Here is a 261,789-nt window from a genome sequence, read left to right as displayed (position 1 = left end):
ATAGTGGGGCTTCAGTCTTATTATTAAAAACAGGATATAAATCATTTGATATTTCCATGTCACTAGGCTTTTCACAAACAATTTCTATGTTATTATTTGAAACAACATCATTACTATTTTCCTGACCTTGACTTTGAGATAAGTTAATTTGAGGACCTAGCGGGGGAGGAAAAAAATAAAATTGATTAAATTTAGAAATGGAATATATCAGAGGAAGACACATGCTCATGTGGGGCTTTAGTGCTTTACAAGACATGGCTCACTTACTGGTCTGTCCTGATCTTGAGACACCCTGTACACAACCAGACCTAATAGCAGCCAATGAAATCGCAATCAAGACTGCAACACACTGGAGCAATATTTGACTTTGACATTGATTCTTCCGGACACGGAAATCAACTATTAAATTTAGAATAAAATACTTCATTTATACTGCTGGGATGAGACTGAAAGTCCCTTTACTCCCTCAGTCTAAATAATTTGCCCTTACCTTTTCCTGGCCTCCAGGCTGGGTGTGGTTAATGTGATTTGGCGCGTAGCTTGTCACCAAATGGAGGGTAAAATCCCGTCACTAAAGACCTTAGCAGTTATTATTGAAGTGAAACCCTATCAAAATACTTACTTTAGTTCCAAGAGAGTCCGAAGATTGAACAGCAGGCGTGAGGTTGAGTCCAAACGAATTCAACGTGTTAGAAACAAAACTAGACAGCACAGAAAGAGCTAGTAGGGTATCAGACGTGGTCCTCTCATTCAGCTTACTACTATTGTGAAGCTGTCCATACGTTGTAGATACCAGATGACTCAGCGTATCCATTACTTTAGGCGTGGAGAAATCATCACTCAACGCCTCGCGTATTTTCCGCTTATCTGTCTCCAGGGTTGCCAGAAGTTGCGTCGAGTCCACGTTGCCATGTTGTATCTTCTCCTTGAGGTAGTTGTCACAGTCGACGACAAACGTACGGAATCTCTCGATCAGTTGCCGCGCGTTATGAAATGTCTCTTCGTTATAGTTCATATCTGCGTTGTATGGAGATAGGAGACACATCATGCGGAGCTGACTAGGACTGTGGGTCTTCAGAAAGTCACTGGCTGTGACCCACGTTGCCATGTTGTATCTTCTCCTTGAGGTAGTTGTCACAGTCGACGACAAACGTACGGAATCTCTCGATCAGTTGCCGCGCGTTGTGAAACGTCTCCTCGTTATAATCCATATCTGCGTTGTATGGGGATAGAAGACACATCATGCGGAGCTGACTAGGACTGTGTGTCTTCAGAAAGTCGCTGGCTGTGATGAAGTTCCCGAGGGATTTGGACATCTTGGTCCCGTCCGTCCCGCGCAGGTGTCCCGTGTGTAACCAATAGTTGACCCACTGAGATTGGTTATGAAACGCGCAGCTCTGAGCCTCCTCGTCCCGTCCGTCCCGCGCAGGTGTCCCGTGTGTAACCAATAGTTGACCCACTGGGATTGGTTATGAAACGCGCAGCTCTGAGCCTCCTCATTCTCATGGTGGGGAAATTTGAGATCAATCCCGCCGGTGTGTAGATCAACCTGCCCGCCGAAAAAGTGACTTGCCATGGCGGAGCATTCGATATGCCACCCAGGGCGACCTTTACCCCATGCACTCTCATACCATGGCTCCCCAGGCTTGGCACTCTTCCACAGGGCGAAATCAAATGGGGAGCGTTTCACGGCGTGTTGTGTGATGTTCTCATTTCTCCCCCACAGTTTGAAATAGTGCGGGAAGCTGTCCACATCGAAATACACGGAATGGTCGCTGCCTATGTAGGCTTGCTTGGTGTCGAGTAGAGTTTGAATGAAGGATTGAATGTGAGGGATGAACTCGGACACTCGGGTAGCTCTGGTGGGAGGGAGAACACCGAATTTCTCCATGGACTCGAAATATTCCAGCTCGTACCTGAAATTAAAGAGAAATTCAAATACTACTGTCCGTAATGTTAAAGGGCCTAATAGGGAAACCTGGATAAGGATCAAGTAAAGAGGCAAAGAGATAAAAACCCTATCACTAAAAACCTTCCCCTTTCGAAAAAAATTGACTGAAATTAAAGACAAATTTAAAGACTGTTCGTAGTGTTAAAGCGCCGACAACTATCTTTGCCAGACGGTAGATTCTCCAACCAACAAATTTTCGTAAGTGTTGCGAACTGGTGAATTCAATGTACTTTTGAGCTCTCCTATGCTATATGTACTAAAATAATGATTGGAACAAGGACTCTGGTTGTTAGAGTGTCCCTCTGTCAATAATAATAATAAAAAGATCTTTATAGGAGCTTCATTTCTACCTTGCTCTTCTCATTTCAGTCTACAAGCGATATACTGTTTTCTACTGCAGGGCAAAGTGGTTCAATATCGCCTGAACCTACCACACACACCCCGAGTACCTTACTAAAACCCTCATCAAATAGTACCAATTCTACCAATAACTTTGTCAAACCATCCACTAGTACCACTTCTTTTGCTAAGCCATCAACTAGTACCGATTCTTCTAATTCTTTTGCCAAGCCATCGAGTAGTGTTCAAGCGAACATGGCGAAGAAATCAAAGCTAAGTGTGAGGCCGCTGGGATGTTTGGATGTGGATGAAAGCCCTACTCTACCCTGGGTTACTGTGGAGGAGTTCTTTCAAGATGTAAGTAGAATAGAATTTCTAGAATCTAGAATACACCTTGTTTATACTGCTCGAATGAGACTAAAAAGTCCCTTCACCCCAGCAGTTTAAACAAGGTCTCGTGTATTTTGTGGGTTAACCAGCATAATACATAAGTGTCTGGCCGGGGGACAATAAACAGGGAGTAGACCAGGTTAGTCTGGTTCGCGGACTTGAAACACGGAGTATACCAGCCTGAAATTTCCTTTGCTAAAGAAAAAGCAAAGGTTGACTGCAAATGGCATCCACAGAGGTAAAAACCCTGTCACTAATACTCTTCTTCTTTCGGAAAAGATGTTTGATCGAGGGAACTCTAACAATGGATGTCTTATCATCCCGAAATCGAAGAGAGAAGATTTATTAGAAGTCTTGGAAGAGAAGGTATTGTTATTTCTTTTGATAGGAAAGAAGGTACAAGCTTCTTGAAAGCATAGGGATTTTGCTAACATGAGGGTTTTAATGTCACACTGTCTAGAATATTCAGGACAGTCCCGCTTGGCTGTAGCACAATGACTAGCCTTACAATTGAAACAACATAAATCAGAATTTTTGCAAGCATGTTTCTCTTTATCATCCTCCATGGGTTCAGCACAAAATCTGCATCTAGGTTCACTTCGACATTTTCCACTAGTGTGACCATAGCGTAAACATTTAAAACATTGCATGACTGGTTGCATGTAAGGTTCTATCTCGCCTTTAACATGAAATAAATAGACATATGAAGGTAAACTCTGACCTTCAATCATCAACTTAACTGTTCTACTTGGGACATAGGTAGGAGCGCTGTTTTCATTGAGAACTCTACGGTTCAGTCTCTGGACACCAACAACATTATAATTCCTTGCATCAATGTTTTCAAGGATTTCATCATCACCAAAGTCAAGATCAATATCTCTGATAATAGCAAATTTGTAGAGATAAGCAGAGGGAATGAAAACATTATAGGATTCTTTCAGTTTACCATCAAGGGCTAATTTATTAGCAGAACTACTAGATTTGCAGGAAACAATAATCTTGTTCCGGGAGATTCTTTTATATTCAGACACGTCATTTGGGTCAATGGTTTGGGCCACAGCCTGACCAACCTTGTATTTGCATAGATAGGGAAGGAACTTACTCTTGTCAGAAGCTGTTTTATGTTCAAAGATCACTTTGAAAAAATCGTACCTAACATTGTCTTTATAACTGTTCAAAGCATGGGGGCTCTCATGGCCCCCGGTAGAATCGCCCATTTTAAGAGCAGAAAACGAAAAGGGAGAGTCTATCAATCCTTGATTTGGTTTGAAGAACAACTTATTCGAAAAATATTAAAAATCAAAGTCTGGAGAACTTAGATATTATCGAAAAAGGTACAAATATAACAATTTTTTAAGGTGAGAATCACAGAAAAAATGACACTACCTCAAAACTCTTCAGCCAAAAATTTTGTTTTTTATTTTTTGTACTCTAATGGAAACTCTTGTTGTTTGTTTCGTGTGTTTTTAGCTTTCAGACGATTTGTAAGCAGCGAGCACAGGGCGAGGTTTGATCAACATTGTATGGAAATTATGAAACGAGAATCGATAAGTTAAGATCACTTTCTACATTTTAGGTCTAGGACTCATAAAATTTCTTTCTTATTCGAATTTGACTTTCTAGTTTTAAGTTTCAATTTTCAACGGTACCTTTATTATAATAGGATTTAATCTGTGATAATTTCTTTTACTTTCTTTACCTATACCTATAGGTCCTATAGGAAGGAAAGTAATGTAATCGGCTGCTTTTTTTTCAATTACTTTTACCTATTTTTTCTTTTCTCTCTCTCCCCCCCTATTCGTATTAATTTGTGTATCAATTAAAAACGCATTACAGAACGTACTTTTCTTTCTTTATAAAAAATATAAATAACAATATATTCGCCGAATATTTTAAAAAATAATTTTGATTCTAAAGGTAGAGAAACACACTACCATCACGTCACATGATGGTAGATGAGCTCACGTGACGTGATAGTTTCCTCTTTATTTTTTCTGAGTTTCCTTGAGTTTCCTCTTTGTTTTTTCTGACCTCACGGCAGTGTAACTGGCAACAACTATGCTGAAACCTCCAGACAAACTAAATGCAAAATTGTCGAGTTGAAACTTACAGTACAGCCAGCGGCGATAGCATGTTCGCCAACTAGCGCTAACTGGGCCCCGCAAAAATGAACCTTACCTGTTTAGGATAAAGTTCGCCCCGGTCGGGAATTGAACCCGCGACCTAGCACTTACAAGGAAACCAGGCTGGCTTCCTTAAGCTTTCTCAGCCACATCTTTGAACTGCCATGTCGCTTCACACTTCTGATCCTTAATCTGCACCCCCAGGGCTAGCAGCTCATCTCTAAACTCATCACATTTAGTGAGAACAGGGCCCGAGTCTACTTTGGCCTTCTTCAAATCTATCGCCAACTTGCGAACCTGAGTGCGGAAGTTGACTGCGGAATCCAACACAGCATTCACCTAGCGGGGGAGGAAAAAAATAAAACTGATTAAATTTAGAAATGGAATACATCAGAGGAAGACACATGCTCATGTGGGGCTTTACAAGACACGGCTCACTTACTGGTCTGTCCCGATCTGGAGACACCCTGTACACAACAAGACCTAATAGCAGCCAATGAAATCGCAATCAATACTGCAACACACTGGAGCAGTATTTGACTTTGACATTGATTCTTCCGGACACGGAAATTAACTATTAAATTTAGAATAAAATACTTCATTTATACTGCTGGGATGAGACTGAAAGTCCCTTTACCCCCGCAGTCTAAATAATTTGCCCCCTAAACCGCCGTCGCCCTATAACGCCAAAAGAGGGGAAGCGACCTTCAGAAGAGAGGAAATTTCGGAAGGAAAATACAACTAAACTTACCTTGGTTCCCAGAGAGTCCGAAGATTGAACAGCAGGCGTGAGGTTGAGTCCAAACGAATTCAACGTGTTAGAAACAAAGCTAGACAGCACAGATAGAGCGGTTAAAGCGCCTAAGAGGGGGGAGAAAAGGCTTGATAAGGTTCATGTAAAGAGGTAAAAACCCTGTCACTAATACTCTTCTTCTTTCGAAAAAGATGTTTGATTGAGGGAACTATAGCAACGGGGGTCTTATCGTCCCAAAATCGAAGAGAGAAGAAGGACAGGATAGGAGAAAACCAGATGTTCAAAAAACGAACGTTATGTGTTTAGGATAGAGTTCACCCCTAGTGGGAATTGAACCCACGACCTTCTGATGCAATATCTTGAAAATAAGTGGACAGATGTTCAAAAAAAGAACTTTATGTGTTTAGGATAGAGTTCACCCCTAGTGGGAATTGAACCCACGACCTTCTGATGCAATATCTTAAAAATAAGTCGGAGGAAGTACCTTTTGGCCACGGTTTTGTAATCTTCTTTGAGGGAATTGGCTTTGTTGATTATCTTGTCATCAATGTCAGTCACACTAGAGATCACTATGGAATGAATGTGAAAGTAGTGCTCTAGTATTCGACGAATGATGTCTAGCTTCACATTGCACACAGCATGGCCTGGAATAGGAGAGCAAATAGAATCTTTTACCATGAATTTTTGGGGGTTCAGGAGTATTCACACAGAGAAAAAACTCCAACTAGGCAGACGTGCTACCAACCAAGCTAACTGCATGGCCTGGAAGAGGAGAGCAAATAGAATCTTTTACCATGAATTTTTGGGGGTTCAGGAGTATTCACACAGAGAAAAAACTCCAACAAGGCAGACGTGCTACCAACCAAGCTAACTAGGCTGCTGCACACAGCATGGCCTGGAAGAGGAGAGCAAATAGAATCTTTTACCATGAATTTTTGGGGGTTCAGGAGTATTCACACAGAGAAAAAAACTCTACCAAGGCAGACGTGCTACCAACCAAGCTAACCAGGCTGCCCAGTAATTCTTGAACTCTGGATTAACTGAAAACTCTCTGATGTAAAATTGGGCATAAAAGGGTTGGGAAAAATTACAAAAAGGAAAATTTATAAAGTTGATAGAATTAGTCAAGGAAGCTCTTGGTAATACTGTGATACCCACGACAGGTGAGAAAAGCCTTTCTGCTAGTGTTAAAGCGCCTAAGAGGGGGGAGAAAAGGCTTGATAAGGTTCATGTAAAGAGGTAAAAACCCTGTCACTAATACTCTTCTTCTTTCGGAAAAGATGTTTGATCGAGGGAACTCTAACAATGGATGTCTTATCATCCTGAGATCGAAGAGAGAAGAAGGACAGGATAGGAGAAAACCAGATGTTCAAAAAACGAACGTTATGTGTTTAGGATAGAGTTCACCCCTAGTGGGAATTGAACCCACGACCTTCTGATGCAATATCTTGAAAATAAGTGGAAGGAAGTACCTTTTGGCCACGGTTTTGTAATCTTCTTTGAGGGAATTGGCTTTGTTGATTATCTTGTCATCAATGTCAGTCACACTAGAGATCACTATGGAATGAATGTGAAAGTAGTGCTCTAGTATTCGACGAATGATGTCTAGCTTCACATTGCACACAGCATGGCCTGGAAGAGGAGAGCAAATAGAATCTTTTACCATGAATTTTTGGGGGTTCAGGAGTATTCACACAGAGAAAAAACTCCAACAAGGCAGACGTGCTACCAACCAAGCTAACTAGGCTGCTCAGTAATTCTTGAACTCTGGATTAACTGAAAACTCTCTGATGTAAAATTGGGCATAAAAGGGTTGGGAAAAATTACAAAAAGGAAAATTTATAAAGTTGATAGAATTAGTCAAGGAAGCTCTTGGTAATACTGTGATACCCACGAAAGGTGAGAAAAGCCTTTCTGCTTAATCACAATTCATCATTTTTGGCACACTATAATAAATATTAATAAAATAAAAACAATTCATCATTTAGATTTACCTACTTTTCTTTAATTCACACACCAATTTGTAACAGCACTTGCTACAACTTACCAATATGTGGAGAATCATACACTGTCGGGCCACATGCATACCATTTCAGGTGGTTCTTGTTTTGAATTATGAACGGGACTTTCGTTTTGGTGATGGGGTTGTAGATTTTAATCCCTGTATCATACCCAGAAGGCAGAGACCACTTGGGGCTTTCACAAGATGTTGCGTAAGACAAGGCTAGGCTTGACTGACTTAGAATAGAACATCTTGCAAAAAGAGTCAAATATTTTAAATTCAACAGAATTGACTTTGGCTGGTACATGTTGGAAAAAAAGTGCTTGTTTCTAGTAATTATTTAGATGTAATATAGGTCCTTAGATTATTGTTATGTAGTCTTGTCTCGGTGACATTTTGAAGATTGAGAGGCTACCCTGAAAATAGACAAACAGCTGTTAGGGCTGCAATATGTTATCTCTTCAGGATAAAATCCGCCCCGGGCGGGAATCGAACCCGCGACCTAGCGCTTAACAGGCAGCGCTCTACCCACCAAACTAACTAGGCTGACAGCCATCAATTCTTAAATACGTATGTATGATCAATAATTTCTAAAGTCCTATAATGGGGTCATAATAAATTAGAGTTTAAACCTAAAATCGGCACAATTGCCACAATTACAAATGAAGGGGCCACGGTGTTCTTCCCATTTATCCAGGTTTCCCATTTAGACAAGTCCGAATTAGACAGGTTCGACTGTATATAATATTTAGTTATGAGGTACACCATAAAGCTGCCTGGAAGAGACTGACAAGAAACGCCTTCCCTATATAAGTAGGCAAAGGCTAGGAAGAAGAAGAAGAAGATTCTTACCACGGTCTGAGTGCCGGAGGCCGGGTTGATACCAGACGTCACTAGATGCTGATGGAGAAGATCCAAGTTGGCCGACGTCTGAGGCTTGGTGCCGTTATCGTGAAGATGGTGGTGACTGGCCGGCCGTTCCAGAATGAAGCCGTCCTCACTGTAGTTGATGCAGGTGAACTCCAGAATGAACACCGGGTTGGGAATGGCCACAATCTGTGGAGAAGGACGAATGGTGATCAATTATAAATACCTAATTGAAAAGATTAGCAGATTTGAAATCAGCAGAAAAAAAAACATAACATAGACCCTACACAGTCTCTGTTACAAAAAAGTTCTTTTTTGACCAGTGGTATTAGAGGCACATGCGCCTAATGCAGCAGTTGTTTCTTTGCTACGAAATAAAAACGGCGGAGAAACACTTATCTTTTTTTTTAAAAAAAAAAAAGATCCTGGGAAACGCTGGGATGAACACTCCCTATGAACGTTTTCTGGCCTACAGGCCTGCTTATGAATGTGGACGGGACTTTAATATGAATATAGGCGGGGCTTCTGAATGCGGACGGGGCAGTTGGGGGTTTCGCAGGTGGGCGGAGCTTATTAATATGGGCGGGGCTTACCATGATTTCGAAATTGATGCAAAACTCAATGCTATTGTCCCTGATGTTGATATCGTGAACTCTGATACAACTGAGGAGAGCTGGGATTTGAGGGATGGGGATACAAAATGGCGGCGGATCACGTACTGCAATCAGAGAACAGGAATTCAGCTCTGAAGAAAGAAATTCAGCTAATAATGAGAAGAGTAAAGAAAGTTTCAGCTTACCAGAAAAGCTAAGTACCTACTAAGTAGATTGGTTTGAATAAAACAAGTCATTTTCTAAATAAAGCCTAAAAAAATCAGTAGGTACGTACCTATTGAGAAGAAAGATATCAATATCACACTTTAAGTAGAGATGATTTTTTTTAAAGAGGTTTGATAGAAGGAACTGTATCTGCAAAGGTCTTATCGTCCCGAAAGCGAAGTAATATGATGCCTGTTATCAGATGATGTCTCAGACTGCCCGAAAGGTAGAGATGTTTTCTGTCCGGAAATCAAAGATGATGACTCAGACTGCCCGAAAGGTAGAGAAGTTTTTTGGCCGGAAATCAAAGTCGATTTTTCAGACTGTTCGAAAGGTAGAGATGCCACCCCAGCAATGGCTTCGACTACGGGAGATACCACCGGAATTCTCACACCTCCTGAGTGATATCCTGATAAAGACGATGTCTCAGACTGCCCGAAAGGTAGAGATGTTTTCTGTCCGGAAATCAAAGATGATGACTCAGACTGCCCGAAAGGTAAAGCTGCTACGCCAGCGATAGCTTCGGCTGCTGGCGATATCACAGGAATGTTTCCACCACTAGTGCGATATCCTGATGATAAAACTGATGACTCAGACTGCCCGAAAGGTAGAGATGTTTTTTGGCCGGAAATCAAAGTCGATTTTTCAGACTGTCCGAAAGGTAAAGATGCCACCCCAGCAATGGCTTCGACTACGGGAGATACCACCGGAATTCTCACACCTCCTGAGTGATATCCTGATAAAGACGATGTCTCAGACTGCCCGAAAAGTGAAGATGTTTTTTGGCCGGAAATCAAAGTCGATTTTTCAGACTGCCCGAAAGGTAAAGCTGCTACGCCAGCGATAGCTTCGGCCGCTGGCGATATCACAGGAATGTTTCCACCACTAGTGCGATATCCTGATGATAAAACTGATGACTCAGACTGACCGAAAGGTAGAGATGTTTTTTGGCCGGAAATCAAAGTCGATTTTTCAGACTGTCCGAAAGGTAAAGATGCCACCCCAGCTATAACTTCGGCTGCTGGCGATATCACAGGAATGTTTCCACCACTAGTGCGATATCCTGATGATAAAACTGATGACTCAGACTGCCCGAAAGGTAGAGATGTTTTTTGGCCGGAAATCAAAGTCGATTTTTCAGACTGTCCGAAAGGTAAAGATGCCACACCAACAATGGCTTCGGCTGCAGGAGTTATAACTGGAATACCACCTCCCGTGAGGTATCCTGAAGAAGACGATGTTTTACAATGGCTTCGGCTGCAGGAGTTATAACTGGAATACCACCTCCCGTGAGGTATCCTGAAGAAGACGATGTTTTGTACTGGCCTAAAGATTGGTACTGGCCTAAAGGTAGAGATGTTTTCTGGCCGGAAATTGAAGATGCAGTTTCTGCCACCCCAGCGATACCTTCGACTACGGGTGTTATGACTGGAATTCCACCTCCTGTGAGATATCCTGATGATGAAGTCTGACCAGAAGTTAAAGATGAAGTTTCAGATTCGCCAAAAGGTAGAGATAACTTTTCAGACTGGCCGGAAGTTAGAGATGATGTTAAAGATCCACTGGAGGGTAGAGATGATATTTTAGACTGGCCAGTAAATGAAGATGATTTTTCAGACTGGCCAAATGGTAGAGATTCTGTCTGATAGTTTCCAGAAGTGAGAGATGACGTTTCAGACTCGCCAAAAGGTAGAGATATCTTTTCAGCCTGGCCTGAAGTTAGAGATCCACTCGAAGGTAATATTTTAGACTGGCCAGTAAATGAAGATGATTTTTCAGACTGGCCAAATGGTAGAGATTCTGTCTGATAGTTTCCAGAAGTGAGAGATGACGTTTCAGACTCGCCAAAAGGTAGAGATATCTTTTCAGCCTGGCCTGAAGTTAGAGATCCACTCGAAGGTAATATTTTAGACTGGCCAGTAAATGAAGATGATTTTTCAGACTGTCCGAAAGGTAGAGATGCTGTCTGATAGTTTCCAGAAGTTAGAGATGACGTTTCAGACTCGCCAAAAGGTAGAGATATTTTTTCAGACTGGCCCGAAGTTAGAGATGATGTTAAAAATCCACTGGAAGGTAGAGATGATATTTTAGACTGGCCGGTAAATGAAGACGATTTCTCAGACTGTCCGAAAGGTAGAGATGCTGTCTGATAGTTTCCAGAAGTTAGAGATGACGTTTCAGACTCGCCAAGAGGTAGAGAAATCTTTTCAGACTGGCCCGAAGTTAGAGATGATGTTAAAGATCCACTGGAAGATGATATTTTAGACTGGCCAGTAAATGAAGATGATTTTTCAGACTGTCCGAAAGGTAGAGATGCTGTCTGATAGTTTCCAGAAGTTAGAGATGACGTTTCAGACTCGCCAAAAGGTAGAGATATCTTTTCAGACTGGCCCGAAGTTAGAGATGATGTTAAAGATCCACTGGAAGGTAGAGATGATATTTTAGACTGGCCGGTAAATGAAGATGATTTCTCAGACTGTCCGAAAGGTAGAGATGCTATCTGATAGTTTCCAGAAGTTAGAGATGACGTTTCAGACTCGCCAAGAGGTAGAGAAATCTTTTCAGACTGGCCCGAAGTTAGAGATGATGTTAAAGATCCACTGGAAGATGATATTTTAGACTGGCCAGTAAATGAAGATGATTTTTCCGACTGTCCTGAAGGCAAAGATATTACTTGATATTTGTCAGAAGACACAGATGACGTTAGAGGTTGTCCGGAAGGTAGAGATATCGTTTGATACTTGTCCGACTTTACAGATGTTGTTTGATATTTGCCGGACGGTAGAAACGTGGTCTCAGTTTGGCCGGATAGGACGTTGGTCGTCTGGCCGGAGACAAGTAGAGGTGTTGGAGAGGGTCCCGGAAGTGTTACGAGTCCCGAAGAAGTTACTGTTTGGGAGGACACCTGCAATAAAGAAATAGAATAGAATATACCTTGTTTATCCTGCTAGAATGAGACTAAAAAGTCCCTTCACCCCAGCAGTCTAAACAAGATCTCGGGAAATGACTTTTTTTTTGCAAGCGCACAATAGTGATAGCATTGCACCAGTTCCAAATGGATTATTGAAGATAAGCCAGCGGGTCCGAGAACGAACCTTATATGCCTGGTATAAAATCCGCCCCGGGCGGGAATCGAACCTACGCCACGGCCTGGCGCCTACAAAGCAGACGTTCTACCAACCAAGCTAACTAGGCTGGCTCAGCTTTCTTAGATTACATAAAGGAAGTAGCCCTGGTAAAGTGTTGAATAAGCAGAATGAAAACTAGTGATGAAACTCTTCAGTCCTATTCGAGCAGTAAGTACATTAGGTACTAGAGGGTAACCCGTCCTTTGTACGGGATTAGCGCTGCGTAAGAGGCATGAGTTTAAAACGCCATTTTGAATCAGGATGGTTTCACCCAAATTGGGCCTCCGGACCTAGCGCTAATTCGTGTTTTCATGCTTCGTACACAATGTGATAAGCAGAAAATTTTTTTTTTTTTTTTTTTTTTTTTAGCCAGCGCGCAATAGTGATAGCATTGCACCAGTTCCAAATGGATTATTGAAGATAAGCCAGCCGCTCCGATAACGAACCTTATATGCCTGGTATAAAATCCACCCCGGGCGGGAATCGAACCCACGCCACGGCCTGGCGCCTACAAAGCAGACGTTCTACCAACCAAGCTGACTAGGCTGGCTCAGCTTTCTTAGATTACATAAAGGAAGCGGCCCTGGGAGAGTGTTGAATAAGCAGAATGAAAACTAGTGATGAAACTCTTCAGTCCTATTCGAGCAGTAAGAACATTAGGTACTAGAGGTCAACCCGTCCTTTGTATGGGATTAGCGCTTGAGTTTAAAACGCCATTTTGAATCAGGATGGTTTGTTTTAAGTAGCCTATGTCACTCTCAGTACTCTTCTCAAAAACCAAAAAAAAAAAAAAATCATCAAGACAGAAAAATTTCTGATGTGATTTTTGGAATCGTGGATGCATAAGTGGTAAGAAAAACTAAAAAGCTCATGATTCTAAGCAATGTAGAGACAAATCATTTATTTAGATTAATTTTATACAATACATCTAAGAAGAAATGAGAGCTACATAGGCAAAAGAGTGGAGAGAATGGAAGTGGGGGGCAGAAAAGGGCGTGGGAGGCCAAAGAAAAGGTGGAAGGATTGTGTGAATCAAGACTCAAGTGAGATAAATTTAACAGGGAATGAGGTACACCATAAAGCTGCCTGGAAGAGACTGACAAGAAACGCCTTCCCTATATAAGTAGGCAAAGGCTAGGAAGAAGAAGAAGATTTTACCAGTTGGGACAGAAATCGAATCTGCTAACTAGGCTTCTAGGCTGGTTACCTAAAACTAAATATGACTTACAAGAGATGGTTCTTTTGGCCAAAGTGTATCCACTGTAGTCGATGGTCATGTCAAGCTCCAGACTATTCCTGTGTATGGTGAGATTGGAACAGGCTGAAATTCAAACAAAATAAATTTATTATTACAACGAACGAAGCGAGTTTCCCGAATTTTAATTCGATCGAACAACGGTTGAATCAATTTTTATAAAAGTCGATAAAAATAACTAGGTGGGTACCTATAGATTCATTAATAGAATAAGATAATTGGTTTTTGGGCCCCATTGGCCTAAACGCGATTGAAAAAAAAAAAAATCCTTAAAGGGAATTTATCTTAAATAAATAATAATAATAATAATCCATCAGTTTTACACCCCCATTCTTTAAAAAGGTTTCATTTCCCAAATTTCTTCCAACTGTTTTATTTCCCAAGTTTCTTCCAATGGTTTTATTTACCAAGTTCCTTATATTTGTTTCATTTCCAAAGTTCCTTCTAGTCGTTTCATTTTTAAAGTTCCTTCCAATGCATTGGGAAATGGAACCATTGCAAAGGTCACATTTCCCAAGTTCCTTCCTTTCAATGGTTTCCTTTCCCAAGTTCCTTTCATAGGTTTCATTTTCTCCTCCCAAAGGTTTCATTTTCAAAGTTCCATCCAATGCATTGGGAAATGGAACCATTGCAATGGTTCCATTTCTCAAGTTCTTTTCAATGGTTTCATTTCCCAAGTTTCTTTCACAGGTTCCATTTTCTCAGTTCCACTCACCGGTGCGTTCGAAATTGATCCGCTCAAGTCGCACGTACACGCAACACGCACAGTACAACTCTTCCTTATGACAGGCGCACGGGATTATACCGAACCCCTTGGTAAGGATATCCGTGCCTGGAATTTCACGTGTGTATTGAAGAGACACCGGTTCGTCCGACCCTGGAGCGTAGAATATTCGTGTGATATCCGAGAATATACGTAGGTCTGAAAAAAAGAATCAGAATAGAATATAATAAATAAAATAAATTATTAGAATATTTTAGAATAAAATAAATTAGAATATTACGGAATAAAATAAATTAGAATACATACATATTACGGAATAGAATAAATTAGAATTTAGAACAGTACCTACGGAATAAAATAAATTAGAATATTACGAAATAAAATAAATTTTAATAGGTATTAGGGAATAGAATAAATTGGAATAGAATAGGTCTACCTTATTTGAGGGGTTAAGAGGAAGAACGGACTAAGCTTTCAAACACACCTCTTTTCGAGATATTTGGAGTTAAGTTTAACTCTCGCATTAAGCAATCAGATTGCTTAAACCGAGATTAAAACTTAGACAGAGTTTAAACTCACTTTGGAGATCCGGTCTTTGTGGAAAATTAATAAAATACAGCTTTAGGAGAACACGGGGCAAAATGATACTTCGGGGCAAAACGGTACCCCACCCTTATTATGATCTAGGACAGGGGCTTCCAACTTCCATGTGTATGCGGGCCACAAGTATAGAGAGACAGAAAGGTTATTCAACTTTAGAAGATGGGGGTTGAAATTAACCCATCATTATACTTCGGTAACACGCTTGTATGTCCCGATCTCTCGATATAGCTTGCTAGAAACAGAGAAAAGTCAAGGGTTAAACCTTGACGTGCTAAGAGCCCTGAGGCACTATCTAACAGGATCAAGGTAACCCTAGATCTCAAGGGTTGTGAGGACCCACATTATGAGTTCTGTTATACAGGGTACCCTTACCAGTCAACCTGAGAGCCTAAAGTAGGATTTGGGCGCTAATAAGGGTGAAATTTCAGCTGTTTAGAGCCAAATATATTTTTAAAAAGTCGAAAAACGTTCAAGTTTTTTCTTTTTTTTTTTTGGACTTGAGCTTTCGGACCAAGTTGTTACGATTCGGGCGCTGTTTAGGCTCAAAGTTTGAAACAAAGTCGAAAAAAGTTCGCGATTCTCAGGACATGAGCTTTCAGAGTAAGTCATTCAAACTTTACAGAAAAGTATGTCAAAGAAAGTAGATCAAAAGCCTAGACACTTTTTTTTCTATATATAATCTTAAGAGTTAAAGCACATTATAAAAAAAAGATAATGAAAAAAAAAAAAAATAAATAAAAATAAAAAAAAAACAAGTATCTCAAGGCCGGGGCTCAAGAAATATATGGTTCGGCTGCTGCTTAGGGCGAAAATTCCGCTATTCAGGGCCAAAGTTTGAAAAGAGTTCGCATTTCTCAGGCCTTGAGCTTTCATAATACCAGGAGTTAGCTACCATTTTAGGGGGAAAATCTTGAAAGTAAAGAACTAATGAAAAACAATCAAAATAAGTGTCTCATATTCTAAACGTCTTATGATAATATTTACCATTGTGTAATTTAAAATAACTAACAACTAGTAACGGTTCTGTGGATATGCTCAAAACAAAATGGCCGCCGCTTCTGAAAATACCCATAAATGGGAAGAAATTGAGGGCAAAACTAGAATGAAACATGAAAAAGGTAAAAAACAAACTTAATAAGAGTGGAAAATGGCCAACAGTAAATGGACAGGAGCCGACATGTTTCGTCATCTCCTGATGACATTTTCAAGGCGACTAAAGAAAAGAAAAACAAATTTTGAAAAAAGGAACTTTGAGGTATGTATGATGACTAGTTACAGTAAAATTAATCGACCAAAGTCAGTGTTGCTTAACCCTTATTTGTTAAACGATCTTCTGCTAACCTTTTCCCATTAAATAGGGTCGGCGTTTCTTGTCGGTCTCTTCCAGGCAGCCAGGATCCATAATTAAAGAGATTGAAAATATACGCATGTCAATCAATCAATCCATAATCGTTCCATCATGGGACGGGTCGATGTACGAAGCCTCTCCACCAATTTCGATCATTGTATCTCTGCTCCCTCTCGATGTCGTTCCAATTTCCTTGTTTTCTTTGAATATCAGCTCTGATGACATCACTATACGCATGTGAATATTCTAATCTATGTGATTCACGCCAAGTCATTCGACAACTTTTAACACAATCCGACTTACAACTTACAGTTAAAACCCTTAGCTTCATTTTGTAACAGATGCTGTTTCGTCCAATTTATTTTCTGTTTGGCGCTTTCTGTTCGATTTTTTTCCAAATTGAACGATTAGGTTGTGTTCATTGAAGTGTTTGGTTAAGGGGTTTAGAACATAAGACATCTACTTCACACAAAGTTGTAGGAATATTATTATCTAACATGTATTGGGCAAACCCACTCTTGTTTATCTCTTGTAAAAATAAATTACTTACAGTTTCCAAAGTTACTAGTCAAGTGAAGTCGTTGTTCTTTTACCTATACCAAGATGCTGTTTCGTCCAATTTATTTTCTGTTTGGCGCTTTCTGTTCGATTTTTTCCAAATTGAACGATTAGGTTGTGTTCATTGAAGTGTTGTTAACACTCAGGACGAGTTCCATGACTTAATTTTACAGGTAAACAGGTTTTATTGCCAATTGTTTCAGAAATTTCGTGATTTGTAAATCATGTTGATTTTTGACACATATTCTAGAGCTTTTTCTGACCACTTATGAGCCAATTTTTGACAGGGAAAAAATACTGGCCTGTTAGTTAGGGTAGGAATATTTAATTCGTGTAGTTAGATAACAAATTTCCGATCAGCATGCCGTAATAATCAAGAAAATGCTTATGTAACAGAGGGGTTGTTACATTGTGAACCTAAGGAACGAACTCGTTTTCCCGAATCTGAATTTATACTCTTTTGTATCGGACCAATTTGAGTTTCCACAAATCCAGAGCTACTGGAAGGCAGAAGTAGTGTTTCAGAAATTTCGTGATTTGTAAATCATGTTGATTTTTGACACATATTCTAGAGCTTTTTCTGACCACTTATGAGCCAATTTTTGGCAGGGAAAAAATACTGGCCTGTTAGTTAAGGTAGGAATATTTAATTCGTGTAGTTAGATAACAAATATCCGATCAGCATGCCGTAATAATCAAAATGCTTATGTAACAGGGGTTGTTACATTGTGAACCTAAGAAACGAACTCGTTTTCCCGAATCTGAATTTATACTCATTTGTATCGTACCAATTTGAGTTTCCACAAATCCAGAGCTACTGGAAGACAGAAGTAGACATACATAAATAACAAGTTTCGTATCGTTCCCCATGCGAGACTTGTCCCAAATCGAGAGAAGACAAAAGGTAAAAGCTTTGTCTCGTCTTGGAGAGCTGATATCTTACTTTACATAACCCTATGTGTGAAACATCACATCAAAAGGTTTGAATAAATTTAAGGTCAGATATTTTTGAATAAACATCAGATATTTTTGCAAAATATTTGATCAGAAATATTTTGAAGGGTTAAACCTTGACGTGCTAAGAGCCCTGAGGCACTATCTAACAGGATCAAGGTAACCCTAGATCTCAAGGGTTGTGAGGACCCAGATTATGAGTTCTGTTATACAGGGTACCCTTATGAGTCAATCTGAGAGCCTAAAGTACGATTTGGGCGCTAATAAGGGTGAAATTTCAGCTATTTAGAGCCAAATATATTTTAAAAAGTCGAAAAACGTTATTTTTTTATTTTTTTTTGGGGGACTTGAGCTTTCGGACCAAGTTGTTCAAACTAGATACGATTCGGGCGCTGTTTAGGCTCAAAGTTTGAAACAAAGTCGATTTATTCACTCACTTCTGCTTCACTGCATTGGCGGCGTGCCACCTACCTTTCTTTCCCCTCATTGCACTCCTCTTTCCTCTAATATCATTTCTGCTTCACTGCATTGGCGGCGTGCAATGCTTTATAATTAAATCGATGTTTGGTGAAAAAATTTAAATAATTAAAAGAGTCTGTTGGCTTTTACCTATAGGTATCTAGCTAATGGTCAACTGCCACTCTCTAAGGAGATAAGAATAGAAATAATAATAGTGCTTATTTATACTGCTCGCATAGGACTGAAAAGTCCCTTTACTCCAGCAGTAGGCTACTACTATCATTGTGGTCAAATTCTCAAATTATATTGAGGATAAAATTCCATACCTCAGCTGGGATTGAACCCACGCCCTCCTGTTTACCAGGCGAGCGCCTTGACCACTACACCACCGAGGTAGGAATAGTGACTTACCATGGGGGACCAGAACAGATGGTTGGCAGACTTGCGTTCCAGTCGTCTGAGCAGGGTAGGAGCCTGTCCTGTCTTTACGCCGTAGAACGATACCGAGGTATTACTCGGCTCACCTGAGAACATAAATCATGAAAAGGTTAGTTCACTTTAGTCTTCTTTCTGTTTTTCCCCCCATCAAGCATGAATACCTACTATTCCCAAATGTCCACCCTAAATTCTATGATTTGACTTGGAATCGAATCTTCAACCTTCAGATCCGAATTCCAACGCATGGTCTGGCGTCGGAATGGGACCTTGCACACACGCCGACCGGTGATCGGTGCCGGTCACTATTGTAATTTGGTGCGTTCCAGTCGTCTGAGCAGGGTAGGAGCCTGTCCTGTCTTTACGCCGTAGAACGATACCGAGGTATTACTCGGCTCACCTGAGAATATAAATCATGAAAAGGTTCACTTTAGTCGTCTTTCTTTTTTCCCCCCATCAAGCATGAATACCTACTATTCTCAAATGTCCACCCTAAATTCTATGATTTGACTTGGACTCGAATCTTCAACCTCCAGATCCGAATTCCAACGCATGGTCTGCCTAAGGCCCGTTGCACACACACCGGTTTTGGACGACCGATTTTTTACCGGTCGTCCAAATTCCAAGAGTGAAGTACACGTCGGAATGGGACCTTGCACACACGCCGACCGGTGATCGGTGCCGGTCACTATTGGAATTTGGACGATCGGTAAAAAAAATCGGTCGTCCAAAACCGGTGTGTGTGCAACGGGCCTAAGGGACGTTAAACAGAGAGTAGATTAGTGGCTAGCTGTGGGACTATAAACAGGGACAACAGCTAACCCTAACCATCGTAGCTAGCTGGCAGTTTTCAAAGGGTTCTCTGCTTTTAAAGAACAATCCCAAGTCCTCAGGATGGTTGACTGCTGTTCAGGACGAGCCAATTAAACATGGCTAGAGACCATCACCCTGGTGTATGGCAGATGAAAAAAGATATCTTTTCTTCGTTCTGCCGTCACCATTCGACAAAAGCTAAAATCACTAAAACACCAACAACCATTTCCCCTATTCAATCTAATATGATGCTTACATTCAATCTAATATTATGCTTACATTCAGTTTGGAACATTCTGTGTAAACTTACCATGAATGACGGCGAACTTGTCTCCTACAGACCTACAGGCTCCTAGGTAAAGGCATGCGTGGGTTCCTTGATTTCCACACTGTCCGACTAAAACCAACTCAATCTATACAATCTAATATTACGTATGCTTACATTGAGTTTGGGATATTCTGTGTAATATCTTCTGTGTAAAAAATAAACTTACCATGAATGACGGCAAATTGTCTCCCACAGGCTCCCAGGCAAAGGCATGCGTAGGTTCCTTGATTTCCACACTGTCAGACTAAAACCAACCCAATCTATACCTATTATATACATACCTATGACATTGAGTTTGGGACACTCTGTGTAATATCTTCTGTGTAAACACACTTACCGTGAATGACGGCAAACTTGTCTCCCACAGGCTCCCAGGCAAAGGCATGCGTAGGTTCCTTGATTTCCACACTGTCAGACTAAAATCAACCCAATCTATACAATATAATTTGTGATACTCGGGTGCAAAATATACTTACCATGAATTTGGGCTGACAGTGATAAATACCTACACTGCCCGGGGACATCGCACCCAACTAGATCCCCACATCACTATGGACCAAACCTGAGGCAGCAGCCACCTTCCTGGAAGATGAGTGACTGAACGTTGTCATTGACGTTAACAACAACGACACTTACCGTGAATGACGGCGAACTTGTCTCCCACAGGCTCCCAGGCAAAGGCATGCGTAGGTTCCTTGGTTTCCACACTGTCAGACTAAAACCAACCCAATCTATACAATCTAATATTACGTATGCTTACATTGAGTTTGGGATATTCTGTGTAAGATCTTCTGTGTAAAAAATAAACTTACCATGAATGACGGCGAACTTGTCTCCCACAGGCTCCCAGGCAAAGGCATGCGTAGGTTCCTTGATTTCCACACTGTCAGACTAAAATCAACCCAATCTATACAATATAATTTGTGATACTCGGGTGCAAAATATACTTACCATGAATTTGGGCTGACAGTGATAAATACCTACACTGCCCGGGGACATCGCACCCAACTAGATCCCCACATCATTTTAAAAAAAAAAAAAAAAAAAAAAAAAAAAAAAAAAAAAAAAAAAAAAAAAAAAAAAAAAAAAACAAAAAAAACAAACAAACAAACAAAGACACAATTCGTCTCAATTTCGAGTGGAAGATTCGTCTCAGTGAAAAGGTATTGTAAGATTTGCATCATTAATGTCTTTCTTTGAAAAGGTCTACACGATAGCCAGCCGTTCCGAGAACGAACCTTATCTTTTTGGTATAAAATCCGCTTCGAGTGGGGCTCACTTGGTAGGCGCGCTTCCCTCCAAGCTAACTAGGCGCTATCCTTTTTTTTAAATTTAGGTAAGTAAGCCTTTTATAATTATAAAATTTACACCTATTCTGTACCAAGTAGGTACACAAGACCTTGTTTAGACTGCGGGAAAAAAGGGACTTTTCAGTATCAGTCTGGCAGTATAAACAGGGTAGGTATATTTTATTCTATCAAAGTTTCACAAAGTTCAAGTAGGTACACAAGACCTTGTTTAGACTGCGGGAAAAAAGGGACTTTTCAGTATCAGTCTGGCAGTATAAACAGGGTAGGTATATTCTATTCTATCAAAGTTTCACAAAGTTGGTTGGTTGCCATCAAATGCTGGGAATTGACTATCAGGTCATTTTCCTCCTCGCGTCCCAATATTTTGCGATGATGTTGTCTTGATCCGTGAGTTCTGGGCATGTCTGCAGGTGGTCTGCATTCATGACAGCTTGTTGAGTGCAGAGTGGACAGGTAGGGGATTCTCTGCAGCCTATACGGTTGAGGTGTTGGGCGAGACAATCATGACCTGTCACAAAGTACTTACACTGTATTTGACTTCGCCCTTCTCTTTCTTGACTTTACTGTATCGGTCCACCTTGACGCACAGATAGTCTCCTGATTTCTGCCAGTGGATTTTACAGTCCGCCACATTGAACAGATTGTTGGTTCGCAACTCACGACGACTAAAAAGAAAAGAAACAAATAGGAAGAACTATGTTTTTTTTTTATTTGTATTTATTAAAGTGTTCTAACATTGAATTAGAATGTTATATACACGAACTATGTATTATTTTCTTTCTTAACAAATTAAAAAAAAAAAACAAAAAAACTGTCCCTGTCTATCCAGGGAGAGGAAAAATGGATCAGAAAATTTTCGCCCCGGCCGGCGGGATTCGAACCCAGTACCTCCGGGGCTGAGAGTTAGTGTTCTTAACCAAGTGGACTGGAACACATCACACGCCTTTAAGCACACTCCATTTGTGAAGGTTCCAAGTTTACATTGCCCTTGGGATCAATTTAATTTGAATAAAACCACACGGGCCTGTGAGTTTCATACGATTTTTTCCCGAATGTCCTGTAGACAATGTAATTTAAATGACAGTGTTCCCACTTACACACGACACGATTTTTTTTTTTTTTTTTTTCGAACGACACAAATCGTCCTTGTAGGTAAGGTAATTCAAATGACAGTGTTCCCACTTACGCACATTTTTTTTTTTTTTTTTTTTTTTTTTTTTTTTTTAAAAAAAAAGGGGGAGGGGCCTTTCACCCGCTTACAACATCACCGAACCCGTTTCTCCGTAAAATAAAATTATAAATTATAGGTGTTTTAAAAAATTTTCGACACGAAATGAGGTGTCCTGTCACGCTCCTAAAGCCCTAACTAACTGACTAAACTCCCTCCCCCATGTCACTAGGACGCACGGACGGGTCACGCCCGCTTCGCGACTTACCCTCCTCCAGGTTACGCAATGATTATTAGACAAAGAAAAGTAGCACAGCAGAAGCGTTTTATTAGGGCTGGTAGTTGCCCTTAGTTTTAAAGCTGACCAGGGGTGCTTTGTAAAACGAATGCACCCACACTTCTCCTGTCTTTTGTGCGGCGGCACGCAGGAGGACCTACTTAGGGGTCCACTTTTGGGACATGTCTATTTTCTCCAGATAATTATGACAACATATTCCTTCGTCCTGCAGACCCCCTCTCCCCGCTCGCCTCCTTCTCTCTCTGATGCAATGTGAACATACATGTGGTAAATACTTTCGGTGAGACACCGGTTGACCAAAAAGTCGAACGAGTCCCATCCGATAGATACCATCCTAGCGCGCGGTTAATCGATCACATTGCACGTCACAAATACATACTTTTTTGAAACAACATTGGATTTATCACCGTAACTCGTAACGGTATATATTAATCTCGAACTCACCCTCTGATGTGGGTACCGGTGATCCGGGCTCCAATATGCGGAATCCGCAAGAGATGGTGCGCGCGAATTGATCTCAACGTCAACTAATGCACCAGTTTAGAAGTTTATTTACTCCTATTTAAGGCTATGGAGCCGAACCCTAGCTTGGGTGCGGACGGATCTAATGGTCCGCCGCAGAACTTGGTGATGCGGTGGCTCGCGTCCAACGATACGAACTTTCCTCCGTAAATAAATTATAGTGTTTTCAAAACTTTTTCGACACGAAATCGGATAGGGGGGGAAGGGGTGGTGGGGGGGGGGGGGGGGGGGTTAGGAGTTTAACATCACTTTTAACAATTTAGGTCTTCTCGTGATGGGGGTTTTACCCATCATGCGGCGATAAGCCATCCGCCTCCTGAATTTAACCTCACTCAGCCTGAGTGGAGTCGGGAACCCAGCAGCATGCAAGTACCCCGATGGTCAACATCCATGTACTAACCGCGTGCAACATTGCTTAACTTCAGTGATCCGTGGGGAACTGGTGTATTCAACGTGCTATCGCCGCTGGTCGCTGCTAATGTACTCAACTTTGTCAACTCTAATAAGGAACCCATCACTTACCGGAGTTTGATAAACACTCAGCTTGTCCGGCTCAATCTTGGCAAAGTACTTGTCGTCCTTGGACCATCTGAACACTGGCCACATTGAATGTTGCTCCACACTAAACGACCGCTCCTTGGCCCCAGTACGTATGTCGTACATCACCAGGTGTTGCTGGGAAGGTGAGTCCACACGCGGTGAGAAACAAACGAGATACCTGTAAAACAACATTGAGTTAATATTTAAATTCTTTACACAACTCAAGTCGGTACGTAGCCAGCAGCAATAGCATTTAAAAAAAAAAGTAAGAAAGATAAAAAAAAAAACAGGTTTGATAGAGGGAACTGCAATCTTATCCTTACAAAAGCTAAGAGAGAAAGACAGAATAGGAGAAAGCCAGCCTTTCCGAGAACAAACTTTATCCCTTCAGGATAAAATCTAAATCTGCCCCGGGTGGGAATACATCATACTCACTCTTCATTAGGGGAGAAATCAATGAAGTGAACTCCCGGCTGATTGAACTTCTCAATACGCTCAAGGTTTTTACCACCCCATAGTTGCACTCCCTGAATGTGGAACGTTGCCAGGTATGTGCCCAGTGGAGACCAAACCATGTACATGTCGGACCAGCGCTGGAAAATGGACAAAGAAGATACCCAGGATTAATCTTTCTCTCTCTCAAAAAAAACCTACCTAAAATATCTTCTAAAATTAAATTAAATGCAGAACATACCTTGTACAATAGACACTACTTACATATATCAGTCTTTTTGCCTTCAACATTGAAGTAGCCCAGATTTTGTTTCTGGGTATCCAAGGCTTTTAAATCTCCCTATCCTTTAAACATTGTGAAACCAAGACTATATCAGAGACACAAAAAGTAGAAAATAAATATCTTGCTTATACTGCCAGAAGTAGACTGAAAAAAAAAAGTACCTTCACCCAAAAGTGATCTACCAGGGTTCAATGGTAGAGATTGCCCCAGGGAAATATTTTACCCTTTGTTTGTAATTTCTTGTATTGATGTGCATTGAACTATAACCAATAAAGAGTCTAAATAAATGATTAAGTAAAGTAGAGTATGAAGTATTTACCTCTTTCTCCTGCAGCAGTGTAGGCTGAGGAAGACTGTTGAGCCACACTTGGCATTGGTTATGTTGATTGAGAACCGAGTACTGGTCGAATGCATCGGGCTCTAGCAGCCAGTGGTGCAGGTGTGGACGTTCCTTGTATTCAACCTTCTTGGGTGGCTCCCACTCATCAGGGATGTTGGCAAACCTGATAAGAAAAGGGGGGATCAGTAAGCATTGAATAGAAAAAGTGGTAAGGATCCCAATATAACTTAAAGGGGAAAAAATCAATGACAAAATGTAGTGGACAGTAACAGTTTAAGGATGGAATGCCTTAGGTTTACCTTTAAGTTGTTTTTTTTTTTTTTTTTTTTTTTTTTTCAGAATGACAAGTGGGAACGGACCTTTACTGAGAACCAGTTGGCCACAGAGGTGGGCTTTCCTAAATGGTGTACATAAAGTGTAAGTATAAGTAGTGCTTTATTTAGACTGTCAGCTTAGACCAAGTTGTTCCATTATACCAACAGTTTAATAGGGCACCTCTTTATACTGTGTACAGGGTGTTCTCACCTGGGGATTGCAAGGTAATTCAAATGACAGTGTTCCCACTTAAGCACTTTTTTTTTTTTTTTCAGAACGACAAGTGGGAACGGAACTTTACTGAGAACCAGTTGGCCACAGAGGTGGGCTTTCATAAATGGTGTACATAAAGTATAAGTATAAGCAGTGCTTTATTTAGACTGTCAGCTTAGACCAAGATGTTCCATTATACCAACAGTTTAATAGGGCACCTCTTTATACTGTGTACAGGGTGTTCTCACCTGGGGATCTCCAGGAGGACGACACGGGCGGGCGTGTTCTTGTCCTCTTCCACCCAGTAAGCCAAAATGTTATCCGTGGGAGACCAGTCGAAATCTTTGATTCCGTTGATGGTCAGGGATTTATTTTGCAGAAGACCGAACGACTGAAAAGAAACAGTTATTAGTAAGATTGGTAATTAGGTGAGGACGGGAGGAAGAGGATATGTACATTAAATCAGTCCATCATGAATATTGATGTCTGTGGTAGTAAAGCACAGCTTTTATCCGTGGGAGACCAGTCGAAATCTTTGATTCCGTTGATGGTCAGGGATTTATTTTGCAGAAGACCGAACGACTGAAAAGAAACAGTCATTAGTAAGATTGGTAATTAATTAGGTGAGGACGGGAGGAAGAGGATAGGTACATTAAATCAGTCCATCATGAATTGATGTCTGTGGTAGGAAAGCACAGCTTTTTAGTCCGTCCTTCCTTTATAATTACAATAGTAATAAAAAGGTATAAGGGACGGACTATTGTCTTTGTTAGCCCTAGGATATTTGCCTTGGGCTACCATTTGGTTTTGGCTACAAAAAATTTACAAGAGGAAGCCCTTTGAACTTAACTTATTCTTTAGCAAGGGAAATTTCAGGTTAGTAGCCTACCTGTTTTAACCAATAATTTTAATGAGACTTCTTAATACTCCTTTCATCCTCTCAATTAGGAGAAAGGCAGCCTGGTAAATTTTCCCCCTTACCCTTTGGTCATTTTGACGGTTCTCTTTCCCTTATCATCTTCAATTTCCTGGTCGACTTGTGGGTAATATGTGCTCACAATATTGCCAAATCCAGCAGGGCGTGGGTTCGATCCCAGCCGAGGTATGGAATTTTATCCTCATTTATTTGAGAATTTGACCACGTAATAATGGAGCTCTAAGGGTTGGGTGGTAGAGAACGCCTAAGGCGTTAACCTCGCCTAGTGGTTGGCTTCCACTCAAGAGTCTATTATTATTATTATTATTATTATTAACCTGCTTCAACTTAGTGAGCCTAGCTTCTTCAACAACGGGGAGCTGATCGACAATGATCACTGATTCTACTCCGTCACTTTCCTTCGGCTTTTCTGCTAGCAGATCTCCGAGTAGTTCTGAAATGATAAAAGGGACCGGACTGGAATCATAGTGCTGGGATAAGACCCTTTTTCCTGAGAGTGTTCTACGTTTTACTGAAAAACTCTGATGGTTCTGGCCATTAGTATTAATCAAGGGTTTATTTGGGGCAAAAGGTAGAAAGGTGTTTGTGGCATACGGAATTTTGAGGTTAGAATTCATGTCAGCACCTACCTTCGTCGGTGATATCGTCCACAAAGCCATCCTCGTCACTAAAGTTCTGGTCCTCTTCATCGCTGCCATCGAAATTGAATTTCCTATCTTCCTTGTCCGAATTTTTCCCTTTTTTCCCCATTTTCGAAACTTTTCGAGCACTAAAGAGAGATCACAAAAGCCGAAAAGCTCTCCAAAATTATTTGTAATTTTGTAAATAAAAATTTGGCTAGGTTCACACAGTTGAGTGGATGAGGGTGTGTTTATGAACAGGGCTGAGATGAGCTCGGACAACGTGGATAGCTGTCCCGGCGGCAATTTTTAAAATTCATTTTATATTTATTTTTGTTTGCTTTGTAATTTGCTTGTTTTTAATAGCTAATATACCAAAAGTTTTTTTTAAAAATAAGACTCACAACCGCTGCAGCGGTTGATCAACCAATCCACCAAATGACAAAATAAAAGTTTTTTTTACTAAACGCTTGATTGTGACTTTCCACCAAACTAAATCCAGAGAACAACTTGTTGATAACCTGCTTCAACTTAGTGAGCCTAGCTTCTTCAACAACGGGGAGCTGATCGACAATGATCACTGATTCTACTCCGTCACTTTCCTTCGGCTTTTCTGCTAGCAGATCTCCGAGTAGTTCTGAAATGATAAAAGGGACCGGACTGGAATCATAGTGCTGGGATAAGACCCTTTTTCCTGAGAGTGTTCTACGTTTTACTGAAAAACTCTGATGGTTCTGGCCATTAGTATTAATCAAGGGTTTATTTGGGGCAAAAGGTAGAAAGGTGTTTGTGGCATACGGAATTTTGAGGTTAGAATTCATGTCAGCACCTACCTTCGTCGGTGATATCGTCCACAAAGCCATCCTCGTCACTAAAGTTCTGGTCCTCTTCATCGCTGCCATCGAAATTGAATTTTCTATCTTCCTTGTCCGAATTTTTCCCTTTTTTCCCCATTTTTCGAAACTTTTCGAGTACAAAAGAGAGATCACCAAAGCCGATTGCCGAACCGAAAAGCTGAAGCTCTCCAAAATTTAATTTGTAAATTTTGTAAATAAAATTTTGGCTAAGTAATAATAATAATAATAGACTCTTGAGTGGAAGGTAACCACTAGGCGAGGTTAACGCCGGAGGCGTTTTCTACCACCTAACCCTTAGAGCTCCATTATTATGTGGTCAAAATCTCAAATAAATGAGGATAAAATTCCATGCCTCGGCTGGGATCGAACCCACGCCCTCCTGTTTACCAGGCGAGCGTCTTGACCACTACCCTACCGAGCTATAATCAATAAGAGTCTAAATAAATGATTAAAGTAGAGTATGAAGTATAATTTACCTCTTTCTCCTGCAGCAGTGTAGGCTGAGGAAGACTGTTGAGCCACACTTGGCATTGGTTATGTTGATTGAGAACCGAGTACTGGTCGAATGCATCGGGCTCTAGCAGCCAGTGGTGCAGATGTGGACGTTCCTTGTATTCAACCTTCTTGGGTGGCTCCCACTCATCAGGGATGTTGGCAAACCTGATAAGAAAAGTGGGGATCAGTAAGCATTGAATAGAAAAAGTGGTAAGGATCCCAATATAACTTTATTCCAACTTTTCTTCACAAACCGATAAGTTATCTACTGAACTATCAGTACTCTCGCGAGGCCGACAAATTAGTGAGGGGGAGAACGAGAACAAGAGGCACAACTATCATCGATTTTTTTAATAACACTCTATTCCTCCCTGCTCTGTAGCAGTCTACCCACAGTGGGTGGGCGAGGGGTGGTATCTTCTTTAATAGTTGATCAATAAATTTTTTGTAGTCTCATGCTTTCTAACTTGGAGAAGGGTGTTCAGATACTGGGAAGGTGTTGAGGAGAAGAGTCACACGTTGATCATTTAAGAAAGGCTTTTCTTTCAAATAAAATTGAACACATATTTCCCATATCCAAGTGATTTTCATAGTGGAAAAATTAGGCCCTTCAACTGAACATTAAATTCCATTGTAGACATTTCAAAGTGAATTATTATTTGGACATTTTTATTTTTTTAACCAGTTTGTTATTTTAATCATTGTGTGTATAGATTTTGTTATAATAAGGTAAACATTATTCCCCATCTCAAGTGCATGTGTTTTTGGTGCTGCCCATCTATGTCCAGTTTTAATAATGAATTATATGATGCCTCCTCTGGTTTTTTAATGCTTTTTTTTATTATTTTTTTACTTAGTAGGTACCTACCTACAATCCATCATCATTGTAAGTCATAAAATTTAAAAGCAGGTACACAATTCTCTTGGTTCTGAATAATTAACCTGATCCCAAAATTTAATTCTGAAAATTATCTCAATCTATGTTTCAGATCGCAGTGACACTTTTATTCAACCATTTGTTATGTGGTGATTTGATTTTTCCTCAACCCAGTTTTCCAGTAAGTTTTCATTTTTGTCCTTTGTAGTTTGTTTCTGGTCATGCTGTTCGGTACATCTAGAATTCTTTAGCTAGTCTTATCATCAGAAAATGTGTGTTTGAGTGTTTAAGCAAGGATAAACTGTAGAGACTACATGAAAATTATTCATAACCATGTTTTAAAAATCAAAATGCCCTTCCTGTGTGCTATTGTATCTCAATCTTAAAAGTTGAACTTTTACAAAAGCTCTTTTTGTGCTTAAGAAAAGCTTCAAAATTGTCAAAGAATTTTTTGCCTTATCTTGGTAGGTAACTGCACTTGATACATACTTATGTAGATAAGTATGTAGGCACTAAGAATAAATTTAAAAAAATTAGGCACTCACACTATTTCACCTCTCAGGACACTGTGTTTAAGCAAGGATAAACTGTAGAGACTACATGAAAATTATTCATAACCATGTTTTAAAAATTAAAATGCCCTTCCTGCGTGCTATCGTATCTCCATCTTAAAAGTTGAACTTTTACAAAAGCTCTTTTTATATTTAAGAAAAGCTTCAAAATTGTCACAGAATTTTTTGCCTTATCCTGGTAGGTAACTGCACTTGATACATACTTATCTACATAAGTAAGAATAAATTTAAAAAAACTAGGCACTCACACTATTTCACCTCTCAGGACACAAATTTGCATAAAACGATACAAAGAGTAAATTCCATCCCCTCACTGTACATATTTGCACATCAAAAAATTTCTTCAGCCATTCAAGTAAAATACATTTCAATTTTATATTTTCCCTCCACACAAATCAAGTGACAGAATTTGACATTTGTCTTCTGTGCATAGGTATGTAGGTGATGTCAACCACCCATCCCCGGTTGATACAATAGTTGCTAGCCCTGCCACAGCTCTCGTCTTCAAAACAACCAAGTAGTTACACAAGTAGGAGCCCCCCTCAGGAGAAGAAAAGCATGCAGATCAAAATTCATCAAACCAAATTACCAACCCACTTTGAGAGAATAAACAGGCTAGAATTCAAGTGCTATCTGTATTTATAAGATCACAAAATACCCAATTTTATTGATAACAATCCTAACTAATCAGATAAATCACTACCCTAAATTTCAGCTTCCCATCTTTAGCCGTTCAAAAAATATTCAGGGGTCCCCGGACTTTTGAAACACTCTGTAATATAGAATTATATATAAAAGAGAAATATGGATGGGTCATTTATGTATGTATGTCTGTCTGTCCAAATTGTTTAGAGAAAACTATGATAGATATCGAAAAAGTGTCAGCAAAGACCCCCAGTAAAATTGTCGTATCTACCCAAAAAAATTATCAGACCTTTAAAATTCCCAACCGTTCCCCAGATATGGGCCTTTTCTGAAGGCCAAAATGTCCCATAAGAAATACACAGGGAGTAGAGATGCAAGGACTCAACATGAGGAGAATTTTTTTCCTCCCGCAGAGTTTTAGCTTCATTTTTAGTTTTTTTATGTTTTTAATTTTCTCCGTTGAACATTTGTATTCACTTTGATCAAAAGAAAAATATTTTGAGCTTTACAACTTTGTATGAAATTTGTACCTACTCCTCACATACATATCACTGAAGTTAAGCAATGTTCAGTGTGGTTGGTAGCTGGATGAGTGACCACCTAGGGAACTTTTTTTTTCTTTTTTTTTTTTAATGCAACTTTGAATTATTTATGGACATATCATTGAATCACTGAAGTTAAGATACGTTGACCATGGTCGGTATTTGGATGGTAGAATATCAGGGAATATTTTTCTAATCCATTCCCCCCCCCCTTTTTTTCTTTATTTAGTCATTAGGGAGTGTGTAGCACGACCGTATTTTCTCAAAGTGAAAGCCAATAGAGAGTGCGGAGTGCAACCTTATTCTCTCGAAGTGCGAAGCCAACAGGGAGCATGCAGTGCAACTGTATTTTTTCAAAGTGTGAAGCTAATGGGGAGTGTGTAGCGTGACCGTATTCTCTCAAAGTGCCTTTTCCTATGTTCACACAGGGTCAGTGTTTTTCATTAGCATCTTTGTTAGCCCTAGGATATTTGCCTTGGGCTACCATTTGGTTTTGGCTACAAAAAATTTACAAGAGGAAGCCCTTTGAACTTAACTCATTCTTTAGCAAGGGAAATTTCAGGTTAGTATCCTACCTGTTTTAACCAATAATTTTTATGAGACTTCTTAATACTCCCTTCATCCCCTCAATGAGGAGAAAGGCAGCCTGGTAAATTTTCCCCCTTACCCTTTGGTCATTTTGACGGTTCTCTTTCCCTTATCATCTTCAATTTCCTGGTCAACTTGTGGGTAATATGTGCTCACAATATTGCCAAATCCAGAGAACAACTTGTTGATAACCTGCTTCAACTTAGTGAGCCTAGCTTCTTCAACAACGGGGAGCTGATCGACAATGATCACTGATTCTACTCCGTCACTTTCCTTCGGCTTTTCTGCTAGCAGATCTCCGAGTAGTTCTGAAATGATAAAAGGGACCGGACTGGAATCATAGTGCTGGGATAAGACCCTTTTTCCTGAGAGTGTTCTACGTTTTACTGAAAAACTCTGATGGTTCTGGCCATTAGTATTAATCAAGGGTTTATTTGGGGCAAAAGGTAGAAAGGTGTTTGTGGCATACGGAATTTTGAGGTTAGAATTCATGTCAGCACCTACCTTCGTCGGTGATATCGTCCACAAAGCCATCCTCGTCACTAAAGTTCTGGTCCTCTTCATCGCTGCCATCGAAATTGAATTTCCTATCTTCCTTGTCCGAATTTTTCCCTTTTTTCCCCATTTTCGAAAAAAAAAATGACGAAAAAGGTGTTCTAGGAAATTGCTTTAAATTCAGGAATGGCGGGATATTATAGGGTAAAATATACTGTAGGACTTGCATAACAGTACAAAGAATAAGTTCAGTTCCGAGAAGTTTCTTGAAAATCCTTTATTTAAGAAATAATCATAAAAGAAAGTCATCAAAATTACATTAGGATAAAGGAAATTTTCTGATTACATGCCCCTCTTGCCAGAGAGCGCTAGTGTCGCACACTCGAAAATTTGCCTCACTTTTATCATACGGGAAAGGCGGTGAGTTCGTCATCTATTCCTTCTACATCTATGGCCTGAACAGGAGATAACCCTAAAGTTTTTTTTGAAAATAAGACTCACAGCCGGTGCACCTGTTGATCAACCAATCCACCAAATGACAAAATAAAAGTTTTTTTTACTAAACGCTTGATTTTGACTTTCCACCAAACTAAACGTTTAGCTCTTGAGATCCACCACCTCCTCGAGCTGGTTGATTCGATTGGTGACGCACTTTTTTTTGTGGTGACGCACTTTTTTGTTTATTTTCAAGTTTTCAACGAGTTTTATAAAAATATAAAGCTATAACATTAAGGTTGGGCTAGTAAAAGATCCAAATTTTTTGAAATGATAAAAATTGAGTTTTTTTTATCCACCAATCCACCAGTGTTACATCAACCGGTGGACTCTAGCCGGTGCAGCGGTTGTGGATCTTATTTTGAAAAAAAACTTTTGGATAAATGAAAAGTATAATATAAACGTGCAAACTAAAGATAAAAATTAAAAAATGAATTCAGATTGTACAAGTTGCGGAAAAAAAATCAAAATTTCGAATTTCCCGCCAACTTTACACGCAAAAAGTCCGACGATGTCCTACGATGGCCCTGTTCATAACCACGGCCTGAATGTCACTAATGTGAGGCTAGCCATAGGTCAGATTCACACGAAGCACTCAACTGTTGCCGGCGTTTGATCGAAACTATAAAAACCTCAGCTGTAAAAAAGAAAAGCCATGAAAATTCTTAAGAAGTTTTCTGTGTAAACTGTGGAATTATAATGCAAGATTTCAATTATGATAGTCCGGCCTAAGTGAAATTTCGTATTTCTGACGAGGAAAAATCTCATACGTTCGCACCGGTCAAAATTTCATCGTTTGTACGGTTTCCTTTTCCCAGGAAAACGGACTGAGAAAGACTTTGTAAACACCCTATACCGTTTAACGGATCGTGTGAAAAGAAAAGGCCCTGCCAACCTGCCGGTATTTTTTTCCTTTCTTCGGTTGGTACGATTTTTTGCCGTGAATTTTTCAAAATGGCCGCAATTCCGCAAATGTCAGTGGGGATGCGAATCGTTTGTGATTGTTTTAAGTTTTAATTTAAATTTTAATTAATTTGTTTTCCAATTAATCTAAAGCCGTCTTTAATTGAATTTATTGCGTTTTAGTGTTGTGTGATCGATTCGGATATTATTCATCTTCCTAGGTAAGTCCTGTGTGAGCCGCTTCAGTAGAGAATCCAATTTCCGGATTTGGGCATGCATCCAAAAACAATAACCCTGGACCCCTCCTATCTATTTTGAGACGAAGGGGCCCTCTGCCCTCTCTTGTGTTCTGCCGTAGTGAGCCATTAACATTTCGTGATCTGTTCTCAATTCTTTTGTCTTGTAATTATTCCAACTTTTCTTCACAAACCGATAAGTTATCTACTGAACTATCAGTACTCTCGCGAGACCGACAAATTAGTGAGGGGGAGAACAAGAGGCACAACTATTATCGATTTTTTTATAACACTCTATTCCTCCCTGCTCTGTAGCAGTCTACCCACAGTGGGTGGGCGAGGGGTGGTATCTTGTTTAATAGTTGATCAATAAATTTTTTGTAGTCTCATGCTTTATAACTTGGAGAAGGGTGTTCAGATACTGGGAAGGTGTTGAGGAGAAGAGTCACACGTTGATCATTTGAGAAAGGCTTTTCCTTCAAATAAAATTGAACACATATTTCCCATATCCAAGTGATTTTCATAGTGGAAAAATTAGGCCCTTCAACTGAACATTAAATTCCATTGTAGACATTTCAAAGTGAATTATTATTTGGACATTTTTATTTTTTTAACCAGTTTGTTATTTTAATCATTGTGTGTATAGATTTTGTTATAATAAGGTAAACATTATTCCCCATCTCAAGTGCATGTGTTTTTGGTGCTGCCCATCTATGTCCAGTTTTAATAATGAATTATATGATGCCTCCTCTGGTTTTTTAATGCTTTTTTTTATTATTTTTTTACTTAGTAGGTACCTACCTACAATCCATCATCATTGTAAGTCATAAAATTTAAAAGCAGGTACACAATTCTCTTGGTTCTGAATAATTAACCTGATCCCAAAATTTAATTCTGAAAATTATCTCAATCTATGTTTCAGATCGCAGTGACACTTTTATTCAACCATTTGTTATGTGGTGATTTGATTTTTCCTCAACCCAGTTTTCCAGTAAGTTTTCATTTTTGTCCTTTGTAGTTTGTTTCTGGTCATGCTGTTCGGTACATCTAGAATTCTTTAGCTAGTCTTATCATCAGAAAATGTGTGTTTGAGTGTTTAAGCAAGGATAAACTGTAGAGACTACATGAAAATTATTCATAACCATGTTTTAAAAATTAAAATGCCCTTCCTGCGTGCTATCGTATCTCCATCTTAAAAGTTGAACTTTTACAAAAGCTCTTTTTGTGCTTAAGAAAAGCTTCAAAATTGTCAAAGAATTTTTTGCCTTATCTTGGTAGGTAACTGCACTTGATACATACTTATGTAGATAAGTATGTAGGCACTAAGAATAAATTTAAAAAAATTAGGCACTCACACTATTTCACCTCTCAGGACACAAATTTGCATAAAACGATACAAAGAGTAAATTCCATCCCCTCACTGTACATATTTGCACATCAAAAAATTTCTTCAGCCATTCAAGTAAAATACATTTCAATTTTATATTTTCCCTCCACACAAATCAAGTGACAGAATTTGACATTTGTCTTCTGTGCATAGGTATGTAGGTGATGTCAACCACCCATCCCCGGTTGATACAATAGTTGCTAGCCCTGCCACAGCTCTCGTCTTCAAAACAACCAAGTAGTTACACAAGTAGGAGCCCCCCTCAGGAGAAGAAAAGCATGCAGATCAAAATTCATCAAACCAAATTACCAACCCACTTTGAGAGAATAAACAGGCTAGAATTCAAGTGCTATCTGAATTTATAAGATCACAAAATACCCAATTTTATTGATAACTATCCTAACTAATCATTTTATTCTTGTGTCTACTTGAATAGCTAGGTACTTTTTATGACATTCTTGGGATTTTATCTTTGCTGTAATTGTCCATATTGTTATTTGTATGATCTAGTATTAATTTCTATTTGTAACTAGATGAAAAGATAGTTCTTGATATATTTGCTTATCTAACTACCAAATAGCTTAAAAATTAGATACTGCTTTTTGTCTTCTTTTGATTTTAAACCTGCTATCTACTTTTAGCTTACTAATACATTTCATCATCATAAAAATAAGCACACAGAAATGCCCAATCTTGTTGAAGAAAACCTATATTTGGGAGATCTCAATGATGCCATGGGCCTAAAAAGCTCAAACGAGGCAAACATCAAGTTTGTATTTAGCATTGGCATTTTCCCTACCCTGGGCAAAATCTCAAGTCTGACCTATCGTCATATCGAAGTGGCAGACCTCCCGAGCGAAGATCTACTCAGTCATTTTGACTCTGCGTACGAGTTCATTAGAGAGAGCCAGTCTGAAGGTGCCATACTGGTCCATTGCTATCATGGTGTCTCACGGAGTGCCACCATTGTCATCGCGTATCTCATGAAACGTGACGATCTGGGTGTGCAAACCGCTTTCGATCGGGTCAAGTCAGCGCGTGACGTGATATCCCCTAACGAAGGGTTCATGCATCAGCTGGCGTTATACCAACGCATGCGCATGACACTGGACTTGAACTTCACGCCATACAAGTTGTACAAACTGAAGCGACTGTCGCAAATCGTCAAGGATGTGCGCTTGGTCCCTTCCTCGTATGGAGAACTGATCAAAGCCGATCCTGGCCTGACGAGTAATCGCCCTAATCCGAACGTGTACAAATGCAAGAAGTGTCGTCGCGTCCTGTTTACACTAAACAACATTTTCGCTCACAATAGAGGCGTGAAGTTTACATGGAAATGTCAGGAGGATGGCGTTCCACCATCGGATTCAGAATTGTGCAAGGAGAAAATCTTCATTGAACCACTGGTCTGGATGAAAGACGTGAAAACGTGTCCGAGTGGTAAACTCACGTGTCCCCGGTGTAATTTCAAACTCGGCTCTTACTCGTGGATTGATTATTGTATTTGTAATTGTCGGACGAAGATCTTCCCGTTCTTCTACATTACGCCGAGTAAGATAGACTTCGACATTGTGGTTAAAAATGTCCAGGTGACCGTGTAAGATAGAACATTAAAACTGTGACATGGGCTGTACATAATTTAGGCAAGTTCTTGGAACAATAAATGTATGCATTGGACTAAACTAACTGACAAGAGGATGCACTATTTAGACTTCGACATTGTGGTTAAAAATGTCCAGGTGACCGTGTAAGATTGAACATTAAAACTGTGACATGGGCTGTACATAATTTAGGCGAGTTCTTGGAACAATAAATGTATGCATTGGACTAAACTAATTGACAAGAGGATGCACTATTAATTGATGCTAAACTAAAATTGTCGAAGAAAAAAAACAACGTAAATTTTCTCTTGGTTCAAGCTAACTGCCTCTTGCATAAAAATACTTGGAAGTCGGATATTCTTGGTCTTACCTTATGAAATCGAAGGTATTCTTGAAGAAAGCAATTTTATTCTTTAATTATTAACATGAGGAAATAATACTTGTACTACGCTTTTCACAGACAGGTTAGGTTAGGTTCATTGCCGCTAGATTAATAATTTTTGCACGCTTATTCTAGTAATATTTTGGAGTATTTTTTAGGATTCTAGAGCTTTGTTGTGTAATTTTATAATTTGGTAATGTGTAACATGTGTGAACAATTCTTTCTTGTAAGTTGCTACCGTCATAATATCTTTGTTAGCCCTAGGATATTTGCCTTGGGCTACCATTTGGTTTTGGCTACAAAAAATTTACAAGAGGAAGCCCTTTGAACTTAACTCATTCTTTAGCAAGGGAAATTTCAGGTTAGTATCCTACCTGTTTTAACCAATAATTTTTATGAGACTTCTTAATACTCCCTTCATCCCCTCAATGCGTCATAATACAGTATATCTTTGGACTTTTAAAATATTTTATGACCAAGTGTTTTAACTCCCTATTATTTTTAGCTTAACTAGAGAATCGAGTTTCAAGGAATTAATTTTCGTTGAAATCTGTATGTTTGTTTGTTTGTTTGTTTGTTTGTTTGTTGTTTCACCATAACTTTGCGAATAGTTATTCCGATTTCGATGAGACTTAGCAAACATGTTTGAGACCAAAGAAATTTGCTCATTGAGGAGAAAGGCAGCCTGGTAAATTTTCCCCCTTACCCTTTGGTCATTTTGACGGTTCTCTTTCCCTTATCATCTTCAATTTCCTGGTCAACTTGTGGGTAATATGTGCTCACAATATTGCCAAATCCAGAGCGTCATAATACAGTATATCTTTGGACTTTTAAAATATTTTATGACCAAGTGTTTTAACTCCCTATTATTTTTAGCTTAACTAGAGAATTGAGTTTCAAGGAATTAATTTTCGTTGAAATCTGTATGTTTGTTTGTTTGTTTGTTGTTTCATCATAACCTTTTAAAATATTTTATGACCAAGTGTTTTAACTCCCTATTATTTTTAGCTTAACAACTAGAGAATTGAGTTTCAAGGAATTAATTTTCGTTGAAATCTGCATGTATGTTTGTTTGTTGTTTCACCATAACTTGCGAATAGTTATTCCGATTTCGATGAGACTTAGCAAACATGTTTGAGACCAAAGAAATTTGCTCATTAAATTTTGGACCCTATTGACAGTATTGACCCATGAGGCGCAGTGCACACTAAAGAAACGCGATTGCATGAAACTCATTCCATGAAATCACGTTTTTCCAGTGTTCATCCCGCCTTGGGTTATAAGTGGGGCCCCTTTTTCTGGATGAATTCTACAATCCTCTGAACAAGGTACTACTGTTACCCACTGTACTAGTTTACATTTTGAAGTAGAAGCAGGTACCCTGTACCCTACGAAATACGAATGTTCTCCTATCCACATGCCAAAATTTTCCAGGTAAAGTACGACTTTTTTAACCTGCTTCAACTTAGTGAGCCTAGCTTCTTCAACAACGGGGAGCTGATCGACAATGATCACTGATTCTACTCCGTCACTTTCCTTTGGCTTTTCTGCTAGCAGATCACCGAGTAGTTCTGAAATAATAAAAGGGACCGGACTGGAATCATAGTGCTGGGATAAGACCCTTTTTCCTGAGAGTGTTCTACGTTTTACTGAAAAACTCTGATGGTTCTGGCCATTAGTATTAATCAAGGGTTTATTTGGGGCAAAAGGTAGAAAGGTGTTTGTGGCATACGGAATTTTGAGGTTAGAATTCATGTCAGCACCTACCTTCGTCGGTGATATTTTTTTTTTTTTTTTTTTTTTTTTTTTTGTTTTTTCGTAGGTAGTTCATTAATTTTTTTTATTGTATTTAGGGTATTTGTAGTTTGATATGAAGTAAGTTTATGTGTATATTTGATGTGTTGGTATTGTTGTATGTTACAGTGAGACGGGCATATGCTCCACGTACCTCCCCCTCCGACAATCCACGCTGAGAGACGCTCCCACATAACTGACTCTCCGTTCCACTGTGATATCTGTGGAAAGTATTTCTCTCGCAAGGATCACTATAAAAACCATGTAATGTGGCATACCGGTGAAACCCCGCATCGGTGTGACTACTGCGCCAAGACGTTTACTCGCAAGGAGCATTTGGTGAACCATGTGCGACAGCATACAGGCGAGTCACCACATCATTGCAACTACTGCGCCAAGAGTTTCACCCGCAAAGACCACATGGTGTATCACGAGCGTCAACATACAGGTGAGACACCGTTCCCGTGCCAGTACTGTCCCAAGGCTTTCACTCGCAAAGATCACCTGGTGAATCACGTCCGACGCCACACGGGTGAGTCGCCACACAAGTGCACCTATTGCATGAAGAGCTTCACACGCAAGGAGCATCTGACCAACCACATCCGCCAACATACTGGTGAGTCCCCACACCGCTGTCATTTCTGTAGCAAATCGTTCACTCGCAAAGAGCACTTAACTTGTCATATCCGCATTCATACAGGTGAATCCCCACACTCGTGTGAATTCTGTGATCGTACATTCACCCGCAAGGAACATCTGAAGCGTCATCTGCGTCAACATCTCCCTGGCTCTGAGTTCAATTGTATCATTTGCACTGAACCATTCAATGACAAGGCCAGCCTCCTCGAACATCTCCGGTCCCATCCCAGAGATTGTCCTTATGTATGCACGGACTGCGGGAAGGCATTCCGTCTCAAGGGAAACCTCATGTTCCATCAGCGGAGTCATCAGAAGGGCATGCCCATGGATCGGCCCTATCATTGTGACCTGTGTCCCAAGGACTTTATAGACAAAGGTCATCTGGTCTCTCACCGACGGAGTCACACCAATGGCATCACCAACAAGTTTCACACTGGGTTCCCCGACAAGAACTTTCCCAAGACAGAGACCTCATTCATGTTGAAACATCTGATGAAGGGAGAGAGCATGATGCTATCCTCTACACCTCATCATCATAACTCTGTCAGTGTGGGCACTCAGGTGGGGTTGCCTGTACTTCCTCCTCCTCCCAATATTCATCTTCCACCTCCACCCCCACCCAATCTTCTCGCTGCTGTGACGTAAAATCACGTTCCTCGTAATGAGGTCTCTGCACTCCCCTATCCTTCCCATTTCTATCACTTCTAACTATCACCAAGTCAGGATATTACTTCCCTAGGAGATAACATAAAATTACTTTCTTCTATCATCTGTAAAGTTTCTTTTTTTTTTCGAGGAAGTCTTGAACTTGGGTTGAAGGTTTTTAGAACATGAAAACTCTCGTCAGCTTCATATCCTACCTAATGTTAGCAACATGGCGTCTGCAGTTCTTTGATGAACATTGAACAGCTTTCCTCTGAATCCAGTAGGACAAGTTTGTTCATATTGCGAAATATTATTTATTCGCAAATATTTCATGGGAATTTTCTATTTCATCAAATGGTTTATTCCAACTTTTCTTCACAAACCGATAAGTTATCTACTGAACTATCAGTACTCTCGCGAGGCCGACAAATTAGTGAGGGGGAGAACAAGAGGCACAACTATTATCGATTTTTTATCACTTCTAACTATCACCAAGTCAGGATATTACTTCCCTAGGAGATAACATAAAATTACTTTCTTCTATCATCTGTAAAGTTTCTTTTCTTTTTCGAGGAAGTCTTGAACTTGGGTTGAAGGTTTTTAGAACATGAAAACTCTCGTGAGCTTCATATCCTACCTAATGTTAGCAACATGGCGTCTGCAGTTCTTTGATGAACATTGAACAGCTTTCCTCTGAATCCAGTAGGACAACTTTGTTCATATTGCGAAATATTATTTATTCGCAAATATTTCATGGGAATTTTCTATTTCATCAAATGGCTATGTATGTGTTTCAGCCAACCTTTCAGTTTCATGGCAATATCCTTTGTCATTGTTGTTCATGTTCAACATGTCTTGTTCTATGTAGGTATCTGTTCTCCGATTTCATCATTTCCTTATCCACAGTGTAGAGTATCCCATTATTATGAGGTGGTCTTACAGAAAATATATCAAAACATTTTTTATTTCAAACTTTTTTTTTTCGTATTTTATTGGTTTGACTTTTTAAAAATTTTGTATAAAGATTGTTGTATACAAACAGTTGATACAAGTGTGTGTGTTTTATGTGAACACAGTTTTGCATTGTAGTTGTATGTATCCAAATCTTCATTTCATTTTCATTAACGTGCCATTTTCTATTTGAAGAGTCGACTTGATCTTTTATGTTCGTGTTATGTAGAACGATAAGTTGGTCGCTAATTTATGGATCAAAAATTCAAAATCCATACAAATATATCAAGGCTGCAATTTTTCGACCACAATGATAATCAGCACGGTTTGAAATTTGAATCCTAATGTAATGTTTCTGTATATGGATGATGTAGTTTTGGTTTATATTAGTTTCGTACAACATAATAAATACTTACAATATATTTTACAGTAGAGTCATCATTATTTTAGTACTATGTATAATATACCTACTATTATAAACATTAACCATTTAACCAATTTTTATACAGACAATTCTCCTAATTTACATTTGAATTATTTGAATTAAATTTATACTTTTATACCTGTCTCTCCTACCTACCGTTCTAAAAAGAAGTGTAGGTACTTTTCATTTCAAAATAGTGATCAATAGCTCTGATAGAGATGTGAAAATTTCAAGTTTGTTTGAAAGTGTAGATGTTTGATTTGAAATCTTTCACGAATAGGCTTCAATAAGTACATATAAAAATAATAGGACAGTTGGACAAAATCGTAAATACCAGTTAGGTAATGGGAGTATTGGATGTCGACGAGGAAAAGGGATACACTGCCTTGGACATTTGAGAGACGGATGTTTTTGGGCCCAAGATGTTGTTGGTCACTGGTCCATTACGACAAAATGAGATAACTCTATCAGAACACTTGCTTTGTGCAGTAGAAAAAATGGGGATTCAGCTAAAAAGTAACTTCTGGAAATGTTCCGCAACTTGTGTCTAACTCAAAACTAAACTTTGAACTACAAAGTTAGGTAATGGGAGTATTGGATGTCGACGAGGAAAAGGGATACACTGCCTTGGACATTTGAGAGACGGATGTTTTTGGGCCCAAGACGTTGTTGGTCAATGCTCCATTACGCCAAAATGAGGTAACTCTATCAGGACACTCTTCCTTTCTGCAGTAGAGAAAAATTAATAGCATCCTTAAAGGGGATTTAGCTAAAAAGTAACTTCTAGAAATGTTCCGCAACTTGTGTCTAACTCAAAACTGAACTTTGAACTACAACTCTGAACTGAAATCGAGGTGGTGGTACTAACCAAAATGACTGGTTTACACTCTCCTTGCTTTTTTCTACTTTATTAGGTTTGTATCTCAGGTACGACCATTTATCTTGATATTTTAGAATTTCGCCAGTAATTCTGGTCTAGAAAAGACGTCGGTGGATCTTTGCCCTCTAGCTAAAATGATACTTTGGCTTAGTTTTCAGCAGAACTGAACTACAACTCTGAACTGAAATCGAGGTGGTGGTACTAAACAAAATGACTGGTTTACACTCTCCTTACTTTTTTCTACTTTATTAGCTTCGTATCTCAGGTACGACCATTTATCTTTATATTTTAGAATTTCGCCAGTAATTCTGGTCTAGAAAAGACGTCAGTGGATCTTTGCCCTCTAGCTAAAATGATACTTTGGCTTGGTTTTCAGCAGAAAGTTTTGGAGAGTGCAAATCAGTCATTTTCTAAGAACAATGCAGTAGTGTCAATGATTGAACGGTTATAGTGGTAGATTTTGAAAAGAAAAAATAATCCTCAAGCCATTTACAACTCTAATGTGAACTAGGACATCTAATCGAATAAGACACCGGTACCTATTCAAATTGACACTGCACTGTTCATATTTGGTGGTAGTTTTTTCATGGAACCTAAAATGGTGAAAGGGAATTGAACGTTTATTCATCATGTTTTGGGTGTTGGAGTGACATTTCTCGTGGAGCCGTTATGCGATGAACCGTTTTGAGGGTAGATTTTGAAAAGAAAAAATAATCCTCAAGCCATTTACAACTCTAATGTGAACTAGGACATCTAATCGAATAAGACACCGGTACCGATTCAAATTGACACTGCACTGTTCATGTTTGGTGGTAGTTTTTTCATGGAACCTAAAATGGTGAAAGGGAATTGAACGTTTATTCATCATGTTTTGGGTGTTGGTGTGACATTTCTCGTGGAGCCGTTATGCGATGAACCGTTTTGAGAGCTTTTAGTTTGAAGTTTGAACCAAATCCTAGATGATTTTGTCTTCAAATATGCAATTAATGTTGTTTTTAATCTTGAAAACTCAAGTTTTCATGTATATCTATTCAAGTTAAAAAACAAATCCTAGATGATTTTGTCTTCAAATATGCAATTAATGTTGTTTTTAATCTTGAAAACTCAAGTTTTCATGTATATCTATTCAAGTTTGGAGCCGTTATGCGATGAACCGTTTTGAGAGCTTTTAGTTTGAAGTTTGAACCAAATCCTAGATGATTTTGTCTTCAAATATGCAATAAATGTTGTTTTTAATCTTGAAAACTCAAGTTTTCATGTATATCTATTCAAGTTAATCAGCTAAAAAACAAAAAACTTTGTGTTTCTTTCAAGTCATGATTCATTGGCTTCTAAAAAATGGTCGCATACGGTATCCATGAGAATGTTATGTTCACCAAAATTATTAGGAGTTTACATTTTAAATAGCATTATCAAGGAGTTTCTTTTTTACAATTTGATATCTTGCACATTAATTCGATCGATATTGATTTTATCGATTTGAGCAACAGCAAATCGTTATTGATTACAGTTGTTTTTCCTTTAACTTTTACTCTTTAGTTGAACTTTGATTTGATATGTTTTCGTTTCTTCTGGAGTTAGATATCCTTTTTATCTACCTATTCTTTATCTCAGGGCAGATTTATTTTACAAAATAAATATAATTAACCTCATTGTCTTGGAAACTGAAACTAACAATAGTATGCTCTTATTTTCGAGTAAGAATTATGTTTATTTTGAATCATACTGACAAAAATCTAGGTCTGAAGAAACCTCCCCTTGACCCCCTACTACCAAAAACCATGTAGGGGGTCAGGGGAAATGTAGGGGGTTGAAGGGAGGATTCTCCTACATTTTGACCATAGGTTTTAAGTTTGGATTTAATTTACTAATTTCCCCTTCATTTTCATAAGTGGAAGGTCCTCATCGATTCTTCTGTGATAAGTCACCTATTAAAAAAAAAAAATGCGGCGCAGTTATTTCATGTGCAAATGGAGGACTTAAGCCCTTACCCTAGTGGGATGAAAAAAAGATTGGAGAATCAATGTTGAACAGGCTTGGGAACATTATTTGAAGAAAAAAAATCTGTTGTGACGCAGTGGGAATAGGGTAGAAAATCTTGAAAAAGTAGACTGGAAATTTGGAAAAAATAGACTGGAAACGCGGTTTGTTCGCGGTATCCGCGGTTTGTTCGCGGTATCCGCGGTTTGTTCGCGGTATCCGCGGTGTGTTCGCGGTATCCGCGGTGTGTTCGCGGTATCCGCGGTTTGTTCGCGGTATTCGCGTTTTGTTCGCGGTATCGAAAAAAATGGACTGGAAAACCGAGAAAAGTCAGGGAATTTTATTTTTCCATTTTGGTAGACACCCTGAGTCAAGAGGAATGACTCTCAAGCGGGAGGTGCTGGGTTCGAATCTTGGCCAGGGCGGAAATTTTCTAACCAAACTTTTTCTTTCTTGGATAGGGATGGGTATAAGGATGCTGCCTTGAAGTAATGCAGAAGCTGTACCAATGGATTTTTTTTTTTTTAATGCATTTCTTCTATTTCAGGACTGGTCCGGTAACACGTGGTATGAGGTGGACGCAATGCGAGGCGTAAACCAGGCCCTGGGTCGGGTCATACGGCACGTCAAGGACTACGGGGTCGTACTTCTGTGTGACACCCGGTATGCGAGCAAGCAAACCTCTCTGTCGCCATGGTTACGCGAGTTTGTTTACGTCAACGAAAAGTTCAGTGTGGTTCTGACGTCACTTATGCGGTTCTTTTATAACAAGAAAGATATGGTGAGAGTTAAACCCTGTATTAGCCAGCCTAGTTAGCTTAGTTGGTAGTGCGTCTGCCTTGTAAGCGCTAGGCTACGTCAACGAAAAGTTCAGTGTGGTTCTGACGTCACTTATGCGGTTCTTTTATAACAAGAAAGATATGGTGAGAGTTAAACCCTGTATACATATACAGTACACGAAACTTTTTTTTAGGGGGTTTTGTTAGAGGGAACTGTAACAAAGAGTGTTTTGTCGTCCCGACTCGAAGAGAGAATAAGGAAGAAATGATCATAGAAAGCCTACGGTTCCGAGAACGAACCTTATCTGTTTAGGATAAATTTCGCCCCGGGCGGGAATTAAACCCCGGCCTAGTGCTCAGAAAGCAGGCTGTTACTCCCCAAGCTAACGGCTGGCTTGAGTGTTGTTATTAGCTGCTCTCTCTATTAAACATTTTATTTTCGGGAAGGGGGTATATCAAGATGAGTTTTCATAGCGAATAGCTTCCTAGTGACCCATAAAACCCAACCCCGACCCAGTGTTGTGACTTTCGTTAGAAATGAATAGCTCACCCATAAAGGGTATTTAGCTAAAAATCCTGAACGTTATAAAGGTTTTTTGTCCAAATTTAAAAATGTTGAGTAATATAGTCTCAGTATAAATCATTCTCCTGTGTTCCACTCAACCTTTGCTATTTCTTTAGCAAGAGAAATTCAGGCTGGTATACTCCCTGTTTAAAGTCCCCTGTCAGATATTTTAACTCAATTCCTTTGTGATCTACGAGCAATAATCAATTCTTCTGCATCAGTAAACTTTTTTTTTTTTTACTTTTATCTATCTTTCTTTCTATTTAACTTGAGTTTACAAACAAATATTCAGTGATTTTGTTTCGTGTGTTTTTAGCTTTCAGACGATTTGTAAGCAGCGAGCACAGGGCGAGGTTTGATCAACATTGTATGGAAATTATGAAACGAGAATCGATAAGTTAAGATCACTTTCTACATTTTAGGTCTAGGACTAAAAATAAAAAAAAAAAAAAAAAAAAAAAAAAAAAAAAAAAAAAAAAAAAAAAAAAAAAAAAAAACAAGAACCTTACATGTCACTATCAGCCTCAGAGAGACTGGATAGTGGGGCTTCAGTCTTATTAAAAACAGGATATAAATCATTTGATATTTCCATGTCACTAGGCTTTTCACAAACAATTTCTATATTATTATTTGAAACAACATCATTACTATTTTCCTGACCTTGACTTTGGGATAAGTTAATTTGAGGTAGATAATTAGCTTTTTTAAGTTTATTAATACATGTTTTCTTAGGAGCAGGAAGAGTACTTGTAAAGGTAGAAGGAAGAGAACCAAAAGAAAAACTAATTTGTTTATTTTGAGAAGACATTTTAACTTCAGATGATGGAGGAGAAAAGGAGTAGGAGGGAGCAGCTTGCTTATCTTGCTTAGAATATCCTTGTTGGAAAGAGGTTGAAGGCGTAAAGATAGGTGAGGACTCAGTAGAATTTAGAGGTTTCAAACAAACACCATTAGCTCCAGGGAATTGATTGGTATTATAAAGCTGCTCTTTCATTAGGCTCGAGTTATAGTCAAGGGTAGGATTGGGTCTAGACTGGATTCTCCTCTTGAAATTATTCATTTTAACAGGAGACATTCTTCTTTTTTGAGGTTCAGTAAGTTTAGGTGTGGGGTTTGCATAATCATGGTCAATTTCAAAGGATTGGGGTTGGCTTCTAGTGTTAACTCCAGAGGAAAGGGGAATTACAAGAGGGTCAATTTGTGAGGGAGAAGGAATATTTGTATTTTCTTTCATAGCTGGGAAATTGGACGAAGAGTTGGTAACCAGCATAATACATAAGTGTCCGGGGCCGGGGGACAATTGTCCCCCGGCCCCGGACAATAAACAGGGAGTAGACCAGGTTAGTCTGGATCGCGGACTTGCAACACGGAGGATACCAGCCTGAAATTTCCTTTGCTAAAGAAAAAGCAAAGGTTGACTGCAAATGGCATCCACTCGTAAAAATTGTTGCCAAAACCAAATGTCAGCCCAAAGGGCTAATTGAGAAGCTGACGAAAAACGCCGACCACGGGAAAAGAAGAAGATAACGGAGTTCTGGTTCCCCCAAAAAAAATACGCGTTTAGATCACTGGAAATAACAGTGGGATCAATGCCCCCGTCACTTTAAACCTTAGCAGTTACACCGTGACGTTAAACATCTAAAAAATCGCCAAATTTTGTGAGTCGTTGACTTGGACTCGAACCATCAACCTCCAGATTCAAAGTCCACTAATCACTACTTGTCTAATGTTTCTAGGCTACCAAAGTTCTCAACAAGGATCGCAAGAAAGAGTTGTTCGTATTTCTCAAGGAATATTCTAACGCTAAAACCAATCCCGAGTCAGACTTGAACAACTTTGAAACGTTTGTACAAACCCTGGAACTTCACTTACCTTCTGTACATGTCAAGACACAACACTTACACATAGGTAAGTAAATCAAACATTTCTTCTTTTTTGAGAAAAAGACCGATACGATAGTGGGAAATTGAGAATCGGACTTCAAATTCAACAGTTTAAAGTCAATTTCTTTCTTCTTTTTCTTCGCCTTTTCCCGTATACAGACGGGGTCGGCGTTTTTCGTCAGTCTCTCAATCAGCCCCAACTAGGGTGATTGCTTTAGGCTGGTATTGGGTTTTGGCTACAAATTTTACAAGTGGGTGGTTCTTGTTTTGAATTATGAACGGGACTTTCGTTTTGGTGATGGGGTTGTAGATTTTAATCCCTGTATCATACCCAGAAGGCAGGGACCACTTGGGGCTTTCACAAGCTGTTGCGTAAGACAAGGCTAGGCTTGACTGACTTAGAATAGAACATCTTGCAAGGAGAGTCAAATATTTTAAATTCAACAGAATTGACTTTGGCTGGTTCATGTTAAAAAAAAGTGCTTGTGTTCTAGTAATTATTTATATGTAATATAGGTCCTTAGATTATTGTTATGTAGTCTTGTCTTGGTGACATTTTGAAGATTGAGAGGCTACCCTGAAAATAGACAAACATAGCTGTTAGGGCTGCAATATCTTGAATGGGAGGCCTTCTCTCTGCCTCTATCACTGAGTCTTGGGAGAGTGTATGCTCCAAATTCTAAGCAGATATTTTCAGCTTATTACTACACTTAGGGACCCCAATATCACCAGAGCCCCACCACTCTGGGGGGAGCTGTAGGGGTAAGACAAATGCCAGTCATGAAGTTAGGCTCTAACCATATTTTGGTACGTTAGAGTGGTTAGAGTATGACTACAGTGGTCCAAACTGCTTGTGGAAAGCCAGAAACATACCCTGTCATACATACCTACCATGTAAATATCCCAAACCAATACATACCTGATTTCTTTTACTTTGAGACTGAAAATGTCAACCTTGCCAAGATGCACTTAATATGCACATGAATCACATTGCATAAAACAAACTGAAACTCATTATTATTAACTATTCATTGCAATAAGTAGGTAATTTAGCACTTTTGTTGCAAATTTTCCTCTTTACATGCCTAGATGGTAGATTTTGATAAGAGAACATTTTTAAATTTCGCGGCTGAAGATTTGTTTACTTTTTGAAATCAGCTGATTTTACAAGCTGGATTTTTGGCGCCAAAAATTCAAACTTTCGTAAGGCCCGTCCACACTTTTTACGTTTTTAACTTGAAAAAATAGTAAGAAAGTACGCAATAATAATTAAATTCTATTCTTCAGGCTTCTATTTAGGTATTATTAAATTACCTAATTTTCATCGATGATTTTTGGCGCCAAAAATTCAAACTTTCGTAAGGCCCGTCCACACTTTTTACGTTTTTAACTTGAAAAAATAGTAAGAAAGTACGCAATATTAATTAAATTTTATTCTTCAGGCTTCTATTTAGGTATTATTAAATTACCTAATTTTCATCGATGATTCAATAGAAAAACTGTTTCGCCCTCCAAACTTTTCCTTCTGAGCTTCACTAATTCACCACAGAGTGCTTAATGTCCACTACATTCTAACCTCATTGAATGACCTTGGCAGGAATGCGGAAGATTCGAAAGGTCATTGAACTCATATTTAGGATAGCGTTTCCCAAACTGTTTTCTACGCGGTCTCTTTAGGTAGGTACTGTATTTTATGTGATCTTCCTGGGGGTTTTGCAGTCCTTCAAGATCCCTTTAAGGGGCCGCGGACCCCAGTTTTTGAGTACCTATCACCGGCTTGGTATGCCATATGCACAGCTCTCCTGCTGTCGTTTTTTTTTTTTTTTTTTTTTTTTCCTTCCCCCCGTTTGGTTTTCCCTTTTGCCCGCCTCCCTTTTTTTTTTTTTTTTTTTTTTTTTTTTTTTTACATGATTTGTTTGTAGGTGAATGAAAAAATGTCCAAAAGAAATGAAAGATGGAAGAAAAAAGATCCACTTCGTCCAAACATAAGAGAAAGATAATATTATGTAGGTATAGATTATAAAATATTTATTTAGGTATTTATTTAACACGATTTATTTTAATGTTAGAAAAAGGTTGAGAAAGAAAATGAGGATACCGATAAGTAATATTACATGATACGGATTAAAATAGCCAGCTTAAACATACCTAATACTTTCCTCATCATAAAGTTACAGTTCCTTATTATAAAGGTACATAATAAGATATAAAGGGGTGCGTTATTATAAATGGATAAGGAAAATGCAGGGCAGCTCTCAAATAATCTACAGAATCAGCTGCTTAGACACATAAGAGCCATTGGATACTACTCAACTCTAAGGCTCGGGGACCACAAAGAGAGTTTAAACTTCGTTTGAGTTTAACTCTTGGATTAAGCAATCAATCTGATTAGCTCTAAAAAAAAAAAAAAAAAAAAAAAAAAAAAAAAAAAAAACTCGACCAATCAGATTGCTTAATCCGAGAGTTAAACTCAAACGGAGTTTAAACTCACTTTTTGGCCCCGGACCTAATCGCTTTACGCAGACCTTGATTGCTGCAGAATCTTCCAGCCTACTTCCACGGGTAACTTGACCAACTTCCGATACCGTGATTTGCTGAGGGAATACACTCGTCAGCAAACTCCCTATGACAAACGCCCCCGTTTTATTTCAACCTATTTGACAAATAGCCTCCAGAGCGCTTCTCAGTCGCTCCAAAGCCGAACAAAGACGCGCCCACACTGGCAACATTGTTGCGCTCAAAATCCCCGTTCCGATTCGATTCAACCACATCCAAACGGGCATCGAACGGATTTAAACTCAATTCGAGGCGCTTATCGTTCGAATCGATGGCATTGGAGCCAACGCTGGCTCCAACCTTCAGCCAAGGTTGAGACGAAACGGACGTGATAGATTTGGTTAGGGACGAAGACGATGACTCGCCGAAGAGCGAAGATGTTTTCTGGCCGGAAATCAAAGATGATGACTCAGACTGCCCGAAAGGTAGAGAAGTTTTTTGGCCGGAAATCAAAGTTGATTTTTCAGACTGTCCGAAAGGTAAAGCTGCCACCCCAGCAATGGCTTCGACTACGGGAGATACCACTGGAATTCTTACACCTCCTGATTGATATCCTGATACAGATGATGTCTCAGACTGCCCGAAAGGTAGAGATGTTTTCTGTCCGGAAATCAAAGATGATGACTCAGACTGCCCGAAAGGTAGAGATGTTTTTTGGCCGGAAATCAAAGTCGATTTTTCAGACTGTCCGAAAGGTAAAGATGCCACCCCAGCAATGGCTTCGACTACGGGAGATACCACCGGAATTCTCACACCTCCTGAGTGATATCCTGATAAAGACTTTTAAAAAAAAAATTTTTAAAAAAAAAAAAAAAAAAAAAAAAAAAAAAAAACGATACCTAATATTCTAACATATCTGTCTGACGTTAAAGAAGTACAGGGGGACCAAAGAAGGAAAGGGAGAGAATAAACTCAGTTGATTCGAAGTTGAGAATTGTCAACAAATTGAAACCGAATATACCGGGTAAACCGCGTTAACAGCACGAAACGATTTTTTTAGTCACGAATTTTTCTTCGTTGCGAATTTTTTCGTGAGGTGGCCTCGCCCTCGAGGCGTATACAAATGAATTACTGTGTTCACGTTGACACCGAAAAAAAAAATCGGAAAAAAGTTTAAAGGGAAATTGCTCAATTTTGGGCTCGACTCTTTGGGGCCCCGTTTGGGCCCTTTTGTGAGTGAGTCCTACAGTTCATTAAAGACTGAACCAAGTATTGCGATAGCCAGCCTAGACTCCAGAGTTAGTTTGAAAGGTACATAGTATGTACGTGCCTTGTAAATGTTAGATCACGAAATCTATTCCCACCCGAGGAGTTCGTTCTCAGAACAGCTTGCTTTCTCCCATCCTGTCCTTGTTCTCTCTTCAATTTCAGGACGATAAGACCTCCGTTGTTATAATTTTCTCTATGAAACTTTTTTTTTTTTTAAGAAAAAGTTTGTAATATTAATATACCTAACACTCTTTGTTTAACCCAGTATATCCTGATATCCTGATAGAATCGTCATCTCAGCGATTTTGAGTGAAAACTAAACCCACGTAGCGTAGCGTAGGTACGTTTTATAATAAGAGTTGAGATAGTAGGTAGGTACCTATGTTGTTAACTAACACCATCATAAGTGTAATAAAGACATCTAATAAACTTAATAACAAAAATAAATGAAAGATAATAATTATAATTAACTTTTTAACTCATTTTTAATTTCTTTATTCCGATTAAATAAGTTTGTTTTTGTTTTTTTCCCCCTTAAAAAAGGATTTAATAGCAGATACCGAATATAGTTATCAGAGTAACAAACGTATTCGAAAGAAATCATGAACTGCTACGCCTTTGTGCCGTCGCCTCTGTACGCGTTCGAATTCGTTTTGAGAAAGGATGCTGTCCAGTTTTTCAACTCGGATGCTGTTTACACCTTTACCAACAGCTCAAATTTCCCAACATTCTTGCTAACCAGTCTGAGAACATTCCCCGCCAAAGTTTTCTATTTGAATCAAGAAATTCGACTGCCGTCAGAGCCGTTCTTCAATTTGGCATCTTCCAGTGGTTGGAATGAAATTCTGAACCGGTTGCTATATTGCTTGACGTGGAAAACAGAGATCCTCACCAGTCAAGGTCAAGGGAAGAGTGTTCAGTTTTGGTGCAAAATCAGACACCCCAAATGTTACGACAAGAGCTCGCCCGACTTTGAGGTATGTATGATGACTAGTTACAGTAAAATTAATTGACCAAAGTCAGTGTTGCTTAACCCTTATTTGTTAAACGATCTTCTTCGAACCTTTTCCTACTTTGAGGTATGTATGATGACTAGTTACAGTAAAATTAATCGACCAAAGTCAGTGTTGCTTAACCCTTATTTGTTAAACGATCTTCTTCTAACCTTTTCCCATTAAATAGGGTCGGCGTTTCTTGTCGGTCTCTTCCAGGCAGCCAGGATCCATAATTAAACGAGATTGAAAATATACGCATGTGAATATTCTAATCTATGTGATTCACGCCAAGTCATTCGACAACTTTTATCACAATCCGATTTACAACTTACAGTTAAAACCCTTAGCTTCATTTTGTAACAGATGCTGTTTCATACTTCTCTAGGAGAGTCAATCTGTCAAGTAGCAACATATTAGTATAGGTAAAAGAACAACGTCTTCACTTGACTAGTAACTTTGGAAACTGTAAGTAAGACGAAACATGACGAAACATGTCGGCTCCTGTGGGTTTTTTAATTTTATGATTGTTTATCTCTTGTAAAATAAAATTACCTACTTACAGTTTCCAAAGTTACTAGTCAAGTGAAGACGTTGTTCTTTTACCTATACTAATATGTACTTAATTAAGTAGACATCCACGGGTTACTTTATTTATTTATTCAAACTCTGATAAATATTAATATAAAATATTTATTTATTAGGAAAAATACATTTTTTGGCACCCGATCGTGCCAAATTTTCACAGAAGTTTCCATAGAAGCATGAATAGGATCCACGTGTTTACTTCAAACCTTGGTTTTAAAGTCGCCGGGTAATCTGAAGACCGCGGGTTCTATTCCCTACCAGAGATATACTAGTAGAATGTGTTTATCCTGCTGGGATAGGACTGAAAAGTCCCTTTATCCCTGGAGTCTAACTAAGGCCTCATCTGTAAAAATAAGACCTTGGTTAGACTGGAAAGATAACGGAACTTTTCAGTCCTTTTTTAGGGTACCAAAACAGAGGGCCCGGGTTGTTTCCGGCGAAGTCGGAAAGGTCGAGTTTTACTGCCGTGGATCGCCTCAGGATTGAGTTGACCTGGGAGTTTGTCTCAATCCCGAGTTGATAAATAACAGCATTTGTATTTGTATTCTGTGATATCCGCACAAAAATTGTGATTTGTATTTGTATTCTGTGATATCCGCACAAAAATTGTGAGCAGCCCTTCATCTTTAAAACAAATAGGTTCATTAATTGTGAAAATAACAAAAAGATTTTTTGTTAATTTACAAATAAAAAATCTCATTTCTTAGGGTACCTAAATTTAACCTCTGAAGGTAACATCGTTTAAAAAGAGTAAGTAATAAATTAAAATACAATATAACACAAAGGCATGAATATAAAAATAATAATTAGGCAATTAAATAATTATTAATAATTCGCTACTATTAGGCATAATACGAAAGTCACAAATATTAAGGATCTTTACTTAAATCGAACGTGAATAAAAGAAACAAGTATCGATCTACAATTTAATTAAGTACCCGTTAAGTGTAAGGTAGGACGTATCTAGGTACTTACCAATAATTTCTCCTATTTAAATGGTAGTCCGCTGCATTCTAACGACGGAAGAAGAATAAGGAATAAGGTAGCACTCCATAAAATTGTCAACACACTTCAGGACACCTTAAGTATAAATAAGTAAATAACTAGATATACACATATTGAAGTTAGGATGGGACTGAAATTATAGTAGAAATCAAGAAGTAGAGGGACCCAATAGGTAGTTAGATGTGAGTACTGAGTACCTGTAGAATTGGATATCCATCTAATATATAGAAATGAATATTTGTTTGTGTGTACACCATAGTATAACTTATAGGCATCGCGAGTTACCCCAATCATTAATCCAATTCAGTGGTGCGTGGTATTTGGGGGCAGGTTACTCCAGTGGTAATTGGTAATGGATGGGATAATGTTCGTTCTCGGAACGGCTGGCTTTCTCCTATCCTGTCTTCCTTCTCTCTTCGATTTCGGGACGATAAAACCATAGAAGTTACAGTTCCCTCTGTCAAACCTCTTTAAAAAAAAAAGGAAAACAAAAAAAAATCATGAAGCCAAGGGTTAAGAAATTACGGGTACTACCCTGTGTCAGCAAACATTCCTCTTCTCTGTGAACCTAAACGTGTGAATAGTCAATACGATGTGATTTTTCACGCCGAATCAAATGGTGCACCACAGTCCGACTCACAGTTACGAAGTTACGGCTTCGATACTCCCCTTTGCCAAATTTTTCCCGAAGTTATTTTCCCCGCAAATGTAATAGAAAGTCGTGTGATGTTCACACCAGATATATATTTTTTTCACTAGGTTAATCTGATAATTTCTCGTTCCTACAGCCGGACACGGAGATCCCCAAATCAGCCGATACTGTGACTGTGTCCACGCCTTCAGCAGCCGGTAGCACAGCGCCCGCCAAGACCGTCAAAATCCTCAAACCCGACCCGTCCCGCGACTACACCACAGATGTGAACAGGGCCTACTACGAAAATATGATCCTCCTCAAGCAAGTGGTCTTTGAGAGTGAAATCTACGATCAGGCGACATTCGAAAAGAAGTTCGGATTGAAATTCTTGCCCTACGCACCCAACACGGCGACATAAATGCCGCCAACAATTTTGTTTTTGTTTGTTTTTTTTTTCCTTCTTTTTTTTAAGAGGTTTGATAACAATATTTACCTATACATAAATAGAATAATATCATAGAGGGAGTTTGTTTGTTTTTTTTTTTTTTTTTTTTTTTTTTGTTTTTTGTTTTTTGTTTTTTAAGAGATTTGATAACAATTTTTACCTATACATAAATAGAATCGTCCCTAAATCTAAGGGAGAAGGAAGACAGGGCAGGAGAAAACGAGCCGTTCCGAGATCGAACCTTATCTCTTCAGGATAAAATCCGCCCCGGGCGGGAATCGAACCCGCGACCTAGCGCTTAACAGGCAGCGCTCTACCCACCAAACTAACAAACTAACTAGGCTGACAGCCATCAATTCTTAAATACGTATGTATGATCAATAATTTCTAAAGTCCTATAATGGGGTCATAATTAGAGTTTAAACCTAAAATCGGCACAATTACAAATGAAGGGGCCACGGTGTTCTTCCCATTTATCCAGGTTTCCCATTTAGACAAGTCCGAATTAGACAGGTTCGACTGTATATAATATTTAGTTTCCAAGAGTTAGGTACATGGGTAAGAGATCTATTTATTTACCAGTTGAGGCGGAAATCGAATCTGCTAACTAGGCTCTTAGGCTGGCTACCTAGAACTAAATACATAGGCAGTTATATGGGTAAGATCTATTTATTTACCAGTTGGGACTAATTATTAATAATTCGCTACTATTAGGCATGATACGAAAGTCACAAATATTAAGGATCTTTACTTAAATTGAACTTGAATAAAAGAAACAAGTATCGATCTACAATTTAATTAAGTACCCGTTAAGTGTGAGGTAGGACGTATATAGGTACTTACCAATAATTTCTCCTATTTAAATGGTAGTCCGCTGCATTCTAACGACGGAAGAAGAATAAGGTAGCACTCCATAAAATTGTCAACACACTTCAGGACACCTTAAGTATAAATAAGTAAATAACTATATACACATATTGAAGTTAGGATAGGACTGAAATTATAGTAGAAATCAAGAAGTAGAGGGACCCAATAGGTAGTTAGGTGTGAGTAGTGAGTAGGTACATATAGAATTGGATATCCATCTAATATATAGAAATGAATATTGGTTTGTTTGTGTGTTTGTTCGAACTTTATGCCTGGCCAAACCGCTCATCTGATTGCTATGAAACTTTGTCACCATATTGCTTGCACTCCCGTGAAGGTTATAGGCTGTTTTGCGGTTCGTTTTTGTTAAGCTACGCCGAGCAAGACCACTAAATGGATGAGTGACATGAAGGGCCATGCCTTAAGGATTTACGACGGGTTTCGGCTAGTAAATTATAAATGATTATTATTATTAGATTATTACCTATACATTTGGTCAGCCTAGTTCGGAAGGTAGCGTGCCTGCCTAGTAAGCGTTAGGTCGCGGATACGATTCCCGCCCGGGGCGAAATTTATCCTGAACAGACAAGGTTCGTTCTCGGAACGGAAGGCTCTCTTTCCTATCCACTTCGATTTCGGTACGATAATCAATTATTGTCTTCAGGTCCTTCTAAGAAACCTCTCCAAACATCTCTTTTTTATAATAACTAGGAACTCACTGTTTGATCAAAAATATGGTTAAGGCCAAAAATAGGATCAAAAATGGTTACAAAGGAGACGAATTTATAATAACGATAACAACAAAATAAAATATGAAAATATTAGGTTCATAATTTGACTCTCGTAATAAAAGGACTTGTCGGAACCCTGACCTAGGTTAGTAAATAACTGAAGTAAGACCTAAGAACCTAAACATCTACCTCAGAAAGACCCCACGAGCTGGAAGATCTACCTTAATATCTACTGAAATCAACCAACCCCCTATATCGTGGCACCTCAGGACCTGAAGACAATAATTGATTCATGCATACATAGAACGGAATTGAATCATGACTACACCATAACCATAGTATTCTGAAGATATGACTTATAGGCAACGCGAGTTAACCCTAATCATTAATCCAATTCAGTGGCGTGTGGGTTTAAACTCGTTTTTTTTTTGAGCGTTTAGATATCGGAATAAGCAATCTGATAGGCTAAAATTTTTGGAAATTTAAAAAAAAACCCCCCAAAAACTTTTTTTTTTTTTTTTACAACCACCCCCAAAAAAAAAAAAAAAAAAAAAAAAAAAAAAAAAAAAAAAAAAAAAAAAATGCACTCCTTTTTCGATTGCAAAAATTTCAACGAGTTACTTTCTGGTGTTCTTGTGTTGACCCAGCACCTAAATGAGAAGTATTGTATCTCTTATCGTTATCGCCCATCTGATGAAGGTCATACTACGAGATGGACATGCTACGACACAGACCACATGCGTCTAATGTAGCAGTTGTTTTATTACTACGAAAAAAAGGGCGGTGAAACACTCTTTTTAAAATAAAATAAAAAAAATATATAAAAAAAAGTCTGAAAAGGTCTACTATGCAATCCACTGAACTAGTGATATTGTGATAGTAAAAAAAAAAAGAATGTCGCCACTGAAAATCTTCGAGTTTAAGAGAGATGCTTAAGAAGGGATAGTTTCTGACAAGGATAGAAGATCCTCAACTCCTTCAGTATTTACCTATCTATCTACTTCTCATGTGTAGATAGTAGATATAATGGGACCAAGAATATGTACATAGATAAGTACATAGAATTATGTGTATCTTATCTATGTATTCTTGGCCCTATCTACACATCAGTCGTCTCTATTTGAATAAAGCAGAGTCAATATTTATCCCGGTCTTCTTATTATTATTTAATTTTTTAAAGATCTATTATTATTATTTTATTTTTAATAGGTTTGAGAGAGGGAACCAGACAGGGAGGGCAGGATATGAGAAAGCCAGCCGTTCCGAGAACGAACCCTACACAATATTCATTTAGGATAAAGTTTGCCCAGCCCCAGGCTTAGAAAATAATAATAATAATAAAGTTTCGCAAATTAGAGAGGTCAGATCAATAAGAAAGTTGAATAATGGAAAATGTAGCTACAAGATAAAAAGAATAATGGCGGATTTCACCAACTTTCTTTTTAGCTCCTCACAGCCCTGTTAAGACTATATAAATCAAATGGAACTTAACAAGCTGTTAGCTTAAAAGCCTCCTAAGGACAGAAAAAAATATTGGTGAAATCCACCCTACAAAAATTAAAATTGAAAATTAACTTTAGTTCACCAGCGAGATTCAGATTCATCTTCTCTCGAGAGACAGAAAGGTTATTCAACTTTAGAAGATGGGGGTTGAAATTAACCCATCATTATACTTCGGTAACACGCTTGTATGTCCCGATATAGCTTCCTAGAAACAGAGAAAAGGAGGTTATTCAACTTTAGAAGATGGGGGTTGAAATTAACCCATCATTATACTTCGGTAACACGCTTGTATGTCCCGATATAGCTTCCTACAAACAGAGAAAAGTCAAGGGTTAAACCTTGACGTGCTAAGAGCCCTGAGGCACTATCTAACAGGCTCAAGGTAACCCTAGATTTCAAGGGTTGTGAGGACGAGGACCCAGATTATGAGTTTGGTTATACAGGGTACCCTTACCAGTCAACCTGAGAGCCTAAAGTACGATTTGGGCGCTAATAAGGGTGAAATTTCAGGACAGGGGCTTCCAACTTCCATGTGTATGCGGGCCACAAGTATATTCTCCTAATTGTAGCTAAACACTAAAGGGGGTCAGTTTCCAGGTAAGTTTGTACAAATCCCAAAAAGCTTCGCGGGCTACAAAAATGGTCTGGCGGGCCACATGTGGCCGGCGGGCCGCTAGTTGGAAATCCCTGATCTAGGAAATGCTGAGTTCTCTTGGATGAACTAGGAACTCCTACTTACTCGGTATGATTAAACTTTTGGTCAAATCTATCGGTGGTTCGTCGCGGTAGACAGAAGTGGAGTGGACGCCCAACAAATCTGGCACCTCTTCCAGGTGAATTACGGCTGACTGAGCGCCAAGTGCGAGCAGCACGACCAGACTCGGAACAAACATCTTGTGTCGTGATTGGTCAAGTAGGTACAAAGTCGAGGTGGTGGGCGAATGTGTGATTTCAAATCTTAGGGGACAGTTAAAAGCTTATTGAGACCTAAACCTGGAAGAAATACGGAATTATTAGTTAGAAATTCAGGATTAAAATCACATTTAGCAGGAACTTTTAACTGGTAAGGCGGTCTCTTCTTAATTCCTTGTGTGCCGCATCCATTTTTGTTTAGGACTATCTACCTGGTAAATAAGAAGATAAATATTTTTATTTAAATTTATTAGCTTGACTCTTGGCCTACCTGTTTGTGAAACTTTAACTAACAACTAGTAACGGTTCTGTGGATATGCTCAAAACAAAATGGCCGCCGCTTCTGAAAATACCCATAAATGGGAAGAAATTGAACGCAAAACTAGAATGAAACATGGAAAAGGTAAAATACAAACTTAATAAGAGTGGAAAATGGCCAACAGTAAATGCCTCCGTAGGGGATATTTTTACAGGAAAATCAAGTTAGTTAAATTAAATAATTTATTTAGACACAGGAGTTAGAAGATCAAAATAGCACAGAAACTTGAATCGGCATGAAATAAATTGATTTGAATATTCATATATTGAAAATAAATTTAATACTATGCCGAATAATTGTCTACCTTAAGATGTTATTTTTAATTAGAAAAACACTTTACTTACAAGATAATTCATAGGTTTTCACTGATGAGTGGGTAAAGCAGAGAAATCAGTCTTTACTATAGGTATTAGTTATATATATATATAGATAAAAAATAAGAACCTCTAACAAACCACTGTTGAGAATCACTAGAAGTTGTTCTATCTCAAATACACGGAAAGATATAAACAGTTCAAGAAGTAAGACAAACTTAAAGGTGTGAAGGTAAGGTGATAAATATGTTTAATTGTTTTAACAAGACCACTTCTATGAGTTAATTTATTCAATTAATATTTATAAAATGTTCTTTTAGAGGAAAAACTCGATTCAAACAAAGGGGCGAAGAAGAAAGAGAAAAATCTAGAAGGCTGACGATGTCAGAAGCTTTTGGAAAGTAAAAGAAAAAAAAAATGTATGAAAGTGTCGAATGCTTTTCACAAGTCTAGAAATCACTTAAAATATTGTCAAAAAAAAAGTCTTTCAACTCTTTCAAAAGGCCAATAAAATTGAAGTAGTTTATATTTATTTCTTTAAAAAGTCCAGGAAAAGGTAAATGGTATTCGAAGACGTATTATATTCGCGAGAGCCTTTGATAAAGGAATACGACGTAGTACGTCGGGATTCCACAAGGTACAGTGCTTGGACCGACTACTCGCAAATGGTGATTTCTTCTTTAATGACAAACTCGACCACTTCTTCTTCCACATTTTCCGAATCTAACTCGTCCGTGTCGACCAGGTTGCGCAAATATTTGCGCTCCTCCTTCTCGGCCTCCCAGGTTTCGCGCAACTTTTCGCGCAACTCCTCGAACTGCTTGAACAGCTTGCGTCGCTTCTCGATAAGTTCCTGCGGACGAGAAAAAAGGGGGAGAAGGGGAGTGGATTAGAAGATGGACCATTGAATAAAGAATAACTATTGTTGCAAATGTCGGGATCATTGACAATTAGGCCATTTTTCCTCAAATAAAAAATAACTAAAACTAATAAAACGCGAGATTAGAATAGAATATACCTTGTTCATCCTGTCCCTATAAGACTGAGTCCCTTTATCCCAGCAGTCTAACCAAGGTCTTGTGTCAGCCTAGTTAGCTTGGTTCGTAGCGTGTCTGCCTTGTAAGCGCTAGGCCGCGGATTCGATTCCCGCCCGGGGCGGATCTTATCCTGAACGGATAAGGTTCGTTCTCGAAAAGGCTGGCTTTCTCCTATCCTGTCTTTCTCCTTTCTTCGATTTTGGGAGGATAAGACCTTGGCTTTAGCAGTTCCAGTTCCTTCTATCAAACCTCTTAAAAAACGACATATACAATTTTTATTTTAAATTTATGTCTCCTATTTTAGGAACTAATCCATGATTTAATATTCCTATGAAATTTATAATATTTGTGTCCGACTTAGTAAGTATACTGTGTCAATTAGCAACTCAATAGTTGAGCAGTTCGCCTAATAAAACATTGATAGATATACGCGAGGAAGTTTTGTGCCAAACACTGCCACACTTTTCCTCATCCATCACTTTTCCTTCCCTCAAAAGTACTCTAGTACTTAAAGGGATTTATTCCAAAAGAACATTTTATTGTTAATGTGACACAAAATAAACTTCAATATTATTATTATTATTATTATCTCTCTTACCTTGGAAGCTTTGTTCATTCGCTGCCGATCTTTGGCCTCGAAGGCGGGCGTGTATTTCTTGAGGGACTTCTTAATCTTGTCCACCTGTTCCTTAGACAGGAGGGAGGCGGGCCGGGGGCGCCATCGCAACTGACAGAACGTGGGCGAGTTGAACCGCTTGATGATCTTGCCCTGGAACGACCACTGCCAGTAGCCCGTGTCCGCCTAGAGGGGGGAGAGAAAAGGAATCGACATTAATTTGAAGAACAAACAATGTAGAATGATGATACGAGTAGATGAGAAGTAATACAATAATAGTAAAGGAGGCAGAGGCACTTAGTAATGCTGTGATACCCACAAAATCCCGTAGTCTGTCACCCGTTGAAATGTGTTTTTAATGAAGTATTATTTACCAACCCACGTTTAAAATTAAAGTCGTGCTAATGTACCGAGTCAGGCTAGGCTTAACTTTTTTTCTCGTTTATTTTTATTTTCTCTCTTTTCACAGTTTTAGGAAGCCTAACCCGGTACATAACCACAGCCTCAAGTGTGAAAAGAGAGGGAAGAGAAGAACGCGAGAAGAAGGATAGAGAACTTGACGTCAGCCAACTTTGGCAAAGGGTAGCAGTCCCAAATAGCGGACAGGTCATCTTACCTTGGTTTTCCAGAGGGACACGCCGCTCATAACGTATCGGCCGGTAGGGTCCCACTCTACATCGGTCGCCTGATGATGTTCAGCGGCGTTCATAACGCTGAAATCCCCGGTGTCTACAAACTCCAGACTCCCGGTGTCACGAAGCTCGGCCAGCACAATGTGAGTGCCCTGGTGGCAAGGAAAGGAAACGCACGAGATTATTAAAATGTCAAGCAACCTCCATGGCCGAGTGGGTATCACACTCAGATTGCACGCCGGAGGTCCCGGGACGATTCCCGGCGGGGTCGAAGTTTTTTCCGCTAAGTGCGTTCGGGGTGCACTCAGCCTCGTGAGGACAATTAAGTAGCTCACTACTTCAATCGAGTAGCGACCACAAGTCAAAGAAAAGATCGATGATAATGATAAATATGATTGAGTTAATGAAAGACATGTAATACTGTGATAGCTTCACCACATATAGCTTCACCACATATAATTCATGACCCCCAAAAAATACCACTTCGTGGCATAAAAAAAGACCCCACCAAGTCGTTCCTCCCAAAATAAATCAAGTGCCCAAAAAAATAAACAAAACGTTGCGCGAAATTTGATTTTTCGGGTTTGTTGTTACGCGCCGCGGCAAAGTGTTCGCGAAGGCGAGTTTTTAGACTACGTCTCGTCATACCCACATATATGCATCCGCACTCGCAACGTAGGCTGTATACTCCACTGAGCTCATCCGGTGGTATAATAAAAAAACGCCTATAAAATAGGCGAAACTCGAGTCGGAGTAGAAAAACACAAATACCTAGTATCCAGTAATAATAAAAACGGTAAGAATAATGTTAATACATAGGATGTCTAATATAAACCTAACAAATAATGAACTCTTTAACCTTATTTGACGAAAACTCGTTTCTGCGCATGTGCAGAAACTCGTTACAAGTATGTCTTGCGTTTCAATTATCGTCACGTAAGTTAGTATTGCAAAAACTCTCTATTATTCAGGGGCAAAGTTCACCTGATTGAGGCTATACTGAAAAAGGCTCAAAAAGAGTTTCTCAGGACTTCAAATTTCGGCTAAAGTCACTCAAACTATAGGTTTGGCAAATAAACTAGGGTCTGATTAAGATATTAAGATTATTGGTTACTTACCATTGTACACTTCATTTAAATCATCCATCATTTCATTGAGACTAGGCTGATTATCACATAGGATGGCACTTAGCTTGTACGGAGACAGACCGTCTTGTAGAATGATATGAACCTCAGCACACATCTTGGTATCAGGCAGTTCCACCTGAAGTAAAGTAAGAAAAGGGGGGTTTAACGTTTCCGTTACTGTGATAACCCCTAAGGTTTTTTAGTGAAGGTTTTACCAGCTTTCTCACATTAACATCAATCACCCAGACTGAGTGGAGCCAAGAAAAGCCAGAAACACTCGATTGACCAGGCTGTCACCCGTCCAGATACCAACGTAGCTTAACTTCAGTGATTTATTGTGATAAGAAGATCATCGCGTTAGCAACTGATAAATTTACATATGTAGCTTCTTACTTCCTATTGCAATAAGTATTTTCAGCAATATGTGACTCAAAATTTCGGACTTAAGTAAATATTAATAATAATAATAATAATAATAATAGTGCTTATTTATACTGCTTTACTGCTCGCATAGGACTGAAAAGTCCCTTTAATCCAGCAGTAGGCTACTACTATTATTGTGGTCAAATTCTCAAATTAGGATTGAGGATAAAATTCCATACCTCGGCTGGGATTGAACCCACGCCCTCCTGTTTACCAGGCGAGCGCCTTGACCACTAAATAGGACTGAAAAGTCCCTTTACTCCAGCAGTAGGCTACTACTATTATTGTGGTCAAATTCTCAAATTATATTGAGGACCACCGAGGCTTAGTCTGGCTGGGGGAATTTGAACAGAGAGTGTAGACCTGTTTAATCTGGCTAAGGGACTAACAGAGAGGATACCTAACCAGCCTGAAATTTTCCTTGCAAAAGAAATGGCAGAGGTTGAAGGGCATAAACTGTCTTCCGATCTCTATGAAGGGTAGCACATCAGCATACTCATCAATTAAAACTTCCGAATCATTACCCAGAACGTGAAAGCTATGTCTATATGGCCGCCGAAGGAGAAGAGTATGGACGCTACGCCACTGATTAAGCAATAAATTAGTTGCTCTTATTTCTTTCGTTTTTATTATTTTCTTTTTATTAATAAGTTTTTCTTTATTTCTCTTTCTTAATTGCGTTTCCCAAAGTATCGCTCAACTTTTCATTGCAAGCTTTTAGTTGATAGTTGACTCATTACCAGTGGCAGGCGAGGAATTAGTGGCATTTATAGTATAGTGGCAGATATGGATTAGGGAATCCACTAGGGGTATCCAAAATCGAATCATCAAATGTGTTTGCCAAATTTCCACAAAATGTAAAAATTTTGTGGAATTTTGGTATTTATAGCCGTTTGTTAGTTATAGCCTTATAGCAAAAAAATAGACGTGACCTTGTTTAGAAAGGGACTTTTCAGTTCAATTCAGGCAATATTGAACTAGGTATTCTATTATAGAGAAGGAGGACAGGATAGGAGAAAGCCAGCCGTTCCGAGAACGAACCTCATCTGTTTAGGGTAAAGTTCGGCCCGGGCGAAAATGGAACCCGTCGCCTGACGCTTACCTACATGGCAGGCGCGCTATTCTCCAAGGTAACTAGACTATAATAATAATAGTGCTTATTTATACTGCTCGCATAGGACTGTACTTTCTCCAACATTGCTACCGGTAGACGGCCTATTTCTCGTCGGATGTTGTGCTTCAATTCTTCAAGGGTCCTCGGACGATCTTTGTGAACTTCAGCCTTCAGGTAGCCCCATAAACCCTGAGAAAGCACCATAACGAAGAAGACGAAACGCGCGCTGCACTGTTACTATTAGACTCATTTGAAAAATAACTTTCTACATAAAATCCTTTCTGCTGCTTTGATAAAATAATTTTGAGGACTGAAATAAATCGAAACATAAATTCCCATCTTTTTTTAATCTGCTGAACTTGTCATAACTTGTCTAATTACAAGTGCGGCTGCACACTGGAGGTTTCAAAAAGGAAATTGCCGGGTCTCACCCTGTACATAACCTAGTACCCTAGTAGTTATCTACGACTTTTTTTTTCTAGATATTTGATAGAGGAACCTGGACCTGTACCTAACAACGGAGGTCTGATCGTCTCAAAATCGAAGAGAGGAGGATAAAAGAAAGCCAGCCGTTCCGAGAACGAATCATTTCCCTCCGTCACGTCACATATTTAGCGTCACCTATGTTAAGCTACGCCGAGCAAGGCCAATAAATGGATGGGTGACTTCAACACTATATTGGTAGTTATTAAGAAACAATAAAAGGACTAAAGGGAGAACGGGCTCTAGTCTTGATTTTAAATCATTACATGAAAGTAAAATCGAAGGAGGAATAGGAGGAGGAGGAGGTGATAAAAAGAAAGAGGAAGAGTAGGAGGTGGATAAATAATGCGAATGAGAAGCATATGTGAAAAAGACGATGTTGAAGAAGGTGAGAGAGACGTGTTAGATGTGTGTTTACGAGACTTTATACGTACATAGTTACATAGATTACATAGTTACTATACTCTCCTAATATCCTTGTCTCTTATATAGCTTTAGGAAAGAGGTTCAAAAGGTAATAGAAAATAGAAAGTAATAATGTAATAAAGATACCTAATACAGTCGAACCTGGCTAAGTGGGAAACCTGGATAACTGGGGAAAAAAAAATCGTGGCCCCTTCATCGCAACCTCTCTAAGTAGGACACTTTTTAACTGGGAAACCTGGATAAGTGGGAAAAAATTGTCGGTCCCTTGGATTCCCACTTAGACAGGTCCGACTATACATAATATAAAATATCTCCCTAAGATAGACACCGGAGACAGTATCGGCAAATATGCAGTTGCAGGTAACCCAAAATCGAATCTTCAAATTTCGTGGAATCCTCGGTAACAAGCTTTGCCAGAACATCATCAAAATCGGACTAATCTTTCTAAAGCTATTAGATTAGGTATATAGACTGACAACTAAAACGTTGAATCGAGGTGGAAATAGAAAATCACTCCTTTCAAAATTACCTTGTACCTATGTATATCAATATGTAATTTATTGTGAAGCATTCACAATCACTCATCGCAAACAATTCACCATATATAATATATATACTAGTAAATCTGTTCTATGGATAAAAAAATATCCCAGGAATAAAAAATACATCCAGGGACGAAAGCCTAATCCAAAGCCCTACCATAAAATTAGTGGAAAAGGCTCACTTTACTGATGCTTCTTTGCACTTGAAAATTAGACTTTGCTTCGTTTGATTTTACTATCATGACGGGAATCACAGTCTTGGTTCAAGATGTTTAAACTTAAATTCAAACCGTTTGAAAAGAAGGGAATCTGATTGGTCGATTTAAACGTAAATTTTTAGCCGATTAGGAATCAATGAAGAAAAATTGAACTTGTGGTTGCCGGTGCGAACTTTATCCTGATAAGGTTCGTTCTCGGAACGGCTGGCTTTCTCCTATCCTGTCTTCCTTCTCTCTTCGATTTCGGGACGATAAGACCTTAAGCAGTTACAGTTCCCTCTATCAGACTCTTAAAAAAAAAGAACACCACGTTTCTACCTTGTAACGGCCCTGAAGTGACCGATATAGATTTTTTTATGCAAGGCTCAGAGAAAATTCTGAAAGTTTTTCCAAGGGCCTCGATTTGAATGTTTAATTCACTTCTATTCTATTGGCTAGAGCGATAGAGAGAGATAAAGGGGAGAGAGAGAGAGAGAGGAAGAGGGGGGAGAGAGAGGGAGAGAGGAGAAGAGAGAGGGACGGAGCGAGAGAGAGAGAGAGAGAAGGAGAGAGGGATTGAGAGAGAGGGGCGAGAGAGAGAGCAAGGGAATGAATAACCGAGGAATAATTTCCGATGAATATAAATTTCCCACCAAGCTGTGCATGCCTATGCTCTACTTTTAACTCTCTATTTCTCTCTCTCCCTCTCTCTCTCTTCCCCTCTCTCTCTATCTCTCTCTCCCTCTCTCTCCCCCTCCCTCTCTCCCTCCCTCTCTCCCTCCCTCTCTCCCTCTCCCTCTCTCGGATAAAATTCCATAACTCGGCTGGGATTGAACCCACGCCCTCCTGTTTACCAGGCGAGCGCCTTGACCACTACACCACCGAGGTAGAATACAAAAAGCTTTTTTACTATTTTTTGTTGTTAATCAATAAATAAAAATCAACCAGATAAATGATTTTAAAAAAAATAATAAAAATATTATTTTAGGCAAGTAAACGATAGATAAAATAAGAAACAGAAAATGAAAAGTATTTTTTGCAGAAGAAAATATAAAATCGAGATTCACTTACCTATTAGAATGGTTCCCAACGTGTTGTATAATGCGTTCACTTCACCTGTAGCTAAACAATAACTAAACCGAGAACTATTGGACGTATGATGATCAAGTAAAAGACCTTGACAAGTTAAAGGTCATACTCATAACACAAACATCAACTCTACTGACACACAAGAGACTAATCTTATCGGGAATTGCCATTCCTATTATTCGCCTTGATTGGAAGCAAGGAGATCCCTTCCCGGAGCCCCAGGGAACACAGGATCAAACCCACCTCACGGTCCGAAATTATTCGCTTCTAGAAAGAACTTCCGAAATTATTCACTTCTAGAAAGAACTTTCCGAAATTATTAGCTTCTAGAAAGAACTTTCCGAAATTATTAGCTTCTAGAAAGAACTTTTAGAAATTAGTAGCTACTTACTTACTTACTTATCCGTGTCCAAATGAATTCAGCATGTGAACCTCCAGAATTCTGCAACATCTACGGCTTTGGGGCTGCACGAATAGAGATCACTTTGAGTGCAGGTTGTGACGATGTTGTTATATACGAGTAGGTGGGCCTCATCTTGTATTTCCTCACAGTCACACTTTTCGTCATTTGAGTATCCCCACTTTTCAAGATTCTTTTTACAGCGGGACACTTCTACCCTCAGTGTGTTCAGTGTTCTCCACGTGGTGTAAGGTAAGTGGAATGCTGATGATATTTCTTCTTTGCCGGTTATGTTGTCAGTGGTTGATTGCTTCCAGAGTTCCTCTAGTAGCTTCTAGAAAGAACTTTCCGAAATTATTAGCCTCTTGAATGAACTATCCGAAATTAGTATCTTCTAAAAAAGAACTTCCCGAAATTAGCTTCTAGAAAGCAGAAATGATTACGAGTATTCAATGGCTTTCATATAAGATGATACTAAAGGATTTTATTGGCCTTCGTACACACCCGATTTTCCATGTCATTGTTGAGATTCGAACCACAGCCTGGATTTGTTCCTAGTTACTAATTTACGAAGTTTTTATAGATTTCAGACGACTTCCTATTTTTGCCTTCCGTGCATATTAGATCAGACCTGAAAAGGGTTAAGCCCAATTTCTCGGAAAAGCCTTTCTATGGGTCCAAAAGTCGGTCTTTCTGAGAATTTCGATTAGATCGTCGAACAAACAAAAATCCCCAAATGATAAATCATCTGTTTTGATGATCGATTTCAAAGAAAAGTGATTTGTTTGTTTATTGTTAGTTACTGAGAATGTTCCACTATGCACAGGAGGCGTCGCGTTGCTATGTTCACATTTGTGTTGATTTGTTCAATCATATGAATTAGATCAACAATATCATAGATATGATACGTGCTAATTAGTGGTTGCATTAATTGGATTATACATGGGTACCTAGGTAGTCTGTTCACATCCTTTGGTTTGGTAATCAATAGCCTAATATGTACAAAACTTGGAATGCCTAGATATCTACCTACTCGTAATTATAATTCAATATTTACTTAGTAACATATTGGTGCCCCTGCATCTGTAAGTTTCTAATCAGTAAGTTGGTATGTAATTGTCAAGGATCATGGATAATAATTAAGATACCAATAGGGAGATTTTGCATTCTTCCCATAATAAACCCCATACCCAAACCCATGTTGATATAGACGCCATGTTCTTTTATTATGTTTTTAGATTTAGCATCCATTATTAGATCTCATTAATCCATTATTAGATCATAAAGCTGTTTAAGTTTGTGTAGAGATTATCTGAACCAACCAGGCCACCAGGGCAAATTCGACAAATGAAAACTCGATATCTTATGTTGTATTTTTTAAATGTATTTTATTTATAATATATTTAGAATCAACATAGTACTTCTAAAAAATAATAATAATCTCAGGAACAGTTTAATAGAAAACTTAAATTACGTTTTAAAAAATTAAATAATAAGTAAGAAATAAATAAGAAAACCTATGATTTTGTAATAAATTTAAGAATGCATGAAATGAAAACGAACTTGCTTGGTAGGATGATATTGTAACTTATCAATTGATTGTTACATAATTATAGTTATTGTAAGGGTTTCACTTATGACAGATTTATAATTACTTGGATATTTCACTGACTCTTTTTGAGATGAGAAATCTCCCATTAGTGAAATCTCCGACTAAACTGTATGATTTGGATCCTCACAAAAATCATTGTCTTCAATCATGCATTCTAAATTGAATCTATCACAATATGAATAATAATGAAACTCTCAAGTAAAATAAAAATTATAGGTTGGTGTACATCTAATAAGTGAAAATACATGTCTAACAGTTCCAACACACTAGCAAACTGGAAACTGGGAGAGGGAAAGTGTAAATTTACATATTTCCTATACGTTTGGTCAAATGAAGATGAACTGAACGTCTTCAAATATGTGATTGTTTCACACCTATCATTGAACAGGCACACTTTTTTTCTCGCCTATGTATCTATAACTTTTTTCTCGCCTGTGAGAATATTACATACCTATTTTGAATTTTGTTTAACATCCCTCCCTTAGTCCCTATATGCCCCAGATTTGCATTGCCAATTGGACACAAAATGGTATTTTGGTCCCCAATGAACCACTAATAAAATTATTATGATTGTGGATGTTTTTCTCTCCTCTTCCTCGATCTGTATTTCTTCTGATGTGTTTGAATCATATACCACTGGGTTATACCAGTTAATTTTAAATTCACAATCTTTAATGGATACACAATACACATACAGAGTCATACACCATACGTATATACCTCTTAGGAGTGTGCTAACTACTCAAAACAAAATTCTATTAGAACTCCAAAAAATTAACAAAATCATTATGATAATTTATTACCTAATGATACAGAACAGAAGAAAAACAATATCTAATAAAAAATAAATTGGTAACACCAGAAATTACATTATTGATAGATAGTTTTTGGGAGATAATCCCGGAGAGAAAAGGTTCACCAAAACATGTGAACTTTAGGTGATCCTAATAATAGCAGACTCTTGAGTGGAAGGTAACCACTAGGCGATGCTAACGCCTAAGGCCATCTTTACCACCTTCCCTTAGAGCTCATATTGTTACCTTTGTGGTCAAATTCTCAAATAAATGAGAAAATTCCATACCTCGGCTGGGATGGAACCCACACCCGAATGTTTACCAGGCGAGCGCCTTGACTATTACGCCACCGAGGTTCTAGCACAGGTTTCTAGTGCCCGCCACACACGCTCAGACGGTCTGACAGACCAAGTTGTCACAGATCTAGGTCTGTCAGACCGTTTTAACGTGTGTGGTGGAAAAATCTCCAGACGGCGCTCTGTCAAACAGTCTGAGTGTGAACGGCGGGCGTAAGCCTTTACAGTTTACAGCAGAAACGTTGTAGCTTTTTGCTATGTTTCCATATCTAAGCTTACTGAGTGCTACTTTGTTGTCAAGGTACGAGTATGTACAATACTCTTTCCTATAGATTTGATTTTGTTTTTAGAATTGATCAGTAGGTAGGCAATACCAACACTAGCAAACTCTAATGCACTGCTAGGTTTTAGAAGACAAGGTTTTAAAAGCATAGAACTTTGGATAGGAGATGAAGTAACAGAGATAAAATCTTTCAATAAATGATTACTTAGAGTTAGTATAATTAAATTCGTCAAATGTAACAGGTATAGTTAACATAATTTCTTGTGTTTCAAAATGGATTTACCTACTTATAAATAATTTTGAGTATTTGGGTATTCGTGTTTAAAGGATATGTCCTAAATTGTTGGGATCTCTTTTATATCGGTATCTATACCTATAATTATGAGTACATAGGATCCATATTTATGATTTTTTCTCCAATTACATATTCCCTTATTTACCTTCTTTTTCAAGTTTAAAATTTCATCTGCGATGCTCCCTAAAACCGTCATTATAATACCTATAAATTATTCTTTGATCAAATTAACGTAAGTATAGTAGCTATTCACATTTTTTTCCATCAGTATCTATTTATGTAAAAAAAAAAAAAAGAATATGAAATTTAATAATTACAATAACAATATTTTTTAAGTACCTATTTTTAAAAACAAGAAAACTAGGGTATCTATTTTTTGTTTGTAACAACACAAACATCTCAAATTTTATTCACTCTGTCTCTTGGAAATATGTTAATACTGAAAAACCTCGGGAAAAAAAAGTTTATTTGAACGCTTTAGTTTAGGTAGGTATCTGTCAGAAAATGCTAAAATTTAGAAAAACAAATAAATTTTATCGTACAAATAGGTTATTTCTTCTAGAAAACAAAAGAGAATAGAAGATAATTAATTTTCTGGTGCTGAAATTCAACCATATTAAATCTGACTTTTTCTGAATTTCTTTTAAAATTCCGATTTTGTACCTCTAGAGTCAACTCATCAAAATTTTGATAGGAGTGAATAAGATTTAAGAGATATTGATAAGTTTAGTATAAAGTGTAACGGATTGATCTAAAAAACTCAACAGAATTATAAATTTCATTAAAGAAAACATGAAAATTATACAAACCAGGATGACCTCACTAATTATGTTTAAGGCTGCTTTGCCTGGAGATTAGGGCTCTAAATTAAATAGGATATTGGCCAGCGGTTATGGCACGTTAAATGCACCCATTAGTTCCAACGGTGAACATAAGTGAAGCAACGTTGTGTGTGGTTCGTATCTGAATGGATGACCGTCGGGGGCATCCTCCTGCCACTGACTATTTCGGGATGCACTCAGTTGGATGGTGATAATTGGCAGCTGATTTGAATTTCATTGAGAAATGCGGGGTGATATGAAGTCCGTTTTAGGCCCTTGGGAGATGCACTTGAAAGGGTTGCTTCTCTCTACAACATTTTAGTGAACTATCCTGTAATATGTCTTTTCTTTCAACTATGTACAAAAAAATGTATAATCATTGTACAATATTGGTAATTTACCGAACTTATAGATAACAAGGAAACAAATTTATTTTACTCTAAATAAAGTACCTAAGTATTAAATCATGAAATGAAAAGTAGAAGAACTTATCCATCTGTAAAATAAATAATAATAAATAAAAGAACAAGAGAAGAAATGAAACTAGTAATTAAGGAAAGGACAAAGGAAGATTCATAAAGAAGAATGGACTGATAAAATAAAGGACAATATGAATTAATGTACCTACTTAAGGAATAGATGATCATGATCTATTGATATTTAATTATATTTAAAAAATAAAACTTAGGTACCTAACACGTGGGTGAAAAAGATCAGAAGTTTCTTAAGTAAAACGATATGAACTTCCATTACTCTTAAGAATAAGTTTTCCCAGGTCGATTAGTAATATTCATCTCTAGAAAAACAGACTTACTTTGAAGGAAATTATCTAACCAATTCAACTTGATAGTTTTTCTTTATAAAGGAAGAAGTCGGGAAATTTCGCCTAAATTTAATTATTTACAAATTTTCTATTCCAGATCCAATTCATTTTAATTATTATCGGAACTATACAATCGTTTATTTTTTCGGGTTAGTTTGTTACGTACTAGAACCCAGGTTGCTGAAATGCTGATAAATTAGGAAACCTACTAATCAAAAACTTTATAGGTGCAAATCAACCTTGTTTAGGTTACGTTATTATACGTACAAAAATGGACATTGGACTGTACGAGTATATGATATATAGTTCTAGGCATGGATTCATAATCAGTCAGTCCTAGCTAAGTACCTACCTACACCATGTCAAAAATGTAGAGTATTTTAGCCAACGCTGCTAGCTTAATCCATCCCTTCCTTGGGCCTAAACAAGGTCCCTTACATAATACTATAGGAAACTACATTATACATAGTACATACCTACATAAATTGACTCAAGTATAATACAACATTTATGAACATAGCAATGATGTTCATTTTCATAGGATCTATTAAATCTGAGGAATTATAGCTTTGTGTTTCAATATGGGACACGAAGCCTCATCACATCACAATCAATAGTTTCTTCGTAGAGAGAAGAAACTTTGAACCTTCTCTTTCTCCTCATCAAATCCTACAGAAAAAAATACAAATTAAAAGACGTGTTTACACATCGAAAATGATTGTAAACAAAGTGAGAGAAATGTACATCTAAAAAAAGAGTTGAGCGTTTAGACACTTGGACGTAGAACAGGTTAATTACAGGAACGAGATCCTCACATGTTGATCTTGATTGTGATCCGAAGTGGATGCCAGGGGAGTGGAAGGGGTTGAATCCAAGTCTGAAGGAACATTGACGACAACACTAGCAGTCATATTAGAGGAGGTAGTGGAGTTGGGTTTGCTCAGGGAGGCGAGAGAAGAGTTCTTCTGACGGGCAGAATGGATGTCAGGTGTAACTGGAGTTCTGGTGTACTGGAGGCCAATGTCCATCTCGTCCTCATGGAGACCAGACTCTGGTGACTCTCCCCTGTGCTGCTTCTTAACAGAACAAAACAGAATTATGTATTAGAAACTGGTTAGAGAAAAAACTTGTGAAACATAGAAATACCACCGTTTTGAATGAAAGAGGGATAATGTTGCTTGTGTAAACGAAAGAATAATAATGGCAAAAATAAACACGTGTTTGAATTAGGCAGTGTACCGTATTTAGAACACGTTTTAAAGTCTGTTTTAATAATTAATTATTTATAACTAGAAAAGTTTGAATAAATATGTGTTCAATTATTCAAACATGTGGCTAAGAATGATGTAGGTTTAGGTTTTTATCATAGTGATGGATTAGGTGGAACCAACGTATAACAGTTTGGGCTTGAAGAAAGTAGCACAAATTTAAAATTTAAATATTCTAATACCTAATCTTTGATTGATTCGAAATTGAAAGTTTATCCCACATGTAAAAATACGAATGAAAAGAATTGGCACCATGGAAGCCAGTGTGTTATGAAATTTGGCAAAGATATGATTAGATAGAGGAGGTTTCTCATAGAAGGTAGATAATGTAGAGATAATGTCAATTTCTCTATTGATTTAGTCTCAAGTGGGTGCTCAATAGTGCACAGAGACAGTCAACGCTTCCTACGTTTTTCATAAATTTCACTGACCCCTCTGCGGTGTAGAATTTTGACGAGATTTATGTAGGCTAGCTACGAACTTTCCAAAAACAATAAATCCACGACTCAGAGTGACTCGAAATTTGCTCTCTCAGGATTTTTTCCCTCATAACATTAATGGACACTACTTAGTAATAGTGTGTTTTTTTATTCAAGTAATTAAGTAATAGCATAAATATGCTGAATTCAACATGTAAATTGTGAATGTCAAACTTTCTTCAATAGGATTCTTCAAGTTGAAGTCATCCAACATTTTAAAAAAAAAAAAAAAAAAAATTTTTTAAAAGGGTTTTTTTAAATTTGGAGTCCAACAATATTTTCAAAAAAAAAAAAAAAAAAAAAAAAATACAAGGGAAACTTTTCTCTTTTTCCAAGTGTCTTTTTATACTGACTGACACTTCTTTTTCTAAGGCTTTCAGATAGTTTGAAAATCACTTTTTAATCAACTAGGGCAGGGTTGTAAAAATAGATAATACAAATAGGTCTGACAAGTATGTCCATCCAGTCTCGAAATTTAAAAAGAAAAGCCTTCATGGAAGAAATTAACCTAAATTGTACCGTTAGCTACAGCAGTATTAGATAGAGTTGAAAATAATTGAATATTGCTATTTTTAATATTACTTCAAGTTTGTTTTGCCATTTTCGGCTAAATCACAAGGTCAATAATAATGTTTCTAAGTGTGCCAGCCATTAATAGATGTCATTAGCCAACAATTAGAAGAAGAAAAATGTTCAATATTCAAATTGCAAAGAACAATAATTATTATGCTGTAGGAAATTGTGTTTACGACTTTTTCTGAAAATTCCATTTCTTCCACGTGCTTCAAAAATAAAATTCACGGTTTTCATGCATTAACGAGTTGGCCTGAAATTGAAAATTAGTGGTAAAATATACTAATGTACAATTATGACGAAAAAAGGTCTCTAGACAATTTTTCAACGAAATTTTATTTCGAAACAACTGAAAGTCAAATAAAAAAAGCATATCAACGCCAGCAGATAAATAAATAAATGAAATATATATACTGGAAAGGGAAGATGACCAGTAAGTGGAAGTAGGTATTCAGATAATGATTTTAGGATAAATGATGAAACTTCAGAGTCCAGAAGTTTTGGAGTCAAGATTATCGGGTTCATCACGCTTGGATGATTCCAGCAGGACAAAAAATAACAATTTACGTAAATTTCGAACGACAAAGAGTGATAAATGAAAGTTATTTTGAACTTTGAAAATAAATCTCGTATGAAATAAAGTAATATCAATCATAGATAGAAGGACAGACAAAAACACTGTCAGACCCATTGAGAGCTCGTCTATGTTCTATAACATGCTTGTTTGTTTACTTTTAGTGATATTTCGCCGGAGTTATATTTCCCAGACGAAAAGTAGCTAAGAGGGGAGAAAAAATATCTTTGTTTAAAAGTGGAACTAAAATTATTTTTCTAGGTTGGAAGAATTTTACAAATGAAATAAGAAGTAATAAAATAATAGAAATAAAGTGCAAATTTAAAACAAGCTTTGAAGGAAATATTTAAATCTAAAAGGAAAAGCGATTGTTGAGTTCTAATTAAGAATAAATTGCCAATGATAGGATCACTAAATGATAGATTGGAATATTTTGAAAAGATTGGTGGAGTGAGTGGGAGTCAGAAATTAATAGAGCAGAGTACTCTGATTCAAAACTCTAAATTAAATATCTAAATAACAGTTATATTTGCATAATTTAATGATCTGAATTTGGGAGCTTTGCTGGTCTAGTGGTTAGATACTATTTATTTCCATATGTATCGTGGTAAAGCTCGGTAATCTACAGATAAAGATTCATCCATTTCGACCTCATAAAATGTCAACGTTATGTTATAAAACACTGTTAAATACCTATAATAAAGCAGTACCAATCCATACATACTATGGAATGTCTCACTTTCTTCTTACACCCTCTGGATAAACTTGGAACTTAGCAACCAATACCATGATTTAGTTATAAAACATCACCATGCTCAACAACTCATCTGGTTGTGCTTGAGATATAACTAGGAGCTAAGATCGATCTAATACTTGAATATTTAGAACTCTAGTACATCGTGGAAACGAGTGCACTAGATTTCAAACTCAAAAGTTTTATGCCTTGGAACCATAGCTAGAACCATTTTTACCTTTTGATTGCAACGCTAATAATACCATCCTGCCCTAACCCATGTTCATCGTATCTAGAGGCTGCAATGTCTCAGCCTAATTCCACCTTCGATATAGCAGAACATAGGATAGTTGTATTAGTTGGCTTCCTATGCAGAATTAGCTAGATGGATAGCACAGGACAGGTGAGAGTTAGGAATGGCTAATAGACTTAAATAGTCAGGCAACTAGGGCCCATGTATATTTTTCCTTCTTTCTCAGAGCATTATGTTAACAAACAGGAGATATTTTGGTGTAGGCATTCTGGTATCGATAACTTGTTTGAATAAATAATTATTGTTTCAAAGGCATAGTAGGTAGGTGTAGTATTGTGTTTGCTTTGTCATGTTCTAGCGTCTAGCCACATAAATGCTTTGTCATTTACTAGCCACAACCACTGGTCTATTGCCTACAGCTCTATTACAGCCAGTAGCCACCTACCTACACGAACAACTTTCGTTCATCTAGAAATTCAAACTAATTAATGAATAACTTCGAATAAACCTAGATTTGAAAACAAATAGGAATCTATGAAGTAGGAATTCATCCCGAGGGATGGCCAAACTTGTAGAAAAGGCATGGCCGAACTTGTAGAAAATAATAAATGTTGGTTGAGGGCGGAATCCCTATTAGCTGCATAGTTATCAAACTAAAAACAAAAAACATAAACGAAACTCAAAATGTTGGTCGAGAGCGGAGCAATTCTCTCCCGTTCTCTGCTTCCTGTGTATTTCTTATTGTGGTTTTAGCGATCGAAAATTGACCATATCTCAGGATCGATTTAGATTTTCGCAAAATCCTTTCTTATTGCACACCTAGACCATAAAAGGAATATTCCTACCAAATTTCAGCTTTCTAGATGTTGTGGTTCAGGAGATAGAGCAATTAGTGTGTGAAATGTGAATGTGTGAATGGATCTTGATTTTATAATATAAGATTTTTCACGTGACTGCTTAGGCAAATTTATTTTGGATCACTGGCTATGAATTTAATATCCATCCATATGAGTGGAGTAGGTATAAACAGTTAGCATACAATGTGCTAATTACAATAAGGATCACAATTATGGTCTTTTGGTCATGTTATTTATTGGGAAAAATCTCATAATAATACCTGTCCTAGGATGTAATCGGGAAAAATCCCATAGTAATAGTTACACTGTTGACTGTACTCCTGTGACAGTAGAAACTAATATTGTCGCACTAACTCCCTCAGAATCTCATAAATACCTACCTACTTGGAATTATTTCGTTTCTCACCACGAAAAAATTAGGTATTAGTCAACAATATTATGAACCATGAAAACTAGAAATATGTCCAATGGCAGCAAAAGTGTTGAACACTTCATATGCTATGAAATGAAAAACCAGTACCTTGATCTTGGACTGGACAAGACTGGACAAGTAGGTACCTAATGTAATAGAAACAATTTCTACTTGGACTGTCTAGTTCTGAGGTCCAAATAAAATAACAAACCTATCTAAGGAGTGTACCTACTTAGCTATCAGTATTATTTATATTTCTACTGACAATTTCCTAGATAATACCTATTAGTTATTTATCAATCAAACATTGCAGTATTTTATCACTTACCATAAAAGGTCACTAGGTTTACCAAAATACTCAAGAACGCTTTAAAGATATCATTATAGCCATAACATATGAAACGAGACCTTGTAACTTGCAAATTCTAAAGTTGTACTAAAGAGGTCCAAAGTTCTAGTGAAAGTTGAGGAACATCATTCCTCACTTGAGAAGAGGTTTTTTTAATAAACATGTTTGGACTTATTTTCCATAGGATGGTTTCAAGAAAACGAGATTATTTTATGAAACAACTAACTTCAAAGTCATATCTTATGGGTCCAGGAGACTAGTTTCAAGTTTTTTTATGTCTACCCTCCTATTTCCATTATTCAATTTCGAGTATATGTAAGAAGATTCTTAGACTGGTCTCAACCATGATTTCTTTTTTCTGCCTGAAATATTGGTCTGCCAAATCCGCTGGTGACACTTGCAAAACCTGAAATCTGCAAACTTTTGATTTCTACAATACATGTTATGTTTACATCAGGTGCGTTGTATGATCTGATGCTATCATTGGTTCAATGTTTATCTGGCTTTGAACTAAATGTAAGAGTTGTTACTTAATATTGGCCATTTAGTAGGATTAGATTCTTCATTTTCTACTCAAGACCATTAGACCCTTATGTTTTAAATTCTAAAAATTCTAATGGCACTTTATCATACCTGCTAAAATACAACTTACTGGATTTTGAGGCTGATGGCTTAGTAAATCACCAATGGACAATATGAAGATCTACTACCTGACATGAAAGAAAATATAGGGCAGGAATAAGAAGTAGAAGTTTTGGCAAAATTTTACAGCGAAAATAAGGAATAGATTATAAATCGAAAAAAAAGTATTTAAAAGTTTGCTAAAGACCTTTTGAAAATCTAGAGGGTTTGTACATTAGTATATATTTACCTTCATTAACTTAACAGCCTGATATCCAGGTCCACCGATTGCGAAAGCTCAAAGCTGAAAACAATGTTGAATTAATAAATTTCGCAATGGAAACCGTAAAAATGAAGGAGATTGTCAAATATTTGGAAACAGTTATTGTGAAAAAGGGGGGAAAAGAAAAGCTCTCTTACTGAATAGATATACCGACCTATGTAATAAGTGTGGCAATAGCAGAAAGTAAGTAGGTACGAGTAAGTACCTAATTCTCTAAAATATATCATTCTGAACCTGTCAATTCACTCACATACACAGGTTATCTCTTTGGCGGCTGATAGTCCTTTTGTCACATTACCTAACTGAACGTCATCAGCCGTTATGCCCCATTGCCACATCAAACCTCACCCAAACCAAGCCTACTGCACAAAAAAACTACCTGTCATGTTTTTTTTTTTTTTTTTTTTTTTTTTTTGTATGGTTGTTGGCAAAATCAAAAATATCATTTAATTAGCTGTGTAGGCATTTGAAAAACAGTCGTGTGAGAAATTCCCTTCTTTACTTTTCGCCCATTGAATTTATTGGTTGTCCAAATTTGGTGAACACCTAACTACTAGATCAACCTCGATAAGTGGGCACAAAATCAGAATGGGCACACAATAACTGCGAATCAATTGAAATTCAACCCCCACGCATTGCTTTGACAAAAAAGAAAAAAAAAAATGTAAGCCTAGAACAAAAAGATAACATGAAAGAATGTTTTGTCCACGTGAATATCAGAAGTTGGAAACTTTCTCAGATCGGACACTCAATATATGGACCGAGTCTAGATAGGTATCTCATTAGTCATCCATACATACCATTTCTCCAAAGTTTTAGTAATGTATGAAACATTTTCTGCTAATTAAATTAGGTCTATTTTATACTATGATCGTAAGCTGGAGTCAGAATACAAGAATCTACCTACTTTAGTTGTGGAAGAATAGAAATTAGACTTGTTCACCAAGTGATTTGTGAGTACAAAGACCGAAAGTTCTTCCTTGAAAATTCCTAAAAGGGTTTCCTATCATGAGTTAGCTGTATTTTCAGAGCCTCAATTGAAAATAAAATTAGTGCTTTTTTCGAGAGAGTATTCATTCCAATAGAGGCAACACAAAAAAAAAACAGCGATGAGAAACATAAATTCCAAATAACTAAATCCATACAGACCCCAGATTCCTGTGTTATCAAACCGGTCTTTTATTGGCGATTGATAATATTTGGTTCCTAATTTAAGAGAATGGGTATCTCATTGATAGATAGTAATTTTCAATGATCTAAGATTTTTTTTTATATCTAAATACCTACATAAGAGATGAAAAAAAAAAAAATCAAAAACACGTGGTAAACGTTGCTAGTTCTGTTAGAGTCAAGTGGGTATTCTTTTGCCACATTCTTATAACTTTCACTGACATTCATAAAGAAACATTGTGCCTACTATGGGTTCTAGAATAAGGGCAGAAGTTTAGAAGAGATAAGTAAACAGTCAATATTGGCTAATCTTTGGAGAGTTTACTGTGCAAAGTTGGAGAGTTTACTCTGTAGAGTTGATACAAACAAAATGACAAAGACCCAATGGTAAAGCCTCCTTCACCAAGGCCTTTTGCATACTTACCGTCGTCTTCTCCAGACATCGTAACAAGTGATGATGTTGAATCTCAAAGATGTCTTCCTCCCTATAGTTCTCGTCAATTTCCAACCCTGATTCTTGAGCCGCCATTCTGGCTTCGGCAGCTTTCTTTTTGCTGACGAAAGCTGCCCCTGAGGAGGCCTTGGCTATCCTGATCCGGGCTAGACGGGCTTTCTGCAATCAGAAGAGGAAAATACATGTTAAAGTTGAAGGATATACAACTATATTGGTGATTAGTTAAGTTTCTGGAGAGAGAAAGTCTGTTCCTGCCGAGATTCGAACTCAGTCCAAATCAATGCTCTTGACCAAATGACTATTACCTATTTAGGTAAGCTCGCTACCATTTTATTATTACAACGAGATAGGTAGACTATAATAATTGAATGATTATAATATCATACCTACTTACAATATTATGTTTAACAATTTGTTCATATAGTCACCACTCATTTACTAGCGTAAACAATGCAACGACATACACAATTACACAAACATTCCATCATTCCAAACATAGAGTGCATAAAAAATACATTCCCCCTGTTCTCATTACATAATAAACTAGTATTACGGTCAGAAACTTTTTGAATGGATTTCTCCCCCTTTCGTTTCAAGTTGCGTGTTAGAAAGTTCAAAACATTTCATTATGCAGTTTTCACAAGTGATTCTCCTGGGCTTTATATCTGTATAGTGACATTTTGGAGGAGGTTACTTAAATTGGACATGCAATGGCTTTTCATTGGAATTGTTATATCGGAACTTTTCAACCCTACGTCCGATAGTAGAGGTATAGAAATACAAATACGAACAGGATCAATGATATGTTTTTTTTTTTTCTGACCCTTAGTTCCAAGGATAATGTATTTTTTTTTTTTTTTTTTTTTTTTTTTCTGACCCTTAGTTCCAAAGGTCGCATGTTGTTTAATGTTTCATGATTAGAAGCCGTTTTATTGAAATTGAGGATGGGGAAGGAAAATGGAGAGAAGGTTGTGTGCAGGGGAGAGGAGAGGGTAAAGAAACCAGAAGAATTTGAACTTTCATAACTGTTATTTTAACCTTCATCTAGAAGGTTAAAAGTATGCGGAGTTTTGGACACCTATTTGAGAAAGAGACGGTGATATGGTTAGTAGATGTGCCAAAGGGACAGAACTTTCTAATACAGGAGCGAATTAGTCTTGGACAGAAAAAGGACAGAATTCTAATGAGAGGAGAGAATTGATCTTTTTAGTGGATGTGCCAAAAACACACAACGCTCAACTTTCCAATGCAGAATGAAAGAAGAGAAAATTCTTTTTGTTAGTGGATGTGCTACATTTTCCATTGCAGCAAGAGAAGAATTATTCTGAAAATACCTTATTTAACCAGGAAATTTGAAGTGCTACATTTCAAATGCATTCAATGGAATATGATTGTTCTTTCCTCTCTTGTTTGGTTCCGAAAAGCGGATGATTATAAGCTGTTGTGAATTAGGTAGGTACTTATGATACTACCACAAGTACCATGAACATTGTAGGTAGGTACAATCCTGTTGTTTTAAAATTCATAATAATATTACATTATTATAATTATCCATACAAATTAGTAACTATTACCAGGTTATTATTATCAGTTTTAATACCCTATTATAAATTAATTTTAGCGTAACTTTTGAATTTAAAATATTTACGATGGACTGTATCTTTTTATAAAATTTCAGTTCAGCTGGTAGATACCTTATTACGAACATATAGGTATTCATATGTGAGAAAAAGTGCAATTTTTCCAAAGAAACATTTTCACATACAAATCTGTCTGTGGACACATCTTTTATATACGGCAGGCAATAGTCCACACGTAAATATTATCTGTGAAATTTTCGCCAAGTAAATTATATTGTCAATGAGTCATAGACCATAGACACCTCTATTCAAATATTAGAGGCAAAATGGAGACTGAGCATGGATATCTATGAGAACTGCATGTAAAATATAATCACAGTGCAGTTAGGACCTACTTGTCATAATTCACTCAGATTTCTTGGGATGCATTATTGCAAATTGCATGTACAGGGTGGCCTCATGTTCAACTCAAAGTTCTTCGTGTCCTTTACAAAAAAGAAAAAAATATCTCACGTCCCTCACGTTTTTTCAAAATCTTTGCTGTAAATTGTGAAGAGGCTTTCAGTTTCACCACAAATAATTTACGATTTAGACTTTTAGAATAGATTAGCTTTGTTTAATACAAATTCTTCTTTGAAATTAAAAAAAAAAAAAAAAAAATCCAATTGGGCGGTGTTGGATCTTCAGAAACTCACGTGATGCCTACTTGTCCGTTGCGCAAGAGTTATCCATAAAGTGAAAGTACATAAAAAAATACCCTCAGCATAATTCAAAGAGAGCAAAAAAAAAAAAAATCATTGATATTTTTTCAACATACAAAAACTAACACAGAAAAAACAATGTCTCTATGGATATCAAGCATCTCCATATTTGTAAAACCTATCAGTGAAGAAAAAACTTCACACGCGGATGTTTGAAATTTTCAAAGTTTGCAAGGCAATAAACTGGTTGGAATCTCCATAAAACAGTTGAAATATTGATTTTTTTCAATCTCCAATCAAGTAACCATGGATGACTGAAGATAAGCAACGTTGAGAGAGGCTGGTATCGGGAGGAATGCTCGTTAGCAAATGTTACGTGTTGCTGAAAATCAGTATCATTCGCGGTTCACACAATCACACTCACACATTTATTTTAATTTAGTTTATTTTATTTTATCTATTTATTTATTTGTTCCGTGTAAATCGGCAAATCGGCAAAAGGTGGGTAAAACCTGATGTAACCTCAGTAGTTGAAGGGATGCTCTTTACAAGCCCATAAAGATTGGCAACAAAAAAGGTCACATTTTGCGGAACAAGTATGCAGCCACATTTCCAAATTGCATCGGATTTTCGAGGTCTGAAATTTTCGAAAACAGCGAACCAAGGACTTTGGGGCTCACCTGATATCGTTGTCCACAGCACCGACCACAGCAGGACTGGAATATGTTCGCCGTGCTTATCACCGAATGGGAAGGACTTAGAAGAGGAGAGGGAGACCCAGGTCGTTTGGCTTGACCGTTGTACGGGACTTCGAGCTCGACAAATTCTCGATCCTGGAGGAAAAAGAAATTTAAGTAAAATAAATCTTCATGGATTACTATTATTTATTTAGATTCTTTATTGGTTGTAACTCAATGTACACAATTAAAAATCCATACCTCGGCTGGGATCGAACCCACGCCCTCCTGATTACCAGGCGAGCGTCTTGACCACTACGCCACCGAGGCAGGTATTTGCACAAGAACGTAATTTCTGATTATAATTTACCACAATATACCTGCAGAAACTAATCCACGACACTATGAATAATTGGGGTATTTCGATGTGCTTTTCTTTTTTTCTTTCTGGAAATTTTACTCCAATGAATAGCCCTGTATAGTACTAAACTTGGTACTCACTTGGTACCTACTATACTCATAATAAATCAGCATAATAAGTTCATTCCCTTCGCATTTTCTATTTACCTACCTATTTACTCACCAGTAAGTATATAGACCACATACATTCCCTTTGCATTTTCTATATACGTACTTATTTAATAGAAACCAGTAAGTAAATACATAAGTAAATTTTAGAGCTATAGTAAAATTATATTTAACGTGTGTATTACATACAAGTATTTTCTATTTTTAAACTGTTTTAGTAGCCCCAGTATTGATTGACTGACTAGATGAGTAGGTACTTATGATGACCGAAGAATTAGGTAGGTCCATGAATGTCATTATTATTCAAGTATTTATTGTAATTCTTCTTTTGAAATAATCAAGAAGATGACCAACATATACTTTCAAACAGAACATGTTCTTCCTAAACGAACAACTTCAATCAGGCCATTCCAAAGACAAATAATGCGATTCTTTTTCTGTCCCGGAGAAGTCGAGTTTTTGCCAAAGAAAACATCAGACCCATCTAGAACAATGTATTTCCATACAAAATACGATTGAACACCATGAAAGTAATGAGCATAAAAGAAAACATTTTCGCTTATTTCTTTTTGAACGCGTTTAATGAGAGTACTTCGTGAATTTTTGGAACTCGGTCGGAAATTATTAAGTCATGAATCATTTTATTGTTTCGTGTTAACAAATTTGCGTTCCATTTGTTAAGGTAAAAGGGTAGAGTATTGAAGTGGTGGGTTCTAATTTGCAATCGTTTCGTACAACTTATTGTTTGAATTTTCTTATGTACATTCATTCAACCCATACATTAAAAATAACATGATATCCTACATAGTTATAAAGCTCTTAGAAGTCTTATTGTACAAATCGAGGTTGGTTGTTCAAGTCCAACAATGAACTTTAACATAGTGATGAAAGAAATCGTCACAAAATACTATTGAAATTATTTCTTTTCCTCCTATCTAATTACCAGCCTCCTCTCGCTCTTAGCTTGTTGTATTTTTGACACATCCACTAATATTTTATCTTACCCACGTGTAATAGAAGATGACTTTATGAAGATACCAAACGATAAAGCAATCTATTCAGTCCGAAGATTACACCTAAAACGACTTTTGAACTTTCTCTCAAGAAGATCCTTTTGGAAAACTGTAATGGCAGGAGAATTAGTGCTCATTAAAGAATGAGACCATTATATATCTCCTAGTGTTCATAAAACATGAAAACCCATCAAAATATCAGACTAACGATAAAACTCGAAATTTAAGATGAGACAACCAAGGAGGTAGGGTAGAGAGCATGAACACTGAATATTTAACTCTTTTCTTTTTACATTTAAATGGCATTGTTATATTATTATTTTTATTTTTCTTCGCCTATTGTTCAGTTTTTTATGTCCTTTTTACGATTTTCTGTCACTTGCTCTCATTAAATTTTAAATGATGGATAAATTTATTGAAAAGCGAACTCTGCATCCCTTGTTCAGTTTATGCGGTCTGGTTTATAGCAAATTCATCATATTTATTTAGTAGTATTTCAAACAGTAATAGATATCTTCTGCAAAACTATGTACCTATTTCTTCTCCTTCTTACTATTTAAAATCTTAATGTTGTATAATAAATAGGGCTGTAAATTTTGAAGAAGAAAAAAAGGTACAACAGCACATTAATCCAAAGTATCTACCTACTTTCCAAACTGCTGCGGTTTGACAAAACCTCTACGTTATCAGAGTCTGACTTCAGCAAAAAAGAAAGAAAAGGGAGAAAGAGCTCATTTTTCAAAACAAAATCCGAAAAAGGAAAATGTGATGCGACAAAGGAAAAAAGAAAATCCCGACATGGTGTTTGCGTGCTTGTAGTACGGAAGGAGTCATATTTCAAACACATGCTGAACAAAATAAATAACAGTGTTATGATTTGTGAGAGCTCAATACAAACTCTTTCTCCTGTAGACAGCAATCAATTTCGACCTCGAAATTATAAACCTGCCTTTTGAGGTAGGTACCTAGTATATGTAAAATACACAAAAATAGCAGCGTTCTTCTTATTTTGGGACCCAGTGTACTTGGAAAAGAAAAGCACCTTTTCCTTCTGGGGAAAAAGGAGAAAAAAAAATCAAATGTATTCCTACAATAAGGACCTTTTTTAATGGACCCAGAGAAGGGAATTTTTGAAAGCACGATAGGTAGCTAAAAAAAAATTAAAAAGATAAAAGTACGTACATTGCCATTAAAATACGCATTCAAAGAACTTGAATAACAACATTAGTATACCTATGAATATTGATAGCAGATCAAATTTAAAAAGAGAAAATTGTTGTATGCGAGTGCGATATCTTGAGAAAGACACAATTTCCTGAAACGGTATTGATCACTACAATACAAAACCCCCAGGATGTACAGTTTACATTGAATGCTATATATTAAAAATTCAAAAGGACAACCCAAGAGATAATACGTTTATACGTAGAGCGAAGGAAAAAAGAGATAATCTAGGTATATTTGATAAGAGATAATAAAGGCCATAACGAACAAGAAGAAGAGAAAACGTTTTCTGATGATATTACCCAAAATGTGGCACAGATATAGTGCAATATGTGGCTCACAATTAAAAGTACCTATACAGTACTGACAATAAGAGAAAATGGCCTAAATGAAGCTACTATTGTCCGACTAATGCTGCCTACATAAATTTGAACGTTAGATGGCATCCAGGAGAATTATCCAGAACTAAAATAACATAAATGAAGAAAAGTGCCAATTCTTTCGATTCGAAAAACGAGATAGTGAGGAAGTCAAAGAGCGGAAAATTAGAAACTAATATAAACAAAACGGAAGAAATGGCGTGGGTGATGAGTTGGACAAAATAAATTAAAACAGAAGTGTCAAACATTTAGAGAAAGAATGACGAGTGATGTGAAACTGGAAGAAGAAAATCTCGTGCTAATTTTAATCAAATTGCAGACCCTGAGAGAGATAATAGGGTGAAGGTTATGATCAAGATAAAAATAGAATACCTGACGAAATCCTGAAAGAACTGCAGAATAGTGAAAAGTCAAGGTCAAAAAGTAGGTAGGTAGATACCTGAGCCTCAAGAAATAAATATCTGAAGAAAGAAGGAAGCATTTTATCCACATAGAAAAAAGCCTAGCATACTCGTAGATGTAAAGTGAAATTTAAATGAACTTTCTTCATTCTGCAAAAGTAAAATAGATTGGCTTGCTCATACATACTGCTAGGAGGAGACTGAAAAGCTCCTTCATCCCAGCAGCCATGACTGCTATGTCAGTTACATTGTCAGGTTATGTGCCACACAAGTTTTCAGAACGTGTAAAAAAGTCTTTAGAGACTGTGTAAAGAAAGACAAATGGAAGAACAGTTCTGATTCATGCTGGAAAGATGGTGTAGCAGACTTCACTCCAAGATTATGAAAAATTAATATCAGGAAAAGTGTGTCGTGAAGAAATAAATCCGTGTCACGTGAAGAATTATGAAGTTTTGCATGTGAAAGAAAATATCCCCTGAGAAGTCTTGTAACAATAATGCAGGAGACGTATGACTTCATACAAAGATTAGAAAAACAGTGTATATCCCTGTTAGTGATGTAGCACCAAGAAGACTTGTCTTATCCATACCTGTTTGACTTGGTAATGGACGTGGAAACCCTTAAAGTAAAGGACGAAGCCCTTGGGTGTAAGATGTTTGCGAAGGATGTGTATTTGACAGCAGAGTACATAGAACAACTGACGTGTAAGCTCGAAGACTGAAGAAAACACTCGTAACTAGAAGAAAGGAATGGGGGATACAAAGAGGTCATTCTCTTTGTTTTTGGAACCCTATTAGAACTCCTGGCAAAAAGGGAATCTTTGCACCTATGCAGGTAGTCTAACTAATGTATCTGAATTTGAAATATTCTCTAATGAAGCCATCCATACTTTTGGAAAAAAGAAACTCTAAAAGGGCCAGTGTCAGTTTAAAGTTTAACAAAATATCTACAAAAGTTTTAGTGTTCTCCTAGACCAAATGTAACCATTTGTAATCAAAAAGCGTACTCTAAGTCTAGTCTGAGGAAACCTTTAAAATTAATTATTATAAATGTAAATTAGTACGTACGGATACTTATACAAATAAAAATAAATAAAAGTAAACGTAAGAACTTACCCTCTGTGCTTTTCGCTTGTCGGCCCGTTGGTTCTGATGGTAGATTCGGCTAAAGTTAGAGACAATGACTGGTACTGGAAGAGCTATGACCAACACCCCGCTTAGGGAGCAAACACCCCCCACTATTTTCCCGGCTATGGTCTCCGGGACCATATCACCGTACCTGGAACATACAAGAACAAGGAGAGGTTAAAGTCTTCGTTTGGTAAGCAAAGATGTGGACTTTGTCCTATCTGAAGTGATGAAAAGGTAGAAAGAAATATGGGTACCTACCACAGTTGAGAGATATAGAACATGTTTCCCACTGGGAAATGATACACATAGAATGTTGTACACTCGTATTTGTATCTTGTAAAATACTTTTTAATCAATGCAGATTTTAGGTAAGTATATGAGTTCATGGTCTGTCTATGGCACTCTATGCCAATGGGAAGTTGTATCTTCACGAATATGTTTCAGAAATAGCTAGGTATTTCAAGAAAAATAATTTCCTTCATTCTAGCCTGGTTAATTAAGAAGGAAAATATTAGCATAAAGAAATTTCATCGTCATTAATTTTTGGTGATTTTAATTTCATTTATTGATTACGAAAACCAGTTCCTAGTTTTCTATTTTTCCTCCAGTGCCGGTTGGTAGTGTTATATTTTCCTGTTCCTGTAATGGAAACAATCCTTAAATGAAATGGAAATATGAACTTAATACCTACAACAACATTAAACTTTGTTATCAATAAAACATTCGCCTCTGAAAATCTAAATGCTTCAAAGAGTAATGTTATCCCAATTAGGTACTTACTAAAACTAGAGAAATTACCATGATCTGATTCTATCTCTACAAACATTTTATATGTGTACGTATATTATTTTCATTGAATGGCTCTCTATCTATTATTTATCATAATACCGAATCTATTATTTGAACAAATAAGGATTTCATTATTTTTCAATATTGTAGGAACTTGTGTTAAGTTTTGAAGGGAAAACTTTCAACTAGTTTCTGAAATGTAGAACATTGTAGAGATTCTCACATGGTTTGTAATGATGTTTGTTTTACGCATTTCTAAATAGCCTACATCTTTCTTCTTTAATGAATTGAACACATTTCTCTTTCCTTGGAATGCTATCAATCCAACACTTTCATTCAAAATGAACACACCTATACGACATGGGTACAACATGGGATTTCATTTTCTACTGCAAAAATCTGAAACGAAATCTAAAACTATGTCACATCCGCTTCTTTTAGAGCTGGTACGACATATAAGGCATTTCGTAACACTCTCAGCTTATTAGTTGATGTAACAACAAAGAAAGTTCTAGCCTCTGTTTGTGCATTTTAGAAAATGAAGGTAACCTTACAATTTAATGATCATTTGAGATCTACGTTTTTGATCGAGATGAAATAAAAGAACTTGATTGTTTGATCATTTATTATTTTATGATTTAATTGGAGCTCACTAGTGTTACAAGTACAAAGTACCTATGTACCTACCTATATTTTTTAATATAGATTTATAAAACAAGCACTTGTACTTATTGAACTATTTCTAAAACAAATTGGTAGATACTTCCCCTGGATTTGACAAAAAATAAAACAGCTGCATTTCTACAACGTCCCCAGGAAAAGTTTAAAAGTTCACACATATAGATCGCGTGCTTCCTCATAGATGAATAAATTTGAAAGAAAGATTTTAAAAAAATGTCGGTTTTATAATTTGCTGATGAGGGAAATACATCATGCTAAAATATTCAAAGGTTAATACCTATTGAACTTTAGCTTTCTATTAGTCTGTTGCATTTCAGAGGAGCAGCAAGAAGTGCATAAGTGTATAGTGTAGACTTTAAGAGTGCCTTTTTTGCTTTTCTTATTTTAGTCTACTTTTATTGCTATTTTCCAAACCCCATTCAAAATCTCTTGTAGGCACACCTCTATCTTCAATCTCTATTACAAAATTTGTTTACAATATCAATTGTCGTATTCAATCTAAGTAATATTAATAAAACATTGTATCAAAAAGATTAGATACCATGAGATTAGATAATATCATGAATATAGACGAATATAAATATAATGTGGAGGTCAAGCCTGCACTGGAACTATATATATATATTTCATGGAATATATATTTTTCAAATTTAAAATTAAATTTATACCAATGAGTGCCATTGAATTTTGGACGCGTTATTCTAAAAATAAAACAACAACAATAATAATTACTACACCCCGCGTTTCAAATTGAAAGGTGTTACGGGGACAAAGGAATGATTTTCAGAAAAGTTCTTCAAGTTTTAAACGATATCTAAGTATTTCTTCGAAAAGAGGATGAAATACTTGAGTATTATGACGTAAAATGCGTATTATTGGATATTGTTTCTTTGGGTCAAGTTCACAAAATTTTGATTTTTCTTATTCGAATGACGAACAGGTATTTTGGTAAACAAAATAATTCTCACTTTAATAGGTGTTTTTCTAATACGAAAGCATTTATCCCGGTTGCCTTTCTGGACGGGGTCGATGTTTTTCGAATTTGTTCCTGGATTTCGTTGGTATACCTGGACTCTGTACACTCAACCTCGTGAGGACTTTGTCAACAGCGACATAATGTTTAGTAGCATCAAGCTGGACATTTGTAAAAGCTTTGCTTAAACTAACATTTTTTTTCTTTACAAAATCTTCTGTCCTAAATAAATATCTCATATACATAAAATACGAATTTCCTTCCCCAAATATAAACTGTGAGTATTCAAAACAGAGCACTTGGCAACATTGCAACGCAGAGTAAAGAGAGAAAAAAAAAATCTCAATACGGGGAATGACGCTTTGGGGAAAGTTCAAAGCATACTGCTCCTTGCGTAGTGGTCCCAATTTATTCCCAGCCTATGGAGTCTCAGGAGCCGACTAGAGGGAAAAAGAAGGGAAGTTGAACAAATTACCAAGGGGAGTTTGGAGGAGGAAGGAGGGAAATGTATGCCACCCCCATATTTGTGATGATCTTTCTTTTCTCCTCTTGATTTCCTATGTTTTTTTTCCACCTTGAATAATAATAATAATAATAATAATGACAAGGCTATTGTTGTTCCTTAATAAATATATTATGTTCTTTATAGCCGGGCACTTAAAGGATTTATAAGAGATTATATTTTCTGACATGTAAAAAAACAGTCTATTGATTCCTTGTGACAATGTGAAATGGATAAATAATTACAAAGAGAAGTTAGGATATCATGTTTGCGATTGTGTGTATGGAGGTGGCATAGTGGCCAAGTGGGATGAGGAGGATATGGGTTCAATCTCAGCCGAAGTATGGAATTCTACCGTCAACAATTGACCACAATAATATCAGTAGACTACCGCTGCAAACACTATTACTATAAGCCCTATTATTCCATGAAAAATATACTAGTTAGTGACGGTCACTTAATAACAGAAACCTTTTATTTTGACGACTGACAGCCAGGGTATATATCATGTGTAAATTGTATGGTCGCACGAACGAGTTATTATTGAATTTGTAGGTATTCATTCTAATCTCAACGTACCTACGTTTTCAACAAACAGTTGCCTGAATAACAATACTTGAATACATATTCCGATTTTTTCCAAAGCCAGCCATTCTTACATTGCATTTCCTAATCTCATCTTAGCATCTAGATATAACATATTTCGTCAATATCAATCTTATCTTTGTGAAACAATCTTGGAAATGTGTTCCAATTTTTTTATGTACACGGAAGCTATATTCTTCTGATTACATAAGTATCACATAAAATTGCTTTCCTAACAAAAACATCAGACACTAGATTCAGGGTTAAAACACTTTGCGTCCAATATGTGTTAGGATTCTTTGACTTGATAGATTTCATTGTGAATTCATTTGATTTGTATCTACGTGATACTGTAACCCTTTTAGGACTAAGTTTTCCAAACATTTACATTTTTCCCCTGCCGAAAATAGCCATTAGTAGTATTAGCAAATCCAACTTGACATCTTCAGCGAGGTGACATCTTCTGCGAAGTGTGGAGTACAAAGAGCGAATTTGAATTCCCTTTTTAGCCCTAAATTTAACTTTCCAACCTTATCTGGAATATCTCGCCTCCACCAAAGGTATTTTTCTCCAACTTCCTTCCAACGCTTCATCAACACTTTTCTATCGACATATATGGAACTGTGAATGCACTGCGGTACATACGCAAGATTATTATCATGCCATCTTGTACTTTATGATTTTTTTGCGAGATAAAATTAAATTTGAATTTTTTGCTCTTGCAAAGGGTTGATTCCGTTTGGGACGGCGTTTTTGCCGTTCAAGATGACTCTTGGGACGTATTGGCATCTCAAGACAGTATGGAATGTAATTGAATGGATGTCAGTTGGGACGTTTGCTTCGCGAGCAACGTATATTAATATTATTATTACATTTTTTATCCAATTGGAGATAGGTAGGTAATTTAATTAGTATTACACTAATTACTATCATTCAAAAGTAGTTGATGTATTCATAATTATGTTTTTAATCGTATAACTTATACGATGATGATATTTTCAAACTTAGAAACTTAGTCCAGTATTCAAAAGTAGACTAGTCCTAGACACTTCATTAAGTATCGAAATTTGCAAATCAGGCATCTCCACTAATGCACATTGGTGGAGATGTCATATTTCTTGAGTTAGCTCTCAAAAACCTACTCTTTGGATGTCAGAAGGAACCTAATATTTTTTGCTCTTATTACGTTATTTTCCAGTGTCATAATTTATTATCTCCTGTAGTAATATATCAACTTGTAATACATTGTGTCATAAATATGGTGTTGCTAGATTGTAATAACCTATCTTATTACCTATCTGACAAGAACACATAACACATTGCTTTGGCAAATATTGGGACGCAATCAACATCCATAATTACTACGTCTCGTCCCAAACAAAGTCTCCTCCAATGCCAGTGAAGATGCTCTAACGCTGAATAATATAAAAAAAGCGGATTGAATTATGCTGTTTGTGAGATAATATTTTTGTTTTTCATATTGCGTTATTTTAGTGAGTGTGTTTTCGTGAATATTTTTAGATACTATACATAGAATGAACGTTCACATGATTATTATTGCTTTAGCTTAAGTTTAATTCAAATAGTGAGATCTATATTTAAATAAAATTGTAGATTTGTCTGTACTTTGCTTAGAATCGTGAAATTTTTAGTTATTCTTACTCCTTATGCATCCACGATTCCAAAAATCACATTAAAAAAATTCTGTCTGTCTGTCTGTATGTGTGTATGTCTGTCTGTCACGCTAAATAGATCTTTGGTTGTCCTCTTTTTACGAGAAAACGGCTCGACCGATTTTGATGAAATTTTTGGTTGTTAAGAAGAGGACTCGGGGTAAAATAGGCTACTTAAAACTGTCACATTTCATCCTGATTCAAAATGGCGGCGGTTCAAAGTTATGCCTATTATGCTGCTCTGTGGGACATGTTAGGGAGCACGTAGCACGACCGTGTGTGTGTGTGATGGGTGGTGTGTGTGTTTGGTGGGTGGTGTGTGTGTGTGTGGTGGGTGGGTGTGGTGTGTGCGTGGTGGATGTGTGTGGTGGATGTGTGTGTGGTGGTCCCGTACAAAGGACGGGTCAACCACCAGTCGAAACTACACCAATATGGTCTTAATGTTTTTCTTTGAGACAGAAATGAGACTCGATTGGTGTAATTTAAAGCCTTCGTTTGAATCTAGGTCTTTGAAAATTTTCCCTAGTACTTAAATTGAAATTATTTACTTCTTGCCTTGTATTTCAAAGCCTCGTTTTACGAGGAAATTCGTGTTTATTTTGACACTCAAACATTTACATTTCCAAGCAAACAAGACTGGCATAGTAAAGAGCTCTCACTATCTGACTCTGTTAATAGAAATTAAGTTGAAACGTTTTGTTGTGACTTACCCTAGCGTTGTCATGGTCACTATCGTGTACCAGAAAGCTGCTGGAATGGATGTGAAGTTCGTACCGTCGACATTTTTCTCAGCGTAGAACATAACGGTGGCAAAGATGATAATCGCCATAGCAAGCGAGAACACAAGAAAACCGAGTTCTGAGGCGCAAGACTTCAGAGTATAACCTAATATCCTGAGACCCTGGGAGTGTCTGGAAAACTTAAATATTCTAAAAACCCTAAAAACTCTAAGCGTAACAAATGCACCAGAGACATCATCGTTGTCTGTGATGCCAAGTCCGATATAGTACGGTAAGATGGCTACCACATCTATAATGCTCATCACACTGCGGACGAATTTACATCGGTCTGGTGCAGCAAATAGACGTAGGAGATACTCGGCAGTGAATATCATAACACAAGCCGTGTCCAGACAGAAGAACACAATCTTGTACCTCTCCCCACACGGTAACGAGCCTGCCCTCCCAGGTCTATGCCCACAAGGTACAGTCTCCACTACGTTAGCCATCACAGATACAGCAATGAAGAACCCGGTCACGTAATAAAACACGAGGGCCGCGGTACTTGTATGTGGATTTTCAAAAGCTCGCCACATTTTCTGCCTGATATTTGTTAATTGAGGAAGATTTTGGTCACCGTTCTCAGACAACTTGTCATCCATGAGTCTTTCTGCATTCTCTCGTTTTCTGTCTCTATAATCCTCATAACAACAGTCTCCTATCACATCTGGCAGAATCCCGAAGAACGCTAGCTCCTCATCATAGCTTGTGAGACATTCATGTTTAGGATAATGTAACTTTCCTGTCCTGTAGTAATTCAATATGTGTCGGAAGATATCAGGATCTCGGTCAAAGAAATATTCCTTACTATCCTCATCATAAAAGAACTCTCGCTCGTTAGATCCCAGCAGAGAGTCAGGATATTTCTCCAATGTGTTCCGCCAGGTCTCAAACCGTCGCCCGGAAACATTTATGAGCAGCTTTTCGTCATCTGCTTTCCTTCTATCTTTAGGTATTGGGGGAGGCGGCAGAGGGTGCGTAGCGATAGGCACCCAACCGATGGCCGCCGCACGAGCAAAGGGCAACCAAGCGGCGACCGAGGCCATTTTATTAAGGGGGGCTGCTTCACTTCACTTAGGGGAACTTGGCTCCCGAACTCTCCAAAACGAAAACAAAAGATCACATCGTGTGCCGCGGTACACAACCTCCTCGCACGACGGTAGAAACACAACTGCATTGCGCAGCTCCAGCGTTCAGCTATCGTGCACTGTTTTGAATTTTATTTCCGTGCAAGATGCCCACAAATTTCCGCACCTGACGTACGAACGCTTTTTCCGTACGGACTAACAAAGTTTTCACTCGTAGTATTTATTACTTACGAGCTTTTACACATTTATTTCAGAAGGATTTCATTGTTACACGTACGCTCTAGATCACCCTCCAACAACTTCAAATCTAGTAATTTTTAATCCTTTGTCGAACTAACTTTTGCACTCGATGCTTTTCAAGGCATCTCATTCAAACTATCTCATTTATCTCAATCATATGGGACCAGTAGTCTAACAGGTTGACTGACGGGCTCACATCTCCAGTTTTCTTTTCCTAATGTATGAACAAGAAACATAAGCCAGGATGTAGGTACTCGTATTGCTCGTGATTCTGTAGCAGTATAGCAAGAATTTATCTAGTCCCAAGTGATAAGACAATGTAAGACAACAATGCAACAAAAGCAAAAGGTGTAAAACATAATAATAAATAAATAAAATAAAAATAGAGTAAAACATACATCTGCCAAGCTAATTTCAACGTATAGATGTGTAGAGAGCTAATCCCAACTCCCTGAGTACCTTGTCCCTTACGCTAAACCTGTCATTGCTGGAGGGAAGGAAAAGAACGTAGCAGAGGAAGAAGAAGGGGGAAAGTAAGGAAAATGGGGGAAAAGGGACAAAACAAAAGCAGCACATCATTATACTCTTCACCACTCTCTGGGAGGAAGAGCGTAAACATCCCCGCATTTATCCCACCTTCCTCGCGTATTTATCCGTACGATACGAAAGCGATCAGAGCTGATGGGAAAATGGAAAGTTAGAGAGAAAACCTGGAGAAGAGGAGGTAGAACAAACTCTGTGTAGTTTCGGAAAAGCTGCTAGAGAGGAGATACGCTCTTCACAAACACAAGGCATCAAATGTTTCGCGTCATGCGCACACAGGCTTTATGCTGCAGCATTGATTTTCCTATTCCTCCTTACCTCCTCCCCCCTCCCACCCTCTTGTCACCCCCCATGGATAGCACTTTAATTATGATGCACCTGAGTTTAGCCTGAAAATGTAGATTTTTCAGGAGAGCACGCGGGCATATGTGATAAGTTCCCAGCGCTTTGTAAGAGCGGGTGAGGAGTGTGGGGGTTAAATTCCTCTACTTTCTCTTCCTGTAATTTTCTACTCTCTTTTCCTTTCTTACCCTTTACCTATCCTTCTACTAATAATTTCTATACCTATCTTTCTTACCCCCTCCACTTTCCCATTATGCCGTTTTGATCCCTTGTCTAGGAATGAAGGGTAAGGGAAAGCCTATTATGATAGGAAATATTACTCTCAGGTGAATTATTAATTGAATAACAACCCTGGGAAGCTACCACACTTGAGAGAGTAGGTAAGAGAGAGGTGTGGAAAAGGGGGAAGACAAAGATAGATATAGAAATGACTAGGACAAAGGAAGAAGGAGGTAAAGAGATGGGGAGTGAGGACAAGAAAGGAGACAAGGGAAGGAGTCTGAAATTAGCATATTTCTCTTCTGACTCTATCCGTAAACGTTTTGGCTTTACCTTTTAGCCAATATTTCCCACATTAATAGAGCTACGTAGAAATTTAGTTACTTAAAGTGAGGAACTGTGACTTTGGAACTCATCATTAAAACACGTTTATACATGACTTCTTTGAATAGGCTGTTTGTCTAAAGCAGCCATTCTTAACCTATGGTCCGTGGACCACTAGTGGTCCGCGAGAAGGTTTCAGGTGGTCCGCGAGAGGTGAGTAAGGAAAAAGTCATCGTGTCTCTATTTTATATAACATACCCCTAAGAAAGAAAAAAAAAAATCTTTCCTCTTTTCATACAACGTGCTCCTCCTAACTCCGCTCTTATCAACGATTGCATTTGTGACCTTGAAATTGAAGCAATGATACATACCCATTGTCACATTAGCGTGTACAATGTACAATTGATTGCATATACATACATAATCTCAAGTGGTCCGCGAGATTTTTGGTTTATCAATAGTGGTCCGCCAATTCTAAAAGGTTGAGAACCCCTGGTCTAAAGACTCTAATTGTAATTAAGTTACTTGAAAAGGCAGAACTTCTACCAAAGGGTATCACTAGTTATTCAATTGAAGAACTCACTCCATATGTATTAAGTACAAATTATATGCTACTAGGAAACTATCGTCAAAGAGATAGTAAGTTCCAATTCAATCCATCAAAGAAAATCATCGTAACCACTTTTGGGCTTGTTAAGGTCCGACTGAAGTACAGACTTGCGTTCAGAAATATAAGAAAGGTACCTATGAGAAATATTTTTATAATAATATCTTTGTGGTATATTCTAAATTACATTACATTAGCGGTCTTTCTAGACTCTAGACAGTCTAGAACTAGAGATACAACGTTGTGTCTTTGAATTAATTTTGCTCTGGAGATTTATAAGTGCAAATTATAAGAAAGCCTACCTCATTTACACTTCACTAGAGGAATCTGTTGATTAAATTAATATAAAATAGGAAATTTATTATGTTTATTTCACATGAGTTCAGCCTAACAGTACAAACCTTTCTATTTGAAAGCGGTACGGGTGGTCGTACCAAGCAACCTCCTTGACTGAGTGCGTCTCATACTTGGCCTGTATTCTGGAGGTTGCTCGTTCTACTCTCGGCAGAGTTGAAGTTTTTTCAGCTCTCTGGATAATGACAAATCTCAGTTGTGTAATACTATAAGTATACTTGGCATCTCCACTAATAATGAATCTCAGTTGTCTTACAGACCATAACAATATATTAAAAGTGCATTTGACATCTCCACTAATGAAAAATCTCAGGTATCTTAAAGACTATAATACTAGAAGTACATATTGGCATCTCCACTAATAAATAAATCTCGATTATCTATACAGACCATAGAAAGGAGGAAAACAAATTGTTTATGAAATATTAAATTTACCTAATGTTCATGAACTTTTTTTACACCTCTCTATATCGAGATTGAAAGTCCTACCAAATCTTGTCCCGTCTCCAAAGCTTTTCACTTAACTATTTTTTTTTTCTTCTTTTTCAAATTGAAAATCAAAAGTTTTAAAACAAATAAAATTAATCTACATAAAGTGCCTCCATACCCCAAGCAAAGTCTGGATGGAGTAAAAGTTTAAAGTCCACCCCCAAAAAGTTTTAAATCATCAATATTTTATTCATGAAGTTTTACAAAAACAGTAGGAACATTGCAAAAGTTATGAGAGTGAAGTTGGTTGGAAGAGGTGAGATTTCCTAAGTAAAGATACATGAACCAGTTTTCATTTTAAATTAATGTTCTCTTAAAATGAATAAAAAAACCTATTTTGAACTTTTTTGAAACGGCAGGTTAAAGTAATAAGTTTTTGCTGAGTTTTTGACGTTCCCGCGTCCCTCAGCACGCTTGATCAACAAAAGTTTATAATTATCATTGTATGTTGCTACCAATCATCCCAGCAGCTATACATGTCACACTTTTGGTGACATACTGATGAATGATGACAGTTGTATAAGTTGCCACATACCAGACAAAACTCTAGGGGTCCCTTAATCTTATGGTAAACTTATTGTCATATACGTACTTGCCATTATGCGTAGGTACTTCCCATTGTTAATGTTCCCATTACTGTCTGATAGATCTGTGGATTTTAGCAAGTGTCTTACATAGCTGTAGGTAATTTTATTAGTAAGTAGTGAGTATGCTTCTTTTCATTTTGTCACATCTTTGTAATTTGAAACTGGTTGTGATTCATATTCAGATTGGTGTGTTTTAATTTTAGGTCAAAATGAGTAGTGAAAGAACAAATTTTGGAAGTTAAAAGACGCTTTGACCAACATTGATTTATTTTTAAAAAATATTATGATTAAAAAAACCCCTTTTTTTTTTTTTTTTTTTTTTTAATCCAGAAAGGATAAGTAAAAATGTAGGTAGCGAGTAGGTACCTATATTTTCAAGAAGAATTTATTTTTTACATACCGCCAGTACTGGGTCCCTAAAATACTTGCGTACTGTGAACACGAGGAGGTATGCAAGCATGCTGGCTGAGCACACCTGAAGCATGGTGTACTCATAACACAAGGTCCAAGATCAAGAAGAGAGCTCTGTGGAAGTCTTTCAGATTCGGAAGGAAGGAGAGGTAGTGGAAGTAATTCTGAGATTGATCCGACTCTTCGGTCCGTGAGGACCAAAATCTCAGTGAGAAATGAACACATTGATGGAGGACTCAGTAACTTTGTGAAATTCCATGGAATAAAATGAAAATAATAACTGATACACATCACTTTGGATTAGGAGGGTTGGTTTTATTGAGTAATTGACATGTTTCGCCCACTGGGAATCATGGTAGTTTTAGGAGATACTAAATGTTATCTGTAAAAATAAATACAATGTAAAGCCAATTGCATTGAGTAAATGTTTCGATCACAACGCTTTCCTTATTGAGTAGGTATTTTGTATGATACAAAGAAGATTCGGATTTTCATAAAAGGTTTCCTTATTCTGTCTTCACTGGCTTGGTATGGAAACTTTTTGTAAATCTTTCTCCAAATAAACAGTAGACCATTCATCCAACCATTGTTGTTGAGCCAAAGATACATGGTACCTGGTAGGAAACAGTCTCCTCTTGTGTAAGTGAGTACCAAAGAGTTTGTATACTTCTGGTCGTGCCACATACTGAAACTAGAATTACCGGCTTACCAGTGCGATGTTTATAAAAAGCTTTGAACCAAATGTTTAACTTTCAATGTACATGCCGACTTCATGGTGTAAACACCAAATTTTATTTAATTTAAAAAACATTATTTAATTATTTTTCTTTATATTTCGACTTTTTCTAAATAGATCGTATTTATTTTATTTTTATAATTAAACCTAATTTTTAACATTTTTTGTTTTAATTTTAACACAATCCTAATGAAAATGTTTTTGTTACTGTCTATTTTGACATTTTCGATGAGTGCTATGGTGCATAGTGAAGCAGTGAATAATGATATCATCAGTGATGACAACGATTTTCGGTTAAGTTCGATAATTAATTGTTTCCAAGAAAAGTTTACGGATAAATGTTTACGAGTGAAAGCCATCGGAGCTGCAAAATTGTGGAGTAGCTCTGTGGTTGCAACTGCCCGGGATAATAAGGACCTTTACCAGGAGGATCCACGTGAAGTTGGAAATCTTGCCCAGGAAATTGGAGAATTGATCACCTATGGAATTTCCCGATTCTTCCATAGCGAGGAAACTGATTATCCTGGAGATCATGGTGTTGATAAAGTTTTGAACAAAACTGGAAGACCTGATGTTTCCAGCAATGAAGAAGGTAAGACAGGACCCTTAAGTTAGTCCTGAGGTTTGAGGATACCTATTCATGGTGCCTTTTCCTTGTGTAGAAACTAGAATTCTTAGATTCCTTCAATAGCTCGTTTCTGAAAGAAAGTGACAAGATTAACGTAAACAACATTCGACAGGATCATTAGAAAATCACACATAATATATAACCGTGAGAACAATCCATACCTATTACAATTTCAATGAGAACTTTTTCAATTACACTTAAGACACTAATACTTCCTCACGAATCAAACAGGAAATAATTTAATATTTACATTTTTGATAGCAATAAAGTAGGCCAAAATATTCCTACACGAATGGATTCATACCACACGTAGGTACCATATGTATGTCCTAGTGGAATAGGTGCCAGACATTTACTATAGATAGTTAGGTGTGTGTTCTATCAAATAAATCAATTTCTTCATTGTCCTGAAAGCCTCTATGTAAACGAATCTGATAACAAACAATAAACCAATAGAGCACAGTGTTTTGCAAACTTACAGTTTTTCTGACATGTGATAATATGATATAACAAAACAATTTGAGTGCTGAAGAACCAAGTTCTTTACACCACACCTTGCCCTGTCAGCATTGTTAAGCAACAATGGGTGAGGTTAGTACTCAGTTGGTTGTCCTGAATCATTTGACACTCGACAAGATTCTTATCTACAAGGGATAAGGACACTCGAGAAAAGTTCCTTGTATCAATATTAGTATAGCACATATTTTGAAACAAGTTTATCAGTTTATCTCTTCACACATCAAGACAACTCACTTTTTATCTCAGCACTACTTCCATTCATAACTTCTTCAAGTAGGTTTGCGGCTACTGAAAGCTTTGTACAACTGTGTCTACTGAATTCAATTGCACATCCATTGGATTTATGGATCTATTCATGTCATATCTTCTATTATAGCGTGCGATATTATGACTTTTAATAACTTTCTATGGTAATATAAGATTCATAAATCTGTTCAGCTATTCTTAACTTACAAGTGTTGAGTTTGGTTTAATAATAAAGTTAAGGCGATAACTTGACATTACATCTATTTGTACTATCTATAGATCCATTTCAATAGGCATAGAATTGTAATCCTGGAGCTGGAGTTCCCTTGAATCAGTCATTTATGATTTCAATGGATATTTTGAAATTTGTTTGGAAAATACCTTTACGAAGTTTGGTAAACCTTTGGGTACAACATTCTGAATTTGATTTTGCAGATTTATTTTCCTTATAGAAAGGAAAAAACACCGTTTGATATCATTGAACTTATTTACCTGCAAACCAAAGATAGAATGGCTTTCATATCAATAATAAATTGTATCAAGCTGAAATTTAATGGCCAATTTTTGTGCTCAAATGAAATCTAAAGCCACAATATCCCGATATCTCGAGGTCCACATGGCAGTACTGTGGTTTTTTTTTTTTTTTTTTTTTTTTTCATAATAATAATAATAATAATAATAATAATAATAATAATAATAATAATAATAATAATAATAATAATAATAATAATAATAATAATAATAATAATAATAATAATAATAATAATAATAATAATAATAATAATAATAATAATAATAATAATAATAATAATAATAATAATAATAATAATAATAATAATAATAATAATAATAATAATAATAATAATAATAATAATAATAATAATAATAATAATAATAATAATAATAATAATAATAATAATAATAATAATAATAATAATAATCATAATAATAATACTTCTTTAGTCAGCTCCCATGGTGTAGTGGTCACTGCACTCGCCTTGCACGCGGGAGTCCCGGGTTCGATTCCCGGCGGGGTCAAGAAATTTGTATCATGCAAATGATTGATCCCGTGACTGGCTGTTGCGGGGCCCACTCAGCCTCGTGAGGAAAATGAGTAGCTATGACATGTAAATGCGCATAGCGACCGGTGCCAGCATGGTAGGTAAACATTGGTTGTTAGGATTATTGAGATATGTATTGAGAAAAATCCTACAATGCTGCAGTGAACACCAAAGTTGTGACATAATAACACAAAGAAATTGCATTTACATGTTATTAAATTCTAGTGATTTATGTTTTTACAACATGGTTAGTTATTAGTTTGTGTAAAGCTCCAGTGACACAGTTAATCCTTCTTCAAATATAATGAGAATTCCAGATCATATCGTGCAACCTTTACACATACTGTTACAAAGGACACTCGTTATTTCCCCAGTGGTCATAAAATACATCAAACATTTTTCAAAATCGCTGTTAAATTTCCAGCTGTCAAATGTTGACCTCTGCATCTTAACAAATTGAGAAAAGGCTGTCTAAACTTGAAACTTGAAAATCCATTATTTTCTTTCCAATTTGGAATAGTGCTTTGAGTTTGAGCTGAACCTGAAGGAAGGGATCCTTTTGTAAGCTGAACAATAGATTCTCAGAATCTCAGAGCAGAAGGCCATTCATTACAATTTAAAAAATGTTTCCGATATTTTGAAAATAATGGTATTCAACCTTCAGTTCGTAATTCTAACAATTTTACTATCCACTGCTCAGATAATCACTTTCTTAAATGAAATCAGGCATTTTAAGTTTTCAAATACACACCCCGCGAACTCCTTTTCAAATCCTTTATAGGAATCTTTTTGATCTATGTGTGTCACAATAAATTCAAAACAGTACAATACCTACACTACCTACACCTAATCTTGTACGAGTATCTTTGACATCTATCCTACGCAATGAAATCATGAAGCATCAGGCAAATATGAGACATCTCATGTCATGTTTTATTCACTGATGTCAACTATTGCTTTTAAGTCACGCTTGTTTTGCTGCTCAGTTTCGCGCACAAAAAGTTTCCTTTAGAATTCTGACGAGTCTTGTAATGATAATGTTGGAGCAAAGTATAAGTAATTTATATATTCATACAGCTTTGATGTTTTATCCCCTTGTTATCTCTTGCTTTTTTTGCTGAATTCACAGGGCCGGCATTAACTTTCAGCTTTTCCACTAATCTCCTTCAAAGGTGATCGTCGTAATTATTTATACAGATCCCTTTTGTAATGACTGAACAATATCCTTTTACGTCATTGAGTTTTAATAATTAATACTTTATACTCAGAGCACCAATCCGGAACATGATTTTCTAGGCTTGAATGATAATGAAATGATGAAACTTTTATCACATTAGATGTTTCAAATGCGCTGAATACTCCAAACTGTTCTTTCAAGTCTTGTCTTGATCTCGGCCCTACACCTAACTTTTACTCAAGTGAATAAAATTATATTACTACATTTTATACAACGAATAAAAAAAGGGCAGTAAAAATTCAGTTCGTAGGTAGTTGTTCCAAGAATTTTAGAGTACCTACCTCTACACACACGACGATATAAAGTAGTGAAAAGTAGGTACAGGTTCCTAGCAAATATACACAGGCAAAGTAGAATATTTAATGGAACACACATCAAATACCAGGTTGGAGATAAATTGTCATCTATGCTACTTGGTATTCATTTACAAACAAGTTGATTATGACTCTATTTAAATGTTTACCCAAGGAGAAAGTTTGGATAGGTACATGTAAAAAAAAAAAACTGTTTTGCAATCTACTGTCAGAAGGATAAAATTTCTTTGAGATTTTATTCTTTCTTTCAATTTCATTCGGAACTACCTATGTTAATAGTTTCAACATGGACACTATAATAATGGTCCACTCGTTATCCTTGAATGACATTCCTTATAACTTATTGATTGAACAGTTGAATATTCAATCACTGGAGGATAGGAGGGAAAACGACATCATAAATTTCTTACGAAAGGTGTTAAACTATAAAATTCAGAGTCCTTATATAACTGAAAAAATACAATTTATAGTTCCCAATAACAGATTCAGACACAATAACAGTCTACTATTTCACACACCGCAATATGATATTTTTCCCCTTCGATGAAATGTATACTAGCAACCCTACATGGGTGTTATAACGTTATAATAATATTACCATACTTGGTTGTGTCAGATTCTGACAAAACTGTAAATACAACTCTCTTGCCGCAAACATCCATTTTCTGATGTTGGGAAGAAACATTTCTAAGAAAGGTTTTCCTCCCCAATGCTTTCTAAAATTCTACTCGTAATTACCTACGTAGCTATTTTTAGTATCAGTAAATATTGTTTTGGTTGCTGGGAAAATACCTATTCTTTCTCTATACCTGTCCAACATCTAGTTCTAGAAAAGCTCATCTTGCCGATTTATTAAAGGCCTAAAAATAGTGTACAAGTTTACTTTAGCACACTATTAATATTAAATATACCTAGGTATACTAGATTTAATGCTACGTTTGAATAGCAGTTTAAGTAGCTTATTATTTTATGTTTGTACTTATCAATACCAATTTTGCAATGTAATGAGATCCTGGATAATACTTACGTCTTGTGGGCAGCATGCTTTCAATTTCATATTTCTTTCAGGTGGGTCTTAATCTTATACTTGCTCTCTTTTTAATGTTATAAATAAACAACTTTTAATTACTACAAACTAGACGTTCGTAGAACAACTACATACGTATATTTTGATAAAGGCCACACAATATAGCTTCTGTCTTGTCTAGCTCACTGGCAATGGCAAAAACTCTCTACTCAAATGCACATCCTTTGAGTAGTAGAAGTAGAACATTTTTCCCCCATAGAAAGCACTCTTTGTACAGACTTCAAACAATTTGCTGTTTAGAGTTATACAGTTCACTTGTTGATTTTGTTTGCACTTGTGGTATTTTGTGTTCTCGATTTGAATATGTCCACGTGTGGCCATAACTTTATCGTTGAGATTGGGAAGTTCTGAAACGATTTTAGTTCTTGCACTTTCCGATTTAGTTTTAATGTACTGGGAGCTATTTAGCCTCGTGTCCATACCTGTATGAGTACCTACCGACTAAAATATGTAGTGTCCTCTTTGAAAAAATTGCCATCGTAAGTATTTTATTCATCACTGAAAATTAAGACCCTTTATCTGAGATATGAAGGTTACACGTACTTTTATTTCAAGTGAGACTTTCAAACGTAGGTACTCGTAACTGGATTCCTCCAAATCACGATAAAATAATAAAAACCAAAACGTGATGAAGTATATACAGAACACCCTATGACGAAGAATTCATGAGGAAATGAATGAAAGTTGTAATTTTATTGTCAAACAAGAAACAAACATTAGTCCAATGTGTCACTCGCCCTACATTGCTTGCATGTCAAGAAATTGGGACAGTGTGTGCTGAATTCAGAAGTGGGGAGAGAATACTACCAGAGTGTTGATTGTTTTCATACGGATGGAAAATGAAATCAACTTGAAGAGTTAAGTGATGAAGCTGATGTTAGTACAAATAAGTGATGAAGGTTCAGTAGCTCCTGTAGTAGAGTGATGATGAATTCATTGTGGTCAAGTTCAGGACCTCTCCACAATTTTGTGACATTAGAAAAGTTTTGATCCATTAGAAATTGAAAAGTACAATTCTAATGAATTTCATTGGATCTCTACCTGTTTTTATCACTCGACGTGACGCTGCACTGGTTGCTATTCAGTTGCTGTCTAAAACTTAAGCAAAGAGCTGAAAAAAACTTTCGGCTATGGCGGAATCCTCAAAAGCTCCTTTGCATAGTCTCTATTTGAAATCTTTTTTCCAGCCTATCTTGACCTACATTTTTTGGGAACGTGTGTGTGTAGGTATCAAATTTCAAGTTTGTACTTGAAAATTCTTCTTGATTTTTTTTTTTTTTTTGAAGTTTTCTTTAGAGGTCTTATCCTTTGTTGTGAAATACTTTTGTCATCCTGCCTTATTAAGGTATTTCTACTTTGACTTGATTGCATACTCATATTTGAAGTAGGTAGCTGTAGCGCCAGCTTACGCATATCTTTGTAAAATATTACTAGACCAGAACGATTTTCACGATCTTTGACAGACTCTTAACTATCTTATTATATCCTTCATAAACTTTACACATGGCCCAAAAGCAAAACAAGGTGTTACTAGATACCTACCAAAAATGCGTTTCATTCGAAATCATGTCTTAAGATAAACATAGGGCAAAGAGGTGTCAAGCTTTCTCCTAAACGCTAGTAATTTATTATGATCATGAGTTCTTGAAGAACCTAAGACCCATGCCTATTACGCATACAAGATAAGGGTACTAATTACAATATTTGTTGTAGAAGCAGATACCTTGAACTTACACCTGATACTGTTACTCGTATGTTTGGTATATCTGTTCAGTTACTTCTACGTGTGCGTATCTTGGATCTAACAATCATTTTAGATATAAGCTACTATTCTATCTTGTAACACTTCTTATGTTTCTGTGTAGGTATATTTCCTATACGAATCAAATATAATAAGTGTAATTTCCTAAATATAATAAGTGTGGATTCTCTCTTTCTAAAAATACCAAATGTTAGGACCTATGTGAACCAGCTCATTTTGTTAACAATTTGGCAACAGTAGTTTTATTAACGTCTATTGCATTTCTCTCTCAAAGCTGTTCTGAAAGCAATGTTGTTCAGCAGCTATCAACTGTTTTGCAAAGTTCTGTTTGAACTTGGGTGCTATCTATTTATCATCACACGTGGAGAAAATTGCAGGGGTGCTTCTGAGATTGTGTACCCTCTATTGATTTGTAAGACAAACAAACTCTTTGTTCAGAACACCAAAGTTTGTGGAAAGAAACGAAGAAAAGTAGAGAGAGTAGCGAGAAGAGATTTAATAATTATAAGAAAAAGATAATGAGAAAAGATAAGTTGAGCACACAAAGAACACGGGGTAGAATAAGGGAAAAGAGAAGGAATAATGGATGCTAAGCAAGATTACAGTATTGTGAGTACAGACTTGAGACTGGGAGATAGGAAGATTGAAAGAACTGTAGAAGTACATAAAGTTCCAGTGCTGTGTTTAGGAAGAAATAGTCCGACAGAAGAAGTCCTGAGGATGTTGAAATTTCAAGGAAAATTTTGCTGATTTGCTGACGAATTACTAAAAAGTTACTTTTAAGTCAACAAGATTATTTTTTAGTTCGAACTAAGACTATCTATAAGTTCTCTAGCTAATTGCCTATAACCATGTATTCAATTTTCCTCTATTCAATATTTCTAGTTGGACAGTCTCCACAGTTATCCCCTTTTTGTGACAGTTAGCTATCCACCACTGTGTTCTCCCTATGGAAAGCTTAGCTTACTATCTCGTGGATTGATCTTAATGAACTTAGTATTACCTGCCTGCATACTAATCCTTTTGGAGTCCTTTTTTTTTAATTTCAGCCGATTACACTACTTTCCTTATTATAAGGAAAATAAAAAATGATTTCTGAATTGAAGTATATTCTTGATTACAAACACGCGTGGAAGACTCCCACGCTGATTATCTGCGTTATTCTTAATAGGTTTAACACGGATGAACATGAGAACCTAATGTGTTAATTGAGTGCTCACAATCTTCAGATTCAAGAAGTTTTGAATTAGAAATCTCACTCTGAAGATGACCTTGTATGGAATGGTTGTGGCATTAGAAATTTCTCTGATTCGGCGGAATTTGAAATGAAATGACCGTTGGAATTCTCGGCGACTCCCAGTGAAGATTGAGGTGTGTCTAAGTGAGTCACTTAACAAAGTTCAAATATGAGTAAGATAACATGGGTATGAAATACGACATCGATAAATTTTGTTCATTTTTCAAAGCGTGATTAAAAATTAAGTTGGTAACATGATAAAACGAGCTTAAGATTTTGGTAGTATCTAACGTTTATATTGTTCATTTTGGCATTTAGTAATACTTTCACAGAAAGACTATTTATTATTCTATCAAATCTGGCATGTTTATTTATGTGATGTCAAACAATCTCAATTTTTGATTGTCCAAAAATGATCTCAATACAAAGTGTACCTACTCGTAATTATTTGGAGCCACCAGGTTGTGTTGTAGATACCATTATAAACCGATTCACAGCTGGCAATATCACATGGACAAAACAGAATAGAATCACGATTCTCATTTCATTCGTGGAATGATTTAATTCATTTAATCAGTATTGTTTAGAAAGATGATCGTAAAACCTTACAACACAATAAATCCTTTCAGGTATTGTGCTAGGAGAAATCTTGCCAGAGATTTTGTGGACATCTTGTTACAAAGTTTTTGTAGACAATAAGATAAATTGTTTTTATAATTCTATTTGAGACTGTGCCAAGGTCAACAGGAAGTTTATCAAAAGTGCATAGATAATATTTGACTACCTTTATATTGGTGTCTGAAATTCTGTTAGTAGCTTATGTATTAGCTGGACTGGGAACAGACTCCAGTCCAGTGAAACAGTCCAGGTTAACCATTAAAATAATCAGTAAGCTTTTAAACGCTATGAACTACAACATTTTCACAGCATTCAAATATGATTAAAAATTTATACTGAAGTACTAGAAGAACAAACTCGAGGTGACTTCTAAGAAAATGAAAACCCAAACACAGAAATAACATCACTCTCAAACGTCAGTGTAAATAGAAAGTAAAAATGAGATTACGAGAAAAACTGCAGACGATTTGCAACATTAAATAGAAATTTTTCGAATTTCATTTGAGCACAATTTTCTCTCTCGTTAATAAAATGTAAATTGCAAACGTTTATTCCTATAGGATAAATGAAAAGTTTTGGATTCTATAACCTAATCCTTTGTCAAATTTGTGGACAATACAGCTTACTCAAATAGGAAGACTGAATTTCTCCTCTCATAACAATGCTATGTAGTATATTGGGAAATATTGAATGCTTTTATACCTCTCTTCCACTTTATCTTGACAAATATTAGCTGCTGTCACTCTTGCAATCCCTTTGCAACTATCACTGCTATACGAGTATATTCGTATTTCTCATTATTTTCTGACTCTAGCTAGTAGGTATCTACATTAAACCCAATTTAATTATACCTACCTATTATACCTCATAAAGTGGTTGACATAAAGGGGCTATTATCTGTCCTACCTCGTCAGTCTAAATAAAGCACTATAATAATATAAATTATGTACTGTAATAGTAGGTCTTATGCACCTACTCAGTTTGAATAGGGACAGTCATGTTCTTTGGCATACTTCCTAAAAACATTTCCCACTTCTTGAAAAAGTAGGTAGTTATTTACAACAGAGACTTGTCACATATTGAAATTATTGCAAAACTTTTCGCCAACCCTACCACACTCATTGTTAATCACTTTGCAGTTCTATCAAATGAAAATGTTGCTGAATTCAAATTGAATTTCGTTTAATTAAATTGCCATTTCCATCAGGTTACATTTGAATTGTTCGTGGTATGCAAATAGATTTTTGACGTGCCCATCATTTTCCCTTCCCTCGCGAATTAATCCAGATTATTTGTTTAATGTGAGCGTGATTTTTTTCGTTTGATTGGTTGGATTAGAACTATGGAGTAATAATTAATTATTTATATTTAATTGCAATTATTAATGTAGGTGACCTGCATCTCATTTTCTTTCAAATTCCCTAATTAACTTAATAATAATTACGTATACTACGCCTATTCTGCAAGTTCATAAACAGACAATTTTCAGAAGAAAAACGAGAGAAAATTCTAAAAATAAAAATTAATTCTAGAGCTAAAAATGCTATGAATTTATCTATTGACTGACCGCGAGTTCTCTTTTTAATATCTGAAACTGCGAGCTTATTTGCTTTGTTTTCTATATAGACAACTAGTTATAAATTAGCATAGTTGAATATACTAGAGTGTTTTTTTGCATAACGCCAACGTGAATATCCGAAGCTCTTATATTATGCTGCATGCTTTCAGTGGTGCTAAATATACTGACAGAGTAGATTTGAGATGAATATAGGAGCTAATGAGGTTTTAAATCAAACAGCATTACGTCTACATGAAATACCGTAGCGAAATTAACACTGCAAATTAAATTGGCACATAAAAAAGTAGCTTTTTAATTTTCACGAGGCTGAGTTCACCCCGAACTCCAAGCACAGAGCCGAAAAAACTTCGATCCCGCAAAAAGAATCAAACCCGGAACCTCCGGCGTGCAAGCCTAGTATGTTACCCACCAGGCCACGGTGGCTACCCTACTAAGAACTTTTTCCACTCTCGGTCCTGGATGTTGGACTAGTTTCTAATTGCATTCGCCAGTTTGGACACCCCTACATCCAACACAGCAACTCTGCATGCTGCAGGCTATTTACCTAACCTCTTTGTATTGAGACTGGAACAGGAAGAGAGGGATTTTTTTCCCCAAGTTGGAATTTTCTCGTTTTCCCATAGTTGCTTTATTCCCTATTCTCTTTACTGCCCTTTGCTCCATTCTTTCATAGTAGGTATGTACCTATTTCAGTATTTGCTTTGTCTCATTATTTTTTCTTTCCTATTTGTTTTGCCTTTGACTAGTTACTAGTTATTTCTACTCTGCCTCACGTAATCGTTTGTTTCGCTTTTGTTCCTTCGCATTATCTTTTATGAGAGCTCCTTTGCCTCTTTGGTTTGGAAAAAAAAGCAGACATTCTCATGATGAGTCCGTTCTAAGGATAACGAAACATTGCAACTGAAGAAGTATATAACTGTAACGTAATAACGACAAGATTATGATTCTTAATTGCATTCGTTTTGTCAACAAATGAATCTCTTTTCAGTTAAACCGTGTAGAATAATGAGGGTTTCTATCTAACTGTATTAAAAGCTCTCGTCTCTCGTCTGACCCTTAGTTGGTATCAAGTTGCAATAGCCAACTTGAGAAAATATAGAAGTCAACATTAAGTTTCGGGCCCGGGGGGGGGGGGTGAATCGTTGACACTATAACCTTACATCTATTTTGCTTTCCTATTTACTCATCGTTCCTATTTACCAATCGTTAACTCTTATTCAAGTACATAACAAGCCAAACTTATCACTCTTTCTCGGAAAAATTTCTTAAGCTTTGAAGGCACAATATTTCTCACAGAAAACTTTGTAGGCAGGTACTCTCGGAATTTCAGGTACCCCAAATATACGTGATTCTGTTTGTTCAGGCACGTGAATGCGTGACGTGCGTGACAAGCATTCACTAGACCTCACGTTCCTGATTACAATGTAAAACATGAGAACGTGAATAAAGCCTCCGTGATCTCTTCAGTTCGAGGAAACGAGCTTGACTTTTTTGTTAGACGTGATTTCAGATAAATTATTTTTAATTATTGGCTTTTTGTTAGACTTGATTTCAGATAAATCATTATTGTAACTAGATAAAGAGTTGATGACTTGGTAAACTCATTCAATTGGTGGATGTGTCAAAATCACTACCTATTACATCTTGTAGTTTTAGTACATCCAAAGTTACGTATTTAGTATATTCAGAGTTACGTATTAGTATATTCAAAGTTACGCTTTCCAACTTTCCTCGCATGTTTCAGTAAATAGTTTCAGTCCGTAACTTTCACAACAGAAAACGTTTTAACTCTCTTCCGGATATTTAGAAAGTCTCCAAAGAATCTGCAGTGAAACCCCAAATCAGCTCAATATAAACCAAACACACTGAACAGGTTTTTTTTTTTTTTGTATTTTGCTGAAGAAGCTTCACGTTTGAAGAGTGTTCGATTGGATTTATTTGTTTGTAATTCAGTAGAATATACCGCTTGTTTACCATACAAAGTTCTGTTACTAAAAATACTTCTAAAATGTTTAGCCGAGGATAAAAAACGTAGAGAGTTCTAAAAGGTCCTGAAGGTCATGTTTTCATGTGATGACCTCATGGGAGAGCCAATCAGAAGATGTTATCTGCGAAGATGTTATTGGCTTGGATAATGCCGCGTAACACATTTCAAGTAGAAATTATTTACTTTCAAAAGGAAAGAAAAGGTCGGCGACTCTTATCTTGAAGAAGGAAAAAATAAGAACTCCTTTCTCCTAGAGAGTACCCATTTTCCTCCATCACTTTAAAAAATTTAAACTAAATAAAAAAAGCAGAAATTTCAACACTTCTCGCTTTGAAATTTCAAATAGTTACAATTTTCAAGCTGTTGATTTTCTTTTTACATCAACTTATGTCTTCTATGACAATAGCTTAAGAATGATATACGTTTGTCGTCTGTGACGTCACATTGTAGTTTCGTAATTTCAGGACGTGAAAACAAATTTGTACAAACTGGGGAATAAAATTTTGGAAATATTTTCCCCCAGGTGCGTACAATATTGTGGAGTATTAGTCGAGGTAACTTTTCGAAAATTCTTTCAAAATTCCGCTCGTGTCACATTTTCAATGACATTAAAACTTTTCTGAAATGCTGTTAGAAAGCGCTATTTGATATGTTTCACATGACAATATGCTGGGATTAGTTTGAACTTTAACTTGATATTTTTTCATATAGAACTTACAGAAGCATAATTTCCTAATTAATGTAAGGTATTATAATAATTAGTGGTTATTCGTACAAAGCTGTATCAACAATACATGCCATGGAATGCTTATTGTTTCCATCTTCTCATTCGATTTATTGATAGCAACGTCCCATATGGTAAAGGTCACAATAATAAGGACAATGAAAAAAAAAAACAAAACAAAACAAAACAAAACAATGTACACTTACCTACAAATGTCAGGTGACATACAAATCTTTAAAGCTTCAATCTTTGAAACTCAATCAAGAGATCAGGAGAAATAATGACGGCTTGAAATTCAAAGAACCTCGAATGATTCCTGAAGGTATCTACATGAGAAAGGGAAATGTATCACGACTGTAGGTATTCCGTTCAATAGAACTTGCGGTTCATTGTTTTGCTTTGCAATACTTTATCATTAGCACACTAATGTTTACCTACCTAACCATGTTGAAAATCACTGTTCATTGTATTCAGACAGGTGCTGTAATTTCACTTTATTAAAATCGTGTTGGGAACGAGACAGATGGAGCCGAAGGGTAAAGGTCTTTCCATTAACCCATTGGTGTTAATATTTTTCAAGTTATATCTTGAGGTCAAATGGGTGGAAGATAAGATAATAGTGTTTATTTATACTGCTCGCATAGGACTGTTTGAATTGACTCCTTGCATGTACTAAGAAGCTACAAATAAATACATGTACCTTGTTCATAGTAATAATAATAATAATAATACTTTCCTGTAAATGTTTCTAACCATTTTTTTACACAGCCTTCGTACCAGACCAACAAAGTATGCACATGACAGGCTTCGAATCTCGGAAGAACAGGTTAAATTTAACCTTTTGCGTACAGAATCAATTTCACCAGAATCGCTCTTACGGTAGGATTCATGTCCCACATGAAACTCAAGCGTTGTTGTTACAGTCAGACGTAAACAAAACATTTTTTTCAAATACGGTAGGATTCATGTGAGACATGAAACCTCCGAAAAGCGATTTGTGGTAGGCTTCATGTCACACATGAAATTGTTCCCTCGCTTTTAATTTATTTTCTTTTTTTTCCTAGTTGAGATAGAAACATCTGGTTTTTTTTGTCTTCTTCGGAAATCTTCGGACTATAATTCCGAATGCTTTGGAATCATAATAAACAAACACCGGCTTTTCAGTCTGCATTTGAAAGGAGCAAAAGATACACAAGTTCCTAGGCACGTCCTACCGTAACGCCTCCTATCTGTAAAAATCAAGCCGACCGTAGCAAGTAAATCTGTAGCTTCATGCTGGACATGAATCCTACCGTATCGCCAGATTTAAGTTATATTTCTCCTACCATAATGGCGGAACCATGATTTCATGTGACACATGAATCTGTCCGCAAAAGGTTAAGAGACATGACTAAAGATAAGATCACTAATGTACAAGTCGTGTGTTGAGGTGAAATAAACAAAAACGAAAAAAACACCGTAAGGAGAAATAAAAATGAAAGTTTCTCAATGAATGGGAAGATGATCACCATTTCCATTGCTTTTATCATGGATTGAAGGTAATAATGGATCTAAGCGACCTGAAGAATAAAGAATCACTAATAGATTAGTCAGAGATTGAAGATGGGAAAAAAAATCTGTGTCAATTTATGCTGGAGAGAGTATATTAATTCATGAGAGTCGTACTAGGATGTACAAATGGGTGTAACAGGTGGGCAAGATTATCTTAGAATGTCCTTGAAACAAAAGTAAAATAGATAATCTATTGCTTTTAGTGTTCAGCAGAAAGCCTAGGAAATATACCATGGTACCATTTAAACAGTCTGTACAGAAAAACAATGCGTGATGGTAATGAAATTTGAGTTGAAGCGTTCTAAGTAGTTATTCATCCTTAAAAGGGATTTACGAGTAGCTAAAAAGTAAATTTCATAGAAATTGAAAACCACTTCAATAATCGTATCTACAACCACTTATATCGTTCTTACCAAATCTGTCAATATTAACCTACAAATAAATAAGTCATTAACAATTCAATTTCTTTGCACTTTCTTAGCAGGTAATTAAAATCGGAAGGAAGTTCAAGAAAGTTGCACCGAAGCCATCCCAGAAGGAACTTATACAAGTGTAACCAGAGCTTTGCATAGAGATAATATTGCACGATCGAAGATTTATTCTTTTCACCTAGAAAGTTCACAAAGCTAAGAAAGCTAATTTCTTTGCAAAACCGGTCATATAACGCAGAAGTCTGTGTGTATGTTTGGATAGACAAGAAAACCTGTTTATCTAGTTTCTGAAGAAATTTCTCCGAGCTTTTGATTTCATTCTGGTATTTTAATTATGAGAGAAGAAAAAGTTCAAGTAATATGCACAGTTTTTGCATTCTTGTTAAAATTTTGCAATATCCAACTCAAAAGCTTTTTGCAGGTGAACTGGGTATTTTTCTATAACGTAAAAAGTTCGTGCCCAAGAGATTAGAATCCATATTCAACTTTTTAACAAATTGATAATATAAGTAAACCTAATTTGTCATCTTAAGACTTCATGAAATATCTATATTCTGTAGAAGAAAAGAAATAGGGGTATTGAGCAAATACTAATAAATATAATGGCATATGAGTAATGAGCACATACATAACTGAGAGTTCTTTACACTTAGTACACTTTATGACTAAGCGTAAAAAGTGCGTGAACTCATTAACAAGTTTAAAGATCCGGTTCCTATCGCTTTCATCCAAAATTCAAAACATCACTACCGACAGTGGAATGTCATAATAATTATTCCTGTATTTTTCAAACAGAAGTATTTAAATGATTTTTTCTTCTCTTCGACGGTTTCATGTCTTCAGAACCCTTTTATTGAATAAATAACAAAATTAATTAATAAAGATAGGTGAATATGTTTTAAATACGCATAAGAAATTTCATTTAAACTTCAAGCTTACGTATTATGAGTACTGTTTTATGCAGACTGTTGATAAAAGGAACACCAGGTGCACTAAGGGTTTTATGTAGGTAGTAGCATGGTTGTATTATGAGTAAAATACTCGTATTTTAATATCAACTCTACTAACTGTACGACTCCTTTCTTATGTTCACAGCCAGAGGACACAAAAAGAAGAAGATCCAGAAGGAAATCAAAAAGTTCTTCCTGAAAATCTTGTTCGGTATCTTCATCATCAAACAGAAAATAAAGATGTTGTTGATGATGATCCAAACTCTGCTCATGTCCAAATTCCTTATTGTTGCCACCATCTACGCCCTGTCCGGAACATTCAAGATTTGGTACGACATCAAGCACCACAAGCATCATCACGACAACAAGGTCATCTATTACGAGAACGCTCATCATCAACACCACTACGAGCCTGACCACCCAGAGTATGAAGATCACCACGGCTGGGGAGGCGGTATCTGGGGAAGAAGTGTTCCTGCCACCGAATCAAGCGACATCATTGCATCCAATCCCATTGAGCATTACGCCCGAAGCCTATCACATGACTTTGCCTTCGCCAAACAGAGGCCCGCCGTTCAGAAGTCATAATAGTTGACAACCCTACTAAAATAACACTAACAAGAACCTTTCATGTTCATGATGACCTGTCGTCGAGAAGTTCCTAATCTGAAAGCTTCTAATATATTTCTTGAAACCCTCTAAGCACGTAACACGTTATATGAAATCAAGACATTCTGCAAAGAACCGAAATTGAAATTATTCAGACACAATATTCTGAAGCTGTTTCACACATGAAATACGCAGTGATAATCAAACACTTGACAGGATGTCTGCTAATATCGAAAATTAACATCCTTCATAAAATAACAATATGAAACCAATATCAGATGTGAATTTGAAACTGCAGCTTCATTTGAAGGATGATTATGAAACATTCCCTGAACTGGCAACATTTTATCTAGCGTAACAGAACATACCCCTCATAACTTCTTTTGATTCATGTTTTAATACTACCTCCTTTTATTTCTAATTTCTTAATACTTCATTTTACTGATTTTTATATAATTCTAATGAACCCATTTTCATTGGGTTTTCCTCTCATATTGATGACCTGATCTCTTTTGATCATTATTATGATTTCCTTCTAAACTTATGTTTAGCCTCCAAGTATATTTATTGCCAGAAAAGAGCCTGATTCTTTCACTTTCACTCCATCAGTTACGCCAGAAGATTTGTTCCAAATGTCACTACTCTTTTTCCCTAAATACTTGAACGAAACTACGTGTACAATTTTTGTAAATAATTCCTTCTTATTTATTGCTATCTATTTTATTCATTGTGATATAGTTTTCCATTTATCACATCCCCCCATTGTGATATAAATTTCTTAAGAATATATCACAACCCTTCCCCCCTTTTCCAAACAATCGTGCCATTTAACTTTACAAAACAAAGTTAAAATTGTAATTTTACAAGTTAGTGTATAAAGTCATTTGCAGTGGAATATTGTATACAATTTTGTTAGTGAATTATCTGAAATATAGAAAAGAAGTAGAACAGATAAAAATGGTTATACAAGAAACAAAGCTGTAAAGAATATACAATAATGAAATAGTTCAATTGAAAAATATGACAAATGTCTGAAACATGAAAATAAAATGAGCACGTGTGGAACAACATATACAAAAATATTATCTAAATATTCCAAAACAAACATAAACCAGAATGGGAAAATATGTTGAAGTATATCAGTGCCTGCAAACTTTCAAGACAGGAAGGTCAAACCAAAGAAATTCAATAGCAAAAGCTAGATCAAAAGTCGATAGATACTTTTAGAAATCCACAATAGTCAATAGAATATTGTTTATCATACATATAAATATCAATGTAAACTACACCTTGTAATTAAATGCACGTAGAGTATTTAGCAAGATTTCTTATAGAAAATCTTCAGCTGCAAGAGTGCCGGGTTGTATTATGATGTGGCTAAAATATTCAAATTCTAATCCATCACAAAGGCTAGAATAGTCTTCAACTATTTACCCTGTATATTTTGCAAGCTCATGTCTGCTTCTATGAAGTGGATAAGATCTGTAAAAGGAATTGAAATTGGATTTAATGAGACCACCTGATGTCAAAGTTTAAAACTTGGACGGAAATTCTTCTCCTGCAACTAAGGACATCGCTTCAAAACTAAACAATTTTGGTAAGTTTATTTATTATAATTTTTCCACATTTTCTCATATTGTTTGTTCTTCTGTGCCCAGTCACATACATATACAATTGATTCAGTAATATTGGTAACAAATGGATTGATTCAATCATTTTAGTAACGTGCGCTTTCCGTTTCACCAAGCCGTGATTTTCATGTCATGACTTCGATAATAAGTCGAGGTCACTTGATATGAAATCCAGGCCGAGATATTGTAACCTCATTAGAACTTTGGAACCTGTTCCTACCTCCATTCAGAGAAATAAAATAATTTATAAAAAACTGGTTGAGTCTCAGATGTGATGGTGTTAGTAGTGAGGACGATATAAACGTTTCCATTTGAGTATGTAGCTGATGGTGGCTCAAGGAAGAGCATTTCGACTTCTTTTTTCCAACGTTTTGTCGAATATTATTTTATATAAATCGATTTCAATTAGGCTATTATATTAGTCTTTCAAAACACAAGACGAAAATATTATTTTAAGGTACTTAAGTCAATATTATGGGGCTCTTACAAACTTTTTTGTGATCAATTTGAAATTTGAGGAAAACTTCTTATGGATACAGCACTCATAATGAGTTCAAATTATATTTATATGTCATGATTCTTCGCTCAACATTCCTGGATTTCAATATAAGCCTCCTTCCCTCGAGCCGCCATAGAACTCGAGATAAGAATTTCACTTGACATCACTAATACCTATAAAACTGAACTTGAAGCCCAAGTCTAAAATCATGATGGGATTGAGTATAACAACGCGACTGGGAGGACAGTTTGAAAAGAAAGTGCTCAACAGTGGGTCAGAGGAAGAAGGAAGTCTTGGAACAAAAGTTCTATCTTGTTCCAAGGTTGTAGAAAGTGTAGGTTTTGGGCTCACCTCGAGGTTTTTTTTGTATTTTTCTTATAGCCGAATTCCACGTTTCTTAATTAAATGTCTAGGAAATAGTTTAATTAAAGAAATTCTCACAATTTCAATACAGGATATAAGCGGTATTGATTTTTTTTTAAACTTTCCATTTAAATTTAGTAGAGTGAAATGTATTCCCAAATACGCTAATGAATAGAGATAGTACCTAAACAAATTGAATATAACCAAAGTCCGATATCGTTTAGTATTTTATTAAAACCATGGTTGAAATCTTCATCGTAAGCAATGTTTTCATAGTGTAGGTACTCGTAGGTGTTATCAAATCATCTTCTACTTCTATTTTCAAACTCAGTAATGCTTGTCAAATAAGATAAAGCTCACAAAGTAATAACTATGCTCAGATAGGTAGTCATGAAAGTGTTACTATCTTATCTAAGACCAAAACTGCATAACAAGCGTTGCATCTGAAAAATGCAGAAAGTTGCACTGCATTAGATGATTGAATCAGTTATGCCATGATAAACAAACATTGAACCTGAACATCTTCGTTGAATAAACACTAGCTTCAGCTGAATACTGCCATTATGAAAACCAAGAGTTTATATCTTTGTTAGTAAATATAGATTAAAATCTGAAAATCATAGTGCCCACCGTAAGTATGTATGAAGTTATATATTCGTAGTAAGTAGGCAGACAGACAAGATAAGCAGACAGACTTTTAGTATTTTTTAATAGCCGTGTATTTTTTGATGGAATGGTGACTTGGTGAGCGGTAATGAAATTACCCAATAATAAAATTGCACCAAAATAATTCAAATACCAACTTATTAATTAACAATATATTCATTTCTCTCATGTTTCAGATTTCTAGACCTGTGGATACATTCTACAAACACTATCGGCCAGTCTACCAAATTTTCCACATCAAAATACAACAGCAACACTTATGAAACAAAGAAGAACTTGTATAAATGCTGAAGAATAATTATATAATATAATTTCTATTTAGTATAATTTATTGTTAAGAAAATACAACGTATAAAATTATCCCAGATTAATATTTAATCTAAAAGTATCGTCAACATTTTCTAGTTGACAATTTTTTTACCAAGTTGCATATTGTAGCCTGGTTATAATTTTGTTTTAGACATTTAGTTTTAAGCCTGAAGTATGTTATAGTACTCAGATAAAAAAGTAATTAAACAATGTTTAAAGGAAATTTGTATGATTTTGACTATTCTATTCTATCTATCAATACTGATATTATTTTAATAATTTTCAAAGGCATTTTTAGATTAAAATATCTACAGTAGTTATTCATATTCTCTATTTACGTATTTTGTCATTTTTATGACCAGTCTAGGCACTAAATTTAACAAAACATACTCTTTCAAATTATATAATATTTACTTAATTATTATTCAATGTTTATCCCATCACTTTCGTATATATTTTTACTCTGCCACAATATTTAATCCATATTATCATTATTACTATTGGAAAACGAATGAAATTTAATTCACCTGTTGCTCAATTTTATATTCTAGTATCATTTTATTATTATTTTTATATCCTACATTTATTATCTGTATATTTGACTCTTTGAGTGCCGAACTTGTATGAACGCCGTACAAATGGAATTGTATATGCAATGTGCTCAGCACCACTCATATTTTGTAAATCAAATAAGTCTCATTCATCGTACTGGTCTCCAAATTTTAAAATGATGTACTTTGACTAGGTGTATTTTCCTTTTGGGGAAACTGACCAGTGGCAAGTTGACCACTGCTCCATTCACTTTCTATTGGAGCAGTGGTCAGTTTTCCAGTGGTTAGTAGTTGGTTCACGGAAAAGAAAGTGCACCTACTCTAGTCAATCATTTTAACTACTTTCGAAAGTACTCATGACTGGATGTCATTACCTACTTTGTCCTCAAACTCTATGTTTAATGAGGGTACCTACTAAGCGTTTTTAGGGTAGACTCTCAACAGTCAGGACCAAAAGGCATGAGGCAATGGTTAGCTGGTTTAGCCAAATATCTGTATATTCTTCTTCAATGTCTACTAATATCTTCAAAGAGTGTGGCAAACGTTTTAGACAATTCTTCCTCAGCCCAAAATGCTTCAGTCATTAAAAAACACCTTTTTTTTTTTTTTTTTTTTTTTTTTCTACCTCTATATTCTATTCCTCCTTCTTAACGTTAAAGTTTCTATTCTTATCTTATTTTATATTTTCGTTCTCATTTACAGACTTGAATGATTACTTTTAGCTCACTCTATTTTAAAAGTTGATTGAAGTGGTTCATTTCTAGTACTCAAGGAGTTAATTTTATATCTTCACTCCCACCTCTCCGTAAGAACAATATTGTATGCAAGTAGCTGTCACCCAGAAGAACTATTTATTATACATGATAGACATTAGTCATGTCTAATAAAGAAATTAATTATACGCACTAAAATGACTTGTGAATTGTTATTTTCAACTTAGTATTCACAGGTTACAATAAAATTGAATGTACAGAATATCAGGAGCACCAATGCTAGCACTTGTCACTGATAGGTTACCTTCAGATTTTCATATCCGGAGGTTACGGGTTCGAGTCCCGGCTGGTATGGAGTCAGTATTTGAACATGTATTATAGAGAACTCATTATAAAGAAATTTTGTTTAAATCGTTGGTCACAAAGTTATTTCATAGGTTAAGGATTCAAGACTCCAATAAAGACATATTACTATGGTCCATTGATCACAAAGAGCAAAAAATGCACTCTAAGCAGTTATACTTTCTAGGAATGCTAGACAGGAAACAGTTCCATACATCTCCCATAAGGAATTCCGAACCAAATGCATTTATGCATGACCTTGATCAGTAGACCGCTAGATTACAAAACCGCAAGTCTGTCAAACCTTCAAACATTGTAGATTACTTTTTCTGAAAGTTACTCGAAAGAGATTCCTCTACAAATGGGCTCTTGGAATTTACTGTTGTTTTCTAACCTACATGATCCACTTAGTGGATTTCGAATGAAAGAAGCACTGTGATGACCTGGTCAAAGAAAGTGCTGAATTAATTTTACTGTATTTACAGTATCTTCAAGATGGTGATAATAATAGTATTGAAGGGAAAAAAGGTATATATCATTTAATATTGAGATTAAATACTATCTTGGTACCTAATATTTTTCATATTCGAAATAAAACAATGGTTATATCAAAAGCGATTTGCCAAATGAAATTGAGTTTTGATTGGAAAAGTCGGGAAAAAGGTGTGATTAATATGGAATATTTGTGTCATGCTAAGCACATTGCATAAAATTTATTTACACGGCATTCACACAAATATTGAAAAGTCAAAACTGTAAATTCTATATTCATAAAAAGGGTAAAAAAAGAACCGTGTACCTAAACAACAATAAAGGTCCCTAATATCCTTTCAGTAGCTAGGTAATTTTAAAAGAGTATAAAAATGCTTGACCCATTGATTTGTAAGAGTATGGAATATTTGTGTCATGCTAAGCACATTGCATAAAATTTATTTACACGGCATTCACACAAATATTGAAAAGTCAAAACTGTAAATATTTAAACTGTAAATATTCATAAAAAGGGTAAAAAAAAAGAACCGTGTACCTAAACAACAATAAAGGTCCCTAATATCCTTTCAGTAGCTAGGTAGGTAATTTTAAAAGAGTAGGTATAAAAATGCTTGACCCATTGATTTGTAAGAGAAAGGATTAGACACTATAAAAAGCAGGCACAAAATTTGTATGAACGCCGTACAAATGGAATTGTATATGCAATGTGCTCAGCACCACTCATATTTTGTAAATCAAATAAGTCTCATTCATCGTGCTGGTCTCCAAATTTTAAAATTATGTTCTCTGACTAGGTGTATTTTCCTTTTGGGGAAACTGACCAGTGGCAAGTTGACCACTGCTCCATTCACTTTCTATTAGAGCAGTGGTCAGTTAGTTTTCCAGTGGTTAGTAGTCGGTTCACGGAAAAGAAAATACACCTACTCTAGTCAGTGATTTTAACTACTTTCGAAAGTACTCATGACTGGATGTCATTACCTACTTTATTCTCAGACTCTATGTATATTGGGGGTACCTACTAAGCGTTTTTATGGTAGACTCTCAACAGTCAGGACCAAAAGGAATGAGGCAATGGTTAGCTTGCGCTGCGCTGGTTTAGCCAAATATTCTCCTTCAATGTCTACTAATATCTTCAAAGAGTTTGGCAACCGTTTTAGACAATTCTTTCTCAGCCCAAAATGCTTCAGTAGTTTTCGATACACTTTCTTGCGTGCATATCACTCTTCAGTTTGTTTGCTAAATGTCATCTTTTGTCAATTCAATATGAATAAATCAAACAGCTTCTATATTCTGCAAATAATACTGATCTATGGAAAAAACCTGTCTCAAACGAAAAGAACAACAAAAAATATTTTGGGTTTTAAAGTGGTTTTTTTATAAAATAGGAAATATACTAATCTTGATTTGTTTTATTTTTTTTTTTATTTACAAATTGGAAGAAGTTTGTGGTTTTTAATTCGAAAGATTTTCATTAAAGAAAGGTGTTAGCTTGTGAATACTTATTACATTATTCTACACAAGTAGGTTTGCAATTTTTAGTCGACGAAGGCCAGGGGTGGAGACTGTACTATGCGAGGGAAAGGAACCTTATACCGCCAGAACCATTCATGATGTCCACCCCTGGTTGTCTTGTAATAGAATAGTGACACAAACTTGCTGTGAATACGAGAGAATGCGGATCAATATGGGAATGAGGATCAAGTATACTTACAGGGTTGGACGCTACTCAAGTATACTTACAGGGTTGGACGCTACTCAAGTATACTTACAGGGTTGGACGCTACTCGTATCAAGTCCTGTAGATGGTTTCGTATCCTGTGACACAGGGCGAGGATATTCTCTCGCCTGTGGTGCGGGGTGTACGCGCTGTCCGTAAAGTCCTGGGTTCGATCCACCATCGTGTCCAAACATTGCCCCAGTCGTTCCGTCTCGGTTGTCAGCCTCGTCATTTCAACCAGAGAGTCGAGGGTTCGAAGCACGGGCCCGAGGCTTTCTCCTTCTTCCTCGTCGAGGCAGAGGGAGGCGGGGGGGTCTACGCCATCCCGCCAGGGGTGGAGACTGTACTATGCGAGGGAAAGGAACCTTATACCGCCAGAACCATTCATGATGTCCACCCCTGGTTGTCTTGTAATAAAATAGTGACACAAACTTGCTGTGAATACGAGAGAATGCGGATCAATATGGGAATGAGGATTTTTTTCTCAATTTTATTGAAACATCGATTTAGAAACATTCTACCTGGTAGCCCATTTGTCACCAAAATTACTTGATGTTGTCCACATTACTCCCGTACACCAAGCAGCATAGTTTAACAACACAGAAAGACCTACTTCCCTACTAAATCTTTTTGTCTAGGTACGTATTTCCAACATCTTCTCCCACTTCATAATTCAAAAAACAGTTCATGTATAAATCTCAGAAATAGTATCTTACAACAATATAAAAAGAAGAGAGATGGGGAGGGAGAAAGAGACGGAGGGTTCATGTATAAATCTCAGAAATAGTATCTTACAACAATATAAAAAGAAGAGAGATGGGGAGGGAGAAAGAGACGGAGGGAGAGACCCTACTTCTCATCTTCTTTACTTTCTATTACAATAATCCTCTTACTGTTTTTGTAATTAAGATTATGATAACGACTATAAAAGTATACCTACTATTCAATCAATATGTAGCTTCATCGATGCCGATTGGTTGCTAGAAATCTATTTTAATGGAGACGGAGGGAGAGAGAGCTTAACTTTACAACAACTGGAGTAGACAAGTCTCCAAAGCATTGGCCGCGGTAGCTAGTACTCGCGTTCCAATCGAGAGGTCACGAAATGACCCAGGGTTACCGAACGGGTCATGAACCCAGGTATTATGGCTGAACAGTCCCTGTCTGTCACTGTACAATGGTTACCTAGTGATAGTCTTAATTCTAGTTTAACATTAACAGCTTAGTTCTGCTCCTCCTGAGGTAACAACCTCTGGGGGATATTCTGCTGAGGTCTGTTGGGGCTTGGAGCTTGTGGTCTGGACTTGGCAGACTTGAGTGGTTGACTTGGGGCAGCCTCTTGTTGTGGGGCGGGTTGTTTGGATCTTGGGTTGCTGGAAGCTCCGTTACCTCCTGGCAGACCGGCTAACAGTTCAGACTTGCGGATGCTCTTCAGGTCTAGGTCTCCGTAGTAGTCTTCGCTGTAATGGGACATGAGAAGGGGGGACATTTTAGAATTTATGTTCATATAATAATATCACTACTTTAGGTACCTATATGTATAACAATCCTCTCGGACATAACTAAAAACCAAAATGTCTTCATTTTAGTAGTGGTTATTTTGTATGACAGCCTGACATTTAATCTAGGTATGCAATACTCCTTACATAATGTATGGACCAAGAGTACCAAGACGTCAGTAAGTTGTATACCAGTTGTAAAGTTGTGTTCTAAGTACATAAATGGACCTATTGCTGATGAACATTTTAAACACACTATAGCTGCCTCCAATTACCTACTTCTTAAACTACCTACTCGTATAAGTAATGCAGTGGAACACTTTAACATCAAAGTTATTTTGAACTCTTTTTTTATTAGCCGCTTTAATCAATTAAAGCATAATTAATCGACCTCCTAATAAGGACTGAAGTAAATTCGTACTCAGAGTACCTACTAGTTTTAATTTTCATTTTACTTGGACATTAGCAATGTAGGTATAATATTGTGTCTTGGATTCCTTACAAGTATTTGAGACATTAAGGATGATGAAAACTTCAAGTAGGTACTTAAGGTCGAACTTGAGATTCGAGTGAGCCAAATAGCACGTTCAAGTCAAACGAGTTAGTATTTACCAAAAACTTGCAGATAACCCTAAAACTGCTCGTACATTCATAATGATTTTATTATAACCTAGTTTCCGAATAGTCAATCTCAAGCATAAGATAACAACAACTTTTCCGGAAACTTGATTTTTATTCCTCCTCCCCCTCCTCTTTCTTTTTCTTCTTTCCCTACTTCTTGACTGATGAGCAACCTCCAGATGAATTAGAAATCCAACGACAACAACCAACTTTAAACATAATATCTCTTCGGTATGATAAACTCGCTTCTCGACATAAGGTTAGAGTTTGAATATATTATTTAATTCTCTCGATTCTCCAATATAGGTACACCAATTAGAATTACATAGGTACTACGTATATACCTACTGACACGATTATCCAAAGTGTGGAGAGGGTACCTACCGATTACTTAACAAAGAATGTCTAGTCCACTATCACTATCCATAGACACAACTTTGACTTCTCTCCTACGAGAATACAAACATTCAATAAAAACGTGTTCTACAAGTTTTAACCCTGACTGTGAATGGGAACACAGGAACACTTAGAGCAAAGCATGTGGAATTGTGGAACAAGGTGAGACAGAAGTTACGAGCAGATATGTCAAACAGTAGTTACGACTGTAATGAGCAAATATCGAAGCGGTAGTTATGAGCAGACAGCGAGTAAATGAAGAAACAACGATCGAGAAGAAACAGCCTGAATTCGAACATGAATCATGGGGGAGGTTCAAGTGTAGGTAAGTATTTCAAAACTTTCAAGATACTCGTAATTCCTACAAAATCAATAGACCCGACTGTAATGAGCAAACATCGAAGCGGTAGTTATGAGCAGACAGCGAGTAAATGAAGAAACAACGATCGAGAAGAAACAGCCTGAATACACCAATATACACCAATAAATAATCGAATAATATTCATGGGGGAGGTTCAAGTGTAGGTAAGTATTTCAAAACTTTCAAGATACTCGAAATTCCTACAAAATCAATAGACCTAAGCAATAAATTTTCCAACTATCAAAAATTAATGGCTAAATTATTAAGATACTGTGGAAATCCTAGGTAGCAAATCCTAGGTAGCAAGACTCACAGTAGAACAAAGGCACAACAATGTAACTCCGAAAATTATTTGTAAACCCAAAGCAGTATACAGAAACCGACCCACCATCCCAACAAGGGGTTAACCCGATTAACTAAGCAATAAATTTTCCAATTATCAAAAATTAATTAAGATACTGTGGAAATCCTAGGTAGCAAGACTCACAGTAGAACAAAGGCACAACAATGTAACTCCGGAAATTATTTGTAAACCCAAAGCAGTATACAGAAACCGACCCACCATCCCAACAAGGGGTTAACCCGATTAGGGCTCAGGCAATGTCCATATTGAATACTAGTAGGCTGACTTTGGCTACACGTATGATCTAACTCTGGGCACTAGGTTAGTAGAAATTCAGAGCAAGATTAATTTAAGGTTAGGTATAGAATGACTACAGAGTACTGCATCCATAGTATCACCCCTACTTCTCATCTTCTTTACTTTCTATTACAATAATCCTCTTACTGTTTTTGTAATTAAGATTATGATAACGACTATAAAAGTATATGTACCTATTCAATCAATATGTAGCTTCATCGATGCCGATGGGTTGCTAGAAATCTATTTTAATAAAAAGGTTCCTTTAAAAAATAGAAGATTACTTACCACCCTGGAACCTCCTCTGGGTCTTCGCAGTTTCCGGTTCCCTCACCATCTCCAATCTTGAACACGGTTCCAATGGGACATCCGTATTCCCGGGCAGTACCTTCCAGACAGATGTAATACTTTCTGCAGTCATCTGGGTGGGCGTGTCTGGAGAATGAACCTCCGGCGGCGATTTCTCCGGCAGCGGGGCAGTTGAATCCGTTGGCAACTTCTGTTGATGGAGAAAATAGGGGTTTGTTAAGAAGAGTTAGTTAAGGAGTGATAGATTGACAAATTGCTGAAGACGGGTCTGGAGTTCAGACCCGAAACGTCCAACACCGAACAGTAAGGTACGTGCCAACTTTAAGTCCCATAAAAAGTATAAGTTAAGGAGTTGTTATAATAGAATAGAATATACCCTGCTTATAATGCCAGAATGAGACTGAAAAGACCTTGTTTAGAACAAGGTCTTATGTATTTGGTACAATATTTTCAAAATAAAATTACAGTTTATAAAAAGACCCTTGCAAAATGCATTTTAAATTATTTTATCCACCGCACCCCCCATTTTCAATACCCTCTATTCCGTTTTGAGTGACTCTAGAATCTAGTGTATCAAAGGGTTAAACAGAAAAGCCCGATAAAAAATGTCGCAGACTCTTTGTTCAAGTTGGGGCGATAAATTGTAGACTCAGGAGTTGTAACCTATTGTACAGCCTGAGGGCATAAATGTACAAACACTATATAACTTGGGAACTTATTGGTGTAAGTTTGACATGGAGCTGAAACTTTTTATCGAATCTAAATATTGAATATGGCGGACAAGAGTGTGACTAGACATGGATCATTCATGTGAAATACAGGGCGAAGAAAAAGACTTGAATCCCCAAACTCCGGATAAAAAGAAAGCTACTCGTATTTACTGCTGATAGAGGAATATAGAGCCGATATATCGCTTTAATTAGGCAAAATAAGGTGAGAATACAGCGGAGTTGGAGTTTTTTTGGGGTAAATCTATTTGCTTTAATGTCATGCCGTTCGTCAGTTTATGAACACTCCAACCAAAAATAAAATGAAAACCCTGAACCACCTACTACTATAAAATCTTTTGATCCTGACCCCATTTCATTTAAAAGGAATTTTAGTTTTGTTAAGCATAAAAATACTTGTTACAAATGTCGTTCCCGATAAACTGTGTTTGAATTTTATGACTTGACTTTGACTTGAACCACCAACCACCGGATCTGAAGTGCGAAGTTGATATCACCCAGTAGTCTATTGTTGCCAATGGAAAGGTCAGAGGGTGTCTGGTCTTACACACCCCAAAGTGGCGGGCAGAAAGGGGTTAGAAGTCAGAATGGGGAACATGCAAGTAATCCACGGCCTTGAAAGTGCAATTTTAACCCTTGGATTTAAAGGGGTAGGACAAAAACGACGGAAATGACAAATGAAATTCTCATATTATACTGGACAAAGGAACATGGAGGAGAAAAACCTTTCTACAATAGAATAAGGAAAGTAAAAAGGGATAATGAAAGAAAGGATGAGGAAACTAAAAGTTTCTTATGGCATGACAAAGAGACAGACAAACTAAATGCAAAATCACAGAGTAAAATGGTTCTCAATTCAACTGACCAAAAACTAGGTAATAAAGAAGGGTAACAACTGACACTTTGATGTCAAATGAAACAAAACACTATTAAAAGTTGCAGTTGTTTCATTGCTACGAAATAAAAACGGCGGTGAAACACTCATAAAAAAAAGTTCCTAAGGGTTAATGCCCAAAGAGTGAATAAAGAAATTAACTGTCTACAAGGGCTAAAGTTTAAACACTGAGTGATACTGTCCGGCATGCGGCAGAGGAAATATCACACAGAAATGTATAGCTTGCAGTCAGTAAAATCCTAGTATTGCCAATGCCAACACAGAAACCCGACTGGAAAAGTACGGCTCGTTTAGCAGACACTTAGGTACTTCAAAGCCCTGAAGCAACTGAATTACTCTCCAATAAACATTAACGATAATTGACTTGACTTTCAAGGGCCGATAGTATCACGCCTTATCGTAACCAGACTAAGGCTGGAAGCAGTTTAGTATTTACGCGATTTAGTAGGAACGATTTAGTAGCAGTTTAGTAGGATAGTATCACGCCTTATCGTAACCAGACTAAGGCTGGAAGCAGTTTAGTATTTACGCGATTTAGTAGGAACGATTTAGTAGCAGTTTAAACGAAGTAAACGTCAGAAGATTTTGTGCCCATTCAGCTTTGAGATTCATCACTATCGAGTGTCACTAATCAACAAATTAATATGATCTCAATCTTGTGAATGGTAAGGTGTAGTTGGTAAACAAAAAATAATAAGGTAGACTTGTGCTGAGAACTTGCTCAAGATCCAGTCTTACTAGGCCACAGTTCAAACTCATCAGGCCAACTTGTTCTTTATTCAAAGTATAGGTAGTGAACGTACAAGCCTTTGTTTAAGATTTTTTTATTCGTCTCAAGCACGTTAGGTAGATCTTACCAATACTGTGTTTTTTATCTTCCTTATTCATTCGTGTGATTTGCATTTCTAGGTAGGAACTTAAACATAATATTATATCAATGACATATCTACATTTTTTAAGAGCAAGGTAAAATTTTGTACAGTTACAGCTTTTCAGAAAACAGCCCGTAAATTATTTTCTGCCTATTGTTTCTAAAACAATAGATGAGGGAAAAATCAAAAACAATTCATTCTCAGACCCCTATAAGTGAAATCTTGGCTGCATATTTTAGTACCTTAGCAACAAATGAAACTTGTCATCTAGATGCACTAAGTTCAAGTTGAACTTTGATCAATAGGGCACATTTGAAATGTCAGGGGCAAATGAAACCGTTCAACATTAGAAACGGTTTACCTAGATTGAAATTTCAAGTATGAAACCACAATTTCACTGAATGCCTTGGATTGACAAAACAAAGAGGTACCTACGTATCTGTTTACTACCTATACGAGTACACACCTAAAAGTTGTCCAAAATATCCTCACAAACAGTTAGATTCGTAATGATATCTTGAGAATCAAGAAAACGGTGTCAAAGCCAAAATGGATAAAATTTGAAGATCAATGAGGTTCAGACTATCCGTAATTCTTGATCTATTGAATATAGGTTACAAAAAATCTACATTACTTCATGTTTTGTTCTAATTCTTTATGCATGACGTAGGTACTACTAGATAATATACGAAATGGTACGATTTCCTCATTATTGAATTGGGAAAGGCTTTGTTCAATGGCGAACAAGTTTATAATTGGATTGAATCAGAATTGAAATTTCAAATGGTAAAAAAAGAACTTTGTTTTAAAGCCCTTGGCTATCAATAAATTCATCTACAGTGTTATATAACTCGACTATACACCTTTATTTCTGTGACATAATGTACAAAAAATTGTTTAGGTTTGCCGCCGTGCTTGTTGTAGGCACAAGATCTGATTGAGAGTAAACCTACAAGATGTGTAAAAAATGAAACAACCTTCAAACTGCTAGACAAAGTTCAATAGATTCTTTAAATATTGGGTAATAAGAATGGAATTTTTAATTTTTTTATGTAGAAAAAATTAATAATAAATCAGAATTCTGAATAATAAAATTACTCAATACTCATTCTGAATACTCAATACTATTCTGAATAATAAAATTACTCAAAGTGGTACAAACACTTCAAGTAGGTAATTTATCTGTTATTAATTTGACAAAACAAGGTTAAGCAACATTGAGCGTGGTCTCTGGACGAGTGACGGTCTGGGAAAGTCTATACCAGAAAATATCTGATAAAGATCAAAGAAAAACTATTGATTAGTTTTTAATATACAATATTTATTTATGTATTTATTTCAATGTGGAATACTACTTGTAGATATCAGCCCTTTGGCTGTTGGTGTCACCAATACTGAAAGTAACCACGTAATGTTTCCTCAATAAGATTCATTACTTTCCTGGCTTGGAGCACTGTTTATCCTCAAGACTCTGACTTGAATTTCCATCTCGTAATGACTTGCTAAAATTCTTGGTATATTCCAACTGTTCTATACACCACAAACACCAATACTGAAAGTAACCACGTAATGTTTCCTCAATAAGATTCATTACTTTCCTGGCTTGGAGCACTGTTTATCCTCAAGACTCTGAGTTGGATTTCCATCTCGTAATGACTTGCTAAAATTCTTGGTATATTCCAACTGTTCTATACACCACAAAAAAATAAAGGAATAGATGCCTCATTGCAGTTGCAGCAAGCCCCGTGTGTAAACAGTAATAAGACAATGAAAGGAAGGTAGCAAACTTTATTTTTACAAGATCCATACAGGTGCACAAACTTTGGTAGGTTTCATTCTAAAATTTCGGTACATATTGAATACACGGACAGACATAATTTCACTATCACAATATCAGACCTATGTAATTAATGTGTTGTGTTGTAAGTTTTTATGGTGAATTTTGTTGATATTTTGTTAAAGGGTTGGGTGGAAAAGAGTGAACACAATATTTCCGCCCTTATTGTTAAATATTAAGCCTCTGCTTCCGTTTTCTGTCGTGATTATAAGATTGTCTTTACGAGCTCTTGACATTAGCTTTGCTCGTGGCTTCTTGTTTGAAAATTTTAAGATCATAGACCTTTCATAGGAAGTATGTAGAAAGGTAGATAACTAGATACAATGTTCACGTTTCATTGCTACGAAATAAAAACGGCGGTGAAACACTCATAAAAAAAAGTTCCTAAGGGTTAATGCCCAAAGAGTGAATAAAGAAATCAACTGTCTACAAGGGCTAAAGTTTAAACACTCGTAAGTAATTAATAGAATTAAAACTTGTTTCTGAATAGATTTGAACCAAGATTTATCTTGGGCATTGTGTTTAGACAATTGACATCGAGGCAATAGACCATTGCATAATCCTTCCAGGCTTCTACATGTGTGAACCATACAGTAAAGTCCTAACTTTATATCTACTTTATAGTTATAGGATAGGTACTTAATAGTTATAGGATAAGTAGGAAAGAGCTTATGAGAATAATTCGAATTCAATTTGGTGTTCGATCGATTGTTTTACTATAAACAATAAAACAGCTGTGAGTTGATCTAGATTTTGTAAATTAGCTTCGTTTTATTAGATTTTATTTAAATAATACGTGCAGAGTGACTAATTTTACTATTAGCCGGATCTACAATACTTGTATCATGTTTTTGTTAACATCTGAGAACGCTCAGAGACTTGGCCGGAGCAGTTTTTGAGCATGCTAAAGGTTTGTTTTCTTGTAGCTTACCTATAAGTAGGTACATTTCGCATTATTTCTTTGACCTTTGTTTTCATATATTAGGTATTATCATCATTTATTTCTTCCTTCTATTTCTTCTTCTTCTTCTTCTTCTTCTTCTTCTTCTTCTTCTTCTTCTTCTTCTTCTTCTTCTTCTTCTTCTTCCTAGCCTTTTCCTATTTAAATAGGGTCGGCGTTTCTTGTCAGTCTCTTCCAGGCAGCGCTGTTGTGTTGTGTACCTCGTGTCCTGATATTTTTTTCAATTTATTTATTTACCTATGTATTCTTTTATTTAGGTATTTCACCAGCTCGACTCTTACCTTCGATTTTACATTCAGGAACTTGGTCAGCCCACATACACACTCTGGCTTCTCTGTCGTAGGCCAATCCGGGGGAACATTGGTATCTGCTGGACTCTCCGTTCCAACAGTTCCAGAACACGTCACACTTGACCTCGTCGGGGAAGATACCGTATAATCGGGGACATTTGGGTGTGCTTACTGGGGGTTCTGAGAAAGATAGGGCAAAAGTCGTAAGTATACATGATAATGCACCGGGAGCTAGACAAAAAATAACCTCTTGAAGTACAAAACTTTCAACATAACCCTGGAAGGAAACGTCAAGAAATCAGAGTGACGCTCAGACTATTAAAAATAATAAATGCTTGTCAAAAATATCGTTCCCCAATTAATTATTACACCTAGACAAATTTCATGACTTGACTCGGACTCGAACCACGAACCTCCAGATCCAAAGTCCAACGCGTTAGTCACTGCACCACGGAGGTTTTTTGCTCAGACTATTATTAATTTTTACGAAATTGGAATGGTCTGTTCTTTGGCTGTGCAATTTTCTACTTACCGAGTTGAGATCTGCTCCCACAGTCAACATTGTGTAGGTAGTCACAGTTTTCTTTCAGATATTTGGGATCTGTGTCGTCGAAGGCCAGTCCATTACCACAGGTTTTCAGCTCTGCCTCTCGACCGTCACACTTCCAATATTTGTCACAAGAGATGTGGTGGGGGTAGAAACCAAAGTCATCTGGGCACTGGAAGTCGTCTTTCTGGGCATAGGCTGAAAGCAGAAAACGAAAGAATGAAGATTATTTCGAGGGAAATTTAAAATTGTGAACTACTTATAAGTAAAAACCACGGATCTAACTAATGAAAATATTTATATTCGTAAACATATTTTTATTAGTACTTTAAATAGTATTCATTGTCGCCCAGCTTCCATCATGTGCTGATGGGAAATTTGGAGTTTTGGCACATCCACTAATTTGTTAATCTCTTCTCTCTGTATTTACGAGTATTCCTCACTAGAATTTAAAGTTTTATTACTTCACACATCTATTAATACTTTTCGATCTTTCTCGGCCTCTTCAGCTAGACCTAGCTCTCATTTCTAGGCTACAAAGTTCGTAAGAGTCAAAACCATTAAAGTTGATAAATAATCGAATACCTATTAACTTCTTCAATAAGTGTGACTGATGAGCAACCTCCAGATGAATTAGAAATCCAACGACAACAACCAACTTTAAACATAATATCTCTTCGGTATGATAAACTCGCGTCTCGACATAAGGTTAGAGTTTGAATATATTATTTAATTCTCTCGATTCTCCAATATACACCAATTAGAATTACATACTACGTAAGGTCTCACAACTGTCTACGAAATGATACCAACCGTCCCCACAAACATGTTCGAATACGTCTTTGGAAATTAATTAGAATATATGTATATGTATCATATCGTAGGAACTAGGAACTCTTTGCCAGTTCTTGGAAACCGCTAAAATTACCATATCCAGGAAGTGGAAGCACGTTTGTCCAAAGAGGAATGATGGCTGTAAGAGGATGACAAGGTTGAGGATCTATAGGGAATTTCTGCTGGTATTCCATCTCAGGAATCAGGGCACTAAAGTATATATCTCTCCCTCACTTCCATCTCAGTATTACACGGCGTAGCTTGGACTATATCGCGACTGTAGAGGGTGCAAATGTAGAAGACTTGATTTAACTACACACCTCATTCCTAATTTTATTACAAGCGACATTATTCATCGTCCACTACCTAACTTAATTTATTCAAGGGTATGCAAGGGTAAAAAACTGTTCCATATACGTAGGACAAGTCTTTGCTTTCTCATAATCTGGCAGCAGAGACATTTCTGGCTGAATAATGTTACTCTCGATTGATATCATCAATTATTATGTTATTATCTGCTCAATAATGCTGATGTCAGATATTATGTTACTGAAATCATTTGGAGGAACTTCCACCCTAATGTTCAATTCTTTTGGGCAATGAAACATCAAATAATTCAGCACCCATTGTTTGAGTCTGCTTTAGAAAAACAAGAGAGATTAACAACATTGTGCAGTACCAAATAGTTGCCATTTTCCAATCATAATGTGCAGTTGAGTTAACTCCAGATAACTACAATAATGTTACTCTCGATTGATATCATCAATTATTATGTTATTATCTGCTCAATAATGCTGATGTCAGATATTATGTTACTGAAATCAACTTCAATTCTTTTGGGCAATGAAACATCAAATAATTCAGCACCCATTGTTTGAGTCTGCTTTAAAAAAACAAGAGAGATTAACAGCATTGTGCAGTACCAAATAGTTGCCATTTTCCAATCATAATGTGCAGTTGAGTTAACTCCAGATAACTACTAGGTAATCATTTGGTATTCTGGTTAGCCATTTGGTATGATTTGGTATTCAGTAATGAGCTTGATCTCATATCCTCTACGCATGATAGAGGAAATAAATAGATCACATTAAATTGTTTATTGTTATGAATATATAAATCTAATTTAATTAATTGACTCGAATGAAAGGGTGGGATAGACGGTGAATATGGATTTACGTCAAGTAATAGACGATAGTAATTTGGTCAAAAATTGTCAGACGAAATGGAAATTACATATTAGGTTACGAGGTAAGAAACTTGATGGAGACTCTATTCACTGATCAGAACAAATACAAATGTCTTTATAGTTGTAAAGGCAGCTATCAAAAAAATATTTGAAGGAAAAATGCACCTAATGTAAAGAAAATAAATGAAAACAGAAGAAAAGTTGAATAAGGAAAAAGAAAACACGAAAGAGAAACGTATTGACCAGATGCAGATAGGTAAAGTAGAATAAAATAAACCCAACGACTCAATCTATCACCATGAAAACTTGGCCATGCATATCAAACAGGGCATGATCATTGAGGCGGGCAAACTATACCACCCTCCACCACCTTGACATCTAGACAGATTGGATGAGAAACTTTGTTAGAAGTACAAAAGACTGTTAGAAGTACTGTGTTGGAAGTACAAAAGACTGTTAGAAGTACAAAATACTGTGTTGGACTTTGTTAGAAGTACAAAAGACTGTTAGAAGTACTGTGTTGGAAGTACAAAAGACTGTTAGAAGTACAAAATACTGTGTTGGAAGTAAGTAGAAAATACTTTTGGAAGTTGGACACAGAATGGCCGAAAACCAGGAGAATATCCATGAAGATCTCAGCTTTCTTTTCTGGACTAAATCTTGAACATTTTCACAGAAAAGAATTTGACTTTTGATCCTCTTATGGGGTAACATTTGCACTGTTTCTGAATAAAACCTAACTCGGCACTTGACAAAGTATATCTACAAGGAATGGAAAAGTTCATGTGGACATTCAAATAGACTGTCAATTCATGTTAATTGAGGATATGAATAAAATAAATATTCCATAATTATTCTTCGTGGACAAAGAATAAATGCTTGTGAGTTACCGTTTGTGTTTAAAGACTTGTGATTTGCCCATCAGGAAGATACTTTGCCTACAATAGATGGTCTATCATCTATCATTACTTCATTATTGTGATAAGGCTAACTTCTTGAGTCTTTACAAATGAATTCTAAATCAACCAAACATAACCAGACCCAATGAGCATAATGATCAGGAAATAAATACTCTTATTCTTGAGTCTTTACAAATGAATTCTAAATCAACCAAACATAACCAGACCCAATGAGCATAATGATCAGGAAATAAATACTCTTAAGTTAGTGGAATCGAAGTTTCCTATTTGCTTACAATAATAAAAGTTTACCATTGTAGTTAGTCGTACATACTGAGGTACCTATTTATAATTTACATCAATCAAATGAAAGATATTATAAACGGGTAACATGGCAATACATTAGGCAGTGATACTGTCCGGCATGCGGCAGAGGAAATATCACACAGAAATGTATAGCTTGCAGTCAGTAAAATCCTAGTATTGCCAATGCCAATACAGAAACCCGACTGGAAAAGTACGAAGTACGGCTCGTTTAGCAGACACTTAGGTACTTCAAAGCCCTGAAGCAACTGAATTACTCTCCAATAAACATTAACGATAATTGACTTGACTTTCAAAAATAAATTTATGACGTTCAACCAAACAAGGAATGACTTTTTTAGTCTAATCTTGAGTCTAGTGATATGTGTGAAGAAGACTACCATTTGGTCTGATTTGAAATGAAAATATTTGGAACTCAATATGTTGTATTGTATCTCGAGGTCATAGCATTATTCAGTTTTTCAGTATTGTCCATCAACCAAAGTAATTATCCGAATTGGTTCGATTCTTTTTATTGATCCAAATATATCAAGACTATGCCTATAAGGTATAGTTTGTGCGTATACATCTGATATACTCGTAGTCAAACATCTCAATGTCATTGCCAAATAATAGAAAACAAGTTCTTTTCATAATTTCCAACATGTGGAATCCTTGATATGGTTGATCATCATTGTAACATGTCGGACAAGAATATCTTCTTACAGTTGTGCATACCTACTAGGTATTGCATTTCATTTACCTGTTTCAGTAAATGCTCAATACATGTTCACTTTACGCCACCAGCAAATTCTACGGTTGAAATGTCATAAACATCATCTTGAATGTTCAATTATTCCATTATGAGAAGCTGGGTTCATTACATATCACACTCTACAATTAGACCATGTTATTGGAGGATACAGCCTACATGTTCAATTTACTGGATACTTGATAAGTCTTCCAGCTAGTTTTTCGTTTGATAGCCTTCGGGGGACATTAAATTTAACTACCTATTGATCTCGAACTATTTGAGTGTGGTCAAATTTATAGATCTTGGATCTTTATATTTCATGTACTTTGGTTTAATCGAATCTTTGTACTCTGCCCTCATCAAATTGAGTAAGTATTTCAGAACTACAAACATTTTGCTTCATAGGAGAACCAGTTTTTCTATAATTTCAAGTGTAAATCCAAGAACTCACCTGAGCATGAGGTGAACTTCAGTTTTATGAATCAATGTTTCTATTCCTATAGATATGTATTATGTACAGAATGTGAATTAATGAAATTGTCACAGACATTGGACTTGCGGCAATCCAGAACTAAACTCGGTGTTCTAAGCCGGCGGCTTACAAGTACCAATGTGAATTAATGAAATTGTCACAGACATTGGACTTGCGGCAATCCAGAACTAAACTCGGTGTTCTAAGCCGGCGGCTTACAAGTACTCGTAAGTATCTGAAGACGACAAAAAGAAAAAAATAACACTGAACCAGAATTTCATAACTGGTTTTGACACTGACCTTGGTAGCCGCCCATTCATCATTTTCACTCAAACGTGTTGTAACTTTGTAACCTTAGACGGATTTTTATTTAGGGCGTTTACAGAAGTTCCATTGCGTCAGGGGGGATAGACTGGAGTCAAGACTCAAGAATGCTGCGATTAGTAGACAATACTCACAAACTTGCTGCTTGTTGGTAAGTTATAAATAACCACTTTGAATTTTAATCTCTCTTGCTGACGATATTTGATGATGTCGATTGTGATTCTACAGAGAAGAAAAACAACTTTTCCCTCTACATTCTTTTGGACAAGGAAAAGTTCCTTTTCCTAGAGAAAAATTCTTCATGCTTGGTAAACATGACCTCTAATACAAACCAAGTCTTCAGTTACGTCATGCTCATATTTACCATACTATGAGAATATGACTAATGTGAGCATGAGCAGAGAAATATTGAAACGACTTATCTGAGGCAAACCCTATATGGAGTCCTCAAAGCCGTAAATAAAAGAGAAAACATTAGAAAAATCTTAGGGGGATTAGTCTAGTTCACTTTTGTTCATATGGGAAAACATTAGTGAAAGAAGAAGTACCCCTAATAACATACATGGCTCTGAAATCAAGGCCCTGACTCAGGTATTTGCGTTTAAAAATATCATGATGTAGGAACTTAATCTTTTGATCACGTGGACTGGCTGTTATTCATTGACAGGTACGAATATTATAAATACGTTTTCACTTTCTATTGCTAATGTTGGACTGTGGGTCCTTATATCCTTACATCACACTAACAATTCGACCATTAGTGAACCATCTAGTTCCTTGAAAACATTGACTATCTAATTAATTTGTCAATGCATACTTCGAGGGTCGATGAATCTTTGGATATATCTCTTTATTTCTGACTTAAAATAAACCAGAAATGGTCGGTTTAGAAAGGTATAGAAATGCATTTTAATCTTAAATCGAACTAATTAGATCTACGATATGGAAATTGATAAAATGAAATAATTTAATTTTAAAATAGATAAAACGTTCTTTCTCTGTCTGTCTCTCTCTCTCTCTCCTGGTGCCTAATGCTAATGTTGGACTGTGGGTCCTTATATCCTTACATCACACTAACAATTCGACCATTAGTGAACCATCTAGTTCCTTGAAAACATTGAGTCAATGCATACTTCGAGGGTTGATGAATCTTTGGGTATATCTCTTTATTTGTGACTTAAAATAAACCAGAAATGGTCGGTTTAGAAAGGTATAGAAATCCATTTTAATCTTGAATCGAACTAATTAGATCTACGATATGGAAATTGATAAAATGAAATAATTTAATTTTAAAGAGATGAAACGTTCTTTCTCTGTCTCTCTCTCTCTCTCTCTCTCTCTCTCTCTCTCTCCTGGTGCCTAAATTTATTAATTTTTTGCTAGAACAATCAGCAAAAAATACTTTCTCTTCAAAAGAATAAGTTATAACTTTCAATACGAGTACAGTCGGAGAACAATGACTTGGAAGACTGATCGTAGATAGTATAGATAGTAATGATGTAACAGAAACATATTCTTGCCCGAATGATGGATCTTTGGACATTACAAACAACAATATGAAAATGATTTATGTCCGATATGAAACTTGAGGTAAAAGTTGGAGTACAAGATTTACTAAATGGCTGGGCAGTCTGGGATTGCTGAGGTCTGGACTAATACAGAAGTAGGACTCCAAAAACTTCCTTTCGGCATCTTTAATTCTTCAACAGCACCAAACAATAATTTTTTTAGCAGTTTCCTTCCCTGAAAATCATCCTGATTCATAATAAATTATCCTGATGAAGTCGTCATAACTACCAGGACATTTCCATACATAACATGATATTTGGAGCAAATTTAATCGTATACATAGAAAATATTGATTAAATAATGATTAATCTATCTGAACCGTTTGGTCTCTTTGTTAAAACACAACCAATCCAAAACCAAACACTTCAGGTGGTTTTGTCTGACCAAACCACAAGTATTCAAGTACCCAAGTACTTCAAACCTATAAATTGAATTCTTCAGGCGATAAAATGATAAAAGCAGTAAGTCTTTGATTCTGTAACTCGTTCATTCTATGCTTGTACTCAATAGTCCTCACAACAATACAAGTCATCATCGATAAGAAGTTAAGATTAACAATAGTGCAATACGTTGCAGATTATAACTAGATGACTTGACGGGGAGGATTTCGAAGCTGGTAGTAGAATCCCCTCTCCAGTAAGTCTTTGATTCTGTAACTCGTTCATTCTATGCTTGTACTCAATAGTCCTCACAACAATACAAGTCATCATCGATAAGAAGTTGAGATTAACAGCAATACGTTGCAGATTATAACTAGATGACTTGACGGGGAGGATTTCGAAGCTGGTAGTAAAATCCCCTCTATCAATAAATTACCTGATATTAAAGTGAATTGTAGGTAGACCTTACTTGGTAAAGGGGGCAAAGTCCAACAGGAATTCATCAAGATTCATCTAAATTTGGAAAATTCTATCATCAAAACAAAATATTACGCGAAGTACGTAATTTCCTGATAATTCTGATGCAGAGTGTACCATACTGGCATCAGTAGACGGCTCTTCGGATTCACCGTCATAAAAAGGTATGTTACGTAATTTCCTGATAATTCTGATGCAGAGTGTACCATATTGGCATCAGTAGACGGCTCTTCGGATTCACCGTCATAAAAAGGTATGATATAAAGTTCGAGATATTATTCTAATAGGATAGCTATAAACCATTTGACTATTGGCTCAGTATAATGCCACCAGGACAAACCAAAGCACAAGAACTGAGGACACAACTAGGAGCTAGGAGCAGAATATCAAAGTAGTAGGTGCAATGAACCTTGCAACACGACTAGTGAATAGATAGTCATAGACTCTATACATATCCTAGTACAAGATATAGCTATCAGATTTTATATCTATTAGATATTCATAGAATCGCGGACTTACGTTAGGTCCTCGTTGTTAACACTTCAAACACTATTGGGAATGTGGACAATCTCCTTTCTCTCGTGACATTTTCTTTAATAGTTCTCCCCCGACAAAATATTCAAGTGGTAATCTTACTGACTGAAGACCGAGATCTCAATGAGTTCCCTGCTTTGAGGCCAGAACATTGTTCTTACTCGTACCTGTAAGGATTTCAATAATAAAGTGACGCTTTCTTTTATCTTTTAAAGGAATACAATCGATCTCAAGATGGCGTTTTGGCTGATAATTCTGACGATCAAGTGATATCTAAACGAAATGGGATAGGTAGATACGTTGTTCTTACTCGTACCTGTAAGGATTTCAATAATAAAGTGACGCTTTCTTTTATCTTTTAAAGGAATACAATCGATCTCAAGATGGCGATTTGGCTGATAATTCTGACAATCAAGTGATATCTAAACGAAATGGGATAGGTAGATACGTAAAACACCCATACCCGAAAACACCCTCTATATTTTGTGACAGGATTTCACTCGAAATTTTGTAAAACTACCTACACAATACCTCTTAGTACTAATGAATCTAATGATGCATGCTAGATAAAATAAAAGGTACTATGTTACATTTAATACTAACTTTACAATAGTGATGGTAGTTAAAATTAGCATGTCAGTATCACACCTCATTATTTTTGCATCATTGTTGTCTAGTGTAGTGACTCTACAAACTCTACAATATTGTGAAAGTTTGAGTATATACCTACTTTATCTCTTAAAAAATATCAATGCTAAATAATGATAAGAGATTTAGATTTTCAAAGTATTTCGAGAATGTCATGCTTGCGTCCTATATCTACAATGAGGGGGTAGATCATTGCAATGTCTTCTAGTATTCCTAGAAGTACCGTGTGCGTGGGATTTGTAAATTATCGCTGATCCCATACCTATGTTGGTGATCTTTGATCAAGGTCGATTCCTGACATTTCCAACAGACTTTTTGTCTTTTCCAAGTACTAAACAAATACATGGAAATACCGTACGAGTCATTGTGGTGACGCTGGATTGGAACTTTTATCTCCATTTCTCTGCATGCAGTGATCTATTGCAATACACTAGGTACTTGAACTATAGAACAAATACATGGAAATACCGTACGAGTCATTGTGGTGACGCTGGATTGGAACTTTTATCTCCATTTCTCTGCATGCAGTGATCTATTACAATACACTAGGTACTTGAACTATAAATAATGACATTCAATTGAGACATAATTATGAGAATACGTTTACTTAGAGACGTATTACCAGACTGAAAACCAAATTTGAAGTGAACAACTGCTTTGAACTGAGTTGTGGACGAAATATCCAATCGATGCTAGCCATAATTATGAGAATACGTTTACTTAGAGACGTATTACCAGACTGAAAACCAAATTTGAAGTGAACAACTACTTTGGACTGAGTTGTGGACGAAATATCCAATCGATGCTAGTCTTACTTCCAGGATGTTCCCAATTTTAGGAGCATTGTTGGCTAGACATCAGGATCTGGGCTAGTCACATAACCTGAACTTGGAAGACCAGGCAGGATTCTTCTTGCGTCCAATGTTATTGGTTTCCGTTCGTAACGAAAAAATTCTAAAACTAGGACTATAGGCGACACAAGACTTGCATTGTTGGCTAGACATCAGGATCTGGGCTAGTCACATAACCTGAACTTGGAAGACCAGGCAGGATTCTTCTTGCGTCCAATGTTATAGGTTTCCGTTCGTAACGAAAAAATTCTAAAACTAGGACTATAGGCGACACAAGACTGGAATATATTAAAACTCATAATATGGTTTATGACTCTATGAGTCCTCATCTCCAACATATCTTTACAGATATAGTAAACAAAGCACTCTTACTAAACGTGAATGCAACACCATGAATCACCTAGCTGCTAACGTGTAATTTGCTAATGCACACAATGACGCCTTCAAAAGCATTGTCGTTGTTTAATGGAAGGAAATGCGACTCTGTGGAAATCAATTAGGCAGGATTTCTAATGAGTCTTTGCTTCCTCCAGACCCATTGTTTGAAAGTTGTAGGTATTCGCAGGGGCTAACAGTTTCTTCAGGGACATATGAATCATATTGTTCATCATAGAGGTTATTGCTAACCAAAATACTGCATATTCCTGCATGCTCGTTAGTCAACTTAATAATATCTACGAGTATAACCACATGAGTTAATAAATTAGTTAGTGATTAGTTATAGGTATTTTTATAACACAATGGGCTTGGATTATACTCTGGGTTGATAAGAATTATACCCTTCAATAATAAACAAATATGCCTTTTGTTTTAACTACCCCTTCTCTCTTTTTAAAGTGAACATCTAAATCCATATCAAAGGTAAATAGGAAAGTATCATTGAGACGAAACCATGAAATAGACTAAAGAATATGAGCTGGTTTATTTCAGAGTTAATTAGACATACGGGTACCTAATGGAACTAAGATTTGCATATTACCTTCTTGTTTTCATGACTATTCTTAGAATTACAATGTGCAAAATCAATGCCATTAAAGACAGTTAAAGTCTAAATTATAGTGTCAAAATTGTAACTTCAATTATTACTGGGTAATCATTGTTTTACCTTTTCAAAGTTCAAATGTTTTTCTTTGAGCTTACCGCAGTAAATTGGTTAGTTAGGAAAGTAGATATTTATGAAAAGAGTTTCCAAAGTTTTATTGACCACAATAGAACACGTTTGAAGTAGGTAATAATTCACTCTGGTCTATCTGCAGTTTAAAATCATTCTGCAATACTAACTGGCCACTTTTCAAAACATGTTCGACAGTACTAAATGCACTGTCATAATGTTTACCAGTTACAAAAGAGCAAAGTATCAGAAGAATGCCCGACAGTTTATTATTCAGTCATGTGTCATCATTGTCTACATCAGTTTGACATATTTCTCCCACGTCAACTCTTGGTATAAAATTTTACCTGAAGAACATACCATTAGATCTATTAAGAGAAAGAACAAGACACACCAAAGTACCTACTAGTGGAAGAACATTGACAAGAAAGAGAAGTATACTTGCGAGTCTGTTGTTAACTACATAAGAATTTATTGTAAACAACTTGGAAATGCAGTAAAAGTTCCTAAGCCATTTATGGGTAACATATGGTGTTGAAAATGCATCATTTTATCACTAGTAGATCACAAAATTATAAATCGAAATTGCTATCAGTGATGACCAGATGACTATCTTGATGTTCTCTCCCACACTATCCATTAGTCAGAAGATAATCATTATCTATCATTTGCTAATATATCTCATAACAGGGATATGATTGTTCTTGTTACCTTGATCACCAAACAAAGATTCAGTAAATCAAGAAGGAAAAGAGAGCTTCTTTTGAAGTAACTATCAATTTAAAAGCTTCTGATCATAATATTCATCAAGAAGATATCATCTGCTCTTAGAAACATAAGACAACTGATATTAACCACGGGAATTATCACACCCTGTTGTGAACACTATACGTGGATGTGTTATTATAACTGTCAATACTGAATTATTGTTAGATGTCCATATTTGTCGAGACTCAACAACGTAAAGTTCACCTCTTGCAACGATTGGACTTCATTTATGATATAACATCATACGTGGTTCGTCCCACAAATTCAGGCCAGGTACACATCTAGAGTAGAATAGAATTGGAGATTCTACCTACATTTTGTCATAGAGTTCATTTTGGTGAGTTAGTTGACTAGTATACAAATACTTCCAGTGTTTATATTCTGCGTGGTCAATAAAAGATATTATATAAAGTACTTGGTCACAGACAATTAAACAGTCGAAGAACTTTAGCAAGTGACTCAAAGGTCTCTTTAACAAAGTTCATGAACAAAATCTTCAGGATTGTGCCATGTCAAATAGAACAGGTGAGCTTTACTAAAATGTCCCTTCTTCTTTAAATGTTCTTGATTATTCTCAAAATATTACCTTAGGTGTAGCTTTTATTTCATAACCAGGCATCATTTTACTGAAGTTTTGAAGAACTTTAGCAAGTGACTCAAAGGTCTCTTTAACAAAGTTCATGAACAAAATCTTCAGGATTGTGCCATGTCAAATAGAACAGGTCAGCTTTACTAAAATGTCCCTTCTTCTTTAAATGTTCTTGATTATTCTCAAAATATCACCTTAGGTGTAGCTTTTATTTCATAACCAGGGATCATTTTACTGAAGTTACTTCAAGTTTGCCCGTTTGCGGTAGTAACACGAGGCTGAGTTCATAGTTTTATATCACCGTTTTTTGGGTCAAGTGTGGTGATGGCCCTAGTGAGTTGAATTATAATTTGAAAACCAACTGACGTATCACAGGAATCCATTCCCACATACTTGATCCAACATAAATATAATAAACCAATGGATTCTATTTATCAATCACCACCAGGTAGTTCACGATCATGTATTAGAGGAAGTTGACTGACACTTTGGAATAGAAATACAGTTATGCTGTCAATGCGTCGTTATGTAACCGTATGGAATACTAAATTTAGTAATATCATGTGTAGATATTTGTATTGTTTTAATTTTAAATTCTATTTATCAATCACCACCAGGTAGTTCACGATCATGTATTAGAGGAAGTTGACTGACACTTTGGAATAGAAATACAGTTATGCTATCAATGCGTCGTTATGTAACCGTATGGAATACTAAATTTAGTAATATAATGTGTAGATATTTATATTGTTTTAATTTTAATGTTGTTATAACTTATTATAGACATTATCGGGAATTTTTGAGAGCTATGAACAATGAAGTTGCCAGTTATTTTTGGCATCTGGAGTTCATTGAATATTCTGTCCTCCTGTAAGGGATTCCAAAGAAAAAGATATACTGGTACCACTACGACCCGTATATTGTAGCAGAACCCTTTTTTGCAGTCGGTTCCAAAATTCCGTGGGAAATATAACCACTGAGGTAACACATTCCAGAATGTAACATTGGCGGTTCCTGGTCCCATTCATATTTTTCAGGTTTGGGTTAGGCTACTGTTCGTGAAAGGAATATTTCTTGGTACTCTATCAAAAAGTCTTTCACATGTAGGTGCTTCACGTGAATACTATAATTTCAGTTATTTCATTTTTATTTAGTCATAAGGTTTTTGAGAGACAAATTAAATACTTCTACTGTTTCCATAGTGAAATAAGAAGAGCAGCTTGATTAAAATACGTTAAGTAATTTTCCAGTTCCAAGATCCTGTGACTCTGAAAGTTGAGATTGGAAGGACCGAGAAATCTTCAGCAAAAAGTTCTAAAATAAGTAACAGGTAGGAAGGTAATAAGTCCCTACTATGATTGACAGGTCTGCTCACAAACATGTGGTTTCTATGCATTACACACTGTGGCTATGTTTATCCGAGAAATTCCGCGTTTAAAACGAACAGTTCTGCAGACGAGAAATTATAAGAAGTCTGGGAAGAAGACTCACGTCCTGAGAATCTGCGGTCAAGAGATTCAACTCGTGAACTGCATCAACAAAGAAGAGTTGGAGGTCTGCACCATTGTCTGAGCGGATATGGCACCTGAAGGAGAGAACATTTATCTTTACGCTATTCTGAAGATTTTACCCATGTTTATTTCAGTTGGCCAGTAAACCTGAGTGGTTATGTGTCTTGTTCTCAAGCGAAGTCTCAGCACTCACTATTGGTATCATCAGTAGCTTAGGTAGGCTGGATAACATTGAACATTTCAATAGTGCCGAGTTAAATGACCGAAGATTTCCCACCTGAACGGATTGTATTGTTATTGTTTGTAAGGATCACTACAAGTCTGCCTTGTACCTGGTGATACACATGAAGGATTAATGTTAAGAAGCGTCTTCGTCTTCATAGTCTGCTAAACCGTCTCTTGTTAGATTTTGTTTGTTATCTATGATCGTAAAGAATAAAACGAAACCTCGTTTGATTTAGGTAGCCACTGGAACTACCAAACTGACTGAGGTAAATGGAATAGTCTTTTCTGGCAAAATTCATAATTATGTAGAATATGTTACATTGATAGCTTCATCCTATTCATTTTAGTTGTGGGACCACATTTTCAAAGATATTTATCAGGAATACTTCAAATTTTGTTGTATACTTAACAGTTGACCGATGACCACTGATAAGTTCAAATTATTAAACAACACGTTTTAGTTTTTTGATAAGTAATTCTTCGACTCGACTTTATAATCATCACCAACATCTTGAATTTATTTCATAATCTTCAAATAATTAATCCTTTAGTAGGTGATGTTCTTCCAATTTGGTGTTCACTTCCTTGACTCCTCCATAATTAAATTTAGTAGGTACATGTGTATGCTGTGTAAGTGTGTATCCTGTTCCCCATTAGACTCATTTTCCTTTGGTGTTCACTTCCTTGACTCCTCCATAATTAAATTTAGTAGGTACATGTGTATGCTGTGTAAGTGTGTATCCTGTTCCCCATTAGTCACTCATTTTCCTATCTTTCTTCTTGTTTGATTTCAACTTCACGAAACATGTGATCATATTAACGAAAACAACTTCATTCTTTGAATATCTTGAAATCCAATGTAGTTGCAAGGGAGGGTTAAAGCTGAGCTAGGAACATGTGATCATATTAACGAAAACAACTTCATTCTTTGAATATCTTGAAATCCAATGTAGTTGCAAGGGAGGGTTAAAGCTGAGCTATAATATTTCATAATCTGTTTCTTGATATTACCTCAATTCTCAGATTATCATATAAATTGTCACCTATGACTTTAAACGACCTTGAAGAACACCATACCTTGTCAATATTTCTGGTTGAATCGGTATTTACAAACAAAATCCGTAAGTGGACCTGCGAACTTTGTCAGAGTTTCTACGAAAAATATGATGACCGTTTCTGTAAAGTGTGTTGAGATGGTATTGTACTAGAATTACATAAAATCCACCACCAAATTAATTTGACTTGTTTCTTTTTATTCCACCAGCCAGACACAGAGACTTCTCAGTCCAATACTAGTGCATAGTATGCATAAAAATATTCTATCCTAAGATAAACATGCACATTAGATTACAAAAGGAGAGTTTGAACACTTGGTGGGAGATTTATCTTTGCAGCAATACAAAGGTTAGTTCAGCCTCAAAGTTTGCACCTTGAAATCAAACGTGGGAGTTTTTACCACGAGAATATTCGTAATATTGTGAACATTAAGAAAGTACCAAGCACCGATTTCAAAGTTGACACAATAACAGAGGTACAAGAGTCTAGAAGTTTCAATGAAACTTAGAGAGGAGTGCTGAGTAGTGAATTCTACTTTACATAATATTAACATAGATTTTTGTTTCCTCAAATTTTATTGTTCTGCAAGCTGTACCCTTTTTCATGCGAAGATAAAAGTTGCATTTTCTGATAATTTGAGTTTTGCCAGCGAGGGAATAAGATACACACTTCATAATTGTAAAATACAATTACACTGTAGACGGGAAAGATTTACTTTTTGCTCTATAAAAAATAATAATATAAATAATGGTAAAAAATATTCTTATGTTTATACTTCGTAACGTTCGCACTTGGTTGAGTTCACTTGACTAAATGGTCTTGGAATCAATCTTGCTCTTTTATATATAGACGAATATGTGGTGAATACTTTCATTCTTGGTGGCCAATGATTTTAGACGTAATCTTTCTTCTTCTTCCTTAGGAAAGTTGGGTGGAAGAGCTTTACTTTTAGGAATACGTCCCACTGAGGTAAACTGAAGGGGAAAAATTGATTAGCCCAGAAATACATCAATATTCATGATTTATTCTTATATCTAAAAAATAATATATTAATAATATTTGATACATACCATATTGTAGAGAGAAAGTAAGAACTACAGCGAGGGAATAAGATACACACTTCATAATTGTAAAATACAATTACACTGTAGACGGGAAAGATTTACTTTTTGCTCTATAAAAAATAATAATATAAATAATGGTAAAAAATATTCTTATGTTTATACTTCGTAACGTTCGCACTTGGTTGAGTTCACTTGACTAAATGGTCTTGGAATCAATCTTGCTCTTTTATATATAGACGAATATGTGGTGAATACTTTCATTCTTGGTGGCCAATGATTTTAGACGTAATCTTTCTTCTTCTTCCTTAGGAAAGTTGGGTGGAAGAGCTTTACTTTTAGGAATACGTCCCACTGAGGTAAACTGAAGGGGAAAAATTGATTAGCCCAATTTTCTGAACTTTTGAAGATATTATCAATTGATAACGAAGGGTTAGATGAGTACAATAATAATCAAAGGAAGTTCTTTTCATAGAAATACTTTGAGGAAAAAAATGGAACATGCAAAAAGAAAAAAAAAAATATAAACATAGGTGATAAGTAATTCGAGCACACGAAAAAGAAGAAAAAACTAAAGGCCGTAGAAAATAACTAAAAAGAGTTCAAAGGAAAGGGTCTTTTGAATTGTTCAGGCAAGGGTGAAGGTTTGAAACCGTTCAGAACGGGCGAGGGTAGGATTCGGCCTCGACCTGTCAAATAAAGTAGAGTTTAGAAAGTTTCATATCTTGGAATGAAAACCAAGAAAATAGATTATCTTGATGTCAACATTGAAAAAATTATTGGAAAGTTTGAAAACGAAGTAATGAAAAAGGGGTTTTTTAGAAGACCATTATAGGACAAAAATGGTGAAATCAGTTGGTCTAGGTATACAGGGGGGGGGATAGGGGGTCTGTTTGGTCTTACCTATTTGTACAGCCTGTTCGAAACTGAGCGGTGGACTCTTATAGGGGTAGTGGGTGGGTGACGGGTTCACCTTGGGAAAGTTCATCCCTCCAGACCCTGGCACGGGGGAGGGGCGCAGTTGTAGAGTGGAAGGCTTGCAAGGGGTAGGGGGGAGGCGACGCCCTTGGCCGCGCCTAGCTACTAGCACCGGGTAGCTATGTTGCGCGTGTCTGGAGCGCGGTGAAGGGGACCGGGACCGCTGCTCTAGCCGCGTTGTCCCATAGCCTTTCCTATCCCCCGGGTACGGATAGACTCTACTGGGACTTGGGGAGCGCGCGGGGCTTGTGCTAGCTGACCAGGACCCTGGAATGAAAACCATGTCTGGAAATCGAACATGAAACCGCCGGGTTGGTATACTGCAGTACGCACACACATTGCCACACTATACAGGGTGTTCACACAGTTACTTTAGGAAAACCTGGACTCTTGTTTGTTAAAACCTACCCAAGTCTTAAAAAGAGATGTAAATCTGATGGTTCGAAATTGATCACTTTCACTTGATCAAATTTCGAATGTACTTGCACTCCAAGACTTGGGTAGGATTTAGGAAACAAGTCCAAGGTCTCTGTGTAACTTTGAAACACCCTGTATAAATAATGTTATCAATTAAAGTACATGACAGAGTACAAAAAGCGTGCACATGACGCCCCTTGTACTCAACTATAAAACTCAAAATCGCCATGACATCAACAACTTGGAACATGCTCATGTCCCAAGTGTTTCTAACACCACGGTGAGATTGAGTTCAATAGAATAGTACTGAATGAGGTAGAAATGGCAACTCTGTGAGAACTGTGTATACAAACCCTATATGTTTCAAAAAGTAAAAGTGAAATCCAAACTACGGGTATTACGGGGTAACTACGGATAAATTTGGCAAAGTATACGATACTGATTCCTAGTGTATTTCTGCGGAGAAGAAAGTCCCACTTTTCAAACCCCCAAATTTCCCAAATTTGTGACCTAAATTCGGGGTAATGTGAGCCGTCTGTGTGCATGTGATGTTGTGTCTTGAGAGGTCACGATCCCCCCCTACCCCACAGTCTTCTTTCTTCAGCTCTCATTTCCGGCTCGTTGACAAGGTCTAGTTGACTTACCTTGCGGTAGACACTTGACTCATACCTAAACATAAACATGGTGCGTCTTCCCAACCACCAATCACAAGTGTTACTCAGAAAAGATTTTACTAGCCACGAGATTCTATATTATTTGGGCGAGCTCAATGACATTTCTGTAAAATTGAAAACCAAATGCCTCTGTATCGTGAACATGGTGCGTCTTCCCAACCACCAATCACAAGTGTTACTCAGAAAAGATTTTACTAGCCACGAGATTCTATATTATTTGGGCGAGCCCAATGACATTTCTGTAAAATTGAAAACCAAATGCCTCTGTATCGTAAATACTCTGACAATAAATTACAGTACTTGTTGCGTACGCACACGCATGTCCACATAAAGAATCAATATGTTGACATCTGAGTAACATTGATGATTGATGGCCAGAACTACACTGTATGAAAACACTCAACTCTTACCTCTGATATGTGGATGCCGATGCTGTCTATAATGCTCCTGCTTCACCATTTCCACAACGTTGGATACCGTGTCGCTGAATCCAATCTCATGGTGGTGGGAATAAGGCTGGGAGTGATGGGGATAGTAGTGGTGGTGGGGCGTGTAACGATAGGGGGAGCCTCCGCCCTCATCAGGAGAGCGATGACCTTGAGGAGATCTGGAAAGGTCAAGGTCAAATGGTCCAAGGTCACAGGAAAAGTTCTCTTTTGAGTCTCTGATACTAAAATATCTCAAGATTGATGGGTATACTTTGCTTCTGAGCAACCAGCCAGAGCCTGACAGTTTGTTTATATGTTTTGTAAAGATATATTATGATTATTTCTTCTTCTTCCTTACGCTAAGCTTTCCAAAAGTTTCTGAATTATTGTGTAAACCATGTATGAAGATCATGAAAAATGAAAAGGGAAGACACAACGTATTTCAAAGAGGTGCAAAGAATCGAAACAAAAACCGGAGAATCAATTAGGGAAGGTGGACAACGTATAGATCCAAAGAGTAATTAGACTGATTAGTATGCTAATAGCTGACAAAATCTAACAATAGTCCAAATAAAAGCTCTAAAAACTGTTTTACAATGGATATGTCTGTATGTTCGCTCCTGTCAAAAAGAAGAGATGAAATATTATGTAAACCAAAAATACATAGACAACGAGAAAATATTAGGTACCAAATTCCGTCTTGAATTATTCACCAGATAGGGTTAAGCGTGAATACATAACATACTTCTGACGAATGTAGAGCAGCTAGGTGAGTCACAAGTTGAAAACAACTTTATTTGGATGCCATCTCACGTGACCATACTAAAGAATGAAAGAGGTATTACAACAAATTCCATAGACTGATCAAATTGATAACAAAATCAGCGAGATTTTGATAACGAATAGTATAAAGAAATTTAAATCAATTAAAACAAAAATATGACCTATATGAAGATAGATCATCAATTAGTTTTGGGTGTTAAAGAACTTGAACGTATGAATGCCATTAACTCTTCCTATCAGCTTAGGTGTCAACTCATAATCAGCATAATATACCAAGGCAAAAAGTTGCAAGATACCTAATTTATTCAGGCCTTTATTTATAATTGTATAACTACATTTAGGTATTTAGGTAATTCAATAATATTATTAATTTAAGTACCTACTATTCAAAATGGAAATTTAACATTGAACGAAAGGACTGTGATGTACCACACTTAAAAGACAAGTGGTCAAGCGTAATGTCTATCTTTACGCTGTTGGGCTTGCTATGGCCAGTGTAGTGAAAATTTGAATTTGCTGATGAGATTAAAAGAATTTTCGGACTTGGCAACACACAATAGAATATCAGAAATTTACATAAAGGTGAAAAAAAAATAATAAAAATACAAATAAATAGCAAAGAAAGGTACGCTGTGAATTGAACTGTATTTGAGTACTACATGATTATTACAACCTTATAGTAGGTAGGTACTCTGTAGGTAGTGATCACGTACCAATATGAATTATAAAAGCTCAAAAGAAAAAAAAAATGCTTGCTTCCTTCCTTCATCACCTAAGTGGGGAGGTTATCCTAATAATAAAAATCTAATAATGAAGTGTCTTGGAAAAAAGTAATGTAAAAATCTGAAATCAATAGAAAGGCAAACATTCATACAAATACAGGGAGATAAAAAAAACCGCCCTGTTTATTTTCAAATCCTTTGGCAAAAGAAAAGAACGAAAATGCCAAAATTTATAAATTGGGAATTCTATGAAAGGAGGTAGATATTTGGTTTGTTGTGATTAGCCTACCTTAAAATGGCGGGTCTTTTAATCTCCCTATGTAGTCACATAATGATTGTATAAGCATTAAGCATGCAAAAAGACTTTTTATTAGAAAAGTTTCGATGAAGCATGCTAAACTAAATCTTACCTTTACAAAAAGAAGCGAATCTACATATAGAAGCAGCAAAACAAAACTACACCAACTTCTACAACTTGATATTGGGCAAACTTCTTGAAAATGGAAAAAAGAAACAAAAACACACCAAACAAAACAGTTTAATCTAAACAAAAGCAACCAAAACGGAATTTAATAGAGGTAGGTAATCTATTTAAAACCTGTATTTACCTATTCGGTATCTAATACCTAAATCAGTAACTAACGTAAATAACAACAAAATATTAGCTAGCTACTTCCTATTTGTTTTTCTTTCAGAAGAAGAAGAGGGGGAATGTTTAAGCTAAGTACAACAAAAAAAGTAACTATCAAAAAATGTATCACGTATTTATTGAAACTAGAATAAATTTAGAATTATAAACACAGAAAAAAATAACTTTTTTTAAAGGGGTTCATCTCTAGACACTAGTTCTTCCTCGTTCATTTTCCTACCAATAATTTCTGTTATTTCTAGCTTTTAATCGGGGACTAGGTACTTCAGACATCAACTATCCTACTAGAATAAGAAGCTACAGGTAAAATCTATGTAAGTTTTCTAGGTAAAATTATGGAAATTTGCGATTACATCATAGATAGATAGAAACAAAATCTATTACAAAATCGAACAATCAAAACACGTAATACAGAAAGCTAAAGGTGCGTTTTCCTAGCTTTCATTCGAATAAGTCTTTGGATTATTTTACTGCAAAAATAATGTTGCATCCTAAGATTCTGTAAGTATAGGGAACCTATACTTATGTACATTGCAATTAAAAATGAAAATTTAAATTTGAATTATTGCTCGATAGACCGCAGACCATCATCCATTAGGTAACAATGAAAGTTAGAAAATCACACTTGGCAAGGGTAGAAAATAAAAACAGGGAATATTAAATTAAAGCTACTAACTCAATTAAGAAGGTTTTGTTGTAAATAATAAGACAGATATTAATGCTCTAGGCTGGGTACACAGCTCCTTCGTTACATAGAATACGTTATAAAGCCACAGAAAATTTGTCCACAAGGTGCGTTTTCCTAGCTTTCATTCGAATAAGTCTTTGGATTATTTTACTGCAAAAATAATGTTGCATCCTAAGATTCTGTAAGTATACGGAACCTATACTTATGTACATTGCAATTAAAAATGAAAATTCAAATTTGAATCATTGCTCGATAGACCGCAGACCATCATCCATTAGGTAACAATGAAAGTTAGAAAATCACACTTGGCAAGGGTAGAAAATAAAAACAGGGAATATTAAATTAAAGCTACTAACTCAATTAAGAAGGTTTTGTTGTAAATAATAAGACAGATATTAATGCTCTAGGCTGGGTACACAGCTCCTTCGTTACATAGAATATAAAGCCACAGAAAAATTGTCCACGATGAAAGAGGTATTACAACAAATTCCATAGACTGATCAAATTGATAACAAAATCAGCGAGATTTTGATAACGAATAGTATAAAGAAATACAAATCAATTAAAACAAAAATATGACCTATATGAAGATAGATCATCAATCGATCATGTATCAGATATGGTGTCTGCATAAAAATAATAGAAAATGGAAATTGAAAAGGGGATTAAAATAAAGAAATCCTGAATACTAATACCAAATTAGTCAAAATCAAATGTAAATGATCTCTTTACCAACATTGGCATGCCAATACAACGAACGGAAATATTGAAATAGGGAACATTTCCATCCTAGTTTGCTTTTTTTCTATCTTAGATACTCTAAAATATGGAACTCATGTGGTCTCGTAAGTCATGACCTGTAAGGAACTGTATTTGATACAAAAAAAGTCCAAAAAGAAATGAAGGTGACAGCGAACTGCCAGACTGCCCCAGGGGGAATGGCTGGAATACCTTGAGATGAGAACATCACGGGTGTGGCAATGGCAGTCTGTACAAGTCTCCAGCGTTCAGGAAGTCACAACAATTCCAGCCCTGAATTTGCAAACGTCTTGCCATTTACCACGTTCTGTACTGGGTGAGACGAAAACCCCAACTTATGGGAGAACATGTTCAACGTGAAAGCATTTTCAAACATTCTCATTCCATTGGACCTTTCAAGACACCAATGCATAGGAGACGTTATGTCCAAACCTCAAAAGTATACCAACCATGAAGAATGCTCTACGTACATTTGTACAAAGCGCTTTGATTTTGGACATAAACTTGCTAAAAGTGGAGAATACAAGCGCCTTTCATAAACCACTTGCGGTGAGACGAAAACCCCAACTTATGGGAGAACATGTTCAACGTGAAAGCATTTTCAAACATTCTCATTCCATTGGACCTTTCAAGACATCAATGCATAGGAGACGTTATGTCCAAACCTCAAAAGTATACCAAGCATGAAGAATGCTCTATGTACATTTGTACAAAGCGCTTTGATTTTGGACATAAACTTGCCAAAAATGGAGAATACTCGTACAAGCGCCTTTTATAAACCACTTGGAAAATACTTTAGGAAAACACTTGAAATTTCTACTTCCAAGATTCTTCATCATGATTGATAAACACGGAGTGGAACATGAATACAATTGAATATTCCTTCAGGAGTGATGTAACAAAGCTGTAACTTTCATATGAGAGAAGAACGTTCAAGGGAAACAAGACTGAGTGAACATTTGTAGTTAACTAGAGAATGGTCAGGGCTAAGCAGTCCATTCACATTACTTCAGGAAGAGAAATTAGAAGACACTGTCAATGCGTATCACTCGCAGCTTATTTGTATCAAGCCCTGCAGCAATGTTAGGATATGTCCTTCCGAAATATTTTTATTACATAGCTCGTATATGCAGTGGAAACTCATTTTGCAATGCTTTATTAGCAAATGGTGATCAAGAATCGAAACTGTTCAGTTCCTACCATACCCATTTTTTGGTATGGATTCGTAAGATCCTTAATTTGGCAGTTTATTCGTGAGATCCTTATTTTAAAGAAAGAAAGAAAGAAAGAAACTAGCTCTAAGTTTTTATCTGGTTTAAGTTTTCCCATTTGTGTTTATCTATCGGGGAATGAATGGAGCATATAGAACCCATCATAAAAAGCATAGAATATTTCATCTAGAGATATAACCAACTATTTTATTAATCGATAATCGATATTTACAAGAAAAAATTGAAAGAAATTAAACATTGCTACAAAAATAGCGTTCGACACTAGCTGAAGAAAAATCAAGGAAACTCCTTACCCCTAGTTCTGTCTTGTTGAAAATAGGAAAAGATTCAAAATATATACAATAGAGGAAAGCTACGATGATCTCTTGGCGTAGAAGAGGATAAACAGGATACACCACTGCAGACGCAAGCAGTAATAACAGCCACGAAATTTAAAAAAAAAAAAAAAAAAAGAGAAATGAAAGATTTAAATTTCGTAAATAAAAACATTGATTTTGATGTTGGGATATCACCAAAGAGTGCTACAAAATTCAGTTTAAAATATTCAAGAAGAACTTTCCAAGGTGAAAATTATTAAACCATTATTATATTTCTCTCCAACCAATTTTTAAGTACACCATGATAATTATCTACATGTACCGATGTTTGAATTTTGAATTGCCATATTAAAAGCAAATCTACGTATAACAAAATTTAAACTGTTTTGGAACGTCCTATGAGAACGATCATATCCGGTCTATAGTAAGTATAATAGGTACATTTAAATTGGAGAACTTTTTTAATTCACAGGTAAAGCGTAAAACGACAAAATATGGAAAACTATCCATTCAGATTATTGCAATTTTGATCTCCTAGGTACTCGATTTTGAATATTCAATTCAATTTCCGTATAAATTGAGACTGAACAACAGTATACCTAAATATGGCAGATGGCTCGTAATAATAACAATAAAAGGAAACAGGAAAACGGCAATAAAAGAGCCAGCCTAAACCTCTTTAGAAACAGTTACTAAAATAATTTGCGCCGAATAAGGTTCGAACCAACTTCCTACGGATTCCTCGGCAACTGTAAAGTTTATACCGAGTCCTTGATGTAAGATTCTCACACAATAATCACATTGCGCCTTCAATATTAGAACCAGTTCTCAGTTTGAAGGGGTCTTTTTAAGCTCAAATGACAAATCATTACAAGCTTATTTTACTTGTTCATTCATACTAAAAGGTGTTCAGAGACTAATATATCTTTAGTTTAAAAGAATACTTAAGGGTCCAGATAATCTAGGGTGACCTACCGTCGCATTTCTTCCATAATGATCAAACTAATGTGTGGTTTTCATACTAAAAGGTGTTCAGAGACTAATATATCTTTAGTTTAAAAGAATACTTAAGGGTCCAGATAATCTAGGGTGACCTACCGTCGGATTTCTTTCATAATGATCAAACTAATGTGTGGTCAATGCCTGAGGCATTTTATACCATTTAACTATCTCAAAACAATACATACTTTGAAAAGTGTATCTCTTTATGTCTTAGCGACTTAGCCAGAATTGAACCCATGCCCCCCTATTTACTATGTCACGTAAGGTTGATCATAAGGCCCAGATTTTCTAGAATGTCCACTATCACTTCTTCCTTATTTGTAAAATAATATTTTTTTTTTCTTTTGTAACAAAAAAATAACAAATATTATAGGTTTTCTCCTAAGATATAGGTTTTTCTTTCCTAAGATTATAGATTTTCTCCTAACTCCATATTTTCTCCTAAGACAAACCAAGTTTTGAGGGAATTTCATTTCCTGGTTTTTAGGGAGTTTCGCTTCCACTGTCGATGTCGCTTTAGAGGGACAGATGAACGGAACCCGGGCTCACCTGCGCATTGTATTGCACCGGCTCAGAAGGCAAGAGGCCTCATCTTCCTCCCCATGGGGCCGGCCGTTATTCCAAGACCCTACAGCCATGTCCAACAAGCAGTCGAAGAATGAGGATCGCTGAGGTTGTGCAAGATCAGCAAAGTGGGGGGGAGAGAGGGAGGAAAAGTGTGCAAATACGAGAAGTTAATGTGTTAGTTTTGTAGAATTTCTTTTAACCTACAGTCTACACCAATTAATATCCATGTTTTTAGAAAATTTTAATATTTTCAATTTGATTTTAATGTGACATGTCTCTTTGAGTAGTATGCTGTGTCATATGGCAACCCAGACTCTGGGCAGCTCATCAATAAATTATTGATTGTTTCTCTCTTGATGTGATTGTTTTTCTAGATGTAAGCCAACCTTGTAAGAAAACTGTTTAAATACAAAAAACATTCTATTCTGATTGTTTTTTGTTAGAATTACAGTTGGTGTAACTTTGTTGAAACTGCTGGCTAAAAAAGAATTTTCTAGTCTTATGCAGTCGAATAAAGTATGTGTAATTTATGCTGGATTAACTTTATGTATGCTGAGTACACGTGTACATTTTCTGAATTCCAATTGAATAAAGTGTTTTTGGTGATTCTTTCTGTTAGTTCATTCGAAAATCCGGGGAACCTAATACATTCTTAAAAAGAAACTGGTAACTTTGAAAAAAGAAATTCCAACATGAACTTTAGTGAGTGGAAATGTTTTTTATCATCTGTTTTCATAAAAGAACTATTTGAAAAAGTCCTATAACATTCTTACTGAATCTACCCAGGGGAAAAATTTTTTATCCTACCTACACACCTCTACCTGTTTACCTACCTACTAGAAAATTAATATTAAAGAAAACCGAAATCCAAGAATCTTTGAAAAAATATTGGAATGTATTGGGAAAAATTCTTGAGAAACACAAAATGTGGCTGGTAGGTATTAACGGATGTAACTTTTCAGCTCTGGTAATCCAACTTTATCAAGACAGCAGCCGTGCCAAATCCATGAACTTTTTCCATTGGTTAACTTCTGGTTTTTGGTCGACTGTAATATTCCTCGTACTTTCATCAGTTATCTATGTAAGACTAGTTGATGAGAAATAAATTGAAAGTCTTCATAATATGGATCCCAATATTGTATTTGAATTCAGCTTGGATGGCCTGATGACTTTGCAAGGGTGATGAGTTGTCCAATAATTCGCTTTATCCAATAAGTCACCCACTACGACACATTTGAACAGTGTCGTGCAATTGTTTCTGGACTTCTTCTTAATACTTTCAAAGACTGAGATATATTATTAGTGAGACTTGAAACCATGAAACCTCTCCCAGAGGCTTTGCTATAGTGCATACATTACACCCCTATAAAACACCAAAGTTAAGCAACGTTAGACGTGGAAAAGTGACCAAATGGGTGCTACTCGCTTTTTAATGGTTCACCCAGCCTCATGAGGACAATTTCAAAGACTGAGATATATTATTAGTGAGACTTGAAACCATGAAACCTCTCCCAGAGGCTTTGCTATAGTGCATACATTACACCCCTATGAAACACCAAAGTTAAGCAACGTTAGACGTGGAAAAGTGACCAAATGGGTGCTACTCGCTTTTTAATGGTTCACCTAGCCTCATAAGGACAATCAAGAACCTCGTTTTAATTGCAGCAAAGAGGCGAAGTAGCTTTAAGCATGATATGAAAGGATTACCTCTCAGGCCAAACAAAAAATGCCTCTGTATGCATTTGTAAAGGCCGCGCTCTTGTTTAAATAAAACTAAGGCCCATAGCTTAGTAAAGAAAGAAGCATTCACTATAATCTCACTCATGTTGATTTCACTTTTACGGTACTACCCGTTTGAACAAATACGCAAGGTTTGCTGCAAATTGTGTAGGTTACCAACTTAATTTCCCATTTAAAAAAAAAAATCTGAATCTTCTTTAAATAAAACTAAGGCCCATAGCTTAGTAAAGAAAGAAGCATTCACTATAATCTCACTCATGTTGATTTCACTTTTACGGTACTACCTGTTTGAACAAATACGCAAGGTTTGCTGCAAATTGTGTAGGTTACCAACTTAATTTCCCATTTAAAAAAAAAAAAAATCTGAATCTTCCCCACCAAGTTGGTTGCAAAACGTGCATAGTTGTTCAACGTTAATTCGTAAAAGTGAAACAACATACCAGGTTGAAATTCCCAAACCATTTGCCTATCTAGAACGTCTAATCGTAATATTGTCTACCCATTCACTCAAGTGTCTATTAGTCGGTCTAAAAATCTAACAGTGTCATCTAAAAATCTAGTGTCTTCTAGTGGTGATCTAAGTAACACTAGGCATGCAATAAATCCAGGCTTTTAAGGTGAAATAAAGCCTCGGCCCCTGTTTCACAAAATTTAAGGAATTGACATCAGGCCAAGGCTATACTATAGAGAGAGCGACTTTTCCTGTTGTAAAACTCAGTCAAGTCTAGCTTTCTCAGCCTAAAACAAAAGCCAGTCGGCCAATCGGTGAAATGATGTCCAATTTTGTGAAGACTAAGGGGCCTTTTACTTTCCATTACCCTGAGGTTAGAGAAAGTATGGTTCATTTTGATTTTAAGTGTTTTTGAATTATTACGTATAAAGACATAGTTATCTATTAGTGTAGGTACTTTATTTTGTTATGTTTTCATATGAGTATTCTACACTATAGCAGGCACTATGAGCTTCTATAAAAATGCGTAGATTTTTTATCCCTTGCATTCATAGGTTTTCCAAATATTGAACCATCTCTTAATAGTCTTGAAAACTCCATAGGTATTAGAGATATTTAGCATTATTAAATCTGTTACCCTTACTATCTATTTGGGTACCCACATAATTATTTTTTTATTTTTGCTTAAATTTTTTTTTTTTTTTTTTTTTTTTTTTTTTTTTTGTCCTATCGATTCAGATGATGTCTTAATTTTCCAAAAGATTTTATTGTCTTTTAGATCTGTGTTATTTTTTTTATTGAAACACAAGGCACACCAACTAATTTCACATACAATTTGCATGCAAAAATACACCACGTCGGCTTGGGAATCCCAAAGCTCTTATGTTTAAAAGCACATTTTTATTTTCCTTATAAAGCTTGTAAATTGTAACATTATTCACAATTAATTTGTAAAAGCTGGCAGCTTGTAAATGGGAAAACTTATTCACGCACATATTGAAAGCTGCTGAAGCTTGTAAAATTGAAATGAAAATCCTACTGCAATCTAGACACATAGCTCTAGGCTTGTTTTACGCTCACTATGATGTAACTACGCAATATGAAAGAACAATAACAAACAATGAACACAGATTTCATAGGACAAAGTGAAAACCATCCAGGATCAGCATCCCTGCGTAGATCTTCCCCACAGTCAAGGCTGGTTTCGGCAGTTCTAGAAACAAGAGGAGTTCTTTGAGTTCCAAATTACAAGTGATTGGACCATCAAAGTTTTAAATCGACAGTTGACTTCGAAATGGGACTTCAAAATCTACATCATATAATCATATTTGATCAATGAAAGGTTGTTAAAGAATGTGGCACACAGTTGTGTACCCAGAAAAACTCATCTTTGATAAAACTCCAAAGTTGTAGATAGCTTCTGCCCCTGTTAACTTTTGATCTAGTGAGCAAGCACATACATACATAGATACAATATAATGCTATCAACAGGATAGATAGTATGATGGGAGATAGAACTAGGTGGTAGAGAACGCCTCCGGAGAATCTAGTGGTTTCCTTTCACTCAAGATTCTGTTCTTATAATTTCCCAAATTTCCTTCTTTATTGATGTCTGTAAAATGTCTGTACGCTGACTCTATACATATAAGTAGGGAAAGGCTAGGAAGAAGAAGGTTGATGTCTGTAAGTAATGCCTTGGTAATTGAGCAAGGCCTTTAGGTATATTCTACTTTATTCCAAAGTGAAAAGTTTACAACTTTACTTTCACAATTAAGGCCGGTGACTATTGGTGTTCCTTAAGGCTTTTATTTGGATATTTTATTGTACTAGGTTATTAGATCTAAATATGACTATTTTTATGGTTTGGCCATCAGATGAGAAGATTTCTCGTTTTCTTATGGCGTCATCAAAACTTTTGTGAACGTTTTTTTAGAAGGACTATTTCAATCAATATTTTTTCATCCTTTTTACCCTCAACCAAAGATACTATTTCCAAGATATTTACACCCCATTTTTTATAATAAAAAGAATATGTTTTTAGTATTTTACTTGTGTATATAACATTTTATGTTTATGTTAGCACACTTTAATAAATGTTAATAAAAAAAACTTGTCTAATAATACATTATGTATAGCCTACGTACATAATTCTGAATTTGTACCTATCGAGCCATTCACTTTATTTTCGGTTGAACAAAAAAGGCTAGCTTGGGAAATGACATTTCAGTAAAGTGTAAACTTTCCGCGCCATCCTATGGGAAAATCTGTCATTACTTGTGGACTCCTGGATCTGACCTTGATTTCTTCCCCTTTGTCTGTCATAAGTCTTAAATTAGAGTTGAGATAAGATGAGATAGAACAAATTACTTACCACTTTTGTTAGGCAGCAGAAGATTCAGCATTTTCTTGGATTCTATAGGCCAGATCGATCTGATTGTATCTCTAAGCTCTTCATCTGCCTGATCCATTTCATCCGCTAGAAAAAGAGAATATAAAGAATTAACTTCTCTGTATAACTGCCATCCATTCGGCAACAAGCTAACCGCTTTCTCTCATTAACATCACCCAGCCTGAATAGGGTGGGAAAAACCAGTGGCAAAAGATTATCCGCATGGTCACCCATCCAAAAAGCGAGTAGACTAGTGTCTAGCTGTGGGACTATCAACAGCGGGAGAACAGCCAACCCTAACCAGCCCAGCTAGCTGGCAGTTTTCAAAGGGTTCTCTCTTAAAGAATAAGCACAAGTCCTAACGACGGTCGACTGCAGTTCAGGACGAGTAAAAAAAAAACATGGCTAGAGTCCATCAACCTGGTGTATGGCAGAAAAAAGGTATCCTTTCTTTATCCTGCCATCACTATTCCGCTACAGCTGAAGTCACTACTACTAAAACGTATGGCAGAAAAAAGGTATCCTTTCTTTATCCTGCCATCACTATTCCGCTACAGCTGAAGTCACTACTACTAAAACAACAACAACAAGATCCCCTGTTTTCCATCCTGTCCAAATCACCCCTCCCACTTACCGTGGCAGAAAAAAGGTATCCTTTCTTTATCCTGCCATCACTATTCCGCTACAGCTGAAGTCACTACTACTAAAACAACAACAACAACAACAACAAGATCCCCTGTTTTCCATCCTGTCCAAATCACCCCTCCCACTTACCACATCTCATCTTGATGCTTAGATTCTCTCTTATCAAGGCAAACATGGTGGTAGTAAACTGTACACTCTGGTCTTCGTCCAGGGGCATATTCATCCGAATCAGCTTCTTGGCGGCGAGGCGGTCCGGACATTTGCTGCCGAAACCGAGCGGCGGTTCGATATTCCGCAGCATCTCCACGGCTTCCTTGTAGTGAATCTTACCCCTGTGGGAAAAGAATAGAATATACCTTAAATAAAATAGAATATACCTAAAGGCCTTGCTCAATTACCAAGGCATTACTTACAGACATCAATCTTCTTCTTCCTAGCCTTTCCCTACCTATATGTATAGAGTCAGCGTACAGACATTTTACAGACATCGATAAAGAAGGAAATTTGGGAAATTATAAGAACAGAATCTTGAGTGAAAGGAAACCACTAGATTCTCCGGAGGCGTTCTCTACCACCTAACCCTTGTTCCCGGCAATTCTCAACAGTTGAACAACGTTAGGAACATTCTTTTCGCGGACGACCTTTTTTACAATTAACATTTTCTTTTGATGCTATACTTACGTGGCATTGGGATCATACTCTGCCCATATCCTGACAAACTCATCCAAGTGATGAGCACCCAAGATGGAGGAGTCCCGAGTCAAATAGTCAAAGTTGTCCATGATGACAGCAACGAACAGATTCAACATCTGAAATAATATGACCATTTGAGTTATTAAATAGGTACATAGGTACTCGTATTATGTATATGATAATAAGATTTATAAGGTTTGGCTGGGGGACATTAAACAGGGAATAGACCAGATTAGTCTAGTTGGGTATTTGGGGAACTTAAAACAGGAGAGGATACTAAGATGATCAAATAAATTAAATTAATACCAGCCTGAAATTTCCCTTGTTAAAGAAATAGCAAAGGTTGAGTGCGAAGGGAATCCACTTGTATTTTTTATTTTTTTTTTTTCTACCAAAATAATGTCAGTCCGAAGCAATCACCCTAGCAAATTTATGGAGTTTATGTAATCCAAGTGATGAGCACCCAAGATGGAGGAGTCCCGAGTCAAATAGTCAAAGTTGTCCATGATGACAGCAACGAACAGATTCAACATCTAAAATAATATGACCATTTGAGTTATTAAATAGGTACATAGGTACCTGGGGGACATTAAACAGGGAATAGACCAGATTAGTCTAGTTGGGTATTTGGGGAACTTCAAACAGGGAGGATACTAAGATGATCAAATAAATTAAATTAATACCAGCCTGAAATTTCCCTTGTTGAAGAAATAGCAAAGGTTGAGTGCGAAGGGAATCCACTTGTATTTTTTATTTTTTTCTACCAAAATAATGTCAGTCCGAAGCAATCACCCTAGCAAATTTATGGATTTTATGTAGTTTACACTTACCAGAAAGGAACAGAAGAAAATGAACGAGACAAAGTAGCTGTAGGCAAGATTGGAACCACAATCATTGGTGGTCGTCTTGTTTTGAGCCGCCAAAGGGTCGCATTTCCTGCCCTTCACACAACCCAACATTATGTTGGGCCACGCTTCTCCCGTTGCACACCTGGAAGGGTTAATTTTATTTTATTTTATTTATTTATTTTATAAGTTTCCATTTATTGGTTTTTCAGAACAAATCTCTCATCAAAATAAATTGTTAACAAATGGTATACCCATCCGTAAAAGCCGGAGCTTGTGCCACGGATGGGGAGTTCATTAAATATAATTTCAGTTTCATTCTCTTATAGTACCTATGCTCATGTAAATTTTCAATATCATCATTGTAGATATGATATATGTAATAATGATATCTATGTAATCAACATTATATATTAACAAAAATAAAAAAAAATAAAACAAACAATATGCTTGACTTTCCCAAAATTCTATGTTTCCTAGTCTAAAGTATGTTTAATGATGGTAAATGAATGTTATTAAACACAATATGGGTTAATCAATCAGAGAGAAGAGATCAGTTAAATAATATATGTAGGTAACAATCCGTTAAATTAATGAAAATGTACTGATCTATTACTACACATAATCCTCAATTTGTTGGTATACTAAACTTTTAGATTCTGAACGAAAAACTATCCTAAAGAATTTAAAAACAATAAAAGTGGATTCAAATATCAGACCTTTGAACAAACACAAAAAAATTCCCCGTGTCAAATAATTCGTCAAAAACCAAAGGAAACTTTATCTTGGGATAATTACCTGAACAATAACATAAGGCCTTGGACGAAGCTTCTAAAGTTATTATGACGAGTAATGGCTGTCTCGGGGTCCAAGGCGATATTGCCAAACACCTGAAATCAAAGTCCAGAAAAATCAGTTCCGAGAAGGAGACCCTGTAATTTTAATACAACCATGATCATGGTGGAAATAAACATCGAGGGATATAGAGAAAAAACCATTTGGAGGCGATTAGTAGTCGAGGCAATGGAACGGGTTCATATCCCGATGCCCCCAGCAGTAAGTATATAATGAAGGATAAAACATCTGAGCCATGGCTATTTCCATATTCCCAGACATTTTAAATATCTGAAAATTTGTCACAAATAAGTTTGTAAAGTTTACCTGCATTCCAATAATGGCATAAATGAAGAATAGCATTCCAATGAGAAGACAAACATAAGGCAGTGCCTGAAATCAAGAGAAATGTGAATTAGTTTCTGTGTCTAAAAGAAGAATATCATCAAGATTGTACGTATACCTACCTGCTGAAAAATAACCAGCGGAAATGGAATATAAGTTTAGATATCTCCACTTGAATTCTACCTCTATGAGTTCGAAATTTGTATGAGTGCCGTGTAACTATGTGAGTATGCAATACGCTATGAAGGATTGATTATTAGTGGAGATGTTGATTTTCCCTACACTTTTATTAGTGGAGATGTTTCCACCCAGAAGTCTGTGTGCCTATCAAGAAAATCTTGTGGATATTTTAACGTAAAAATCTCAACACCAACCAAATTTTGAGTATTTGGACTGTAATTTTACGAGGCATGTCAAATTTCAGATATTGATGTTAAATTGGGATGTCCATTTTCAATATTTTTGTAAAAGGAAACTTCAGTTTTAGAGGTAGTCGAGAAAAAAAGCGCCATTGGACATAATATAATTTCCCCATCATCTACAAAATTGTAAACAATCTTTGGAGCAATTTGACAACACATCAGGCGAAAGATTTTGTTTTCTTAGAAACACAAAAAACACACTGAAACTACTGAAAACAGAAATCAAGTCAAATCAGGGATTTTCATAAATCCTGAAGTGCCTAACTAAAATTTTACCATGGTTTTTCTGTAGTAATTTTTGATCAGTCAACAAGTACCTAAGTACACTATTTGTAATTCTAGATTTCAGAATGAGGTATTCGCTAATTTAAAACTGATCAAAAATTAGTTTTTATTTTCAACTAGAGAGTTAGTTACCATGGTTTTTCTGTAGTAATTTTTGATCAGTCAACAAGTACCTAAGTACACTATTTGTAATTCTAGATTTCAGAATGAGGTATTTGCTAATTTAAAACTGATCAAAAATTAGTTTTTATTTTCAACTAGAGAGTTATTTTATATTAAAACGCATTCTTTAATTTTCACTTTCTCCTTTCGTTCTGTAAATCTATCAATTTTCCGGCATTTTGAAGATGACGTCATAATAAAATTACTTTCTTTAAATTTCAATTGATAATCCCATACCTGAAAAAGAATACAAAATTATACTGATTTATACATTTTTCTTGTTTTCTGTTAAACTCATGAGATTGTAGTGATTTGTTTCTGAAAGTCTCTTTTACTGCTTTAATTTCATGTTCATACTCTATAATATGAGTAAAGATAAATATTGTACTGAATAAAATGTAGAATCCTGTACTAGCTGTGGAGACCCGGCTCGGAGAGAGTGTGACCGCTGCCACCCTGAAGCAAAGGCTAGCACCAATCATCTTCATCAGAATCACTGTGACGGGACCTTTTGAATTACGATTTACCTACAAATGAAAAGGTAAAGATCATGGATGATCACAAGTTAGATCTGGCTGTAAAAAAGGAAATTCTCATCAATAGCTTCCTGTTATCGAAATTAGTAAATTTATTTCTTTTAATAATTGTGTTGAACCTAAAGGTACTTGACTTTTCTTTCTTTATCCAGGCTGTAATTTTGATGTTGTGCTCAGATAGAGAGTTAGAATTAAGAGAGTTAGAATTATACATGGGCTCTGCCCGTTGATTTGTTAAAATCTTTAAAAAAGACAATTTTTAATTTGTAGAAGAAAAAAATAAGTAGATACGCCACATTTTAAGATTATTTTATTCTTAATACAGAAGACAGAATGATTTTATAGGGTATGGGTAGTTGGGTACCTATACCTTGAAAGAAGAACTATCTTCTTTTCCTGATTGAAGCAATAAATATTGTGAAAATATTATTCATTTCTAGCTCACGAATTTGTGAACCAAGAAAACAACTGTTTTTTACTTTCTATGAAAGTAAAAATATAAGACCTGTATTACGATTACAATTCTTCATAAAATTTACAAAATCTAAATTTTTCGGCTAGACCTGAAGAAAAAACTTCTAGAGAATTAAAATCTAATAAATTATTCTAACTTCTCTACTGAGATCTAAGTTACCTATAACTCTATTGAGCTCTAAACTCAATTCTAAAACAGAAATGTCGCACAAACTAAGTATGTACCTACAACGAAGAAGCTTTTGTCTCCAGTTTGAAGGAGAAAAACTTAATTTCAGTTTGGTACCTACTTAAAAGGTCTTTCTAAAACATAAACAATGTCAAAGAATTGTACTGATTGACATTCTCATTATACTCCCTACCAGAGGAACAATGTCAAACAAGGGTCCCTAAAATTAAGCTTTTAGTGTTATCTAGTGCCTGAACCTCGTATTTTTTCCCTGTGTATCGTGAGGTCTGCCTGGATATTCAGGACTGTAGTCATGTTAATCGAGGTATCTACACATTAGAAATAATTTCAATATATCGCGTACCCTTCCCTCAATTACTTCTCACACAAACATCTCATAACATCTAGGTCGCAAGGACGTTATGTTTCGACCAGACTTGTGGTTTCTTGTGAAGTCAGCAATTTCATTCTTCCCTAGACGGAAGTGTATCAAGTGGTTTTATAAGATCACCTTTGATCCGAACAATATCCTAGTATTGAATAGTGAAAGAAGAAAATAATGCACTATGCACTTATTAGCAAGCAATCAGCAAGTATCTTACAATGATACGGACAAAATGGAACGTGATTGAACTTACTCCAATGGAAGAATGTTTGTTGTTAAATTGAACTTTGCTCATTCACAAAAGACCTGATAATGAGGCCTTTCTATTTGTTTAAATGTTGAAGTAGGTAATCGAGAAGAAGACCACTTATTGGTAAAATTTAAATTTCAGATCATCATTATCTATGTAGGTATAAGTTGTATTTAGGGGTAAGGTTGTATATTTTCGCTTGTTTGTTCAGGACATGCTGTAGGTTATCTTCGGAAAACAATTTCACATATTAAATTCTTGCCCGCAGATAAAATAGTTGAGGAGATCTGGAAAGGTCAAGGTCAAATGGTCCAAGGTCACAGGAAAAGTTCTCTTTTGAGTCTCTGATACTAAAATATCTCAAGATCGATGGGTATACTTTGCTTCTGAGCAACCAGCCAGAGCCTGACAGTTTGTTTATATGTTTTGTAAAGATATGATTATTTCTTCTTCTTCCTTACGCTAAGCTTTCCAAAAGTGTCTGAATTATTCTGTAAACCATGGTTGTTGTTGTTGGACTTTCCAAAAGTTTTGGGTGTTAAAGAACTTGAACGTATGAATGCCATTAACTCTTCCTATCAGCTTAGGTGTCAACTCATAATCAGCATAATATACAAGGCAAAAAGTTGCAAGATAATTTATTCAGGCCTTTATTTATAATTGTATAACTACATTTAGGTATTTAGGTAATTCAGTTGTATTTAGGGGTAAGGTTGTATATTTTCGCTTGTTTGTTCAGGACATGCTGTAGGTTATCTTCGGAAAACAATTTCACATATTATTAAATTCTTGCCCGCAGATAAAATAGTGAAGGAGTTTAACGTGTAAAATTTTAAATATTATCATCAGTTATAGTTCCGCCAAATAAAATGTAGATCATTTATTCCGTCTGATAGATAGGAATAAATTCTGTAGACCTATTCTATGAGTACGTATCCTCACTTGAACCAAGCCCCACCCTAACAGGGAATTATCTAACCCTATTGAAAGGAGACCAATTGTATTGACAAACAGATTAAATTCTATTTATGTTAAAAGAAACTAAAATTACTTAGTTTACAAGCAACTAAGAACAATTGATCGGGACCGAAGACCAGATTATACATAACAGGTTTATAACATACATGATTCGACAGAAATGTCCCTTAACACCACCAGTACCTAGCTAGCTATAATTATTATTAACAAAGCCCTATGGCACTGGAATCGTGAAATCAACCAAATTAGGAATTGCTGACCACTTAATAGTCTAGATATTGAAATCATACAATGCTCAACTTTATTCCTCATTCAACTGGATTCTAAAAATAAAAAAATAAAAAATAAATAAGGGTCTTTAAGTCTTTTAAACAAATAGGTATTGAGGTTAAAGTCAAAGGGTCAAATTCAAGTGCATTTCCTACAAGATTGTGAACTCAAAAATAGAATACTAATCAAGTTGTGATTCGGTCACAGATGATAGGAACTTCAAGTTTAGATATTTATCTATCTCAGAGTCAAGAATTTATAGTAGCCGACTCAGAACCTAACAGCTAATTGCTTGTATAATAAATATCGAATCGACATAAAAATAGTTCCCCACCTTCTAATTGGAGCAAATCATGTTAACCGTTTGAGTTGCAAGAATCTTGAGTAGAACAGACGAATTTTACACACCTACCCATCTAAGGTTATGAAGATCATGAAAAATGAAAAGGGAAGACACAACGTATTTCAAAGAGGTGCAAAGAATCGAAACAAAAACCGGAGAATCAATTAGAAAAGGTGGACAACGTCTAGATCCAAAGAGTAATTAGACTGATTAGTATGCTAATAGCTGACAAAATCTAACAATAGTCGAAATAAAAGCTCTAAAAACTGTTTTACAATGGATATGTCGATAGTCCAATTTTATTGGTTATTAATTAGGTAATTGTTACGACCGAAATAGAATTTAGGGTGATAGAATAGGTATGTGTATTTGAAGGGTACAGAATTACAGAGAGAATATAGGATAAAAAATGAAGGTGATAAAGTTCTCAAATATGAACGATAAATAATCTGCAAAATTAAGTTATAAAATTAACTAATGTAATCAAAAATTTCTAGGTATAAATCAGTAAATGGATTCAAACCGTACTATTCCTGAAGAAGAGAGACATGAGTGTGATCACTACGTGTGAAGATCTTTATATAGGTACCTGAATCTCTTTCTTTGAATTTCCTCTGACGAAATGTCCTTCAACACTGAACATAAATCTGAGTTAAAATTTTCAAACCAAAAATACTTAGCAAATAAATAAACTTAAAAACACGCACACACGGACACACAAAAGTACTGATTAAGAGGTTTCTGTGGGAAATATATGCAACAATATCTATGTTTTCACTAATTCCCTGAAAGATGTTATGAGCTGATCATCTCCCTAATCTCATGGTTCTAGGATTAATAGTTAAAAGTTCAAACCAAACTGGAAAAAAGAAAAACTCATTTTGTTCAAACTAATTCTGACTGAGTTCTGTTATTTTGAAAACCATCACTAAAACTCACACAACGATTTTAACCCATTCATTGTTTTGATTAGCTTTTACCATTGGAGTAATGTGAAGTTTGAAAATAATGGGAGCTGAACTCAATAGTGTGTTGGTAGAACGTATTATAAGCCCAAGTCTAATCGAAGTAAAAAATGAACTTTTAGGAACTGTGACGAATTATAAGGATCCCAATATTGTATTTGAATTCAGCTTGGATGGCCTGATGACTTTGCAAGGGTGATGAGTTGTCCAATAATTCGCTTTATCCAATTTATCCAATAAGTCACCCACTACCTACGACACATTTGAACAGTGTCGTGCAATTGTTTCGGGACTTCTTCTTAATACTTAAAAAAAAATATTATTACACCTTCTTACCTACGTCCATTTAATCAATTTCAATTAAATAGAGGACAGGAAAATCACCAGTAAAAATAATTCAATGACACCTACAGGACATAAAAGGTAAGAAAAAAAAGTTTATACAATGTAAAACTGCTTACATTAATTTAATCAATTTCAATTAAATAGAGGACAGGAAAATCACCAGTAAAAATAATTCAATGACACCTACAGGACATAAAAGGTAAGAAAAAAAGTTTATACAATGTAAAACTGCTTACATTAATTTAGTAGGTTTGACACAGTTGGATGAAATACATCATTTTTATCCCTGCAAGACAGGACCATAAAGTCCCAAACAAGACAATAAAGGCACTACAAAGGACTGAGCAGTAACGTATCTTGTAACACAACCAGTTATTTGAAAAGGTAGGAAACAAGTTATTATAAGTTTAATATTGTTCGATTCGATTTTCATTTTGTTTCGCTATTGGTTATCGTACTGTAATTCGTACAGATTTGTCTGGAGCAATCTTCTTATATCCGTACTTGCCACTTGGAAAAATTCGTACTGAAACACTTCAGTTTGAATTGTAACTGGTGCTAGATACATTATTGCTCATATTGTTGTCTAAAACTACATTATTCTATTATCTAGCTACCAGGACTAAGGATAACTTACTTGGACATCACCAGTTTGTATTTTGCCGAATCTGGTAGTTCTCCAACCATCCAGGATCAGCATCCCTGCGTAGATCTTCCCCACAGTCAAGGCTGGTTTCGGCAGTTCTAGAAACAAGAGGAGTTCTTTGAGTGATTGGATCATCAAAGTTTTAAATCGACAGTTGACTTCGAAATGGGACTTCAAAATCTGCATCATATAATCATATTTGATCAATGAAAGGTTGTTAAAGAATGTGGCACACAGTTGTGTACCCAGAAAAACTCATCTTTGATGAAAACTCCAAAGTTGTAGATAGCTTCTGTTAACTTTTGATCTAGTGAGCAAGCACATACATACATAGATACACTAAAATGCTATCAACAGGATAGATAGTATGATGGGAGATAGAAGGAACCAAAGCGTCAACTATGCTGCCTATCACCGTGATGAAATCGAACGTATTCCACGGATCTTTGAAGAAGTTCTGTGAAAGTAAAAGGAAAGAAGATTAGGGATTGGAAACGAAGAGTTTGGAAAACTAAACTACCTAATTTTACTACTACTTTGTAACACCCCTTCTCACGATGTCACTACTTTTAATTAATCTCAATTTGATCATGAGAGAATTGTTTAAGACCTCTCAAACTGATGTCAAAATACTTTCAATGACTGCTTATATTGAGTGTTGCAATATTTTTTCTATCCCTCCTCTGTTGTTGATTTCTTTTTTGACCTCCTCAAAAAGACTCTCTCTTTACAACTCATATGGAGTCTATAACTAATCCTTCCCAAATTCAAATCCCCTCATTTCCTCAGACATATTTTTACGTCTAAGCGATCCCCCTTTCTTACTTAGCCTTAAGATGATCTCACTGAGCCCTAATTAAATCTGGAAGATTGGAAGACTTAATTTAGGAAGAGGACAAAATATAGGAAAGAAAGAAGAGAAAATAAATAGAGAAAGAACAAGACACTCGGAATGAGAAGCTGGCAAGAATCTGAAAAGAAATTTTCAAACCGTACTTTCCTGAGGATAAAAAAAAAATCGACGTAGAAATAATTCTCAATATTTTTTCCCTTTGACGATTACGAACTACCTAATACAATCAATTTATATCGAATTTTTGGAATCCCCCCCCCCCTACTCAAAAAAACCACTAGAACTTTTTCATAAGTTCTTGGAATAAAATTGTTGAACACAAACTTCCTCTTTCATACGAACGAGACACTCGGAATGAGAAGCTGGCAAGAATCTGAAAAGAAATTTTCAAACCGTACTTTCCTGAGGATATAAAAAAAAAAAATCGATGTAGAAATAATTCTCAATATTTTTTTCCCTTTGACGATTACCAACTACCTAATACAATCAATTTATATCGATTTTTTGGAATCCCCCCCCCTACTCAAAAAAACCACTAGAACTGTTTCATAATTTCTTGGAATAAAATTGTTGAACACAAACTTCCTCTTTCATATCTAGGTATAGACTATTTTAACACATTCACTGCAATGTGAAATAAAACTGAAATCGGAAATTGGAGGGGATTGAAGAAAATGGTACTCTTTCATATCTCTGCTACTTAAATTTTCGTGTCGTATTTTGTTGTACATACATAACTTTTTCAGTTCACAATTTCTTCCGTTGAATAATAATTTAATCATTAGGTAACCTGTAAAACAATACACTGCAGTGCAAAATAATCAGCGAACTGATTATCAAAATAAAATCAAAGTCAGTGAAACTAAACAAATCAGATTTGTGATTTCTTTATGGCCTAGTGAAAAAAGAAAAAAGTAACATGCATAATTACATTTTTTATTATTATTATTATTATTTTTTACAAAATTCACAAGTAGGTAATATTTATATATGTATGTTTTATGTGATATAGTTAATAGTGATGGGTGACCAATTCTCCATGTGCTTCTAAAAAAATGTAGGTATGTACCTACATACCTATGTATTATATACAAGGTATACTGTATCTTTTAATCAATCAAAAATTCAAATCCACCTACTCAACATTTTCAAGGTAAATGGAGATTCAATACCGATATTACCGACTATGCAAAATAATGACTGTGTAACTTCGTACTAAATTTGGTTGATATTGTAGTTCTCTTTATTGGTCTCCTTACATCCAAAATTTAGTTGTTCAAATTCTTCCCTGTGTATACTTCTACCCAATTTCTGATTGATAACTTACAAGTACTGATGTGAATTTATTTTGAATTCTAAACTGGAATGTGAAACTCTACATGAAAATACATTTGAAATTAAAACAACGAGAAAAAAAAGAACTAAAAAATCATCTAGAACTAAATAGAACTATGCTACTAGGCAAGCTCTATATCTAGGTCTAAACTAGTAGTGGTTAAATCTTGGACATGAAATTTGATAGTAGGACATTTAAATAAGGAAGAAACATTAGACCATCCCACGGGAATAAAAATTTCGGGAGTGGCTTCTTGTCCAAGATTTATCCCTCATGTCTATTCTAAGTCACAAAAATAAACCACTAGGTATAGGGAGATGTTGGTTTTCCTCCCAGAAATTTCTTACCTGTCTAATGTTTTGACAATAGTTGATGTTTAATTAATACGAAATAGTTCAAAAGGAACTGCTATAGAATTGTGGAGATGTTGGTTTTCCTCCCAGGAATTTCTTACCTGTCTAATGTTTGACAATAGTTGATGTTTAATTAATACGAAATAGTTCAAAAAGGAACTGCTATAGAATTCCTAGGTATAGACTATTTTAACACATTCACTGCAATGTGAAATAAAACTGAAATCGGAAATTGGAGGGGATTGAAGAAAATGGTACATATAGGAATAGAAATAGTAAAAGAGGAAAAAATAAGGTTTCAGGACAACCACACTATCAGTGCTTCGTTTTAGCGTTCCAAAAATAGTTCATTGGGATGAGAAAAGATTTGCACAAACCAAACAATCGCTAGAAAAATAAATGGTGAGAGACCATACTATATTGCTGGGAAGGGGGAGGGGGTTGACAGGCATACAAAAAAATCAGGAAATTTTGAGAAGAAAAGGGAAACAAAAGAACGGGCTTTCACACACAGCAGCAAACGTGTTAAAAAAACTCTACTCAAAAAATACTATGTATTTTCTTGCATGGATTGCATAATTTAGTATTTTTTGGTTACGTCATTCGTTCTTAGATTCGTTATTTATTACATCACCTGCCATCCAAAAGCGATGATTTTCATTATGCACTCAAGTAGAAAATTAGCAGTAAATACTAAATTCAATTTTTGTAGTAATTTTGTAAATTTGTCAGGGGCTCCGTTGAACTAGGGACAAAGAAATAATAGATAATGAAAAAATAGTATAGACAAAAATATAGATATTATTTCTAATCTATTGAAAACTTGGTCATGTATAGTGATTAGTAAACTTTATGGTAGTAATTTTGTAAATTTGTCAGGGGCTCCGTTGAACTAGGGACAAAGAAATAATAGATAATGAAAAAATAGTATAGACAAAAATATTGATATTATTTCTAATCTATTGAAAACTTGATCATGTATAGTGATTAGTAAACTTTATTAACATAGGTTCTACGTAATGGATGAATTGACTTTATTACCAAGGTTAGGTATCTCCACAGTACGATCAAGAGTTCTAGTTTTATATCCAACAATTTTATGAGAGTTCAAAGTTTGGATATTTAATGATTCACTAAAACACTTTAAGTTAGATACTTACTCCAATTTATTACACTACTATCAACTGGTTGTCTTTTCTCTTAAAACCTCTTGGTAAGGATAAAATTGGAATTTAGCACCCTTAATAATAAGTAATAAGTCTTATATAGTCTTGAGGAACTTCTTGAATATACTGTAGAGCTTGAAATATAATACACAATAACAATATCCAACAATTTTATGAGAGTTCAAAGTTTGGATATTTAATGATTCACTAAAACACTTTAAGTTAGATACTTACTCCAATTTATTACTGGTTGTCTTTTCTCTTAAAACCTCTTGGTAAGGATAAAATTGGAATTTAGCACCCTTAATAATAAGTAATAAGTCTTATAGTCTTGAGAACTTCTTGAATATACTGTAGAGCTTGAAATATAATACACAATAACAGGGTTTCATCAAATCTAACAAGGGTCTAGAATTTCTAATTAAAATATGGGAGGAATAATATCTCAAGTTAAAATGAGGGAGAAGAAAAATCTGAAGACTTCATCTATGAAAACTATTCTAGAAGAGAAATCAGAATTTTTTCAAGTATTAGTAGACTATACATTGAACTATCCAAAAATGGGGGAATTATAAATATTAAATGACTTAAATCTACAGAATGATCTTTAATTTCAAAAACAACTAGAGTCTGATAAAAATTTGTCAAAACGTAGACATTTACAAAATAAGCACTTATTTTTGGGTGCAACCAAGCAAGTCACCCTTATTACGAGTATGTTTAACTGTGAACTGGTGGATTAATATTTTAGGCCAATAGATTAAGAATAGGGTATTCTGTAAATTCAAGATCACTCTGTAGCTATTCTATGACTAGATGGTGTTATCTGTACTTACACTAATCTTATCCTATTACTGTAAGTACATATTTATATTTTTTTTATATATACACTACGATTATTTTCACTAATTATTTAATGATTAAGTGGAATGATGAGTACTATAGCGCAGTTACGTGAAAAACATCCGAAATTCGACCAAAATGAATTCAACATGGACTTGTCAACAAGGAAATAAGTATACGTAATTGGAAGATTTTGTGTTGGCCAGATTTGCAATCGGTCTGCCTTGGATGTACGAGATAAGGAACGATCAAAAGTGTTTGTCAAACTTATTAAACCGAATTTCAAATAGCACTCTTCATATTGTCTACAAGACATCATAAAAACAAAGAATGGGGTTACTTTGCTTGAAGTTCTTTAAATAAAATTAGGTAAAGATATCAATTTCTTACATTGGTCAGGGTATAAAGAAATAGATCAAAACATCTTCCGCAAATATCACTGAAAAACAACTAAAATTAAATTAATATTATTCGTACAACTAAATTACGCTTCATATTGTCTACAAGACATCATAAAAACAAAGAATGGGGTTACTTTGCTTGAAGTTCTTTAAATAAAATTAGGTAAAGATATCAACTTCTTACATTGGTCAGGGTATAAAGAAATAGATACTCAAAACATCTTCCGCAAATATCACTGAAAAACAACTAAAATTAAATTAATATTATTCGTACAACTAAATTACTAGGCATTTTCATCCACTGGATCTTCGGCTGCTAATGCCACCGAGCTCATGCTGATCACTCCCATGATGATGAAGTCAAAATATTTCATATTCACGATCCAGTGAGCGGTGCGTCGAATTCTGAAAAGGGAAGAAAAGTGAAGTTAAATGAAAAGGCAAACTTACTTACCTACTTACTTTCCGTGTCCGGAAAACCAATGTCAACGTCAAATATTGTACTAAATTACGTTCAAAATGTTGTTTACACATGGATACAATATTACATACGTGGACTCGACTACAAAGATTAATTTTCGAGGAAGCAGTACTTTCAATCCGCACAACATAATCGTCAATACTCTTGGTTTATTTGAAATTTTAGCTATCTCAAACCGAGTTGTCAAAGAAATTTTATAGAAGATTGAGAAGAAATAGAAAATAGAAACAGAACAGATGGAAAATAATAAAGAAAAGTTGCAGATTTGACTTCAATGAAACCAAAACTTTGCAAAAGCTTACCTTGATACCAAAAGCTATCATTTTAAGAATACATTCAAGCAAGAAGGAGCCAGTAAATGCCATGTTCATATAATGTAGGATAACTTTTAACAACTGTGGCGCTTGATGAAACTAACAAAAAGAAAAATATTGATTGACATAAATAAAGGCAAAGCTGACAGTTCAAAATAAATTAAACGTAAAATCAATGCACAGCTTACGATAAGAACAACAAAACTTAAAATATAATGATTATACTTAAACTTCACAAGCAGAGCATTTTCTTTCAGCATTTTCTGCTTTTACTCTAAATTCTAATAATAATTAAAAAGAAAGGAAATCGTTAATAAATAAAGAAGATAATTTCTGATCTGCAAAATACAACTTTGAATTTCTCTACTGCTTGCATTCACAATACAATAAGAAAGAAATTAAGAAAAATACAAGAAGAACCACTTAAGGCGGAATATGATACTAATACGGAGCCTGAAATCAGATAAACTGGTAACATTATTACACATAAAAGTGAGTGAGTGCGTTAGGTTGTATAGTAATGTGATTAATATATTTCCGGAGGCTGAAAATCTGAAAGTTCACAAATAAATAATCATTCAGTCCAAATATTGCAGACATTTTGCATTCTCCTGATTTGTATTGATTGAAATCTGAAATAAAATACATATAATTTAGAAAACTGAAAACTACGCTACATGTTAACTGCCTTGATTTTTATCTACTAAAATTTTGAGTTCAGATTGAATGGAACCTCCTGCTAAAGGAACTATGAGTCAGAAATACTTACAATAATATTTTAGAAATAAAGAACTGAATACAATTTTGCCAAAATTCAGGATTGAAAAGATATTATTTTTGCAGTTTTTGTATTAACTGAACAACCTTTAGAAGTTTAATCTCTTCCTTATAGATTAGTGGATTAGAACTTTAGCAAATCCTCCGAATTAGGTAAATGTAAAAACCCAAATCTATTCCGAATTTTCTTCACACTTTGGTTCAGTTTTGTTTTCAATTGGATCTTTTAAGTATTTTTTACTCTAAATTCTAATAATAATTAAAAAGAAAGGAAATCGTTAATAAATAAAGAAGATAATTTCTGATCTGCAAAATACAACTTTGGAATTTCTCTACTGCTTGCATTCACAATACAATAAGAAAGAAATTAAGAAAAATATAAGAAGAACCACTTAAGGCGGAATATGATACTAATACGGAGCCTGAAATCAGATAAACTGGTAACATTATTACACATAAAAGTGAGTGAGTGCGTTAGGTTGTATAGTAATGTGATTAATATATTTCCGGAGGCTGAAAATCTGAAAGTTCACAAATAAATAATCATTCAGTCCAAATATTGCAGACATTTTGCATTCTCCTGATTTGTATTGATTGAAATCTGAAATAAAATACATATAATTTAGAAAACTGAAAACTACGCTACATGTTAACTGCCTTGATTTTTATCTACTAAAATTTTGAGTTCAGATTGAATGGAACCTCCTGCTAAAGGAACTATGAGTCAGAAATACTTACAATAATATTTTAGAAAATAAAGAACTGAATACAATTTTGCCAAAATTCAGGATTGAAAAGATATTATTTTTGCAGTTTTTGTATTAACTGAACAACCTTTAGAAGTTTAATCTCTTCCTTATAGATTAGTGGATTAGAACTTTAGCAAATCCTCCGAATTAGGTAAATGTAAAAACCCAAATCTATTCCGAATTTTCTTCACACTTTGGTTCAGTTTTGTTTTCAATTGGATCTTTTAAGTATTTAGTTTTAAATTTTAATTAAAAAAATAATCAATATTCGTGCATTTGAAGAAATATTTTTTAACCATTTTTTGTACTTCTCCCGGGATGGGTCCTAAAGTTTCAAAACCAACCCTCTTCTTTTTCAAATAGATAGGTTCGTTTATATTATTATCCATTTACATTCAAAGAAGGACGCATATTTGTAACGTACATATTATTTGGCCTGGTACCAAAACACGAGCCATAGAAGCTATCACCGTTTTTGGAGAGCATATAGGTACTGCATATTTCAGAAAAGTATGCAACCTTGAAACCCAGAAGAAGGCCGGTTTTGAAGACTTCCCAATACCATTATATCCCATCTACTTTTCCTCGGACTACTCAAAAAATATTATGTTCTGATTTCACAGCGATTGAAGCCACTGATATTATTAGTCACTGAGGCTAAACCACGACAGAATTTAGAACAAAATTCTTGTAAAATTATTTTCCAATATTTTTTTTTTTTTCGAATGTTAGTAAGTACTTACTTACTACTTGTTAGTATAGATTAATATAATTTACGTGCATCTAATATATGCCCCACCTTACTTACTAATCCCCTACTTATTGAGGCTTCGTCAAAATCCTAGACACTTAATGAGGTTGAACCATAAAGATGTATCCAAACATTGTCGACCGGCCGTCGATCGACGTCGTCGATTCACATCGATCGACGGCCGTCAACTTTGTGTGGACACACCTTAATACTATTACTTACTGAGGCCATCCTTCGCCCGTCTGTACAGCAAACAATGTGAGCATGGCAACAGCCACATTGTCGTAGTGGAAACAGCGTAGCCTCCACTCTCTATCCTGAACCTGTGAGAAACAAGCGACGAATGGATCAAAATACTAGGCAAGTCAAAGTATACTCGTATTACGCGACCAAAATCATTTACAGACCATAAAATACAGAAGACCTTCTTCTTATTTTTAGTATTAATTAGTACATGATATGGTATCCCGTTTCCAAAATTTATATAACAGGAGACCTTGTTTAGACTGCTGGGGTAAAGGAACTTTCGAGCAGGACAAACGAGGTACATTCTATTCTATTCAACTTACCACAGGCATGAACTTGTCTGCATTGACATCGTCATTCTCGTCTGCTTGGAACAGGAAATATTGGCCCCTGCAAAGTAAGAAGATTTCATGGATTATTAATGGTTCAAAGCCTTTTTAAATGGGATCAAAGCCTTTTACAAGGCATGAACTTGTCTGCATTGACATCGTCATTCTCGTCTGCTTGGAACAGGAAATATTGGCCCCTGCAAAGTAAGAAGATTTCATGGGTTATTAATGGTTCAAAGCCTTTTTAAATGGGATCAAAGCCTTTTACGATTTTTGTATCCCAAATGTGGGATGGAGCATTAATGCTAGACCGGATATCCGCTTCCAAATCTTCGAAGGAAGTAAGTAAGCAAGTATACCTATTCCTATCACTACTCTAAATGATGCACTGTTTACTCACATGCAATCTTCCTCTGTACTAAATACTTATACTTACATGCAATCGTCCTCCGTAAATTTACTCTCGTCGTTGCAGAAGTAAAATCTCCCGTTGAAAAGTTGAACAGCAATAACAGCAAATATAAATTGAAACAAAATGTACACTATAAGAATATTTATCACATTTTTTAATGAATTCACCACGCAATCGAAAACGGCTTTCAGTTTAGGCACTCGTTTGATCGTTTTCAATGGACGCAAATACTCACATAAAAAATTATCCAACCATTTGGGCTGACCATTATGGGCCACGGCTACACACAGCGTGTTGAAGAACACAAGCACGATGACAAACCAGTAGAATGTTTGCGTCTTCACTGTGTGGCGAATCCAGAATCTGGAAAATAAAATGGAATTATTATTTGAAGTTATTTATTTTGATAAAAATGTAACCTGTAACGCACAAAATAGTGGACCGAAACGAGATTAAAATGGACGCAACACTCGAAGTACTCGTAAGGATTTAATCGTTGATAAGTTCTGACCCGCAGGAAAATCGCTGAAACAGAAAGATGAGATGAGATATTGAATTGATGACGTTAGAGGAAAATCTATATACAGCTAATTTCTACATACAATTAATGGACGCAACACTCGAAGTACTCGTAAGGATTTAATCGTTGATAAGTTCTGACCCGCAGGAAAATCGCTGAAACAGAAAGATGAGACGAGATATTGAATTGATGACGTTAGAGGAAAATCTATATACAGCTAATTTCTACATACAATCCATCCATCTTGAATTTCACCAATAGATTTAAGTCGTTGAGGTTTCCTAATGTGAGGAGGTTACTCAGTAACATTAATACGTACAGTAGAAAAGTGTTAACTACCACAACTTATGACGCACTCTAAGATAGTTTTTCAATGTTGTTAGCCAAGTATTAAAAGTCCATGTTGTTGGCCCTTCTAATTCAAGTATTAAAGGTTAGCCCTTTGAAGTATTAAAGGTCAGCAATTTTGTTAGCCCTTCTAATTTAGTATCATGTTGTTAGCCAAGTATTAAAAGTCCATGTTGTTGGCCCTTCTAATTCAAGTATTAAAGGTTAGCCCTTTGAAGTATTAAAGGTCAGAAATGTTGTTAGCCCTTCTAATTAGTATTTTGCACTTACATTGAATTAAATCCCATAGAGAACAGCGCACAAATAACAACCACGGCGTCCATAATGTTCCAGAATTCTCTGAGATAAGATCCTGGATGAAGCAGCACTCCCAAATCCAGCACTTTTAGTACCTGGGAATAAGAAAGGACTCTTAGAAGGTAGATTCGTATAAAGCCTGATTCACACTATAGTGCCAGTCAAGGTCCAGTCACGGTCCAAGATCATTCCGCCCTTTTTGTGGCCTCCCTGAGATTTGATACCCTGGTACATAACTTCGTTCCAGTCCTCACCGGTTAGGATCTGAAATAGACGGGAAAATTAGGGATTGATTAGGATGTGAAGTGCTTAAGGGAATCGAATGCTTTCCCATTGTCCTTATTCTCTACAGCTTTATATTATTTCTATATATTTCTTTCTATATTACATTTGATTAATTTGCTTTTCAAAGTTGATGAAGATTGAATGAATCAAATTTGAATTGTTGCTGATACATGTATTAATTTCTAACGCATCAAATATACGAGACCTTGTTTAGACTGCTGGGGTGAAAGTACTTTTCAATCCTATTCGGCAGGATAAACAAGGTATATTCTATTCTATCTTTCCGGAGATTCGGAAGAGTAAAAGAATCGTCAAAATGAGTTAGCTTGTAACGTATGGTCAAAATGAGTTGGCTTACAATGTATGGTCAAAATGAGTTGGCATGTATGGTCAAAATGACTCTAACAGGCTTGATTTCAGTGTGATCTGTCACCTTTGTGCTGTGTTATAGCAATATTAGTGATGCGAAAGGCAGTACAAGACCATTATTATAGGATAATAGCTTGAACCATCTTATATTTACCTTCTATAATATGCATCCTCTCTTCCTCTGTTGTTCTCTCTTCCGCCAAGATTACTTCCTCTGAAATTGTCAAAGTAAAATAGCTATCAGCACAGAGCAAATACCGAAATAATTTTTGTTGCATGATTCCAAGAACTACAAACACCCTGACAACTGTTGAGGAACCTACGCTGGGTTTTCTTGCTGAATTTTCAATCTTTCTAAAAATAGATCATGATGAAAAAAATCTCAATTAGCAATATTTTTAACAAGAAAAATGTGAAAATTTTGTCCTTCAAAAGAGCTTACCCAATGCTTTGAAATGCTATTTTTGCTTTGATTTAAGTACGTAAGTCCATCTTCTAGCATGCTCCTTTTGTCGTAGAAGCCCCTTTCCAACCTACATCAATCTATTTTTCCCAACTGAAAAGTACTTAGGTACCTAAAATTCCATTTTCATTTCATCCCACTTTAAGAACAGCGCACAAATAACAACCACGGCGTCCATAATGTTCCAGAATTCTCTGAGATAAGATCCTGGATGAAGCAGCACTCCCAAATCAAGCACTTTTAGTACCTGGGAATAAGAAAGGACTCTTAGAAGGTAGATTCGTATAAGCTTAACCCAACCTATAGGGCTGTTTGCTCTCACACCTAAGCCTTGGTGGGTTTTTTGTGTACGTAACTCTTAAAAGGTAACTACAATTGATCGTATTGTGCAAAGTATTTCATCAAGAATGTTACAAAATTACCTATCCAATTTCTTTTGTGATAGTCTAGAGAGACACTAACTTTGATCGCCTGGAAATTTTCTTCCCGGGTCAAGTTTCACTTGTTTAAAATTATTTTATTTTATTTCAGTGACAAAACAATTTTAGTAGCTTTGAATACAGAATTAATATTTATTCATGCAAGCTCACTGGCTATTACACAATTATACATCACCAATGAAAAATTCAAACTTACCATTTCCATTGTAAACACCACCGTGAACGCGATATCGAGTTTCTCAAGGAAGTGGTTCTGGGAGGCATTTTCATCCACTGGATCTTCGGCTGCTAATGCCACCGAGCTCATGCTGATCACTCCCATGATGATGAAGTCAAAATATTTCATGTTCACGATCCAGTGAGCGGTGCGTCGAATTCTGAAAAGGGAAAAAAAGTGATGTTATATGAAAAGGCAAACTTACTTACCTACTTACTTTCCGTGTCCGGAAAACCAATGTCAACGTCAAACATTGTGCCAGTGTCTTGCAGTCTTGATTGCGGTTTCATTGGCTGCTATTAGATCTTGTTGTGTAAAAGGTGTCTCAAGATTAGGACAGACCAGTAAGTGGCCATATCTTACTTAGGCAAAGTTACTTAAATGAATTGTTGGAATATTAAACTGTTGAGATAAAGGGACTACAAGCCCTAATTCGACAGTCTAAATAAAGCACTAATACTCGTATAATACTTTTGAAAGAGAAAGATTAATTTCTGTTGTAGGTAATGTGCTTCCTTACTAGTTTTTGTATTGTATAATACTTGTCTTACACCCGCTCTTAAGTCAGACTGAAGTCAATTTTAGCCAATAGATGTTTGAAATTGATGTTTAAATCGTACTTGAGTGTCCGTATTTTGTTCATAAATATGGATGTTAATCAATCCTGATGTTAATCAATCCTAATAGTTTTTGTATTGTATAATACTTGTCTTACACCCGCTCTTAAGTCAGACTGAAGTCAATTTTAGCCAATAGATGTTTGAAATTGATGCGTACTTGAGTGTCCATATTTTGTTCATAAATATGGATGTTAATCAATCCTAGCAACTTTGAATTTCTCTACTGCTTGCATTCACAATACAATAAGAAAGAAATTAAGAAAAATACAAGAAGAACCACTTAAGGCGGAATATGATACTAATACGGAGCCTGAAATCAGATAAACTGGTAACATTATTACACATAAAAGTGAGTGAGTGCGTTAGGTTGTATAGTAATGTGATTAATATATTTCCGGAGGCTGAAAATCTGAAAGTTCACAAATAAATAATCATTCAGTCCAAATATTGCAGACATTTTGCATTCTCCTGATTTGTATTGATTGAAATCTGAAATAAAATACATATAATTTAGAAAACTGAAAACTACGCTACATGTTAACTGCCTTGATTTTTATCTACTAAAATTTTGAGTTCAGATTGAATGGAACCTCCTGCTAAAGGAACTATGAGTCAGAAATACTTACAATAATATTTTAGAAAATAAAGAACTGAATACAATTTTGCCAAAATTCAGGATTGAAAAGATATTATTTTTGCAGTTTTTGTATTAACTGAACAACCTTTAGAAGTTTAATCTCTTCCTTATAGATTAGTGGATTAGAACTTTAGCAAATCCTCCGAATTAGGTAAATGTAAAAACCCAAATCTATTCCGAATTTTCTTCACACTTTGGTTCAGTTTTGTTTTCAATTGGATCTTTTAAGTATTTAGTTTTAAATTTTAATTAAAAAAATAATCAATATTCGTGCATTTGAAGAAATATTTTTTAACCATTTTTTGTACTTCTCCCGGGATGGGTCCTAAAGTTTCAAAACCAACCCTCTTCTTTTTCAAATAGATAGGTTCGTTTATATTATTATCCATTTACATTCAAAGAAGGACGCATATTTGTAACGTACATATTTAGGATCTGAAATAGAAAACACGAGCTATAGAAGCTATCACCGTTTTTGGAGAGCATATAGGTACTGCATATTTCAGAAAAGTATGCAACCTTGAAACCCAGAAGAAGGCCGGTTTTGAAGACTTCCCAATACCATTATATCCCATCTACTTTTCCTCGGACTACTCACCTTCATCATAAGTAGGACGGTATTACACACGATCAACATCATGATAAAATATTCGAAATAATCCGACACGACTATCCTCCAGATGAAATGTTTGAGGGCTTTACTCTGTTTGGGCATATAACGCTCCAGAGGTCTAGCCCCTATCACGAAGTCGATGCACGATTTCTGTGAACAAAACGAAAGCAAATAAAACAACTGATAGCTGAAGGTTACAAAGGCTTCATGCTTCAAAGGAAAAGCACCGGTCCTCATGATGGTTGACTGCAGTTCGGGACGGGCCAAGTAATCTTGTCTAGAGAGGCTGTTTGATAATGTGAAATTTTAGGTCTACTCCATTATTATTATTATAGCTATTTCATTTTGGTGATTTTGTATTTATGGTGTTGTTATACAAATCTATTCTATTCTACCTCCATTTCTATTCTCCCTCTTACCTGATTCTTATCGATCTCTCCGTCTTGAAGCTCAGCTTCTCCTTGCTCTTGGAACGTGATGATGATCAAGGCCACGAAAATATTAACAAAGAAAAAAGGAAACACTACAAAGTAAATTATGTAAAAGATAGACATTTCTATACGGAAGTTAGTGATTGGACCCATATCTTCATATGTTGCTGCCATTGAGTTTTGTAGAACCCTGAAAAACGAGAAGAAAAAAATGCATGTAAAGACAGAAGACAGAATGCAAATCCACTACAAAATATTATGTTCTGATTTCACAGCGATCGAAACCACTGATATTATTAGTCACTGAGGCTGAACCACGACAGAATTTAGAACAAAATTCTTGTAAAATTATTTTCCAATATTTTTTTTTTTTTCGAATGTTAGTAAGTACTTACTTACTACTTGTTAGTATAGATTAATATAATTTACGTGCATCTAATATATGCCCCACCTTACTTACTAATCCCCTACTTATTGAGGGAAATAATGGATCGCATGGAATTGAGAAGGGATATCACAAGGTTGCGCAAAGATGACCAGTACCTGAAAGAAAATGAAGAGTTATCAAAAACAAATTAAGCAGCGGTCCCAGTTAACTACGCCAGTTCTCGCCGAACCATTGAAGTTCAGCCATGTTAGTCATTGAACAAGTTTAAATGGAAGAACTTCTTCAATCATTGCTTTAATCTTCCATCATTGCTTCATCTGTAGAAGACCTATCATTCGCTTACTTGGTACCCGTAAAATAAAATACCTAAAAAAGGCACTAAATCAAGCGTATTAATTGTAAATCACTTGGTCTGTCAAAAGTATCTTTTAATCATTGCTTTAATCTTCCATCATTGCTTCATCTGTAGAAGACCTATCATTCGCTTACTTGGTACCCGTAAAATAAAATACCTAAAAACGGCACTAAATCAAGCGTATTAATTGTAAATCACTTGGTCTGTCAAAAGTGTCTTTTGAAACCATTCACTATCTTTCACACTTACTTTGTAACTTTGAAGATCCTCAGCAGCCTGAGAGCTCGCAACACAGACAGCCCAAACGATCCAGATTTGACTTCAGACCAGATCACTTCGAATATCGATCCGCACACCACGAAGAAGTCAAACCGATTGAAAGCCGAATCGAAATAAATGCGAGGGCCTAAGGCGTACATTTTGATGAACATTTCCAGCATAAAGAGACCCAGAAACGCAAACTCAGCGTAGTCTGAAACAGAGAGAGATCATGATTAGTGAATCTACTTATTGAGGCTTCGTCAAAATCCTAGACACTTAATGAGGTTGAACCATAAAGATGTATCCAAACATTGTCGACCGGCCGTCGATCGACGTCGTCGATTCACATCGATCGACGGCCGTCAACTTTGTGTGGACACACCTTAATACTATTACTTACTGAGGCCATCCTTCGCCCGTCTGTACAGCAAACAATGTGAGCATGGCAACAGCCACATTGTCGTAGTGGAAACAGCGTAGCCTCCACTCTCTATCCTGAACCTGTGAGAAACAAGCGACGAATGGATCAAAATACTAGGCAAGTCAAAGTATACTCGTATTACGCGACCAAAATCATTTACAGACCATAAAATACAGAAGACCTTCTTCTTATTTTTAGTATTAATTAGTACATGATATGGTATCCCGTTTCCAAAATTTATATAACAGGAGACCTTGTTTAGACTGCTGGGGTAAAGGAACTTTCGAGCAGGACAAACGAGGTACATTCTATTCTATTCAACTTACCACAGGCATGAACATTAGTGAATTAATTTACTTGAATTTGTTCTTAGAACAGAATGGAACTTGTTTATCCTGCCAGAATAGGCTTGAAAAGTCCCCTTTACTGCACAGCAGTCTAAAGATGTGTCCAAATTAGTGAATTAATTTACTTGAATTTGTTCTTAGAACAGAATGGAACTTGTTTATCCTGCCAGAATAGGCTTGAAAAGTCCCCTTTACAGCACAGCAGTCTAAAGCTGTCTCCACACATAGTCGATCGACGAGGTGAATCTATGTTGTCGAAGCAGTGTAGACGGTTAAGTCGACATCGATCGACGCGACGCAACGGCCGGTCGACTATGTGTGGACACACCTTAAACAAGGTCTCGTATGTTCTTCCTCTGATTCAATTTCTTCAGATGCAGGTATTTAAACGAGGTGAATCTATGTTGTCGAAGCAGTGTAGACGGTTAAGTCGACATCGATCGACGCGACGCAACGGCCGGTCGACTATGTGTGGACAGACCTTAAACAAGGTCTCGTATGTTCTTCCTCTGATTCAATTTCTTCAGATGCAGGTATTTAAATTGCACCTCCTCCCAGTTATGAATTAACCTTAGCCAACTCACAAGAATTTATTTCGTTCATGAACTACCGATCCGTCTATGAAAGGCCGCACTGATATTTCCATTAGAATACTCACATAAAAAATTATCCAACCATTTGGGCTGACCATTATGGGCCACGGCTACACACAGCGTGTTGAAGAACACAAGCACGATAACAAACCAGTAGAATGTTTGCGTCTTCACTGTGTGGCGAATCCAGAATCTGGAAAATAAAATGGAATTATTATTTGGATGAAGTTATTTATTTTGATGAAAATGTAACGCACAAAATAGTGGACCGAGACGAGATTAGCCAGAAGTCAATTTATCCTTGAGATCTTTCACCTTATCCTATTCCAAATATCTGTGAATTTTTTGAATATCACTCAGAAGTCTTTCGGTGTAAAGGTGTGTCCACATATAGTCCACAGCCGTCGATCGATGTGAATGTATTTTGAATCGATGTGGATCGACTTCGATTGACGGCCGGTCGACTATGTTTGGACGCACTTTAACAAATTTATCCTTGAGATCTTTCACCTTATCCTATTCCAAATATCTGTGAATTTTTTGAATATCACTCAGAAGTCTTTCGGTGTAAAGGTGTGTCTACATATAGAGGATTTCTTTCTATTCAATTAAAACAGTTTACTTGAAGATTTATTTCAGCTTCAACTGAAATCTAAAGGTCCACACTCGCCTGAATCTCTTCTCCTTTCGCCAAAACTGGGCACACGCCCCTTTGTTTTTCATGCGTGACTTCATGTAGAGGATTTCTTTCTATTCAATTAAAACAGTTTACTTGAAGATTTATTTCAGCTTCAACTGAAATCTAAAGGTCCACACTCACCTGAATCTCTTCTCCTTTCGCCAAAACTGGGCACACGCCCCTTTGTTTTTCATTCGTGATTTCATGTAGCCTTCTCTCCCAAATCCTTCTCCCTCTCCTTCGCCATCCTCTTCCTCTTCTGCCTCTTCCTCCGTGTCTGTACTCTTGCTCTTCCCCAGGTTCTTCAACTTCTTCTTCTTTTCGTTACGTTTTCGAGCTGAAAAAAGGAGAGTAAAAGAATCGTCAAAATGAGTTAGCTTGTAACGTATGGTCAAAATGAGTTGGCTTACAATGTATGGTCAAAATGAGTTGGCTTACAATGTATGTTCAAAATGACTTGACTTGTAGTAAAAGTAGGTAGGTCTACGTATGTCTGCTCGTAGCACAGTATAGAATATTCTTCAAACATTGATCATCTTTTTGAGACAGAAATCAAAATATTTTTGAGTGATTTGTCCAAGTGTGTAACGCACGGCCATAACCAAATTTGGTGTTCAGGTATTGGCCTCCGAACTTAACAGGCTTGATTTCAGTGTGATCTGTCACCTTTGTGCTGTGTTATAGCAATATTAGTGATGCAAAAGGCAGTACAAGACCATTTCTGGTATTATAGGATGATGGCTTGAACCATCTTATATTTACCTTCTATAATATGCATCCTCTCTTCCTCTGTTGTTCTCTCTTCCGCCAAGATTACTTCCTCTGAAATTGTCAAAGTAAAATAGCTATCAGCACAGGGCAAATACAGAAATAATTTTTGTTACATGATTCCAAGAACTACAAACACCCTGACAACTGTTGAGGCACCTACACTGGGTTTTCTTGCTGAATTTTCAATCTTTCTAAAAATAGATCATGATGAAAAAATCTCAATATATATTATTATTATCAATATTTTTAACAAGAAAAATGTGAAAATTTTGTCCTTCAAAAGAGCTTACCCAATGCTTTTAAATGCTATTTTTCCTTTGATTTAAGTACGTAAGTCCATCTTCTAGCATGCTCCTTTTTTCCTAGAAGCCCCTTTCCAACCTACATCAATCTATTTTTCCCAACTGAAAAGTACTTATCTAAAATTCCATTTTCATTTCATCCCACTTTGGCTACCTACACAAACACCCAGGTACTGTCCTTGGTCGACACAGACACGACGACGAACCCTTGGTGAGAAATCTGTGCTCTGTTCTAAGAACGACTTCGCATTCCTCACTTTTTACTCCACCCGCAGAAAATGTTGACAAACTAGATACATTTTTTTTTCTACGAATAGAGTGAAATCTCAGGAGTACAGATTCGTTCTTGGAATAGGCCTTTGATGTGTAACCATTCTACAGCGATAATTGCCAAGTGAACACTGGTGTTAACTTATAAAGGATCGTGTATAATCCCCAGAAACCTTGGATGAAAGACACTAACACATCTAAGACTCAGTGTAGACAGATTTCTCAACAAAGATGTCTCAGTTCGTAGATACGTAGAAGCTTAACCCATCCTTTAGGCCTGTTTGCCCCTACACCTAAGCCTCGGAGTGGGCTTTGTGAATGGAGTTAAGCAAATGTGAATGGAGTCTCAGTTACTTACCAGCCTTACAAATCCACTCCACATAGCCATTCAGCTCTTTCTCTAGCTGCTGAGCTCTTCTCAACTTGAGAAACGTTTGTCGGTTCTCCACCTTTTCTCTTTCCTTAGCAAATTCACTACGAAGCAAAGAAACGGGGACGAAACACAGGGCTAGGACGATTTTACACGACTAAGATACATTAGGGAGTAGGGAGTAGTGTATGCAAAGAAGAACGGTCAGCCATTGCTAAGAGAACATTAAAGGACCTTGTTATTTCAAAATAGGAAACAAAAATCAATCTCAGTCACTTACGGATTGGTGGATGTTAGAATGAACATGGAAGAATAGGGCAGCATAGGTTTTGGTCCAGTTGGCTCTTCTTCTTCCTCCTGGTGCTTTTTGGCTCCCCTCTTCCCCTTGCCTCTGGACCTTGGTGCGGAGGGGGAGGGAGCACAAATCTCCACCTTGGGAGGACTCCCGTCTCCGGACATTTGTAGAGCCTCCATCTCCTTCTCCAGCTCTTGTTGTTGTTTCTGGAAAAAAGGACATTGGCAAATCAGTTGGAGTTTTTCAATGTAAATAAATAGAAATCATGGCCATTAAAACATCAACACTATTGCGGGAGTAGACGGATAGTTTTACATACTTTTGATCTAACGTATCCTACATTTAGAGTATCTTTGCCTCTGGACCTTGGTGCGGAGGGGGAGGGAGCACAAATCTCCACCTTGGGAGGACTCCCGTCTCCGGACATTTGTAGAGCCTCCATTTCCTTCTCCAGCTCTTGTTGTTGTTTCTGGAAAAAAGGTCATTGGCAAATCAGTTGGAGTTTTTCAATGTAAATAAATAGAAATCATGGCCATTAGAACATGGACACTATTGCGGGAGTAGACGGATAGTTTTACATACTTATGATCTAATATATCCTAATTTAGAGTATCTATACAGCTTAGAAGGCAAAAAGTTGCCTTCTAGACCAAGATTTCTTCCTTTTAGACCATAAGACAGCCAGCTTAAAATGGGTATCTATAAATTTATAGTTTTTCCAATATTTTGTAAGCTTAACACGACTTTTCCCTGTCTCTAAATATAGATCTCGTTCCTCACCTCTTTTTCTTCTTCCTCTTGTTCTTCTTCAGCCGCCGTCAGTTCTTGCGCGTTCGCCAAGTTGTCCACAGCGATAGCCAAGAACACATTCAGGAGCGTGTAGTTACCAAACAACACCAGAACTATGAAGTAGAGGGCGTAGATCATTCCGCCCTTTTTGTGGCCTCCCTGAGATTTGATACCCTGGTACATAACTTCGTTCCAGTCCTCACCGGTTAGGATCTGAAAAAGACAGGATAATTAGGGATTGATTAGGATCTAAACTGGTTGGACTGGTTGGGTCTTTTAATATAAACTGATTTATATTGAAAATAAAATATGAAGTACTTGAGGGAATCAAATGCTTTCTTATAGTCATTTTACATTATTATCTAAATATCTATATTATATTAATTTGTTTCTCAAAGTTGAGGATACCTCTAGAACAAAGAGTGTAGGTAAATACGAAGAGTAAATGAACTTGAGCCTCATTCCATGGAAGTATGATATAATGATAGTAAAAGTTTCAAGTGTAATGTTACAATAATACTAACTTCCATTTGTAAAAGTTACAATAATAATAATTCACTTTTATAAACTATTATTATTGAAACTTCTACACTAGGGGTTTTCATTGCTCCATACTTTCGTAGAACGGGCCACTGATCTTTCTGGAGATTCAAGACGGTCTCTTCCTGATCCCTTGTGTGCCGCGTCCATTTTTGTCTATGACTATAGCACTGCTCCGGAGATTCAAACCCGAGGCCACTTACTTGGAACACTGTGAGCAATGCTATCGGGAACGTATTGAAGTTGGTAGGGGGCGTCCCGTTGGCAAAGTTGAACTGTCCTCCGAACAACTGCATCCCGAGGAGGGCGAATATGAGGATGAACAGGAAGAGTAGGAACAGGAGGGAAATAAAGAACCAAAAATTTACCTAAAGTTTCTATAGAGTCTAACTCAAATGTCACTAGTCTAATGAATTACCTACGATGGACGTCACTGGACTATGTTGCTATAGGCCTTTGCGAACTTTACGTTATTACTGAAAGAGGTACCTGCTTGCGAAATCCACTGGTAATATGAATTAAACATAGTGCTATATAAGCGTTTGGTTCGAGCTTTTTGAAATTTCGCGCGCCTTTCCACGCGAACTCTCTCGTTTGAAAATTCACTGGGGAGAAAATATGAGGAATGATGAAATTGGCTGTTTTGAAAATTACTCTTTTAGAGACCAATAGATTCCTTTCAACGAGAAAATAATGTAGAATAACTGCTTTGGTCATAGACAATTTCACCAGTCATGTGAGAATGTCTAAAAAGGGAGATTTAAACAATCTTTTCGACTTGGACATAATTATCCTAGCTGAAAAAGGAGCCTTGGATTGTTTAGCGGTTTTAAAAACCAGCTGATCAAATAATTAATGTAGATATTTGTAATGAAGTAGTGATTACTCTAGGTAATAGTACTGCCCTTTTCCTGTTTTGAAAATTCACTGGGGAGAAAATATGAGGAATGATGAAATTGGCTGTTTTGAAAATTACTCTTTTAGAGACCAATAGATTCCTTTCCAACGAGAAAAAAATGTGGAATTCCACATTTTCCCATAGACAATTTCACCAGTCATGTGAGAATGTCTGAAAAGGGGGAGCGGAAAAGATTGTTTAAATCTTTTCGACCTAGGTTTAACGTACCTAGGTGAGGATGGTTTAGCGATTGCAACAACCAGCTGATCAAATTAAATGTATTTCTGATTAGTGATTAACTGATTACTCTTCTAGATAATATTTATAGTATTGTCCTTTTCCTGCAGGGAAATAATGGATCGCATGGAATTGAGAAGGGATATCACAAGGTTGCGCAAAGATGACCAGTACCTGAAAGAAAATGAAGAGTTATTAAAAACAAATTAAGCAGCGATCCCAGTTAACTACGCCAGTTCTCGCCGAACCATTGAAGTTCAGCCATGTTAGTCATTGAACAAGTTTAAATGGAAGAACTTCTTCAATCATTGCTTCTTTTCCTGTTATTTATAGTAGAGTGTTTCATAACTTACCCGCTAAGCACACCAAGAACTAGATTGAGCATAAAGAATGATCCTAAAACTATAAGAGGGACGAAGTAGATCCAGTTGAAGTAGTTGCCCAGCGAATCATTCATCTGAAATACAAGAGAGAATAGAATAAAATAAAATTGGTAAAAGTAGGGCCATCAGCTATTCAAGCCCTACGTCACTGCGACCTGATTAGATCTTTAAATGGACCATCTCGTATTTTTATAAATTGTAAACATCATTCCAGAGGCCAACGATCTTTACCTATTAGGTCTTTTGTCTTGAGAATTGAATAAGTAGGTACCTCTATACGTTTCTGTCACCCATCTATGAAGTACCAAACTCAATTACTTATTTTGAAGCATCGATCCAACATTCTCTTTCAACCAATATAAATCTTGGGCACACGGCAGTCCACGAAATATTTCGTCGCTTTTTCAGCCCCTTCATTAAATCTTCTCACATCAAACCCTCAACCTCTGGACTACTCGGAACTTACCCAGTACAAAATGGTGGTCCAGCCCTCCATGGTGATGCACTGGAAAACGGTGAGCATAGCGTAACCAATGTTGTCGAATGAGGTGATACCGAAATTGGGACCCTCCCATTCTTCCCTACACGCCGAAACGGTGTGAACACATTGGTAGGCACCTGAGGGAAGAGAAAAGCGAGATTAGAATTAGGGATACTGTTTGACTTAGTTATGGTTTGCAATGGATACTTACAAGACAGAAATTCATTACTAGAATTAGGGATGACTATCTCGCGATTTGCGAATCGTAGTTCTCTCTGCTTTTAAAGAATAAGCACAAGTTCTCACTATGGTTGACTGCGGTTCAGGACGAGCCAATTATCAATGGCTAGAGACTATCCCCCGGTGTATGGCAGAAAAAAAGAGACATCCTTTCTTTATTCTGCCAGCACCATTCGGCTACAGCTGAAGCCGCTACAACAACAACAATAACAACATAGACTTACCCTTAAGTATATAAAATAAAATTCTACTTTACCAAGTGATATAAAATTCTTCTTTACCTAAAGGTCGGTTTTACCAATACTACCTATTTCAGCCTCTAGAAGCCTGTTAAGTTCCATTTGATTAGCATAGGCCTAGCAGGAGTGATAAGCTAACAGGCTCTTAAGGGCTAAAAAGAAGGTTCGTGAAACCCATTCTAACTAATATAAAATTCTTCTTTACCTAATGGTATAGCACTGATCGGCGTTTCGGTGTCGCTATGGCAAGGCGTAGGCACTTCTCCCTCGGGAATGATTTTCCTCACATCTTCCAGACTGTAGCACGTTTTATGCAACACCCCTGCGTAGAATTCCAAGCCTATGATGGCGAATATCACGATGGCAAATAACACGAGCAACCCGATCTGGAGCAAGGGTGCCATAGCTTTGATGATGGATTTGAGCACCACTTGTAGACCTGAAGGGGAGATAGGGGTTAAATCGGTTAGTCCTGCTGGTTTTAAGTACATATTAAGCTGTGTTCACTGTCCACACATAGTCGACCTTGTCGATCATTGGTTAATAGACGAGGTGAAGAGGTGAATCTATGTTGTCGAGACAGTGTATGATTTCAGTCGACGTCGATCGACAATCGATTGACGAGATGAGCACAGCTTTAAAAATATGATATTAACCCTTCAATAACAATGTACTGTTAACTTGATAGTTCCAGCACTTCCGGTGGCAAATAACACGAGCAACCCGATCTGGAGCAAGGGTGCCATAGCTTTGATGATGGATTTGAGCACCACTTGTAGACCTGAAGGGGAAATAAGGGTTAAATCGGTTAGTCCTGCTGGTCTTAAGTACATATTAAGCTCTGTCCACACATAGTCGACCTTGTCGATCGTTGGTTAATCGACGAGGTTAAGAGGCGAATCTATGTTGTCAAGGCAGTGTATGATTTCAGTCGACGTCGATCGACAATCGATTGACGAGGTGAGCACAGCTTTAAAAATATGATATTAACCCTTCAATAACAATGTACTGTTAACTTGATAGTTCCAGCACTTCCGAAAGGTATTCAGATGTTCTCTTAATTATTTAATAAGGATAGTTCCGCTATTCACTTTGGGCGCTTTGAAGTTTTTCGTCCTTCAAAACCATTGCGACCTCTTTTTCTGTGTTTTACGCAATAGATGGTATTTCTGATCAGAAATTCAAATACATAATTCTTGACGTTCCTTGTCGTCAGATTTACAAGTGAGAAATGAAGTACTTACCTGTACATTGAAAGCTCGGTAGTTCACAAGGGTACCTAAATATCTACCTCTTTTTCTGTGTTTTACGCAATAGATGGTATTTCTGATCAGAAATTCAAATACATAATTCTTGACGTTCCTTGTCGTCAGATTTTACAAGTGAGAAATGAAGTACTTACCTGGACATTGAAAGCTCGGTAGTTCACAAGGGTACCTAAATATCCAAAAGAGAACCTCTAAGGAACCTTCTGAAGAAAGTAACTACTTTGGGGACATTATCAAGACAAGTTAGAGAGAGTCTAAAATTACAAGTGGTGCTGATAGCATTCTGTAAGAATTTTGTCGATATTTTTCATGACAGATTGATGTTCCCCATTTTAATTTTATAATACTGTTATCATTATTTCCTTTAATTATTTTCTCTCCATATTCGTTTGATCGATTGTTTTCTAATCGTCTCAAGGTGATTTCCGTGAAAATAGCGACCTGAGATGTTCAGTTTAAAATGGAAAAATACTGACTTAGTTTCCCGGCCTAACTACTCTCAAGTAAACACATTATCTGTTGTATATTATTAGATGGAAGAAACGTGTCTATATTTTTTATAGGCCTGCTATTTCTCCAGAGAGGCTATTACGCCGTATCCAGGGATTTTGCCAAGGGGGGGCCCGAGGGTCCAAACACTAATGGACGGGGGGGGGATGCTCCAACTCCAAATTTTCTACAGTCTGACCTACAGTACAGGAGAAAAATGAAGCTCAAAGGTGTGGTGGCCCCCTCGAACTCAATTTTTCGGAGTCTGACGTACAATAAAGGAGAAAAATGGAGCTCGATGGGGGGGGCGAATACGGTCCTGGGTTGAATGTGTTTCTACACACCCTGTGCTAAATCCTTGGAGAAATACGCCTTCTTTTACCTTTCTTCAAGCTTTTCCACATGTTCTATTATTTTCTCTTATTCTTCCACTTCGTAGAAACGGGGACGAAACACAGGGCTAGGACGATTTTACACGACTAAGATACATTAGGGAGTAGGGAGTAGTGTATGCAAAGAAGAACGATCAGCCATTGCTAAGAGAACATTAAAGGACCTTGTTATTTCAAAATAGGAAACAAAAGTGCTAAATCCTTGGAGAAATACGCCTTCTTTTACCTTTCTTCAAGCTTTTCCACATGTTCTATTATTTTCTCTTATTCTTCCACTTCGCCCAATACAGAAAGAAATAAAACATGGTAATAATGAAATTTATTTTTATTTCCAATGCAGTCATTACAGAATATTGTTGCAATGAAAAAGCGATCATAAGGAATACGAAAAATATCAATGTTGTATGTAAACACTGTGTTTCTGTCTACTGTGAGCAGAAAACAGAGTCGGGTTTCAAAATTATCTCCTGAACGAAAAAATGCTGTTTCATCTTGAGAAAAATGACTTGGATTTCTTTCTTAAGAAAATGCTCGTAATCGGTTGATCCTAACGGTACCTACCTAATCCTTGTTTAAAATCTCATTAAACATTGAAAATGTTTGTGTATAAGGTATAATTAAGGTTAAGCTTAGCTTCAACTCTTTTTCTAATCTCCTTTGAAAAAACACAACCCCGACACAAAGTTGTGACTTTCGTTAGAAATGAATAGCCCACCCTTAAAGGGAATTCAGGTACTCATCATGGAAATTTTACCAAGAAAATGCTCGTAATCGGTTGATCCTAACGGTACCTACCTAATCCTTGTTTAAAATCTCATTAAACATTGAAAATGTTTGTGTATGAGATATAATTAAGGTTAAGCTTATTAGCTTCAACTCTTTTTCTATTCTCCTTTGAAAAAACACAACCCCGACCCAAAGTTGTGACTTTCGTTAGAAATGAATAGCTCACCCTAAAAGGGAATTTAGGTGCTCATCATAGAAATTTTACAAAATTTGGTGATGAACATTTTTCTGTTCTATTAGGAGGACTTCAAACCTTAACTACGGGTCTGGCTAGAACGATACGACTGTAAATGCTGACAGCGGACAGACTGGCTTCAAGTTTAACAATCTTAACCTAGATTAGACTGAAAAGCTTTTGCGACGACATCTATATCTTAGTCGTCGATGAGAGAGTGTTCTATTCTAATCTGGAAATAATGTGAAGTGCCTATATTATGTACCATCTACTCATCTCTGCCATCTTGTCATACAGGGAGGATGAGAAAGCATGGGCCTGAGCTCATTTATTGATTTTTTACTAGGTACCTATTACTCGTACTTATTTTATTAATCAGCTAAAATTGTGAATTATGAATCAACTGCTGACATAAATAAAATAATGGTCTTACTTCTTTACGTGAAATTATTTCATTAATTTTTATTTGCACTACATCCCAATGTAGAACATACCTACACTGTTTTACATTGGGCTTTATTTTCTGTCCCTTCTTTAATTCTCTGGAAGAAAAAAAAATGCACATTAAGCAAAAATTTGGCATCTTGTAAAGTTAGAGATATCCGAGTACAATAAATATTGTCAGTTATTTCTGGCAATATGGCAATTTTCTTTATGAAATTACATAGATAGTAGATAGGGCCGTTCTATTCCTTCTTTATCCGACTTGGTTGAAATCACCAAGACCCGAAAATTCTTGCCTGTGGACAAACTATTCATTCGTATTGTTCAAATATAAATGCCTGCTGGCTATAGGAGCCTCTGATAAAGCCAAATTAAAGTACACAAATATAGGGGTTATACTCAGAATTGGGGGATTATTGGTTAGTATTATGTACATTAAGTTATTACTATTAAATTGTACCTACCTAACACGGAGATTGTTACAAGATCGAATATTGTTGTTACGGACAAAGTTACAGAGTTAGATAAGACGTAAATGTAGCTTGAGATCTTGAGAAAGCTATCAATATTTTGAGTCTTCATTAGTTTACGTTTTACCTGTTCAAGTTTGATATATGGATTGGAAAAGAATTTTCCCCTTCTAGCCAGCTATAATTCACACCAAACAGGATCTCAGTTTAAGCCCCCCTCTCCTTTCGTCTTCTTGTAAAGCATCTTCAGATAAAACGTGAAATAGTGACGCTAATGCAACTGCCTCTCAAGATAAACCTAATCATTCGTGTTCCTTACCTTTGATTTCTTGAAGTCATTCTGACAGGATTCATGATAAATAGGAATCGCATTTATTTATAATTTTATTAGTTTCTGTTTTACTGTTTATGAAAATCAATTTATGTAGGTTATTATTTCCATCATCTTTGGCCTGGGAAATTTGGCGTCTCCACTAATAAAATTCTCTTTACAGTCAACCTTTTTTAGAGTTTTGGCACATCCTCTAATAAACATTCGGATTTTTCCCCCGTTGAAATGCTATTCACTCTAATAGACCCTGAGAAAACATCAGTGGAATATTTGAATTTTGGCATCTCCACCAATTTCAATGATATGATTTTTCTTCTCTGTTTCTCTCCGCGTTTTTCTCTGAAACTTCAATAATTATTTCAGAACTCTCTCTAACAGTGTCTTTTTACGCAGTTCCCAAATAGTTATTTTAAATCTAGAGTGCTACAGAACTAAGAAAAAACTCTACGTAACTACAAAGTCATTACATTTCAAAGAACAACCTAGATTAAAGAAAGAGGCATAGTCTGAGATAAGTTTATAGAGGTTATTCAGAAAACATTGTATCAGTTATACGTCAGCCAAAGTTCAAATGATTGACTTGGATTTTACAAAAAAGTTCGGGAATCGATTCGTAATGAATTTTAAATGAGCATCAGTTTACACCTCTTTCCAACTGGGTAATTTAAGCACACCATAATATAAGATTGAGGGCAATGTATGGAATACCAAAATAATTGATTGGTTCAACCAAGAACCAAAATGAAACTTCAATAATTATTTCAGAACTCTCTCTAACAGTGTCTTTTTACGCAGTTCCCAAATAGTTATTTTAAATCTAGAGTGCTACAAAACTAAGAAAAAACTCTACGTAACTACAAAGTCATTAAAACTAGATCCCAACTGCCACAGGAATAATATATCATGATTAAAATAAGTAAAGCACGTTGTTCATACAACCAAGATAGGACTGAAAAGTCCCTTTACCACCGCAGTCTAACCAAGGTCTTGTATATTCACAGCGAAATAGAGACAGACGATGATAAAACTAAGAAAGAAAACGGGAGGGGAGAAGGATACAAGGGAATAAGACTCAAGGACGATAGAGTTATAAAGAGACGAAGATCGGGGAGAGAAACCATAAAGAGAAACACTTAGAAGAGAGTTAGATATGGATGTAATTATACAGGAACAGGGATAAAGAACACACATGAACTTGCTTATTATACATGGAAAGAAGGGAGAGAAAGAGAGGAGTTTAGTTTTGTGGTTTCAATCTGATGGTGATAGTAATCAAGAATATTTTATGTGTGAGGTTAATCAATAATAACAAGAGAGGAGTTTAGTTTTGTGGTTTCAATCTGATGGTGATAGTAATCAAGAATATTTTATGTGTGAGGTTAATCAATAATAACAAAAATAAACACCTGTGACAGTTGTTTGACAATCTAAAATACTAGAGCCCGAAACTGCGGTCTCCAAATCGCCAGTTTAGTGAAATGGAATCCGTGCTTTCGAGCCTTCTAAAACCAATCTATTCTACTTGTAACGTGACAGTTGTTTGACAATCTAAAATACTAGAGCCCGAAACTGCGGTCTCCAAATCGCCAGTTTAGTGAAATGGAATCCGTGCTTTCGGGCCTTCTAAAACCAATCTATTCTACTTGTAATCTAGGAAAAAGTCAAAATGCTTACTTGGAATGCCAGATACTAATTTCAGAGGACGCAATACCCTTATAGCTCTCAATGTTCTTAGATCCATGTCTAAGGTGGTTTGTGGGATCTGGGTAATAAACCTGTGAAATTCAAGTCAGGGACGCTAGAAAATACGCTAACCAACAAAACAATGGGGCTAGAAAAAAATGGAAATACAACTAGAAAATAATCTAAATTTGTTAACACGTGAATCCAATGCTTGATCCAAAAGTTTTAGCTTATGCAAATATGCATCTATGAATCGTGAATACAGTAGGTGGTCAACAACACAGCATATTCGAATGGGGGCCACTCTATTATGAATCTGGAACAAAACGAGGGATATTGAGTGAGAAACGTTGCGCAATGTTGCGACGCGTTGCACTGTATCAAAAAATAAAAGTGTTTTCGTGTTATAACTCACCTGGTGTACTGGCGAACGATGTTATAACTCACCTGGTGTACTGGCGCACCGTGTTATAACTCACCTGGTGTACTGGTGCACCGTGTTATAACTCACCTGGTGTACTGGCGCATCGTGTTATAACTCACCTGGTGTACTGGCGCATCGTGTTATTACTCACCTCGTGTACTGGCGCACCGTATTACTCACCTGGTGTACTGGCGCACCGTGTTGGTTTCGCTCAACAGGAACAGCGAGCTGGGGCCACGGTGCGAAGCTGTGGCATGGTGACTGTGCGGTCCCATGTCACGAACCACGACCCCTGGGCCTCCTAGCCACTCCGAGTAGCTCTAGATCACTGCCAAACTGAAAGCACAAACAAAGAAGGGAAGGGCGTTAGGCGAACCGAAAACATAAACAAAGGAGAGAAGGGCGCAGGAATAAGACGAAAGAAAAGGAATTTCAATTGTGTTAAGCATACTTAAATGCTTGTCACAAATATCGTCCCCCACTTAATACAACTTCGATTAGCTGTATGATTTGTCTTCGACTCGAACCACCAACCTTCAGATCCAAAATCCAACGCGTTAAGAACTACACTACTAAGGTTGGATAACACTGAATTCATTTGGATTTTTACATTAATACTAAACAAAAATATACCCATTAGCAAGAGTATAATTGCGTCAGTAACACTTAAGACATTGTTCTACACCCAGCTTCCATACAGAGTTACTCATTTGAAGTCAAGTCACATTCAGACAACATTCACAGCTTAAATTGAGAGCCTACATAACAATCATTCTAATGGCAGTCTATTTTTAACGTCAGTTTCGTAAGTTGAAGGTTTTCCTTTATTTTTGGACAGTTTCCATGAACAAGAGAAACAAAGTTTTCCATTTGGAGACGGAATAATTGTGATTTTCTTTTTTCAGAATATATTACAGTGGAAGTTTTTCTTTCTGCAAACAGTGAAGTTAGATTGTGACTGAGGCACTGAGGTCTAAAATATACACGGACTACACTTTTGCCTGCTGAAAAATTCACATGTTTCTTTCCCCTTTTTACTTTCTATTTTCAAATGAAATCCCAAGGTTTCCAGTGTGTAGGCCACGTAATAACCTTTTTATTAATAAAATAAATAAATGAATACGTCACAACAAGAATAATTTTTCAATACTAAAGATACTCGATAACTAATGCAATGGTAATTGTATTTAAATCCAGACCTTTTTAGCTGCTCCATAACATCTAGATTTAAAGGTTAACAAAATATAGTGGCGGTTGTTAATAGTCATATAGCTACTAAGGCCTCGAAATCATATTATTATTTGCTGGTTCAAACTCTAGAAGATAATACATATATATCGTATATCTGAGCGACTGGCGAACAATATGTACTTAATTTTGCTAGACCAACCTAAACATGAGCCTTCAAAAAAACCAAGAACCAAATTTATTACTTTCTATTACCATTATAGGAACCTATACCAGGTAATGAGCAAGCATTACAATCGGTCCATTTTATTTATTTTTTTTTTTTTCATTATTATTATTATTATTTTATTTTTCCACTAAGCTTTCACTTAGTGAAATGGACTAGACTCTTGTGTATGAACCTAGGTACTTGATGTTCACTAAGCTGTATGAATTCTGCATAGAAGGTATTTTGTGTTCTCATAAATTTCTGAGTGTAAACACACGAGTACCTAATCCAGTAGGTGTATTTCTTCTCTTTGCTCTTATACATATTTTATGAGTGGGAATTTCAAGGAAGAATATATATGGGCCATGTTGCAGAAAAGTAATGCGGGGTCACATTGTAGAAAAGTATAAGAACTATAAGGTACTGTAGAAAAGTATAAGGTCCTATTGTATGAAACTAGAAATAAATGCTGATCCTCTAACAATCATTGTGAGACCTTCTGATCTTGTAATCTATTTCTTCAGTAATAAACACTAATTATTTAGTTTAATTTTATGACTTGACTTTCACGGGACCTTAACAACCTCCGGAGCCGGAGTTCACAGCGCAGCGCCAAGCACTCCACATAGGTTGGTTATTTAGCTGGTTTCCCAACGGTTGGATCCCACTCTATCATATCCACAAGTTGAAAATAAAATTAGAGAATAGGCCCCAATTTTCTATTCCTCCACAATTGCATAATGTCCCTAAGGACTTTCTCTTCTATCTCTTATTTATTTCTTCTTGAGAATTTTCGTTTTTTTTTTCCAAATTGAAATGAAATTTAAAAACATTTCGAGCAAAACAATTTTCTAGTTTTTGAATTAGGTATATCCTTCTTTTTTATGTGTTAAGATTTTCCAAAACACCGTTGTGGTTTGAAATAAGATGTCCTCAGAGAATTAGTAACAGGCTTTCTATTCCTCCACAATTGCATAATGTCCCTAAGGACTTTCTCTTCTATCTCTTATTTATTTCTTCTTGAGAATTTTCGTTTTTTTTCCAAATTGAAATGAAATTTAAAAAACATTTCGAGCAAAACAATTTTCTAGTTTTTGAATTATATCCTTCTTTTTTATGTGTTAAGATTTTCCAAAACACCGTTGTGGTTTGAAATAAGATGTCCTCAGAGAATTAGGTAACAGGCTTGAATTATGCAATTTCCTCCGAGTGTCATATTACAATTTTTTATGGAAATTTCAGGAAAGATATAGGTAACTAACTCATCGGTTAGAAAATTACCTACGAAAGAAAATACGGAAGAACGTCAGACAGTATTCTCGGAACAAAAGACAGGAAGAGAAAGAGAAATACTTTATTTGTCACCTTCCTACATCTGAATTTTTTCCTTCGAGGAATTCAAGAAAATTATTAAAATTAGCTGCTTGAATAAAAACGAGGACTATGCAAACAAAAGCTTGCTCTATATTATTCATGATAGAGAAATGAGAAATCCGACAATTCAACGATTCGTCACGATTCTTGGAAGAATTCCTTCTTTGTTCAAATAATATCATTTCAATAAATTTTTCTCAGAAAAGAATATAATAAATTTCTCTAAGAAATAATTAAAATGAAGGAAAATACCTAAAAGAATAACCTCTAAAACTCTAAACTAAAAGATCAATCTTTGAGAAATAGAAGACCTAGATTGAAACATAGTAGAAGTGAAGATTTGCGAAATCAAGAGCTTTTTATTTCGCTTTTAAAGAAATAGACGAGCAACATAACCCTTTTCATGTTTCATAAAAGAAGCGAGAAAAAACTAGCATTTTATGTCTTACATCAATAAAACCTTTTTTTTTTCTCACTTTTACGTGCATTTGTATAGAACAAAAATAGAAATTTGCAATAGATTTCCTTTTCTCAAATTTTCCATCGCTGATAAGAAAGGAAAGTAGAAGACTAACATTTTATGAATATACCTTTTTTCACTTTTCTACTTTGTAAGTGGATGAAAACATGGATATGAGACTGTGGTGACCCATTTCCTGACTTTGAAAAAACGATTGACATTTCTATCTTATTCTAGTTAAACTACAGTAAATACTCGTAGATAGACGATTTTCTCTCCTAAATCTACACAAAACACTTAAAATGACGGTCTACATAGATACTGAAATGAATAAATTTATTCAACAAAAGGTTAACAGGATTACTTGTAATTATTTTCAAATTTACTTAGTAAATAATTATGCACGATATCTTTGAAGTTCTTCCAAAAAGAACAGAATTTGGATCGTAACTCTCGCCTGTAAATAAATAATCAATCTAGAAATTTCAAACAAATATCAATACTAGACTAAAATGAATTTTAGATCAATTCTGTCTATAAAAACACTCTTCTATTTTCTAAAATAAAGAAAATCACTTTTAACACGGATAACCCAGAACTCTATTCTAATAATGTGAAATCTCAGAATAAATCTCTCTAGTTTTCTAATGTAGGAGGGGAAATAGATTCTAGTCAAAACGGATTCTATTCAAAACTTATCTCTTATCTAATCGAAATTCGATTTCTAATATTTAGCATTTTTCTATGGGTATCTGGTAAATTTTCTAAATTTAATATTTTTCCAAACTGAAATGGACTACGTGACTTGTAAGTCTCTTACTTGGAATTCTCGAAACCAATTTTAATGGTCTCAACACTCGAAACGAGCGTAACATTCTGAGATCTACATCAACACGAACATTAGATTCCGCGAAAATCGTCATGGACCTGAAGGAGTTGAGAAATTAGCTGTGTTAGGAATGGGATAAAACTCCAGTTGAAAGGGATCTAAACAGTTAAAACCTCTTGCTATCTTGTCCTGAAATCTGGCAGCATTGTGAAAAAGTTAATAACATCAAAAAATGAAATTGAGACTGACTAGAAAGTTATAGTAATAGTTTCGACAGAGTTAACGTTTGTTTTTCAAATGGCAGCAGAAATATTGTAGCAATTATAACGACGAACGTCATGTCAATGCATATCACAGCTTAGAACGTGCCATCATGCACAGTGGAAGTTTCCTTCCAAGAATAAGCCTTAGAAATGTAATTGTATGGGTACAAAAGCAGAAATATGTATGCCGTAGGATAAAGTTTGCAAACATGTAAACACGAACATTAGATTCCGCGAAAATCGTCATGGACCTGAAGGAGTTGAGAAATTAGCTGTGTTAGGAATGGGATAAAACTCCAGTTTAAAGGGATCTAAACAGTCCAGTTTAAAGGGATCTTGCTATCTTGTCCTGAAATCTGGCAGCATTGTGAAAAAGTTAATAACATCAAAAAATGAAATTGAGACTGACTAGAAAGTTATAGTAATAGTTTCGACAGAGTTAACGTTTGTTTTTCAAATGGCAGCAGAAATATTGTAGCAATTATAACGACGAACGTCATGTCAATGCATATCACAGCTTAGAACGTGCCATCATGCACAGTGGAAGTTTCCTTCCAAGAATAAGCCTTAGAAATGTAATTGTATGGGTACAAAAGCAGAAATAGGTATGCCGTAGGATAAAGTTTGCAAACATGTTGACACAATGTTTGGAAAACAATGAATTTCCTCGTATTTGTGTAATGAGATTTCACAGAAAACGTTAGTACAAACAATGTTGTTACGAACAGTGTTACTATCGATATAGGTACCTGCCTAAGTAAATTAGAATTGCTGTCTCTTTACAACACAATACTTCCCCTACTTACTAAACTCTTGCTGATTTACTGTTTTATTGCTAAAACAAGCCACTTGAAAACAATCGTTTCCTCTGACGAACACAATAGAAAGCTAAATATAATTGAAATTTACTTACCCAGTGACCACGACAAAGAAATCCATTATGTTCCAAATATTACGTAAATATGAACCTGGGTGAAGTACAAAACCTAATGCTAATATCTTAAGAGATGCTTCTACACAAAATATAGCTAGAAAATAAGTCTCTGTAGTTTCCTGTGAATCAGAAGAAAAAGACATCAGTCAGATATTAGTACTATACTTAGATCAGAAGTAAAGGTATTATTCTATAAAGACAACCAATTGGTCCGAAACAGCTTTTCTCGTCTGTATGACGATGATGTCGAGATATATTGCACTCAAATGTGCTCACAAAACTACGTGCTTGCCGAAATTTGAGCCCCGAGTCTTGAAAAAACTTCTTGCCGAGTATTCAACCCGAGTCCTCTAACATAACAGCCTAGTGTAATAGAATCTACAGGTATGCTGTACTCGATTTCTACGCTACAGTTAAAAGGTACTTCAGTAAAAGGTTTTTGGGGTTTTGATTTTTGGACGAAAGAGGCGTACACAATACTTACAAGTTTCTTTGCGAGAGCAGTCTTATCACCTTTGGGCAAATGTTCTTCCAGAGCTAGGACAACACAGTTGGCTATGATGGTCAACAACACAGCATATTCGAATGGGGGCCACTCTATTATGAATCTGGAACAAAACGAGGGATATTGAGTGAGAAACGTTGCGCACCGTTGCGACACGTTGCACTGTATCAAAAAATAAAAGTGTTATCGTGTTATAACTCACCTGGTGTACTGGCGCACGAGACACGACGACGAACCCTTGGTGAGAAATCTGTGCTCTGTTCTAAGAACGACTTCGCATTCCTCACTTTTTACTCCACCCGCAGAAATGTTGACAAACTGCATTTTTTTTTCTACGAATAGAGTGAAATCTCAGGAGTACAGATTCGTTCTTGGAATAGGCCTTTAATGTGTAACCATTCTACAGCGATAATTGCCAAGTGAACATGGTGTTAACTTATAGAGGATCGTGTATATTCCCCAGAAACCCCTCTCTCTCTCTCTCTCTCTCTCTCTCTCTCTCTCTCTCTCTCTCTCTCTCTCTCTCTCTCTCTCTCTTCCTCAAACATATTATGGACATTATGGATTTATGATATCACTTGGATCAGAACATTGTTCACGGATTAACAAATTGATTTACTAAACATCTAAATGGTCTATATCTATTTCACAGGGTATTCAAATGAAAATAACACAAGTTTCAAACCCAAAGGCATTGAAGAGAGTCCACGTTTTATAAATAGGCACCTAAGAAAAACTCACAAAGATAAACAAGAATAATCAGAAAAGAATATAATAAATTTCTCTAAGAAATAATTAAAATGAAGGAAAATACCTAAAAGAATAACCTCTAAAACTCTAAACTAAAGATCAATCTTTGAGAAATAGAAGACCTAGATTGAAACATAGTAGATGTGAAGATTTGCGAAATCAAGAGCTTTTTATTTCGCTTTTAAAGAAATAGAGAGCAACATAACCCTTTTCATGTTTAATAAAAGAAGCGAGAAAAAACTAGCATTTTATGTCTTACATCAATAAAACCTTTTTTTTCTCACTTTTACGTGCATTTGTATAGAACAAAAATAGAAGGACTGACGACACCGAAGTGAATACAATAGCCCGTCCACTATACCTTTTTTATTACTATCGTAATAATAAAGGAAGGACGGGCTAAAAAAATGTACATTTATTCGTTCTCTTTTTTATACAATGAGACCTATTGTTACACAGTTGAAAATCTACGTTATAAACATTATTTTCTCTCATGATGAGTATCCAAAGTCCCCACACACTACCAGAATGAGACGAAACTAGATATTTTTAATTGATATTATTGGGGGGCGTGGGGGGGGGGGTCCGCGAAGTGATCCTGATTTTCGGAAGTGGTCCGCCAGCCAAGGCTTATTGGGAACCCCTGTTCTATAAAGACAACCAATTGGTCCGAAACAGCTTTTCTCGTCTGTATGACGATGATGTCAAGATATATTGCACTCAAATGTGCTCACAAAACTACGTGCTCGCCGAAATTTGAGCCCCGAGTCTTGAAAAAACTTCTTGCCGAGTATTCAACCCGAGTCCTCTAACATAACAGTCTAGTGTAATAGAATCTACAGGTATGCTGTACTCGATTTCTACGCTACGGTTAAAAGGTACTTCAGTAAAAGGTTTTTGGGGTTTTGATTTTTGGACGAAAGAAGCGTACACAATACTTACAAGTTTCTTTGCGAGAGCAGTCTTATCACCTTTGGGCAAATGTTCTTCCAGAGCTAGGACAACACAGTTGGCTATGATGGTCAACAACACAGCATATTCGAATGGGGGCCACTCTATTATGAATCTGGAACAAAACGAGGGATATTGAGTGAGAAACGTTGCGCAATGTTGCGACGCGTTGCACTGTATCAAAAAATAAAAGTGTTTTCGTGTTATAACTCACCTGGTGTACTGGCGAACGATGTTATAACTCACCTGGTGTACTGGCGCACCGTGTTATAACTCACCTGGTGTACTGGTGCACCGTGTTATAACTCACCTGGTGTACTGGCGCATCGTGTTGTAACTCACCTGGTGTACTGGCGCATCGTGTTGTAACTCACCTGGTGTACTGGCGCATCGTGTTGTAACTCACCTGGTGTACTGGCGCATCGTGTTGTAACTCACCTGGTGTACTGGCGCATCGTGTTGTAACTCACCTGGTGTACTGGCGCATCGTGTTGTAACTCACCTGGTGTACTGGCGCATCGTGTTGTAACTCACCTGGTGTACTGGCGCATCGTGTTGTAACTCACCTGGTGTACTGGCGCATCGTGTTGTAACTCACCTGGTGTACTGGCGCATCGTGTTATTACTCACCTCGTGTACTGGCGCACCGTATTACTCACCTGGTGTACTGGCGCACCGTGTTGGTTTCGCTCAACAGGAACAGCGAGCTGGGGCCACGGTGCGAAGCTGTGGCATGGTGACTGTGCGGTCCCATGTCACGAACCACGACCCCTGGGCCTCCTAGCCACTCCGAGTAGCTCTAGATCACTGCCAAACTGAAAGCACAAACAAAGAAGGGAAGGGCGTTAGGCGAACCGAAAACATAAACAAAGGAGAGAAGGGCGCAGGAATAAGACGAAAGAAAAGGAATTTCAATTGTGTTAAGCATACTTAAATGCTTGTCACAAATATCGTCCCCCACTTAATACAACTTCGATTAGCTGTATGATTTGTCTTCGACTCGAACCACCAACCTTCAGATCCAAAATCCAACGCGTTAAGAACTACACTACTAAGGTTGGATAACACTGAATTCATTTGGATTTTTACATTAATACTAAACAAAAATATACCCATTAGCAAGAGTATAATTGCGTCAGTAACACTTAAGACATTGTTCTACACCCAGCTTCCATACAGAGTTACTCATTTGAAGTCAAGTCACATTCAGACAACATTCACAGCTTAAATTGAGAGCCTACATAACAATCATTCTAATGGCAGTCTATTTTTAACGTCAGTTTCGTAAGTTGAAGGTTTTCCTTTATTTTTGGACAGTTTCCATGAACAAGAGAAACAAAGTTTTCCATTTGGAGACGGAATAATTGTGATTTTCTTTTTTCAGAATATATTACAGTGGAAGTTTTTCTTTCTGCAAACAGTGAAGTTAGATTGTGACTGAGGCACTGAGGTCTAAAATATACACGGACTACACTTTTGCCTGCTGAAAAATTCACATGTTTCTTTCCCCTTTTTACTTTCTATTTTCAAATGAAATCCCAAGGTTTCCAGTGTGTAGGCCACGTAATAACCTTTTTATTAATAAAATAAATAAATGAATACGTCACAACATATTAGAATCTAGATTATTATTAATATTATTATTATTATTAAGTTTTTAAATTTCAAGACTACCTAATAAACATTAGACGTAATGCAGGTCATATTGCAACAGTCATATTTTCCAAGAATTTTGTAGTTATTAAAAAAGAGAAAAACTTTTACGAACTTTCACATTAATTTTCATTTCACAACACGCGACATTTTTTTTCCTTTTTTATCTTCTTTCCTCTCTGAAAATGGGTACCTAGTAAAGGATTGTATTATGGGCATTCGTGGTATCTGAGTACTATACGGAGTTTTTACATTTTCAATTCCCTTTAGAGTTTTCCCTCCTCTCTTTGAAATTAAATCCACCTCAAAAGCCCTGGACCCTAAAAACACGAATATTTGATTTTTTTAATCAATTTACATTATCTGTTTTTCTGTAAACAGAAGTGAAACTCGATACAAAGCTAGACCATAGAATATTATAGCAGAATAAGACATTTTTTCCTTTTGAAGGGCAACCTTTTTACAATAATAGGTACTAAAGTTACTATCATATAAAATTACCAGCATTGCCTATATCATGAACATTTAGTCCTATTCGAGCAATATGAACAAGATTTATAGTGGTTTGTTATATTCTGCATGGATTCAAGTCTAAAAAACAGGCTAGCCCCGTGTGTTTCGAAGAATTAAGTATTTATAAGTCGGAAATCCACTCTGGAAGTCGAAACGCTCCAAGCCCTATATGTCTACTCATCACTGTCGTCGACATTTCAAGACCTCGTGCCTGAAAATAGCCCTAGCACTCTGACTAATGACGTGTTTGCCTTTTACTGCCTTTTCAGTCCTACAGATTGTTTAGATTAGAAGGTTCCATAGGAAGGTTCTTGCCATACAGAAGTTTGCTGCCACCGGGTTATGGTTTCGTAAATTGTATGAACGCCGTGTAACTCTTTTAAGTATGCAATATGCAAAGTATAAATAATTTTCCTATACGTATTAGTGGATGTGCCAATTTCACTCGAATTTTTCAATAGAGATTGACGAAATAGAAACAAGCTGGGCCCCTCACTCCGGGAATTTTTTAGTCCGTAGTTTATTTGATCGTGATTAGAGAAAATCAGTACCTATGTACCTACCTAATTTGTTTATCAGTTTATTATCATTCTTGATTTGATTATTTGATTTTACTTTCATGTAATGATTTAAAATCAAGACTAGAGCCCGTTCTCCCTTTATTCCCAATATAATGTTTAAGTCACCCATCCATTTATTGGCCTTTTTCGGCGTATCTAACCACAGGTGACGCTAAAACCGGTCTTAAATTATCGACTGAAGTGTTATCTAAAACTTTCTCGCTTTGAATTCATAGGTCGTCGCGACAAATTTCAAGATCAGAGCTCATTTGTGTGAGAAAATGTGAAAAAAAATCCCACAAAACCAGTTTTTTTTTTTTTTGGTTCTCTGGACAAAATTTGCACCACCACTTTCGTGTTCCTGATAAAAAGACCTTTAATTTGATATATAGGTCGATCAGGTTTGGATAAGTCCTTCTATGGGGACAGACAGACTGACGACACCGAAGTGAATACAATAGCCCGTCCACTATACCTTTTTTATTACTATCGTAATAATAAAGGAAGGACGGGCTAAAAAAATGTACATTTATTCGTTCTCTTTTTTATACAATGAGACCTATTGTTACACAGTTGAAAATCTACGTTATAAACATTATTTTCTCTCATGATGAGTATCCAAAGTCCCCACACACTACCAGAATGAGACGAAACTAGATATTTTTAATTGATATTATGTTTGACAGACTTGTAGAATGCACCTACCATCTGTACCTATCCAAGAGAATTTTAAATCAAAGAGACGATGGGCAAAGGAAAGGGATGAATAATTTAAGATGATGTGGGTAAGTTTCAAATCAAGATGAGATGACAGGTGGGATGAAGATTGAAGCATAGAAGGGATTCGATAATTAACTGTCCAAAACATTAGGTACCTTAAAGTGCATTCTCTCGTCAGCAGAATTTTCTTGGAATGTGGCATGCACTGAGCCCTGGAATATGACTAGGTACTTTTATAAAAGTGTAGCAATTATAAAAGTGTAGAAAGGTGGAACTACAAGTAGGAAAAAGTATTAACAAGTTTGGTGATTTATTGTAATGCTATTGTGACGAGCCTTTGACATAACATTAAGAATAGAGTAAAGATAAATCTGCTATTGTGATGGCCACTAAAATTGCACACAATAAATACCTAGTAAATATTTATAATATTAAAGTAAAAATGTACATCTAGTGATTATTGGATTGAAAAATAAATACTACTTCCCTTTTGTGATTTCCATGTACAGTCCAATAGTTAGAATAAACCTTCACAAAGCTACCAAGTCTTCAATCAAGATCCAGTGAACTCCACGATAGACATAGCTGGCAGGACTCAAAGGGTTAGGGGATTTCGAAAATGTCGACATCAATAATTGAACAGACAAACATGAAAACACCTAATTAATTATGTATTTGTCTTCCTGTGTCAATATTCATAACTTATTCACACAGGGGTAATGTATCCTGCTAACGAAGGTACAGGACATTCTACGTACAATCAATACTTCATACTCAACTTTCAATCAGCTTGCGTGAAAAACGTATTGGATTTGAAAAATGAGCCTTTGGATAGGAAAAATTTATTTTAATAAAAAATACTTTCTTCCCAAACGTTTCCTTGTACTTTATCAAGAGATTTTGTTTCTTTTCACGCCAAGATTATCCCTTACACAGTTGAAAATCTACGTTATAAACATTATTTTCTCTCATGATGAGTATCCAAAGTCCCCACACACTACCAGAATGAGACGAAATTAGATATTTTTAATTGATATTAAGTTTGACAGACTTGTAGAATGCACCTACCATCTGTACCTATCCAAGAGAATTTTAAATCAAAGAGACGATGGGCAAAGGAAAGGGATGAATAATTTAAGATGATGTGGGTAAGTTTCAAATCAAGATGAGATGACAGGTGGGATGAAGATTGAAGCATAGAAGGGATTCGATAATTAACTGTCCAAAACATTAGGTACCTTAAAGTGCATTCTCTCGTCAGCAGAATTTTCTTGGAATGTGGCATGCACTGAGCCCTGGAATATGACTAGCTACTTTTATAAAAGTGTAGCAATTAGTGGTGGAACTACGAGTAGGTAAAAAGTAGTAACAAGTTTGGTGATTTATTGTAATGCTATTGTGACGAGCCTTTGACATAACATTAAGAATAGAGTAAAGATAAATCTGCTATTGTGATGGCCACTAAAATTGCACACAATAAATACCTAGTAAATATTTATAATATTAAAGTAAAAATGTACATCTAGTGATTATTGGATTGAAAAATAAATACTACTTCCCTTTTGTGATTTCCATGTACAGTCCAATAGTTAGAATAAACCTTCACAAAGCTACCAAGTCTTCAATCAAGATCCAGTGAACTCCACGATAGACATAGCTGGCAGGACTCAAAGGGTTAGGGGATTTCGAAAATGTCGACATCAATAATTGAACAGACAAACATGAAAACACCTAATTAATTATGTATTTGTCTTCCTGTGTCAATATTCATAACTTATTCACACAGGGGTAATGTATCCTGCTAACGAAGGTACAGGACATTCTACGTACAATCAATACTTCATACTCAACTTTCAATCAGCTTGCGTGAAAAACGTATTGGATTTGAAAAATGAGCCTTTGGATAGGAAAAATTTCTTATTTTAATAAAAAATACTTTCTTCCCAAACCCCTCCTTGTACTTTATCAAGAGATTTTGTTTCTTTTCACGCCAAGATTATCCTTGAGCTCTGAATAAATAATAACAATATTGATAAATAAAATACGTACCTAAGTATACGTTTGATAAAGATCACTAAAATGTATTAATAATTACTGAAGTTTAATAAATTAGGTAGCACCATGTTGTTGTGTGTCCGAGTATAGGTACCTTATGTAAACTTTTTATAGTAGATAATGTATAGGATTTTTTTTTTCTCATTAACCAATCAAAATTGCATAACATCAGACTACAGACCCGGGCGGGCATAAGTGTTCTGAGAACTGTCAAGCGTTGATATAGCTACCAATTTGATTGACACTAGTGTTATGAAGGGTATCTGGAATCAACAGATCATAACTGATAGCTTCCTGTTGACAATTCAATTATCACAGCCTGATAATAGAGAGGTGCGGGAGGACATTTCTGGAGAAGGATTAAGGAAAGGAACACCTAAACACCTATCCCGAGCTATTTTACGAGCATACTATGGCTATGCTTTTTTGGCTCAACATAAAAACATCAGATATAAAACGGATGGTAATGTACCTTATACAGTTGTTGTATGGCCCGATGTTATCCACAGTATGGAGTAATACCATACCATACTCCAGTACCATACTGCATTAGAGTATGGTAAGTTGAATCCACGATTTTATTATTGTCAATGGCCATTAGAGAGGCCAAAGTAAGATAGGGAGGGAAAAATACTTTTACTTTTTCTATCTACATGGCATACTTCCCTCACCCTTTGGTATAAAAGTATAAAAAAGAGAAGGTCGACTCTTTTGTCTTTGATCATTATGAATATGTGCTTCTTTTCCAATGGGCTCTAGTTTCATAAATTTATTACATATTCAGTTTAATGTTCGGTTATCATACAATGTTGACAGAAATCGCGTATGGTCACGGAAATTGCAAATATTCACCACAACACCACAAATACAAGTAGGTACCGTGGAAGAACAAATCAAATTGCTGAAATAATGGGACTACCTGCTCTATGTTTACAGTAAAAAAAAAAAAAAAAAGCCGTATGTACTTAGGGGTCTACTCATACTTGGGTTGGAAATGAAAATATCTTGCGTCATGAAAAGAGGTATTATTTGACCAATAATCTTACCATTGTTTCTTTTTTTTTCTTCTTTTTTTTTTGCAGCTGAACCTCAGAACCTCTACTTGTAAGTTTTAATTATGTACTCGAAAAATAGGTACCTACGTTTGAATAAAAAAAGGATTTAGGATAAACTTCACCGATTTGAAAACAAAATAAAACAAATAACAAAAAAAAAAAAGAACTAAATCGATACACCATGATAAAACAGTTTTTATAGCTGGAGAATCTTCTGCCCTACCTACTTGAAATAGGAGATGTTACCTATCTGTGTCATTGATGCAACTTTTCTTAGCATTGTCCTGATAGTATAGCTGTGTAATCAGTGTAACTAGGTTAATAGGTCAGTCATGTAATTTACACCCTTTACAGTCATTACACTTTGTAAAGAGTAGTTTAAAGAAGAAGTTTGGGAATTTCATTTTCAATGAATTCTACTAAATACGCAGACAAAACAAATAATTAGGTAGTGTATCCTAAAGCAAAATATTTTGCCAAAACGCTTTCCAAAGTAAATGCATAAATATTACTATTTTAGAGAGAATATTATCAGAATCAAGTTTTCCTTGTAATCGGAGTAGACTAAGTTTTCCTAAAACTGCTTGAGTGACGGTATCCTCCGACAAATATAGAGCTTATTTTGTGTATCAAAAATAATACTTTTCTTACGAACGCTTTTCCATTTCGTGTTTCAATGACGTCAATAAATGAGGACAAAAGAATTGGACAGCTTGATTATTTATTTAAGATGTCCAAACTTTTACCCGACAATATCGATCTCAGACTGCAAAATTCTCAGAGTTTACACAAATCTACCCATGCGTCCTTTTCTGAAGTAGGTTTTGGGCAGAAAAAATTTGGGACTAAGCTCCCTACGTGACCGAGTGGGTATCTCACTAGGTTTGCACGTAGGAGGCCCCAGATTCAATTTCTGGGAATACTGGGACTCGAGGCCAAGCCCACCGGATTAGAGGCAAGATAGAAGATAGCACACACAGAACCTAGGAGCCAAGATGGATAAAAACAACAATGCAAAAAGTTTGACAAAGATTTATTTCATTTTGAAATAATTTTCAAAAAATGTTAGAGGCAAGATAGAAGATAGCACACACAGAACCTAGGAGCCAAGATGGATAAAAACAACAATGCAAAAAGTTTGACAAAGATTTATGTCATTTTGAAATAATTTTCAAAAAATATATATATAAGAAAAACACATCCCTCATTCTCAATGTTCTCGCTATGAACAACATGGAAACTTGAAACGAGGGAAAAAGAGGCTCAAGCTTTATGTGGAAAAGAAGAAGCGGGAGTAGGTATATTCCAGGTCAGAATAAGAGGAAGGGTTGGGTGGTGGAGTCATTCAACTTATGGCCAAGTTACCTACTACATAGGCAGTTTAGGGGTATTGATTTTTCGTAAACTTGTGTTCTCCCCACATCGACAGTGAATGTTATACTTTATAACTAGTGACGTAAGCAGATAGCTTCGCAATATCCCAAATACTTGCGAGTAGCTATTTTTATAATAATTTCACTACCTATATACATTTCAACGATAAAATTTGTTCCTCACGTCCTCGGTATTATATTGAACAAACACATCAAGACAACAAGTACCTACTTACTGTGGAGTTTCAGCTTTCAACAACGTTATGAAAATTCAAATTGTTCTGAAAATGGATTTGAAATTGATTTAGAAAGCTTACAGGATTTTTTTCTGGCAGAATACCTACATGCGACATGATGGGATCGATGTTTCTTTGGAAATCTATGGGTGCCTTGTCAGAAGCAACAAACCTATGCAGTGGTGAGCTTTTAAATCCGACATGATAAAGATGTCAATGTTATACGTAAACTGGATTAAGAGTTAATTCGATTGATATACATAGGTCTAAATAAAATTGTGATTGTAATAGGAGTAAAAACACAACATATTAGTACGCCTCGTGAAAATTACACGTACGTTACATGGGAGTAATTTAGTCTATGTAGGTAATACCTAGTAGATGATCGACCACTTCAAACTCAATTTCCGAGGAGGTTTTTATCACAACGTGGTTTGTATTCAACACGAGTAGAAGGTAGAAGGGACGCTTTCAAAGGATTTCATGTGGTAGATGCCCCACGTCCTTTCAATGTTTGACAGCTACAAAGTTCAAAGGGAAAACTTTATTATACAGACCTTGTAGACAGGCTTCTATAGCTATCTAGTTTTTCTGTAGGATATTTATAGACCTTTCCATGAACGTCCTTTCAATGTTTGACAGCTACAAAGTTCAAAGGGAAAACTTTATTATACAGACCTTGTAGACAGGCTTCTATAGCTATCTAGTATCTAGTTTTTCTGTAGGATATTTATAGACCTTTCCATGGAATAATATAAAGAGTACTCGACGTAGTTTGTACCTAAGACTTTCTTTTGATCGTCAACGTACGTCAAATGGTTTGAAGTTACACCTTTATTATAGATTTTCTTGGTTTTAATTACGGAATTGTTATAATTCTCAATTGAAGACTATGTATTTTTGTGTCCATTCTAACAAGTACTACTTTTGAATACAATCCAATAATCGGTTTTGTTATTGGCTAACATATGAATTCTTATTAACTAAGATTTTAATAGATCAGACTTTATTGATACTGGTGGAAAGGGTTTATAATGTTGAAAGCGTAGTTTTTCTATTGATTTTTGCGTGCGCATTTAAATTCCACACAATTTTTTCCTCCTTTTTTTGAAAATTGTTGTTCAAAAGTGATACTTCAAAAGTCCGTTAAAATTTAAATGTTTTTATTAGTTCAAAAATGATAAAATAATTCAAATGAATGATATACCCGAGAAATACCTGATGGATTAAAAAGTTGTAAAATTTTGTTTGCTACTCTTCAGGTTTTGAGACGTTTCATTATTATTTTTTATATAAAAAAAGAATGATAATAATAAAAAGGTCCGACAAGTTTCGACAAATAGATTGAAACGTTTGGGATGTTGCCAAATTTATAATTTATTTTTCTTCCGATGTTGCATCTATTATTTCGAATATGGGTGAAGAGGGAGGCAACGAGGAGATTTCAAAAGAAAGTTTATCGTCTTTAACAACATTGCCTGGAAATACCTAGTTGCTTCACACAACTCACTGGAAGACAACTGACAATATTGCTCACTTTTCTAAAGTATTGGTTCTTGGGCTTACGGTTTTACTGACTTTTCATGAAAATATCAAAGTAAATTCCCATGAATCGTCAGCTCCAGACAAGCTCACCCATTATTACTTATCTCGCCAAAATTAATGCTTCTTCTTTAGAATACCATAGAACTTGATACAGAAATTTGGTTCTGCTGAACATCAGCATACTCATCAATATTACATTTAACATTTTATTAAACTATGTATTCCCTAATTTTAAATTAACACTGACTGACTTTGTATAGTCTAAACATGACAGGCAGTCATCGTCCGGGTACTGAACTTTTATCCACCCCAAATCTGAAAACTTTTCAAAGTCGAAAATAATTTTGATCGATCATTCAACTCGAAGAAGACATATTTTTTCACTTGTTGATGTACCTATGCACCTACAAGTAATACATAGCTTTATTTATATCTAGGCCTTTGTGAAACCCAGCATAAAATGTTGGCTGTATGGTTAGGCCAAAGGACATTTTACATGGATATTTTTTTAATCAGTAAGAAGTAAAAATTAATAATAATAATGGACAAAAACATCATCTTGCTAGTTTTTACAGCTGACTCAAATTCTAGGAAATATTACAGAAAAATTCAATTTGGGTGTTTTGACATCTCCACTAATCCACTAAAGTAAGTACTTACCCACAACAAATGAGACTTAGCAACGAGCCAAATAAAAATTATTGAAATTCGTTGGAAATATCCCATAGAAATCCTAATTTACCGATGCTGGAAGAAAATAAACCAAATTCGATCAATATCTCAATGTTCAATTAAAATGCTAAAAAGAAACATTATTCCTATAGCTAACAATAAACATTATTTCACCTGGGTACTTTTTTCCATGTATGTTGAAAATATCATCAAATTTATATTTTTATTAACCATTTTCACCTTCTACATAATTAATCCCATAGAAATCCTAATTTACCGATGCTGGAAGAAAATAAACCAAATTCGATCAATATCTCAATGTTCAATTAAAATGCTAAAAAGATAAACATTATTCCTATAGCTATCAATAAACATTATTTCACCTAGGTACTTTTTTTCCATGCATGTTGAAAAAATATCATCAAATTTATATTTTTAACCATTTTCACCTTCTACATAATTAGATACATTATTTCCTGCTAATTACATGGATGGGTACTTTCCAAATAAACAACGAAATGATATTCCAATATCTGTCAGTTATATGGATGTATAAAAAACTGTCTTTCTCCTGAAAATTTAATTGGATAAAAGCTGGAATATTGTTCTAGGAAAAGTCGTAAATTAGCAACGTAGTTGTGATTACTCTTCTGGAAATACGTGGATCTATCAAGAGACTATTCAAGTGCCTCCCTGACAAACCAGTGGTTATCAAACTATTCCAACTCTCACAGAAATACTAAAACACAACCTGTGAAACTCTTATTTGTTCCTCGCTATGGATGGAATGACGTGTTGGCCATTATTCATGTTGGTATGAGTCTAAGAAAGAATCTTTTAGGGAAAAAACTGATGCTAAAGCGTGGAAATGGGTGGTTTTCGACGCAATGAAGAAAATTAATTTTCCAATTTTGTTAGGAAAATTTTCCCACCTGATGAAAGTTTCTGAGTAATCTTGAATTTATGACACAATTAGGAAAAAATTGATTATAAACCGTTAAGCAAACCGATAATTTCATTTATTTATTATGTTAGAATAGGTACCTACCTATCTACCCTCCCCACCGTCTATCACGTGTCAAAAATATGGGAGACGGGGGAGTGCATTTTACCCCTCCCTCCTGACCAACTTTCATAATTTTTGCACCTACCTATACGTAGGTAGTATAGCTCAGGCAATTAGTATGCAATAAAATCCATGTTTTACTACGGTAATATTCGCAGGATTTTCCTTGCTCTTGAATTGGCCCCATATACCCAAAATTGGCCGGACGGATGTACCCTCGGTCCGGAGACGGATTTTCAGTCTCATTCTGGCAGTATAAGGTATATTCTATTCTATCCCTTTGCCAAAGAGAGTTCTGGAGAAACTGATCAACGCGGGAGACCCAGGAAGGAGTACATGAGAGATGTGGAGATCGATACGGGATACCAGAATTACATGGAGCTGAAGCGATCAGCTCAAAATCGGAATGAATGGAGGAGAAGAACTAAACTTCTGTTGCCAACCAATCGCAAGATAGTAACCTAAGAGAGACTACCACAATTACCTACTGAGATTCGTATATTCGTATAAGCTTAACCCATTTTTCGAGGCAGTTGCCCCTACACCTAAGCCTCAGAGTGGGTTTTTTTGTATATGGATTACTGAAGATTAAATCATTGATCTCAGCTGGGATTGGAACCCGCGCCCTCCTGTTTACCTGGTGATCGCTCTGACCACTACGTTACGTAAATTCCCAGCATATTTCTTCCAGGGAAGAAAGGGCCACCATTTTTGACGTTGACCGTTTGAGTGAATCAATTTTTATAACCCCCACACGAAAAAACAATGACGTGGTGTATATCTCAAGTTGCAATACATGGGGCAAGTAGTTCTTGCTGGAGACTCGAAGATTCATCAATCATGATGCTGTTTAATAATAGTGTTGCCAAGTGAAAGAAAATAAATGGAAAAGCCGCCTTCCCTTCTCTCCCCCTAATGTCTTTTAGAAAGAATGCCATCCTGTTATATATATATAATTCTCAAAGTTTGCATGAAATGTTTGTCCTTTAGGACCTCAAGAAGGGGTTGGCCGATTTAGATGCAGTTATATATATATAATTCTCAAAGTTTGCATGAAATGTTTGTCCTTTAGGACCTCAAGAAGGGGTTGGCCGATTTAGATGCAGTTTTTTTCAAAAGATTCTTTGATTTGCTCTTGAATATGTGGGTGATAGCATTTAATATTCTGTCAGTACCTAAGTAGAAATGCTCGTACTTCTATAACCCTGAAATCAACCAAACATCTAATAAAACGTGGGCGCATGATATTTTTAATCGGCAAACTCTTATTGATATCAGTGGAAAATGAAATATTTTTCCTCATTTCCCTCTGACAGTAAAAAGAGGAAGAAGATTCGTTAGTTACGTAATATTATGGCAAACAACAACAAAAATTCCATGAGCATTATTTATAAGGCACGCACATTCAGAATATTCTGGAATAATAAAATGTTCTGGAATTTATGAGTCATGACATTTTCAGACCCCACCCAGAATGTGGTGGTTAGAATTCCATACTGCAACTCATGTGCAAGTGCCCATAGTAATGCTACAAAACTAATTAATGAACTTGTTAAGTAGGTTAAAAGTAGGTGTAGAAGTTTGCGTTCTATGGGACAAGAGCAGTGTGATTAAAACATGCCATTTTGCTGCTTGTAATTAGAGGCAACAATATCGATCTCAGACTGCAAAATTCTCAGAGTTTACACAAATCTACCCATGCGTCCTTTTCTGAAGTAGGTTTTGGGCAGAAAAAAGTTGGGACTAAGCTCCCTACGTGACCGAGTGGGTATCTCACTAGGTTTGCACGTAGGAGGCCCCAGGTTCAATTACTGGGAATACTGGGACTCGAGCCCAAGCCCACCGGGTTGTAAACTCAACTCTACGTCTGAGCCACTGGAACTTTAATTATTTCAATAGCTAAAAATCATCAAAATTGAATACGTTAATCAGGGGTCAGAAAATTTACTAGAAAAACGATATTGTAGTCAAACATCTAAAACAACTCTGATTTTTGACTGCTTCAAAAAGTGGTTGGGTGGAAGAGCTCATTCCTGAGAATCCTGCCACGTTAAATAAAATCTAAAAAAAATATTCATCCCACCTTCCTAGTTCTAGGGAGAAAATAAACTTGAGAATACATAAGTAAGATAACACTTTCAGCTTCATGTAATTCACAAGAGAAAATGCTTAAGAAAATACTGATGCATGTTAAAGATACCAGACTTGAAGAAAAACTGAGATAAGAAGATTATAAAGAAAATGCTACAAGGAACTGATGACTGAGTCAAAAGAAGTGAGGAGTAAAAAAAAAAAAATAATAATAATAACAATATCCTTGGAAGTAAGATCGAGTTTTCCATTGAAATTATGTGTACCTAATAAATTGTCAAAATGAAGACAGAATTTTTAGTAAGTACCTAGGTCCTGTGTGTAAAAAAAAAGTATAGGACCAAATGAATAAATAAACAAAATAAAAGTATTTTTCTCTTAAAAAAAAAAAAAATACTTGAATTTCCAGAGAAAAAAATTTTAAAGAAAAATTTGCTATTACTTTATTTATTTCGAAATATTTTTTTCGTAAATTTTAAGATTTACGAAAAAAAAAGTATAAAAACAAAATTGAAGAAGTGGTGTGTTCAGCAGAAAGTTTGAAATTAAAATGCCGGTAGCGTTGAAAGCGTAGTTTTTCTATTGATTTTTGCGTGCGCATTTAAATTCCACACAATTTTTTCCTCCTTTTTTTGAAAATTGTTGTTCAAAAGTGATACTTCAAAAGTCCGTTAAAATTTAAATGTTTTTATTAGTTCAAAAATGATAAAATAATTCAAATGAATGATATACCCGAGAAATACCTGATGGATTAAAAAGTTGTAAAATTTTGTTTGCTACTCTTCAGGTTTTGAGACGTTTCATTATTATTTTTTATATAAAAAAAGAATGATAATAATAAAAAGGTCCGACAAGTTTCGACAAATAGATTGAAACGTTTGGGATGTTGCCAAATTTATAATTTATTTTTCTTCCGATGTTGCATCTATTATTTCGAATATGGGTGAAGAGGGAGGCAACGAGGAGATTTCAAAAGAAAGTTTATCGTCTTTAACAACATTGCCTGGAAATAGTTGCTTCACACAACTCACTGGAAGACAACTGACAATATTGCTCACTTTTCAAAAGTATTGGTTCTTGGGCTTACGGTTTTACTGACTTTTCATAAAAATATCAGAGTAAATTCCCATGAATCGTCATTTCCAGACATGCTCACCCAATATTACGTATCTCGCCAAAATTAATGCTTCTTCTTCAGAATACCATAGAACTTGATACAGAAATTTGGTTCCCAGAACTGACTTAGGGCCTTATATTAACCAAAGGCTAAAAGAACTTAGGTTAGGTACTTAGGTCATCCTCACAAAGGACGTAACCTACTTACTTAAAAAGAATTATTATTCAAAGAAAAAAAAAAAAAAAAACATTACCCCAGTAACATAATCTCTCCCCCTAGATGCATCACATTTAAATAAATGTAATTAGGGAAACCCTAGAAGTAATGTCACTAAAACACTTGAAATACCTACTGACTTATTACTCAACAACAATGTGTTATTTTGTGCAGGCTTCTTTGGACTGTTTGCAGGATTCCTGCAGCTGAAAATTTCATTTTCATATCGAGCATATGAGGTTTTTAGATCGAATTGAGCTCTTTTTTATATACTTTTCGTCTGGGCTTCTCAAATGGGGCCTTTCGTAAGTCATGTAAGCTTTTACATTTCTTCGTGTCGGAAACACCATGATAAAGCTGTTAAAAGAGAGAATCCAAGAAGATCAGAAGCATGATTCTATTAGAATTAATTACACCAAGATTTTTTTTTAAATTTTTAAAAAAGGTTCAAAAATAATCAGCTCAGCGCGCAACTTTTGAAGCCAAATACCCCACTGTGCGACGCATCGGGCTGGGGCATTAAACGAACTTTTAATAAAATTAATTCCTATGGCAGGCAATATAAACAAACAAGGTACCTACACTCTCCCGAGGTCTTTTAGAATGTCACACAAGGAACCACCAGCCTCATGTGTTGAATTAAATTGGATGCATTTCTCTGATACTTGTCAAGAACAACACGCGTTGCCATCGAAAGCTCAATGACCTAGTTTGTTAGTTTATAGGTAAAGAATATACATAGGTAGTTAACAAACACGCCTCGACACCTCGCCTGCCTCATGCCGATGCATTTTGTTTACTACTCTGAAAGCACCTATATGCATATAGCTCAGGCAATTAGTATGCAATAAAATCCATGTTTTACTACGGTAATATTCGCAGGATTTTCCTTGCTCTTGAATTGGCCCCATGTACCCAAAATTGGCCGGACGGATGTATCCTCGGTCCGGAGACGGATTTTCAGTCTCATTCTGGCAGTATAAGGTATATTCTATTCTATCCCTTTGCCAAAGTGAGTTCTGGAGAAACTGATCAACGCGGGAGACCCAGGAAGGAGTACATGAGAGATGTGGAGATCGATACGGGATACCAGAATTACATGGAGCTGAAGCGAGCAGCTCAAAATCGGAATGAGGAGAAGAACTAAACTTCTATTGCCAACCAATCGCAAGATAGTAACCTAAGAGAGACTACCACAATTACCTACTGAGATTCGTATCTTCGTATAAGGTTAACCCATTTTTTGAGGCAGTTGCCCCTACACCTAAGCCTCAGAGTGGGTTTTTGGTGAACGTAGTTGTGATTACTCTTCTGGAAATACGTGGATCTATCAAGAGACTATTCAAGTGCCTCCCTGACAAACCAGTGGTTATCAAACCATTGCAACTCTCACAGAAATACTAAAACACAACCTGAAACTCTTATTTGTTCCTCGCTATGGATGGAATGACGTGTTGGCCATTATTCATGTTGGTATGAGTCTAAGAAAGAATCTTTAAGGGAAAAAACTAATGCTAAAGCGTGGAAATGGGTGGTTTTTGACGCAATGAAGAAAATTAAGTTCCAATTTTGTTAGGAAAATTTTTCCACCTGATGAAAGTTTCTGAGTAATTTTGAATTTATGACACAATTAGGAAAAAATTGATTATAAAGCGTTAAGCAAACCGATAATTTCATTTATTTATTATGTTAGAATAGGTACCTACCTATCTACCCTCCCTACCGTCTATCACGTGTCAAAAATATGGGAGAGGGGGGGAGTGCATTTTACCCCTCCCTCCTGACCAACTTTCATAATTTTTGCACCTACCCATCCGTAGGTACCTGTCTTTTATGATTTTTCGAGTATCTACACAAAAAGTCTAGAAACAAAGACTCACAAAAAATTATCCACAAAAAATTTGACCTCAAAAGGTTACCTCCCTAGTGAAATGAGTTCATGCGAAAATGAATTTTTTTCCTTACAATGATAAAATTTCATTGATCACTGTCTTTGGAAAATTCTATGACAAATCCAAGTTGAATTTGTCTCACGAAGGAGACAAAAATTTGAACAAAAAAATGAGTATTGATTAAGGCAGAATGAAAAAATTCAGCTTCCTCTTACACAAAGTCTGACCTGAAGTTTAAAATTCCATATTGAACTGAAAATGAGTATTGATTAAGGCAGAATGAAAAAATTCAGCTTCCTCTTACACAAAGTCTGACCTGAAGTTTAAAATTCCATATTGAACTTAAATTCCATACCTCGGCTGGGATTGAACCCACGCCCTCCTGTTTACCAGGCGAGCGCCTTGACCACTACACCACCGAGGCAGGATATGCAAGTAGGGAAAATGGGACATCTAAAGCTGTGTCCACACATGGTCACATGGTCTACGGCAGTTGATGTCGAGTCAACATCGATCGGCCCTTGATCGACTATGTGTGGACAGTTGGACAGGACTGCATCTTGGCATCACAACACATTGGAGACACTATATGAGGAACAAGATCTATCTGGAAACTTAAATACAATGACATCTTTCGCTGTGAGAAGAGTTCGCTGCAGACGGCTAAAGACTAGATCCGAAACGTCCGAAAATCACAAGGTATGTACGTCTTAACTTCAAGTATATACCATTATACCTACGTTAATTTTGCCTTGATTCATTAAAGATCGCGATAGCGCTCCGCCCTAAGAAGTCGAAAAAGTTTCACTGTTATGTCCGTGATCATTAGGCTTAGGCGAGTCACTGACTATCACGTAGACCTGACAGGTACGGCTGAAAAGGACCGCCTATCAGGTCTACCTGATAGTGAGTGGCTGGCCTTAGACACGGTCGATTAAATAACTGACCGCATGACATTGAAGAGGCTAAGGTAGTTAAATAGATAAAGATGTCTTAATTAGGGTGCAGTACCTTATGTTAAATGTTTATAGTATCTATTGAGCTTCCCTGCCTCGCGCCCTAAGAAATAATAAAAACATCTCGGATTTAACCCGTGATTGCTCGACCTTACCTGGACAGGTACCATCACACTCGTAAACAGAAGGGCGAAATGGTACGGAGCTCCGTTATATTACTAAACTTGGTAGTTTTTTGTTGTTAGGTTACAACTACTACTCCCTCCTAGTTCCCAGGGTTAATCTATTAGACAATATTCTAACTGTTGTCGAGCGCATAGTGTACTAGCGCCTAATTAACATTTTATTTTACTTTTATTAATTTCTTGATTTATTTATATTCTTGTTTGAACAGGACCAAGTGTACTTTACGAGTTACCTAACGTTGAAATTATTATGGAAGGAATTCTTTGATGTTCGAACAGGAATTCTTGAATATTTTTGTTTTTATTGAACTGTTCTTGATGTCTATGCCAATCTTTTGGAATGATTGTTTTAGTTCAATGCTCATATTCATGGAATAATTCCTAGATTTCTTATCACATGAAGATTTGGCTCAGGTTGGACCAAGTTTTTAGGTTACATGGACTCTTACCTTTCTAACAAAAGTTCCCAGTGATGAGTCTTCTCTATCCATGATTAATCCATAAAATATTGGTTAAAAAATTATTTTGGTTTTAAAAAAATGATTGAACATTAAAAACTAAAAATTTGTGTCGAATTTTTTGAACTTGTTTTTTTCCCGAGAGACAAAAAAGTTATTTTTCCCTTAGTTTTTCCAGCGTCAAGTTTTTCATTCACGTCTCTCAATCCCAAACGCTCAGTCTGTGCGTACTTCACATTCCCGGAGCGATGATCGGCGCGCACCTCAGAAACATTTGCAAGCTTTACACAGACTGTTCTCAATTCTCTGCAGTGGGGATTGCATGGGTTCCTCAAGTTAAACTTTTCAGGCATTTGTACGAACATTCTTCTTCTTCCTCTGATAGTGTACGGAATCATAAGCAACATTTCGCTCGCCTTTGATGTTGTCTGTACGGAATAATACCTCGGGTACTTAATGGATTATGTATGATGAAATAATATCATGTTTGAAGAATTTGATAATACCTAGCAAGAGGGGGGCACACTCTCGCAAATGTTTGCTTAAAACAAGTCGATAGTGTTACTTTATCTATATTCTTTTGTTAGAAATTTTCCATTATTAAGGTCATAATGGGACTTTCAGGCTTAGCCGACAGGTAGCGATCACCTAATAGGAACCAAACAGGAAAAATTGTAGTTTTAGCATCTCCACTAATCATATCACCAGCAATAGATTTTTTCTCCTCCTAGAAACCCAATTCTAAAAAGTAAAAATCTCCATCTCCTCTGTCTCTCTTTCTGTGGGGACATACCTAAGGTTTTTTTTTATATATCACGTATCGTCCAAACCGAGACTTTCCTCATTTTCGGACGGCTCTTGCAGGCCAAATTCTTCTAAACCGAACCTTCCCAGGTATGTAAAGGGACATTCAAGTGTGTTATAGCAACAAAGATAGTCTGTACGGAAATCTGAGGCGTGCGGTAGTTTCGAAACCTGTACAGTGTTAACTGCTGTAATATTGTTGCGGTGATGAAGCGAGTGTGCGCCCCGGTATCTGAAACTTATCATCCTGTCTTCAGAAGTGCGTTCAGAAAAGAGCAAACAGGAAACAGAGAAAAAGGAGGAGAAGTTGGAAATTTTATTTTGAGCAGACGAAACGAAATTACCTACTACTCCTTAAACATTGAAAAAAAAAAAAAAAAAATGGTATGCATTCCTTCATCTACAGATTAACATTTTGATGAGTTAATAAAATGGGATTATTTTAATTTTGGTTGTGGATAAAGATTATCCAGTCTCAGGTGTGGTCCCGGACATTACAAAACGAATTTTCGCAAGCTAAATATTTTTTCGTTTGAAATGTTTCATATTGATAAATCTTCTCTTTCTATTATAAATTGAAAATTTCACTGGTGCATAAAATGGTTTTTCGCGCGGCCTCACGTCAATTCCTTTCCCTTTTCTGAACACATCCCTTAGGAGAAGTGATCCACCCATTAGTCCACCTCATACCCTTCCCACCTACTCCCCCAAGGTGGGGTAGAGGTAACCTTGTTTCTAAATAATTTCTCGTTAAACTTGGAGGGGAACCCCAAAGAGGAGAAGAGACCCCACAAAGGCAAAGGGAGAGCTATTGTATACGGACACTTTTCTGGTGGGGTTTACGAGGTTCTTTATTTACAGCGAGAAATAATTGGGTTCCTTTGATCTTACTACTCTTACTATCCCGATTCAGATGCCATTTAAAAGAGTCTAGTAGTAACTTGTGGGATTTATTGGTATCCTGTCCAGCAAATGTACCTACTAGGTTTCGTTTTTAATAGTATTCTTTTTCCAATAAAAAGAAAGGGTTTTTTAATTGTGTAAAGCATATTTAAATGCTTGTCACAAATATCGTTCCCCGGTTATTACACCTAGATAAATTTTATGACTTTACTTGGACTCGAGCCACCAACCCCCAGATCCAAAGTCCAACGCGTTGGACTTTGGATCTGGAGGTTGCACCACTGAGGTTGATTCTTTTTCAATATTTACATAACAGACCTCAATGATGTTTAATTTAAGGATTGATAGCAAAGTTGAATATCAATAAATTTAGGTTATTACCTTCTCGTTTAAAAGTCTATTAATTAGTATTTTTATAGGTAGGTACCCATTTTATGTTCTCACGTGGAAAGACACGGTGAAAATCTTGTTGTTTTGTCATCTCCACTAATTCCAAAAATCCAAATTTTCTTTTATGTTCTCACGTGGAAAGACACGGTGAAAATCTTGTTGTTTTGTCATCTCCACTAATTCCAAAAATCCAAATTTTCTCTCTCTCATCTCTCATAGTCATTTGTCAAGTCTCTATTGTTTTCAAAATTTCTGGACATCACAGGAATGTGACCTATAATAAATGTGTCACTTTTTACTGTGCAGATTCCAGGCGAGAAGAAAAGATAGATATGACACAATTTCGCCTAGAGTAGGTGAAAAGGGAAATTTATCTCTTGAAATAATTTAGGTGCCCATTTACTAATTATTTTTTTATCATATCTGAGAGAGAGAGAGAGAGAGAGAGAGAGAGAGAGAGAGAGAAGGAAAAAATTTCTTGCATCCATTGGGATTCGAACCCGTGAACACCCCGCTTATTTAACCAAAACGCTACTGAGGCAGGCATGAGTGGAGATGTCAATAATCCCAGACTTCCACAATCTACTTAGAAAGATGGGGTTATTTCTACGTGGAATTTACAATTAGTGGAGATGTTAAATTTCCCCCTTTGAAGATTTTCTTCATGATAGAAAGATATGAAAGGGGAGCTGCTAAAATGCAGCAGGCCAATCAATGATTATTTTTCTTCTTTGCGATCCCTACCTTATCTTCTTTAGCTATCTTCACAGCTTTCTTTATCCTTCTATAGGCACCTACTTGAAACGATGAAAAAAAAAAGATAAATATTATGTAGGTAGGGTAGGTACATAATATTCAAAAGAATGAAGGCACGTGTCATGATTTAATATTTTAATTTCAGTTAGCTAGCGCAGCCTATTGGAATTTTTATAAACTAACAAGGATATTGTGTGACAGAATGATATCGGGAGGAGAAATTCCAACGTTTACTGATAGTACCTTGTTTGTGCGCTAGAGTGCAGTGCATGTATCAGTTTGAAAGTGTAACCGTTTTAGGACCGAGCTTACCACCTTACCAGATAAAAATCCAAAGTCGATTTTTATTTACGTGACGTTAAACTCGGGTTAACCGAAGTGGAACAGGTGTAACAGCTAAGCACGGTTAACCATTTTTTTAAGGGACCAAATCTTGAATTAATTTTGTGTCCTGACTTGGACTTGAAGGACCAACTTCCATCAGATCCGAAGTCCAAAAAACCAATTTTCGGCCGTATTTCAGCGGTTTTTTGGCCACTAAGAGTTCTCCCCTAACGATCCTATGAAAAAAAAAAGAAAAAAAATCATTTGTTCTAATTATTGCAAGGTGGACCTCCTCTATCTATTAGACTATATGGCAAACATTGTGTTCATTTGAAAATGAAAACTTCAAACGCGATTATCTCCGAACCCTTCTTCCAGATCACGCCTCAATTTTCAAAAAGTCTGTAGGTAATAGCATTCTTCTCCCTATTTTCCCTTTTGTCATCTTTACCTGCAAAAACGAAACTTTTTCTTCTATTCTTTTATGTGCGAAAATGTGCGAAATGTTCCGTCCTACCACCTGCCTCGTTGAATTATTAATTTCCTGGCATAGACGACGCATTGCGCATTTTTACTTTCTATTATTTTCTGTCAAACTTTCAATAGGGTCAGTGCTCTTTTTATTTTATCAATAGGTCTTTTTTCCTCCTTTTTTTTTTTTGGTAAATTGTACAAAAGTTTCGTTTTAGTAGCAGTACCTAATACTTATGAGCTACCAAATTGTAGAAGAAAAGAAAAAAAAAGGGTAACTTATAATTCTGCGACTAGTGGCTCTCTAAATTTCCGGGTGAAAATAATCAAGACATAATTTAAAACTGATTGTAAAAAAGCGAATTGTAAATTCGGCCCTGAGGCCCGTATCACAAATCAAAAATCTCAGCCTTAATAAAATCTGCATGTAGGAAGAATGTAGATTTTATTAGGGTTGAATTTTTTAATTACCCTCCTCCTCTTTAGATTTAAGATTAGGGCCGTCTGCGGGCCAAAACAAAGCTATTTTAAGATCTAGTTGAGGTAATTATCTAGGCTCTGTTCCCGCGTTGGATTATCCTCTTGGTATCATAAAGTTTCGGTCACTTTCAACCTACACTTGAGTCTGGACAAGAGTACTTGGACTTGGAATCCAAAGACATTCAGTACTACCTGAAGCCTCTTCAGAGTTCATCCTTAATTTAAACTCAGAACGGATTAATTTGGTTTAGCTCTGAAAGTTCTAAAAGCTACGTCTTCACCTACTTAACATGATTTGACAGTAGGCAATTGCCGATCTACAATTTGTAAGTATAGGTACATGGTAAAAACTGAACAAGTAGCAAGTAATAGATTTTGAAAATTTGGACCGATTGCAATACTTTCATTACTAGTATAGCTCTGCTATACTGTAGTAATAGAAAGTAAAATCTCAGCCTGAATAAAATCTGCATGTAGGAAGAATGTAGATTTTATTAGGGTTGAATTTTTTAATTACTCTCCTCTTTAGATTTAAGATTAGGGCCGTCTGCGGGCCAAAACAAAGCTATTTTAAGATCTAGGTAGTTGAGGTAATTATCTAGGCTCTGTTCCCGCGTTGGATTATCCTCTTGGTATCATAAAGTTTCGGTCACTTTCAACCTACACTCGAGTCTGGACAAGAGTACTTGGACTTGGAATCCAAAGACATTCAGTACTAACTGAAGCCTCTTCAGAGTTCATCCTTAATTTAAACTCAGAACGGATTAATTTGGTTTAGCTCTGAAAGTTCTAAAAGCTACGTCTTCACCTACTTAACATGATTTGACAGTAGGCAATTGCCGATCTACAATTTGTAAGTATAGGTACATGGTAAAAACTGAACAAGTAGCATGTAGGGACAATGGGACATCTAAAGCTGTGTCCACACTGTCCACACATGGTCACATGGTCTACGGCAGTTGATGTCGAGTAAACATCGATCGGCCCTTGATCGACTATGTGTGGACAGTTGGACAGGACTGCATCTTGGCATCACTACACATTGGAGACACTATGAGGAACAAGATCTATCTGAAAACTTAAATACAATGGCATCTTTCGCTGTGAGAAGAGTTCGCTGCAGACGGCTAAAGACTAGATCCGAAACGTCCGAAAATCACAAGGTACTCGTATGTACGTCTTAACTTCAAGTTCATACCTACGTTATTTTTGCCTTGATTCATTAAAGATCGCGATAGCGCTCCGCCCTAAGAAGTCGAAAAAGTTTCACTTTTATGTCCGTGATCATTAGGTTTAGGCGAGTCACTCACTATCACGTAGACCTGACAGGTACGGCTGAAAAGGACCGCCTATCAGGTCTACCTGATAGTGAGTGGCTGGCCTTAGACACGGTCGATTAAATAACTGACCGCATGACATTGAAGAGGCTAAGGTAGTTAAATAGATAAAGATGTCTTAATTAGGGTGCAGTACCTTATGTTAAATGTTTATAGTACCTATCTATTGAGCTTCCCTGCCTCGCGCCCTAAGAAATAATAAAAACATCTCGGATTTAACCCGTGATTGCTCGACCTTACCTGGACAGGTACCATCACACTCGTAAACAGAAGGGCGAAATGGTACGGAGCTCCGTTATATTACTAAACTTGGTAGTTTTTTGTTGTTAGGTTACAACTACTACTCCCTCCTAGTTCCCAGGGTTAATCTATTAGACAATATTCTAACTGTTGTCGAGCGCATAGTGTACTAGCGCCTAATTAACATTTTATTTTACTTTTATTAATTTCTTGATTTATTTATATTCTTGTTTGAACAGGACCAAGTGTACTTTACGAGTTACCTAACGTTGAAATTATTATGGAAGGAATTCTTTGATGTTCGAACAGGAATTCTTGAATATTTTTGTTTTTCGATGCAGGGCAGAGGAACCGTTCAATGGAGAGGGACGCCGCTTTCATCTACTTTGGGCTTCATTGCCTGTGTGTTATGGTATGACGATCTCTAAGAGGGTCTACCTGATAGTGTCTACCCGTACCTGTCAGGTCTACCTGATAGTGAGTGGCTGGCCTAAGTAACTATACCTATTTACAGTCTTCACAACCCTCATGGTAGCTGGGTGATGCAAATAGGTAGCCAAAGATCTTTTGGGGGTCAAGTTACAAGAGACTTGGTACTTTGATAATTTAGGAAATGATCATTGATTAAGAACTAATGACATGCAACATGGTCTTCAAATCCAAAGTCGATTTTTATTTACGTGACGTTAAACTCGGGTTAACCGAAGTGGAACAGGTGTAACAGCTAAGCACGGTTAACCATTATTTTAAGGGACCAAATCTTGATTAAATTTTGTGTCCTGACTTGGACTTGAAGGACCAACTTCCAGATCCGAAGTCCAAAAAACCAATTTTCGGCCGTATTTCAGCGGTTTTTTGGCCACCAAGAGTTCTCCCCTAACGATCCTATGAAAAAAAAAATCGTTTGTTCTAATTATTGCAAGGTGGTCCTCCTCTATCTATTAGACTATATGGCCAATTTTGTGGACCCTGTAACATTGTGTTCATTTGAAAATGAAAACTTCAAACGCGATTGTCTCGTAACCATGTTTTCGCAGTTAAGCCCTTCTTCCAGATCACGCCTCAATTTTCAAAAAGTCTGTAGGTAATAGCATTCTTCTCCCTATCTTCCCTTTTGTCATCTTTACCTGCAAAAACGAAACTTTTTTTTCCATTCTTTTATGTGCGAAAATGTGCGAAATGTTCCGTCCTACCACCTTTCAAACTTTGAGAAACAATTTATAAACCATGGAAAATAAGTCCTGAAATACGAGGTATAAAAAAAGGAAGGATGTAGGAAATGGAAAACAAGCAGGGGAAAATTATGGAATCAGGTGTCCTTTCAGAATGAAAATGTATTTTTTTAAAATTAAAATTTAAGGGTAAAATGGAGTCATAATAGAGATGATGTTAAAGTAATAAAAACTAAAAGTAATGTGCACAGAAAAGATGGGCCGACTAAGAAATAGAGATTTTCATAGCCTGTAATCTTCCAATTTAATACAAAGTAGGTACCTACCAACATACAGTTTTATGAAATAAGGGTAAAATGGAGTCATAATAGAGATGATGTTAAAGTAATAAAAACTAAAAGTAATGTGCACAGAAAAGATGGGCCGACTAAGAAACAGAGATTTTCATAGCCTGTAATCTTCCAATTTAATACAAAGTAGGTACCTACCAACATACAGTTTTATGAAACCTACCAAATGGAATCTACAGTGGGTAATCTAATATTTCATTTATTGAGCAATGCTACTTTAAATGTTAGCCTAAATTTGGATGTAGCTACACAAAATACATATACGAGTAGTTTGAGAGGGTTCCTAGAATCTTGCTCAGTTGTAGCTCCTTCTGAAACTATTATTATTCACAAAAGAGTCCAAGGAAATAAATTCCTGTTGAAAACTATTTTGAGATTTTAATGCCAGCTTTCTTTTCTATGCATCCTAGGTTTAGGTAAGTCTCAACTTTAAATTTACCTGTTTACACATTAGAACTATGGATAGGAACTCTTGAAAAAAATAAAGGGGTCTTTTTAAGAGGAGTCATTTTTTCTCATCTATTAAACTTATTACTAGATTTACTGAAAATATATTTAGTTATTCGGATTAGTTTCTTATTGGAACTAAAACCATACATCGCCAACACTGGAATGAAGCAACGTTGTCAATTTAACACTACAAATTTTAAGAACACTTACTAGGACTAATTTTCTGAAACCTAAAGTCAATAATCGTTAAGTTAAAGCGATGTAAATAAATATTTGAAGAATTAGAATACTGTCAATACTGTGTGTATACTTACAGGTAGTTACATAATAATATAAGTATTATCTACTGTAAAGAAATCAAAGGAGATTTTTAAATGACACCTCTTAACAGAAGATCCTATACAAACCTAAATTATCGATTTTTTTAAAAAATAAGTTCAGTACAACTAATAAAATAGTTAGAAGAGAAATTATAGTACATGGGTTAAACGGGCATCTAACCCGAACCTATTTGACTTGAGAAAAAGCGATCTACGATATTATAATTAAAATTTGAAATATTTTTCGAATTAAAGCAAAATTTTTGATGCAAAAACGTTAAATCAGTCCTAAAAGGTCAAAACTCATTGATATAAATTTTGAATTATGACTGGGAAAGAAAAAACGACTTCCAAGTTTTACATCGAAAAAATCTTATTTCTTAATACGCTAAATGTCAAATAGTAACAATTGAAACATAATGGACGATATTATAATACTCTGAAATTTCCCTCGAGAGGGATACAAAATGAGTATTTTTTCCTATACCAAATCCACCATTGGCATAAACAAAAATGAGTATCTATACAACGCAATACAAATACGTTTATGGAGACGGGAATAGCTATTCCTTTAAATAATAATGGTTCGATTTACACATTGAATGAATATGTCTTGAGAAAGGTAAGTAAAATAATGCTAAGTAAATACGAGAATCATCGTTTCTAACGTACTACATAATAATAAATATACAGATTTGTTATTCTTAGCTGTCGAACACTCGAAATACTCGTAAGCTACCAAATCCGAAGCTAGGAGATAAAGCAAGGACTTGGAAGCTTGCTAAGATGGAAACCTGGGTAGGTAGTCTGCTAGAACTCACAGAGTCCCAAGATTCAAGCAGTCTCATCTAACTCTACCATGTCAACATCAGGCAGTACAGTATTTTCTTCAACTGGTAACGAGGTGGCATGCTCTACCCAACCATGGCTGGGAACTTCTTTGTACAGCAAACTCTGCTTATCTGTCGGAGATTTACGCTTCTTCCAGCTTTCCTTGTGACGAGATTTTTCATCCACTTCGTCAGACTTCCGCTTGACGACTTTCTTCTCTGTGGAAGGATCCTCCGAGGTATCCGCGGTTCCTCCACATTTTCGCCGTTTCTTTTTTCGATTCCGCTTTCGCCTCTTGTCATCAAGGTGGGGCGGACAGAGTTGATGATGACGCATTGGTTGCTTCTCAATCTTCTCTACCTTCTTGTTGGACACGGGTTGTGTGAGGACACGAGTGTACATTGACATTTTACCCAGTGGTTGTTTGCCTCTCAGCTGAACACGGCGGGGTATACCGTATTTGTTAAGGGCGAGATAGAGCGTGCGCCTCTCATTGGAGAACTTGGCAGAGGAGTAAGTATTGTAGTGATGCTGCTCTATCATCTCGTTGAAGATACATTCCTCATCCCACTCTCGCTGAAATCAGAAACAGAAAACACAATTCCTTAGTATTGAACATTGTCAATAGTAACAATTAACAATATAGAACAATTTAGTATTACATATAAAATTCACTCGAAACTTGGCCACAACTAGAACCAGAAAAACCAATTTGAGAGTCTGACACCGGAAACTGCCCAGAGATAAGTGTAGGTATCTTATCTTGCGTAATAATTTACAGTCAGTTTCCATAACACTTTTGTGTATGATCTGTCAGAAATATGTATTTTTAATTTATATTTTGACGAGGAAATAAATTTGATGGATTGATCAGACTGCCAAAAAATCCGGAATCATCAAGATTCAACAGTGAATTCCATTGACTGAAGCAAAAAGGAAAGTAAAAAGATAAATAACCGAGAATTACATTGTACTGGAATGGGATTAGGTCATATTTGATCAAGGGACAATCGATGGATTGATCAGACTGCCAAAAAATCCGGAATCATCAAGATTCAACAGTGAATTCCATTGACTGAAGCAAAAAGGAAAGTAAAAAGGTAAATAACCGAGAATTACATTGTACTGGAATGGGATTAGGTCATATTTGATCAAGGGACAATTCACTAACAAATTATTCCACTTGGAAAACAACTGTCAATTGGTTTTTGTTTTTCGATGCAGGGCAGAGGAACCGTTCAATGGAGAGGGACGCCGCTTTCATCTACTTTGGGCTTCATTGCCTGTGTGTTACGGTATGACGATCTCTAAGAGGGTCTACCTGATAGTGTCTACCCGTACCTGTCAGGTCTACCTGATAGTGTCTACCCGTACCTGTCAGGTCTACCTGATAGTGTCTACCCGTACCTGTCAGGTCTACCTGATAGTGAGTGGCTGGCCTAAGTAACTATACCTATTTTCAGTCTTCACAACCCTCATGGTAGCTGGGTGATGCGTGATGCAAATAGGTAGCCAAAGATCTTTTGGGGGGGATCCTCGGCTCTGTTAGGACTCTTGGTGTCCTGCATATTTATGAATTTTGTCATTTTAATGTTCACTTTTTCTGATTTATAATCACAAAGTTTAGTTCCTTCAACATGTTTCTCACGTCAGGTCTGTGAAGCTCCAATGCATGTCGCAAATCACTCCTAGGGTGCCACTTTTGGCCAGAAACAAATTCTGAATTTATTTTGCACCTCGTTCTCTACCAGGTCATAAATTACTTTGCAAAATTTAATTAGCATTCAGGTGATCAAGTAAGATAATACGTTTCAAAAATTCGCTGAGATTGAGATGTGTAGGCAGCAGGTATCAACTGTTGGGTAGCAGGTAGTGGCGAAGATTGAGAAGTCATTTCAGGTTTGGTCAAAACATACAGTTAAAGCGCCTTATCGAAAAAAAAACTTTACGTTTTTCTTAAAATGTCTGTAACAAGTTACATAAAATCAGAAATTTAATACTTGTACAATCTACAACGGATTTCTTTAATCTAAAAATGCTAACAAACGGAAAAATTTTCCAAGTACCATAGAATAATTTTATGCTTTCCTGAGATTGAGATGTGTAGGCAGCAGGTATCAACTGTTGGGTAGCAGGTAGTGGCGAAGATTGAGAAGTCATTTCAGGTTTGGTCAAACTTTTGCATTTTTCTTAAAATGTCTGTAAACAGTTACATAAAATCTAACACGGCTTGAAATTGCCACCGTTTTGTGTTAGCAAAATTAAACCTTGAAATTTCGTCCCTTTGTAGAGTGAGAACATGAATTTTCCAACTTTACAGATATCAAATTATAAATAGAGACAAATTACCACCAGATCTTCGAAGCTGATTTCTCGACTGCTCCCAAACATCGACGTAGAAAACGAAAACATCAAATAGTATAGTTAAAACCCAAGTAGTTCAACTGGTATTCACATGTTCGTTAACGGGATTCAAATTGACATCAGATATTATTTATTTAACGTATTCTCTCACACGATAGATGTTAACTGATATTGGATACATTGCAAGTATGCAAATAATACCACGGTCAAATATCTGTGTTATCTGGCCACTGGGCATTGTAGGAATGGCCAAGGTAGGAGGAAGGAAAGGAACAGTGACCCAACAAAGAAATGGCCAATAAAAGGTTGGATGATATTGGATACATTGCAAGTATGCAAATAATACCACGGTCAAATATCTGTGTTATCTGGCCACTGGGCATTGTAGGAATGGCCAAGATAGGAGGAAGGAAAGAAACAGTGACCCAACAAAGAAATGGCCAATAAAAGGTTGGGCCACAAACAAGAGAAAAAATCAGTTCCAAAACTCGATTGGGTCAAGATGTTTTTTTTTGTCCCTAATCGGACTTTTGTGTTTGTCATGGCTATACAATGTAACTTAAAAAGTAAACATTACATTGACCAATGAATTCACTTTCTTTTTTACCCAAAGTGGATGTCACTTCTTATCTGAATTATCCTTACAAGCGCCTTGTACCTTGGGCTTCTTATCAGAATGGTTTCACCCACAAAGCTTTTTGTATGAAACTGCCAAATTTACATTATTCTAATTTTGTTCATTGGCCAATAAAATTGACAAGTTACAACCCATAACCTTTTTTTTGCCCAAGATGGATTGCCAAGTAATCAGGTTGTATTCTATATTGTAAAAATAAAAATGTTTTTATATAGAACGGAGTATGGAGTAAAAAAAATCTCTGCTAACTGGAGTTTAACCCTTCACTTCATTCATAGTCCTCTAGACTTATTTTTCCCAAAAGAAAGGAAGGAAGAAAGTTCGGCCTTAATAATTTTTCTTGTGAGGAGCCAATAATGTGACACTTTGTCTATTTAGGTGAGGACAACGAACTGGAAAATCAACAGGTACCTACTCAATACTTTTCACATTGATTCATTAGAGTGAATTTATACCGTAAAAGGTACTTCCCAGTTCTACTGTTTGTGTGTTATGGAGAACAATATTTGATTTCATGTTTGGGTTCCGGTGTATGAAGGATTGGCCAATTGTTATAATCTTTTCCAAGGGACGCCCGATCGTATATGGTGTAGGTTATGATCTTAGTGGAGACTTCTATGCCATGGTCTTCAAAAAAAATACTCAATAGATTGTGGAGATTAAAAGGTATTTTTGATTCTTTTGTTTATTTCTAGCAAATTTCACAATAATAATAAAAAAGAAATATTTAATTCAGCATTGTATTATTTATTTTACGTAAATCATTTTTTTATATATATTTTCTTTTCACAAATAATAATAAATAAATTAAACGTTTAATTTAAATTAAGTTATTTCTGAAGAAGACCTGATAGGATGGAAATAGTATGGTAATCTAAAAAGGAATTGTTATAGATCTTCCAACCATTGCGCTGCAAGACTGAAACATTTACCGCTGACCGTTCTACGACTAATAGAGAGAAGTTAAAGGGAAGTGTTCTCGACACAGCAATATTCAAACTTTGAGAAACAATTTATAAACCATGGAAAATAAGTCCTGAAATACGAGGTATAAAAAAAGGAAGGATGTAGGAAATGGAAAGCAAGCAGGGGAAAATTATGGAATCAGGTGTCCTTTCAGAATGAAAATGTATTTTTTACCAAAGGTCACAAGCCCTCCTTTTTGAAGGGAAAACTCCAGGATATCCTGGCTTATTATGGACTTTTTATACTGAAACAATAAAAAAAATAACACGGTGTTAACCCTATTCCAATCCGTGAAAGGCAGTCCCACTGAAACTTCCATAAGGCGTCTTGAAGGTCCAAAGGTCACAAGCCCTCCTTTTTGAAGGGAAAACTCCAGGATATCCTGGCTTATTATGGACTTTTTATACTGAAACAATAAAAAAATAACACGGTGTTAACCCTATTCCAATCCGTGAAAGACAGTCCCACTGAAACTTCCATAAGGCGTCTTGAAGGAACTTTCCGTTCACCCTGTACCTTATGACATTCCATCACCCAAAAAAGGACTCGCAGTGATGTTGTTCTTTACTGGACTGACACAATTGAATCGATTCTTCTGAAGAAAAAGAATATGACTTTTATTGTTTTGAAATTATGCTTATAAATTTATTACCGAGGCTTTCACTTGATTTCAAAGGAAAACCAGAAACCTGGGAGAGTTCGGTGAATCGTGTGCGCATAACAAATGATTACGTCAATTGAAGTTGAAGTAAAGAGCTCTCGGGTGATGGATCTTGGGATCTTTGGCTTACTGGGTAGCTGCCTTTCTTCATTGTTTACGTGATTACGTCAATTGAAGTTGAAGTAAAGAGCTCTCGGGTGATGGATCTTGGGATCTTTGGCTTACTGGGTAGCTGCCTTTCTTCATTCTTTACGTTCTGTAAGAAGTGAGTTGGATATAATTCTGTAAGAAGTGAGTTGGATAATGATCTTGCTGAGATTCTTTGTACGGCGCAGATAGGACTGAAAAGAATGTAGGTGTATGTGTTTGACAGTTCTTACTGTCTGACTTTTTTTGAAGCGGACATGAAAATACAAGAAATAAAGTAACCTCCTTGTAATGGGTGATGGTCCTCGTAGTTTTATAGCTTTACTTTGTGATATGTACCTACCATCAGTTTTGGATACCTACAAGATTTTCTCATTTTCAAGGTTTATGTGTCATTCATCAGTAAAGTTTGTGCGGTTTAAACCAAAAGATTGTGTTTGACAGTTCTTACTGTCTGACTTTTTTTGAAGCGGACATGAAAATACAAGAAATAAAGTAACCTCCTTGTAATGGGTGATGGTAGGTACTCGTAGTTTTATAGCTTTACTTTGTGATATGTACCTACCATCAGTTTTGGATACCTACAAGATTTTCTCATTTTCAAGGTTTATGTGTCCTTCATCAGTAAAGTTTGTGCGGTTTAAACCAAAAGATAGAAATCGTGGACAAATTGGTTTCTCCTGTAGATGGTATAGATGACTCGGCCTGAATCACTTGACTGATTTCATATCCAAACTGTTTGGTAGGAAATATCTCAAATATAAAATAATATGCTTTAATCTCGCCAAAATCTTTCCATCTGAATTGAGTTCCTGAAACCTATGAGAAGATTTGAAGATATCAATTTCATATTTACCTAAAACTACATGTAACTAGTTTTGTATATCACTCTTTTATGGGTATATTAGAATAAATTACTTGTTTTCTGATTAATTTTCAGTTCTTAAGCACCATGAACTGAATAGGTAAGTAACTGTTGTTTGCGTTGGAATTAATTTAAATTTTTGATAGACCTAGATTTTTTAATTCTTTTTAGATGTTTCATTGTGTTCGAATGGAACCCACACTTTTGACTGGTATTTCCTCCAAATTCGGTTTTTGAGGTTTAACTTTCATCGTCCTCCTAGATCTGTTTATTTATTTTAAAATTTCTCCATACAAATACATCAAGCGGTCAATAATATTTCCCTCCTCAAGATTTAAGCAATAACATTACTTCAGCATAAATTACAAATGAAGTGAGCAGTATAAATATACACAGACTCTCAACTCTCATTTGAGCCCTAGTGACTTAATTCAAAGAGATAAATAATATTATCAACAATAGCTTCAACTTGTATAACGACCGATGACAGATAGACAGAAGCTGTGGAGTGGAGATACAGAAATGTTAATGGATTGTTAAATATTTTGCCAATAATTAAGTCATATAGAAAAAAAAATAATAAAAATTCCCCTGTCTTGACTTCAGTCACCTGTGTTAATTTTTCTGCTAAAACAATATTAATAAAGATATTCTGTAGTCTCATAGCCTCTAATAGCTTGTTCTCGGGCAGACTGGTAGTTCTTTCCTAAGACAATGCGATATAAATTTTCAAAGATATTTAATTTCTTTCAAATTTCTCAAACATATTTGAAATATTTTTTTGCTTTGCTGGACAAGTTAGTGGTGTCTATTTTGATTTCTTATGAATCAATAATACATTCCCGAGTGTTATAAAAATAATTATCTCTGTCCGCGAGTAGAAATATAGAAGCTGTTTTTATGTCAAGGTATTTGCTCATTCAATTAATTTCTACCGCTAACTTTTTTTTATGAACTCATTGAGTTTAACCGGATTGATGAAAGGAAGTAAGCTTCCTAACTTAAGAGTTGGACTTATGAGCAGGTATAGCAGGTACGTCTAGTGTCAGTGATAGTCCTATTTTTATGATACTTTCCATAAAATCCGTTAGCTTCTACAATATTTACAACTCAATCAACGAACTGACGTCTTTTAATTCCACAAACTTAAATTTGCAAGAAAAGGTTGATATAGATAAAAAATAAAATTGCTATAGGTATTTTCCTCCCATCTTCACATCTCTACAGCAGAGAGGACCAATTTTATTTACCTACTTGAGACCGTTTCACGTAAAACTGATTATTTTATGACAAAATTTAGGGCCCCCACCTGGCCTATAAAATTCGCATTATCTTAATCCACTAACAAGTTTACACTTTTAAAACAAGCAGAGAGGACCAATTTTATTTACCTACTTGAGACCGTTTCACGTAAAACTGATTATTTTATGACAAAATTTAGGGCCCCCACCTGGTCTATAAAATTCGCATTATCTTAATCCACTAACAAGTTTACACTTTTAAAACGACTTAATCTCCTGGGTTTTGAAGTTCTTTGAAGAGACTACTTGTTGCATGTTGCATGTGTCATAATATTTGAACTTTACCCTCTTCGAGTCTTTTATTATTTTTCATCTGAGGGTACTTGGCAAAACATTTGGTGAAATTTCATCACTGATGGACTGAAGATGAAAGAAAGTACTTGTTGCATGTTGCATGTGTCATAATATTTGAACTTTACCCTCTTCGAGTCTTTTATTATTTTTCATCTGAGGGTACTTGGCAAAATATTTGGTGAAATTTCATCACTGATGGACTGAAGATGAAAGAAAGAGTTCTGTTATGATCCTCAATTCGCATACCAGTAAGATTTGTCTCATACAAAGTGAAAATGTTTCACCAGATTCAAGAGTTAAGCCGATTTTGGGATGCAGTTAGGACGATAAAATTATACACCGTATCAAGTCCGAGCATTTTGGTGATTACCTTAAAAATCAAAAAAGCTACCATAAATCAGTCACCGATTTGTTTAAAACTTACTCTGAACTTCAAAGACTAATCCTTTAAATTCAGTGGGCATTATTTGAAACCTGTAGTTACCTACTTGAAAATTTATATCTGAAGTACAAACAGAAGCTAAGAACCTACTTCAAATTGTCATTTTTGGATTTCAACACTCCTGGATCACGAGATTACACAAAGTTGACAAGGATGTCACATATTTGCCTATACCTTCTGGGAGTGAAATAGTTAATCTGATAATGAGAACTTTCTTTAAGCCACGAAATACCTTATTTAAATACGCGGTTCCGTGCAGTTTAAGATAATTTTGTCTTCCAAGACAAGGATGTCACATATTTGCCTATACCTTCTGGGAGTGAAATAGTTAATCTGATAATGAGAACTTTCTTTAAGCCACGAAATACCTCATTTAAATACGCGGTTCCATGCAGTTTAGGGTAATTTTGTCTTCCATGTCTCTCACTCCTAACAAAGCTCTAAGGATTGTACTCGTATCTAGTGTCTACTTATTCTTAAATCAAGCGCACAAGATTACAGGATCAGATAACAGCAGCATAGGATTGCAGGATAATTTCATTATTTACATGTCCCAAAATTTTCTTGCTGCTACTTATATAAAAAAAAAATACTACAGTAATACATAAACATAATATATGTACACTGTACAGTATATTGTAGGGCATTACCCTCATACTGGACACTTCCTAGTTATGCGTAAGGATGATATTACCACAGTTCACAATATTTCCTATTTGCACTTTGCAAAATTTCTCTGATTGATTAAGAATCGACTAGAGATCATGTGAAAAGTGGAAACGGTAAACCAGCTTCGTGGAACAATACTCGTTTCATCCCTTCTACCACGCTCGGTATCCTTTGATATTCAGATGTAAAACCAGAAGTTAACAGGACTACCCTACAAACTCCCCTTCTCTTGCACTCTTTTCATTGACAACCCGCCCCTCAATTCTAATACGTACACACTTTGAGTGTAACATGAGAGGGGTTGATCACACCTTGTTTTTAGCACCTCGGTAAAAAGATACCTGAGATTTTGTGTGGGGGAAGGGAATGTTATTTGATGTTTCTCTTAAATATCTCCATAATGCATCAGAAAATACTTATCAGAGTTATCATTAACCAAGTATATTTTTTATTTACTACTGATATATTCTTTACGATATATGACATCAAGTACTTTTCGCATTGCAGAATGAAAACTGGAGATTTGTATTCTGCGGTTTGAATTTGCACCCAAATTTCAAAAGAACCTTCTTTCCTTAATTTCTAGCTTCATTTGATCAATATAAGCAAATAATTTTGATTATGTTAGTGAGCTTACCGAGCCATATAGAAGTCCACAAGCGTCCATACAAAGGAACATACAGGTAGCAACACTCTGGAACTTCACTTGGCCTGTGTTTACAGAGGATCTTTGCAAGATGGCTGGAACAGAAAGAAAAAGAACTATAAACGACATATTCAAAAGAAAATAGAAGGTGTTCTTTTGTAGACGATAAATAGGCCCCAGTACCAAAGGTTCCTGAAATAGGGAGCTACTTTGCGAATTTCCGAAATCGGGGCATATTTCCTTCTTTGTCGTTACCGTGAAGTGTTGAGATTCAGTTTACCTACATTGAAAATTGGATTTAAATTAGATTTTTAAAAAGTTTCCACAAAATATGACATGAACAAATATAATTAGGTAATATATTATGTTAGTAATTGGGTGTAGTGCGTGGGGAGCCCAATTTATATTTTTCTTACTACAAAATTTAATATACTTTATTGATAGTGTCGATGTCAGCTAAAACTAAAAAGTCCCATTAGTTATTTGCCAATTTATAATGAGCTCATTTATAATATGTATAATTATTTACTAAACATAAGCTTTCACATTAATCTAATTCTTTAAATTATAATATACCTATGATTTCCTCACTACAAAAAGGAAAATTCCAGTTCGATATTTACTGGGCCCATACTCTTGGTAAAATGGGACAGTCTCACAAGACGAGAATGCCCAAGGCATTTTCAACCACCAAAGTCCTCAAGATCTAATACTATGAGCTCGAATGTGGATAAAATTCAATATCTCAAATGGAATTCCATCTGGACTGGGCCCAGTCAATAGGAATGAATAACTTATTGATAATTTATGACATATTTATGTAAAGAACTGGGCGCTATGAAGTTCAAGGTCTGTTTTACATGAAACGCGTTCCTATTTGATCCTTACTCTGATCTATGGCGCCCTAGAGTTTCTTTGGAAGCAAGTTTGCTTGAGAGATTTTTCTCTTTAGACTTAGGTATTTGCCTTTGAACTTCAAGGGTAAGGCACGAGATACTCTATTCTTTCATATTCGTAACTTTTTCCTGGGAAAGAAGCTTCATTTTATTTGTTCTAAGATACCGAAGAGAATTCTCATGATGAGATCTTACTATGACTACTACAATGCTACATAGTACAACACTGCATTGCAGTCATGCAGAATATATGTACATCTATGGCAAAGAAAATACAATCTGTAGCTTTAGCGGCATGACATGTTCGTATGTTGAAACATCTTGATGGATATCTCAGTAACTAAAAGCTCAATTTTGTGAACTCCTGTGCTCTACAAAATATTTGAAAATTTGTCTCATTCATTCGTAAAGTGTAAATAAGCAATATTTATTATTATTAAGCTGCAAGCCAAACAGCATACCTTGTGACCCAAGCTTCATCTTCTAATAACTAACAACAATCTTGTTAAGTTGTTATTGACATGAACAAGATTAACTGGGCCCAGTCAATAGGAATGAATAACTTATTGATAATTTATGACATATTTATGTAAAGAACTGGGCGCTATGAAGTTCAAGGTCTCTATTTTACATGAAACGCGTTCCTATTTGATCCTTACTCTGATCTATGGCAAAGAAAATACAATCTGTAGCTTTAGCGGCATGACATGTTCGTATGTTGAAACATCTTGATGGATATCTCAGTAACTAAAAGCTCAATTTTGTGAACTCCTGTGCTCTACAAAATATTTGAAAATTTGTCTCATTCATTCGTAAAGTGTAAATAAGCAATATTTATTATTATTAAGCTGCAAGCCAAACAGCATACCTTGTGACCCAAGCTTCATCTATGTAACAGTTGCTGGTGAAGTGGCAACTGAATACAGAATACTACAGTTTTTGATCCCAAAAAGTATATCAATCAATATCTGCATCATCAACACAAATGGAATGTGTTATTTGTGAATTATTATCTTCAGAGTTCTCTTGTCACCCTTACTGTTATTGTCTAGCTATTGCTTCTATTTCATTGCTCCAGACAGATGAAATAGCTTGTTCCGAATTTCAACACTTTATTTTTTAATATCTAGTTATCTAGGTAGATAAACATAGCTGTAATTTATATCCCCCACAAAAACATAATTGTGTATTACCAGTTTATCAAACGGTATACAAGGAAATGAAATATATCAACATCCCCCACAAAAACACAAATGTGAAAAAAAGGCCAAGTTCCTGTCCAAAAATGTCGGCCCTTAAAAGTGGTGAGATCAGAAAATTAAGGCCAAGTCTGCATTCCCAATTTTTCGTGTCTGCTGAAATGCTGGATCTCAATTCTTTCCACTTTCTCTCAATTTCAACTTGGCAATGTTTTCCTTCTCAAATTAATACTTTTAAAATATCTTTTTTGATACTCAACTAAGCCTTTGGTCAGTAAAAATAAATACTGTTAACTGTAAAAATACGGGAAAATACAGCTAACCGATGTTCCGATGTTCATAAAAATGATTAATACTGGGGTTTTAGGTATGGTTTTTGGGGGGTCCACTCTTATAACTCCATTGTCACTCCAAACTTGCAAGTTCAGTAAGCTTACTCAAAAACTGTATGCTTAGTGCTCAACTCCTAAGTTAGGATGAGCACTCAGAACTGTTAGGTACAAAGACCTCTGAAATTTCAAATAATATCTATCCAAGTACACAATATGTAACAGTTGCTGGTGAAGTTAGTACAAAAGTCCCAAGTATGTAGTTGGAAGGAAAATTGAAAAAATCAGAACCCCTTGAGTCCAACATTTGGAGATGTATGAAAGGCCTTTGTTTTCCAAGCGCTTCCTCATTAGATAAAAATATAATTACCTTTGGAGAAGCAGACAAAAAGAAATTTTTACATGAATATGCCAACAGTTTAAATAAAATGTTCACCTGTTTTAGTATTCATTTCACGTCGCACGTATTATTACCTACCTATTAAACTTAACGCAGTGCCCGATTATAAACATTATAATGGATTGAAGTATTGAAATTCGATATTTCCGACTAATGTCTGACATTATAAAACGATTATTACGTGTCTGGGCACTCGCCTGCTCTTCAGAGATACCAAGCCGCCTAGGAAAAAATCTGAACAAAATGATAATATTATGATTATTATGTATTTACTATGAAATGGTTAATAAAATTTAACGATGCCATCATTTTTGCTAAGTTTACGGGAAATTTTTGTTTCTTTATTTCTTTCTTTCAAAATATTATCTAAACCTACCCATCACCAATGGCAAAACGGTTTCGCGTTTTGAAATAATTTTTTCGTTGAAATCAAAATTGTATTCTGTGCCTTCAACTGGCAGAATTTTATTTTCCTGTTTTGACAAAGTCGTTGTAAACATGGATTTTATTTCGCAAAACTTTAGACGGCTTCAAAATAAAATCATAAAAAATGCTTGTCAAAAATCAAATGTATGATATATGCCATAATACATTCATATTCATTAGATGGATATGTACCAGCATTCTCGTATTTTATTTTCCTGTTTTGACAAAGTCGTTGTAAACATGGATTTTATTTCGCAAAACTTTAGACGGCTTCAAAATAAAATCATAAAAATGCTTGTCAAAAATCAAATGTATGATATATGCCATAATGCATTCATATTCATTAGATGGATATGTACCAGCATTCTCGAATGTTTATACTGGTATTGCCATTTGTGAAGAATTTGAACCATAAATCAAAACCAAACTTTATTATAACAGATAGGTAACAGTAATGACTTGTGACGATTGATTTTATAGGTAAAGCTGATGCTAATACATATGGAACAATGAACATGTCAAGTTCCAGCAAAAGGTCATAAAACCACTCGTAAAACTATTTCCGAAGTGGGTGAAGTTGAAAGAGAGGCTTGTAGAACTATTAACGACAACTCACATCATTTGAATGAATAATTCCAAATAAAAGATTAACAGCAAAGATAAACTATGTAGGTAATATCATAATAAATTGATAATTGACACATTAAGAATAGTTGGAACTAAATCATAAATGTGGTTTTTATATCGATCCCTATCAAGGTGATGTCCAAATTTTTTACTAGCTCATTCTAGAGTATCTAGTTAAATATCTTGTCCAGATCTTTAACAAAGTCAATAAAGCAAAGGAAACATAAGTTCTTGGTGCTTTCCATTGAAAGAGATTCTAAATCAATTCTAATAAAAATAAATTCAAATAATATAGGTACATCGTACTCAAGTATTCTTACTGCTCATTACTAACTGACAAACACCGAACACTGTCCCTAATTTCAAGAATGTACTTTGAATACGATCATGTTAGTATTCAAATAAATCAATTTATTATACAGCAGATATTTGTACCTATATTCCATATGTCTACATTTTCGGGTTATAAAATTTCATTTTACTACAGTACCTCTCTTAAAATTTGACCAATAAAATTGTGTGATAAGTATCCACGTACAAATGTTTTTGGTAGTAAAATAAATTGCTTTTATTGATTCTAATCAGAGGACTAGAACACAAAATTGTGATCTATCTTTGGTTTTATGGATTTTCTGAATTCCTGAGATCCTGAGCAAAGACTTCTAATGGGGCAGTTGCATGCTCGTTTTTCTAGTTCACAGTCCATATTATGTATTTTGTTACTATTTCATGTACGAGTCATTTTTCCAAACTTAACTTCAACTGGGAAAAAGAATGACTAAGTACAAAAGAATTATTATTAAGGAATTGATTTATTCGCGCCTAATCTAGCAAATGGTCCTCCTCTGACTTAATTATTTTGTCACTACTGGGATTCGATCCGCAGTCTTCTGAGTAATGCGTCCAATGTCTAACCAACTGCTCTATTGGAACTTATAAATAGAGAATATGATTACGGACCTCCTTTAATCTGTTCATTATTTCTGTACCAATGAACAGCCGAGATGGAAGCTGGTCCAGGTATTTATTCAGTTATTAATTCCACGGCAGTAAAACAGTCCATTATTCAAACCGTAGGTGTCTTCAATACAAGTCGCACGACGATAAAATTTCAATCACTCCTCTAACTTTGACAAAGTTGCAAAAAATGACTGTTGCGAGGATTTCATTTTAAAAACAGCAGGCCATCTTCCAGTGGAGTCAAAATAATTCTCACTTTATAAGCAAATGGTTTACGCAACAACAGGTGCACGTATGAGGGACCAGAGGAAATATTTGCAGAAATTTCATTTTGTTTGTCACATTGCTCAAATCATATGCCAAACAGTTTGCGAAGCCTCTTATTGATCAAAGGATGAGTAAGAAGAAGACAAGAGCACAAAAATGTGAACTTGTTTCTGGCTATTCACAAAGTTGAAACATTGTATGGTTAAGTCTAAATAGGACGTTGCACCCCGAATCCTGCTGATTTTTACAATAGTCGCCACAGTCACTGAAATTAAAAACAAAAGAAAAAATCCAAATTAAAATATCCATTTGTATTCAAATTGTTAAAATTCTTGTTGTGTTTTAAAATTTTGACAGATACTGTGGAAACTTTTTTTCCTGCCTTGATGGAGTTCTTTTTATGGAGTTAAAAACTTCCAACATAATTTCACCATGAAGTTATTCTATTACAAATTAGTTGTTGCATAATTTTAACAAACTTTCGATGTTTATATAAATGACAAAATCCCTATTGGTCACGAGTCGTCATGACTTCATGAGTCCATCAACAGAATCCCTTAAGAATTAGTGAATCCGTCATGAAAATTTTCCCAATCCTCTCATAAATAACGTGACAATCCTTATGAAACTCCGGGCCTTCCTTGTCCTCAAGATACTTTGTATAATCTATGACTTATGGGCCTGGTATTTTTTTGTCACTACTGGGATTCGATCCGCAGTCTTCTGAGTAATGCGTCCAATGTCTAACCAACTGCTCTATTGGAACTTATAAATAGAGACTATGATTACGGACCTCCTTTAATCTGTTAATTATTTCTGTACCAATGAACAGCCGAGATGGAAGCTGGTCCAGGTATTTATTCAGTTATTAATTCCACGGCAATATAACAGTTGCGGTGTACAATTTAATCCCTGGTTTAAAGTATGTACTAACTTGTCCTGTCCGTTACATATTAGATTAATGAATTAATCGTAATTTGTAGCAGCACATGTAGCGAAATAGGTGACTTCTGCCAAGAAGACAAGTGCAGAGATCTTATCTTAATCGAGTATCTCAACCCATTCATTAACATGGTAAGAACATGCGGTAGTGACGGAGGATATACGATCATTATATTTTATTTCCCAGAATATTTTATTTCACAGATACTTTGCCTGGATAAATACGGAGATCATTATATTATGCCGACTGCGGGTTTAGTTTTGATTCGAGCCAGTATCAGGTAGCTCCGCAATTTTTGAGGAATTCGGCATTAAACTTTCGCAGGGACAAAGTCGGCACAGAAAATGCATCGGCAAGGCACGGCACAACGACACAATAAACGGGGAAGAATATATACATGCAGTATCACAGGTGTCAATGTCGGAATTGCAATCATTTGTTTCTACGGCATCCAGCCACACATCATTGATCTGAAATGGTTAAAGAGTATCTCTTATCAGTACAAGAGTAATTATAATATTACATATGTTAATGTCGAGTAGGTGTATTAATCAATGCAATGTTTAATTGAAATGTATAATTTATTTCAAATAATTCAAGTAACACCCAATTCTCACTTCCTCCGTTTTCTGCAGGTCTGTTAAGAATTGAATATCTCATTCATTCTGTTAGGATGAGCTTAAAAAGTCCCTTTAAAACCCAATTAGAGTTAGGAGGAGACAAAGCGTAAACTAAAATCCAAAGCAGGTAGAAAAAAAGAACCGAAAACCTCTTTCAAAACCTGTTACGCGAAATACCCATCAGATAACACAAAGGAGATTACGTACATAAAGATCCAATTCGGTTATTATTAGCACAGCAAAACAAAGAAATGGGGACATTTCAATTCAAGAGCCCCCCAAAAGTCATTTGTCTTTGACTCGAAACCAAACAAACAAAACTCCTGTGGTCTTTTTCAAGTCTTCCGGGTACTTCTAAACAAATCCAAAACTCCTGCGGTGAAATGACAAACAGTACAAACACACAGGAGTTAAAACATACACCCCTGGAGATTAAATTGAGCGATCTAAACAGAACCTTTGAAAAATGTAATAATTATACTCCGTATGATCAAAATGTTTAGAGCTCTTTTCAAGAGGGTGTGACAAAAAGGTGAAAGACCTTTATTTTTTGTGGCCTTTGAATAAATATGTAAAAATATAAAACATCTTGAATATTCAAATTTCTCTACTAGCATTAATTGTTACCAGCTCGGCTGTTCAACTCTGTATAAGTAGGCAGGTACCTAGAATTGTGGTGTTTCAATATTTTATCATTCTTTAAAGTTAAACATAGCATATAGCCATGAATTGTGAATAGACTACATATTAACAGACCAGCTCGGCTGTTCAACTCTGTATAAGTAGGCAGGTACCTAGAATTGTGGTGTTTCAATATTTTATCATTCTTTAAAGTTAAACATAACATGTAGCCATGAATTGTGAATAGACTACATATTAACAGGTTAACACAGTAAATCGAGCACAAATTAAAGACTCGTAAAGAATCTGCCTCCCATTTAATAGGCAAAAAAAAAAAAAAAAAAAAAAAAAAAAAAAAAAAAAAAAAAACGCTACTCCAATTCTCATTACCGGAGGCAGTTGTAGTAGCGACTTCTATAGAAATATACCACATGCGACTATCAAAACAGCCGACAGTTTTTGTCTCAGGTCTCTCTCTTGTAGAGAAGATCTTGGTTTAAAGTTCGCGTATTGTCAGCAAAATAAACGCCATAGCAAATATGAGGGACGTGACACGATAACAGATATAAATGTGAGCAAAACAGGTTACTTATGCCCAGTGGTAGCTAAACTGGAGTACTAATTACCTGTCAAAGACAGGCGTGGACATGGACAGTGTGAACATTAGCACTAATGAAACCATCTACTTCCTTCATTTTCCGGATTTCCAGTCATTTAAATTGGCGCATATTAATAATCAGCTGATGGGTAAATAGGGCCAACAACTGATCAAAAACTCTTTGTTGGCTTATTTATTTGTTTGCTTTCTACTTGTACGTAGATGTTGAAAATACTGTAAATATCGGACTGAGGCCCCCGCCATTACTGTTGTAAACTTGTTACAAAACACTGGCACGATACAATCAGCTCTTAATAAAATTTAATATTTATTCAAAGTTTAGCTCACAGAGTTCAAGTTCATTAGGTGCATTTATTATGCCCCTACCTCGGCGCACTGCACTAGTACTAATGTGTTTTGCCACACACATTAGTACTTACGACTTACGTAGGCGTATTGAACCCCTTATGGTTAGGGCATAAAGAATCACACTTTAAGAATTACGTACATTAGTTAAAACGTTAAAAGTAATCACACATTGAAAATTACACTAGTCAAAGGAAATTGTACAGAAAAAGTGCCGCTGCCTCCCATTTAATAGGCTATAACTTTACCACAGGCAAAACTTTCTAAGAGGGAAGTTCTGAAGATAAACACGGAACGTCCCCTCAGACACTTATGAATCTTAATTTCCATAGAATAGAATTGTTGTATGAAATCGAGAACTTCGGGCTTTCAAAGCAATTTTCCCGATGGGCAATGCATCTTCGACTAGGTAACTCACCTATTTCTATTTGACCACCCAAACCCAACACAAGAAATTATAAAACTTGAAATAAATGCTAGTAAAATCATTGTTATTGTTCTTGAAAGTAAACGGAAGTAATAATTAAATCCACATCTAGATAGCTTTCGGGCTTCATCGAATTCTTTTTCTTCGGGCCTCATTTTGAAAATCTGCCTCCCATTTAATAGGCTATAACTTTACCACAGGCAAAACTTTCTAAGAGGGAAGTTCTGAAGATAAACACGGAACGTCCCCTCACACACTTATGAATCTTAATTTCCATAGAATAGAATTGTTGTATGAAATCGAGAACTTCAGGCTTTCAAAGCAATTTTCCCGATGGGCAATGCATCTTCGACTAGGTAACTCACCTATTTCTATTTGACCACCCAAACCCAATGCAAGAAATTATAAAACTTGAAATAAATGCTAGTAAAATCATTGTCATTGTTCTTGAAAGTAAACGGAAGTAATAATTAAATCCACATCTAGATAGCTTTCGGGCTTCATCGAATTCTTTTCCTTCGGGCCTCATTTTGAAAACCTATTCAAGTCTAAGCTGCTGATCTATGATCAAATCTCATAGTTCTCAGTCTATTGTGTGAAATAAGTGAAACAAAACACTTGATTTATGCTAGTAATCCGAGTCAAAGCCCAGGGCCTAATGTAGAATGTGGGGAGACATAACGACGCGTGTCTACTGAAATAAAAAGAAATACAATTAACGGACTAGACCACGGAATTGTAAGACAGTCCGGAAAATCGGATGTTTCCTTAATTGAACAGAAAACTGAGTCGTAAAAGATGTTGATAAAAGGGCTACTTTGGGCGAATAATACGACGAAAAGTTTATAGCTACCTAGGTAAGGAAAGAATAATCAATCCCAGAATAAATTATATCAGAGGTAAATTAGGAAGTAGATTAATGTTGGGTGATTGATTCACCAGTGCTGCGATTTAATTTTGATATGTCAGGTGTGTGCTCTTCATAACTCTGTAAAATTATTGTTTCCTTTTAAAAATGGCAGAGTTGGTACACCAACATTATATCAGAGGTAAATTAGGAAGTAGATTAATGTTGGGTGATTGATTCACCAGTGCTGCGATTTAATTTTGATATGTCAGGTGTGTGCCCTTCATAACTCTGTAAAATTATTGTTTCCTTTTAAAAATGGCAGAGTTGGTACACCAACATACATTTCAAAGTTTGTCAGTGTTCTAGTTGTCGACCGAGGCACATTTTAGGTTCGGCCTTGCCTCAATGATATGCTTAGGTACTAATTTGTATCTAATGTGAAATAATAAAACCAATAAAGAAAATCTAGATCTAAATTCTAAAGGAGATCTGAAGTATTGAGAATATCAAGCAAGGCGTATCAGATCTATATTCTGTAAAACGTCCAGGGACCTGTTTCATAAATTTCTTTCTGTGGCATTTGCATTTTATTTTACCCAATAGAATCTACCTATTGGAAATTTTGAACTCTAGTGTAGTCAGTGTCCTACTCTTTCGAGTGAAAAAAATAGTTCGAAATGAAAGAGTGTTGGTATGGTAAATACATAATTTTAGTCACTTTTTAGATGTAAGTACAACAATATGGAGCAGTTAACAGGACCTGTTTCATAAATTTCTTTCTGTGGCATTTGCATTTTATTTTACCCAATAGAATCTACCTATTGGAAATTTTGAACTCTAGTGTGTAGTCAGTGTCCTACTCTTTCGAGTGAAAAAATAGTTCGAAATGAAAGAGTGTTGGTATGGTAAATACATAATTTTAGTCACTTTTTAGATGTAAGTACAACAATATGGAGCAATCCTTAAGTAATAAATTGAAAATGCTCTACATTCTAAGAAGTGAAATCCCCCCAAATAGACCCAGAAAAGCAGGTCCCTTGTTTGAAATAATAGAAATATTTCCACCAAGTTGAGTTATTTTCATTATTTCATAATAGCACATAAATATCCAAACACTCATGTAGATATCTCCGCTGATACGAAATACTTAGATGTAGCTTGGAATTAGAAGCTCACAGCATTACATTGGCCCGGCTCAGGTCAGGGTGTGGCGAAAGGGAAAAAAAAATGGAAAATAGAACAGTTCGAAAGATTGGTAAAAGATTCAAAAAATGGCAAGGCCCACAAAGTTGCACAACCTATACCGGTAATGAACGTAATGAGTTGTACGAGTTTCCTTTCCTATTAACACGGTGCAACATGTTCCTCACGTCAAATATGCGAGATTTTAAAAAAAAAAAACTTCCTGCCGATCCTAATTTTAAAAGCAGTCTGGTAAACGGACAACAACCCGAGATATTGTTGAAAGGTATTGCACGGCAATACAGTAATTTGTCTCGTAGTAAAACACAGAATGTCATTGGGAGCAATACTGGTAGGCATGTAAGTGTTTCCATCTACAGGATGACGAAAATATGGCTCGTTTGAGAGACACTTTAAGTCATTGATATTCAGATCAATCTCATAGATTTTTACAATAGTCGCCACAGTCACTGAAATTAAAAACAAAAGAAAAAATCCAAATTAAAATATCCATTTGTATTCAAATTGTTAAACTTCTTGTTGTGTTTTAAAATTTTGACAGATACTGTGGAAACTTTTTTTCCTGCCTGGATGGAGATCTTTTTATGGAGTTAAAAACTTCCAACATAATTTCACCATGAAGTTATTCTATTAACAAATTAGTTGTTGCATAATTTTAACAAACTTTCGATGTTTATATAAATGACAAAATCCCTATTGGTCACGAGTCGTCATGACTTCATGAGTCCATCAACAGAATCTCATAAGAATTAGTGAATCCGTCATGAAAATTTTCCCAATCCTCTCATAAATAACGTGACAATCCTTATGAAACTCCGGGCCTTCCTTGTCCTCAAGATACTTTGTATAATCTATGACTTATGGGCCTGGTATTTTTTCTCAGCCCGAGAGAAATCGGAAATTTATGGCACTCATAAATAGTTTACATAATGCGAGTATAATGGCATTCTTCGCGAGTTTTCACTAGCCCATTAAAAATAAATTCTCACTGGTATTTTTTCTCAGCCCGAGAGAAATCGGAAATTTATGGCACTCATAAATAGTTTACATAATGCGAGTATAATGGCATTCTTCGCAAGTTTTCACTAGCCCATTAAAAATAAATTCTCGGATGGCTGGAACAGAAAGAAAAAGAACTATAAACGACATATTCAAAAGAAAATAGAAGGTGTTCTTTTGTAGACGATAAATAGGCCCCGGTACCAAAGGTTCCTGAAATAGGGAGCTACTTTGCGAATTTCCGAAATCAAGGCATATTTCCTTCTTTGTCGTTACTGTGAAGTGTTGAGATTCAGTTTACAGACCTACATTGAAAATTGGATTTAAATTAGATTTTTAAAAAGTTTCCGATAACGACCTCCTAAGATCTGAACCACTGGTAGCTTAACTAGTGGTCATTACACTTGACTTCGCCATGTGTCATAGCAATCTTCCTGGTTAGCAGACCAAGGAGCAGGCCCCTTATCAGATCAGAGATATGAAGCGCCACTAAATACCTATTGAAAACATTGAAATTATGCTCCCTTTATTCAAACAGTGGAAGTACATGTTTCTTCCTAACTTCAAGATAACTACATCATTTAACTACAAAAAACTACACGACTACACCATAATATCCACCTTACTTTCGTGCTACTTTAGTCTTGCCCAACCAGTATATCCAGGGTCAAAAAATGAAAACAATGAAATATTAAAAATCTAAGATTCACAATAGCAAATACCTTAGAGGCGCTTAGAAACTTGAAACCCATAACGACCTCCTAAGATCTGAACCACTGGTAGCTTAACTAGTGGTCATTACACTTGACTTCGCCATGTGTCATAGCAATCTTCCTGGATAGCAGACCAAGGAGCAGGTCCCTTATCAGATCAGAGATATGAAGCGCCACCAAATACCTATTGAAATTATGCTCTCTTTATTCAAACAGTGGAAGTACATGTTTCTTCCCAACTTCAAGATAACTACATCATTTAACTACAAAAAACCACACCATAATATCCACCTTACTTTCGTGCTACTTTAGTCTTGCCCAACCAATATATCCAGGGTCAAAAAATGAAAACAATGAAATATTAAAATTCTAAGATTCACAATAGCAAATACCCTAGAGGCGCTTAGAAACTTGAAACCTTTCCTTCATTTTCCGGATTTCCAGTCATTTAAATTGGCGCATATTAATAATCAGCTGATGGGTAAATAGGGCCAACAACTGATCAAAAACTCTTTGTTGGCTTATTTATTTGTTTGCTTTCTACTTGTACGTAGATGTTGAAAATACTGTAAATATCGGACTGAGGCCCCCGCCATTACTGTTGTAAACTTGTTACAAAACACTGGCACGATACAATCAGCTCTTAATAAAATTTAATATTTATTCAAAGTTTAGCTCACAGAGTTCAAGTTCATTAGGTGCATTTATTATGCCCCTACCTCGGCGCACTGCACTAGTACTAATGTGTTTTGCCACACACATTAGTACTTACGACTTACGTAGGCGTATTGAACCCCTTATGGTTAGGGCATAAAGAATCACACTTTGAGAATTACGTACATTAGTTAAAACGTTAGAAGTAATCACACATTGAAAATTACACTAGTCAAAGGAAATTGTACAGAAAAAGTGCCTAATTTGAGAAGAGCCTTGTCCTTCGGGAAATTGCTTTAAGACCAAATGGTCCTTCGGGCCAGATTCACCCCTGGCTGCGATTGCTCTTTATGAGTATTCAGTGCCTATGAAGTCTACGCCTTCAAAGGCAAAGACGGGAAATTGCTTTAAGACCAAATGGTCCTTCGGGCCAGATTCACCCCTGGCTGCGATTGCTCTTTATGAGTATTCAGTGCCTATGAAATCTACGCCTTCAAAGGCAAAGATTTTTTTTTTTTTCATGGCCGATATTTTTGGATTGATCATGTTTTTTGGGAACCCCTGAATTTCTCGACTAGACATGGCAGAGACTGTTGCCATTATTCTGTTCAGTCCCGGAGCAAATTTGAAATGTAGTCCTAAAATTAGTACTCTTGGTAAAATGGGACAGTCTCACAAGACGAGAATGCCCAAGGCATTTTCAACCACCAAAGTCCTCAAGATCTAATACTATGAGGTCGAATGTGGATAAAATTCAATATCTCAAATGGAATTCTATCTGTATCCCTAGAGTTTCTTTGGAAGCAAGTTTGCTTGAGAGATTTTTCTCTTTAGACTTAGGTATTTGCCTTTGAACTTCAAGGGTAAGGCACAAGGCACGAGATATTCTATTCTTTCATATTCGTAACTTTTTCCTGGGAAAGAAGCTTAATTTTATTTGTTCTAAGATACCGAAGAGAATTCTCATGATGAGATCTTACTATGACTACTACAATGCTATATAGTACAACACTGCATTGCAGTCATGCAGAATATATGTACAATTGTACATGCTACCTACGAGTATACACTACATTGTCACTCCAAACTTGCAAGTTCAGTAAGCTTACTCAAAAACTGTATGCTTAGTGCTCAACTCCTAAGTTAGGATGAGCACTCAGTACTGTTAGGTACAAAGACCTCTGAAATTTCAAATAATATCTATCCAATATGTAACAGTTGCTGGTGAAGTTAGTACAAAAGTCCCAAGTATGTAGTTGGAAGAAAAATTGAAAAAATCAGAACCCCTTGAGTCCAACATTTGGAGATGTATGAAAGGCCTTTGTTTTCCAAGCGCTTCCTCATTAGATAAAAATATAATTACCTTTAGAGAGGCAGACAAAAAGAAATTTTTCATTCCTATGCCGACAGTTTAAATAAAATGTTCACCTGTTTTAGTATTCATTTCAAGTCGCACGTATTATTACCTACCTATTAAACTTAACGCAGTGTCCGATTATAAACATTATAATGGATTGAAGTATTGAAATTCGATATAAGAGACACAAAACGATCGAGCCTTCCTGAATAGTTTCTGCTTTTAGGTTTCCATTTATTTCAAATTTGTTCCGATAAAGAACTTTTGATTTTGAAACTCAAACTCATGGTTTTCTTTAAATCTTCGTGACTATTGCTTAGCAGTCTTAGGGATAGTTCTAATGCTTTCTGATTTCAAAATTCGACTTCTGAAAACGCCATTTCTATTTTCCTCGTATAATGTCGAGTTATATGAATATCCTAGTGCCTAAATATTTTAAAGACCGTAGGTAGAATATCGTTATTAAAGGTACAAGATGACTTGATATCTGTACCTAAGTACATTTTCTAATACAAAATATTAGTAGATCTCAAGTAGCACTTCAAACAACCGACCAATGGCCTACCTTAATGTCTAATGGAATACAGATAAGACAACGCAAACAGATTTACTTCAATTATTATAGCAACTTAGCAAAACGCCAATTTGTTTGTGTATCACATATGGAGTCAAAAACTGATCTAAGTATGTAGCATTCTAGTTTTCTAGTCCATTTGTGGGAATAACCCAAGAAGTTCATTCTAGTATTGACAGGTTCAGATTTATTTAATAAGGTAATTTATTCATTAGGTCAGAGGACTGGAGAAGAAAACATAAATACAAATAACTAGATAATAACAGGAATTCCAGACTCTCTTGATGCATATGTTAACTTATTGATTCTATTGAAACTTCAACTTAAGTCTTCAACATATTGAGAGCTATGATTGTTACATATTTATTTGAATTCCCCAGACCTGCTTACTTACTTCTCAAGTTTCATGTTAAGGTACTAGTTCACAAGTCACAACAATGAAAAATTGCTACAAAAAGGAGCCGGGCTAGGATAATCATAATCATAGCCTTCAATTTACAATATTGTCCTTATAACAATAAAATTACGGTAATTATGCATAAGTCACGTCCGTGGAAAGAAAAGCTCCTTTTTGTATTTAACCTAACCCTATAATAACACTAATCACTGCTCTAAAAAAAAAAAAAAAAAAAAATGTTTAACCTAACCCTATAATAACACTGGTCACTGCTTGTTTGTGCCAGTTCCTTTGGTA

The 261,789-nt window shown here is 36.1% G+C and overlaps 9 protein-coding genes across 17 annotated transcripts; 3 read left to right on the top strand and 6 right to left on the bottom strand.

Annotated features, from left to right (window-relative positions):
• Positions 1-632: 632 nt before the first annotated feature.
• On the bottom strand, positions 633-48,659 carry LOC103506543 (probable cysteine--tRNA ligase, mitochondrial; the record flags this gene model as incomplete). The annotated part of the gene is given in 8 exon segments (XM_026821576.1): positions 633-1,096; positions 1,293-1,403; positions 1,493-1,916; positions 6,042-6,225; positions 6,430-6,452; positions 6,940-7,189; positions 7,605-7,975; positions 48,383-48,659. Coding segments are annotated over 7 exon segments (1,718 nt in total), but the record flags the coding sequence as incomplete, so codon positions are not given.
• Positions 33,388-40,218, top strand: LOC103506537 (gastrula zinc finger protein XlCGF8.2DB). 9 transcript variants are annotated; one of them, XM_008470931.3, is made up of 4 exons: positions 33,388-33,538; positions 34,476-34,544; positions 38,847-39,165; positions 39,418-40,218. In XM_008470931.3, the coding sequence occupies exons 3-4, from the start codon at positions 38,859-38,861 to the stop codon at positions 39,999-40,001; spliced, it is 891 nt and encodes a 296-aa protein (XP_008469153.1). In that variant the 5' UTR covers positions 33,388-33,538; positions 34,476-34,544; positions 38,847-38,858; the 3' UTR covers positions 40,002-40,218. The 9 variants fall into 9 exon arrangements, with proteins under 9 accessions (XP_008469153.1, XP_008469152.1, XP_008469150.1 ...); XM_008470930.3 differs by having other exon boundaries at positions 38,847-39,249; XM_008470928.3 differs by having other exon boundaries at positions 38,847-39,333.
• A 2,960-nt stretch (positions 48,660-51,619) lies between the features above and the next one.
• On the top strand, positions 51,620-54,972 carry LOC103506538. Its single transcript, XM_008470932.3, has 2 exons — positions 51,620-52,205; positions 54,602-54,972. The coding sequence occupies exons 1-2, from the start codon at positions 51,831-51,833 to the stop codon at positions 54,863-54,865; spliced, it is 639 nt and encodes a 212-aa protein (XP_008469154.1). The 5' UTR covers positions 51,620-51,830; the 3' UTR covers positions 54,866-54,972.
• A 4,390-nt stretch (positions 54,973-59,362) lies between these two features.
• LOC103506534 (eukaryotic translation initiation factor 3 subunit B-like) lies at positions 59,363-62,012 on the bottom strand. The gene is made up of 3 exons (XM_008470924.2): positions 61,808-62,012; positions 61,174-61,377; positions 59,363-60,391 (listed from the first exon to the last, which is right to left on the bottom strand). The coding sequence occupies exons 1-3, from the start codon at positions 61,898-61,900 to the stop codon at positions 60,194-60,196; spliced, it is 495 nt and encodes a 164-aa protein (XP_008469146.1). The 5' UTR covers positions 61,901-62,012; the 3' UTR covers positions 59,363-60,193.
• An 18,427-nt stretch (positions 62,013-80,439) lies between these two features.
• On the bottom strand, positions 80,440-95,350 carry LOC103506541 (potassium voltage-gated channel protein Shal). The gene is made up of 3 exons (XM_026821570.1): positions 94,122-95,350; positions 88,194-88,356; positions 80,440-80,733 (listed from the first exon to the last, which is right to left on the bottom strand). Exons 1-3 carry the CDS (start codon positions 95,234-95,236, stop codon positions 80,464-80,466), a joined length of 1,548 nt encoding a protein of 515 aa, XP_026677371.1. The 5' UTR covers positions 95,237-95,350; the 3' UTR covers positions 80,440-80,463.
• Positions 95,351-100,180: 4,830 nt separating this feature from the next.
• LOC103506533 lies at positions 100,181-120,648 on the top strand. Its single transcript, XM_008470923.3, has 3 exons — positions 100,181-100,722; positions 116,207-118,267; positions 120,006-120,648. The coding sequence occupies exons 1-2, from the start codon at positions 100,320-100,322 to the stop codon at positions 116,647-116,649; spliced, it is 846 nt and encodes a 281-aa protein (XP_008469145.1). The 5' UTR covers positions 100,181-100,319; the 3' UTR covers positions 116,650-118,267; positions 120,006-120,648.
• A 4,314-nt stretch (positions 120,649-124,962) lies between these two features.
• On the bottom strand, positions 124,963-149,665 carry LOC103506532 (protein obstructor-E). Its single transcript, XM_008470922.3, has 5 exons — positions 149,471-149,665; positions 133,895-134,107; positions 133,354-133,542; positions 127,759-127,969; positions 124,963-125,413 (listed from the first exon to the last, which is right to left on the bottom strand). Exons 1-5 carry the CDS (start codon positions 149,523-149,525, stop codon positions 125,176-125,178), a joined length of 906 nt encoding a protein of 301 aa, XP_008469144.1. The 5' UTR covers positions 149,526-149,665; the 3' UTR covers positions 124,963-125,175.
• A 387-nt stretch (positions 149,666-150,052) lies between these two features.
• On the bottom strand, positions 150,053-228,525 carry LOC103506540 (voltage-dependent calcium channel type A subunit alpha-1). The gene is made up of 40 exons (XM_026821569.1): positions 228,238-228,525; positions 210,543-210,698; positions 209,875-209,998; positions 207,657-207,796; positions 201,989-202,089; positions 196,165-196,398; positions 195,466-195,617; positions 194,970-195,073; positions 191,846-191,961; positions 190,907-190,966; positions 190,286-190,481; positions 189,531-189,658; positions 188,093-188,315; positions 187,572-187,643; positions 187,089-187,290; positions 186,655-186,819; positions 185,725-185,729; positions 184,779-184,959; positions 182,999-183,120; positions 182,478-182,535; positions 181,885-182,087; positions 181,574-181,645; positions 181,443-181,509; positions 181,096-181,196; positions 179,791-179,795; positions 179,045-179,049; positions 178,585-178,695; positions 173,238-173,306; positions 172,841-173,029; positions 166,602-166,667; positions 166,239-166,330; positions 165,426-165,585; positions 164,584-164,711; positions 164,032-164,234; positions 163,240-163,344; positions 162,022-162,081; positions 158,660-158,738; positions 151,941-152,137; positions 150,365-150,706; positions 150,053-150,150 (listed from the first exon to the last, which is right to left on the bottom strand). The coding sequence occupies exons 2-40, from the start codon at positions 210,635-210,637 to the stop codon at positions 150,053-150,055; spliced, it is 4,830 nt and encodes a 1,609-aa protein (XP_026677370.1). The 5' UTR covers positions 210,638-210,698; positions 228,238-228,525.
• A 7,002-nt stretch (positions 228,526-235,527) lies between these two features.
• Positions 235,528-246,210, bottom strand: LOC103506539. Its single transcript, XM_008470933.3, has 2 exons — positions 246,058-246,210; positions 235,528-237,650 (listed from the first exon to the last, which is right to left on the bottom strand). Exons 1-2 carry the CDS (start codon positions 246,193-246,195, stop codon positions 237,078-237,080), a joined length of 711 nt encoding a protein of 236 aa, XP_008469155.2. The 5' UTR covers positions 246,196-246,210; the 3' UTR covers positions 235,528-237,077.
• Between the last annotated feature and the right edge of the window lie 15,579 nt (positions 246,211-261,789).

The sequence above is a fragment of the Diaphorina citri genome, unplaced genomic scaffold (assembly GCF_000475195.1).
Source record: "Diaphorina citri unplaced genomic scaffold, Diaci psyllid genome assembly version 1.1 scaffold244, whole genome shotgun sequence".
Lineage (NCBI taxonomy): Eukaryota > Metazoa > Arthropoda > Insecta > Hemiptera > Psyllidae > Diaphorina > Diaphorina citri.
This window is presented reverse-complemented; position numbering and strand designations above follow the sequence as displayed.

Coding starts and splice junctions, on each gene's coding strand:
- LOC103506537 (XM_008470926.3), top strand. CDS start 38,859: ATGCTCCACGTACCTCCCCCTCCGACAATCCACGCTGAGAGACGCTCC.
- LOC103506538 (XM_008470932.3), top strand. CDS start 51,831: ATGAACTGCTACGCCTTTGTGCCGTCGCCTCTGTACGCGTTCGAATTC. Junction 52,206..54,601: donor AGAGCTCGCCCGACTTTGAG/GTATGTATGATG, acceptor TCGTTCCTACAG/CCGGACACGGAGATCCCCAA.
- LOC103506534 (XM_008470924.2), bottom strand. CDS start 61,900: ATGAACGCCGCTGAACATCATCAGGCGACCGATGTAGAGTGGGACCCT. Junction 61,378..61,807: donor TGTCCCTCTGGAAAACCAAG/GTAAGATGACCT, acceptor TCCCCCCTCTAG/GCGGACACGGGCTACTGGCA. Junction 60,392..61,173: donor GAATGAACAAAGCTTCCAAG/GTAAGAGAGATA, acceptor TCTCGTCCGCAG/GAACTTATCGAGAAGCGACG.
- LOC103506541 (XM_026821570.1), bottom strand. CDS start 95,236: ATGGCCTCGGTCGCCGCTTGGTTGCCCTTTGCTCGTGCGGCGGCCATC. Junction 88,357..94,121: donor GTGACCATGACAACGCTAGG/GTAAGTCACAAC, acceptor TGTATGTTCCAG/GTACGGTGATATGGTCCCGG. Junction 80,734..88,193: donor ACAAGCGAAAAGCACAGAGG/GTAAGTTCTTAC, acceptor TTCTGATTGCAG/AAAGCCCGTCTAGCCCGGAT.
- LOC103506533 (XM_008470923.3), top strand. CDS start 100,320: ATGAAAATGTTTTTGTTACTGTCTATTTTGACATTTTCGATGAGTGCT. Junction 100,723..116,206: donor TGTTTCCAGCAATGAAGAAG/GTAAGACAGGAC, acceptor TTATGTTCACAG/CCAGAGGACACAAAAAGAAG.
- LOC103506532 (XM_008470922.3), bottom strand. CDS start 149,525: ATGAAGTGTGTATCTTATTCCCTCGCTGTAGTTCTTACTTTCTCTCTA. Junction 127,970..133,353: donor TCCTGAATGTAAAATCGAAG/GTAAGAGTCGAG, acceptor CTCCATCAACAG/AAGTTGCCAACGGATTCAAC. Junction 125,414..127,758: donor CCAGAGGAGGTTCCAGGGTG/GTAAGTAATCTT, acceptor GTCCCATTACAG/CGAAGACTACTACGGAGACC.
- LOC103506540 (XM_026821569.1), bottom strand. CDS start 210,637: ATGGGACCGCACAGTCACCATGCCACAGCTTCGCACCGTGGCCCCAGC. Junction 188,316..189,530: donor ATGGTTGGATAATTTTTTAT/GTGAGTATTCTA, acceptor TCTCTGTTTCAG/ACTACGCTGAGTTTGCGTTT. Junction 183,121..184,778: donor TGGTGTTTACAATGGAAATG/GTAAGTTTGAAT, acceptor TCTTATTCCCAG/GTACTAAAAGTGCTGGATTT.
- LOC103506539 (XM_008470933.3), bottom strand. CDS start 246,195: ATGTCGTTTATAGTTCTTTTTCTTTCTGTTCCAGCCATCTTGCAAAGA. Junction 237,651..246,057: donor GTGGACTTCTATATGGCTCG/GTAAGCTCACTA, acceptor TTCTGATTTCAG/CGAGAGTGGGATGAGGAATG.